The sequence below is a fragment of the Lutjanus erythropterus genome, chromosome 8 (assembly GCF_056507025.1).
Source record: "Lutjanus erythropterus isolate fLutEry1 chromosome 8, fLutEry1.hap2, whole genome shotgun sequence".
In the NCBI taxonomy this organism is placed as follows: domain Eukaryota; kingdom Metazoa; phylum Chordata; class Actinopteri; order Lutjaniformes; family Lutjanidae; genus Lutjanus; species Lutjanus erythropterus.
The window spans coordinates 3,354,789-3,643,146 of NC_139324.1; the positions used below are offsets into that span (position 1 = coordinate 3,354,789).

Consider the following 288,358-nt stretch of genomic DNA (forward strand, 5'->3'; position numbering starts at 1 on the left):
ACCTTCCTCTAGCCATGTATAATAGGATGTACTACAAAAACAATTGTCATGCACACAAGCTGTCACAGCACAAGATAAAAAAAACCCTGGTGGATGGACATCTTTTCAAGTCAGATTGAAGACTTGGATATATTTGCCCTCTGGAGGACAAAAATTGCAAGTGCATGGCCTAATTCTGTCAAGTCAGTGAGTGTTAGACCTCTGTCAAACAGTGCAAAGGCCCAGAGGTTTTATTTTACTGCATTTTCAATCAAAATGCATGCCTTCATATTCTGCTAGAGGTGATGATGATTCACTCCCTTCAATTATCTTATTTTCTCTTTTTATTAACAGCTAGAGTCCCAGTTACACTCAACTGGAGTTTGAAATATTCTTACTTTCCTCAAGAAATTTCCACAATCAAATCCTTGACTGTAAAAATTCTCCAGAAACAAATAATGGGTGAAGTCACTGCAGCAGGAACGTCAATCAACATATTCCATAATTTCAACGAACATGCCGCTGCAAGTCGCATCATTGAATGACTGAGCTTTGTGTCCTGGGAAACCTTGCTTCAAAACCTCCAGCGGGAGGGGTGTGTGGTCTCGCTGTAACCGTTGGCTATTGGCAAACTACCTGGCTGGATGACTGATTTTCCAAGAATGGTTGATGAACGAGTTTCTTTGAATGTGAACTGCGATGTCATGCAGAGGAGGGTTATTTTTAAAATCTTTTGCCATTTGTTTCCTTTCCTGACGGCAATCTAAGCCGTTTTCTTTTACCTGAAGCACTACAGCACAATGCATTTTTGTATACAAAAGACAGAGATAATTTTCTTCTGGGTGGGAATAACTTTTGACACATTTAAAGACCTGTGTGTTATTTTTCTCTCAATGAAAAAACATATACTGCAAAAAATAAAATCACCTGCATGGAATAGTTTTCCTCCTCTTTGTTTCCTCTTTAATGTTCTACAGTCTTTGTCATTGCTGACTGCATCCACCAGCTTGGTGCCTGTCCTCCTGTGTGTGGTTCCATGTTTGTCTAAGAATGCAACTGAACCACCTTGAGGCAGACTTCATGGGGACTTTAATGAGGGTTTCTCACACAGACGGAGACACTATAATGTCAAAGAGGAAACACACATGGAAGTGTACTGCCCGCATTTTTACTTAAAGTTACTTTGACATGACAGGTGTAGAGTGCAGTATACAGTATGAGGTCAGATTGTAGATCCTGGAGTAAAATACAAAACTGAAGAACTATACTAATAGTAATAATAATTAGTGGTGGACAGTAAAGAAGTACAGTTTTTGAGTATCTGTACTTTACTTGAGTATTTGTTGTTTTGGAAACTTGTGACTTTCACTCTACTACATTTCAAAGACAAATATTGTACTTTTGATTCCACTACATTTCTAGGAAGGTTGTTGTTACTCACGCTGTGTTCCTCACAGAAGGAAACCAATCACAGTACTCGCTCTCAACTGGGATTGATGTAAAAGCAGAAATACATCATCCAGACGCTCTGTAACAAGAACAAACAAGCTCTCCCTCTTTCATTCAAACAAAACGTGACAATGATGACGACAGGAGAAAGACTAAATTAAATCTCAGATGTTATTATAATTATGAATTATTCCAGGTAGCTTTTAAAGTTGGATTGTTTTTATCAGGGTTTAAAATACCTCATAATTCATGTATATCCTGCTCCTGAAGACAGAAAGAAATCTCAGTTATTTAACAGACTTGGAGAACTCCTTACAGTTGACTTCAATCTAATTTCATGTGGTGATTTTAATACAGTTACATCAGAAAATAACAACAGCTGTCCTTTTTGTTTTTGATTGTATTTCTATACTGAAGTTTTTATAGGTGTTTCTATAGACTTTGTGTAGCAGAGTGGTTCTACAAACAAGTCAGTGCATCATTATGTGGTTTCAGAGAGTTACAAGCTTCTGTAAATGCATCATGAAAACAATACAGCATGTATTGATATTAGAAAATGTACTTTGTAATCTGTAATTTTGATTACTCAAGTATTTTTTAAAAGCAAGTACTCTATTACTTTAACTCAAGTAAAATTTTGACTGAGCAACTTTCACTTGTAGTTATTTGACCAGGAGTATCTGTACTTTGACTCAAGTACTGGGGTTGAGTACTTTGTCCACCACTGATAATAATGAACTTACTTTGTATAGAACACGTTACAAATGCTTTACAGAGAAAAAAAGGATAAAAGCAACAATATAAGCTAATATACAGATAAAAGGTGCCATAAAGCAAAGAAAAATAAGCACATCAAAAGACTACAGATAACAGCAGGCTGGAGGCTGTAAACTTGAAAATGTGTTTTCTGTAAAAACGTGTTAAATTATACATGTTTTGCAACCTTGAAGTTTTATGTTCACTGTATTGCTGCTATTTTATTCATGCAGGACACTCCACTAAAAGATTTTTATTCTCAGTGTGAACCCTTTCTGGTTAAATAAAGTTATAGGTAAGGGAAAACTTGAGGGTTGACACTGCAGAGGTAAGCCTGAGTTTCTCTGGCAAGATATTCCAAAATCACAGGGCCTTGAAAGAAAAGACTCTGTCTCTGTCTAGTTGCAGGAGCAGCCAGAAAACTGCCTGACGACTTCAAGTAGCGATCTGTGCCTGGTTACATACACCCTAAAACCAGTGGTGGACAAAGTACTCGATCCCCCTACTTGAGTCAAAGTATAGATACTCCTGGTCAAATATTACTCAACTACAAGTGAAAGTTGCTCAGTCAAAATTTTACTTGAGTTCAAGTAATAGAGTACTTGCTTTTAAAAATACTTAAGTATTCAAAAGTACAAATTACAAAGTACATTTTCTAATATAATACATCAATACATGCTATATTGTTCTCACGATGCATTTACAGAAACTTGTAACTCTCTGAAACCACATAATGATGCACTGACTTGTTTGTAGAACCACTCTGCTACACAAAGTCTATAGAAAAACTTCAGTATAGAAATACAATCAAAAACAAAAAGGACAGCTGTTGTTATTTTCTGATGTAACTGTTTTAAAATCACCACATGAAACCACTGAGATTTCTTTCTGTCCTCAGGAGCAGTAGATACATGAATTATGAGGTACTTTTCACCCTGATAAAAACAATCCAACATTAAAAGCCGGCCTGGACTTATTTCTCTTTTTCTAATTACAATGAATCTTCAGATTTAATTTTGTCTTTCTCCTGCTGTCACTGAGTTTTTGCTTGCACTTGTTGAGTGCCTGGATGACATATTTCTGCTTTTACATCAGTTCCAGTTAAAAGCAGGTACTGTGGCCAATTGCATTTTAGAAAAGAAAAAAACAGCAACAGCTGACTTCAAAGATGTGCTTCGACTAAAAGTAATGAGTAACAACAACCTTCACAGAAATGTAGTGGAGTATAATATTTGCCTGTTAAATGTAGTGGAGTGAAAGTCACAAGTTTCCAAAACAACAAATACTCAAGTAAAGTACAGTACTCAAGTAAATGTACTTCTTTACTGTCCACCGCTGCCTAAAACTAAAAAAGTTCAGAACATCAACATTTGAAAGCATCTTACTTGCTACTTACTACTAACACTAATCTCCTGTTGAAATGGTTTACATTTCATTAGATTTACGTAATGTTTTGAATTTTAGAAACCTAAAAATTTGCATTTAAAACATTTAGTAAACTCATTTAAGCAAAAGTGAATAATGGCTAATCTTTTAATTAAAAGATTAAAATGGTTTAATTTCAGTGTGGCCAAATAATGAATAAAGCTCACAGCTCACTTTGACCAATTTTTGAAATAAATTTATTTTTTGAGCTCCTAAAGCTAAAAAATTCAAGTTTATCTAAAGAAGAAAAGTAAACTAGGCCATCTCAACTCAAAACTCTCTCCTAGTTTATTTCAAAACTTGAGTGTGAGTTGGGCTCTAAACTCAAAACTCTTTGTTGGTCCCTCATGCAAAATATTTCCATGAGTTAAGGGATTCATTGTTAAAGTGTTGTATAAAGTCTCTTAGGTTGTCTCCTTGCTGAAGTATTTAGAATAAGGCTGTCACAGCACTTACTGTCATAATACAGCACATGTGCACTTCAGTTACCATGGTTACACTTCACACCTCAGCTTCTCCAAAATGGACAACGAAGAGAATACAAAGAGAAAAAATAAATGCCAAACTGGACAGAAGATGAGAATGTTGTTCTCATTGAAAAATATGGAAATTGAAATCCTAATGAAACTAATTTATCAAAAGTATCCTTCGATGAAAACCTAAAGGATACCTTAGGTGGTTTTATGCAAGCAAGCAGCGGCCCATAAAGGATAAGGAGTTCACAAATTTAAGTTGAGGGCAGACTTAATTTAGCCTTAAACATAATTGGTTTTTGAAACACTGGCAGCCCATGAATGGCACCTAATCATGAAGATCCACTGACCCACACAACACAGAGTTATTATTCACTTTCTGTGAAGTTTGAGCAAACTGCTTTGCAAAGCACTGTGGGACTGAGAATGTGGGACTGACCAGTGACAGGAAAAGGGCTAAAGGCTAAAAAAAAAAAATAATAATAATTTTATGCAACTTAAAGTGAAAATTGCCTGGAGGTTCCACAGTGACCTGGTGAAAAACTACCAATGGAAAAAGTCATCAGGTTCCATTATACTGGAGAGAAGGAAGACGTCTCTACAGCAAGTGTCTCAAAAACTTGGTAACTCATGCCAAAACTATTTAGATGGGTAAATAGTACTACAGGTAAGAGGAAAAACATGTATTTTTGATTTTGGGATGAACTGTCCCTCTTATAGGTCTATTATTGGTTGCTGTAATCATTCCTCTTCCCTTAAAACTGACTGTTGACCAATACTTTCATAGGTGGTGGGATATGTTCTCGTAGTTGCATGTAGGTTTGTTGCTGGGAAACAAAACGAGACTCAGACCACTGATGCTTTACATGAGCTTCAGCTAAATTTAGGGTGCTTTTTTGCAGAGAATAAGGGCTAGAACTTTTAAGGTATCATAGCCAGAAGGGGAACTTTTGAGTAATCTGCATTTTGGAGGAAGAACTGAGGCCTGTGCAGCTTTGCTGTTTGCATTTTTCTGACACTGATGATTTATCCAGAATATGGTTATCTCTGTACACCAGCATGCTTTGCTGTTCAAAACAACAGGAGAGTCTATTTTTGTCTTTTCTTAGACAAAAGCAGTCCCCCAGAACAAAGGGTGGAGTTGGCTCCACTAACACTTGCCTTGTATAGAGGTCTTTGTGTGGGGATGACACCATTGTGTAGCATTGTTTTTCATTTATTCTTAATCTGTTTCTTGTTCTTATACGTGCATATTCTTAAAGACTATATTATTATAGTGTAAAATTATATTGTTATGTTTAAAATGATATGTTGAGGGTGACAACTGTCTATTCTGTGACAGGAGATCTGGACAAGGGGTGTTTCTAGAGCGGGTGCTGGGAGTGGGGGGGACTGGCCACCCCTGAAATCTGATTGGTTACCCCAAGTGCCACCCATTATCCTCAAGTATGATTGGTTATCGGTCTAGACAGAGGCAGGGTTTAGTTTGAACCAACTTTTTGACAAATATTTTTACATGTGCATTCTTTTCTTTTGCATTTGTAAATTTTACAAGGTTAATTTACTTAAATAATAAATCAGAAATATAAAAGTATTTTTCATGGGTGGAGGAGAAAAGCCTGAGGAAAGAACTACAAAGGAGGCGCAATTTCTTTTCTGAGTAGTTAAAGAATAAAATATGTAAGCTTTATATGATATTTTTATGGTGTCACTGTTTTGTTGTGGTTTGTTGACTATTTGTAAGAAATTGTAAGACCCTGTAGTGTTAGTAATTAAAATGGATAGGAGAAATGCCACCACTGTGTAAGTCAGTGCTCCACTTCGGCCACCCCAGTCAAAAAAGTCTGGAAACACCCCTGGTCTGGATCCCTCCTGCGTCCCCCATAATTATTGCCCGCTTGCTCCGACCTACTCATTCACCTGCTTCCTCATATTTCATAATCACTTTTGTTCACTTCTGGTTATGTGATACCTGCAAGAGACACAACAAACAGGCTCCCTGATCAGTGTTTAAATGGGACCCCTAATGCTTGTGATTACCATCAACAGCCCCACACAGGTGGTCATACCTATGATGATACGATGGATGCCCGGCAGTGTTTGATTTGTATAGCCAGCTCAGACTGGATGTCTGGTCGCACAGTGGGAAAGAAGGAAGCAATGGTACCCTTTTGTCACTAAATCAAAGGCGCCCACAGAGGGGAAAATGGCATGCTGGGACCAAAACAGATGGCGATGGATCTTTAAATGACCCTTTTTCACAGACCAGCGTGTGTTAGACACACGCTCACTTAAAGGTGGCCTTGTACGTTAGTAGTAGAGTGTGTATGTGTTTTCTGTAGCGTGTCATTTCTGTGATGCTATCAATTGTGAAGCTAATGGGCCAATTTTCGGGGTGTTGAGCTTTACACACCAACAAAATGTGAGGACTGTGTGTGCACGCTTGTTTGTTCATGTGAGTGTGTGTGCTTTAATGTGTCCAACACCATCAATTTTCAAACCAATGGGCCAATTCTTCCCCGCCAAAGGAGTTGACGTGCAGTTTGTTGATTGTAAAATCAATGCGAGGGCTCTCCTGGCCACTCTTTCAGCCTGACGGTTCCCAAAGTGTAGATTCCTGAAAGACAGCTGTGTGCCTTCAGCGAAATGGTTTGATTTTGCTACTATTTCATTCATCACTGGTATTTCTTTACACAGTATCCATAGAAAACAATTTATTTTTCTGTGGTATGTACATTATCTACATGTGAATGCCTTGGAAAACAAGCCTGCATGTTCAAACACGGCATCTAAAATGAAAGGAGCTGGATGAGGAGTTGCATTTCTAAGATAGGTGTCAGATTCCAAAGCCAAGTGCCTATCTGTTCAGGCTCAGTAGGTACTGGGCTCAGAGTAATGTAAGGGGAATTATTTCTGTGAACTAGTTGTTGTGTGCTAAAAACAGGATTATCAATGTATGGCCACACTTTACTCCTCTGTACTTCACTTGTACATCAAAGGAGCAGTGTGTAGGGTTTAGTGGTGTCTGGTCAGGTTTTAGATGGCAACCAACTGACTGTGACTTACCTCACCCTCCCCTTCCAAGTGAATAGGAGAACCTAAAGCAGCCACAAAATTATCAAGAAACACAAAAGGCCATATCTAGATCCAGTGTTTGATTTGTCTGTTCTGGACTACAGTAAAAACATGGCAATGGAACATGGTGGCGTCCATAGAAGAGGACTTGCTCTGTAGCTATAAACGGGCCACTCTAAGGTAACAAAAAAACAAAGACTCTTATTTTCAGCTGATTGTACACTAATGGAAACATCTACTTAATCTTAACGAAATTTGCCACAGTTCACTGAGTGGTACTTCCTGTTAGCTTCAATCGGTGTTAATCAGTGTTACCGTGCTGCTAGTCTGACTCACCAGACGCACACTGCGAGTATAAATCCTGCCATCGGATGTTAGCTTCAAGCAGCATCACGGTGTCCGCTATCTACACTTTCAAAGTCCCCAGGAAACAACAACAACCTCTAGTTACAACCTTAATTAGCGCTTGGGACACTAATGGTAACAAGCTAGCTGCTGTTAACTTTTCTTTTGCAGTGATGTCATCAATTTAATGCCAGAGCTCCTTTGGACACTATTTTGCAGCAACACCGTCACTGCATCCTGTGCATGGTGCCGCCCCAAGATGTTTGTGATTGGTTTAAAGAAATACAAACAATACTGTGCCTTGTTTGTATTGCTTTATTTTTTTTTTCTTTTTCTAGCTGAATGTCTATGCATGAAGCCATAACTTTCTCCTGCATTGAGTGCTGTGGAGAGAGGTCTTGTAGTGCGGGGCTGTTGCCAAGCACTTTTCTGCAGTTTGACCATTTCTTTTTCACGCTTAGCTATATTGTTAACTTCAGGGCAGGACTATTAAATAAATTTATGGTTACATACAGCAGAAACATGTACACTTGCATGCACACACACACAGTGGAGACGAAGGCCACACCAACTTCTGTACACAAACAGAACTCAGTGCTAACGCAGTTTGCACTGCAGTATAAATTTTCACAAAAAGCAAGTCCGCCAAAACAAAACAGTTACTGCATCTGACCTGCTATTTTTGTTATTTAATTGGCTTCAAATGAGGCTTAATGTTAACACGGTTTTTCTTGACTGTCCCTCAATATTACATTAGTCCAACAGTCTGTGGTAATACAGCCACATTAGTACCAACATGCTAACGCCAACTTCAACAGGATGATTCAACTCTGAAACAACATAACATGGCAAAACTTTTGATTTTGAAGTCAGGTTCCAGGCAAGTGTTATTGATATATCATTGAGCTTGAACTGTTATTGGCTGACCATTAAAAAAAGCAGTCCAGCAGAGAAAAATCCCTACATTTTGTCATAAAACACAAACTGTAACCACTCAGCTCTTCTGTCCTCTGAGGCTGTGGGCCGATGCAGCAATTTGTGCTGGTTCATTGACATGGTGTCAATTACACTGGGGCCAGTAAATGTTCAGTAAATAGCCTGTCACTCAAAAATAAAATACATCAGGTCTGCATATGTCCCTACTCCCGACAATAATGGATTAAGAAGTGCTTCTCTCCATATTAAAGAAACACCAGTGACTGTCCAACCAATCAAAATTTGGTTGAATAACAACATATCAACAAACTGGCCAGAAGGTGGCAGCCCTGTCCATTTCTGCCCTATTCTGCCAATGAACCCTGTAAATCTTATACACTGGACATTTAAACCTGCAATAATTGACTAAATTTGGCCACTTGGGGGCAGCAGAAACAAGTTGTAAACACCACATTGACATATCACTCACTCTTAAGTTACGAACTTGTTAACAAACAGTGGCCCATTACACGCATCCAACAGTTACAGAGCAACATTATCTTTTATTTTAGATGATGCGGATTGGCAAGTTATCAAGTGACATTCATGTGACAAACCTCAAGTTTTCACTGCATAATCTGTGACAAACACAGACAGAACTAACAACGCTCATCTTGCTATTTTTTTTTATCAGGGGTATTAATAACCAAATTAAAGCAGAGGTGTTGAGCATCCAATGTATGGTTAAGTAATTTATAGAAAAATGTATAGAAACTGCTAGATCCATTATAGTGGAGAAAAGGCAAACTTCTCCACTGCTGAAATCTCAAAAACTCTGCAAGTCACACCAAAACAATCTAGACGAATGAATAGCACCACAGGATGAAAAATAAGTATTTTGTGATCTGGTCCGAACTGTCACTTTAACACTGGTACAGAATGTTCCTCCTCCACCAACCACCCCTTGCAAGCTGTTACTGTTACTAAACTCTGTTTAAACTTGATCATGCAAATCCAAGTAATTGCAGCAAATGGTACAGCCACAGATGGCAGAAGTCTTCCTTTATTTCTGGAAACAAGGTGGGATTTCCTGTTCCTGGCAGCTTATCGCCGACTCTGACTGCAACTTTTGTGTGTATGTCACATCTTTAATTTTTCTTGTAGCAAGTAAAAGTGAAATCCACTGTCCACTACTGATAGCATCCACCACATTCCTTGACCTCAGATGAGAGCAGATACTCAGACATTCACAGAAGTTTCCTTCCTACTCCTCCCTGGCCTCAGGCCCACTGGATTTGAGCTGAAACCAGCAGGAGAGGACAGGAAACTGACAGGATTACACTGACTGGGTCTGCTGGTTGCTGCGCAGTCACACAGATGTGTACACAAATAGGGGTGTGCCCAGGGGATGAGCTGCAGGGTATGGAGCACGGGAGGTGTCATGGAGAAAAAAACGTATCCGTGCATCTCAAATTACTAACTCGTGCTCACGATTTAATAATTCATGCTCTCAAATTACTAATTTGTGCTCTTGATTTAGCCTGATATTGTTTTTGGCGTGAGACAGCTGCTTTCATGCTCTGTCTCACTCAAACAAAACCACAAAGCCACTCCTTAATGAAAAATATACAGTAGCTCCATAGGTTAACTGCTGCTTCCCACACAACATCTGAATGTAAGCTTGTTTATCGCACATTCCATCCATAAACATTACAGATGTTGGTGGAGGCATGCATGCACACACGCACACACATACACCCCTTCATGTATGTTGAGCAGACTTGGGGAGTAATGGATTACATGTAAGAGGATTAGCTATATAATTAGCATACCAGAAAAAATTCTATTGCATTACAGTAACAGAAAAAAGAGGCAGCCTACTCAAATTACAGATATTATTAGTAAAAACTGTGATTTTTTATCAGGATTACAATTTGAAAATACATTTTTAAGCAAAGAATCATATACTGCCCTATACAGTGTATGCATATCAAAACACTTACAAGTCTCACAACACCACTCATCTCGCCAATGAAACCAGAGCTAATCTTACAGTTATGATGTTTACTTACTTATTAGGTGGAAAAAAGTTCTGCCTTCAGCTGTGAATATGTTGTCATCCAAAACCTCAACTTCTAATTTAAAGAAACATTTAGAGGTAGGACCAACTGCTAACATTAACTAACAGACCAACAGCAAAAGTTAGCTACACAACCCAACCGCTAATATTAGCTACATAGACCAACTGCACAGACCAACCATTAGTGTTATACACAGGGATCCAGTTAGTGAACCAACCTGTCAATAACACTGCTATACTACAGCTGAGAAATATTTTGGGAGTATACATGTGATGGTGGTGACTGGTGTGAATAGCAAATCTAACAAAGTACATTTGTGGATAACCTCCATTAATCTAAACGTGCATTTATGCAAAACAAAGGAAAAAAATAAACCTAAAAAAGAATATATAAAACATATTAGGCTAAACAATTTTATCATATTTGGTACTGAATAATCCAAAAATAAAACAGGAAATAAAAAAGTAATGAATAATTGGTGGCAGGATACATTTTTAAAGTAACCCTCCCAACCCTGATGTTGAGTTTAGCCTCTGTCACTTTGCTGAGTCTCTGTTGACATGTGACTAAATAATCTGCTAACTATTAATTATTAAATACCTTTATCCTCTATACAGCACCAGGAACAATACAAGTGTCTACAAAAGAAGAATTGGCATTTTTATGCATGCAGGGTCAACTTAATTATTAATTATTTGTAAGGTCAAGCATGAAATGGTTAGAATGGGGAGGAGGTTTGATCTCTTATTGAGACAAAGGCAAAAAAATCCTCCTGAGCCTTGTTAATTTCCTTCCCTTGACTTGGAACAAAAACGTGCAATACAGCCCGCTCAGTATCTCAGTGTAATATATTAACTTTATAGCAAATGTACCAAAATAGTGAAATACAGCCTCTTATTTTACAAACCATCAAAATTCTCAAAAACTCATCAAGAACATCAGACTTTGCCTTCAGAAATACTGAGCATTTAATCAAGGAAACCTTGCAATGTCCCAGTCCTATCAAGGAATTGCTACTTCTACTGAATCCAACACAACATAGATGACTCTAAGTGTTCATAAACTATAGACTTAAGATCATTTATCATCATTGATGAACTTGGCAAAAAAGATTATTGGCTGAAACCAATTGCAGCACACAGGCACAGAAGGACGATTGGTAATGACCTTTGTCACGAGCAGAACAGAAACTTGAGCAGGTAATGCAACACAGAAAAATGTCCGTAACTCAAACAAAGAGTTATCACAGAGTCTATGAGGCTTCAAATTTAAAGACGAACCAGGCTGAACCCAGAAGTGGCCTAAGAGTTCTGTTCAGCGGCGGGTGACAGTACCAGGAAGGAGCAGACAAGGGACAAGGTCAATGAGGTGGAGGGTCCAGAACCAGATGAGCAGTCAAATGGAGCAGATGAGGTGACGAGGGACAAGCAGGAGTTAGGTCGGGGCCAGGTGGAGGACTCAGAACCAGGTGGGTAGACGGGCAGGGCAGACAAGCCAGCAAGGGTAGGTCAAGGCCACATGAGGGATTGATGAGCTGACAGGTAGGTACACAAAAGACTCTCACACAGGAACACATGTGGGGAGACAATGTGAGTCTCAAAGCCAAAGCCAGCCACAGGCAAGGAGGTGGAAATGCTCACACTGCAGCGTCATTGAGTGGAAACGCTGGGAAGCCACTGACAAACAGGAACCAAGGAAGTTCAGGCAGATCGCGTGATCTGGGCCAGAAGGCTGGTGCATTTACCAGGAGACAGACAAAGCAGGCAGTCAGAGTCAGCAAGGGGGAATCAGTCCAGAGATTAACGCTTGAAAGTCTAACATGGGAACAGAGAACAATCTGGCAACAAGGGAGTGAACTGGAGAGGCTTATATACTGGGGTGATTGCTGATGAGCTGCAGCTGTGAGTCCAGGTGAGTGGAGTGGGGTGATCAAGTGGGAGTGGCTGACACTAGGAGTGAGGCAAGGGGGGGTGAGGGGAAACTACTGGGAAAGCAGAGGAGCTGAATCCACACTGTGACAGTTATATAGTTTTTAAACAGTACTTTGCCTTAGGGTCATTGCAACAGTAGTTTTCTCTTTATCAGGAGGATCCAACTCTGCTGAATGAAATAAGAATTGTGACCCCCACACCCGAGGCTTCAAAATGGCAGGATTTACTGGCATCTGGTGGTGAGGTTGTAGATTACAAACAAATGAATACAGCTCTCCTCACCCTCCCTTTCCATTACAACACAGCTACCCCCTTGAAAGTGTGTCTTTTACCTGAAGATGAGCTCAAGGAGGCTCGAGTCGAGCGGCTGTAAAGCAGTGGATAAACCGTTCATGTGACTCTCCGGGACAAACATGCTGTATCCTTAAATTCTTCACAACAAAAGTCCTGCATCATTCCAGTATTTAAACGCTTTTATTATGAAGCAGCATACACAGGAAATGTTTTCATTTGGGGTTTCATCAGCAGTAACCTAACATGACTCCTATTCAGCTGAAAGCGAATATGAAATGGTAAAATAATGCAGACACCTGAGTGTTCAAACTGCAACACAGGAGAGATACTAAATTTCAAAACATAAAGATTCTGTTTAAAGCGAAAGTACTAAGAACTGAACATAAAGAGACTTTTGAGTATCACAACACACTTCAATGGGGAAAAAGGGGGCTCAGCACGGGTTGGCCGCAGCTGTTGAGACGTCGCCACAGCCCACTTGCAGGAGCATCAGGCTTGCTTTGGCATCACTCCAGAGTAGGTCCATCTCAGGGGTGGCTTGGCGCAGCTTGGTGTGCTGAAAGTGATAATGGAAATGCAAGTTGGTGTGGTAAGGTGTGGCTCAGCACAGCCAAAAGTGCCAGTGGAAAAAGCCCATAGCAGAATCACTGTTTGCCAGTGTTTGGTTTGTCTAGTCTGAGCAACTGTAGAAATACGACATGGTGGCCTCTGCGGAAGATGACCCGATCTCTCTGCAGTTATAAAGGGCTAATTTTAAGTACTTGAAAACACAACAATTCTTATTTTCAGAGGATTACACACTAATGAAAACATACTTATGGATATTATATGCCATTTCTGCCATACTCAGTCCATAGATCCACTTAAATCTTAGGGTACTTCCACACTCAAAAGTGTGGAAGCACAAAGTTTTTTTTTGAGACACTGTCTACACTTTGTCCATTTAGTTTTGGTTTCACATTGCAATTATCCAAGTGGACTAAACTAAAATTTAGAGACCAGATATCAATAAAACATCTGATCTCTTCCTTTCCATGTCTGCTCCAATGGCTCATTTTATTTTTGGTGTGTTGTTTTTCCTTCTTTCGGCTCTGATGATACTCTGTTGTAATTTCCTGTAATTGGTCTGAAAGTCTGAACCATTCAAAAAATGTTATCACATTAGAAACAAATCAAACAGTTGTCCAGTTTGTTCTGGAGTGAGACCACCTCTTTTCACTGGACCAAAGTCTGGCTCTTTGGTCCGGGCCATGGTCCGGGAAGGTTTTACTTTTGGCCCTGGATCAAACTGAAAAGTCTGAAAGTATAGACCAAACGAGGTGGGGGTGAAAATGTCTTACTTACTTGCTGACCTTTTAAGTAGGCTAATCCCTGCACACAAATGATTAAATTGAGAGTATGAGTTTCTCAAAGACACCTTGCAGCCTGACTGTAGTCTGTACTCTGAGACTCTTTATTTTAGACTTTTTATTTTAGAATATAGTGGAGGAATAGAGGAGGGAGATGAAGGTGAAAGTACAGACTGTGGGACTAGACATTCTCCATTGGGGATTTCGAATCAAACAGCCCCACAGACTCTTCCTAATAGGTTTGAGGAGGTCAAGTGCAGGGCTGCAGCTGCAAGTGAGAACAGGAAGGAGAAAAGAGGTGCTGTTTATTCATCAGATTCGTCACACTGAGGCTTTTGCATATAAACGCTTGTATTTCTGTATAATCTCTGACAGTGAATGCACTGTTGTCTGAATTTTCTCTGTTAAACTTAGCAAAGCTGGGCTGACATTATTAAGCGTTTGAAGTTAATAAAGGCTGGGGATCTGCCCTTCAGATAAACAAGCACATGCCTACAGGTTCATTAAAAACAGGCTGGGAACATTTTGAAGTCTGCCTGAATGACCCATGAGTGACCTCAGTTCCACCTGAGAACTTCATATATGAACTATGATCTTTTTCCTCATTAGAAAAGACTTGTTTCTAATAGAAATGTGACTTTGATGTTTTCAAAAACATTCCGTCTTGAGGAACACAAGCAGAATGTGCACTTTGTCCTTGCTTAAGGCTGTAGATAAATAGAGAGATCTACTCATGAAGTGAATGAATGGCTCAGAGGTCATATTATTCATGGGTAACAAGCAGTGTTGGAAAAACAACATTTAGTTCACTAATTAATTCATTTTTAGTTAATTAAATGCATAATAAGTTGTCTTTCACATTAAAACAGTAATAAAAGCTGTAGTTTGATGACATTTGAAGTAGCATGGGGTCATGGGAGTTGCTGTCTTAATTGCTAAAGAACCACCATTGCAGTTGAAAATCAATCTGGCGTGATTCAAGCAGAAATCCTGCTCATGGACAAAGTAATGTATTTAAGTTTTATTCATGTTAGTCATGTTCACCATCATGTTCAAATTCATCCTTGCTCCCTCATGTATCTGGTGCGTTTTCCTGGAAGTTGTCAGCTTGTAGGAAGCGTAATGTTACCTTGCATAAATTATGGTTTTGTCAGGGTGTGATCAAAACATTTGTGATTAAATAAGTAAGTAAATATATAACATAGGTCTAGCATTTTAAGACATTTTGATGCAGAAACGTGAACATATTATAGCTTTAAAAATATCACATCATAAAATGACTTCACTGCAAGCTAACAGCCTGTATTTACAGTGTATAATAAGGATAACAAGTACAAATACTGACTGCTATATTGGATTATTGTCTTGTTATTACTGATGCAATAACATGTCAACAGTAATGTAATGTTATGGCTGGTTAAAAACCTATTCCTGCAGCCATTTTGACATGAAATAGTTGTGGAAACACAGGTGTTACCAGTGATACTAATTAACTTTATGTTCCATTCAGGTCATAGTGCTGCTATTAGTGCATGCTGGTTCACTGGAAAGGCTCCTTAATTAGTATCATTGCTAACACCTGTGTTTACTCCACTATATCAATATGGCTGTAGTGATAAAGGTGACATAAGTAACATAAAACGCTTTTTAGTGCTCATTTGGTGACTCCAGTGTATTCCTCCATCAGCTGTGCTCCACGAACAAAATGAAAATCACCATTCGCTCAACCTGCCATGGGCGTGTCTTAGTCACCTCAGCAGAAGATGCAGCGACTGCAAACATCACTCACGTCGATCAGTTGTGGCAGGAGGAAGCGCACTAGCGCCACACAAGAATTTCAAAATAAAAGCCGATTTAGATAATTTCATTCGTCTGTTTAGTCTCATAAGTAAAATTGCATGGCTTGTCTTCGACATCGCGGGCCGGATAAAACCGTCATGGGCCGTACAATGTTCAGGTACGGTGAAAATAAATCGTTGTCGGCAGGATTCGAACCTGCGCGGGGAGACCCCAATGGATTTCTAGTCCATCGCCTTAACCACTCGGCCACGACAACTACCTGCCTTATAATGTGGTACAGAGTCATCACAAAGGCAATATTTCCAGTTATATTGGTCGCAGAATAAGTGGTTGTTAAACTGTACACAATCCCCCACAGTAATTCCGCTAAATATTGATCTCTTCTGCCGGCAAAGGAGGGGAGCTGACTGGGCTTCATGCGGCCTGTGGTGAACACAGCACCATCTAGTGGCGGAGGACGCTTGTAGCTCAATTACGTTTCTTCTTGAATGCCTATTTGACTTGAACTGGTACCGTTAACAGTGGTGGAAGAAGTATCCAATACTACAGTCTGAACACACTATTACAAGTTAAAGTCCTGCCTTCAGAATCATAAACAAGTAGAAATACAAGTACCAAAAGTAAAACGCAGCTTCATTGTACAGAATGGACCATTCCATTATAACTGAATTATAATATGTAGAACACAACTGTGTATTGCTTTATTATTGCAACTGATAAAGTAGGGTTGATTTGAATTCCTAAATGCTGTTGGGTAGCTTCAGAAATACATATTGTTCCTCTTACCTGTCGTTCTATTTATCCATTGAGATAGTTTTGGTGTGAGTTCTGAAAATGTCTGCTGTAGAGATGTCTGCATTCTCCACAATATAAAGTAGGAGGCATTTTGCAACTGGCACTCAAAGCAACAAAAATAAGAAAATAAATAAATAAATAAATAAATATATACATACAAACATGAATTTTGAAAAACTCAGCACCAATGTCTCTCAAAAATCATGACCTGTTCCTCAAGATAATTCACTGACCTTCACTGTAAAAAAAAAAAAAATGCTCAACATTTCAAGGCATAGACAGGACATAAACTTTGTTGACCTCTAATCTTTAGTTAAGATAATTAACTTTTATTCTTTAGGTAAACTTGAATATTTGTGTCACAGAGAGCAATGAACCTCATTTGTCATTATTTGGGTGTCAATTAAAATTACTAAAATATATGATTCACTTTCATTTCAATGGGTTTGCTCAGTCATTTTTAAGTATATTTTTGAGGGTTTCTAAAACTCAAAAGTGTAAGTTTAAAAAGAAGAAGAAAGGTAAAATATCTCATCAAAAAACTTTTTTCAGAACGGAAGAGTATGAGTTTTCCTCAAAACTCAAAAAACTATTGCAGCAAGCTGCACTAAAATTTTTAATTTTATCAACTTTTTCATTACTAGTGTAGTTATGAACAGTCTTATGTAGAGAATATTTTCTTTTTTTTAATTACTTGACTAAATGCACTTAATTACATTCCACCACTTCTACTACACTTCAGAGTCTTTGTGTCATGTCCAAGAAGTCAGGTTAAGTTATGTTTAGTTTTTGTCTTGTGTCTATGTTGTCTCGTGGCTTCCTGTTTTATTTTGACACCTAACTCTCCTCTCGTTTCAGGTAACTTGCTCCTTCCCCCTTGTGTGATCCCACTGGTCTGATTGTCTGCCCTGCCCTGATTGTTTCCACCTGTTTCCCATTACCTCGTGTGTGGGTATATAGTCTGTGTTTCCCTTTGTCCTGTGCCAGTTCGTCTTGTCTTGTGTGCCAGAGAACCCACGTCTGTTTACTACACGACTCTGGTCAATTCAGGTTTTGTATTCTTTGATACTTTGTTTTGCCTTAGACTTGCCTTATGTTATTTTGATACTTTGTCTTGTTATTTTTCCTCGAGTGATTTTGATTTCTTCTGTGTTTATAGTATTTTTCCTCATCAGAGTGTTTTTTGTTAGTTTGAGATCTTCCTCGATTGAGTGATTTTCCTTTGATACTTTGATATTAAAAGATTGTATATTTGACCTCGTCTCTAGAGTCGTGCATTTGGGTTCAGTCCTAGTTCGGTTGTGACACTTTGCAAAGTAAAAGTCAGAAACAAATGCACAAGAGTGAGAAATGCAAACATTCATTCAAAATAACAACAACAAAAAACCTGTTAAAGGAAGATGATAATAAAATATGAATGTACACGAGAATGGACATGGAATGAAGTGTATTTTACTCACCAGTTTTGTTGTTGCCCTTTTTGAAAGTATCTTTGATCCTGTGTGTCCAGCAGGACCTGTGTGTGTGGACATATTTTAAATGCAAAGTGGTAGAGATCCTTTACTTAAGTGAAAGTAGCAATTAAAAGTAAAAGAAAATTGCTGCACTGAAAATTATATTTTACTAAAATAACATGCATTGTAAGAGTAGGCATATCAATAGCAAATGTACTCAATACAGAAAATGTGAATGCTATGCAATTAAATTTCATATTATTAGATTAATTTTACTGTGTTGTGATGTGTTAATATATGAGTGTTATACTTCTGACTCTGTAGTTGGTTAAGGTGGATCAGATGTTAACTACTTAAGCTCATAGAATGAGCATTTCAAGATTAAACTCAACAATCTATTATACATTTTGTTTTGACTTTTTAAGTAACCTGTAAAAAAAAGTACTATTTCTTTCTTAAATGCAGTGGAGTAAAAGGATGAAACACTCAAGTAATGTACAATTATTTTATACAAGAATAATCCCTCTCAGTCAGTACCCACAACCCACCAGAAGTGTGTGGTGGTACTGCATCTTCAGAGACCCCACCCTCCACTCCCAACTTCTAATTTTCTCATTATTTTACTGTGCTCAGGACATCCCAGTCTTTGATATCCTGGGAATGAGCCTCAACAATCTACTATCTTTCTGTTTTTTTTACAAAAAGAAATGAACAATCCTACTTATTCTACCTTTAAGTTAAAGTAGCAATGCTGAAAAAAAGGTCCTTTAACAGTGACTGTTATAAGTTTTGTATGAATAAAAAATGATTCTGAAAGTAACTAGTGCAAAAAAAGTACATTTCTCTTAAATGTGGTGGAAAAAAAGGATTAAGAGATATGAAATACTCAAGTGATGTACAATTACTTCGCAACTAAACCCAAGTACTTGAGTAAATGAATGTAGTACCATTTCACCACTGAAAAAGCAAACATGACTGAATTCATCCAGAAACTCTTCTTCATTTGGAATAGAACATAATAGAACAAAATAGAATAGAATAGCATAGAACTGAGCTGAATAGAACAGAATATAATAGATTAGAATAGGAGTTGTCCTGTTCTCTCCTCGTACTCCTGCTTCCACCCACAGCCTAAAGACATGAAGCTAAATAGGTTAAATGGTGACTCTAAAGTGTCCATACGTGTGAATATTTGTGTGTCTCTATGTGTTCAGCCCTGTGATGAACTGGTGACTCGTCCAGGTTGTACACCGTCCTTCATCCAGTGTCAGCTGGGGTAGACTCCAGCCCTCCATGATCGTTCAAAGACAAACAGTTACAGACAATGAATGAATGAATGAAGAATAGAATTGAATAGAAAACAGAACAGAGCACAATAGAACTGAGTTAAATAGAACTAAATAGAGGACAACAGAGCAGAACAGTGTAGAATAGAATAGAACAGAATAGAACTGAGTTAAGTAGAACACAACAGAATGGAACAGAACAGAACAGAATAGGGCAAAATAGAATAGAATAGTACAGGATAGAATAGGACATAATAGAACAAAATAGAATAGAACAGTGCAGAATAGAATAGAATAGAATAGAACAGAACAAAGAAAAATAGAAAAGAATGGAAGAGAAGAGAATAGTACAGGATAGAATAGAACAGAACAGAATAGAACAAAATAGAACAGTGCAGAATAGAATAGAATATAGCAGAATAGAATAGAATATAACAGAATAAAATAAGAGCACATACAGAACTTGACTTTCATTATTTAGAAATGAAATTGTCTGTATGTTAGAGCAGATGATTGTGACAGTAATCAATATTAAGTACATGTCATTGCTGAATCAACGCACTGCACAAACAAAGACTGACACAGCATGTTACATTTCGTGATATAAATTATTTATTTACATTTACAGAAAAATGACCCCATCAAGACAATGTAGTAATAACTATTGGAAATAGAACCCAAGATACAGAAGCTGACGTCATCGTCACAACCGAACAGAGAGCTCTATATTAACATTGTGCCCTCTGTCAAAGGTCTCCTATAACACAAGGTGCAAGGCATCACGTGTAGCCCCGAACCCCCCCCCTCCCTCTGACATCCCCACCCACCCCACCACCCTCCCCTCCCGGACCGGACGACACACACCTCATTTAAAGCCCATTACCCTGCTTTGCACTACCCCGATTTTGCTTTAACCCCTCATCTACAAACGACAGACACCGGCTAGCCCGCCTCTACCAAAGCTCACATGTCTAAGACACATTCACACACACTCGTGCACACACACACACTCACACATTCTGTATCCTCAGCAACCCCCCCCCCTCCCCGACACCTCATGGTTCAGTTTGTTCAGAAAAACACTGGGCGGAAGTGACAAGGTGCAAGGAGACACATCGGCAACTGGGAAAATTGGCGGCGGTGGCGACTGATGACAGCGTTGTCATCACTGACTGGTACGCGCCAGCTCTGTCTCTGCTATGCCACCATCCTCCCTGGGCATTCTTAAAGTTCATACTGGGAGAGAGGGCGAGGAGTGAGGGGGGGAAGCAGATCCTAATTTTCGGGGGTTGGCCTACAAGGGGGAACATCTAACGCCACAGCGCTCCGTAAGGTGGAGGGGGACTCTGTCCGCTGTGTCTGGGCTCAGATAAGTCGAGTGGAGGCGCGCATGGTGTTCTCTGAACTGAAGTGGACATTATTCTGCTTCTGCCGGTTGATCCTGTTGGTCCGTGGGCACTTCCTGCACAGGGAAGAGGGTGAGGGATGGGTACAAAGAAACACAAGTTGGAATTAAGAGTATGTGAAAACTTATTCTGGACCCTTTTCCACCAAATAAGCTCTGGTTCTTGAACTGGCTCCATTCAAAATCCTTGAAACCTTGGTGCCATGTAGTGAAACAGCCCAGATTTCCACCAGTTTTAAGTGGAACCATTGTAATTGAGGATGTCACCAACAGAAGGTGCTGTACAACAACCTGTAGCATATGACACGCCAACTTTGGTTCCCAAGGAGAACCTGCTTTCTTTTGGTTCCAATTAGGAACCAACTTTTCAGGTTTATTTTTGGTGGAAATGTTCCAAATGGTTCAAAATTAGGTGCTTGAATTGAGTTCCATGTTGGTGGAAAAGGGCCTTTATTGTAATTTCAGTGAAACAAACCAACATAAATACACTGTAAAAAATTATTTCAGTAGTAGTTGAAGTCAGGCAGTATTTTACATTCTGTTTTAGTAATGCCATTCCACTTTTGTGGATTAATACAACTTGAAATTACACCCCGTTCCCTTAACCTGCTTTTCTTATTTCAGTAAAAGCTAGTCAGTTAGATTTCTCTTACTATTGTGTGTGTGACATTGTGACAACCTCGCCAGATTTTTACCCCCTGCAGCTGAGTCTTCTCTTGGTGACCTGGAATCAAGTAAGTCTAATGGAAGACAAAATTCTACTTTGTGATCGAATAATGTAATGTGTTATATATATGGTCCTCCTGAATTAGTTAAATCGTGTAATTAAGTTGGAAAACTAGAAACTTCTAAGTTGACTTGCCTTAAATTTAAGTTGCGTCAGTGTAGACTGTTGATTATTAAGTATTTCTGACATGAAGAAATTGTTTTCATCTAACCTGTTAACTTGATTTGAAAAGAAAAAAAAACTTTTTAAAGTTGGTCCAATGATTCTCTTTTGTGAGGTATAGTATTACTGTAACAAAGACAGAAACACTATGTAAATCTTTCTTATAGCCCATCTTAATATCATGTCACTTTTGTGACTTCATACTTAATGATAGAAAATGTTGTATTAGTATCTTTACTAAGAATACAATAGTATTCTTTGCAGTATACTTTGCAGATTTGTCTCTAATTGATGTTCAATTTGCAACTGTGCTAACACTTAATTTCAAGGGGTGTGACATGACACTATTATAAGTTGTAATTGTCTGAGATGTCTTTGTTATGACAACTTGACATAATCACTATTTAGCTTTATGTGTATGAGCAACTCTCAACAGAGATGAGAAGAAAGCAAGATGGCTGATTAGCTACGTTCATCATCATTTCTGGAAAAAAACAGTGTTTGTTTTAGAATGTCATTGATTAAGACTTTTTACAATGGGCTTGATGTGTTCATATGTTGTGTCAGCCTTTTGCACGCCCCTTCAAACAAAGCTGTAAAAATAAATAAATATAAAGATGAAATGATTTGTTTTACTTGAAAAAAACATGAATTGGGTTTTCAGCCCTGAGCAGTGCTTGCAGACATCCTCTCAGCCTGCATACGCTCAATAACCTCCACCAATAAGGCAGGGCAACCTGTATGTAGCCTGAGAGGCCAAACCCAGGGCAAAAAAGCCTGCAAAAACTCGCTGCAACATTCACAGCTGCCGGTGAAGCTGAATGACAGGATTTGAAACATAGAATGATTTGGTTAACAGCACTGTATCTCATGCAGTGAAAGCCTTATCGAGCAGACAGTTTTCCAAGATGTGGCAGAATGTCATACACAGGAGGCAAAGCACAGAGATGACCTTTTCCACTCCCACCTGTTTGTCCTTTAAGTGAATGTCAAGTCAATGTCAAGTTATAACAAGTGGAAATCATACAGCTGCAGCAGCATTTATAAAACACAATATCCCCGCCATAGCTCAGTCTGTCCTACAGAGATAGGACACTCCGCACTGACATGTATGGGTTCATTCATTCGTTTACACATCGGCTCATTCAGCAGACTCCACTGTAGCAACTCAGACTGTGATGTATTGTGAACTTTTACAAGGCGGAGTATTTTTATAGTTTTTGCTTTAAATGAATATCGCTGAGCAGCAGGAAACATTAATGGTACTGTAGCTGTATTCACTGTTATAATTCTCCCTCCCTTCTTCTTTATCTTCTCTCTTTACCCTCTCACCCTGCCTCCCCCTTTACAACAGCACGCTCTCTCACTTTGCCCCCCCTCCTCATCATCCTCCTCCTCCTCATCCTCCTCCCTTCCTTTGCTCAGAGGAGCAGTTTTGTCTCAGCCCAAACTCTTTTAAAATCTTTTATTAAATGTCATAAATTGCTTAGGTCAGCCGGAGGCAGACAAGCTGCAGGGTATACTCTGTGTGTGTGTGTGTGTGTGTGTTGGTGTGTGTGTGTGCATGTGTGGGTGGGTTTCTACTGTGAATACAAAACGCCTCTTCAAACACAAGTGTGTATGCTTGCCTACACAGATATCTCTGTGCATCTATGCTTGTATGCACATGCTGCACGTTTTCAGATATGAGTGTGTGTGTGTGTGTGTCTACAGGGAGAGTGACAGCACGTTCTCTCTGTGGTGCAAGCAAGGTGACCTTTCAGCTGTTTCCTCCAGGCTCAGGAGCTCCACAGCCCCCCTTATGACTCCCAAATACACACGACATGGAAAATTCTGCTCCCAGGCTCATTAGTAAGCTGTGTTTGAATGTGTGTGTGTGTGTGTGTGTGTGTGTGTGTGTGTGTGTGTGTGTGTGTGTCTGTGTGTGTTGGGGCATGACTCACCTGGTAATGCAGAGCACCACCACACAGATGATGACCACCTGGAGTGCTCCAATGATAGAGGCGATGAGGACATAGTGCAGTTTGCCAGAGCCTGGCACCACGTAGAGCACGTTGTACTCTTTGATGTCACACTGGGGACCTCTGAAACCCGAGTGACAGCTGAGATCACACACACGCGCACACAGACACACACACAAGTGAGGAGACAGAGAGAGAAAGAGGGAGTCAATTCTCAGGCCTGAGAGACAAGTTAATTATTTCTATTGTTTCTAACTGAATCATCAGCACCTGTTTGGTAAAGATGTTGTGGTTGAACAATGTATCTGAGTGACAGTGTAGCGACTGTGCTTTTGCTCTGCTGTGACTGTTCAGATGAACATGGCCGATAAGTGCTGCAGTGGACAGGGGAATGAGGGACGGAGCAGGTTCACACAAAGCAGCTAAATCTGAAATTCTCTTTTTTGGGGCCTCTGTCCACAATACAGCTGGGACAAGAAGAGTGCAGATCCCTGGAGGCAACAGATGGTGAAGCACCTACTGTAATGCCACCACAATTACCAGATGCAACCAGTGGAAATTTGCAAAGTTTCACCAACAGTTGCTGTTGACCCTGGCTCAAACAATTTCGATTTCAAACTGAAGCAGTTGTTGATCACTTGCAAGAAGTCAGCTGTCAATAGTCGTATGAAACAGTCAAAAAAGGAATTACTGCCACATAGTTGTATGTCTCCACCAACCAGTCAAGCTGCCATTTACATCCATGTCTGGAAGTTGCCACTATACTGACCTGTAGCTTTGTCATAATTTAATAAAGAGTATTTAGTGTATTTTCTGACAAAATGGAAGTTTTCACTATACATGTGTGATTCTGGTGAATAATTTCCAGTGAGAAACATGCTGTCTTCACTGACAGACTATTTTTCACAGAGGAGGACAGATGACTAACGGAGAGCTGAACATTATGATGTCACAATGAAGCTGACCTATGACCGTCTGGATAAAATATTTGATCACCTCATCATTTGATCCTATTAGATATTTGTGTGTAATTTTGTCATAATTAGCGGATGGCAAAAAATGTGTTTAGTGGGGTCACTGTAACCTTGACCTTTGACCACCAAAATCTAACCAGTTCATCCTTGAGTCTAACAGGTCATTTGTGCCGAGTTTGAAGAAATACCCACAAGGTGTTCTTGAGATGTCATGTTGACAACAATGGGATGATCAAAAAAACATAATGCCTGTGGCCATGGCATGTTTTTCAAAGTTTTTCAAAGGTTGTGAACTACAGAGGTCCTTCAGCATTCAGTTATGAAACTGCACAAAAAAGATTTGGCTGATCGGTCCAGTAGTATGTAAGATTAGCTGTAGACAAGTTGTAGGTCTGTTGATCATGTGCACACACACACACGCACAAGCGATTGCATGATCCCCTCCCAGCTTACATCTAGTGAAGATCATCGGCCAGGTTTCTGACAGCAGTGGATATTATTGATAGAGAAGACAAGTGATTCAGTTGACTCACCAGTCTTGTCCTTTTCAGTAACACACTTTTAGCAAAGCTATTTCTACTGCAAAGGTGTGTGTCACAGTGGTTGCAGTGGTAACCTCTTATTTGGCAGTAAAAACACAACAAAATGTAATTTACAGCAAAGTATCTTTAGCTAAGAGTAAAGATATACATTGCAAGTTTCTGTCCACTGGCCAAATGGTTAATGAATGTTCAAATTTTACCTGCTACTACCATTGTTTATTTGGCTGGTGAGTGAAGCAAATCTACCAGCCACTTGCATATTCTATCAGCATTTGGCTGACTGGTGCTAATTTCCCACTGTCACTCCAACCCCAACACTTCACCCCAACAACTGCTCTAAATTAAATATCAAACTAGATTGTTTTTTCCATGACATCTAAAATGACACTTGAGCTTTCCAAAACTGCTTCAAATATCTGCTGAAAAAGAAACCAATGTATTCCAGTGGATAAATCTAAAAGAGTATGGTGATCGAGCATGCTCATGTTTTTGGTGATTGATGAACGAATCAGTTTGCAACTAACGAATGTCAACATGAGTGCTGTCAACTCCAGATAAGTTAACTACCTGAGAGAATGCATGAATATGATATGAATATGCTGAGTAAGTGTCACCAGGATAAAAAAAAAAAAAACATTATTTCATCATACAGCATGAAACGTACACTACAGACTGGAGTCTCTGTTTCGGTGCTTGTCACCTTATCTAACCTCCCTTTTCACCTCCTTGTGGTTGTCAAGCATTATGGTGCATCCCATTTGAACTGAAAAGTTGGAATTCTGAGTTTTCAACAGTATGTTGATGTCTGCCATTTGCTGTACTGTAAATGTAGTATAAAACTCCAGCATCCTTTGTAAGAGAAGGTTCAATTTAAAATTAAATTTGAAAAATGGAAGAAATTAATGTGAAGTAGCTCATTTTTGGGACCATGAACTGAACTCTGTGCTAGCTCTTGTGAAGTGTGAACATGCACAACACTATGTTTAATGATACCAACCTCATGTTGTAGTGTATGATGGGAATAAATAAGGCTTTGGAAAATCTCTGCTTGTATAGGCGGGTTTGGAGTCTGTGAGGCAGTAAAGTTAAGAAGACATCTTTCTGTCTCTTTCAGGCTGTTGCGCAGTGGTTAGCAATTTCACCTCACAGCAAGACGATCATGGATTCGAAACCTGGTTAGGACGTGGCCTCTTGGTCCTCCGGTTTTCCCCACCACCATTTATGCTAGGTTAATTCTCCAGTCAGTGCACCTGGCCAAGGCACTGGCTTAGAACTGGACTTGGTCTGTGGGTAGTCTGACTTAGATGCACTCTGCTGGTATAAACCTGTCATTGGGGGACTTGTTTCAGTCCACATCCACATCTGCAATCTGCATTTTCAAAGTCTCCGGGAAACAAAAACAAATGCTGAGATAGCAGCCTACACACTGAAAATGCCAAATTAGCGCATGGGACAGTAATGTTATGAACGTGAACAAGCTAACAGCTATTACCTTTTCTTTTGCAGTGATGTAAGCATTGTAATGCCAGAACTCACCCCCTGACGTACAGATGTTCCACCAAAACAAGTTCCCCCTGACACTATTTTGCAGCGGCACCATCGCTGCATCCTGGGCTTAGCCCCACCCAAGACAATTGTGATTGGTTTAGCAAACAAACAAACAAGGCTTGCCATTTTTTCCCCGATAATTGAATGTGTATGTGTGGAGCAAGACCTTTGTCCAGCACTGAGCACTGTGGAGGTCTGGCTATGCGAGACTAGTTTTTGGGCTCTGCTCCTGATGCTAGGATGGGTTAAGTGCAGAGGCTAAATCTGATTATATAATTGTACTGTATGATTGTAGCTGACCTTTACCTTTAAAACTAAAAATTATCTGGCTGTACCTTGTCATCTTGAAGCTGACTTGAAGCTGTGATTTGGCTGGTTAAATCACAATTGTAACAAAGCCATGTTGCCTCCTTGACATATGGTGGCTATAATCAACAGTGTTGCCGTCTGCTGACAACAAAAACGGGATAAAGAAAAGGAGATTTTCATGTAGTTGATCAATCAGTGATGATCTTTACAAAAAACCCCACACACCTAAAACAGGTAGTGTGTGTGCACATGTAACTGGTGTTTTTAGACATAGCTGGCTTTGTGTAGTCTGAGGGAGCCAGACTAACACAAACACACACAGACACACAGAGAGAGACTGATGGAGGTGATCTTTGTCCTCAGAGAGGAGCTAAAATGGTCCCCCTTTTAATCTCTCTTTCTCTCTCCATCCACTCTTCTTTACCTGCTTTCCCCGTCTCTGGGGAGGTTGTTACCCACCAACACCTGCATATCCTTGTTTGCTCCCAACATGCACACACACACACAGTCTCCCACACACACACACACACACACACACACACTGAGTCTCCTTCACATTCTCTATCCCTTCGACCTGACAGTGTATAAGATGAACATTGCAACCTTGTTCTGTTTGGGGTTTGTGCTCTGTTTCCACACACATGAACGCACAGACACACACACACACACACACACACACACACACACACACAGACGTAGACTGCTCCCCATAGAGACTACAGTGTATCCATTCTCATTACGGTACCACCTCCGATCACTGCGGCCAGCAGGGGGCAGCAGAGACATGCCACACTCCCTCTGTGTTGACTCTGTTCTGTATGCATGAAGAATGTCTGGCTGAGCGAGCGGGGATGAGCGAGGTTAGAAAGAAAGGAGAGAAATGGAGGGAGCGAGAGATACCAAGACCCCCTGGCTGCTACACTATCAGGCTGTAAAAGATGGCAGACCTGAGTGGCGCACATATACATTCACTGTGTGTGTGTGTGTGTGTGTGTGTGTGTGTGTGTAGGTGGGTGGTGGATTCAATATCATTTGTCATTTTGCATTTATGTAAATATCTGTGCTGCTTGTGTTCAAGTGTATTTTGTGTGCTTATGTGAGTATGTATGTGTAGTGTCACTTGCACCTGTGTGACTGCTGTTCTCTAAGTGTGTGTGTGAAGGGTGTCTGCATTTGTTTTTTGTTGCGTTTTCACGTATTTCTATACTTGTGAGGAATAAATAGGGCCAAATCCTCCAAAGTGAGGCCATTTTGCTGCTCTGTACTTCTTTTTAGAATACACCTCATTCATGGATTGTATTTATGGATCGGCCAGGTAACACTGTTTTCACCAAAGTCACTGCTGAGGTTTGGGAATCACTACAAAACATAACATCTGACGCAGCAAGAAACAAAGCCCCAGGTTAGCTAAACTTAGGAGGGAATACTGAGGTGAATAGTCATCACAGTTCACAGGCTGACCTCCAGGCTTTGTGGTTTCCTGTGCAATGATGGATTAATTCAGACAAGTTTGGACTAAACTTTTGGTTTATGCTGCGTTCACACGGATTCAGGCACATAGACGGCAAACCGGCTCTAATTTTAGTGGATGGGAGCAGATGGAAAAATGAAGCAAGGCCGGCGGAGAATCCAGATGACAGCAACTTAAGTTAAAATATTATAACTTTTTGCTGTCCTCCGTGACAGAATTTATAACCAGATTACATAGTTCCCTCACACAAAGAAAACATATGCAAGACCTGGACAATAACACAATAATAATTTCAGTGACACAATTTTTTGCCCCCCTTGAAAGACACAAAATACTTATTTCATGTTGTGAATTCTTCAGGGTCAGGCATTTTTGTTCAGAGACTTTTATTTTTAAATTATACTTAGAGAGCATGCATTTCTGCTTCTTGTTACTTCACTCACTGTGTCTCAGTTACAGAAACGGTTGTTCAGTGTTTACACAGTCACACAGAGAGCATGCCAGTCTCATTTTACAGCCCTTAAATGCTTTTAGTTTATTCTAGATATCAGTAACAAGTCACATATATGCTGTTAAGAAAAAAAGGGTGGCCAAATGTACAAAAAAGGGCATCCAAGGTATAATAAAACTGTAATTATCCTTTAAAGATGGGGTAAGCAGTTCTGGAGCTGACTGCCAAGTCTCATTCACCAGGTAGTCAAATATTAATGCATCAGTATTTGATGACCTGGGAATAAGACTCAACATTAAACTCTTTCTCCAGAATTGCTTAAAGAGAATAGTTTAGGTTTTAGACAAGAATTAGGACTAATATTACATTATTACCTTTTTTTTCGCCACTTTTAATAAGGCTAGTGTGTTAGCAATCAGTTGCCTGTTTACACATTCAGCAGTGACAGAGCGACACAAGCAAGTCGTGTTTCTGGCTTCCTGATGAATGAAAATCCAATATTCAATCTTGTTTAAACACTGTTTTGGCCTTTACCAATCCCCGTGGGAAATATCTGGCTCTGAAAGGAATAGTTTGGATTATTTTAAGTGGGTGTGCATGAGGTACTTATTGATAGTCAGTATATTACCTACAGTGGTGGTCAGCACGCGCCCCATAAGGAGTAGCAGCAGGAGTACTGGTGTTGGAAGCTAAGCAATGCACTGTCTGGTACTAGTAAAATCAGTGCAGTGTCCTTGATAATGAGATGCTACATCTCAAGGGTCTATCCTTTCAATAAATTCAGTACTGCTGTGGATGGGATCAGTAGCAAAATGTGTTTAAACTTATTAAATATTACAGAATATAGCCAAACATCCCTCTCTCTCACTCAACCAGACTCCATTGACAAAAGCAGCAATTTTATCATGCAGAACATGGAAGTTGCTGGTGTACTGTTGGCACAAAGGGCTAGTTTGTTTTGTGTTATTGTGTGACTTTGGTGTTTTAAAAGGTGAGTTTGGATTCACTGAAGTCTCACAATAACACAAACAAACTGACAGCCTGAGGCAGCGGTACACCAGCAACTCCCATGTTCTGCATGATAAAATTACTGTTTTTGTCAATGGAGTCTGGTTGAGTAAGAGAGCACGATATCTCATATAACTACAGTTTCCTAGCGGAAAGGATATCTGATGACTAAGTAAAGTGGTGAAAATATTCTAAATATAGTGTACAGTGTATAGTGTTGACTTCCATCTATTGTAGGTAATATGCTGACTATCAACTAAGTACCTCATGCAGCCCCATTTCAAATAATTTGAACTATCTCTTTAATTGCTAAAGCGCCATTATGTTCACCAGCTATCTGCTAACTTTGTCTGTCTGTCAGTTTAGTTAGTTTTACAGTGGGTGTATCTGAGCTGTTGTTCAGGATGAATTAAAACAGTAATGTTGCATGTAGCAAAACCAAAATAATGAGCTCAGAGATGCTAAAGATTGAAAAAAGTTGTTAATGCAAAATTGGCTGGAGTTAAGATTAGTGTTAGAGCTGCTTTAAGTGATTATGAGACTGCCTAAATTTAATACTGAAGCCTTTATATAAAGGTCATAAGCAAAGAAATAATTTGTAATAGCTGCCACCGGGTCAGATTCTTCTTGAGAAATGATGAAAAGAGCCTGTGTTCACATTTTCTCAGCCACAGTTAGTGAGTAGTACATTAGCCAGTTATAAAGAAGCAGGGAGAGATTTTTATTTACATAATATTATGTTTGAAATTATATTTTGTGGTTATCACGATGGGAACACTATCTGCTTTTGTCCACAGGGGGCTCCAAAATCAACAAAATATGAAACTTTAAGGTTAAATTTGTTCTGCTGCTGCAAGCAATACTAAAATATTCCATAGCTTCTGGGAAGTCGCTGGATGACACACTCAAGATGCCAGTCATCAGTGACGTTGACAGCAGCATGATGGTGTGTTTGCAGCCAAGTATTATCGTTGGCAGACAGATGACAAAGTGTGGGCTCTCAAGATGAAATCACCAGCAAATCATCATAATGTGTAGGGAAGGAAACACCAACATGCTCATTTAGTAGTGAGAAATCCAGCATGGGATTAATTTGAAGCAGTGCAGCATATTTGACTGGTCAACAGCCGGGCCCACTACTACAGCAGGAGGGATCTCTTAACACTTCCCCCTCGCAGCACACTGGCTTGTATTCATACAAGATAAACAAGCCTGATTAAAAAACATAAATGGGCTCCAGTGCTCGCCTAGCAATTGCTAAATTTTACAACTGATTAGCCATCTCACATTACACGCTTTCTTTTGGTGTGAGTAGATGAGAGCAGGAGAGGGTGGGTGAGCATCAAGATAGAGCCAGTCTGAGTCCTCCTGCTTCATGTAGGATTTTTTATAGCAGTACCAGAGTTACACTGTAAAAACATGGTTGCCAAAACTAGCTTAGATAAATATAGTTGAATTGATTGCTACATAGGAATCAATGTGCTATAGCCCATAATTAGCTTCCACAAAATATAATTCTATTGATTGCTTGCTATTAAAACTCCATTCAGCTCATTATGAGTTAATAATCAATAGCCCCAACTTACTGTGTTGTGCTTAAATTACACCTAATTTTGAAAATAATGCTTGGCTACCTAAATTTTTCAGGGAATTTTTAAATAGACTTTGAAATGGACTTTCAAATAAAAACATATTTAATTATTTAGGCACAGTTAGCCTATTATTGTTTCATATTTTGACTTTTCTTTACAAAATTTAAGTTATTTCTATTACCCTATAATAGTGTGAACAGAAAACACTGGATATCCAACTATATACTAACTTAGAAAATGCTCTTAGACCTAGTTCACTGAGGAGTGATGGATGAATGAATCTGTAATTCCAGAATAATGTGGTTGTAAGAAAATACTGATCAACTTTAGAAGTATAACGTCTTGTCTTGTTGTGTTCTCTGACATTGGCTGGTGACATTAATTCATGATGAAACTTCCTCCTGACCTACCTCTGTTCACAGAGTAAGCAGAGTCAGTATGGAAAGTACTTTGGAATGTATGGTTGTGAAAACGGTAAGTGTTACATGCACAATCATTGTTTCACACGTGATGTACATATGTCACACTAATGTGATGTTATGAGCTAATGATCGATATGATGAATTGATTTGGACCCCGGGAAGATTAGCTTGTGTCAAAGGCACTAGCTAATGGGGTTCCTTCTAAATATATAAATAAATAAACTTTAACCAATTTAACCAGTTCTGCTATCTGACACCTGTAGATACTGGTGGTAACAGCAAGCCAGCAAACTGGTGTTAACACACTACAGGTCACAAATTCTGAGGGCAGCCAAACAAACTATTGTGGTTTTAATAAAGAAGTCAGGCAGTAATTGGCCTTTTCTCATCATTCTGTGAGCAACAGTGATCTGATTTTATGCTGCACACGTCATGAGTCAGCAATCAGAAAAAGTTAAAGGAGCTGGGAGGAGTAAAGGTTGTAGGAGTGCGGCCTGTCTTTATCTAACAGCTCACTGTGGCTGCTCCTTCTTGTTCCATCACTCCCTGCAATTTTTCAGACCTCAAATGATCGTTGTCTTGTTTTGTAGGCGTGTGTCAGTACCAAGCTCACTGACAAACACAATGCAGTTCCTGTGACTATTGCAGACTACTGTTTCTCCAGCTGAATAAACTGAATGTGAAGCTGCATTTTTCCAGGACTTTCACTAGCAGCTATTCTGTGGGCCAGACGGGAAGCTTTGGTGGGCCGAATGTGGCCCATAGCCCGCCAGTTGACCACCACTGCCATCTATTCTGTCCTTGGTTGATTGTGTATCTGTGCTGCCCTGCAAAGGAAAAAGCAGTAACTTCCCAAAGTGCAGAACTGAGAAAAATGACAATAAAGTTTTCTTTTTGTAGAGCCATTTTAAGCTTCCAATATTTCTATCCAGATAAAATAAAGGTTGAATTTTTGCAGTTACTGTAATTGCGAGTCCGTTTTCTCCAAAGTAATACACATTTGAGAGAAGATATTTGTCAGAATATCAGAATGTCTTTAAAAATTATTCTAATTTTTGACAAAAACTGAACTTTTTCCATTGTAGCTATCATTTTCTGATTGTCCTATTCTTATCCAACCCTTGTCCCTGCAAAGAGAGTCATCTAACTGTGTGTCTGTGTGTGTGTGTGTCTGTGTGTGTGTGTGTGTGTGTGTGTGTGTGTGTGTGTGTGTGTGTGTGTGTGTGTGTGCGCGTGCGTCTTACTTGCAGGAGGGCTCAGCCAGGATACTGGGGAACTGACACTCTCCGTGGACGCAGTAGTTTTTGAAGCGATCTGGACAGGGGATGTGCAAGCCGCGGGCCAGCGGATCTTCTTTTTCCACTACTACATAAACACACACACACACACACACACACACACACACACACACACACACACACACACACACAAAATGCATAAATACTGGATGCACATATGCTGGAGGCTGGCTGTGCATATACCTCACTGTGCAGTACAAGAAAGACAAAGACTTTGATATCAGAAGAAGAGATTAATAATAAATGGTAAAAAAGATGCATGAAGTGAGAGAAAAGCCTGAGAGCAACAGACAGAAGTGAAGTGAACAGAAGTGAGTCAGGGCTGATGCATCTTTGAGTGACAGCACGTGTTATTTGACGAATCCGCTGGCGCACATGCACTCACCTGTAGAGGTGGTGAAATGAATCGTTTCTAAGATGCATCATGACGTGGATGTAGAAGATTCTGCATCGATGCAGTGACAGAACATTATTATAGCCTAGTGACGTTACTTCTTATTTCTCGCAGTGGCTGGACAATAAAGTTCTAAAGTTCAAAATAACTTCCTGGTAGCAACAAGCGCCATAGCAACCAGTGCTGTAGCAACGTCGTATTGAACTGTGGGAGAACAGGGCAAGCATGATATGGCAGAGGGAGGTGAAAATCAAGAGCAAGTGACAAAAACGCACCTAGTATTTTGAAAGTGGACACATTTCGGATTTTATGAACTTAGTGGGAAGCATGAACTGGACAAGATGCACACTGTGTGTAAAGTCTGTCAGGCGCCATAAAGAAAACAGTGGACCCAGCCCAGCTAAGAATTGATGAGACACTGTCAACTTTGCTGCCCAACTCTGAGAAAGGGAAGAGAATCATGCAGCCTATGGCAGCTTTCATAGCTAAGGATCTAGGGCCTTATTTTGTTGTTTCACCTCCTGTTGAAGACACTGGAGCCATGGTATATGCTCCAGTCACATAGCCACTTTATAGAAAAGCTCACACCTGCACTCTACAAGTCTAACAACCAAAGGCCAGGTAATGGCGTCAATGAGCCAAGCTAGCTGAATAGCTGTACATTACGTTAGTGAGGACTGGCAGATTTTGTTGCACATGCTGCAAACGAGAGCCATTTATGAGTCTCACACAGGAGCTCATTTGGCGCAGCCACTGTTAAATATCAGCTATCAGAAAAAGATGCAGTGCTGGTGACAGAAAATGCGTCTAACATGATTATGTCAGCTCAAGTCGGAAAATTCCCTCATGTAAAATGCTTCTCCCATACACTGAATCTCCAGGCCCACGCTCTCCAGGCTTCTGGGCAGAGTCCCACGCCTATCTACGTTCTTCCACCACAGCACTACAGCGAACCGCTATCTGAAAGTGAAAGAGAAACGTCTGGGCCTGAAGAATCATAAGCTGATGTTGCCGCAAGGTGGAAAAGTGCATACGACATGGTCAAGAGGTTCTTGGAACAGCAACCTCTGCACTCTCAATGAAACACATGCGTCAAATGCATAGGATGCTGTGAGTGCATTACAGCCAATGAAGGATGCGACCACACTGATGTCAAAATAGAGCAATCCAACAGTGTCTGTCATTGCTTCAATAACTGCACAACTCCTCCAGAACTTGACTGACACCATCGGACACTCACACTCACACAAAACAAAAAGATGCTCATTTTACTGTCATAAGAGGACTAAATAAATCACACGATTAGCAGAATAGTTGGTGATTAATTTAATGATGGATTAATAATCAATTAATCATTGCAGCTTTAATTTAAATACTGTCTTTAATGAATTACACTGCACTGCACTGCATAAACTACTTAAGAGTTTGATGTGATTTTAGTATTTACCGCTGTAAATACTCGTGTTGTCTGCTGCATTCAGACTCAAGTCATTTTTGTGATGTTTGCCACATTCAGGACATTCAGTGCCCTTTCTTTGAGCAGAAGACAGTTGATAGAAGCTGCAGCTAGACTGCAGAGGTATTATTTTGATTTTTGAGGATGGAACAATTTCACACAATTTTATATTACGATTTATTTTATGCTCTGAAGAACTTTATGAACAATAAAAAAGGGAGTTCATATCTATCTGACTGCTTGTATTCACTGGTGAAAACGTAGCCATGTGCAGTAATATAGAAAATTGAGGATGTAATCCATCGTGACGCATCGTGATGCATCGTGATATCGAATCGAATCGAATTGAATCGTTGACAGGATAATCGTAATCGAACTGAATGGTGAGACCAGTGAAGATGCACAGCCCTACTCACCTGTGAGGTCAGTCCGTGCAAAGTGTCCATCTTCTTTGTTCCCGGTTATGATGTCGCCTGAAAAGGCCAAAGAAAACCCATTCTGATCTGATCTCAGGTCAGCAGGCAGTCACAACCTCTCCTATAGCTCCCGCCCCCCTCTCCATTACGGATCACGCACTCAAACTTACGCCAGTGCCAGAAGAGAGGAGTTGAATGTGAATCATCGCCTCAACAAAAGGTTCATGTGGAGTGTGCTCCTGTCTGGTTAATGCGTATAAATGTGAACTATTCTCTTCGAAAGTCGGAACCCACCCCCCTCATGTATTACACACGAATAAAGGGCAGAATGGAGCAGAGCCAGGTACAAAAAGATCAGAGGGAATAATGCATTTTTGCTCACCTTATTGATGCTACATTGAATTCATTTTTTCATAGTGGCTAGACAATACGTCCTTCCAATCATTATCATTTTATTGCAATTGATTTTTTTTTTCAGTGGTCAGTGAATTTATTCCCCCAGAGTGAGTCTGTGAGAGAATTTCCCAGGTTTATCATGCAAGAAATATGTCTGGATCTGGGACTTTTAATTCATTTTTCTTATTTATTTGCTTGTAGAACATCAGAGGAAAGAAACAAAGCAGCGTTTGAGCGAGATCAGAAGCTCGACTCTTGTATGTATGTCATCCACTTTAGGAAAATCAAATATGAGACTAAATGAATTTTAAGGCAAGTCAGAGGGGAGACGCTACGAACTCAACAAGACTGCAGCTACAAAAACTAACCCCCCCCCCCCCCCCCCCCTTTCATTTTTCCCACCTCCACACATTGATCACAACTTGAGGTCTTAATGACACACCTGACATTATGAGCATCTCCAGCATCCAACAATAGCAGTTTTGCCACTGACCTGGTTATATGTATATACACATCATATTAGAGCTGCAACGATTGATCAAATAATTGATTATTAATCAACAACTATTTTGATAATTGATTAATTGGTTTGAGTATAGTATAGCATAGTGATATTTGCAGTTGGTTGTAAAACTGTTCAAGTATCAGATTGTGCAGAAACGTAATTAGGACTACACACCCAGAAGCTGTATGAGTGGCATCATGACTTTCTCCCTCCTTACGCTAATGTTAACCGCTGAAGCTACGATTCCTGTGTGTTTTTGTTGCTGGATGTATTCACCCAGCAACGGGTCTTACTCTGTCTTTATTTTCACGGCTCATAAAAGCGCCAGGAGTCACTGGATCAAACGCTTCAGGTAAGATCATGTTATGCGGCTCAGCGAGACTGGTTTGTGCAAGATGAGAGATGTAGTTCACTGAGCGACAAACTAAGACCTGTAATTATGTTTTAAATTGACAAACAACATAGTTCAAATTTGTCTCTCACCTTAGACTAATGTTGATATTTTTTCCAAATTTAGGTCCCGTAGGGCACACTGGAAGGGGTGTGACTTAGGCGCTCTGTTTAGACTATGTCTGACATTTTGATTGACTCTAGTTTTCAAAAGTCAAACCACTACAGGACAGACAACTTTCTAAAATCTGTCTTTTATCCAGTGGCTGTGCAGGTTAACCTGTCATCATCTTTGATACCCTCCACCTAACGTGGAAAACTGCACCCCAAAGTCACAAGTCACGCAGGATTTATGTGGGATATAATGGAAACTGCCAAAAAGAAAAGGAAACGCAGCTACAACAAATACTTATCTATTGTCTGTTACAGTCATTCCTGAAGACTGGGTCGAGACCCACAGGTGGGTCAGAGGAGATTTTATTTGGGTCGCCAAATAAGTAAAAGACTGTGGAAGAAATTCTGTGTAATATTTTACTGATGAGAGGAAAAAACAAGAGCAATTCCTCCTGAATGCACTTATTTTGTCTCATTATGACATAGGCCAAAATGTCCTATATTGCTTTCCTGATGAGAAGAAATAAAAACAATGAGATGACCTGTTAAGTCAGCCAAATGTATTTATTTCTCATTTATAAAGTATTTATCATGTGTACATTTTAATAACATGTGTCAAGATAATATAAGGTGATGTACAAATTAGCCTCTTCCCAAGATTTATTTATGAGGCCTATTGTGAATTGGGTCGCAACTGTTTGTCACTTTTAAAAAGTGAGTCCTCAGCGAAAAAGTTTGTGAAACACTGGTCTATTGTGAGCTACTGAATCTAGTAGAGGGCAAAGTATAGAGATGATATGAGCTATGGTGTAGAATAGGAATGTTTATCATTTTATATCAAGATGTTAGATATTATAAATATTTGGTTTGGTAGGATCTGATCACTTGAGCCATGAATGTTCTCTTGCATTTCATCTTGTAATGCAACTCAACTAATCACATTTGTGCAAGGAAAGACAGACACAGGCAGAGCAGAGCAAAGTCTCGGAGAGTTGCAAGATCTAAAATAATATTTTTTGGGCTTTTTATGCCTTTAATTGATAGGAAAGCTGAAGATATGACAGGAAATGGGGAGAGTGAGTGGGGGAATGACACACAGCAAAGGGCTGCAGGCTGGATTCAAAAGCCTCTGCAGAGGACTTTCTGTACATGGGACGCATGCTCTACCAACTGATCTACCCAGGTGCCCCAAAACAAAATTATTTTTATCTAAACTTTTTCAAGCACTGTCCTGATTGCGCAACTCACTGATTATATTAATTGTCCCCACATAACTTGGGCCACTGAGCAACTCTAACTGTTGCTCCTGAGGTGAAGCAAGTGCATACATGAAACAAAAAAAAATCTTGGGCTTAAAGGGATAGTTCAGATTATTTGGTGTGGGTTTCTACAGCTGGTCACCCCGTTTGGAGAAGCCGACAGGAGCACCAGCATGGACGCTGCTGCGGACAGGGTTAACAGCAAAAGTTATTTTAGCTGCTTAAAAAAGATCCATCTAAAAAAAAAAAAGCAAAAAAAAAAAAGTCAGTATAAGTGTACGCTATATTTGGAATAGTTTCACCACTTAACCTTGCTGTCAGACTGCTTTTTCTGACAGAAACTGCTGTTATTAAAGCCAAATATCATTCTCTTCAAACCAACCAAACACCATTGGCAAAATTAGTAATTTAACCTCACAGAACACCAGAGTTACTGATCTGTTGCTGCCACTATCTGTCAGTTTGCTTGTTCTAATGTGTGACTTTGGTGAATCTGAACTATCCTTTTAAAACACCAAAGTCACACAATAACAGAAACAATCAGATCAACACCATGGTAGAGCAGCGACTCCCATTTTCTGTGAAGTAAAATGGCTGATTTCACCTATGGAATTTGGTTGGTTTGAAGAGAGTGATATTTATTTTACATAACAGTGGTTTCACATCAGAAAAGGCTGTCTGACGGCAAGTTTAAACAATGAAAATATTCCAAATATGACTTAAACTGATACTGATTTTTTTTTGGGGGGGGCATACCTTTTTTTAAGAGCCTGAAATACCTTTTGCTGCTGACTCTGTCCACAGCAGTATGATTGTTGAGATTCCTTGCCTCTCTGCCTCTCCAAACTGGGGGTGATGGGCATCTGCTGTAGCTAATACAACCCCACATCAAATAACCCCACTATTCCATTCATCAGTGGTTTTATTGGTTTACACTGATATGAGGACACAAAACCAGGACTATTTCCAGAAAAACAAATATAACAATATCCAATAATATGACAAGTGACACATAGGGAAATATTATAAACCAGCTATGTAAATATCAAGATATCACTTTTAATCCTGGCTAACAAGAAGTTTACTGTTTCACACTTTCTAAATCTCTTATTTTCATGACATTTGTTTTTCCCTGATTGAAACAGAGAGCATGGAAGCAAGATCGAATCGATCAGGGTGGTCTGACCCACAGGGTGTAACATGGGGTAATACAGATTTCTATTTGTGTTGCAGGGCTGCTTAGTCCTGATTGCTTTACTCTCCATTACTTCTCAAAGCCCTTCATATTGGCTCTTGCATCTCGATCAATTGTCCTGTTTGTCCCGGGTGGACGTGGAGCCGATCAAATGCTTGCAAATGTACTCATAACACAATACGACTGAGGCTTGAACATATCCCTGGATATGTTTCCACCTGATGAGTTTCAGCCCCACCTTTCAGTTGCACAAAGAAAATCAGTTGATATGAGGAGAAAATAAAATAATAAATGGCCAGTTCTTGAGAACTGGGACAAATCATGTAATTCCATAAAACTGTTTTTAAAAAATGTATTCTTTAGGGACTTATATATATGAAATTTATGAAGCATTTTGGTCTGCTTTCATTTTTTTTAAATTTCTAAACTATATATTTATGTGTATTTATCACCCATTCTTGAGAAATGGAAAAATCATCAATCAAAAAATAAAACAATTCAAAAATTAATACCAGCACACAGTTTTTTAAGGATTTTAAATATATATATTTAAAATTTAGGGAAATACATACATATATATGTATATATGTATATATATACATATATATGTATATATATATATATATATATATATATATGTTTATATATATATATATATATATATATATATATATATATATATATATATATATATATATATATATATATATGTGTATATATATGTACAGTCCCTGACAAAAGTCTTGTCACTTCTTGTCACTTATCCTAGTTGTGGGAACAACTTATTTCTCATGCAGATTAATATTTTTCCCCCTCACCAAGGGCTTGCTCAAGGGGGCATGATGTGACTTTTCTGCCTCCATCTCTGGCAGACTGTTTCTTTGTTGTTTGAGAAGACAACACAACGCAGCCTGAGGAACAGCAAGTTCTACTGCTGCATCTCATTGGATCGTTTCTGGGAGTTTGTCGTAAGATGAGGTAGCTGGCTGGAAGGAGATGGGCTACCATGGGGTAAAGTATCATGGGAGTTAAGAATTTCTGTGATTATAGAAATGTTTTCAACATGTTGTTATAGATGAAAAGACTCAAAATTCACAGTCAACAGACTACTTGATTACTATAAGCTAATTATTTAAGCAACATCTGTATATGAGTGATTCTGTCCCAAGTGTTTTGATCCATAGAATCATAATCAGAAATCTTTATGGCTCCCCAGTGGAAATAGTTGATGTTACAGGTGCTCCCATTCAAAAATAGAAATATATACACTAACAGTCAAAAGTTTTAGAACACCCCAATTTTTCCAGTTTTTTATTGAGAATTATACAGTTTAATGTCTCATTGTACTAAGTAAGAAATAAGCAATTGAAGTTAAAAAAATAAATCATGGAATCAATTTATAAACCAAAATGTATTCTAAACTTTTGATTCATCAAAGTAGCCACCTTTGGCAGATATAACAGCTGAACACACTTGTGGCATTTTTTTCTACAATGGAAATCAAATATTCTTCAGAAAGTTCTTCCCAACTCTGTTGCAGAAGTTCCCATAAATGTGTAACACTTGTAAGTTGCTTTGCTTTCACTCTTCTGTCCAGTTCATCCCAAACCAGCTCCATGGGGTTTAAGTCTAGAGACTGTGTTGATCACTCCGTGTTTTCAAGCTTACCATCTTGTTCTTTTTTCCTAAGGTAGTTCTGGTATATCTTGGACTTATGTTTTGGGTCATTATCTTGCTGTAGGATGAATTCCTGACCTGTTAGGTTCATACCAGAGGTTACTGCATGGTGCTGCAGAATGCTGTGGTAGTTGTTTTGGTTCAGGGTGCCTCTCACTCTGTACAAGTCACTGACCCTGGATCCAGAAAAACAGCCCCAGACCATCACACCTCCTCCTCCATGTTCGACAGTTGATGTCTCACACTGAGGAACCATCCTTTCGCCTACTCGACAGCATACAAAAATCCTGTTTGATGAACTGAAGATTTTAAATTTTGATGAATCAAAATTTGAAGATTTCATATTTTGATTCATCAGTTCATAACACCTTCCTCCAGTTGGCAGTGTTTCATGACCCAGGCAAGCCTCTTTTTCTTATTCTGATGTCTTAACAATGGCTTTCTTGCTGCAACCGACCTGTCAAACCTGCAACTTGAAGTCTTCTCTTCACAGTTTAACCTGAGACTTGTTTACTACGACCACTATTAAGCTGTACTTGAAGCTGTTGTCCTGTGAGCCGCCTATCACACAAGCTGTTGACTCTCAGAAACTTGTCTTGTGATTCTGTTGTGGTTTTGGTTCTGCCAGACCTCTCCCTGTCAGAGTTTCCTCCAGTTTCTGAGTGTCTTTTGATGGTGAAGGAAACTGTACTCACTGACACCTTGACTTTCTTCACTTTTTCTCTGTAGGAAAGTCCTACATTTTTAAGTGTTATGATGGTCTTCTCTTCCATTGGTAATTGCCTTTTTCTCACCATTTTTATAGCAACACACCACTTTCTGCACTACAGTACTGTTCAAATAATGCTCATGAGGATATGGTACCACAGTGTGTTCAAATACTACTTTTATGCAGACAGAGAGGGTTGTAAGGAATCAAGAAAAGTTGGGACACCTGTAGGAATTGGTAGCACCAACTTTCAAGGCTTAATCAACCTCTATTGCTGCAGAACACCTTTAAGTTGTTAACACATTTCTTGGTATCTGAGCCTTACCATTTTTTTAACCTCTGGCAGTTCACCACTTACCTTTGTACCATTTCAAGCTATTCATTGGACTTGAACTTCTTGAATTTCAATAAAAAACTGGAAAAACTGGGATGTTCTAAAACTTTTAACTGGTAGTGTACATATATATATATATAGAGAGAGAGAGCATAAAGAATTATAAGAATACAACAACAAACATGATTAAACTTTTTCTGCAGTCCACCTCCTGTCATGTTGCAAACAATATAAAATGCTCTGTGAGAAGTACAAAGCACAAATACCATATTTAAAATGGCTTACATACAGCTCTACACCTCGCCTTCATTTAGTACTCAAGGATTTGTGAATTTGTAAATAGGCTCCGCCCACTCCACACAACCCAAGCCCACCCCTACCCCTAATTTTCTGCACCTGGCTTCTCCTCTGTTCTGCTAGCTACTGGTGGGCTGAGTATTGCTGCTATTGATATGTACAGCTCCACCCTCTCCATGAACGGGATTGGTTCCTTACATTTATGACATCATATACCCAGCCTGACTGGATCCGTTTTTTTGAGACTGCCCTCACTGCAGTTTCAAAGCAAGAAATGCTCAGACTTGGTGTTTACTGCTTATTTCACTCCTGATATGTCTTGTAAGACATGAAAAGCACCACATGAACATGTTAAGGCTAAAAATATGATTTTACACTGGAGGGGTCTTTAAATTCTTTGACTTTCTGTGTTCTGACAGAGCTGACAGAAGTTCTCAGCCACAAAAAATGCCATTTAATTTTAAAAAAACATAATCGCTAGGAGTTTGGCCTGTTACAAGGTTTAAAAGCCAAGAGTTTGATCTTTTAAAACATATTTTTCCAGCATAATTGAAGAGCGAAAAAATCAAAACACCCTCAAAATACTGTTTTGTCCCAATTCTCAAGAATGAGTGATATATAAGAATAATACTTATGTGCCTTTGTTTTCTCCCGTGTGGATTAGCTATATGACTCAGTTTAGGGATTTAACCAGAGAGATTAATAAAATAACTTTATCCCTGGGACCGTTACAAACAAATGCTGCACCCAAATAAAAGATACTACACTAAAAAAGGGGCGGATTACCATTGAGTAAAATTATCAATAGTCATAGCAGAGAAGGCTGTGCAGGGTTTTGAGGATTATCTTTGCACACTATTCCGAAAAATATAATGGAGTGAAAATATTTGCAATCACGAAATGTGTTTGGGTCTGCGGCAGGAGGGAGATATACAATCATGCTGTCTGCATTTAGCTCGGCGAGCGGCCTCATTTGCCTCCATGGCCTCACCTCGACTTGAAGTGAACACCTGCCAGACAGATTGACGGCTTCCCCTCGGAGCGTGTGAAGGCGTTGTTGTGTCTTTTAGAGAAAGGGAACGAGTGTGTGCGTGTGTGGGTCTAACCTTGGCAGTGGCCCAGGTACTTGACCTCGATGCGTTCCTGCTTCTGACAGGACGCCTCCTTCACCTGGCAGGGGTTGTCATAGGAACGCCCGTCCGAGGCACACACCGGGTTGAAGCTGATGTGGGAACAGTCGATGTTGCAAACACACCTGCAGAACGAGAAATCACATAAAGTGGTAAATCTACTGGCATTTTATTTATTAGCTATGTTAATAAATAACATAATGTTCTGAAATATTAATGAAAAGGAGAGCATCTTTATCCCGGAGAGACTTGTGTGTGTTTGACTGCGAGGGACACAGACTGAAATTCGTTCAGGGATTAAAATGAGATGGGGGAAAAAAAAAACACAGTACAGCTTGCACTCAGTCAGGATGTTGGACCATGCATAGTAATCCTGTTCAGACTGGGTTTTGGCACATTCAATCTGACACAATAGCAAATGGATTTAACTTTGAAAAAAAAAAAAAAAAAAGGAGACGGGCTGCACAGAGGGCTTGATTGACAAATGATGTACCATTACAATGGCAGGAAGCTATTAATAATGAAAGAATTGTAGATAACAAAGCCGTACATTTTAGTGTTGCAGAGGAAACTGTGGCACAAAAACCAGCCGCCGTTCTCAAGCTTTCAGATGTGTAATTTATTTTAGATAACAGTGGAAATTGTCTAAATGGAAAATAATAACTTATAAGCTAATGCTATCATGGTGCACAGTGAAACAGCTTGGTGAAAGGAGTCAAAGAAGAGTGCAGAACAGCTAGTTTCTGGTATTACACCATGTCTTCATAATGTCCCTCAACAAAACCCACTCAGCTGAGAAATTCTAAAAATGATCTCTGTGAAGCGTGGCTTAAATTACCTTCAACTGGAAATTCTGTTGCTTTTTTTCTGTCATGTTTTAACTATTTGCAGGCTTCCCTTTAGCTTTTGATTTTATGATCTCAAATATTGTATTTCTATGCTTCTGTAAAGCATCTTGACCTGCCCTGTGTCTAAATGGTGCTATATGACTAAACCTTCCTTGCCTTGCCTTTTACAAGAAAGTTAAAATTGCAGACAGCCCAACTATCTTAAAATGAATTGATCTACAGCTTACAATAGATCAGTGTTTCCCAAACTTAGGGTCGTGACCCAAATTGGACTGGAGATTTCTCAAAAAGTGACAGAACAACAGATCGAAAGCAGCTTTCAGGGACATCAACCCTCTCAAGAAATGTAACAGCCGCCTCTCTGATGGTTAAGATTACAAACTAGCACCAAAATGATGTTTGGGCTACCAACATAAATCTCAATGTTCTGAACAGACCCATTACAAACACTAACAGAAGATGACATTTGCATTTTGGAGCATAAAGCATCTTACTTAGCAAACCACTCCAGACATTATTTGAAATGTAGGCTGTCACGATTATATACAAAGCCTTGTTTTGATCTGGTCCAGTTTGCAGCATTTTATTTTTAATACAAACTCAACACTTCCTATCTGTTTCAAATTAAAAACTTTCGGGTGTTTCAGTGGATGGTGCACGTTCATTCTTAAAGAAGTACTGTGCACTTAAAAAGGTGCTGATAAAGGGACAGCTCACTCAAAAGTGAAAATTCAGTCATTATCTGCTCACCCTCGTGCCACTTGAGGGTTGGGTTTATTTTTACACCAGATGAGGTATTTTAGGTTTTTATTCTGTTGGGTTTTTTTTGTTAACTGGTCACCATTCACTTCTATTGTTTGTGAGATTCTCCAACATTGTTTTCCTGCAAAACTCCAGCTGTGTTTTGTGGACTAAAAACACTTAACCCGACCCAGGGTGAGTAGTTACAACAAAAAATGGCTTCGTCTATTTCATCCTGAAACCTGCAGGGCAAATGCTGAGATAGAGCTGACCATCTGGAATTGCTCTACATCATGAAATTTATATTTTTTAAAAAATGATGCTCTGTTATCAGAGTTGTGCCTCCCACCTCCTCCAGACCCGCTTTTGAGTGGGAGTCTGTTTTTTTTCCCCTAACCCTACTAACACAAATCTGTCAGAGGAACATAGATGCAACAAAACTTTGGTGACTCTGTAGCAACCTGCTGAGTGAAATTGAGTGTCTATATTCTTCTAAACATTGCCAGTATGTTGCAGGAACATAGCTGCAACTTAACTTTGTTACTTTGTCCCAACATTTCCACCACTTTCTGGAGATGCTGCAACATTTTAGCAACATTGTAGCAACATCATTAAATAAAGCACATGAAGTACATGTGATTAGTATTAGTCGTAGAAACTCCACTAGACTGCAACAGCGGGGCTACGACCAGTGTTGGGACTAACGCGTTACAAAGTAATGCGTTACTGTAACGCCGTCATTTTTTGCAGTAGCTAGTAATCTAACGCATTATTTTTTAAATTCAGTAACTCAGTTAACGTTACTAAATTTTACGTTATTTTTTGTGTAGTCTCGGCTAGAGACTGAGCTGCAGCCAGAGCCGTGTAGTCCTGAATCTTCCTCTGTGTGTGTGTGTGTGTGTGTGTGTGTGTGTGTGTGTGTGTGCGTCAGCGGGGAGACAGGAGAATACACGCCGTGTGGGCGTGTCTGTTTACAAGACTGGTATCATCATGGCATCGGCAGTGGAGCCCAAGTCAAGTTTCTTTACTTGGAGATATTCTCACTACTTGACCTTTGTCTAGCACAAAGACAAGAACGTTTTAGTTAAATGTAAGTTGTGTCTTGGATCAAAGATCTTATCTACGGCCCAAAATAGCAATTCAAACCTGTTGAAACACCTACAGAAACAACATGCTGCGACGAAGCTAGTAGCTAAGAGTACAGACACAGACTCTGATGCCACTTCACCTCCACCACCGAAACAACAGCGGCTGGATTTGAACCGAGGGACTGACTGCTCCTGCTAACCATGAAAAAGTTGATAAAGCCATTGCAAGGTATGTTGTAGAAGACATGCAGCCAATTTCTATTGTGGAGTCGCCCGCTTTCAGGAAGCTAGTTAGCATGATACCGGGCGTCACACGGCAAATGGGACAAAACAACTAGTTAACAACTAGTAACTAGTTACTAGTTTTCAGTAACTAGCACAACACTGGCTACGACTATGTACCGACACTCATCCGCAGACACACACACATCCCAGAAAGCCTCTCAGCCTCTTTGAGCAGCTAGCATTAGCTTAGCTAGCTACAACGCACGTACAAACTCCTTTCAAAAAGGGCCACAAATGTGCTTCTGGTGACTGTCAAAGTTCCAGTGGACTCTCTGTATCTCCAGTGTTTCTCTGCAGACACGAAGAGTCTGAGAGCAGCTTCCAATGGTGATCAGAGTGACCATGTGGCTATTTGGCATTTTTCAAAATGATGCAGTGGGTGCAGTTGGGCTCAGACATCGGGGTGCACTTAGACTTCAACACTACACTCAGCAAATTTGATTATTGCTGTGATATACTTGATAATGAAATGAAAACATGTCATGTATGTTTTAGATTCATGGTTTGTTGTGTTCTTCATCTCTTTATGAATGCAGATGATGTAGTTTTGTAAGTTTCCCGAGGAGACACCAAAGTTCTGCAATAGAAGATTACTTTAAAAGCAAGTTGTTCAATTTAAAGTTTGGAAAAGTTTTTTCTACATAACAGAGTTAAAGTCAAATTAAAAGTATGTTTTATTTTGTCTTTGGCAAATAACTGCTCACATCCACACGCTTTGAAATTAGCCATGTTTTGTCTTCTCTGTATATTGAATCAGTTACTTCCTTCCAAAAAGCTGATATTCAAGCTGCTGTGTTTTTGTGGCAGACTGTAATGCATTCATTTCTCAGCGAATCAGCCGCTTACTTGATGCTTTTAGCTCTCGCAAATTAACTGGGCAATTTGCTGCCACGCCACAATTTTCGGGTGAAATTTAAGTGTGAGACGTTCCGTGTTTGTGTGTCTCGCCGTGTGCGTGTGCGAGTCTTCTGCACAAACGACGGAGAAGGAGAGAGGGAGGGAGAGAATTAGCGCACACACCTGCGTGCATGTGCATCTATGTGTGTTGGTGTGTGTTTTGGCATACGTGTAGTGTGACCCTTAAGTGTGTGGCAGGCCTGATCAGCAGAAATTACACCCAGATTGCCTTCCCCAGACATTTGCTGCTGAGTAGCGCTGAACGCTAGATTCTGTAATTATAAATCTGTCATTATTCTCCCGGTCTTTTCATTTTCCCCTGGTGCCAGCCTCTCTGTAACACACAGGCATTCAGCTGTCTTATAGCTGCATTTGCATACAGGCCCACGTGGGCGCCCGCCAACACATAAACATCCACACACACACACACACACACACACACACACACACACACACACACACACACACACACAGACACAGGCGGGCACAGACACCTTCACAATCAGCCATGATGATTCGTACTGCTGACATTGATGTTGATTGAAACGCCGTGCGGCAAAGCGTGGCAGCGCTCAGCTACTGTTGTAATGATGGATCAGCAAAGTAAGACTGATGTGAAGAAAGGCTTCGTTATGCATCACAGGAGACACAGCGGCTTAAAGGCAACATCCGAAATCCCTCATGACACCGAAGGTGAGCCGACGCAGCTGTGAATGACCTGCCACCGCAGAGGGTTACACAACGAGACCGTAACACCGTGATTTAAAGGGTCAGTTCATCCAATTTACAAAAAAACTCTCCAGATTTGCTGTCTTAGCCCCAGACTAGTCATGCAAGTACTTTTGGTTTTCTTCGCTGAGGATTTGATACATCCACCTCAAGACCTCACTGTCAACAGTTCTCATAGGAAATAAAGAAATAGAAAACAGCAGTTGACAGCATGTTCTATGTATTATCCAGAGTAGTGAGGGTTCTGCCTGTGGGAAGATATTTTGCTGCTGAATTATTTAAATGTAATTTTTCACCAATTTCCATCCGATTCCAATCAGGGGTATAAAAATTTCAAGAATCTGAGATATGGCTGCATCAGATCCAACTGCAGAACAAAGTTTATACGGCTGTCAAACAACAGCCTTTTCAACACTCTCTCACTCTGATGTGTGTGTTTGTGTGTGTCTGTCTCTCCTCCCCCTCTCTTGCTAGCTAGCTACATTTTCACATGGGCTATACCAAGCCTTTCACTGAAAAAACAAACTCCTAACCTGAAAGAAATGTCAGACTCTACTGTGTATAGCGCTGGCTGAACATTGAATTTTTGGTCTGTAAAAGACACTGTGGCATCACACAATATACTGGCGGCCAATGTTTATCTGGATATTCATTTTGAGGAGCAATGCGTACCCTGACAGCAGCTGCTGTTCCTTCAAAAGCACACTGGGCCCTAAACCTCTTAGTTAAAGGCAAATAGTATAATGATAAAAGTCCAAAACTGTTACATGTGCCCATACAACATTGTTAAAAATCACTGTTGGACAGCAGCCACTCTATAAGTAGCAGCGTTACTAATTTAACTACTACTATTTCTCAATAATGTGGTGGTAGCATCGTTGTTTTCTAAATTAAATAGCTTTGCAGGAGCTTAGCCCTTTTATTGATCAAGTGAAGGGTGTCACTTTAAGTTGAAAAGCGGGGATCAATATGAGGTCAAAGTACATAATTACAGTGGGTTTGAAAAAAAAAGGCATAAGGGCGCATTAAAACAGCGTCAGACTTGACTACTACACTGTCAACAATATGAAAATACTCACCATAAAATGCAAAACAATCAACAGCTCAAGTAACGGTGATCCATCACATCCACAGCTACAACACCATGTCAATGGTTCACACAATACCAATATCACATCTACTGAATAAAGCAAGAGTGCATGTCTATGACAGGCGCCATCCAAGGGGGAGGCATTGGGTTTTATGCCCCCCAAAAATTGAAGTTGGGGGTGCAGAAACTTCCCAATCTTGACGCCAAGCAGGAAAAAGATGTAGTTGTAAAATAACCATACACTAATAAATTTAATTGGTATTTGACAGGAGAGGAAAATAAAGTCATGACATCTTGCTATTTATTTTTCATGCGGGCTGGTGTGTGTTTTCTTGCTCTTATGTGTTACTGGTCGAGCACAGTGAACACTTTAATTAATTAGTTAACAAGCACAAAGTGCCATGAATTCAAACACCTCTGATCATTAATGCTGTTAATACACTAACTTTTTGGTCTACCATCTGAACGAGACACACAACATCATATCTGCCACCAGCTTTGTGTGGAAATACTTCAAATTATTAAACAATGCAGATGCAAATTGTGCGCTGCGCTGGAGGGATAAAATGCGCTGGACTGAGGTTTTCTGTGACATTTGGAATATCAGACAAAAATTCCAAGTGAAAGTTTCAAGAGCGCTGGATTCATACTTCATCTAAAACACATCTGAGTGAAATACTGCAGCATCCGATGGATTTACCCTCAGCAGCTGGCTGCGGCAAAAAGCGCCGCCCACTGAGGAAAGATGCCAAAATCTCCCAAAGAATCCATCCAAAGCCTCACACCAAGTCAGTGAGAACTTTTTTAGAGTTTTACTTTTTAACTTTCAGTGATCATTAACTTTATTAAGCCAATTAAGTTGAACACTGAAGTGCACACGGTGGGAGCCGTCTACTACGCTCAGCAGCAGCCTCTGAACACAAATGGAATGTGCAGTCTGTTTCAGCTAAATAACATGACTTTAAAAACGCCATGTGACTTGTTTTAACGAATTTAATTTGTTTAAAATATGAGGAATTGTAAAATATCACTTCCATGAGGCTGTTCAGTGTCACTGTTCACAGTGACAGATCACAGGCAGTGAACTTGGCATTTCATCCTTGCATGCCACTGCAGCGCAGACCAAGCTTCACATAACCTGCATAGTTTATATTATATTCATTATAATGTTGATTAATGTTGAAATGACGTCTTCTGCCTCAGTAATAATTATCAGTACCACCAGATAATAGACTAAGTGGTCATGTGGTCAAAATGTGTCATTTTTGAGAAAATATTAATCCCTACCCCTCAGCTCATCACATCTTAACATTATACTGGCTGATATTTTTTATCCCCCCAATGTTCAAGTCAAGTCAGCACCTATGGCCCTAAAATATGACAAAATAGAAACAACTAAATGAATAACATTAACAATTTTAGCTTAAGATAATACATCAAGCTTTAGATGTTAAGTTAAACTGCCTTGTTGTTTTTTTGAGGCTGCAAACTTTCACTTTTACAAGAAACAGAATTCACAATTATTTATTGTGCAAATAAACAATTTTCGAAGCCATTTGTTAGTTAACATTTCTAGGTGAAAGCTTTTTTTCAGAACATTTTATCAGATTCTGTTTTTAAAAAGAGATTGGGACAAAATCGTCAATTTCAAAAGGTGGTGGGGACATGTCCCTCGTGTCCCCAGTGTAAATGACCCCTATGAATCAAGTCGTGCAGTAGCGCAGTTCACAAAAGTGAAGGCTACATTTTCCCAAGCATTTCTGAAGCTCAGGAACAGCAGAACTTTCTGCTGCAGTCTGAAAGAAATCTGCTAAGAATCAGTAAGTGATGCCACAGCCATACATGGACGTATGTGTGTACAAAGGCAAAAGCACGTATGGTGACATCAATCACAAACATTGGGCTGATGCCTACAGTGTCTCTGGGGACTACAGACACACCAGCTTGAGTTTACTTGTTGGGTGAGGATGGAAAGGAACTGATCCTGAGGGAGTTGAGGTCTTTATTCCTATGCCACTATGGACTGAGATAAGTTTCTGGGTTTTGAGTAAACTTACACTTTATCCTGCAGTTGTTTGATGTAAGCTGATCCAATGTAGAGAAAGTAGCTTTTAGGTAGTTGAACTACTTGTCCCATGTTACTGTAGCTTAGCTTGCTACTTTTCTCTGTGGGGTAGCTTCAGTGTAGTGAGGCCATATTTCCAAGCAATGTAGAGTAACTGGTAGTAAAGCTCACTACACCTCCAAGCAGCTTGCCTAACACTGCTAAAATTACCTAATTTACGTACTGAGATAAACAATACCCATTTGGCAGAATTTCAACTAAAAACAAAACAAAGACAACAACAGTGATGAAAACCCATGCTTTCTGTTGTCAGTGTAGCAGCTGACTTAATTTTCTAGCATGTCCCTGATGTCCTATGGCTGCTTAACTACAGAGTTTCTGATGGACAGATGTCTTTACTTGTTGCTAATGTAGCTAACTGCTACTTCTAGTTAGCAGTGCACTTCGCCAGTGATTGAGCTCACAGCCCAGGCAGAGTCAGCTGCATGGAGTTAACTAGCAGTTAGCAGCTAAAGTATCTAACCACAGACAACAATTAACACCTGTCCATCAGGAAACTCCAAGAGTCAGCTCAAGCTGAGGCGGAACAGCCAGAGGACAACAGAGGGAAAACCACAAAATATTTTCTCCATTAAATATGATCCACTGCCTTAAGTGAATTATTATAAAGCTGTGTGTTTTTGTACAGCGATCAGACCCTCAAAACACTCTGCTCCAGCTGCCTCTGTAGTTTTTCCAACCTAATCCTTGTCTCATTTGTGGTCTGATAAAGAGAAACTAATCAAATTCAGTGGCCCATATCACTACTTTTCCATGCAAAGATGGTGCTCAGAAGCACTCACAAAGCCAGACCTATCTCTGAGCTAACTGGCCAAGTAGCAACTAACATAGCTGCTAACAACACGTAAAACGTCTCTGGCAACCAGAAAACTCTGTTGTGTAAATTAGCGAAAGTTGAGGCAGAGCAGCCGGAGGACATCAGAAAGAAAATCAGAACATATTTCTCCATAACATATGATCAACCAAATTAAGTGACTAATTATAAAGTTATGTGCTTTTGTGTAGTAATCAGTCCCCAGAAACATCACAGAGAAGACCAGAAAGTTTTCCCTTCATAAAGCATGAGCAAGTTTCACCAAAATCAGTGAATAAAGTTGTTTTTTTTGCAGTAATCAGTGAGGCCTGGCACTAAACACTCAAGGGCAAATACTTAAGCCCAAAGCATGTGCCATTATAACATTGTTAAACATCATTGTTGGGCAGTAGCAGTGCTACAGGTACTAGTTTAACTATATTTCTGAGGAGTATAGTGGTAGTGTCACTTTTTTTCTGAATCAAATAGCTTTTTCAGTAGCTAAGTTCTTTCATTAATCAAGTCAAGGATGGCTAAATTGTACTGCAGTGAACTGGCTTCTTTAAATGACAGGGCAATGGATTGTTATAAATTTATTCTTTTTTGTACTGGATAACAGACTATGTAACTATCCTCTAAGAGGAATTCTTCCATTGTATCAAGGTGGATTCAGTTATCACACAAGAGATTTCAGTTAAAGTCAAAATTATCTGCACAGCTAGATATCACTAGAGGCAAGTGAGAAAAAAGTCTGTACTTTGGGTTAACCTTTCAAGATGATAAAATGCAGACTCTAATTTTGCAACAGCCACCCTCAAGACAAGATTAGGCTTACAATTAAAGTGTCTGCGTTATCATGCAAAGTATCTAAATGAGAATAGTTTTAGCATGAAAGGAGGCAACGAGAAGAATCGTGAGGAACTAGAAATCAAAGCAAACATCTGAAAGGCGTCTGAGCTAAGAGGAAATTTCCATACACCACTGTCAAAAAAAACAAAAAAACAGTATAGGCTTAACACTGCACACATGTTCATGTGTACATGCAACCCACCCCCACCCCCCACAACCTCCCATCGTAGAGGATCTTTGAGAGTCTCAGCCATCCCAAGAGGCCGCTGTTGGTCGGTGGCTGATGTCTGAGCTCCATACATTTTTAATGAGGCCTCTCACTTTCTCCACAATAGGCACTATACCGCCAGACTGCAGTGCGTCAACACATCCTAATGCTACTCGCACACACACTCGAACACCTGCAGGTGTGCGTGCACAGTCACATACATGAAGGAGACGACAACAGCTTTGTGATAAACCTTGTTTTCCTCCCGTCATTCTCTCTCACACACAGAGAAAATAGCTTCATACATTCTGCTGGGATGCCTAAAGAGGTAAAAGTGTTAAATGAAAGTTAGCGATGTGTGTGAATGTGTGCACGCTACACATCCGATTGTGTGTGACATGTGTGCATGGGGTTTCTTTCTTAGCAGGATGTGTCGTATTGATTAGTTCCCTGCGATTATTTCCCTCCCATAGCAGCCTCCCCCTGCCCCCAGACTGTCTGCTGGCTCCCAACTGAAAAGGCCACTTTACACACATGTAAACACTCACACACACACTGTAACACACACACACACACACACACACACACACACACACACACACACACACACACACACACACACACACACACACAGAGCAGCTGAGGCCAACATATCCACTGACTGCCTCATGTTGTGTACAAATCCTTAGCAGCAAACCTTATTGCAAATGAACATAGCATTGATTTTCATAATCCTCAGCCTCAAATTTCAGTGTAATCCTTTGAAAAACTGAGCGAGAGGCAAACTGACTGAGAGAGAGAGAGAGAGAGAGAGAGAGAGAGAGAGAGAGAGAGAGGATGAGAGGGAGGCCGATTTCTTATTTCTTATTTGAATGTAATTTATAGGAAATACATTCCAGTGTCCACCATCAAAATACAGCTGGAGTCAAGAAAGTTCATTTACACTGATGATGTAAGAATAAACCAGCACACGGATGGCAGTTACCAACACCTTAAACCAACTCTCAATGCAGCAAAGTATCATGGGAAAATTATGCAAATGAGGGTCATCTCAGTTACACATGTGAATGTCACAGTCCTACAGTGCCCCACAATGAGCAAAGGATGCTATGACATAAGTTACATCACAGAAACTACACAAACTTTCCAGACCTCAGTTCAGTTTCAGCCTTGTAAACTCAATCAAACTGAAGAAAGTGTCTCAGTACATCTCTACTTCTAATTATCATGGATATCATTATTATCTTTCATTATTTATCTGCATTTGTTTCTGTCCTAGTGTAAATAAAGGTATTGTCGTAAAGGCGTATTATCTTAAGGGCTTCCATTGGATGTTGAATACATTTGTGTGTGTGTGTGCATGGATCAGGCTCAAGGCAAATAAAGCAGTCTCCCACCTTCCCGTTGGCCTGTGACTCGTCTGGCTTTTCATTGAAATTCCCTTTTGCTCTCCATAGAATGGGCTTCAATGAGGACACAAGTGCCCGCTTTGAAAAGCCTCCAGCTCCTTTATCTGGAGGTCTAAACCCAGCGTTAACACAGCAAGTGTCCCTGCAGCCCGTCTCTATGAGCAGCTCGCTATCTGCTCCGCCTCTACCTTAATTCTATCAACACCGATGGGTGCTATTGATGGGTTTGAAAGCATGGGTTTTTGTGCGTAATTACAGTTTTACACCACAAATGGATCTAAATGGGTTTTCGTGACACTCTATTGATCCTTGAGGGGTAAATTGGTCTTTTTTGCCTGCCGACTGCCTCCAGAGTACAAAGAGCTAAAGAGGGGTGGTGCAAGGATAGCAGGTCTGTCTGCCTCAGCAGGGTCAAATGCAGCATAGTTCAGCCAATATAGATTCAACCAACACAGATTATTTCAGTCAGATCACTGAGCACATTGTTCTTTTCCATGTTTGAATCCAGATGGTCAAAAAATGACAAATAAATGATACAGCAATTTCCTCCTGACCAGACTGCTCAGTGAAAGTCAGAGCATCATTTCTAAACACATTATGAAAATAACCCTTCATTATAATAGGCATGCGTTCCTTTATGCTGTCAAATTGCATAAAAATAATAATCAAGCATGAAGAATAAAATCAAAATGTCTTGTCATCATTTTACTGAAGAGCTTACTGATGGATTATTCTTCAACAAGGCAACAGAATTTTGCTGATGCCATCAGCAGTTAGTGTCAAGACATTTGTTAACATTTTTAAGGATCCAGCAGCATTGTAAATATATTATGATAATGATAAAACAATGATCAATTAATTGGTTGTTAAGAATTTGCTCAATCAAGCAAACTTTAATTGATCTACCATCAAATAAAGAGCTGAAATACACTGCCTGGCCAAAAAAAAAAAAAAAAAAAAAAATCACAGACTCTAATATTTCGTTGGACTGCCTTTACCTTTAATGATGGCATGTATTCGCCATGGCATCATTTCAACAAGCTTCTACAACATCACATTTATTTCTGTCCAGAGTTACATTAGTTCTTCACCAGGATCTTGTATTGATGATGGGAGAGTCAGACTGCTGTGTAAAGTCTTCTTCAGCACATCCCAAAGATTCTCAGTGGGGTTAAGGTCTGGACTCTGTGGTGTGAAAATGATGTCTCCTGCTCCCTGAACCACTCTTTCACTATCTGAGCTCCATGAATCCTGACATTGTCATCTTGGAATATGTTCGTGTCATCAGGGAAGAAAAACATCCATTGATGTAAAAACCTGATCATTCAGTATATTCAGGTAGTGAGCTGACCTCAGTTTTTGGACACATAACGTCTCTGAACCTCGACCTGAGCAACTGAAGCAACCCCAGATCATAACACTGTCCCCACAGGCTTGTACTGTAGGCACTAGGCATGATGGGAGCATCACTTCATCTGCCTCTCTTCTTACCCTGATGCCCCCATCACTCTGGAACAGGGTAAATCTGGACTCATCAGACCACATGACCTTTTTCTATTGATCCACAGTCCAATCTTTATGCCCCGTAGAAAATTGAAGCCTTTTTTTCTGATCAGTCTCACTGATAAGTGGTTTTCTTAAGTCTACACAGCTGTTTAGTCCAAATCCCTTGAGTTCTCTTCTCATTGTGTGGAAATGTTCTTACTTTCACTATTAAACACAGCTGTGAGTTCTACTGTTGATTTTTATGATTTGATTTCACCAAACCTTTAATTGATCTCTGATCACGATCATTCAAGATTTTTCTCTGACCACATTTCTTCCTTGAAGATGATGGTTCATCTCTCTCCTTCCAGGTTTTAATAATGTGTTGGACAGTTCTTAACTCAGTTTTAGTAGTTTCATCAATCTCCTTAGTTGTTTTCTTTGCTTGATGCAGGTCAATAATTATATATATAACGTTATAAGATTATCTTTTTGAATGTGACCCACGTTATCTAAGTATATATGTTTAATATATAGGATTTCATGTCTTTATACATTCATAGGATATGTAATGCTGTCAGGGAATCTGGAATATATTTAATATATTTTTAGGTTTAATTTTGATGTTTAATGCTACCAGTGATCAAGTAAAGGATATCTATATATCTGTCTATGCACGCGCACACACACACACACACTAACATAATATATAAAAGTAATGCATTCATTGCACAATGGCCTTTAAAGTCATCTGAGTCTAGCCTGGTTTCAGACCACAAATGGGTTGATGTTGTACTCTATCAGCTAATCAAAGCTTTTTAGGTGGGATAAAGACTGTGAAGGTCATCTTCATGTGGTGGAGCCTGAAAAATGGCATCAGAAAAATGGCTACAAAAATGGTGACAAGCACTGATGGGATCATCGCAGCTGCAAAGGTTGTTGCGAGTCAGCTTATACAAAATTCAGAGCTCATGATATCACCTGTGCAGCAGGAACAAAATGAGCGTTCAGCATGACAGATTTCATCCTGTGTAGTGCATCATAGTGGAGCACAACCAACAATGAAACATGCATGTCAGGCTATTTTTCGCCTTTTCTCGCCAGGTTTGACAACTTCTTCGACATCAGCCATGATGGTGACCCAAAGAAGCACTGAGTGCTCCTCCAGTGGCCGGCTGTCAACATGGCAAAACAAAATAGGAATGTATTGTTGGTGCTGTGCGGGGAAACAGCGAACTGGGTCTCTGGCACCTTACCAATCACATTTACACTATGTCATGTCAAGTCTTGAAGACAGCAAGCTATGATTGGTTGGGATCAGGGTTTACATTAGCCTGCAAATGATGTTTTGTTGCTGGTTATTATGTGTAGAAAATATAAATGGTGGCAAATATGCCAAACAGACCACATAAAATACCTAAAATAAAAAACTGTATATTCAATAGAAATCAAATTACTTGTGATTATTTTCTGTCTGTGCATAGAGCTGAATTAAACAAGGGCTTGTAAGAACAACATTAATTGGTTCATCTGGCGCTGTCCACAGTACTGAAAGGAGTGCTGGGGGATTTAATTCTGGCATGTTAAATTAGCATTTAACCTTTTGTCCTGTTATATATGATCAGATCACTTGCGTGTCCACATGAGAAAATTACAAAGAAATGATTACTTGTGCTGCAGGAAGCACAGGAACCACTTTTTTCACCAAGTGAAGAAATGCAGGCAGTTTGCATAATCTGTTTTTTTTTTTTTTAAGCGCTTGGATATCAAATCATCGCTTAAATGGCCCTAAAAAGACAGAGCGCAGTCTTCGAGGTGAGAGACATATTTCTCTGGTTGATGGGAGAAGTGTGATGCAGACCTGCAGTCACAGCATAGAGACAGACAGACAGACAGACGGAGACAGAGACAGAGAGAAAGACAGAGAGCGCTCCTTTAGGACTGACTGCTGCGATATGTTTTCCACATGATCAAACTACTCATACAGTCACTCTAACATTTGAGCTCAGTTATAGCTGACTAATGTATGTAACTTTGCCGCCATATGAACAGGGGTTAAACAACCTGAAGTGAAACACGACTTAAGCGTGATGTGCACATCTGATGTGTGACCTCCCTCTCACTTCTCTCCTGATATTCTCACATCTACCTCCAAGAACTGAAGGTTCATTTTTACCTGGCCAGAATCTGTGATTGCTGAAACAGTGGAAAGCTGAACCAAGGCAATTTTGGTGAGTTTCATCTCGTTTCTGATTGAATTTAAATGTGTTTTAAGATGATGATAAAATTACCATCTCTGTCAGTGTTTCTCAAACTTTTTCTCCCGTGCACTACCTCAGAAAATGTTAAGCTCTCCAAGTACCACCTCTGTGTTTCGTGCCGTTTGGTGGTAGCAGGTGCTGTGCTGACACTTCAGTGACGCTTCTTAAGTAGCTGTTTTCAACACAGTAGCTTGAAATGTTCTCCTCCTGAGCTGCGCTTCTCTTTGTTCCTGTTTGAAGCCATGACTGCATTTTACCTCTGCTTACAATCTTTTCATCACAGTTTAGCTCGTAACTGCTGGTAATCAGCATGCTACCTGCAAGATCGTGACTATGTAGCAGGTTGATACTGAAACAAAAATAATATATAATAAGTAAAAATGTATTTTAACTTACATTTCAGTTATCTCATATTTTGGTATTTCATTTGAAATTTTGCTGCATTTTGAGTAATATATTTTTGAAATAATTTCATTTTAATGGTGTCTATATAATATATAATATTAGGTTTATTTCTGGTTAAACATAAAGGTACAGACACACTGTACAGATCTATAATATTGTCAGACACTTAGAATACCAATCTCAGCCTGTCAGTGACCTGAAACGAACCACAATTTAAACATGTTTCTGCATGCATGTGCACATCATGTAATGTTCTCCAGTACTTAAACAAACAGGACTAAACCTCTGCTTATATGCAGTAGATTCTACCGCAGGAGGAAAGTAGTTCCTACATGAAACTGCTCACAACAAAGTTCATGGATTATCTTGAGTGACCAGGTCAAGAGACATGGCTGTTGAGTTGTACGTATGAATTATTTTTGTGGCACTTTTTTGGCGCTTTGAGCACCACAGGACTAGTTTTATTGAGTTCCATTATATTGGAGGGAAGGCAAACACTTCTAGGCAACTCAGAACAAAATGGTATTGAGGATAAATAGAACTACAAACCAGAGGAAAAATAGGAATTTTTGATTTGGGGGTGAACTGTCCCTTTAATATTTACCTAGCAGGTATCATTGTATCGATCTTCTCATCTCACTCTGAAAAAGTGGATGAGCGGATTTTCCAAAATGACAAACGACTTGTTTCAAACCGAACATTTCTTGTATCAGCATGACAAATGTTATATGAATGAATGTAACGGTGGCGAGACGTACACATCACTCACTGCTGATTGGGCAAAATGAAAAATGCTTCCAGACAAAACACGACTGACGTGAATAAAACGTCAGACTTGAATAATGCAGTGAAAACAAAACGGCACTTAAGGCTGATTATCAAGCTACTTTTTGCCCCGCATATCTTAAAGCATCACAACAAATGATACAGAGGCTAACAAATGCCATTTATTTATCCCTCTGTTGTTTATATGAAAATAAGAATAATGCCTGACTATAAACACATCACTTCACCGTCACCTGGTCTTTGATTACTCTCGTCTCCTCTCTGCTCATTGTTTGATTAAATGACAGTTTGTTTGATTAAAATCAGCTGCGGCCTGATTGGAATAACCTGTCATTTTAATCAAAATGATCCCGCACTAAGCCAGTGGCTGGCTGCTGTTTGATGAAAATTACCTGCTGTTGGGTTGCAATTACCTGCCTGATTATTCACCAGAAACAGCCTTATCAAAACACCTTGGGCCTTTTGAAAGATTAAAGAGGACTTGTAGTTTCTATCTTACAAGAAGGTACACTGAAATATTCATACGTCTGTTTGTGTCAACTGCTTCTTCAACAAGATACATCCAGACTGACCCCAGCTTTTCCTTCATCCTGCCGTATTGGATAATTTCACAGGAAAGAATAAAATGATAAGTGAGAATCAAATGGATTCATAACAAACAGATCAAAATCCTGAGCACTGATTGAAATAATGGAAGAAATCACAGCAGCCATTGAATGAAAGCAATATACAGTGTTTTTTTTTACTGATTTAAAAAATGCATTTGATACAAAAGACCATGGCCTCGAACTGTCCAAATTACAGGCTTATGGAACTAGGAAGAACTGTATATATCTGAATAAAAAGTTATTTAGATAAGTTTGTTGGTAATAACTCATTATGAAAGTTATATGTGAGTCCAACAAGGCTTGATTTTGGGCCCCAAACTTTTTATTTTATATATCAATGACATTTATCTCATACATATCTCATCATACATTTATCTCATAATTTAGATTTTTTTTAATCTTATAATTATAACTTTTTATCTTATAATTTAGATTTTTTTTTTTACTGTTATAATGATGATCTCATAATTTAATTTGTTTTTAAAAAATCTCTTACATATGATACCATGGAGATATTTTTTTCTTTCACTGGCAGCAATGGGCCTCCATCAAAGACAGTTAAATATAGTATAGTATGTGAAATGATCAAATTTAAGAGGTGGTTTGATGAAAAATGATCAAATTATCCTTGAGATGGAATAAAACTAAACTTATGGCTTTCAATAATCAAAAAAAATAACGATCATATCACAATGATAAGCCTGTAGAGAAAAAAAGGGACATTATACATTTACTGACTGATATTTATGTTGAGATAACTGTTATTCATGGTATTTGAGTAGCTGAATCTTTTTACTGACTGTATTTGAATATGTATTGTTGAAGTTTTTGTATGTGATCTGTGAAAACAAGGCCATCTGTATTTATGTTATGTTATTATTAAGAAAGGTGCAGACAATATTGTAAAATATAATTATAAAATATGTAAGATTTATCATCCTCCTACTCCTTTTGTGGCCATGGAACATATTTTAGTTGTTTTTGTTAGCGCACCATCTGTTTTGTGAAACTGACACCAGTAAATACACTGAAATGAGCGAAATAAGGGAAAGTAAACTACTTATTGTCTAATTGTTGTTGCACTTATGCTGCATTGAGGCTTGAGGCTCAAATTTTCTTCTACTTATTAAGTATTGTGCACGCCCATCATTAACAATACATTGTACTGTTGTTACAGCCTGTAAATGGTTTCATTTATTTTCCTTATCCCACTCTGAGGCAAAAATACATTTTCCAGTGATTGTTTTAACTGCATTTTGCTCCAGTGAGGAAATAAATCATCATGTGTTCCAGTGCTTTTCTGATCAGGCATCTTGAAAATAGGGTCTAATAAATAGGGTGGAAATTAGTTGTAGACTATGTTTAAAATATGCCTCATCAATGTTCTTATGTGCTTCATCTATTTCTCAGGATGATGATTGAATAAAACATGTTATTATAAAGAAAGGGGCAGGTAATATAATAAGATTTACCTTCGATTATGGAATTTGTATAAGTTGTTTTTGTTAGTGTACCATCTGTTTTGTGAAATTGACACTGGAAAATACACTGAAATGAGCAGAAATAAACAAAATTAAACTAAACTAAAATATTTATCGTCTAATTATTGTTCCAGTTATGCTGCGTCGAGGCCATTTTCTTTTCCGTTTCGTGCACGCCCATCATCAACAGAACGTTGAGCTGTTGTGACCTTATGAATTCTCCCTTTGGGGATTGAGGAATTGCCAATACATCCATTTCTGTGTTTTAGGAGAATATTAAGGTGCATTTGTGCAAGTGGGTGGCATCAGGAGGAGTGGACTCCAGCTGTTTGGTATTTGCAACAAGGCTCAGAATGCACCATGAAACTGTTCCTTTGCATTATGGTTATTGCTCACCAGGGTACATTATCTTTCCATTACATCAAGCAGTTTGATAGAGTCATCCTCTCAGGGCACTTCTAATTTCTAGCGGTACGTCTGGGATTTCTCATAAGCGCTGCCTTCCTTTTGCTGATAGCAGCTGATCCTTGTTCCACACCCTGCCTGTAATGTTGCTTCATTTAAGCTTCACTCATGCTGCAGAAAGCAAATACACTGATGCTGCCGTGTGGTGCTAGAAACAGTTCACCAGTCTTCATCTAGCTGGACTCTGCACCCGCATGTTTATTATGTACCCCTGAGGATGTTTTTAGTGCTGCCTCCTCGCTAATGCATTCGGGGGAGCGGATAACACATTACCTGCATTCGACTCGTCGGCAATAAACGGTTAAATTCTTGACAAACGTTGTTTCTTCACTGAACTAGTTTTCCTTGTGTGAGTCATTTTTGGCCTGACATTGCCAAGTCCTGTAAGGATAGTAATTGGATTTCCAGAATAAGCGAAAATCTCCTTTCTCTCCGTGCCCTGCTCTAGTAATTGAGGTTAAATGAAATGGTCAACCATGCACTAAACCTCAGTGGGTGTTCGGCAGCAGGGGTGTGCAGCATAAAGAAGAGTCTAATCTTGATTCTCAGTGTTTAAACTTGCTAAAATATTTCAAATGACAAATAGAGCAGGATAGAAAGTGTTAAAAGGTGTCAAGATTGACTTGATTCTAGCTGTGTAGGTCCACTGGTGTCGCGTGGCTTTCACAGGAGATTGCAATTTGTTGGTGCAACCCACTGACCACAGTCAACAGTCTACCTCCATGTCTGTCCAGACTTTTAGATAATATGTAGTCAAGATTTTGAAGGAATTCAAATAAGGGTATTAAGTGTATATTTTTGCAAAGTGGAAGTTAACAGTATATTAATACGTGTGATTCCAGTAAATAATTTCCAGTGAGAAACTGTCTGTATTTTTTGGAGATGGGAAGTAACTAAGTGCAAATACTTTGTTACTTTACATAACTAGATTTTTGAGGTATTTGAACTGTACTTGAGTATTTATTTTCCTGACAAATTTTTACTTTTACTCCCTACATTCCATACATTATATATCTGTACTTTCTACTCCTTACGTTTTCAAAACAGGCTCTCTACTTTAGTTTTAATGCAGGATGAAACAACATAAAAAGACGTAACAAGACAAGAAAAGATGTAACAAGATGAAAACCAGATAAAAGATAGAAGACAAAAACTCCATAAAAGACACAATATGACAAAAATGCCATAAAAGGTGCAACAACACAAAAATAATGTAAAAGATCTAACAAGTTGAAAACAATGTAGCAAGAGGAAAACAATGTAACAATGAATAACAAGACAAAAGTGATCTAATGAGATGTAACAATAAGAAAACTACATGAGAATATGTAAAAAAACAAAAATAATATAAAAAATGTAATTAGACAAAAACAACTTAAAATATGTAACAAGATGAAAACCATATAAATGATAGAAGACAAAAACTAGACGCAACACGATAAAAACGCTGTAAAAGGTGTAAAAAGACAGAAACAATGCAAAAGACAATACAAACAATACTTAACAAGACAATTACATAAAATGTGAAATGAAAACAATGAAAATGAAAATGACATAAGAGACGAAAATGATGTAAAAGATGTAATAAGTCAAAAACAATGAACCAATGCATAACAACACAAAAAGGATGTAATAAGATGTAACAATACAAAAACTAAGTGAGAATTTGTAACAAACAAAAATGATGTGAAAGATGTAAGAAGACAAAACTGATATAAAGCATGTAACAATGAGAACAACCTGAAAAATGTAACAAGACAAAACAGAGGAAAGCTCAACCGTGGAGAAAAGTTGAGGTTGCATTATATTTGCAGATACAACTGTTAGAAATGTCAGAGGCTGTACTTTTTCACTTTTACTTGAGTAAAAATCAAAATCAAATCAGTTCTTCTACTTTTACCAGTCTTTTTTTTTTTTACACAAGTATCTGTACTTCTACTTGAGTACAAAATGTGTGGACTTCTGCCACTTCTGCTATTTTTACAGTGGAGGACAGAGGACTGATAGAAAGCTGAACATTATGATGTCACAGTTGACCTTTGACCTTTTGTAATATAAAATGTCATCACCTCATTATTGTATTCTGTTTGATGTTTTTTTGGAGAATTTGTCATAATTAGCCTATGAATTCTTGAGTTATGGCCAAAAAATGCTGACCTTTGACCTCCACAATCTAATCAGCTCATCCTGTGGGGGTAGTGAAATTCCCTCCAGACATTCCTGACATATCAGGTTCACAAGAATGGGGTGGATGTGAGGTCACAGTGATCCTGACCTCTGACCACCAAAATCTAATTAGATCATTCTTGAGTGGACAGGGATGCACGGTATATATCAGGGCCAATATTGGCCAATAACTGATCACAGATATATCTGTCTATCATAGTATATCACTCAGTGATTATCAGCTATATTAATATCTGTGTTGACGGATTATGTCTAAACGTTTAATTTGAATTCACAGGCAAAAGGCTCCATAAAAGCCAAAGTATGTTTGTAAGCTTTATTGATGAACTTTACTAGAAAAGATATAAGAACATTTGAAGAGTCAGAACTGTTCTTTGTTTTTAATGATGTCAGTTTGATTAGGTTCACTCAGAGATATGGAATATTAAATCATCCATCTTTGCTCACTACATCTCAACCTCTCTTTCCTTCCAGTGTCCATAAACTACAAATCACATGAAAAAAAATTGCAATGTATTTTTATGTAACATAACTTTTATATAAATTACACAAAAGGCAAATCATTCATAGGCGATCATATTGACCAAACTATAATTGTGTCTGTCTATAAAAACTTAACAAGTGTTCTCAATTTCCAATTTAATTTCCAATAATAATTCATTAATTAGACTTCATTAAAAATAAAGTAGGGGAGACCTGGGACAGCTGTAAGCACTGAAATTGAAAACATTGAAACAAAGTATCCTTACTTAATATGAATAGCAATGTTTCCCACTTTTTTTGGTTTTATATTTGTACTTCTTTTCACAGTCTTTTCCCACAGGCTGTGATTATCTTTTGTTTGTGTTCTAGGAGGAAATGTGTTATTAATATTATTTAAAAAGCATTTTTATATTAGAAAATACATTTAATTGTTTCTCACTCTGAATAACTCTAGATTAATCTAAATTTTGAATTAGATCACTGATGGTTATTATCCTGCAGAAAAATACTTGGTGAATATATGCAATCATTACCATTTACTACACACAATGGTGTGGATATTGATAACTATTATAAATAAATTTGACAAAATTTACATTTTGGTGTTATTTGATTTTTAAAAAAGATAAACTAATAGAACAAATGCATTATTCTCTTAGTCTGGTATTTATAATGAGAGATAATAGAGTTTGGAAGTCAAAGGTCGAGTAATCCTCCTTTTTATAGAATCAAATAACTAACTAAAGCAAAAGAAGAAAAAATGGACAGCAGCATGATAAGAGCTACCTAAAATGCCAGAAACAATCTTTGGGAAAAACTTATTTCACATGTATTTTGATTCACCTCTGCTAACATGGAGGGGGCAGGATTTATGACCTGTACTGCAGCCAGCCACCAGGGGGCGATCAAGATATTTCGGCTTCACTTTTGGGGAGCTGTCATGTTGTCCAGCTTTATATACATCAAACTCACCAAACATCCTCTGCGTCCACATCGCACTCAGCCCCAAACTGGCAAATATCACAGGTGGAGGTTTCCTTCCCGGCCTCGGCTGAGCCCTCTCCTCCTAAAAGAGACAGAGGAAAACTTTTAAAGTCTATTTGTAGATTTGTAACAACACCTTCTGTTTGTCTTAAACATTAAGAGGCATATTCATTCAGACCTGTAACAAAAAGCCTGAAACAATGCACCTCTCACAATTCAATATGACCGTGAGAAATCAGCCTTGGACGACTCAAGTACATTTACATTTCTGTCATATCCCACCATAATCCCACTGAAGCTATCTCCTTCATCCTTTCACTCCTTCCCCTTTTTTCTCCACCCTTCTCCTACTCCTCGCCAGACTCTCATCTATCACTCCAGATATCCCTGCTGATCTCTTTGGAGTCCCTCTTTTATTTCATCGTGCTGATTCTCTCGCACCGTGAGTGCGACGACTCCTTGGCGGTGGTGTGGGTACTGGCGTCAGGCTTATGGCGGCTTAGGGACCCCGCCGGTGCATATCACACTTCATGAGCGGCCGAGGGGGGGTGGGGGAGAGGGAAGAAAAGAAGAAAAAAGTAAAAAAAAAAAAAAAGCAATCTGGCCAATCTCAAATTGCATTCTCCGACCACAGAGGACTCTTCCAGTCTCTGCATGCTTTCACTCTTCTTTGCTTTCCCCTCGGCCCTCTTCTCCATTAGAAAAGCTCTATTTTTAAACTTACTGGGGCCCATGAGGACAACTTTGGAAAAGAAGACGAAGAGGTGGAACTTGGCATCATTTCCCCATGTCATATCTTTAATCTCCCCAACACACACACACACACACACACACACACACACAAACACACACACACACACACACACACACACACACTCAGACGCCCAAGCCGCCGCCATGCATTGCTCCCTTGTGTCGCCTCTTTCATTTTCCCCTCTGAAACTTTTGTTATTTCTTGTGATCCCTGGCGACATGCTGGATGAATTGGAAAGAACTCTGGTAGAGAGGTTTAACCTGATTTTCCGCTGCCGAGCTTAACTTGGGTTTGACTCTTATTTTAAGGTCAAAGTCAGTTAACTTCACTCCGCTGTCTTTCACTGTTGAATCTAGTTAGCAATTGACTTGCCTCCTCCAGAACTCTCAGCTCGGATTTCGTGGCTGTTGGGTCAGATTATCCCAACAGCTTCATTCGCCTCTCTTGCCTGTGTCCAAAAACACAATGCAGCCTACAAGAGTGAAAAGTTCCTTTGCTAAGGATGTTAAGCTACTTTCAAACGTCCTGCCTTTACTTTCAGTGTGATTTTTTTTTTTTCTTTTCAAGCCGAGTCTGAAGCTGCAGGTGTTGGACGGCAGCCATGGCGACGAGGCAACACGTCCTCTGAATGCTGAGCATTTGCAGTCAGGTGGTGAGATGTACATTCTGTATTCACAGCTTTGGTTCGGCTTTACCGTTAGGTCACCGGACTGACAGGGCTACAAGGTATGAAGCTGCGTTGGCACAAAGCCCAAAAGTGGAGCTTTCACGGCAAATCATCTTAGTGTTGACTGAAAAAATAATTTCATCTATATTCCCATATATTATTCTCAAATCCGATCTATTTAAAGCTCCATTGGAGCTTCGTTTGTTTACATTTTCTTGAAAAACAGGTTCCCTATTTGATGATAAAATTATTGGAAGCAGAGTAAAGACATAAAACATTTTGCATAAAGACATCTCATGAAGTGCACTGCATTAAAAACACACATAATTGCACAAAGGATACTCCATGGGCCTGGAACACTTTGGGACACAGCTGTCAGTAAACACAGTTTGTTGCTGCATCTACAAAGGCATGTTAAGACTCAGACATGCAAGCAAAAGCCGTTTATCAACAACATCCAGAAAAGCTGCCAACCTCTCCGGGCCTGATCTCATCTGAGATGGACCTACAAGTCCACGTTTCAGACTGTTTTCAGGAATCATGGATGTCGTGTCCTCCGGGCTAAAGAAGAACAGGACCATCCAGACTGTTTCCAGCTCTAACTTCAAAAGACAGCATCTGTGATGGTATGGGGGTGTGTTAGTGCCCATGGCATCATGGGTAACTATCACATTTGTGAAGGCACCAATAATGCTGAAAGGTACATTCAGCTTTTGGAGCGACATATGCTGCCATCCAGACAACGTCTTTTTCCAGAGGTGTCCCTGTGACACAATGCCAAGACACATTCTGCACATGTGAAAGAGTTTGGGTACTAGACTGACAAAATCTGACAACGGAGACACTGCACAGTTGAGCAACTTAAGACTTACATCAGGCAAAAATGAGTAAAAATTCCACTTTCAGAACGTCCTCAGTTCACAAACGCTTACAGAGTGTTGTTAGAAGAAGAGGTGATGTATCACAGTGACAAACATGCTCTTGTCACAACTATTTTGGAAGATGTTGCAGGCATCAAAGTCAGAACGAGTGTGTAAGTTAATCAGTTTGAACATGACATGTCTTGTCTTTGTACTGTATTTAACTGAATATAAGCCAAAGATTTTTGCAAATCATTGCATTCTGTTTTTATATATGTTTTACACAATGTCCCAATTTTTCTGTAATTGAAGTTTGCATTTTTGCTTATAGTTTCATGGTCTTGTGGATATAAGTATGCACAGGCAGAAAGACCAGAAGGTAATAAGAATGAAAAGGTGGGGTTATTTAATAATAATAAGTTGCGAGCCCATATGGAAAAAATATAGATGTTGCTACGTTACCAAATGTTTCTGTTTTATCTGAAACTAAAATTATGAAACTACTATAAAACTACTATTAGTAGATATGTGTAATATCAAACTTACATGAGTTGGGCAAAGATAAATGAAACCGAAAGTTTGTAAGTATTGTATAAAAACCTTACAAGACATATAAGATACATACATGTATGTGGCATACAACTAATATATAATGTACATAAAAAGCAAATGTCTTTATGACTGAGATGTTTAAATATTTAGTTAAAAACTACAAACAAAGGGCAGCCCCAGTAGTGCATATAAAATCATACATAATGTTTATGTGACTTATGTTGTATGACAAAAATGCAAAGTGGGCCACTTTCATGAGTTAATCATAATATGTCGTATTAGACACATAAGTCTTATAAGGCCTACAATACATTTAAAGCATAAAAATTTACTACTGGAAATTATTTGTATTTCTTTTCCATATTGGTGGGTTGTATCCATGTCAGCTGTCTCTCTTGACTGTCATTATTCAACAAAACTTTATCTGTAAAATTTCAGTTCACCACTGAGCTCACTGATTTTTCTACAGCTTCTGACAGAAATCCGAGAGGAAACACTTGGTCGCACATCAGTATAAAAAAAAAACTGTCTTTGTACCCTTTTCATTAAAGGGGCACTCCGCCAATTTTACTAATGAAGCTGAGTTTACTGCTCACGAGGAGCATCAGCCTGTGAGACAGTTGTATAATGTCTTCAGCAGCTCTGGAGGGAGCTTTCCAAGGTGCTAGCCAACTACTAATCCCAAAATAACCCTGATGATGTCCTCAGTGTGGGAAAAGTAAGATCCAGAGATTTGGGAGCATGAGACACATTAGGGACTAAAAGTCTGGATATCTTGTTCTCTGCCACACACATTTTATTTTCTTTTTTAATAATCTGTCTCTTGGTTCATGATGTTATGGAAGTGCAATGCTAAATCACTTTAAGTGGCTAATTTAACCAGTTCCAAATCAGTGTGCATATAAAATAACAAACTGGAATGATCAAAATTACACAGCTGGGAAATGCTATCTATAAAAAGTACTGAAACATTAAAAAACATTAAAAAAAATAAAACAATATTTGAAGCTCTAATTTATTTCATCACTTCAGGCCCTGCAAAATATTCCTAGAACATCCCGGTACAAATATGCACATATTTAACATGTCTATAACATTTAAAAATATGGCCATGTAATTCTTCATTACTCATCACTGATGAGAAATGAATCATATTCATACCCGTCAAATTTATCTTAGTTTCAATTTCTCACATCTGTGCTGTTGTAATGACTCAGTAGTGTGTTTATTATATTGCTTTCTTCTATCAGCTCGAGCACTTTTAATTCCTAATACTGTAGGATAATATTCAAGCCCCAGATACTCGGAATCTTAAACTTGACATGATGCAACAGCATATTTTCATTAGACGCTCCCCAGTCTTGAACCCCATTGGTTATTGTCTAACAATGATTTAGCCTCTAGGGGCAACAGCCAATGTTTCGGTGCTTCTGATGTAGCCAGAGTACTGTGCAACGGTCAACATTTATGGTCTGATTTGCAACTTGTGACGAGAACGGAGCTGAAATTGAGCAAAAACAAGTATTTTGCATATTGCCACGTATATAGGAATGCAGATACATTTTTCAAAAAGCTAATGAAAAGCTAAAACATCACATGATGGCTGATGAGTTCCAAGATTGCACTATGGCCAATGTGTTCTGTCTGTTTTGCTGTCCACACAGGCTGTCTACCTGCATACGACCAAAGCCCGCTCAAAAGTGATTGGTCAGTACTACTTTCCTGCTACAAAGAGAAACCATAACGCTTCTAATACTAAAATCTTGTCATCTGCAGTCATATGCAAATATCTGCTTATAGAGATTAGACCCTCCCTGTCATGGCAAAGAAGAGAGCTGCAGGGACGACGTAGGCCAACCTGGAAGTTAGCATCACTCTGGTTACCTCCACAAAAAGCCATTGGGATTTTTCCATTGGATTTTGAATTAGTGCAGAAAATAAGGTCTGTGGTGAACAAAAGTTCACACATTTTGTTCAGTGATAATCTTCACAAATGAACACCACTTTTATGGTTTTTGAGGATTTTTGTAAATGCAGTTGGAAGAAGTAAAAAGCTAACATTAGGCTACTGAGTCACGACCGCATGACTCAGCATCACCACCACTAAGAGACTAGTGTTTGCCGTGGCGACGTTAAATATCCATGACAACCTCTGTAGTCTCATTTAGCCACTTGTCTACAATCGCCTTTTTAAGACAAGTAAAAGCTAGAACAAAGTGTGAAAATCTCACAGGCATCTAAGATAAGATAGGATGGCTTTATTGTTTCGGTACAAATACAATGAAATGTTGTTTGGAGCAATCTTATAGATGCCTGTTCAAGAATAAAGACCATACAAAATGCAAAGAAATATAGAGACACCTGTATACAATATAATATACAAAATATGATATAAAATATAAAAAGAGGGAAAGGTTACATAAAGTAGATACTGCACGTAAGTGATGCTTTATAGAGGAAATATTGCACTTGAAGATTTATTGCACAGAATAGATTATAGTTTAGGGTGGGGGTTAAAAAATACAGTCAGTATCAGCAGAAATGGTTCACATGATCAAGATGTCTAAGTGTTTAAATGTTTTTACATGGTTAAGGTCTATAACCAAAAACCCACTCAGAAAAACAATTGACTTTGAGATAAAGGAACCAAAAGTGCTAATATGCAAACTGATTTTCTGCAGCACTCTATGCCCTTGTCTATAACAATCCATTTGTTATAGATGTGTTGTCTCCACTGTATGATTGCCTTCTGAGCAACAAAAGAAATTACACAATTCACAGTACTCACAGCCTGAGTATTCTTCATGACTAGTAAAGTGATCATGGTGTGTAAAATGTGTTTAAAACTCACTAGTGGAAGCAGCACTTGCAAAACTTTGTGTCTTCATTCATATGCTTTCAAGGCGTGTTGCCAGTGTTGTTCTCAAGTGTTCCACTGTGCATGACAGTTCAATTATATGGACTTGTTTTTTTTTTTCTCACATCACAGCATTGAAGCACTGTTGAGGCTGAGACTGCAGCAGATCGAATTAGCCAGTTGTGACTATTTGACCACTGACGTAAATGTAATTTCCCTCATTGCCACCCGTCGTGTATGTTACGGTGTGTGAAATTTGCGCAGGGCTCTCACAGGGACCGGAGCTAGCCAGTGTCTCCAGCTGCTCTGTACTCTGTCAAGTGATCAGCTCCACATAAAGGCTTGTGGGCAGGCAGGCATGTAAGCTCTCCCACGACTCTCCTCTCACAGGAGCGCAGAGTCGTGGTATTTCTTTCAAGTGTGCGCGTGCACGCACAACGCAAGTGCCGACATTGCCTCCTTTCCCTCTTTCTTCTGTCCTTGTCTCCCAAACACTACAGTGAGCGCATCTTGTATTCGCACTCACACAAGCACGCTGTTCCCCAGGTCCCCGTACGCGCTGCTGCAGGCACAATTACCAAAGGCGACTGGGGACAGGCAGTGTTTTCCACTCCTCAAATCCCTGATAGAGTCTCCTGTAGCACTAACACAACATCTCCCCTGTTTCTGCGTCTGCTAATCCTTCGAATCAGGAGACACGGCAGGGTAATGACTGAAATGATTAGCCCCTTCCACTGCCCCCGCAATCACCCCCCACCAGCTCCTACATCACCCAGTATCGATCCGCGCCTGGACCAGACCTGTCAGCTGGCCTCCTCCGTGACTACATGTTCTAGCTTCACCTTCATCTCTACCAAATCTTTTATTTCCCCCTTTGTTCCTTTTGTTTCAAGGAGTTTCTCTGCGCAAATGTAGCTTTTGTGTGACTTTAGTCGAAGAAGAAAAAACTTTCACACTAAGTTGAAGAGATTAGAGTGAAATGTGAGTTAAAGGGGAGTTAAGCAGGTTAAAAGATAAAACAACAGAGGATCAAAAGACGGTGGATCATCCACAAAGGTCTTGTGGACCGTCATCCATGGGTTAAAGAGTGCCTTTAATCCCCTTACTGGTGTCTGGAGCTTGTCCATGCTGCAGACACATTTATTCATGTATGTAAGCACACAAATTCACATCAAAAAACACAACAGAATCCCAAGACCGTGACTTGTGCATTTAAACCCGAGACTCCTCTTGTGACGCTACTCATGCCCTCACCAAGCTTTTTTCCACTGGAGAAAATGGGAGAAGGTTCGCTGTGAGGGAAGAAACCAGTGTGACAAGCTCGGAGCTCATTTAACTGCAGCAGCTGTCCGAGCTGCTCTGGTGAGAACAAGCACTGGTCGACTGGTTCTGCTACTGTAAGTTGTAAAATAGGAGCAGGGACAGACTGCGTGGTAAAATATCTGTGATGATATAGCAAATAACTTCAGTTTAATATCTTATTTAAAAGTGTTGTCACAATGGAAGCAATGAATGTAGATTGCTATTTGCACATTAAATATTAACTTAAAGCTACTACAAGGAGTTTTTAACTGGTTATGAAACAGTCCCAATTTATTACTGACGCTTCTACATGATCTACATAAGTTAATGTGACCATTTAGTCATTCTTAATGGCTGCCACCAGGTCAGATTCTCCTCCGTGTTAACATTTTCAGAGCCAAAGTTACAGTGAATGGTGTGTTAGCCAGTTAAAAAGAAGCAAGACAAGATTTTTATTAAGACAATTTCATTTTTTATGTTATATTTTGTGGTTATTACAGTTTAAACACCACCACTTTTGTCTAGACAGGTTCCTAAAATCAACAAAATTTGTAGCAGATTTGACTAACCTTCATTTAAATTAAGTATAAATTTGAGACACAAAGTAATTAATCACACAAGCTCTTTTTACTGTGAATATTATAACATGTCCTCATACCTAAATGACAGTAGTTATAGATAATAAGTAATAATTTGCCAGTGACTCCCAAAACAACATATTTGACCGTTCCCAAAATGATATATATAATTGTTGAAAAGTGACAGCAACACTTGGTTAACTATGTGAAATGGTCGCAGTTTAGTTGGGTTTAGGCACCAAAACTACTTAGTTAGGTTCAGGAAAAGGTTCAGATAAGTGTGTGTAAGAGCAATGTACACTCACAGGATTGCAATTTACCCAAATAAAGCCCAAATAAATACATTTCATTGTACTTTATTGAAGGATATTGTCGTTGGGGTTGTGTAGCTCCTTTAAGGAAACCGTACAGTGTTCATGGAGTATATGGATGAGATAGTGAGAGAAAACAGGCGGCACACTGAGAGTGATGGTGCTGCTAACGGAGCAGAGGACAATTAGCAGTAATTTGTCAGTCTGGCAGTAAATGTACAGTACAGGTGACAGTGAGCCAGGTAATAAATGCTGCAACTTAAAAAGCCTGGTGCATCCCTTTAATGTGTTGAATGGGTACCATTCGCATCTGTATGAGTTTCCGAGGGGCGGAGTTCCTCCTTTGCTCCTGTCATAATTACTACGGCCACTAGAGGTCGCCACCTAACAATAAACATAGAAATGGGTGGTTGTAAGCTGCTTGCACAAATGACTTGGACTGTTACAAAGTTGCAGAATAAGCTGAATGGAGATCACTTGTTTCTATCATGCTGTGAAGGGGCTTTAAGCATCTGGAAGGTCATTTTTCCGGCAACAACAATAATGTGACCCTTGGACTATGTTTGGACAAAAGGAACATTACAAAAATATCTGAATGTGGAGCAAATTCCACAAATTGGCTACACAAATTTGACCATTAGAAGTACAGATGTACACTGATCTTGAACTTTTCCAGGTAGCTCTATCAGGGATATTTTTCGAATCTTTCCAAACTCTCTTTTATTCTGTTATTTTCCTACAGTCTGTTCTCCTTTTCTTTCTTCCATGAACTGGAGTCTTAAAGCTTTGGTATAAGCGTTGCTCTATTCATATTCTTTCATGTGTTTGCTGCACATGATTTTGCATTGACTTCATCTGCAATCACACATCACCTTGCATTCAGTCTGAACAGACCTTGAGCCATGTTTATGAAAAGTACCAATCACAGAGCAAGCATGTCAGCTAATCTCACCTTTTGCTGGATATTATGGTATATAACAGTATTGGAGTATTTGTTCTATACGTGCACATTGTCTACTATATGTAGGACACATGTAGTACACTGATGGTGCCTTTCTGCCTGTAGAAACATCAGTGAAACACAATGTTTTAGACAGAGATCATTCATTTGAGTGAGCATACGCAGAAAAATGGGAGAGTATTTCTCCGAGTGAACGTAAACACGCACAAAGACACACACCCAAACACAGACAGGAGATTTAGGGCACTCTAGCATGCGGCTATCATACGGATGATGAATGAAGCCCACACACCCCTGGAAAACAGAGCAAGACCACTACGACCTTGGTTCCAAACACACTGGGGAGAGACGGAGAGGAGGGGAATGAGAAAGAAGGCATGGGCTGATACATCCTACACACGGCTCTGTGTGTGTGCGTGTGTGTGTGGTCACAGAAAAAGATTCGGTGTGAACCCCACATGGCTCACTGTTGTTACTGAATCCCTCCTTCAAAAGGTTTAGACTGGGCTCAGCCTAAACATGTTTAAAGCCATTTATTCAAACTCCCCGGAGTGTTGCACAGATTTGTTAGGTTCATATGGGCATGTGTGATGGCCACGTGTGATCCTATCATAATGCAGCGTTTTACATGCATGAAATCCCTACTGTAGGCTGATATGGATATTACACACGGAGAACTGGTTAAGCACAATCAAACTGAAAATATAATGATTTAATTAGGGCTGTACTGCTCATAATATGACACTCAAATTCTAACACGAGTACTGCATTTTTGCATGTCTGTTGATTCTGTTTAAACCCAGTATTTCTGCACAGCTGCAGATTAAGATTAGGCTACACTCAAATTGTTAGTGTTACACCATTTGCAGTAGGATTGTTTCCGACTGATCCAAACATTTCCAATGACTCCAGACCGCCGTAAAGTCCAAAAGTTCAAGGTTTTTGTTGGTTATTTCCTGTTTTATTTTGTAGATTTTTTTTGTCCTTTCCTCTTTTTCTTTGAGTTTACCTCCTGTCTTTGCTCTTTTCTAGCCCATTTGTCTCACCTGTGCCTGGTAATTTCCTTGTTTATCTATGCTGCATTCAAGACAACTCAGAACTCGTAAATTTCCAACCTCCTACTCAGAAAAATACAATGGAACATAACTCAAAGTCAGAGTCAGAGTTCCTAGTTGTGGGACAAATCCATCTACCCTGACTTCACAGAGAAGTCGCTGTATGACGTCACACAACAACAGCAGCACCCACTGAAGCCTTAAATAATAGATACTGTCATGTAATAAAACCTGTTCTTCATGTAAACTGACGTCTTAATATATCCCCAACATTATTAAGTGACAGAAAATAAAATGTACATAGGTGTCATCAATTTGTCACGCTCAGCCATGTTTTTTGTGTACTTTAGGCACTAAAATTTCAGCTGGGAAATCCTGACCTCCACCATTGTCTGGAACGCAACATTAGTCCTTGTGTTTCTCTGTTTCTGTGTCAGTTTGTTGTTGCCCTTGTGTATCAGTCCCCTTTGGATTTATGTTTCCTTTCTTGAACATTTGTTTTATGGATTTTTGTGTTCCACTTACATTTGAACAGCTTCTGCTTCGACATGTTGTTTTGTTTGACACATTATAACAATGTTTTTATGAATGAAAGAAATAAAATATGCTGCATCAATCCATATGTGTTGGCATTTAGCTGTTCAAAAACATTTTGTGGTGAAAAAAACTTCGGCTTGCCACACACATAGGGATTACATCTCTATTTAAGGGTCACTTTAGCAGCAACCTAGAGGAACAAAAAATGCTGATGAAAGTTGATTTAATTAAAAGCATCCAATCAGACAGAGCACAGTTTGAGCAATAAGAGGCGTCTTTTTCCAGTTGTTTTCTATAGGCAGAAAGCATTTTCCAGGCTGCAAACGGCCGTGGGTTTAGGCGCTCAGAGCAGGATTGTCCTGAATACAAGATATACTGTGACTGCTTCAGAATAAAAGAGCAGAAAAGAGTCCAATGCCATTTTTTTCCTATTGTCCAATGGAATCAATTGATAGGGGTTTTGTGGCAGTGATGACAAACTATGGTGACTGTTGCTGAACACCAGGAGCTCTATGGTTTTACCAACAGCACTTACTATGACTTGAACAGAAAACAAACGCCTGGGGGCACATTAGCGCAGTACTTAAGGTTTTGGGTTTGGGTTTTCAGTAATTCTAAACTGTACCAGGCCAACCATTAGGAATAGCAGACATCATTTTCCAAATTGGTCCTCCCATCCACAGCCACTCCAGCACCCTCAGATCTAATACCAACACGGGCAATTTCAAATAAGCTCTGGGCCATTATGTGGAGTGACACAGATGGAATCTCTAACAACCATTTCAAATTCAGTGTTACCGACTCATCCAGGCCCCGCTCTGTTTCTCATACATACACCCAGTGTGATTATAAAGTACAAAATGTCGAGTCAGTCATTTCAAAACAGAGAAAAGTATCGTTCAAATTCAACTGTGACACTTATTACAGTTTTACCTTTAAACAAAACAAGGAGAGAAAAATGCTCTCCAAACAATGTGTGATTAGAGAAAAATCAAATCAAACCATTGATTAAATAAACTACTTCAAGGCATTTAATAATGAGATCAAATCATGTGTGAACAAATAAATTTACTCTTCATCTATGAAATTCCATGTTGAGGGCTACATTAATCAAAGTAATGATTAAACTGCGTGCACAACTAAATTATTCTATCAATTGGAGCAGTGTCTCTAAAACTTTTTACAACGTGTACAGTCTCATAAAATATTGAGCTCTCCAGGTACCACCTTATTGTTTTGTGCCAGTTGGTGCTACCAGGCACTGTGGAAAGTTCACCAGCACTTCTTAAGTTGCTGTTTCACTGTTGTCCATTTAATTTCATATTTGAAATATTCTCCAACAAAATTACAAGAAATCCTAATTAATTTTTTTTTTGGCAGATTTCTATTTGAAACTTTGCAGTATTTTATTGCTTCTAATATAGTTCATTTAATTTTTAATAAACTTTTTTTTTCTGTGTACCACTGAAGAGAGCTTGGGAGCCACCAGTGGCACATGTACCACAGTTTGAGCATCAAGGGGTCTAGAGCATGGGTCATTAGCTATATTTGCCCATTTTTTTTGAATAAGCAGCCAGAACGGGCCAGACTTCCACATACACGGAAATAAATGCTGATGATAACGATTCATCTATGACTGATTAATGGGTCGTTCAAAATTTGCTTGATTGTGTAAATTTAATCAATCTACTCATTTTAGATCATTTTATGAGTGTGCTCTGCATGTTATTTGATGTTCACTTATATGTGTTTTATATTGTGGCATTCATATGATTAATAGGCTGTACAATGCTGTCAGAGAGCATGCAATGTATTGTTGTTTTTAAGGTTTTCTAATAATTGTAAATAACTGATTGGTTGATTGGTACATTGTAAAACTGGTCACCATTCACTTCAATTGTACTGGATTTGGCTGAAACACTGTTTTCCGCTGAAGCTCCAGGAGTGTTTTGTGAACTGGAGATCTTCACTCATCCTCACATCAGCACAGTGGGGAGGAGATATTGAGTGAATTTTCATTTTTGGGTGAACTATCGCTTTAATAGATTGTTGAATTAAAGAACTTACAATTTACAAGTGTGATGCATATTAAATCATATAGCAACTTCCTAAAACCCCTGTAGACAGTTTGTCATAGCTCATTTTTCTAAATGAGGCAGACAAACATTAAACATAGCACTCAGTATAACACAATACAGTTGCTCAGCAGCATAAACTACAGCCTCCAAAATCACCATGAAGTTGAATCAGCACTCTGTGAAACACTTTCAAAACACTAAGCATTAAACATTTAAACATTTATAATACAACTTCATGTTGTATTAGACTGCATTAGCTTTGTGTACTTTATAGATTACTCCTCACACAAATACTCAATTCCACTGAGTGTTCCAATAGCCTTGTATACAGGCCACAGAATAATTGCACTCTGCCAGTGAAACCAAATTATGCCTATTGGCAGGTGTGATAAATCTTACAGAGGGCTGTTTTCTTCCCGCAAACAGACATGTGATCCATGAAAGGTGATACAGGAAGCAATAAACATGAGCCAAGTAGCTGATAATGGCCCGGGATGATGATACTGAATCTATGGTACAGTCACATTCTATCTGCATCATGCGGCGAGCGCTACACGCAGTTTGAACCCTGCCTCATCTGAGACGTAGTCTTTCAGTTGTGTGCGGAGCTCCATTAAGAGAAGACCGTGCTGACAATTAAACTATGAAAGCCATCAATCAAAGTGGCATTATCAACGGGCCGCTGCCCCAAGTGGCTGATCTGACAGGGCGAGCAGGGCCAGAGAACAGAAGACAGCCAAATAATCCATAAACATAATGGACATCAATATTGAAAAGATGACAGATGAGACTGCCGACAGAGGCCAGGATTCAATTTCTATTCCTTTTTTTCCTGCAGGAGACCGTATCGCTTTTCACAAAGTCATTTGTCAGCCATAAGGCCGATGCGGAGAAGCCAAGCTCCTCAAAAAGTGAGCCAAGGGCGGTTGTTCCAGTGACGCAAATGACAAAATGAATCAAGCACGGGGCAATAATGACGGAGATATAAATAATGATACTATCAAAACGCTTGGTGGGCGTTGTCAGGGAAACACGAAACACTCTCCAAGTAGTAGTTCACCTGTGACAGACATAAGCAATATTTTAAAAGGCTGGAAATGAGGACACAAAGCAGATTTTATTCACCCACACTGACAGAGAGGCATCAAGTTTTGACTGCTGGAGTTTGTTAACTTGAGTGAAGGTGAGGTTTGACTGAGACTTGTGGTGTAACGGAACACAGTTGGTCTGTGATCTGCTCAGATCTTCTTCCATGGTTTGGCATGCATGCAGAATGCAGATTAATTGCAAAATTTAACCTTGATAGTGTTAAATAGTTTTACAGCTGCTGGTACAGACAGCCAAGACAGATGTGCACTGTTTTTTACTCTGAAGTGCAATGATTGAGTTCGGGAAAAGTGACTTAAAGACTTAAAGCCATCACTTTTTGTCTCCATTGGGTGAAATCCTCTAGGCTGACTTTAGGCCCTTTCATTGGTGACAGTGTTGCCAGACTGGGTGTCTGCTTGTGTGGCTTAAAAATAGGCTTGGGCAGGTTCATATGCATAAATTTATGCCTTAGTTATGTGAACACATTGAGTCACTCAGAACAACTTGGGTATGAAATCATTTTTATTCATTCTGCTGTGAAGAGATCTGCAGCTGTCAAATCTGCACTTACATCTAAGGCTGCTCAGTTAATCACAATTGCAATAAAATCACAATATGGCCAAGTGTAATATCCAAATCACAGAGGCAGAACTAAAACACAATTTTTTGAAAAAAGAAAAATGTGTGAGAGAACAGTATTATTATAAAGCACTGTAGTGCTCCATAGATGAACTGACCTACAAATCTTGTTCTCCAGTTGAAGAAAACATGTTTGTTTGGTTCAGACTTCAATAAATATCATATCATTACAATTTTAATAGTTTTTTTTCAGTGAACATGAAAATTGTGATGCAAAACTGATCATTTCCACTAATAGTATTGCATACTGAAATTTGAGTCAAATAATCCCACTTTTTTACCTAATCATGCGACACTACTTACACCATAACAAAAACTGCTTGCAAAATTACAGCATTATTATTACTTTGTCTGTTTGACAGGATGGGATTAATGAGCCTCACTTTCACCTTCTTCGTGTGTGTATGTATGGGTACACTTTAATTTGGCAGGCTTGACCAAGTTAGAGCAAACCTTTTTCTTTCTTTTTTTTTAAACTGTCCCTTTATTTTTTGCTTTACTTTTAAAGGCACAGAGGCAGAAAAGGCAATTATTTTATAGTTGCACTGTACAATGTAACCTCCTATCTGCATTCTAGCCCACTTGTGAACATTTTTTTTTCTTTTTTACTTTATGCCATATTGAAAAATTGTAATGATACTACTATAATGTTTATAGATGTGTATATGTTATAGATGTTATAGATCATATTTTGGAGTTTTCATCAGTTTGTGTAGATTTTGAGCAATTATAGGGCTGAACAACATCAAACCAATCTGGCAAAACTGATTGGTAGAAAGGCTCATTAATGCTGTATGTTAGATATACATATGTATCAGGACAGAGCCCTCTGTCTGTACTCAGTATTCATTTTGTCTGTATTTGTGTAAGGTGTCTGAAAGCTTACAGATATGGACGAAGCGGAGCAGTACCTCCAGCAGTGCATAAGTGCAGCCAATATTTAAAGTGAGACGCAACTACAGGATATGACAAAGAACTTCACAAGTCGCAGTGTATTTTATGGTCACACAGAGACCATCACCACTTCTGCCTCTTTCTCCAGAGAGTATTACTATCTCCACCAGCATCACCATGTTTACCGTTGTCAGAAACTTTTGCCTCTTCTTCTTCTCAAAGGTTTGACTCTGAGCTGCACCCTCTAATGGATGGATCACCAACAGAGAGGATGCATGGAAGTATGTAGGTAGTTAAGGATCCATTGTTTGAAAGAGACATATCTTTTTTTATATATAAAGAGGGCATAAATGAGCCTTCAATGGGAAACTGGGCATGTTTGTCAGTATACAAATAGATCATAACACTGTGATTTTCCCCTTGACATGGCTGGTTATGTCTGTCAGGGTTCAGCGTTATGTGTTATATGTGTTTGTTCACTTGATGGATTGGGAAAGTGGGTCAAAAATCTACTTCCGAAAAGCTCCGAAAATTTGTACTTGCATCTGTACAAATTGTTTCACAACAAAGACTAAAGTTAAGCGTCATATTTATTCTATGGTTGCAACATCTTAAAACCCAAAGATATCCAGTTTAATATGATAATAAACAAAGAAATATATCAAGATTTGTGAGCCTAAAAACAGCATTTCTGGCATTTTTGTATGAAAAATTACTGCAACGATTGATCGATTATCCAAGTTGTTAAATTGTTTTACTCTTGTTTTATTCACTTGCCTGACATGGGTTTTTACTTGTCCAGGGCAAGTGGACAAGCCTTACTGTTGACTACTGTCTGCTTGCTTGCCTAAAAAGTTTTAACTCAGATCTGTGTTGGCAGATGGAATTTAGGAGAGTCAAACTGAATAAGAAAGACTTTAAATACAAAAATGTATTTATTGAGACAAAAAGCTGCTTCTAATCATGGATAACAAAGGTGCATTGTTTTTTATCCTGTACTTTTGTGCATGTTTCTTTTCTAATTGTGAAGAAAAAATACAGTGAAGACAAAATCAAAAGGTGCATTGTTTTACACACTGGAATTCCTGACTTTACAGGAAATGTAAAAGTGTGGATTTGTGATCCATTGCACCCCCAGCCATGGCCTGTTTTCTTGGATGGGTGGGGTTGAGTTCTCATTCAGAAAAGATTGACTGTAATATAAAACATAAAACATATCTATAACTGCACAGCAGTGTAATACAAACAGCAGAGAAGGAGAAAGAGGGCTGTTGTCAGGCTGCAGTGAGTGCACTTTGCCACAGCAGCCAGGTTTGGCCTGACCACACCATAACTCAGATCATGTCCTCACTGCACTGGATTTATTACTGACTTGCTCTCATGTTTTAGCAAGACCCAATCAGGAATGACAGCCATCATTTGTAATTGAGGCGTGCTGGTGCATGCTGAACAGATGATTCACATGTGACCTCGCAGCCTTACTGTCACAAAATATTGTTGGCTCTCTTCGGTTCCTTTTTTGTGGGTAGCTTTTGGTGCAACAGCAGAGCCGCGTCAAAGACGACTTTGCATCGTCCTGTCATGGATAATTAAATTTTTCAGATTGAGATTCTGATTCTTGTTTACTTCCTGTCTTTGTCCTGCTTTTTGTCAAGTAACTTGCCTCCAGGCTCCATGAATCACATCCTTTTGGCAAGAAGAATCTCAAGCTTTGTGAGAGACTGAAAGCATCTGTTAATAATTTGTGCTGTCACATTACTCCTATGACCCTGTTGAAGGCCACAACTCCAAACATTTCTGTTTGGCAATAAAGTAAACTGATGAATAAAGTATTGCTGGAATCTTGACTGCTTGCATGCACCTAGAGAAGAGGAAATAACCTCCTGTCAACATGTTAGCTAGTTATGGAGCCATTCGCTTTTACACTGGATGTTTTGAGGATCATTGGTTGGATTGTTTGTTGTTGTGGTTGTATCACTGGTCCAAGGCTTGACACTAACTTTTAAAAGTCGGTGCCAGGCACCAGCTTTTGGTTGCTGAAAGGAAAGCTATGATTGCCATGTTTACTTGCTTTATATTTTGAATAATTAAGATATTATACAGCTGTGACGGTGTGGACTTCTTATTTTTCTTAGACAGAAGCTTGTGCACATGCAAGTAAACAGACCAACACAAGTTCAGACTGCAACAGCAATATTTAAATATCTCTAATGCAACTTGTGTTCATTTTTAAATCTTACATTGGGGTTGTGTTTTGTGAACATTTGCCACTTTTATTTGTCCTTTAAGAATGAACACCATCAGTTCTGAACGGACAAGAGCAGACAATCTTGCGTTGCTCTGGTGGACCTGAGGGATGCAAATCAACATAGACAGCTACCGGGGAAAGTTCAGCTGTATGTTTGTTTCTCTAAAATCCTCTCTGCTCCCCGGACAAGCCGATAGCCAAAATCAAGCCTTAAGTGCAACACATTCTCAATAACCTCTGACTCACTGTCCCAAATCCCACAGTGCCTACGTAGGTGCACCTGTAGCCAGGTACAACCACCATAGTGACCGTGCAGCTGTTAACGAATCCGTGAACAAGGTCCCCAACTGGGTCAGAGCCTTTCTGAATGGATTAAAAGGAGAATTATGGCTTTAAAACTTCATCTTTCCCAGCTTTGAGAGGATTAGACCCTGCATTCTGTTCCCCTCTCGCCTGAATGGCTCAGTGGCTGTCTTTCAATCCTGTCACCTATCTGCAGTCAACCAAAGCTCGGGAAAAATGCACTCGGATTTCTCGGAAAAACTTTGGGAGAAGTGGCATGTCAACCACTCTGATTTTCTTTTCTCAATAAAAGTGAGACAGAGTATGGACTGTGTGACATTTGTGACCATGGATGGATTTAATACAAGAATGTGAGGTACACTGTACCAAATTACTATTTTTATTGTTGATTAATCTATTTTCTAATGTCAGAAAATGGTGAAAATGTCTATCACTGTTTCCGAGAGCTCAAGATGACATCCTTAATGTCTTGTTTTGCCCAAACATAGTCAGTTTACTGTCATAAATAAGTAAAGAAACCAAAACTATGCACATTTTAGAAGCTGGAATAAGACAATTGTCAAACTTATCAATTATTAATAATCCATTGATCATTGCAGCTCTAGCACACTGATGACTTTACTCTTCCCCAGGCATTTTGATTGGGTCCTGTTTGGGGCTGCAGATAACTTGAAACTTTTTGTGACTGGTGCCAAAAGAGATAGGACACCTGTGACATTTTAGGATATTAGCTTAACTATATACTTTATTAACATGGTTAGATATGTGCTGAGTCTTTCTCTCTCTGAGAGTGATGTGAGAAGATCAATATCAATGTCATGTCTGTACATTCAAGTGATAGTTTGAATTATCTGAAGTGGGGTTGTATGAGGTACTTATCTATAGTCAGTGTAACAACTACAGTAGATGGTGGTCGACACACCCCTAGTTTGGAGAAACAACAGGAGTACTGGGTTTGGAAGCTAAGCAATGTACTGCTGTTGGCAGGGTCAGCTCTAAATGTATTTTAGTCACCTAAAAAAATCAATATCAGTTTAAGGTATGGTATATTCAGAGTGTTTTCACTGCTTTACCTTGCTGTCAGACAGCCTTTTCTGCTGAGAAACCACTGTTATATAAGCCAAATATCGCTCTCTCCACAGCAACCAGACTCCATACGCAAAATCAGTAATTTTACCATGTAAAACATGGGACTTGGATTCACCAGCGTGACAAAATAACAAAAGCAGGCTAACAGATCGAGGCAGTGGTAGACCAGTAAATTCCACGTTCTGCAAGGTAAAATTACAATTTTTGTCAAAGGAGTCTGGTTGGTCCAGAGAGAGCTATGTTTGGCTTACATACTAGTGTTTTCATGTTGCATAAGACTGTTTGATGGAAAAATAAGGCAGTGAAAATGTTCTAAACATAGTGTATACTTAAAATCATTTTGATTTTACTAGGTGGGCCTTTTCTAGGTGGATAAATGCTTTGCTGCTGAACCTGTCCATGACAGTACATTGCTCCTGCTTCTCCAAACCGGGTCGTGCCGACCACCATCCACTCTAGGTAATACACTGACTATGGATAGGTACCTCATATAATCCAAACTATCTCTTTATCTGTGGAGCTAGGGGTGAGGTGATTGGCTTAGTTTAGTTTAGCAAAAAGGCTGGAAACAGCCAGAAAACAGCTGGCCTGGCTGTGTCCACTTTTAAAAAATACACCAAACCAACACCTTTAAAGCTCTCTTAATAACAAAGAAGTGTGGATTAAATTAGTGAGCTTTCAACATCCTGGTAGACATAAGAACTGACGCACCCTTCCCAGTGAATACAATTATTTTAACAACTGTTTTTGGCCAGAATTCCAAATCATAGAGCTATCTGAGGTTGTGTCTTCATACAGTTCCTCATTTACTCATGCGTCTTTGTATACAAGAGAAATATAATCACCATAAACATTGGCATTTATGTCAATTTCTACCATAAAACTACAATTTATGAGCTATATATTGAACATCTGGAATCTGGAACAGCTCAGTATTGTGCAAAAAAGCATTTCACAGTGCACCGCTTCGCCAACAACAGGGTGTGGAATCAGCTTTTGTGCCTTTTTCCTCCATATTTGCTATGGCCCTTCTTTTGAACAGTCCCTTTCTGTGTTGTGTCCCAGACAAGATTCTTGTTTTAATCCGGAAATACGCTGAACTAGCCTAAAGCAAGTCACATTGGACTTCAAACAACACGGGGAGAAAGCAACGCAGGCTTTTCTTCCCTAAAGAGGACACCCATCTATTTTAAGTTTGATTTTACTAATGCATTATGACAAAGCCACAGCTCTGGCCCACAGCACTCACTGTCTATTAAGCTGGAAAAGGGATTTTTTTTAATCAACAGCACTAAATCATGCACGCCTTTGTTTCTGGTTAATTTCAAGTCTATTTAATTTTATATTAACGTGGCAAATAGCACCACAGAGGCAACGGATCGCCATTATTTGGCCTTTCATCTTCTTTCAGTATATATCTCCTTCCTTCCTTAACTCCATTATTTGTCCTCATACACACGACTCACAAGAATTTTGAATTTCCAGTCCGTATCTCACATCAGCCTGCTCGCTGGAAATTCAATTAATTTCTCCCTCAGTTTGCAGTAGCAGCTAGGCCTCTCTAACCTTGGCATATTTACTCTCCAAGCCCCAGCACAATGTGGAGAATACACAGGAATGAGCTCTTTCTCTGCCTCTGTCTTTTTCTGTTCACCCTTGTGGAAAATTGTGATGCACTCTTTATTTGTCGAGTGATCCTTCAGTAAAAAATACCCGGTCCCATGTGGCTTGAATGGGCCATAGGGAGCCCATCTTGACCTATTCTACAGTGTGGAGCATCAGTGGACAGGCTCTGAGCCACACTTCATTATGATGTGGCTGTATGTTGAAAATTACCCCAAAATTATACACAAAAATGTTCCTAGTCAGGTTATTCTACAAACATACACAAGTATTTTGAGTAGTTAATCAGATCTTTGTATTTTATGTGCTCTTGTTTTTACCAGAAAACAGCTCACACATGTCCGTATGTGACTAAAGCCATCAATTGTATAGAAGTGGAAGTAGCCAGTGGTAGACTCAAGCTGTTTGAGGGGCAGGAGCAACAAAAATAAAAAGGGCACCATCCGTATACAACAGAGCACCAGTGTGGCCAAACTTGTTATGCATTTATGGAGAAACAGTTCTAATTCTTGTGAATTTACTTGAAAAACAACTACTAGAACTATGACTATTTAAAAGCACGAAAAGATAATTTTCTAGTATGTGGGGCAGCCTGTGTGGTATTTCAGTGTGTTTACTCCACTAGAAGGGCACCTTTGTCCACTGGAAGGGCACTTCAGACGGTACTTTATCACATTTTTATTCACTAGAGGGACACCCCAGGGGGTATTTTTTATCAAGTTTTGTCCCATGGAAGGGCACTTTAAAGAGCACTTTACCATATTTTGTCCACTAGAAGTACACATTAGAGGGCACTAAATCATGTTTTATCTACCATATTACCCAGTGTTTCTTTGGGGGCACGAGAGGGGGCAATTGCCCCCTTTGTTTCCCCCTTGAGCCCATCAGTGGACGTAGCTATGGTGCTGTTACCCATAAGTTTGTGGGCTACTGTTTTAAAGCCTTGAGAATGGCATTTTGGCTATTAGCATCTTGGGTCTTTTTTGGAGGCAGAGGTGACCATATTTACACAAGAGGGTGGAGCTAAGGAGGAGCGAGGGGTGGACAGTCTACGGTTAACACAGGTCCTAGCCTGGCAGGGCCAGGTACCATTAGCACTGCAAATGCTAAGCTATCAGCTAATAATAGTGTTAGGTGCATCTGTAATTCAAGTTAACTGTAATATTAATTGAGACGCTAATTGTGGCTAGCACAAAACAGGCAAGAAATTTACTCAACCAAAAACATTAAATCTTTTAGTACAACCGATTGCTGTCCAAGACACATTTTGGCCACCAAAATATTACAGGTTACTTTCATGACATGAAAGCTCAGTGAAAGGGTCAAAGTTTTAAGACGACAACATGCACAACACCCCAAAACAACTATATGGTTATTTACAGTGTCATGCGAACACACTTTATTCTGACTGACAGCTTGCCATGGAAACAGTCACAAGGTAGCCACACCCTAAAGCATACCCTGCTTCATCATCTATTTTACTCTACAGAGGACAATAATTTACAGAATTAACATGACACTGTGTTGAAGAAGACTTGAAACTAGCAATTGAGACACGAGTTAAAAGGCACTTCCTCAATCACTTCAATTCAGATGCTACATCCACTTATTTTATACAGTTAATGCTTAAAGCTAGTAACTTGACATTTTGGGAATGTGCATTCTTGCAGAAAGTTGGATGACAACATTGCTACAACTCTCATGTGTTCATTAGTTCTCAGTTAAAGCAGAGAAAATTGGTAGCTTAGCATTAAAACTAGAAGTGAGGGAACAGCTTGCTTAGCTCTGTCCAGACTTATTACTTATTAATTAAATGTGTTGTATCTGAATCTGTTCACAAAATGAAAAGCAAAAATGATAAGTTAGACCAGGCTAGCTGTTTCCCACAGTCTTTATTGTAAGCTAACTGCCCCCCGGAGAGTGGTAGGTCTATCAGTTTTTGCATCTAATAAGAAAGCAAATAAGTGCATATCCAAAAATGTCAAACTATTCTTTGGTGTTAGTAAAGCCTCCCAGGGGGTGTACTTGAATGTGAACAAATTTGTGTATTTTCTGTTTTAAAATATCAGGTTCAAATGTTACATTCATAGTACTAGATACCAATTAGAATACAGACATAACAGCCCAGTATCATGATTCAGTTTTTCCAGTGAAAGAATGCCTTCATGTACAAACACACAGTGGAAAGACGGCTATGTGGAGGACAAGCTAATGTCAAAACTCTGTTGGACTTCAGGGTTTCTGTCATTTCAACTAGTGTTGTTGCTGTCTACGTCAAGCTCCACCTGTAAACTAACATAAATCTGCTTTGCTGCTAATCTGGATCCTTCCATTCAGCTGGCAAAACACCACAACCCTGATTCCTCTCCCTGCAGGTGGAGAGCCCACATGGCATACGAACAAAACAGCAGCTGACTAATAAGCTAATGCTATGTTTGACCACTAAAGTCATTATACACTGTGTCATTTGCTGCCATTATTAATGCTAAACATGGCTAGCATGGCTGCTTCTAGTGGCTAGCTCTCAAAGCTAATTTGGGTTTGCTGACAATGTTTCAAGTGCTTTCCAACTGCTCCACAAGTAGCCATTGTCGGGCTGTCGAGTAGCTCATCATCACAACACTATATAATAAAAGTCATTTTTGTCCATATGCTCAAGTAGTGTATCACTCTCAGCCGGCGGCTTTGAACTGTGTTATCTTGTGGAAAAGATGACAGCTGTCAGATGTTTGCAGTGAAGTTTTTAGAGCAAAGTTTTATGTCTGTTTTTTTCCCCCCAGAAGAACTACCCGCTTAATGTTAAAAAGCAGCAAAATGATCCTTTAAATCTGTCTGTCTATGTATGTCCCCAAGGAAGGATGAAGAGATGACAACATGACAGAGAGAAAGATGAAGACAGACAAAAAGAGAGAGCGAGTCAAAGCGCACATACGTGTGCTTTTATTTTATTGTTTTTGTGTGAATCTGTGTGAAATGCCTTCACAATGTTTCACAAGTATGCTACAGTTATCATTATGTTTGGTTGTATGGTTTGGGAGAGATTATGCCTGAGCTTTATTCTTATTATTAGCATTGGCTTAGCATTAGGCTTAGGCAGAGGTGGGAAGTAAATAAGTACAAATACTTTGTTTCTGTACTTAAGTAGATTTTTCAGGTATCTGTTCTAGTATTTTAGTAAGTTAGTAAGTTTTTACTTTTACTCCCTACATTTGAAAAGCAATACCGTACTTTCTACTCTTCTTATCCCTTGGTATTTTAGTTTTAATACATTTGTGAGGAATTATTGATTATTTTTATTTTGCATCATTCTGCACCTCGTTACCAGCATCCACATTGAATTCAGCCTAAATGGATGGGATAATAACACAGAAAAGTCCTTGGTGTATTCATCAGTGCATATCATATCACACATGACAGACCTGACCAGGTGAAAATAAAGTAAATACGTAACGACGAAAACAACGTAGCAAGATGTAAAAAAGACAAGATGAAAACATAAAAGAGGTAACTGCGAAAATGATGAAAACAACATAGGATACGTAACAAAATGAAAAACAACATAAAAAACATAAGACGAAAACCTTGCAAAAGAGGAAACAGGATGAAATACGTCACAAGACAAAAACCTACATAAAGGATATAACAATATGAAAACAACATAAAAGAGGAAACAAAGAAAATGACAAAAACAAAGAAGGACATTCAACAAGACGAAAAGCTATGTAAAAGACACAATAAGACAAAATGACAATACCAAACAATGTCCACACAAAAATTACCTAAAAGACATAACTAGACAAAAAAAAAACAATGTAACAAGATGACAACGTTATAAGATAAATAATGTAAAAGACATAACAAGATGAAAATATTGAACAGAAACAGCCAGTAGAAGTTTACTTCAGAGGGTGAAGTTTTACTTTCATACTCTGAGCACATTTCAGATCCTGTACGTTTTCACTTTTACTTGAGTAAAAAAGTTCAATCAGTACTTCTAGTTTTACCAGTCTTTTTTTTTTTTTTACACAAGTATCAGTACTTATACTTGAGTAAAGAATATTGTGTACTTTTGCACACCTCTGGGTGTTGGTTGATTCAAGCATTTGTGAACATGCTCAAGGTAAAGTCTTCATAGATAAAGCAATACAAATACATGAGTGTCCTTGCGTTCAGATGTGTTGCTCTGTATGCATAGTCATACAGACAAAGGCTCAAGGCAGACAGTATGAAAGCATTTTGTAAACACAAAGTCCACTAGCTTGTGATCTCTGATGACAAAGTCAGAGCAGGAAAAATAAGAAAAGTATCTTATTCAGTTTTCTAAAATACAATGCTGCCTCCTACACATTTTGCATGAAAATATCAGCCCAAGGTTGCCACTGGCCCTGCAGCAGATTGTCATTTCATGCAATGCTTCAGGGCACTTTGGCAGTAATAGTGTGTATTTCAGAGCCTTAATGACCCTGGCCGACTTAAAAAAAAAAAAAAAAATCAAAGTCCTCAAACACCCACTCATTAACAAATTAAAACTGACTTTCCTAACCTTAAAAGGCCTGTATTTACTTGGCTGGTGTATTAATCCAGTTCAAAGAAATTTGCTGTGACTTAATACCACCATCACTGAAGGCCCGACTCTTATCTTGGATCCTGTACTTGATCTTTTAAAATTTTGATCTCATACCGAGGCAGATATCAGGAACAACGAGCCAGAAAGGAAGCGGCTGCCTTGTAGGAAGGTACTATTTAAAAGCTTTTGTGCTTCATACGGACTTTCAGTATCCGACAGTTGTTTCAAAAACTCCATTTTTATGTAAATACTTATAGCTTATAGCCATTTAAAAGCACTTCAGTCACTACTGCACAAGGTATTTACTGTGTGTAACTCTCCAAGAATCCAAAATATGCATTTCATCAGGGCTTTCAGAGTGCAGGGGAAGATATCTGTGGTATAGGTATTTAGTAGATAGAGCTGCAGAGCTTTACTTGAAAATATCCTAGATAAGAAAATGAGAAACTTAAATGTACTTTTAGGGTATATATTAGGTGCATTACTTGACGGTGCACAACCTGCTGGGGTAGGCAGTTTATTTTTGGCGCCATTGCGCAAAAGATCCATAATAACCTTTAAGCAAAATGTAATTTAAGTAGTCTGAGAGAAAACTTTTGCTCTGTTTTCAAGCTTTAGAACAGTGATTCCAAAAAGGTGTGCCAAGGCAGACTGGTATGCCCTGAGGCAAGTCCAGGTGCAACAACCATACATTGTTATTGCACTATACAAAAATACAAAAAGTTAGGAATTAATTTTTAATTTACCATATCAGTACTTTGTACTCACTCATTTCCCAATACAGAAGCAAATTCTAAACCCAACCCCTCAAAAAAAACTTGTCAAAGCAAATTCCGACATTCACGCAGTTGCTAGATGGTGGGAGTTACTGGAGAGTTACAGCTCGATTCCACCAGGCACGGCTGCACCATTCTACACAAAGCTTGCGATTCCAACAGCAGTGCCCTCCACTTCAAATACGCCCCAAGTCTATTTTTAAAGACACTGCGTCGATCAGCAGAGAGCAAATCAAGTGGGCAGGAAAGTCAGACACAGAGAGACACAGAGTTAGTCTGGTCAATTTTCAAAATAAAAGACAACTTGCAGACTCGCGATCATAAAGACAGACAGAAGAGAAACTATTTAACTACTTAGCCCCTGTATCCATGACAGAAGCACAAAAAGTAGGATCTAATCAACAAAATCTGAGCCAGTCAACATAATCAGGCGGGCAAAATGCTCTGCTGCTGAAATTCCACTGAACCACTGCTGATGGGGGCATGCAGCCGTGCACAGGATGGATCAAAACTGTGATGCAGATGTGCCATGCTCAGTGGAATCAACAGGTTACACATGATTGACACCAAACTTTTTTTTCTCAACCCACACTACAGGAACTTTGCCTCTGATTGGCTAGTAGGCTCCACATTGCCTCCATTGGTAACAGATGCAGGTATGCCTTTTTGGTGTGCATTTTGCACATAAAGTTTGAAAAACACTGCTTTAAGAACATCTAGCTTGTGACGGGAGACTTTGGCCAATCACAGGTTGGTAAGATAGTTGATAGTTGAATCTCCTTCCCAAAAATTAAGTGCTTGCTGGAACTCAACAGTCAATCTTTCTCCAGAATCAGTTGATGCACCTTTAAACAAAAAAATGATGCGGTTTCTAACCCACCTCCTAAAAGAATGCATTTCTAAACACAAACTGTTTGCTTTGGTTTCAACAGTCAGATAGAAAAGACGAGTTCTCTTTCAGAGGAAGTCCAACACAAAACAGATTGATATCATGTAACTCTGCTGAAAATCTCTGCTTCCATCAACCACAAATTTAGTTATAGACCTTATACACAAGACTACAAGACTGCACAGTGCCTGACACCAGGCATTGCCTTGAAATGAGCAACAAAGCACAAAGAAAAACTAGGAAATGCTAACTGTTAATCTTTTTTTTTTCCATTGTTGCATCCTATGACAAACAAAGACATAGGGACTGAAGCTGATGAATTCAATTGACACAATAAAATTGGCTGCAAACATTTTACACTGGGTTTTTTTTGTAGATCTATATTGAAAACACTTCAGATTTTTGTTTATTTTTGCACATTTTTTTTTATTGTAATTGATTTCCTGTTTGCAGCCCATGCAATTTTTAGACATTCCATTCTGACTTGACTGAATTTTATTACTACTGCTAACAAGTTTTTCCAAGCCTCAACACTGACTGACATGCCATTTGAAAGAGTTATTGGTTGTTGTAATCATTGCTCTTGTCCATATTATAAGTAGGCTGAGAACAGATTCCTTACTAGAGTGACTCCACAGTTAAAGATGAGGTTCCAAAGTCTTCACACTGTGCAAAGAAAAAAAGCTTCTAAAGCTCAGCTAAAGCTGATGAAAGGCTTCAACAGTGAGAATTACACAAATCAAGTGAATCACTGTCCTGTCAGTCATGTGGAGGTTTATTGCTGGATGTTTTGTCTTGGCTATAAATTCAGCAACCGCTTTGTGTGTTCTGCCATCTTGGGCACTGCCGTTACTGCAGAGGCACGTCATAACGTCTGTCACTCGGTGTCTGCTGGTCGTGTCTAGAAAGGACACCAAGAGTTGCAGAACTCCTGTGGGATTTTCTCACGGTTTGGGTTAAAACGAGCGCTCTCATGAGGTCTTTTGTGGGTCAGGGGTTCCCTTCTGGCCACCATGTCTGCTGACAGTGACAGCATGGACCGATGGCATTAGACAGCAGCCCTCAGTAATTGATGAAGGTAACTTTTTGGACGGTGTATTAACATTTTTCAAATTTTACACAGTTGCGGCATTAGCCAATAAATAATTGAAAAATCTTTGATCAACTTCTGACCAACGCGCAGTGAATCTTTGTAGAGTGCATGGTCTGAGACAGCAGCACTCTTCGCAAAGTAAAGGTTTGTGCATTTCACATTCCTTTCTTTTCCCAAAGTTGATGTTTGCCGCTACTGATGGAGCAGCCGAGACTTTACTGTGAAAAGCAATGCTGCATAAAAGTAATTGTAAAAGTGGAAAAATTACACTTGCAATGACAGCTTGCATGCAAACATGCACGCACATATCGTAGAGAGACACCATTGCAGCAATAGTATTACTAGTAGTGGTGCAGTGGTGTAGTAATAGTGCTATGGAGTGTTAACAGTTGGTCCTTGTTAACTTGCACAAATATGTGTCACGTGCAAGTCTTGGAACACTCATGCAAGATTAAACCTCACAGAAGAAAGTGAGAATAGAAGAATGAGAATATGCTTTTGCATGAGGGCCTCTGTGTTTCAGTGGGCAGCCCTGAATCTGACACTGAACCTCTGAGAATCTTTTCTTGTGCACAGAACAAGGAATGTGGCTTTTGCTTCCCATCTGAAGAGTTGTGTGCTCATGCTACAAAGGTGTCGCTTCATGGCCATAAGACAAGTGGAGTGATAACAATAACTCTTTCAACTGACATTCCCATCTAGTGACCCCTGTGTCCTTGGGCAAACACACACTTTAGTGATCTTGGCACAGCAATGCCCCTTCTGTCCCCATCACCTGCTTGTTCCATTATGCATCAGTGACAGAAAATCTCAGGAAATGTCAGCTTCCAGCCTGCAGCTCCTCTAGTCTGCACCAACTCCTCCGGTGCAAGTTGGCTGCGCCCACTGAGCCCCGCCGTGCCACGTCTAATCTCGCCACCAGCCCGCGGGGCCAATCGCACGACGCCGAGTGTTGGAGAGGAGCCTCGGACAGCCGGACGGCTGGTGATGGTGGCATGGGTTTGGTCTCACGGGAGGAAGAGGAAGAGAAAGCTATGAGCTAATGGCTAATCCTGTGTGCACAAGACCACCAGAGAGGATTGGCCTGGGCTAAAGAGAGGGCGACAGGGGATAGAGGATTGGGGATCAGACCAGGCGGGAGGGAAGGAGCCGGAGAAAAGGGAGGAAGGGTAAAGCCTTATCAGGATGTGGAGGATATGAGTTGGGGGAAGAGGCAAGAGATGGTGGTCACTGGCTAAGATATCTGACAGCTGCACTGTAACAAAATTATAGCAAAGAAAATGTAATTTTTCAGCAGCTTGTGCATTACTACAACTCACTGCATGATATGCAGCCCACATTTTACTATGAAAAGAAGTCCGCTTAAACCTGAATTAACCTGTCAATAAACTGAAGCTCGGCAGGGGGGTTTCCAGACTTTTTTGACTCAGGCTCTGACTTATGCAGGAGTGGCATGAAGTGCACATTAATGTAACATTTCTCATATACTAACATTAAAGTTTCTTACAGTTTCTTACATTCCTCTGTTAAAGTGTTATGACCAGAGAAAACCTTGGGCACTTAGAAGTATTCTGTTGTTTCATTACCTCTTCTAAGATACATATCTGCCTCTTCAGCTGCTAAATGCTCCACTATGTTCACAAATTAGCTGCGAACTGTGTCTGTGCCTGCTGTCTGATGCTGAGCGGGTAGTTTACAGTGGGTTTATCAGAGCCGTTTCACTGAAAACAGCTGCCTGCTGTGTCTGAAAGGGATGAAGATGAAACCCTGTCTTAAATAGACACTAAAAAAGTTTCCATGGAGCACACGGAGAGCTGATCTGAGTTCGGCCCCCATACACAGTTCCTTGTCCTTGCCCAGACAAGGCTTTTAACAGCCCTGAAAAATGTTCATCTTTACCACAAGCAAAAAGGACTGAGCCAGCAGAGGACTTCATAAACACTTTTAAGATATTTCTTTTAGCTTCCCACAGGTAGCTTCACTGAATGCAGTCTTTGTTGTGAAGGACGGCAGCCAACTGATAATGTTGATCCTGAGCAACAAAGGTTCTTCATCACATTCAGACTCACTGCATGTACCACAGGTCCTCCAGGGGGGCTTTACCTTGAAGCACTTTATTGTAATTTATTCAGCATTTCTTTAACATTTTTTTCATTAATATAACTTTTTCAAATAATGATTTAGTTATAAGTTGTTCATGAAGCACTTTGTTGATTTGCTTAAAAGAGCAAAAATAAAAAAAAAAGCTCAAGTTTAGTTTAATTATCGATTGAACTACAAAGAAAATGTATTGATAGCAAAAATAGCAAAATCCTGCCAATAAATTTTGACGAGTATGTTCTTGGATTGAGTTTTCCATGGCAGCGAAAAGCGTTGGAAGGAAAAATGTGGCAGGGCAATGTTCCAGCAGAGAACAGAAGCTCAGACACCGAAGTGAATCCTTGTGCTTTTTGTGGTTCTGAACATTTTATATTTTCAGACACGCTGGCGTGTTTCTGCTGCCACATAAACAGATCACAGTTCAAGAGATAGACGGAAGCGGTTCATTAAAAAGATAAGAATCTTAGTGTTAATCATCTTACAATCAGCGCCTAACAAGCTAGTTAACATGTCCTCGCTGTTCCTTTCTCTGGATCTGTGAGGCACAACATGACACCTGTGCAGCTTGTTCTGTGAAGCTTGTCCTGCAAGAAGGCCATCAGTGAAAAAGCGTGAATGCAGAATAGAAAACTCAACTAAAACATGCACTTTATCAGCATGTCACTTACTAATTAACCTCTTCTTTTACCCTTATTAAGTTCTGATGGTATAGTTACCTTATCTGTCATTCAAACGTGTTAATTGGTGAAACGGTTTATAAAATTGAAAAACAATGATTATGAGGAAAGAAAACTAAAGAAAATGAAGGCTGGTGATCAGCCTCCCTCCAAAATATATTACATTTCACACTTCACCAGTACACACTTAAATATAACCACCATTTATTCCAAAATATAGATCATAATAATAAAAAAGACAATGCTGAGCTATTGAATGTTCATTGTATGTATGTATTGAATGTAATCATACCATAATAGCTACAAGTTATTTTTTCAAACAAGCATCTCATTTAAAAATTCAAAAAATGCATGCATTCATACATGACCCCCGTAACTAAAGTATCATCTGACATCTGCTGCAAGGCTCCATGACAGTAAAGGCATGTTCACACCAAAAGACTCCACAGAAAATTCATTTAAAGATGCGAAAATAGCAAGAAACAAATAATTTTTTGATCTTGTTTGAATTAAATGGCACAAATTCCACACGTTTGTCAATTTAAAGATAGTTTTACATGTCAAAAAAGTTGCAGTTTGCAGTTGTTGAAGTATCAGACTGTGAAAAGACAACACACCTAGAAGTTGTGTAAGTGGTGTCATGATTTTCTCCCTCCTACAATGCCTGTGTGTTTTCCTACTGGGATATAATCACACAACAGCGGGTCCTGCTCCTTCTTTCTCATCACAACTGATAAAACCATCGCAAGTCTCTGGATAACGCCACAGGTAAAATAATGTTTCATGGGGCAGCGAGATTGGCGCTGGCGAGATGTCGTTCACACCCAGCTAAACTAAGACAAACCTACCACAAACGGACTTACTTGACTTGTAAAATTAGGTTTTAAATTGCCATGCAACGTATGTGTAATTTATGGCACGCTAATAATTTGTCTCTTGTTCATATTTTTTTCCGCATTTAGATCCCATGGGAGATGGGGCGTGACTTAGACACTCTATAAGCTGCCTAGATTTCAAACCAACGTGCATGTTTTTCTGGTGAAGACTGGGTGTTCTCATTAGATGCATGGTTCCAATAATAGAAACGTATATAGTTAAATAAGTGCAAAGGAAAGTATGATGGCTTGTGTTGTCCATCCTCTCTGAAACTTAAATTTCACTGAAGCTTCAAAGCCACAAAAACTTGAAACAGGATGTGATCAATATCTCCACTAATGTATTACAGTTAAAAACACATACTCAAGGTTATTGAAAGATATTTTGGAAAATATGAAATAAAAAAAAAACAACTTGAGCTCAAAGACATGTCTTCAACAACAACAAAGTTGAACGAAGGCGATTTAAAGAGTATCGTGGGGGGATTTTCCATTTAAAAGAACTATGTTGGATATGTTGAGAAGGACGTAAGATGAAGTGTGTTAAGCTGTTGTTTTTCAGCAATGCTTTTTTCCAAGGCCTTTTCTCACAATGCACTGAAATATTTAGAGACCTTTGCAGAACAAATAAATATTTCCTTCCCTTTTAATCTGAGCTCTTTCTCCTGTGGATGAAATTCCAGAGAGTAAATAAACACTCCGACTGTTCCTTTACTGCCAGTGCCCCTGTTCCAACCCTCAATATGATCTGCTTCTCGAATGTAAACAAACTGCCAGCCTCGCCGGGCATTCCCAAAGCACAGCCTATAAGTTCTGCTTTCAAAACACAAAGCCTTTAGTTCCCCCCACCCCACCCACGCACCCACTTTACTGCCACGAGGGATTCGCACTCTCCTCCTGAGATGCGCGTTGAAGCTCACAAATAAACAGCCGTCAGATGTTTACATATGGAGCACATCGTTGTGAAGGCCTCCAGAGAGGCAGCGGAAAGCTCATTTGCACTGTCAATGAGAAGAATTGGAAATTTCCGCCTCTGCTTTATGACAATCCAGACTGTACTTAGGTGAAGAAGGAAATATTACAGACAGAGGCAAAGGCAAATATTGTATAATGAAGTATCACTGGGAGGCAAAATTATCCACATTGTTCATTTTAATGTAATTTTGGAGACCAAAATAAACTAATCAAATGTTACATTGTAGACAAAATCATAGCCCGTCCTCACCAGAAAAAAAAAACAGTCGTATAGGTCATCTGTACATGCAGCTTATTATAACCAATGGTGGTGACCTCTAGTGGCCATAGCAGTTCCAAAGTAGGAAGAGTGAGAAAGTCCATGGTAGGACCCCAACCACGGTGGATGGATGGGTCAGACAAACTTTCACTCAACCAAACTTACGTTACATACATGACTTATGTCATCCTCACACTGTCATCAAGTGACTTTAAAAAAAAAAATACCATCCTGTCATCGTCCTCTGGCTCTGGTGGCTCAAACATGTCCATGTTTCAGGTCGTTTTCAGGTCATAGTGGTTTGACTCTGAGACATGGACTGGACACACCCACAGCTTTTCAGAGCAGAGAAAACTCATCATTTTTTATGATTTTGAGAACTAATTTTACATACTTAATATTTTTTATTATTCAAATTTGGCTGGGATTGGTTGGTAACACCTTTCTGCGGTCTGACAAACTCAGAACACCCATTTATTGTTGCTTTGCATGATTTTGAAGGCCCTTACGACCTGCATTACGTGTAAATTCATTGGGGATGTCTCAATCCCATACTCAATATCGGTAGCAACCCAATACTGGTTCAAGTCTCTGGATCAGATGTCAGGGTGGGCTTTGTTGAAGTATTTTAAGCTCAGGAAAGAACTAGACTAGGTCAAATCTAGTATATGGCATATACTGCATACGGTACGAAATTGTGGACACTTTATATAAAGAAGTCTAGATGTTCAAATCAGTGATCAAACTAAGATTACCTTGTTGTCCCAGCTTCCAAAAAATGGAAGAAAACAGCAAAACATCCAACTGCAATTCATGCAATTTAATTTTGAATGTTTGAAATCATGCAGACTGATCAAAAATGTGGCTAAACGTTTTGTGTGTGAAAAAGTGTAAATAAATAGAGGCAGCAGTATTGCATAATGAGTCATGCTGTCGGCTGTGAATTTCTGTCTTTAGAGAAGAGCTTTCAGTCTTTTCTCAGCCATGGACCCCTTACAAGACAGAAAATATACCAGGAACCCCTTCATGTAAGTACCTCTGATTAGAGAAATCCGGTTTCCAAATGGTGACATATGCTTGACTGTTTGGAGGAAGACTTACATATTTATTAAGAGTTACAGATTAGTATATCAGAATGGAATTTTTTATGAAGTAATTTAGACTAAAAAAAGACAAATTAAAAAAATATTATTCACTTAAGTCTTAAAAAAGGGACTAATAAATTATTTTTCCATATCATGTTTAAATGAATTAATTTGAAAACTATTCACAGACACAGTAGAACATTTGTTTCACAGTGTGAATCGCTAGGTTAATAGGTTAATAGACTATGTTTAAAGTGGCTACAAGAAACTTTCATATTGTGTTAATTTTTGAGCCCCCTGTGGACAAAAGTGGTATTGCTACCACTGTAATAAAAATCTAATTTGAAAAATTAGATTTCAAAATCTAATATGAAAAATAAAAATAACTAAATAAAAATCTCTAATGTTCCACTCACTGTAACTTTACCTGGAAAAATGTACGTTTCTTCTCACTGAAAGCCTTGTTTGCTTATGTAGGTCATAATAGAAGCATCAGTGATAAATCGAGACTGTTTCATAACTGACTAAAAACTCCTTGTAGTAGTTTTAGAAAAGGGGAAAAGATGGTATTGGATTGGTATCATTAACAGCAGATACTCAAGGCTGCAGTATTGGACATGAAAAAGTGGTATCAAGCCATGCGTAATATCTTGTTATCCAAAAGCCAGTACCGTGTAATGATTTCTAATGTTAACCATAGAAAAAATGCACTAATGGAGGCCATTGTTCTAACTTTTGTAATATAATCATCTGTTCTATTATCATGGCTAACTATAATTACTGTATCAGTAATGGCTTCTGTAAACAATGAGAAGTGAAACAAACAAACAAACAAACAAATATCTACAAGGTGTCCAGCAGATATTACACCACAGCTGTGAATAGAAGTCCCATATAAAATGACCTGTTCTGGGCTACTGCTTAACTGAGCATCAGCAGAATAATAACTGCTGCAATTATCTTCAAGCAAATGAGAAAATGTTCTTCTCCGTGGTAGAATGACCCACAGGAGAGACCATAATGTGACTCCTCACCATCCTTTCTTCCTCGCTCTCCCTCTCTCCGTCTTTCTTTCTCCATACCTGGAATTGAGGCCAACATCTCTCCGTGAGCCGGTGGCTCAAATTGCTTTGCTAGCATCATCCAGCCACACACAGTCTCTAATGAGCTGCGCTTGCTCGCTGCTGACAAAGGAAATGACAGCCGGCGTGATTACAGAAATCTGGGACTTGACCAAACTGTAACTTGTGGAAAATGATCTGGGGAAGAAGAAACTCTAAAAAGGACATCAAGTGAGCTGAATCCAATATTTAGAAGGAAAAATCTCACCAGCATATCACCATGGTGACTGCAAACCCATCATGTTATGAATAAATTGGGCAATATTATTATATTTGAATCATGAAATAGAGAAACTAAGCTGAGACAAGCATTGTTGTACAAGGTTTTTTTTTGTTTGTTTGTTTTTTTATCGGGCTTACATAAGAAGGCATGACCTGAAATCCCCAGGGAAGGGCCAAAAGGGCGGGTGGATGTCTCCACCGCTGCTGCATGAAGGATTATGAGCCTTCATCTATCTGGGACATCTGATCTGTTTCCCTGAGTACAGTCTTTACAGCTGTGACTGCTACACTGTAAGACAGCAGATGGTTATGGCTCAATAGAACTGAATATCACTGAGCTGATGTATAGTATGCCAGATTTCCCCGAAAGATGAAGATACAATCTGTCATATTTTGATATTATGAGGAACTGCTACTATGTGTGCGCTTTTACTATCCGTTTTTGGTATGACTTTATTTTACACTTTATTTTATACACTACTAAGATGTAACAAACTGTACTTTGTATGAAAATAGAATAAACTTGAAATAATATGGCCTTTATTCGATAGTATCAGACCTTTCATTTTCCCTTATTAAACTTAATTAGAGGGTAGATTTAAATGTATTATTTCCTCATTTGACTTTTTTAGCAGTTAATTTGGGACACATTACAACACAACTGTACTGCAAACTAAAGAGTATTATTTCTCACAGTAAGAGTCTTATTAGACTTCATTAGAGTGTAATTTGGGGCATATTACAACGGAATTGTACTGTAAACCAAAGTGTATTGTTTTCTACTGTTAGACCCTTATTAGATAGTAATTACAACAGAACTGTACTGTAAACTAAAGTGTATTATTCTCCACTGTTAGACATTTATCAGAGGGTAATTAGATCATAACTGTACTGTAAACTAAAATATTTTATTTCCCACAGTTGGACCCTTATCAGACTTTCTTAGAAGGTAATTTGGGACGTCTTACAACAAAACTGTACTGTAAACTAAAGTGTATTGTTTTCCACCGTTAGACACCTTTTAGACTTTACTAGAGGGTAATTAAGGACACAATACAACTTCACTGTACTGTAAACTGAAAACATATTGTATATAAGCTACTTCCAAATTTAAAAACAACAAATAAATGCCATAATTATAGAGGTAGGGGGATATGTCTATGGGTAACTTCACAGACTTATTGTAATACTGTAGGCAGATGAAGTGATTTGATCATTGAAGTAGGTGTCAGGCTTGGGACAAGCCAAAGAAGGTGTGTCTCAAGTAGCAGGTATGTGATTTCTAATAATGTCTAATAAGGGTCTAATAAAGGGTCTTATACTGTCTAATAAAGAACATATTATTTTTAGTTTTGTCTAATTTATACAAAGTACAGCTTGTTACATCTTATTAGTGTACTATAACAAAGTGTAACACAATTTTTTTCTTAAGTTACATATGAAGGTTCATGCCATTGAAAATCCCTCTGCAAAATTGCCCCTTCACACACAACAAAACCACTTCCTTCCTGAAGTGCCCACCTGATTCCCCTATTCCCTCTCTTAATCCCAGTCAAATCCTCCAATCACAGAAAAAAAAAACTCTGTCTCTATCCCAGTATCTGTCTGTACCCTCCCTTTCCGCGTGGCCCCCCGATCTGGCGCAATCTTCCTCCCCTCCCGCGCCACTTTCCGTCTCAGCCCGGTCCCATTATTTTCAGGATGACAAAAAAAATATATGACAATAAAATCCCTGATGCCGGCGAGAGCGAGGGCTGGCCCAGAGGTGACCCCGCTATTCTCATCAGCCTCCGTCCCACTTTTCAGTCGCCTCCACTGATAGCTCTGACACACGGCGGCTGACACTCGCTGCTCATGCTCTCTTCTCACACCAGATACCGTCTGAACCTCACCACCACCCAGCTCATCTCATTCAGAGCCCCTGCTGCACACACACACACACACACACACACACACACACACACACACACGCACACGCACTCTGGCAAAGGAAATTTTAATAATAATTTCAGAGTGGTATGATTGGATACATTCCCGCCGAGATACGGAGGAAAAGCAGAAGCAGCAGAGGTGAGGGATGGAAAGAGGAGAGGGGGAGTGTGTGAGCGTGTGTGGATGAAGGGATCTAACGACTTTGCTTCTATCTCATTTGCAGATCCTATCCCTCTCAGTCTACATTACGACGTTATCCCCGTGCCAAAATAAAGGCTTATCGGCCAAGCCTTTCTCATGTACGCCGCCTGAACGTATGCTCTGTGAGAGCGTGAGACCGATCTGTTTTAACGGCGGAATATCTTGATGTGCACTAAACCTCATCCTTCTCACGTGCTGTGTTCTGTACTCTGTGATGGAATGGAGCTGTTTGTGTACACAACATGTTTACCAGAGCATGTCCCAAACCTTTTATTTTTATTCCACGATCACCAGCCTCAAGCCTGAATAAAAATGTAACAGTGCCAGTACAATTTGGTTTATTCTTATTCAAACTGACTTATGTACCTAAATATTATATTTTTAAGCACAGGAATGTCTACTGTAACCTTGGTTATTTGTACCATGTACAAAGCTGCTGGATCTGAAATGTCACTGTTTTAACCTTTTCATGTATGAATTGTAATCACCTCAGTCAGCTTTTCTTTTTTCCTAAGAGTTTTTATTACTCCTGAGGCACGAAAAACCAGAGAACAAATCCAGTTAATAAAATGATTCATTTTGTGGAAAATATAAGCTAATGTGCCCACATTAAGTAAGTTAATGATTAATATAATAATACATTGTGATTGTATTAATTATTAATTGTTTAAAAATGTTATCAGATTAAAAATGTATTGAATCAATATTTTTTTTAAATTGATAGTCTAAAAATGGCAATAATTATGCCTCATTTAACATTGTTTTGTCTGGCTAAGCCATTTGTTAAATAAGGACTTTCATAACAACAAGAAATGTGAAAAAACAAAAAAAGAAAATGAGAAAAACAAGAAGAAAAAAATAGAAAAACAAGAAAAACAAGAAAAAATCAAAATGAGAAAACGAGTATCTCATTTATTATTAATGATTAATCGATTGTTAGCGTGTTCAACGTTTAAGGAAAATGCACAATAAGTTATCATGGGCCTGCTCAGCAGAGGTATGACCAGCAAGCCACAGATGCACAAAATAAACCCTATAACTCCCAAACATACACAGCAAATCAACTTTGGTTCATGCTAGCCAGGGTTGCCAGCTCTGTGTGGCAAAACCAGCCCCAACGCCCAATAAAACCGGCGCCGGCAGGCCGAGAGCACAGGCACATTGTATTTGTGTATTTATGTGGTCATGTGTGTGCCTTGTGCCAGGTCTGTGTGTATGTTCTGACCTGGGGTCAGTTTGTTGTACAAATAAATTATTTCATTTCAAATAAGGATGTGTATTTATAGATATTATTAATGCAATTTGCATGTAACATAGATCCACCCAAATCAGCGGACAAAATTTTTTAAAAGGAGCCCAATTCCGCAGAAAAAACAGACCTGGCAACCCTGATGCCAGCTGTAGGTCGGCAGCTTCATTGGAGTATATGATCTAAAATATTGCACTGAATACTTGATGCTGCAGAAACTGTTGAAACAAGTCAAACGTTGCTGTTTTGATTCTCCTAACCTCTGCAATAAAACCAGTGGAGCTTTCCTTTAATGTTGAGGAATGTCAACCTCAGTAAGGTTCAGACTTTTCAACAAGCCTGGAAGCCTATCTGCCCCTTCGGCTTTCACCTGCCTATTAGGGTGGAACATATTGGCTAGATAGGTTCTGTGTGTGTGTGTGTGTGTGTGTGTGAGTAAGACATGCAGCATAGAATGACCAAATAGGACACACACACACGGGTGCGGGTGGGCTGGCTGTGGCGAGCCTTATCGCTATGCCACAAAGTGGGAAGATTAGATTACTCACTTCCCTAAACCTCTAACTTGGTTACCATAGCAATAGCAGTGTGACTGGGGCAGCAGCTCGTCATTGTGGAGGCTGCTGAAGCGGGAATGGACGGATGAAACAATCACCAGGGGAACCGTAGGTCAGCCAGCTCCGTATTTTACCTCAATAGCTCACCATCCTGTTCTTTTCTATTCTCTTCCGACTTCCACTTGTTTCCAAAGTCAGAGCGGGCAAATGAGGTCGTCTTATGGTCATCTCCCTCAGCGCCCGGTCCCTCCACACTGAGACTGAGACAGGGACAGCCTCACGCAGATTATTCATCATTATCGTTAATGTCAGAGTATTAGGCTTTTGATTGAATATGTTGCTCAACAATATTTGCAGAGTCAATAAAATAATAGTGTGCAGCTCTACCTCATATAATCATTTTTGTGCGTTGCTGCATACCGACCAAGGGAGATCAATTGAAATTGAATTCATAATTGCACCATAGTGAAACCTTGCGCTTAATTCAAATTAATGAAGTGCTTGCAAATCCATAGTGTTGTGGGTCTGATCATTAGATTAATTACCCCAATCACACTATTGTATTTCAATTACGCCAAGTGCAGTGTTTATCTTTTCATTAGTCAACACTCAGAAAAGTAAATGTAAAACAAAGAATGGAGACAGGCTTGTGCACATGAATATACAAAATGCAGATCTGATATCGTTATCTATCTGGAAAATGATGGAATTCTTCATCGTGCTGAAGGGCTGGTGCTCGAAAAAGTCTGAGCCTAATCAAAGCTCAGCAAATAATTAGAGAGACACAAAGGAAATCAGGTGGCTGAAAACACTGAGAGAGGCACTTAGAAGAATGGCCCATAAATACTGGTATTTATACTGCAGACAGTCCCGATGCTCTCTGCCTGCCGCTAAGGACTCATAATGGAGTCGTTTTTTACCATTCAAACAGAAAAATGGCTCTGTTAAGTTACGGGACACTGTTTTGACCTTGACAAAGCACTTAATTTAGATAAGAGTTACCCTTCGAAAACTGCAGCTAAATTAGGTCACTTTAATGCCGGCAGCCCACAGAGCATGACAGAGTTTAAATCTTTGACTTTGGGGCTTGAGGAAGGAGTGTCCTGCTGGCTCCTGACTGGTCTTCTCGCTGCTTCTGTTCGGGACTAATTTAGGTCCACTAGAGGGTTTTTTCAAAAAGTAGATATTTAATATTGAATTGAAAAAGCCACAGAGACAGCACCGACCTAAAGTGCAGTTTGGGATTTTAAAATGATGGTGAATAAGTAAAGTTAGTGGTTGGCAAACTAACATTTTTACAGGGTGGATTCTCTTTAGAGATTTAGTGGTCAACTCCAAGTGTTGTTTTTCTAGTCATGCTAGCTGTGTAGCTCAAGGGTAATGTTGGTCAGACCACTGTTTGGGTCTGGACTAAACAACAATTAATGGATTGCTATCACGCTTTGTACAGGCATTTATTGTTCCCTAAGGATGAATCCTAAAGGTCAACTTTTCTGTGAGATATACAACCATACAAATTATAAGTACACAGTCAAATTCATTATCTGCGTTTAACCCATCCTGGTGTGTGCAGTGCCACACAGAAAGGCTATGTCCAAACCGGGATTCGAACCCATGACTTTGCTGTGATGCCAAAGTGCTGCACTACTGTGCTGCCCGAATCCGTCATAATCACTTTGATGATCCCCTTATTCTTCCTGTAGCACCACCATGCACAATATTTAATGTTTGTTGGTTCAGCTTTCCTGAAAACAAGAAAAGTTTGAGATTGAGGTTTTCTAAAAAAATGATAAATTACCAACCATTATATTATAGCGCTTCTTAAGCTGCAATGAATGTTTATGAAAGAATAAGAATTAAATTATCTCCAGTGTCACCTTAGTGATGGTATGTATGGCTCTTTGAATGTAGCCAGATCTTATGATTGCATTACTTTCCATGAACTGTTAAAAAGAGCAGCTCATCTTTCTTTTTCTTTCAGGGGGTTATCAGGTTTATCAGGTTTATCTGCTAAATAAGCATTATGATAATGATGGATCTGATTCAAACTTTCCGCCAACATAACTTCATTCTGCAGGGGTGGAATGGGTTTAAATTACTCATAATGCCACCATCAACCAACACAATGTTCAGTCACCGCAGGGACACAGTGCACGTGGTTGGCGGAGATGTGGCTCGAAAAAATGAGAACAGCTCTCAGACAGGAGCTGAATCTTATTGTTTGAGTTGACTCGTTCGCAAACGTCACACCACTACTGCATCTTTTGCTGAAAACACTGAAGACATGACTGCTCTGAACCAACGCAATCTCACTTCCAACTCAAACACAGCAGCTTGTTCAGTGGGTTTTGCACGTGCATTGCTCTGCAGTTAAGTTAGAATTAATAATATTATTAATAAATGAATATTGAATTGAATAAATATGCAACTTTCAAATAATGACACAAAAACTCCTTGGTTAGGTTTCATGGTTTGGTTTAAATAAGTAAATTAGTTATGCAAATTCACATACATTGACGTAAGCTGGTCTCACACTACAGGAGAGCACATTTACCAATCGGATGAGCAATCTGAACCAGACCTCGTCAGGGTTGAAGTTTGGCCCAGATTATCTGGTAATGTGAGTTTACAGATCCAATCTTAACCCCCCCAATGCAATGTGTGTGATGCAACCAGATTTCAGTTAGGATTTTAAAACAGCTGCAGTGTGAGCCCAGCTTTAGACAACTTACGTAACTGAAATAACTTAAGAAGGCGAAGCAACGCTAACTTTTGGTTTCCCACGATACATGAATCCTTGTCTCCTGGGTGAAAGTCCCGTGTTTATCTGTCCATCCCACCTCTTCCATATGTGGACTTCCTCACTCTTTATACTACATCACCTGACTTCGATGGCACATTAAGACATAATACTAGACCAGCGCCTCCAGAAATGACACCAGAGGGGGTACCTACACTGTCAGAGTTTGAAGCACAGGGGCCCTGACCGAGCTGGTGGGTTTCGTGACACTTTGGGAGTGAGAACAGGTTGTCTGGACATGTGTAGGCTGTTTTCTTTGTATCATGACTGTGGGCTGCCTTCATGTGGTACTGGTACCGGTCCAGGTGGTGTTTGATACCCGTCAGCAAAGATATTATCACTGTGTTAGATTCTAGAACTGATAACATTTTTTGTCCTGTCAGACAAGAACATGCATCTACCCACTCTTCCCCGTTGCCAACTCCTGCCAGTGGGAGCCATGAGTTAAAACCTGACTGGTCTTCCCAACCACACGCCCTCTGCTAATGACTGTTCCACGGAAATTTCTCAGAAAGTGGTGAGTTTTTCCTTTCAGAAAATGTGTGGTATAAAGCAGCATCTGCCTCTTTCTCTCTCTGCCTCCCCTCCTGCAGCCGTCCACAGTTCAGACACATTCTAAGATTGCTCCCTCTTGTCCCAAATCTATGGCCAATACATCAGTTGTTGAGCCATTCATTTGTAGATTAGTGCCAGGCAAGGTGAGGTATGGCAGAATTTTTTTTCTGCAGTGGTTACAAAATGTTAAGAAATATACATATTACCAGTTAGAGTTAAATAAAGCTCCATGTGCTCTATGGGGAAAATATTACACCAAACTCCCTTTAAGAAATATGATATATTAACAATTCTTTACAGGTCCAGAAAAACACACAACTCTAGAAGCACAAGATGAAAGGCATCATATGTTAGCATTCCTCTTGTCAATTCGGCTTCATTATAATCCATAAAGACAAACTCTATTTCAGTCCAAACTTTACATTTTGCTTTTTGTCGCTTTAACTCATTACCAGTCTCCGTTGGGAGAAGACAGTGGGAATGAAAGTCACACTGTTTCTTTCTGAATTGTATTGATGCTGAATTGACAAAAAAACTTTTGACATATGATAGTGATGACAGTAGCCAACCCTGACTTTCACTGTGGCTTAGATGCAATATAAGGCTTCAGATGGATGTTATCATTTATCCCTTGCACAAAGCAGTTTATGAATAATGAGTTAATTAATTCTTGGTGACCTTTTTCAAAATAAAAAATTGGCTGAATTTAACTGAATCTTGTTTGCCTCGGCAGAAAATATTTCTTTTGGGGGAAATCAACAGCTACAAGGACATTTTACTTGGAAAGTTTAGCAAAGAGTGTAACAATGCAAAAAATAAAATAAAATAAAAAATAAAAATCAGATTATGGGAAAAAAAAAATGCAGTGACAGTAAACAGTATTCATATCCCACTAATGAGAGGACCATCAGATATATTCAAAAGAAATCATAGCTTTTTCCATACTGATGTTAGCAAACCACAAATTATGAGCCATGTTACCTCTGTTTTTTGTTGGGTTGCTACTGGTAAGTTGGTGTTACCATGGTAACGTGGGTCTTAAGCCTTAGTCTGGGAGTAAGGTGTCTAATTAATTTGGCTAACAGTCAGTCTTTATTTTTGTGAAATGGTCTAACTTGCAATGACTAATCTATAGTTTAACATTACAGACAAGTCTAAAATAGAAAGATCTAGCTTTGTGAAACTGGCCCCAGCACACTAGCATGGCTAAAAATAAAGACTGGATTGCTTACATTTTTCCAAATCTTGGAACTTTTTTTTTTTTTTACAGAATACAATTTCTTTTTAATCTTGATTTTCTTTACAAAGAGCAGTACAGCTTCACATCACATGGTCATAGACTCTTTCTGTAATCCAATATTAAAAATACACTTGTTGAGGCCCTTTAAGGCTGTGGTAGTCCTTTGTCCCTCCGTGATCATGTGAGCGCAATTCAATTTCTCCACTGTACAATTCAATTTGGACAAATGTCTGATTCTGACTAAGGGGGCCATGTGACCAGAATCATGTCTTCGGGGCATCTCACTGCACAGTCGACTTGTGCTCTCGCTTATCAGATAAAAAAAAAAAAAAAGAATACACAAAAGAGAGGACACTAAATGTACGCATGCATCGTGGGCTGGCCACACACACACAGCCAAAGAAACTGGCAACTACCCAGCTGAGCATAGTTTTATGTGTGTGGATTTATCATTGGCCATTAAAATACATTTGATTTTTACCAGGATGGCCCTCCACTGCTGGTTTCCTCAATAGGAGTCTGACATGCCTTTTACAACCACTTTCTTTAACCTTCTCCCCTGCTCATAAAACACCAGCAGCCCTCCTCTTCCTCTGCCGGCTCCCTTCCTCCTTGCCTCCTGTCTCTCCTACTGTATCTCTCCATCTATTCCGACCTCTGCTATGATTCTATCTTTATTGGGTGTGTTTGTGTTCCTCCTCCTCCTGTCCTTGCCCTCTTCTTTCGCCTCTCGCTCCTCTACTGCGCAAATACCCTCTCTGCCCCCGAGCTATTTTTTCTTAATTGTCTCTTTTCCTCCTGAATGATCGATTCGTCACATTTATCTGACAGCTTGAGAATCAGGACAGTTCTCAAGCTTCTACTTTAAAGTGCCCAGGGGTCTCCAAAGGTGAGCATCCATAAGGAGCTTTCATGGGGTTATTCAGAGTAAAACATTTCACTTGTTTTTAGAGGACAACGGCCTATTTCAATGTGCATAATGACACTAAACTCTTCAACCTTTTCTCTGCCTGATGCGATGTTCGTTAACATTTGCAGCTTACGCTAGCGCACAAAACACACTGTTAGTTCACTCCTTACACGTTTGCTCTCTTAATTATTGCATTTGAAAAGGTCTGATTGAAGGAGAGGTTAGCAAAACGACAAACAAATGCAGGTATGTTATGTAAGGTATAATGTACAGTGAGTAGGTCATTATTGGGAAATTAGTGCTTTATTTCACAATAATGACCTGCTCACTGTACATTATCCCACTTATGACATGATAACCTACTGGAAAAATCAACAGTTTGACACAAAATATTTAATTTTAAAATGATCTTCTGTGTTATAAAATCATTTTATTGCCTCTCCAGAGTCTGTGATCAGAACTGCATCCATAGCAATGGCTTCAGACCTTAGAATGCTGTGACTGACCAATCAGAATCGGGTATTTAACAAAGCCATATAATAAGCAAGAGGTAATGTACAGTGAGCAGGTCGTTAATGTGAAATAAATCCAGACGGGGTGATGCAGAACCCCAATGTGAAGCCAAAAAATATATATATACATAATATATGTTTGGCACACATTTATGTGATACTAAATATTACTTTCAAAATGATTTTCTGGCCTTATTTCACAATAATAACCTGCTCACTGTACATTATCCTGCTTGTTACAGGGTTATGCACCAAAAAATTCATAATGACACAAATTAATTAAATAATTTAAGAATGGTTTTATTGCTCCTCCAGTCTATGATCAGAACTGTGTCCATAGTGACACTCTGTTCCTCATAACAATGGTCTGTTGTACAAAAATAACAGACCTTAGAATGCTGGAATTGGCAGAATCGAGTATTTAACAAAGCCATGTAAGAATCAGACTGGCACATACGCAGACTTTGCTAAAATGCCATGGTCCCACCCCCTTTTGGGGGATAGAAAACCAAAAGTTTGTATGAATTAATGTCAAGATAACCAAACCTTGATTTTACAGATATGTCTAATGATTATTTTGTGACCATTTTTGAACATGAGCATTCATGATACCTTAATAAATTAAGGTTGCTCAGTCAGCTGTCATGTCCCTTCAGTCTTCCCCCTTCTAACTCATCAGTGAGCCAAAGATGGACAAAAATTGCTGATATTGAACTGAATCGAAGTGTCATCTGTAAATCGCAAAACCTGTTAAAAGACAAGTGTTAATGTAAAGCTGAGATTTAGTCAGAAACGACAGATGCTTCTAGGCTGTAACGTTATGACAGACCACCAGCAGCCTCACACTGAAGCTAACGTTAGCTCTCCGTCAGTAGTAACTGTTACCAGCATGTTTAGCTATTTAACACAAAGACAGGGAATATTCATGTATCTAATGTGCCTCAAATCTCAGTGTGAAAGCCACAATTATTAAAACATGTGTTTCTAGTTTCTAGTTATTAATTATTAAAAACATACATTTTGTGCTTTTGGGATCATTTCCTTTCCAGGGAGGATGTGGAACCAGACAGCATGATGATTTGTAGGTTTATTTGTTTTATAACCTGATACACAGCAGCTTTTCTGCATTTTCCTGTCCATTATATGAAACCGTGATCTTCCTTCCTTCCTCCTCCTTAGCATCTGGAGCTTGATGACTTATTGCCAGTCTGATGTATACACAGGTATTTACTGTGGTAATAATTTAGTTATGAGATGCTGCAATATGATATTTTATTTATCTTTTTGCACATTTTTTCCATTTCTTACTCTTTTTGTTCTCGACTTTTCCCTGAGAAAGCAGAGACCGTTTACAGAGAGCCTGTTAATGCTTTGTTTCTCTGCAGTTGCAAGGAAATTAGGGCCGCAGCAATGAAAACTGACCTCCCACTACCATCGGGGGGCCGGCAGCGGGAGGTCAGTTCTCACATGATTCGGCTTAAATCCATCTGAATAAAAACCATAATAGCTGGAGCATTCAGACATTTTGCAGCAGAAAGGTAAGTCTTCTGTCTTTCATGTCATCACATTGCATGCTTGTGATGACATCACAACGTTACATGCAATACAAAATGTGCTGATAATGTGCAGGGGCGGTATGAAGTGGTTCATGTCGGAACTCCCTAAATCTGGGACAGGGTCGGTCTGTGTAATCCCAAGATTAAACCTACAAGAGACCTCGCACCCAGATACAACTTCAGACAGAGATGATCTTTTATTTCCCTGCAGACTGTCAAGTGTCAAATCGGTCATCATAACTTTATACTTGAAATATGTACAACTAAGTAGTGCTGAAATATATTAACATTTAGTTGCATTGCATGTCCAACCACAAAGATCCACTCAGATGGGGGGGTCTGTAAGTTAGTTCCAGCCCAAACAAGCTTACAAGAGAGACTGTCAACTTCCATGTACACAGGTGTGTGACCAAATATACAGTTTATAGAAAAACATGAGTAGTATAGTCAGTATTCATTTAATGAATTGATCTCATCTTGTATGTGTGTACAGGATGAGCCATCAGAGCCCATCTGGGTGAAGTTTTTAGGGAGTTCCAGGTCATATCAGAAAAAGAATGAGAGAAGTAGAGGAGTAGGACTGAGTCAGTAGTTTTAAGATTAGGTTGTATATCTTTTACGGGTATGAAGCATTTGAAATAATCTAGGAAATGACAATATGATTGATGAATCACAATAAGAAAAATACCAATGCAGGCACTGGGGAAATATTTCTATTACAGATGAAATGAAACTATTGAAACACCTTTGCACTGTGATCAAAAAAAAAGGAAAGAAAAAAGGAGCAGATCTCAAAAACTAAAACATGAGCATAGTTCAAATAACTTAAAGAGTGGTGATACATTTTTTCCCTATGTTTCTACATTTAGAATTTTTTGGATCAATGTGTTTTGTGTTAAAATTTGATGAAAAAAAATCCAGATGTTAGGGATATGAAGTACATGATCCTGTATGACCCGTTCCTGCACACATGTGAGCGGGCCACCATATAGAATAGGTACCTATGGCAACACCACTTGGACAAACCACATAGTTGCATAGCTGTTATTAACCAAAAAACCAGCCGCCCGATCAGGTCTGGACATTATTCATCTTGTACCATTGTTGTTCCTGAATAGTTTTGTTTGTGTCTCTTGAGAAACACTGTGGACGACATCGCCAAATGATTTAAGTTGGTTGGCAATATTGCTCATTTACTTTTTTAAGTTGTAGGCCTATTCATTTATTTTTCTCTTAATCTCTGTGTTATGCATCCTTTACGTCGCACAATTTTATTTGTTATTTTTGCGATTAGTTTGTTACTTCTTCTCCAATACTACCCGTACTTATTTGTATTGTAATGTACTGTGTTGTAGGCTATTGTGTTAATAAAGTTTTTGAAAAGACTTCCTGGTACAGGACGGATGGGTCAGCTAGCTCATAGGCTAGTAACACAAACTACGAGGTTTGTCCAAGTGGTGTTGCCAAGGTAGCAATCCAAGATGGCGCCCTGCTTGCACATGTGCAGGAACGGATCGTGCAGGTGGAGCGGATCACGTTCTGACATCTGTTTAAAGGGCTGAAAAACACTTCAGTGAGGTTTGAGCCACTAAACAACACAGCACAGAGTTTCATCCAGCTTATGTTGCATTCTTTGATGGAATATAAAAAACATTAACTATGCTAATGCTAATGTCAGTTTTTATAACCCACATGTGAATACACAATGCAAGTTCAGGTTATGCTTCATACCCTCCTGCCTCGCAAATTATAAGGTTCAGGGTAAAGCTCAGCAAATGCTCTGAATACTGTGCTCAAGAAGACATATGTAAATGTATATTTCATTTTGTTTCTCCTCCCTCATGCTTCTTATCGCCCTCTTTCTCTCCATCTCTGAATCACTCGCCTTCTGTTTCCTCAGTTCTCTTATCTATTTTGTGACTTTCCTCAGGCTATTTCTTTGTCTCCCCTCCCTCCTTTTCTCTCTCTCCCCCTCTCTCTGGTTGACCTAGCACCAGTTTCATTTCCGCTCGTTCATCCGTCTGTCTGCCGTCTTTTTTTGGGGACTTAATCTCTTTTCCAATCTCTCTCTCATATATGCTCTGTGGAGCTCCATGCATGGGAGTTAATGAAGGAGCTGCATGGGTAAACACACAGGAGGACAGATAGGGACGGACCAGAGTAAATATATGCATGCGTACAACCATGCGCTAGACAGATGAGCTCGACTGCTGACTGAAGACTCCCTGCGCCGACATTAACACTGAAGTGTTGTTAGTCAATTAAGCAACAAATGAGAGTCTTAGTTGAATGACATTATAAATCAGTTGGAGCTTTAACATGATTAGTAACTCACACAAAAGTTATTCATAAAAAGTCTCTTGCAGCCTTAAGCTCTTCTCCATCTTCTTACAATAAACTTCATACCCCTCATCACACCCTTCCAGTTTGTTTATTCTTGAGAACTGGGACAAAACCATATTTTGATTTTTTATTTTTTTATTCTTCAATTATGCTGGAAAATAGATTTTAAAAGATCATCGGCTATTAAACAGGCCAAACTTCTAGTGAGTACATCATTCATTAAATCAGGTCTTATGGAATTGACAAAATCTTGTATTCTTTCATTTTGCAGCATATTTGTAGTGTGTAGCCAATTTATTTTTTTAAAGTTGCACAGAGAGTCAAAATACACATTTTTAAACAATAATTCTTCTTTGACTTTGATTTAGAAAGGTGACAGAGTTGAAATGTAATGGTTGAGACACATCTTATGGTAATATTATTTCATGAATTGGTTAAAAAACATAAAGTTTACCAGTCCTTGAGCAGTATTCCTGCCTTTTTTAAAACCAGGAAGTGAGACAGGGGTCCTTAGGGTATAGTTAAGCCTTTTTATGCCTGATTAAATCATGTTTTTGTAAAAATTCTGAGTTGATAGACATCTTATTGTTTTAAACTAAAAAAAAAAGATGATTATAATAATACATTCTTACACCTATGTTATCAGTCGTTTTAGTAGTTTTAGATTTTGAAGCTTTTAACACTTTTTTTAATTTGAAGTTGTGAATTCTTGTCTGGGACAATTATGTGTTCTGGCACACAGTAAGTTTAGAAATGTAAAAAATTAAAGCAAACCAAAACATTTCATAAATTGCACATATCTAATATGGATAAAACCTTAAAAAAATATTTTTTGCACTTAATCATTGGAATTAGAATGGTGATATTAATAATAAAATAGTCTTAAAAAATATCTATTTTTAAAATTCACCAATATAAAATGGTCTGCAAGATGTAATAAATTGTGTCTGATACTTTTTTGGCAAAGTACGTTCAAATCAAATATCCTACTAAAATGGCTTACATATAGCTCTACGGGGGTTAAAGTTCTTTTGGTTGGACACTTGTCTCAGTTCTCAAGAATGAGTGCTGAATTACTGTACCGTCTTTCATTCAGCAGTGTGAGAAAGAGAACATAATATACACACAGTTTAAAATAGAAAGTTTCAGAGTACAAGGTTCTGGTGATGCCTGCAGTTTGCACCGTCTTTCCAAGTCCATTTCTGATGGCATATCTTGCATGACAATTATAAAGGCAGTGAACATGTTCTGAAGAAGTGGATTTGTATTTTGGGCCTCCCAGTTGTACAACAACTAAAGATCCTTAGTAAAATGAATCATCTTGAGATTAGGAATCCCATAGGACTGCGCCAATAATGTTGCATGTTTTGGTGAAAAACATCAACCACAACTGAGGACCGAGGACACAAAAGTTGTGCAATTCCTGAAAATTTTTCAACACCATATTTTCAGTTTTTCAAATGCACTCCTGCCTTTCGGCCATAAATTCCAGGATGCTATTAAAATTATCTTGCAGAGACACGAAAATAGCTTGAGATAGCAAATCAATCATAAGCCTTTGTTTTTATTATTATAATTTTCTGCCACAGTCACATTATCATTCACTACAGCTACGTGCAATCATTTCAAATGATGCAATCAAGGCCACTTTGACATGTTCTTTTTTTATCTTTGTAAACACTCCCTGCTCGCTGGTGAATTATTCTGCACACGTAGAAGTCAATTGAACAAAAATAATAAAGGCAATGAATGTGTGTTGATATACAAATAGCAAGAGAAACAATGCTGTCGCTGAACCGTAGCCTGTATAACACGTTAATGTAGTCTCCATGACGACACCCATACATTGTTGAAGAGCTAGTGTGAAGCTTTCAGTGTTCAGTGTCCAAAAATGGGCAGAGAGGAGCAGTGGTTACCTAATAGCTAGCCATCTGTGAAGGCACCCACTTGTCACTGAAAGCAGCAACACTCTTAATTAAACAAAACTTTAAGCCTTAATTTAATTTAAATTGATTGATAATTTGCCCACAGCCGTAAATGGGAAAATTAGCTATAGAGAGCAAAACAATTTCTTTGCTAACAGGCTGTAAACAAGATTATTTCTGCTGTAATGTTGGGTGTTTTCATGTGGGGGTCTATGAAGATTGACTGACTTTTGGAGCCAGCCTCATGTGGCCATTCGAGGACGTTTTTGGCAACCAAACTGCGACTGTTCCACATTGCTAACCATGGGTTAAGGTCGCATGACTTACAAAACATAAAATGTAGTATGACTGTTACTCTCCAATGGTCATACATGCACGTTGGGGATCCATTAGACCTGTTCTGGCAGGGTGGGGTGGGCATGTTGTAAGTCAAACATTCACTCTCTTTTAGCTCTGATTTTGGTCTCCACCAACTCTGTGTGTGTTTGTAGTTTGATGCTGAGCAGGTAGTGTACAGTAGGTCTTAGTGAGTTTTTTGTTGAAAACAGTTGCCTGTTGTGGGACAAACAGACATTGGGAACTGCAGAGTTGGCTGATAATTCTATGTGGATTCGTCACTATGAGTGGTCCTTTTCACATGCAACGAGTCAAGTAATTCAGTTGTAGTAGCAGCTTTAAATTAAAGGAGAAATCTGTAATATATTCACTGTAATAAATTATAAAATGACCAAGATGTGTCATCAGAGATCAGAGATCACATTGAAATACTCACTTCTCTGGCAACAATGCTGCAGCCACGATGACCTCCCTTAACATTTCTATTGCGGGCCTTAGTAACTGTTTTCGTTTGCTCATTTGACGTTAAGTAGAGTATAAATTAATGCTGAATGTTCGCTGAATGAACCAGTGTCTGTAAGTTGTAAGAAATCCTTAATAGTCTTTTATAAGGCGTAGATGTTTATAACGGTTAAATTGAGCAAAATGTTGATGGGGTTTGGCAGTCAGTGAGACAGACACTGAACTCAAACTCCAGAGTGTGTATTTTCGGAGCAGTGGGTTTTTTTCAGGATAACAGGATTAACTTTGCACCTACAGACAACTGACAGTCATAAACATCTGATCAACTCACACTGGAGGACTCCTCCTTTCTTTTTATTGTCAATTAAGTATGTTGTGCACATCTTGCACTCCTGCAGTGTTTCTATAGCCTGCATCAGCTTCCCCATGTCTGGGGAGGAGGGGTTGGGGGGGAAACAACTCAATTCAACCATAGATCATCTATTAAATAGGGAGAAAACCTAATTAATATACAATCTATGGCTCCAACTCGCTATTTGGACTCATTTTTGCAATTGCTTCTTTAAACAACGAAATGTATACATGCAGTTAAATTAAAAAGTACAGCAACCTCTCATTAAGAGGTATGAGGATAAAATCATGTAAATTATTCTAACCTTCAGATTAAGTTCATAGTTTGTTTTCAATGATAATTAGAACTTTAAGCACATTCAAGTAAAGGTTGTTTGCTCAGCATATGCAGAACTCATTGTCAACAGCCATGAATTCTTTACAGGAACTGAACCGGCGCCAGCTTACAGTTCACACATCTGTATATATGCGGCTGGGTCGGAAACATAGTTTCAGTGGAGAAAGAAAATAAGTGCAGAGAAACACATTAAAAGGCAGCGCATGTGGAGTTTGAGCAGAAGAGGAGGAGGAGGAGGAGGTGAGTAATCTTACCGTCGTCTCCTGATCCTGAGCCGGCATCTGCGAAGGAGAACAAACAGTTATTAACCAGAGGCTCACACCGCCACAGACATTAGCTGGATAAGCGTGTGTGTCTGCATATGCAAGTGTGTGTGACTATGTGCTTGTGAGTGTTTGCGTGTGAAGGGTAAGACACTCTGCGAGCTTGTGGGTGTGTTTGACCGCGACGAGATTTCTCTATAGATGTTGAAGGGAGTGATACTGAGAGTCAGAATTGAAAGAAGAAATACATGCAGGAAAACAGAGAGGAGATGATAGCGAGGATGCCCTGAGGCTTTGAGCATCGCGCATCTTTCCCATTCTGCAGCAGTGCATTGATGATAACACCTCCAACTGTGGACCTTTCCACGCTAGAGCTGCGGGAAGGCGCTCTGTTCCCAGTCGCTGATGTGTTTGTGCGTCAACCACTCCTTCTCCGTGGCTCTCCCCTCTGAATCTGTGTAAACCCCCCCCCCCCCCCCCCCCCCAAAAAAAAAAAACACATTGAGCCCACTGAATTGTTTAACAATATGGCTATGAAAGGGATAGTGATGAGCACTTAGAAGAACAGGCACCGTGTAACTTGAGCTGCGGCGTAAAGCGATGGGCTAAAATGCCCAGGGCCAGAGAGCAGACGGGGGGCCTCGGAAGACTGCAGGGGGATAATAGCTCAGCTCCATATGAATGCCCACGTGAGACGGCTTTATAGGAAGAGGTGCACACACCATCGCAGTCCTAAAACACATGGAGTCTGAGCAGCAAGCTGTTCTGATACTTTAATGGCATGAGCTTTGGTTCAATAAAATGCATTTCTGACAGGGTGAAACCATGAGGTCAGTGCAGCAGACGGCCTGTTGTACCAGGGGACGGTGACTCTCAAAGCAAACCTGACTATAATTACTGAGATGGGACTGCCTCCAAAACAGAAGTATAATTATTTTATTGGTAAATATGAAATTGTATTTTTTGGAAAATTATGTTTTTCATTTGTTTTACAGATTAAAGAAAATGAAATGCTTCTTGAATAATTCAGTCCCTTTAGTAACACAGTTGTGGTTAACGGTTTTATTTTTTTAAAAAAGTTGGTGGAATAAATGCTTCTGAAAGAACAACTTGAATGTTAGAGTGTTAACTGGTTTGGAAATCTGGAGTGGCCTGGGATCAGTATTTCAAAACCTTTAATCTAGATCAGAATTATCCGAGCTGGGTGATAGGACGAACATATCGCCAATTGATGATGGGCCAGATCCTTCTTTTTGGCCAACTGATATCCATCATTTTATTTTGCTAATGTAATGGTCTGCAGAGTGACAGCCTCTGTTTTTGCACCGCGCTCTCATCCAGCGGTGCAGGACACACCCACTCAGCCGGACCATGAGTGCTCTGAGCTGGGTGAGGAGTGAGAGGAAAACAGCCTGTAGAACCAGAGTGTTTGCACTCTTTTCACACAGTGAATTGAGAATTTAATTCAACCAAACCAGAGGTGGTGGTTGTTGGATGAGTGGACAGACTAACAAGGACAGTCTTGGTGAGTTTTACATGTTTTTCTGTCAGGCGCTAGTGAAAGCTCGAGCCAATGAGGCTCGTCTTAGTTTGGTAAAGAAATACAGTTCTATTTCTCTGTTTAAAAAGGAAAAAGGTGTGAGAATATTTAATTTTCTGACACTTTGGGAGTTTATTTTGGTTATTGAATGTAGTGAATTTACTGTTTGCACATGTCTCCCAGCTGAGACTCGAGAGGACAGGAGGAGGCGGGAGGGGGGACAAATGGTCACCAATGGATGAGTTGATGATGGCCAGTTGGAAAATTTTAATTTATTGGCCAACCCTAATCTGTAGGATTAGATTCCAAAATTGGGTATTTCAAAATCAGGAATATGTGATCCTGATCTTATAAATTTGGGATTTAATAACACAACCCTTCCAAGCACCCAGATAAAATTTTGAACTGGGATATTTCAAAACTGCAGACTGCAAAGGCTGCAACTGCAGATTAGTGTAGATCAGGATAATCCTGATCCAACTGGAAGGGTGGATTCAGCGTGGATTGCACGGCAGATATAGAGACACAGGACACGTTAAACATTTTATCTATTATTCACAAACTGATCATGCCAAAAAATATCTACTGTAAATTTAACAATTAACCAGCAAACCAATCATTTAGACCACACACACAAAAAAAATAAAATAAAATAAAATAAAAACTGAATTTCACATTTATTCTTCCAAGTGCAATCAAGCAAGACATTTAATAATAATCACTACTAATAATATTAAGAATACATTTATATAGCACTTTTAATTCTGGTGGTCTAGTGGTCATAATATATATATATTATAACCAGTGTGTGCTAATGCAGATAAGTGAATATAATTAATGATATGAAAACTGATTTGCACTTTATTTTCACCATTTCTAACATTTTTAAGTCTGTGGTAATGAAATGAAATAATTACAGTTATTTTGACCAACAGATGGAGGTCTATCAAATCTAGATCAAATCCTGATCTGGTTATGTCTGGATCAAACTGATTCTGCCTGAAAATTCTTTGAAAAACCAGCACAAAACCCACAAGATCAGTTCAGTTCAGCTTTATTGCTGAAACACATATAACCCGTGACAGAAATACATTCACAGAAAAGAAAAGGAAGGAAGCGTGGGGTCTGGATTAAAGAGCAGCGGACCTTGAGACGATCAACAACACACACAGCATCTTTCGACCACCCAGCCTGATCAGCTGCATCAAGCACCGCCGCGGGCAGTGTGACCACCACATGAGGAGAGGAGGAGGAGAAGAGCGGGGATAAGAGCCGTGCTAACCCAGCATGGACTTAAGGCTGATCCTGGCTAATGGCTAACAATCCACAGACCTCGTTGTAGGAACTGCTTTCTCTCTGCAGTAGAATCTACCAGAACTAATTTCTTTTCTACTAGAAAGAAAATAGTTCCTACATGAAACCGCTCACAACAAATTCTCTCATTATCTTCACTAGCCTGGGTAGTGATTTCTGGAAAGAGATGCTGGTTTAGAATTTTTCATATGTATTTTTTTTGTGTGTGTGTTTTGAGCAAAGCAAGCAGAGTGCCATTTAGTCTCATTATACTGGAAAGAAGGCAGACATGTCTATGATCGATATCTCCAAAACTCTGCAGCTCACACCAAAACTATCTGGATGGATAAACAGCACTACAAGCCGGGGGAAAAGGGGACGAGCTGCCTCTTTAAACAAGATGCAGTAGCCACTGTGATTCTCTGGAAATACATGGACTAAATGATGTGAAACACATGAATACACAGGAGTTGTGCAGCGGACTCACTGTTATTGTTATGATATTTGTTGGTACGGAGTTATTTACATGCTCTTTAATGCCTGTCTGGGTTGTGATAGTATTTATGACAGCTGCTTCAAATGATTTCAGACTTTTGTTGTTTTAGTCTGATGTTCTTTTAATGCGTCTATATGTTTCTGTGCTGAACCACAAATTGCCTCTCAGAGGACATTATAGTTTTTTCTACGTCTGAGTCTAATGTTTCCCAGATGTCGCTCATATTATCATCACTATCTTGTTGTGGCTTGTTTACATTCTCTCGGGCGCTAATTCAGAAAACGCACTACAGTATTATCTCCTGTGTGCACATGTATGTGTGTCTTGAGAATTGGGACTAAACTATGTTTTGAGGGATTTTTGATTGCTACTTAATTATGCTAGGAAATTTTATTTTAAAAGATCAAACTCTTGGCTGTTAAACTTTGTAACAACCTCCTAGTGAGTACAGTTCTTTAAATTAAATGTTATAATTATTATTAATATTAAAATTATTAGACCGTGTCACATGGAAAATCTGACGGAGCTTTCTTTGGTAGGACAGTTCTCCCAATTTTCAAAAATGAAAAAAAACTTAAACAGTGTAGCATGAAGGGACTACAACTGTGCAACTCTTCATTGTACAGGGATATAAAAATGACCTTGATACTTTGATGTAGAAGTGGAGGAATAAAAACTGCACTGTGGCAGACAGTAATGTGTCGCCACTTGTTTCCATCTCAACTTATACAGGGCCTGATCCGTCAGTGCCACTGACACTGTCCATGTGTCTTTTCAGTGTTCTCATGGCCAACATCAGTGCAACACAGCACAGTAGCAAATTTGTATCATGTTTTTCTTGTCCTTGTGCAGGGCAGAAAGCAACACAAACTACTTCTTTCTCACTAGTATCGTCAGTTCTGGTTTTCCACAAACAAAAACTACAATCAGAATACCATCAGGATGATAAAAGATGCTGTGAGCATGTAAAGATTTTGCACAAATAAATTTAAGGAGCTAAAATGTTTGGATTTAAAACATCAGTAAAATGTACAGTACCATAGCAGCAGTTTCATTTAGGAACTACTTTGTTTCTATTAGAAAGAAAATAGTTCTGGTAGATTCTACTGCAAAAAGAAAGTAGAGAAACTGCTGAGTTGTCCCTTTAAGTGCCCTGACTACTAACACTCGAATTCAAGATGGAGTCTCGATGCAGATGGTGTTGAGGAAGGTGGTGTGTTAATACTCCCCTCAGGGGTTGAATGCAGATTATTACAGTGCAGCTATCTACACTCAAAAAGGGGTTTGTGATTAGTGATTGGCTCCTGCGCAGACAGATGAGAGACTCTCCTCATCTGTTCTGGGGTTACTTTATTGGATCCAGTGAGGGAGTGAGGAGCTGAATATAAAGATTTTAAACTGATCTGAAACAAGAGGCTCGGCTGACAGTATGAGGAGGATAGCCAGAGTCAGACCAGAGCTGATTAGCATGACTAGCAGGCTAACAGTAGCATTCTACAGGTTGTAATGATGCACCTTTTTCTCAAGTACTATTACTGTCCTTATTCTTTATCCCAGGCCTCACTGCAGATATGCTGCACTGTCACATGCAGCTGTAACATGGGAAGTGGACTGTCTATTCTAAGAGGACGCTCCTTGTGTTTTACTCCAAGTTGCATCTTGCAGGTTATATAAATGATGGCAATGCCTCATCAAAGGCTTAAAAACAAAAAAAGAGAGAATTGAAGTCCTGCAGCTTCAGGTCGTGCAGAATAGAGCAGCACCACTAGCACTCAGCTGTTAACATCAACCTGATCATTAATTGCATGCTGATCTTACATGTCTGAAAGTCAGTTGCTTGGAAGGAAGAAGAATACCCATGCTAATGAAAATTAAAGTTGCCCTGAAGTAAAAATTAATGTTTATTTCTGTGGAAATGCTAAAAAAAACTATGACTCATCCCATACTCGAGGGTATTTACTAAAATTGTGTCCAATGAAATGCTTTTGCCTGATCTCGGGTCATGATTCAGTTGATGCATGAATTTTAGTAATTATTGATTAAAGTGTGCGTGACTTATGCAGCATATCTAAAATTCTAGGCATTTCACAATTCAGACATGAAAAAAGAAATCCCACATACGTCCTACAGAGCTGAAATTTCTTCAGGACATCAGCTGAACTGTGACAAAAGTTTGTCTCACTGCAATGTGTGGTTAATTCAGAACTCCTTCACTCTATATTTTTCATCTGTATCTTTAGTTTTAGTTTTAAAATGCGACAGACATTCTTTAGATGGTAGTTATCAAATATGTCAAATTGTGTTCAGACAAGTGAAACAGTGAGACGACAGTGATATTTAATATTGTGCTGTAATATATCTCATTTTAGAGCATATTTGACAAAAATCTTTGAGTATACACTCAAGAGAATCAGATTGATATGTGTTTTGTTTTCAGAATTGTTCTGCTAAAAGCGAAATTTGTGTGAATATTTAAAGTTTGTGACATCCCTCTCTGACTCTCTGCTTGTGAGCTTCTTCCGGGCTCAGCCGTCAGTGGGCGGAGTCAGAGAGGGCATCAGGAAACTGTCTGCACCCGGTTCAGTAAGGCCTCCGGATATAAGAGGCCGATATAACTCACAAAAATCAGTACGATGCACTGATCACCAGCAGAATATCTGATCATGCTTAAATGTTACAGATCATTAAATTATTCACCCTCATTGACTTCGACACAACTCTTTATTAACTGTCTGAAGAACTAAGTTAATGTTTAGTGTCAGCTGATCTGGTCTAGTGGTCCAAAAACACACCCTTAGGTGATATAGCTGAAAATCTATCATGATAGAGATAATTATTAATTATGAAAGTTGTGACTGGTGACATGTTGTGCACTGTGATAAAATGACTAAATATCACAATATTTTTGACCACATACCTTAATATTGGAACAACACTGTAGGGATGGCTATTGGTACGATGAGAGTTTTTGTGATGTTTTTGATAAATAATCATCATTAATGTGAATAAAATGACTAAGTGGGTAAAGGCAAATAGAAAAAGTTCATAAAATTACATCACCTTACTGTATGCAGCCTTTAAAACCCAGAAAAAGACAACACTTATACCATATCATGATATAACAATATGCAAAATGTATCGCGACACCTAGTCTCATATCACGATACAATATAATATTGATATATTACTCTGTTCTACCTTGAACCTCAAGGTCACAGGTTCAAATCCCCAAGTGGACAATGTGCTGGCAGCTTGAGGACTGGGATGTCCCACCACTACTCAGGCATGTATAATAAAACTGACCTCAAGGAAATGTTGTAACATTAAGTTTTAGCAACTATCTCAGAAAAACAGCTTGGCATAGAGCCAAAACTTTTCATAATTTTAATCTTTCGAGTCATCAACATCTGGTCTCCTGCTTGAAAAATGTCTTTTTCACAACCTGCTTGGACCCTGTTAAAACGGGTTTGCGGGTCTTGATGTTCATATGTTTGGTTTTGATGCACTTTAATTGCACTTGGTGTAATGGTGTATATTATTGATTTATTCACTGAATGTAAGTAAAGATTTGTTTATTATACATTTTATCTCAAATGGACCACAGGAAGAGTAGCTGTTGCCAAGGTAACAACTTACCCAAATGAACAACAATAAACAGTAATAACCCTACTCTGCCCTGCGGCGAATCAATTTAAGCGAGGAAGAAAATGCGTCTCATCCCTTCCTTCAGTGAAATAAAGCTGAAAATTTTCTTAGTAACAAGATGCAGAGTAAAAATAAAGAATGAAGGAGTAGGGCATAGATCTTTCACAACACAAACACTCTGATTTTTTGTTATGGTGTGCCACTGTCTTCGTGTATCCTCAGAATTACTCCATGCATAACTCACAATGAGCAAAAACACAAATCCATTCAAAAGGTATGATGTGATACAAATTCCTGACACTAGTCTAACACTATTTCATTGACTGATTGTTGGTAATGTGCAAAAATGTGTGGCAACAAACACAGTGAAGAACACTGCCAGCTAGCACCTATAATGCTGGGAAAAAATCTCCACGCACACCCTCTACAAAAACTGCCCTCCTCTGTCTAACCTCCTTTTAAATCTGCCGAATTTCAGTGACCTTGGAACACGAGGGACACTAAATGTGCAGTGTTTCATGAAAGGGCTTAGCTTGAAGGATCAGGCTGGAGTCAGAAGGGGTTCATGGGAGATCAATAAAAACCTTTAGTATCTGCACAAGGGCAAAGGTTTGAGGAGAGAAAGACTGGCATCAGAAAATAGAACAAAATGGCAAGGGAGATAGGCACAAGCTTACTTTTCTGCCCGCTTGTCTGCCAAATGAAGGGTCACAAAGAGGAGATGCTGCACAATTTTATTCTGCGAGAGGCAGACTGGAGAGTGAGAGAGAGCAGAGGAAGAGCGCCAAGAGAAAAAAAAAAACAAAAAAAAAACAAACATGGTTACCTCCGCTGACAATAGATGATTGAAGTGATTTTTTAGTTTTGGAGCGATTGATTAGAAGAGGAAAGAGGCAGAGAGGAGCCTTTCAGGGGAGCTGTTATTAACATTACTGTGCTGCCTTGTGCCAGAGGCTATACTTCGTTGCGCACACACTGTAAACACACACACACACACACACACACAGAGATAAAGACACACTACCTGCTTGAACATGAACACACTTTCCACTTTCTGCTGTAAATAAGTCTTCAAAGTTCAGCTTCAATAGATAATATGGATGCAGTCATGTTGACAAACACTCTGCATGGCTGCACAGTGGAAAAAAAATCCTTCTACATCCTTATATATCTTAACAGTCTATCTTTGCTGTGAACAATTGTGAATGATTTTCTGTGATACACACACAAAGACCACAAAGACCTCCATTCCCTCAAATGGCTAAATGCATACACAGGGCTGTGACGGTATGCTGCACCATTTCCCCGCGATTTGGCAGTTTTACCACCAAGAACGCCCCGCCCCCTAGTATTTTTTTTTTTTTTTGTAAGATAGTGTCGTAAGAGCAGTGTAGCTCTTTTAAGGACAGGGGCAGTGTGTAATGTGTGTAGCTGAGCAAGTGACACAGAGCAAGCAGCAGATTAACACTCTGTTCCAGACAACTCAGAGCTCTGAAATTTCCAACCTCTCGCTCGAAAAAGTACAATGGAGCGCCACTCAAACTCGGAGTTCCTAACACTGTAAAAAGTTCAGGAAACTCAAAGCTTTAAGGCAATTTACAGCAATAGATTTTAGAGTTTTGAGCCCAACTCAAAACTAAAAGTTTTACCAACAATTAGTCTTTTGTTGAGATAACTCACTTTTCTTCATTGCATTAAGTTGAATCTTTGAGATTTAGAAACCCGACAAAATTGTATCTCAAACATTTTTTTTCACAGCTCAACAATTTTTTTTGAAATACTTTTTTTTTGAGTTTGTAAAACTCAAAGATTTAAGATTTTCTAATGAGGAAAAATAGATTATCTCAACTTTTGTTTTTAATTTATTTCAAAACTTCAGAGTTTGAGTTGAGCTCAAATTTAAAAAATCTTTTGCGGTGAGTTGTCCTGAATTTATTTATTTTTTTTGAGTTGTCTCAACTTGTTTTTTCTACAGTTGTAAACTGTAATCCATTGACTCTGACTTCATGAAGAAGCAGTTGTGTGATGTCACACAACAATGGCAACATCCATGGAAGCGTACAACGTAATTTGTAAACTATCAACTAAAAGGCAATGCAAAGTATATTTGCCTGTATTTAATTAAAACAATACATTTCAGTAAACCATGTTCTGCATGTAAATTGAATCAATATGTCACCAGTGTTATTAGGTAACTGGTAAACAGTCTGTGAAAGCCATCTTCTCTGCACAAAAGTTAGTTGGGAAATTATTATATATAAAATATTAAATATTGTGAAAACATAAAACCACATTTACTGACTGCAGATTACCTACTAATGTAGCTAAACAGGAATAGCTTTAACAAGTGATGTATTTTTATTTAATTAAAATGGCTATCTTTTTAAATAACACAAAAGCTGTGAGTTTCTGTGACAGAGGCCTAAGAAAACATCTGTTTGTCATGGTCAGCCATGTATTTTGTTTATGTTTGATGACCATGCACCTCTGCAATCTCTGACTTTGACTGACGTGCAGCATGTGAGTGACACAGCTGGTTTTGGAGTGTAGGGTTGGGTGATTGGACAAATATATCGCCTAACAACGATGGGCTGAATCCATCAGCTTTTTTTGGCTGATTTTTAGGGCGATATTTGTTATTTTATTTTGCTAACGTAATAGTCTGCAGAGTGACAGCCTTTGCTCCGCACTGTGCTCTCATCCAGCGGCGCAGTACACATCCACTCAGCCGACCATGAGTGCATTGAGCAACAGCCTGCAGAGTCAGACTCTTTACACTCTTTTCATGCGGTGAATTAAGCATATATTTTGACCAAACCAGAGTTGGTGATTGTTGGAAGAGTGGACAGACTAACAAAGACAGTTTTGGTGAGTTTACGTCTTTCTGTAAAGTTTGAATTAAGTGTGTTTTCTGAGGTGTTAACAAGCCAATTAAGGTCGTCTTAGTTTGGTAAAAGAGAGAAACTTGAATTCAGATGTGTATAGTTGTATGTAAAATGGAAAATATGTGTGAGAACATGTCATTTCTAGACACTTTGTGAGTTAATTTTGTCTATTGGATGTAGTGAATGTGTAACATAGTGAGTTTGCCGCTTGCCCACATCTCCCAGCTGAGACTCGCCAATTGCCGATGGATGGGCTGATGATGATATTTTAACATATCGCCTAATTCTAGTGGAGAGCAGAGGAAAATGTTTCCAGGGGATTAGTAAAATGTCCAGCTGGCAGTAAATGTACAGTACAGGTTACAGTGTGTCAGTTAAAAAATGCTGCAGCTTCTCAAGCCCAAGATAAATCTCTTGAATCTGAATAGGTGTTCTTTCAACTTATACAGGTCTCCAGAGACCATTAACTGACCCTGACCAGCTGTAGTCAGACCTAACCTTAACCCTTTAGGAGTGAGAGCCCATATAGGTCTGAGGTTCACTGACTGACCCCATCAGGTCACTCTAACCCTAACCTCCTTTCTTTGTTGCCTAATGCGGAGGCCCAGAAGGTTGTTGTTTCTGTTTGGGGCCTGTATTCTGACTCTGAGATGTACCTTAGCCTTAGCCTCCACCCTATTTTCCTCTCTTCCTTTGTTTGTTACGTAAATCTACATGGAGAAGCCATGTTTCCAGGTAACAGCCTTCCTAAACCACATATTTTCCAGGTGTCTAGCCCAGGCCTCATGGAGCGTGGTGGACCTCTGCCCCTCTTGAACTGAACGCGACTAAAACACACACACACACTGACTAATGTTCTTCCAGCCGATGGTCATCCTCACTCAAAAACTCCATAATTTGCCCCTGACTGGAGGGATTTTCAGACACCTTTTCCAGCTCACATTTTCACAATTTCTTACTTGTCATTGTTATTAAACCCTGCTGATTTGATTTTATTCTTACTCTGGATTTCACTCTCTTAAGTGGCTGCAACTAACCTGCTCTAAAATCACCTGCAGGAGAATTTTGTTGCCTGAGCATTTTCTGCTTACCCCTACAAATGAAATTTGCGATAATGGCGGTGATGAGCTCAACCCCTTGGGGCAGGCATCAAGTGATGATCATGGTCACGCAGTTATCATCACAGCCTCACGCGTAGAATACATGCACTTGTAAACACAACCTATGTGCAATATGTCAAACAGCAACAAAAGGCAGATTATTTCTTCACATTTTGTGATGTTGAGCTGTGGCGTGCATACACTGCATTTCTATTCTGAACTGGATTTCCACAAAAGCCTTCAGTATTTTCAGCTTTAAAGGCTGCAGTCGATGTCTGGGGCGATGAACAGCAAGTTTGTACTTTTTTGAAATTATGTTCCATCAAAGCACAACTTGATAGGAACATTTTTAACTCAGTAGGAAACATGGGTTTCTAATCTCATGACCACAGGGGTCAGTGGATCAGCAAGAATCTCTAATATCTTACTGACCAGACTGCTTTTTAGGTACAACACAGATCCCAAAGTGGAACCTCAGAAGTGGTGGACCTTTTATATCACATTTGCATAATTTGTCAGAATACTTTTCAGGTTCAAAGCCCCAACCAACCCAGTATCCCAAGGAATTGGGAAGGGCTTTTTGTGCATGTCATGATTTATGTTATGCCTACGTATAATGTAAATGCAACTAAAATACAGAATATCTTTCCTCAACATAATATGTAATAGAAATTTTATTTATTCAAGTTAAACTTTTAATTTCTAGTAGTTATTTTCAGAATTTATGAACATTAGTTCTTAACTTGAAGTGTTTTTACTTGAAATAATTAGTTGAATGAATGAGTGAGTTCAATCAACTCATTAAATTAGCTTCTAAAGAAATATGATCAGCATATTAGTAGTTAAAACTTTTCTGAGACCTTTCTTTTTTATAGTCTGAAGAAGGTCTAGTACCGAAATGTCACAAATAAATGTTGTATTGCAAGTTAGACAACGTGCGGGAGTCCTTTCACAAATTTAATCAAACTAAAATTTTAAGGCAGCCCCGACACAAGCTTTTTTCTAAGTTAAAACAGTTTATTTGAACTTATATCTTAAGCTTGTTGAACATGTTTTCTCAAGTACAACTGAAGTAGTATCAAGTTTATTTGACCAGAAAAGTTTATTTGTTTAGAATCACTACAAAATTACCTCAACTTGTTTTTTCAAATTGTGTTGAAACAAATTTCTGTTTTTGTCTTTTTACAGTGAGAAGTAGTGTGCCATTTATGTGGCAGAATGTTTGGTAGGGATGAACAGGCGTCACACACCTGCAGTTAACATAAAAAAGAATGCAGAATCATCCACCACCGGCATTCTAGCCTGACAGATTTGCCCCCAACCTAAAATGTCCTTGAGAAAGACCTTGAATCCCCTCCAGGCTGATGCTCTGCAGCTCATCTGTACCTCTGACCTCCCTGGAGGAGAGTAAGCAAAGAGAAAATCTCCCTACAGATCAATAATGTATTAGATTATCACTTAAAGTACTTTGAATTCAGATACAATTTGCTTCTAATTAGCAACGGCGAGACATGGATTTTTTTTGTACACAGAATTAGTGGTGTATTGATGACTTCTCTTGTGCTGTATGTTAGATTATACTGCCACCATTACACTGATTCTCATTTAGCTTCTGGTCTACTGATAAGCCAGTTGAATGTGCATCTTAAATCATCAGCCAAACATATGGCTCCTGTCATCTGTCAGTGCTCAGGGACTGCAGAGCGACAAAATGGTGATTAAACATGTCATCAACATTTTAACAATGTGTCATTTAAACCTTCTCCCACCTTCCTGGAAGTCACGGTTCACTTTGTAAACTGAAAATGCTATGTTAGCGCTTACTTTAGCTTAAAACCCTCCCCTCTGGGGGGAGAAATAGCCTGCTTGGTTTGTTTCACTGGGCTCAGCTAATGCCCAACAGCTCCTCACTGCACCGGGCTAGCACTTGATGTGATACGAAAGTGGTACCATCCTGTGCTAATCAGCTTTTACTGGCTTTGTACCGCTGAGAGCTCCTCCTGCTATCGACTTCTAAATCAGAACTTCCTTATCTGTCGCTGACATGAAGGTAATAAAGACTGGAATGGACTGCAGCTGGAATAAAGGAGGTGTAAATTTGCTTCTTCACCTGACAGATGTTGCATTGTAAAAGTCAATAATGGGCTAAAATACCCCACTTTGTGAGATATCACAAGTGGCGACCTCTGTGCTTTAATATTGTGCATGACATGCGCACTTTTCTGCAGCAGCAATTACGTGATACTGTTCCTCAGGGACAAGAAAATAGGCGGCTTTAGTATGAAATCATGTTTGTCTATACCTCAGTGCCGTCACTTAGCGTGAAACTGACACCTCAGCAGGCCTCCTGTTTACTGTTTGGAATGACAGCAGAGTCTAACGTCTGGCCTCTTGGCCTCTGAAGCATCCAAGAGGGTTAACGAGAGCAAATGAAACTGTGCTGTCAGGCAGCTTTTCAGTTCCTGCGGGTCTGTCGGGAACAGTAAACACAAGAAGAGACCTGGTAATGAAACAGGATTTAGAATCAAACGGGGAATATGAATAACTAGCGTTCCTTCCTTATAAACTACGGCTAAGATGATTGACACCCAAGTCTCTTAAAACCCGTTTTGATTCCAGTTCAGTGCTCAGTGGCTGTAAAACCACAGAAGACAAGGCAGTCACCTGGAGAAGGTGTCAACTTCTGGCTATTATATCCAAAAGCTGATTTAATCTGAAAAACAACTACAAGTTTTTAATTATAAAGCAAACTACTTTGGTAATTCCAAGCTGTCCTCTGAAAATACACATTCATCTATTCCAGACTGTTCAATTGTTTTAAAAATGCTTCAGTTTGTCCTATTTTCATTGTGCAAACAATATTAATAATTCAAGGGTTCATATTATTCTGGACCTTGAGAAGAGCAGATAAGAAAACTAAAATTACTGTCTCATATTACTCCACCAGCCAGTGGAGTTGAAGTTTAAAGCCATGTCTGTTCAGACTTTTATAACATATGTAGTGAAGACTTTAAAGGAATTGATTGAAAAAGTGTATTTTTAGCAAAACAGAAGCTATCACGATAATGATGTGCGATTAAAGTGAATAATTTCCAGGTAGAAACATGCTGTTTTGCTTGGGGACTATTTTTACAGAGGAGGACAGAGGACTGACAGACAGCTGAACATTATGATGTCACATTGAAGTTGACCTTCTGGATGTAAAATGTCATCATCTCATCATGTTAGATATTTGTGTGAAATTTTGTCATAATTAGCGAACGAAATCTTGAGTTATGGTCAAAAATGTGTTTAATAAGGTCACTATGACTTTGGCCTTTTACACTGAACACCAAAATATAATCCGTTTATTTTTGAGTTCAGTGGACATTTGTGCCATATGTAACGAAATGATCATGAAAATGGGACGCACATCAGGTCACACTGATCTTGACCTTGACTGCCAAGATCGAATCAGTTTACAGGGCTCAACAACGAGGATTGCCTGCTTGCCCGGGGCAAGTAAAACGCCATGTCGGGCAAGTAAATCTGGCAACGCACTTGCCACTTACCGGGCACGTGGTAATAAAGAATTAACTATTAAAATGCTGTATTTTGACAGTCACTTAATTGTTAAAGTAATTCTTCCTGCAACCTGCAGCCTCTCAAACATGGAGATTTTCTGCTTGTCTTTGTGTATTATTCATATTTAACTAAATATATTTAGGTTTTAGACAAAACAGAGATATTTCAAGACATCGAACTGGACACTGAAAAACCAGGATGGCCATTTATCACTATTTTTCAACATTTTCTTTGTTGCAACCTTACATTACACATGACAATTGCTAATAAATGAAACTATTTGCAGAAGGGCAAGTAAAAACAGACTTTGGGGAAGTAGATTTCTGACCCACTGGCCTGATGAAGCAAGTGAAAAAAACATTAATGTTGAGCCCGGAGAGACGGACCACCTGAAAAGATTTTGTCTTATGACATTCATCAATAGTTTTCATGGAGTTCATGTTCTTGTTGGCTTAAAGGCTGAGTTAAAAAGCTTTAAAGCTACACTGATCCAAATTTTTATATCACCAATAAAGCAAATAACATGTAATGTTAAATCAGTTGCTCTAATGATGAACCTATAAGAATTAATGCCAACTCTGCAGCTCCCCTCAACTCTTTTTCAAAGCATTTTAGCCTTTAGCTGAATATTTTGATTTTCCAGCCAGCAGTTTTACTGTTTTTGGTTCCCTCTTACCGCATTCATCAGTGTAGTCTCAAAACCCACTTCACACTACTGGTCCCCTACCACTTGGCAAATGGACACAGTTAGCAAGTAGGCTGGTGGACATAGTGGAACATCAGGAGCCTGAGAGGAATCTGTATATATTTATTGTAACAAATCATAAAATGACCACACATCTTCAGCCGCACTGTCCCCCTTGGAAATTTCCATTCCAGACCAGAATAACTGTTTTGTATGCCTGTTTCACATTAATCAGACTTCAAATTAATGCCGATCTTTTGCAGAACGAGTAAGTATCTGTTTATGAGCCACAAGGAATCATTAAAGGGGACCTATTATACTCATTTTCAGGCCTTTGTATTTGATTTTGGACTCCTATAGAGCAGCTACACACGATCGCCCGCACAGAAAGCTTTGTAGATCTTCAGGACGCTGTGCCTCTCGCTGCATCTCTTCCTTGTATTTTCTGCATCCCGCAAAAACGGTCTGTGTAATTTACTCCACCCCCGGCCCTCCTCCATGTACGCCTCCCGCCGAGCCCAGTCCACTGTGATTGGTTGGCGAGCGCTACCGAGGTCGGCTACCGGCTAATCCAGCTTCGTATTGGCCCGTGTTAACAAAACAGTCCCCTGTGAAGTGCCGTAGACAGACAAACACGGAGGTAAGCAACTCTATCCACTTCCACCTGGTTCTCGCCTCTTTAGGAAAGCTAAACAAAGTTAACTTTCCCTCACACCCGAACAAACATTTTCTGGGAGCCACTGCTCAACATACTAACACTGAAATCATTGTAGACAGCAGGGGCTGTACTACGAAGGAAGCTCAACACAGCCAGGCTTTCTTTGCATGATCTGGATTGACAAAGCCTAAAACTGCAATCAGAGATAACAGGTATCACGATGGTGGTTATCAACTCACTTTGTTAATCCAGGCTTTCGTCTTCAGACTCTGTGTACACATAAAAGGGGCGTCTGTTGCATCATTTGACTCTTCTTCCACATGAAATGAAGCGATCGCAAGCCTTACTTAAGTCAAAATCATCAAGTTGTTATAATTATGAGCTGTGGAAAACATACAAATACATTACGGCAAAAAGCAACATTGTTGCTGCAAATAAAGCAGGAGAAGAAGAATGCCGTCAGAAAACTACTGATCGACTAAATGTGGTCTTAATGCTGCCGTTTATTCTAACATGAAAACTGCACATTAAACAATAAAACTCCATACAGCAGATTTAAACATGATGAAGTCTGTCTGACACTGTCCTATGATGACAGAGACGTGGACATCACTGAAGTTTTTGACCAAACCAACATAAAATGAGTGTAACTGATTTAAGATTGGCTGTGATAAATGATGATGAATTTTCTAATCAGTGATCTGAGCTGCAATATCACCAAGACAAAACAGATAACAGTAAAAAGTATTCAAAGTGTCTGTAGTTGCTTCATCATTATTTTAGTGTGTGGATTATATACCATGTAAATTTAAAGTGTTAATATGATCTGGAGCAAACAGGGAAAATGACTCTGCATCACCAAACGGAGGTTACCATCATGACAGCACGATGCACACAGTTTATGCCGCTGTTACATTTTTACATTATATGGATTCGTTTGGTGATATTACGAGCATACAGCTCAGTAATTTTTCAATGTTAATGTCCTCCCTCAGTTTAAAAGCATAAGGACAATAATTAGTTAAAGAACAGTGTGTTTTACAGACGATTTAATTTGAAACTCTGAACTTAACCTGCTCGCGACCAGGTTATGTGTTTAGTATAAGTTACCATGGTTACCAGGTTAAAAGAGAGCCACCTTCGTGACACTGTAAATCCTGGCTTTAGACTCAACATAGCTCGCTAACACATTAATCTCACTTTGTAGTACACCCCTCAGAGCAGCGATATAACTTCCAAAGCAGAGCGGGGGAGCGGGCAGGCCTAGAGCACATGCCGGGGTATGACCATATAAGTAAGTCTGGCACGCATTGACGTCAATGTTACTACACCGTTAAAAAAACAGACAGTAAAACAGAGCGTGCAGAGCCATCCAAAACAGCTTGCGGGGCTCGCTTCCAAATGCATGAACCTCAATATTTGACGCTTTGGAATTGTTTAACACGAGTATTCAACACTGTGACAACATTTATAGGTCAGAAAAGAGGAAAAGCATAGTAGGTCCCCTTTATTCATTTTGTATTAGGCATAGCTGTTTTTAACTATTAAATTGAGCAAAATGTTAATGGAGTTTGGCAGGCAGTTACACAGGCATCCTCTTAACTCATAGTCCAATGTTTTATTTCAAAGCACTGTGCTTTTGTTTTCAGGATAACGGGCTTAACTTTACATTGACAGGCACCTGACAGATGTAGACCCGACCCGTCGTCACTTGTTATCGTCAATTTACGAGGTTGGGCACATCCTGCAGTCCTGCAGGGCTCCTGCGGCCTGCCTGTCTTTGCTGTATCTGTGAAGGAGGGGGCAGGGGGAGCCGACTCGCTCCAACTCTCGTATGTTAAACAGGATTACAACCTATTTCATATACAGTCGGTGACTCCAACTCACTATTTGGAAAGCAAGAGCAAGGGCTACATATTGCTCCTTTAAACCTAAGTGCTAAAAAAAAATTCTACAATGGCACCTATGTAAACTATGCATGCTGATGAAAATAAAAAGGACTTGTTTTTTGACAGTGATCCAAATATAACGTGTCAAAGTAACATTTTGAACAATAGATTTAACACTATATCTAGACTTTCTGTCAGCAGGTTTCCCCCCCGAGACCGTCTGTTTCATGATATTTCTCACACTGGCGAGGGAAACAAGTATTGGCACAGGCGAGCTGACATATATCCATTACACTGTGTGCTGTAGCTGCTAATGGGATTTTGGAGGATGGATGTGGAAAGGAGGACAGGGAGGGATGGAGAGAACAAGAGAGAGGAGGAAGGTTCCGTGGCAGCGCAGGTACGGCTTGTGTAAAGTCGTCTTGACACTCGCGTTCCTCAGTATTAGTTACTGGCGTCGCAGGTATTCGAGATATTTTAATGTTTGCCTCTGCTGCACTCGTATCAAGTTAGCTTAGCTGAGGGTATCAACTAAATGGCTAAGTGGTGAGGAGAGCAGAGAGGAAACACTTCAGAAGTAGCTGCCTGGCCTACTTTTCCACATGAAAGGTTTGTGTGTAACACTTGGTTACGTAAGAAAGCTCCCACACAGCAATCTCATGTGTTTAACTTTCAAATGAAAGGCAAGCTTTTGTAACTCATCCTTTAGATATCCGTGTCCTATCAAAGGTTTCATCATTTTGATTTGACTATATTTAGAATGGTTTCGTTTTTTCTAATCAGTGAGTGTCAATTATATTTCCTCTAAGATGGCACTGATTTAACAAAAATATGACCACTCATTTATTACTGCGTTGCCGGGGTGGTTATTAAAATGAATTTAACTTAAAAACATCACTTTGTTGTCTCATAATAGTTTGTCAGCGTGACACTTACGTCAATGAGAACTGTATTTTGCTCATTTTAGAGAACAAAAACTGGGACAGAAACATATTTTTAGGGGTTTTGATTTTCACTCTTCAATTATGCTGGGAAAATATTTTAGAAGATCAAACCTTGTAAAGGGCCGGCCTCCTATTGATTAAAGTTTTTGTATTAAATAGCAATTTTTGTGGCTAACTTAAGTCTTGTCACCTCCATCAGACACATTTTCTAAGTCCTTGAACATACACTCACTGGCCACTTCATTAGGTGCACCTTACTAATACCAGGTTGGACCCCTTTTGCCTTCAGAACTGCCTTAATTCTTTGTGGCATAGATTCAACAAGGTGCTGTAAACATTCCTCAGAGATTTTGGTCTTTATTGACGTGATAGCATCACACAGTTGCTGCCGATCTGTCGGCTGCACATCCATGATGTGAATCTCCTGTTCCACCACATTCCAAAGGTTCTATTGGATTGAGATCTAGTGACTGTAGAGGCCACTGGAGTACAGTAAACTCACTGTCATGTTCAAGAAACCAGTTTGAGATGATCTGAGCTTTGTGACATGGTGTGTTATCCTGCTGGAAGTATCCATCAGAAGATGTGTACACTGTGGTCATAAAGGGATGGTCATGGTCAGCAACAATACTCAGGTAGGCTGTGGTGTTTAAATGATGCTCAGTTGGTACTAAGGGGCACAAAGTGTGCCAAGAAAATATCCCCACACCATTACACCACCAGCAGCAGCCTGAACTGTTGATACAAGGCAGGATGGATCCATGCTTTCATGTTGTTTACGCCCAATTCTGACCTGACCATCTGAATGTCGCAGCAGAAATTAAGGCTCATCAGACCAGGCAACGTTTCTCCAATCTTCTATTGTCTAATTTTAGTGAGCCTGTGCAAACTGCAGCCTCAGTTTCCTGTTCTTAGCTGACAGTAGTGGCACCTGGTGTGGTCTTCTGCTGCTGTAGTCCATCTGCTTCAAGGTTTGACGTGTTGTGAGTTCAGAGATGGTCTTCTGCATACCTTGGTTGGTTATTTCAGTTACTGTTGCTTTTCTATCATCTCGAACCAATCTGGTCATTCTCCTCTGACGTCTGGCATCAACGAGGCATGTTCGCCCAGAGAACAGCCGCTCACTGGATATTTTCGTTAACAAGCAGTTGAACAGGTGAAGTGGCCGGTGAGTGTAAATTAAATATACTTCTCTATAATGAGTTGACGTCACACACATACAGTGGCATGTCCAGACTTTTTTGTCTTTGTGGCCCAAGTGTGCCCTGATTTATTTTTATTTATTTATTTTTTGAATAAATTTAAAAAAGTTTTAATTTCAAACACATTATTCAATTATTAAAGAGAACTGAGAATAATGTCCCCTCAGTCAGCATTTGTTAACTTCGTAGAATGGAATATCTGATGGAGCTGACATCTGATAGAGTTGATAAAATGTTATGTTTTCTCATTTCACAGCATAGTCGTAGTGAGCAGCCATTTTATCTTTTAATTTACTCAGAGTTCTCTTAATGCTAATCAAAATACACATTTTTTCAATAATTCATATTTAAAATGACTTAAAAGTGCTACAGACTTACAGAGAGTGACATGTTATGGCTGAAACACATTGACAGGAATATTATTCAATGAATTTGTCAAATGATATAAAATTTACCAGAGCTTGAGCAGTATTCCTGCTGTTTTTGAAACCAGGATGTGAGACAGGGGTCCTTAGGGTATAGCTAACCCTTTTTATGCCTGATTGAATCATGATTTTGTAAAATAAAAATCTGAAGTTGACAGAATTCTGGGACACAACATTAAAGGGCCAACATTTTAAACCTGTGTTATCAGCAGGTATTGTTAGTTTTAGATTTTGAAGGCTATTAACACGTTTTTAAATTGTGAATATTTGTCTGGGACGGGTTTTTTTCTGGCAAAGAGCAAGATTAGAAATTAAAAGTTAAAGCAGACCAAAATATTTTAGAAATGACCTATATTTCACATATATAAATCTTTTATGAATACATTTTCACCAAGGAAATTGGAATTAGAGGGATTGATTTGTCCCAATTTTCAGTTAAATTTATTTTTTGTGCTTCTTAAATAGCACTGATACCTGTACATCTCGTGGGAGAGCTGCTTCAGCTGCCTTCGACCTTTTGGAAGCAGCCACAAACAGAAACCCAATAACGCTCATATTAAGATGATTACTGACAAATTAAAGGAAAAGCCTGAATAGCAGAAATGAGCTGAGAAAAACATAATGAATGCAGATGCTTTTGCACGGTGCACAAAAATTGACTGAATGTGTAAAATGTTGTGAATCATATGCTACATCAACAACATCAAATGAGGGAATGTGAGGTCATGATCCTGCACAAAGCCCCACATCTACTGTATGATTTTTTTTGTTTTGTTTTTTTTGAGGGAACTCTGTTTCCCTCAGGCTAATGCTGTGTGCCAATTAAATGCTACATACTAATAAAAGCTTGATTTTTTTTTTAATGCGTTGTTTGCTATTCTCCCACAATGCAATAACCAAGGAAACTGGAGGAGCTGCTGACAGGAGCTGCTAATAATGTGTCTTTGATTGATATGCATCAGTGTGCATGTTGCATCAGTGGTAACAGTTCAGCATGAGTTTATTTATGCACCAGGTGAAAACAACAGGATACCAAGATAATTAGAATAGTATATTGCAGATAGTTAGTGTGTAGTATGGAACTAGGACACAGCAGCAATCTCTGCAGAATATCATTTCTGACCAGGAGATAAACTGGGATGGAGGAAGTTTATACCTTCTTTCCTCTGTGAAGTTCAGCTCCATATTTGGGGATGACTATTGATTTTATAGAAATGCTTATCCATATCAATACTCAGAGATGTTGTGTGTTTAAGTGCCCGAGCGCATCCATGACACGCACACGCGCACTTAAACTGTGGCTTGCTTCAGGTCATTTAAGTTTACATATGTTACTCAACTAAAAATGAGCACACGGTTAAATTTTTGTGTGGCTGCATGAATAGTTTCATTATGTTGAGAATATTACCCCGCAGACAGTCCACATGAGTGCTCTCTACCCCTCTGCTGTGACTGCAAGTTTGCATCAAACTTTTCACTTTGACTGGAAAAAGATGCCTCTCAGTGCAAAAACTGTGCTCTGTCTGATCAGGGCCACTGAGTGATTAGTTGATCTTCAAGCACTTAAAAAAAAAAAAAATCTTGATTCCACTGGGCTCATTGCGTCTGTGATGTGGTTTTGATCCATCCTCCACACTGCTGCATGCCCCCACCAGAATTAGAGTTCAGTTTTAGAAATGAACTGTTTTGCATTATGTTGACTTGCTCAGATTTTGTTGTTGTTTGTTGTTCACCCAACCCTACTGCATACTTAAATGGCTTTTTTTTAGTCAGTTCTTGCAATTGTGAGTCTGCTCAGGGTCTTTTATTTTGAAAATTGAATGTCTTTTCTCTGCTGTTTGTGTGCCTGACTTCCTGCCTGCTCTGTCTGCTCTGTGCAAGCTTGATGCACCCAGCACCCATCAAAAACAGACCTGGCAAATATTTGAAGTGCAGCAGAGCAGACAGATGCTTCTGGGAGGCGCTGCAGCGTGTCTGGTGGAACCACAAGCATTGTGTAGATTGGCCGTGATCAGTCCTGGTGCCATAATGCAACGCAACTGTGGAATCAAGCCACAAGCGACTGGGGGGGGCCACAGTGTTGTTTCCAGTGCGCTCCGGCAGCATTACACCTATGCCAGTACTTATACTGACTTGATACTACTCACTATAAATTGATGCTTAAAATAAAGACATTACATAAGAAAGATTTGTATTATTTTGTGACAAGTTCAATTGTTTTGTTTTGTTGAGTTTTTAAACTTTAAACTTAGTAAAGTGAACCCACTTTTCTCAGCGTTTTGTCCTGTAAGCTGTAACATTACATAAATAACGAAAACATCATTTGTTCAGAAGCATATTGATATTTCTGTACTGACCAGTCTGGTACCAGTGCTGGTTTAGTGCTGGTTCTCAATACCCATCCCTACATCCCATGCTAGTTAGTCCACCACATCAATGTTTTTAAAGAGATACAGCAACTAGAGCTGGGCAGTATATTAATATTATATCAGTATTGTATCATTTTCTGTTCTATTATATTAAATCATATCTTATCCTATTTCTATGATGATGATGATGATGATGATACTGACAATATTATACTATTATTTTATCAATATAAAATCATTACAAAATTAACAACATAGACTTACCTTCTCTATGTCATGCATGTCATTCGTCCAAGACTACTCTGCCTCTCATACAAACATGCACACACACGCACTTATATACATCACACACACACACATACTCTCCCCTAAGCCAACCCAATCTCTCCTCCATGACATCAGTGGAACTGCTTTATGTTATCATGTGACGTCTAAACTGTCTGTATGTCTCTCCATTGTGTCCTTATTGTTTTATGTTGTGATATGACATGTTATTGTTTTCCTGGTTTTAAAGGCTGCATTAGAAAGGTGATGTATTTTTTTCTTTAACTTACTAGACTCTTCTAGCTCTTTTATTATTTGCTTTTACCCAAACAGTCACTACATCCACATTACTGATGATTATTTTTCCAAATAATCATATTAATGTTGAGGTATTTGGTCAAAAATATCATAACACCTGGTTTTGTCCATATCACCCAGTCCTAAAAGCAGAACAGTCTTTTTTCCTATTATTATTATTATTATTATTATTATTATTATTATTATTATTATTATTATTATTATTATCATCATCATTTCTCATTGGCCACTGCTGCATTAATATTGGATTTGACACTGTCTAATTTCTGTAAAAACATCAGTCTATTATGTCTTTGTCCCAAGGGGTCACTGCCTCAGTTTTATTCAGCAAGGTTCAATTTTGTTTTCACTGTGTCACAATCAATTTATCAGTTTCCCATTAAGATGCGAGAGTATAACCACGCTGCAGTCACTTCAGAAAACTACACAAATTTAAGGGGAATATTATAAAATAGTGGTCAAAATTAAAACCGCTGTGCTGTACTATACCGTGCTGCACAAGTGTCAGAATAAAATGTTGCTCTGAGTGTAACAGAGACACTGACTGGAACATGTAGCACCACTGTCATGGTCTGTTTGTCAGAAGACTGCGCCACAAAAACATCCTTGTTTGTACCCTGCATTAAATTCTCAAAAGTGCTGCTTGTTGCATCAAAGAAAAGATTCTTTATCCTTTTCTATTTCCAAAGATACACAAAGCTGCACGCACACACACACACACACACACACAGGCTTACACTATCACATGTCTTGAAAAGGACCTCACACACAAGGCACAAACAAGCAATTTAGAGACCGGCTGGACATTTCATGTGACTCTGCACAGCTCTGCCTGCTGGCACACAGACACCACTACTGTTACTGCAGTGACATTTCCACCTCAATCTCCACATGTTCCCTCTGCTGAGCTCGGCCCATTCAAGGGCCTTTTAATGGACTTCAGCCGGCTGCCTGTCACTGAGGGTAACTGAGTCAGCGAGTGCTCAACTCAAGCCAGCCACACTATCTTAGCTTAAGCAGTGATTCACATGTGCCTCAGGAGCAGCCAGCACCACCTCGCCAGTGGATTCACCCGTTCACAACTAAGCACATTATTCAGAACATGACTCACTAATTGGTAGGTTCGGGAAGAATTCCTTTGTGGGCGTCAGGGAATCTGAAGTTATACGCTCATCCGTTTGGATTTGTCATCATGGGATTAAACACATTACATAGGCCAAACCTGATTACACGTGTTCTAATGAAATAAGAACCAGAGGGGGGGGGGGGGGGGGGATCACCACCTGCTTTTGTATATGTAATGAAATTTAAATGACTGCTATCAGAATTAAAAGATGCAGAAGTATGAAAAAAAGTAATAAATATGTCATTAGATTAGACTACCTGCAAGGTATATAAGAGATGGAGCCAATTACAAGAAATAACCACTTGTATAGAGAACACAAAATATCCAGCAGGAGTATTTCTACATTTAAAACAAGCATTTGGGAGGATTACTTTAAAAATGTATGTTGACACAGTTAGTAATTACCTGTTTAAAAAAATGTAGTCAGTATCCTAATCCAAGTATCACAATATTAAAGTCATGTAACTTGATTACTTTCTGTTTCTTTTGGATTACCTCAATATAGAATATTGTGAATTTGTTTAACCTTATATGGTGTATTTAGGGCTGCAGCTATTGGATATTTTCTTCATCAATTAGTCAGTCGATTATTTTCTCAAGTAATCTATTAGTTGTTTGGTCCATGAGATGTCAGAAGATGGTGAAAAATGTTGATCAAAGCTGAAGATGACGTCCTCAAATGCCTTGTTTTGTCCACAACTCAAAGACCAATCATGTTAGTCGAAAAAAAAAAAAAAGGAAACACGTGTAGATGTACCTCTGTGTGCTCCACATGTTTGGATCTGTTTACCAAGTCCTTCCTGTAATGATTATGTTCATTATTGATTACTTTCTCCATCAGTCAGTTAGTTTTTTGGTTCATAAAATGTCAGGAAATGGTGAAAAACGTTGATCACTGTTTCCCACAGCCCAAGACGACGTCCTGAAATGTCTTGTTTTGTCCACAACGCAAAGATATTCAGTTTACTGTCAGAGAGGATTAAAGAAACCAGGAAATATTTATATTTAAGAAGCTGAAATCAGAGAATTTTGTCTTTTTTTTTAAAAATAAAAATTGACTCAAAATAATTATTTAATTATCAAAGTAGATGCATATGCAATCAGTAATTGTTTCATGCTTTATGTTCATTGTTACATTTATCAGTTTGTCCAGCTGTTCCTTCCAATTGACTGACTGATTGATTAATTGACTGAGACAAAAATGGTGAAATTGAATATTTTTTCACTAGAAGTCATGATAATGAATCAGCAGCTGTGTGCACACTGTGTGTGTGTATATTATTTTTTATTTCAAAATTCAAAACTAATCCTACTAATAATCCTCACTTTTACTAAATGTATCTGTAATCTGATTACATCCTTTTTTTTGTCTGTTTCTGTAATGGTATTGCATCCAGATGAAGTAATCAGTTACTCCTCAAGACTGGAGTTGTGTTGAACTGGCTGACAAGCTACAAACAAAACCACCAACAATTTGTGCAGACAGGGGACTACAAATCTACATGTTTAAATATTACTTGTGGAGTCCTACAGGGGTGAATATTAGGCCTGAAAATTTTGTTCATTATATTAAATACATATGAAAGGTTTAAAAATGTTGACATTTGTTTTACTTGCAGATGATAAAATATCTTCTGATTGTAAAATATCATTAACATTTATTGGATGATAATTATCATTAAACAAAACCAAACTCCTGTTGTTTGGAAATTGTAGAATAAATACACAAGTGCAAATTATGATATATAATGTTACTGAAAGAGTAAAGGAAAATAAATTTCTAGGTGTGATACTAGACCACAAAATCTGCTGGAAACCACATGTAACATATGTAGGAGCAAAGCTGGCAAGAAGCATTGTAGTTTGGAGCAAAACTACTGGATCATAAAGCATTGCACACACCGAATTGTTCACTTGTATCACCGTATTTGAATTATTGTGAAGAAGTACGGGGCAACACCTACAAAAGCATCCAACAACCGTCGTGCATGATGCAAAGAAAGAGAAACAAGGACAGAAAATAATGTCGGGCATCAGGAATGCACAAACAGTCTGTTTAGTTTTAAAGTCCACCAGATTCCTGAATTTCGATGCATGTGAAAAACAAATTATATATAAAGCAAGAAATAATTTACTGTTGTTAAAAGTTAAGGGGGAAATTAAATTTGAAACAATGGTGTGTTTGCACCAACCTCACATCCATGTCAGTTTGTGGGGTGATTTTGTGTAATGCATAGTAGGAAGAAATCAAACAAAATAAAAAATATTAGACAGTTTAAAGCATGTACAAAGATATTTTTTGAGGTGCAGATATGAGGAAGGGAACATAAAGCAGTTTTCTTTTCTCATTTCACATTCTTGATTATGGAGTATTGTTGATTAGGCATGAAGAGGATGAAAATAGTTGTGTAATCGTGGACTCTGATGAGGAAAGTGGGTTTGTGTAATTGATTGATTATTGATGAACTAGTATAGAACAGGAAGGATCAGCAAGCATAATGCTCCTTTCTACTACTTTCCAAACATGAAATGTTAATTTATGTTGTTCGTCTTTTAATTATTTATTGCCTTTTCTGTTTTTTTTCTACATGCATATTTTATTTTACTTTTTAAATGTTGCATGTTGTATAAGATAATGAATAAATCAAATCAAACTGGCTGTTAAAATGATAACAAATGTTGCACACAGGTAAAACCGACTGTGTCTTATTATAATTAAAACAGACAGCTTATGCTCAATCATCAGGATGAAAATGAAGTCATTTTATGAGGATCTTTTTACTGCTGCCTAAAGAGTGAATTATAACCGTTCGCAAACCTTTTATGACCAAGATCCTTTAACTTTATAGTGCTGCGTACTCGGAGCGGCACTACTTGTCTCCACAACACCACTAATGAAGTGGCTGACCTTTTCTGACTCAAGACGCCTACTCAGTAGCTTAAACACCAAGCTATATCAGCAAACAGTAGTCCCAATTATGGTGGATAATTACACAGCACTTTTTCTTTGCTGCCAATGGAAAGATGAAAAAACAGAGACCATGAATGTAAAGGGTACTGTAAAGGAATCAATATTATTATTTTATTAAGTAAAAAACTTTACTAAAAAAGAGTATTCCCTACTTATTAGGGAAGACAAAACCTAATCACGCAGAATGCCTCTGTGGAGTATGCTGTTTTATAAGGCAAAGGTATTGTTCTGATACCATGGCCACTTCTCAGAAATTCAAATGCAGTTTATTCAGATTTTGAGGCAATAGACCTGTTAAACAAAACGAGAGAAAGAGAGTGTCCAGATTTAACCAAGGCTCATCAGAATCAGCCAAGTCATTAGATATTTCTACTACAGCTGGATTGATGCATCACAGTTACAGAGTGCCAGAGGTTACATCATGATACTGTTCGGCCGCCCGCATAGGAAACTGATTTATAGCTGTGTTAAAGCCAAGATTTAGTATGGCCAAATACATAGTATGTCAAAAGTACCAGGATGTCCTCCTTCATCTGGCTGCATTTCTCAATATGCAAGCCAGTATGCTTTTCTGGCTATTCTTACCCATAATCCTTAGTTCAAAAGAAGATACATCACACTGACTGAGCCTCAGAGAGAACACAGAGAGATCTAAATTGCATACTTTGTCTTTTTAACTCCAAATTTCTCACTGTGGACTGCGACGGATGTGCGAACAAGTTCAATGCACAATGTTACGAGCACTGACGTAAATGAAGACAGACGCCATGGCTCCACTTCCTCCTGCTGTAGGAAAATGAAGCTAAAATATCCTGGGTACAAGGGCTGCATGATTCGGTTAAAAAAAGTAATATTGCGATTATTTTGACTTAAGTTGCAACTGCGATATGTGATACGATTAGTGGAAATGATCAGTTTTATAAATTATAAATTATAAATTTAATGTTCACTGAAGAAAAAACTATTAAAATTGTAATGATGTGATAATTTTTTTATCTTTTATCTGGAGAGCAAGATTTTTAGGCCAGGTCACCTCTGCAGCACTGATTAAAATGCTGTTTCTCACACATTTTTCCTTTTTCAAAAAAATTGTGACATGGTTCTGGGATTTGAATATTGCACTTGGCCATATTGCGATTTTTATTGTGATTACGGTTAATTGTGCAGCCCTGCTGGATACCAGCGCTGCCATCTTGTGCTGGTGATGTCATTTGGAGCCAGAGTCTGCGCAGCAGTGACCGGTGATTGAGTCACGCTTTCGAGTTCCTGCACACACAGTTAGCAGAGCTCAGCTTCACTCTAGGGGAGCTCTCTTGTCACCCATTTTTATATATATGTCAATGGTTATGATGAATTAGTGTGTCCCACTGGTATTAATACTGCAGCTAACAGTATGTAGTGTTTAAGCGCAGATGCAGTACATAACATGGTACATGTTAGTTAGTTCCCTGTCGAAGCTCACTGCAGTTTGTATTCTGTCCTAATCATTTTTAAATACGTTATTACTTTCATATGAAAATGTTATTACATAAGGTGGTAAACCAGTGTAAATTTAATTAGAGTTAATTTAAGTTAATTAATTTATGTAATTTCATCGTCATACATTGATTCACTGGTGTCTCTCTATTTTGGCTGCTGTCTGGGGTGTCTTTATTGGAATAGTGTTAAACTCGCCGTCTCAACTGTGCACAGTGTATAACACATGGCAGAAGATGAATGGAAGATAATATTCAGTGAAATGATTTTTGTTAATAACAGCGTCAATTCAATGCATTGTTGGGGAATACAAAACTGCGAGCATATCATTTTCTAAATTTATTCTTTCTTGAATTCTAGAAATGATTCACGCAGCAAGCGTATGAAAAAAATACAAGTGGCTTCACTGGATCCCTTACAGAATTAATTCAAGCACTCTTTGAAGAAGATGAAAGAAAACAAAATGCCTACACAATCCACAAAAATACGAAAGGGCCATCAAGATGATGTGTGATTCAGTCATTCAATTTTCTGCTTTATTGAGCGTGCCTCTTGGCTTGGTGTTACAGTAACTACCTATGACAATTTGGCAAGTATTTACATTTCATGCCTTTTGACATTTATTTAAACATTACATAACAAAAGGTCATAGCTGTCAAGCTTTCCCTTTCCTTCAGTTTAACAAACCAAATTTAAATAAACTGTGTAATGAACTTGTTTAACTCTCCGCATTGCTCAACAGGCCTCTTGGCCAAATGCTGTCTCCAGTTTCTTGTGAGGACATTGTTTGGCATGATGAAACCTTCGTCTGCTCAATGAGACTACTTGTCACTGTCATTGTAGTCGTGCTTGTTACACTAGACTCGGGAAAATTACGTCAGTCTGTCACCTCTAGCGATTTTTTCATCATGCCTTTTTGGTAATTCCTTTGAAGTAATGCATCACTCTGTAATTACTGAATCCCATCCACTGGAAGCGTTTGCATGTATTGATGATTATAATATTTCAGCCTGTAAATTGTCAAACTGGATTACATTTCTAGCTTCCTAGCTGTGCATTTGCTTTGTATCCTCTGTACGCTTCGAGACGAGTGTGCAGGAAATGTTACTTCTTGCTTGAGTGTTTTCTGTTTGTGTGAATGTTCAGCGTGTACTGCAGAGGAGTCCTGGTTTCAATGCTCCTCCACGTGTGTCTGCGTGAGTGCACTTGCTTGTGTATACATCTGCGTGGGCGCCATAATGTAAATGCACATACCAGCAGGACAGGCGCCTTCTGACATAATAAGTACTTCAGACTGCTGCTTGCAAGCATCCCTGCGCAGGAAACACTCGTTCTGGTAGTTCTGATTGTTGGAGCCGCACACTGGGGCATAATCATTGTTGCACTGCAGAGAAGAGAGGAGAAAACAGCAGAAAACAGGTGAGTATAAAAAGCTGAGAAGGTCATATAAAAACCAGACAGAGAGAGAGAGTGTCCTCATAGAAGCTTGTGTTCGTTTCACAGTCACATTTTCAGACTAGACGCCATTGTCTTGACAGTGCAAGTACTTACTTAACAGAGGTAAGTGCTTAGTCAAATGTTGCATGCAAAGCCTTGGTATGGGTCAACTCCATTTCATTAATGCCACTTCAGAAAACAAATGTGAAAGACCGATCATGTCATCGTATTTGAACATTTCCAGCCAGTTTCTCTGTTCGCTCTAGAGTACTTTTTTTCAAACGGGACAAAATGAAATATTATCAAGGACAAATACAATAGATAAATGACCAGTGAATAAATACATCAAGTGCACATTTGAAAAGGAAAATCAAAATAAAAATGCAGCTACCTGAAACCCACACCATCTGTTTCAACCTTTAACAGACACCTGTATATCCTGTCAGTGCCTTTTCATTTGAATTAATAAACCTTCCATTCGCTTAGTTGTGTCAGAAATAAATGGCATATGGAAATGCACAGAAAGACTGCTGTTGTTCAAAGTCTCTACATGACAGACATCAGTCTTTTCACTGCAAAATTACTGGATCAGGGGGGTTTAAAGTGTGAAGTTACAAATTGAACATGAATCCCCCCCCCCCCACAACAATAATATATTATTTACAAAATGGCATTTTGACAAGTAAGACACAGAAGCTCTTCTTTTTTATAGACTGATAATGGAGATGTACATGTATTGAGGTGACGCATTGCAGTGAGCAGCACAAGCCACTAGAGGTCAGTCTCTCAGCTGGTGGAACAGGAAGCCTGCCCCCCTGTTTGGGAATATTTTGGGCTTAGTCCTGATGAAACAAAACAACCTGCAAACACTGCAGACCACTGATTGATATGATTGTTGCAAAAAGTTTTGTTTGTTGAATCTGGCTTGCAGCATAGCAAAACCAGATAGTGTTCAGCGCCTAGCCCTGTGTGCAGTTGCAGAGGTTGTTCTTGTTTTCAGGGAAAATGTAAATAGAAGACATCGTGATGCTGCTTGAAGCAAGTGACCAATGGCAGGACTTAAAACAGCAGTGGTGAGCCAGACTAACTTGAACCTGAGGGTAAACATAAAGGTATTACCAGGCTATTAAGTAAGTAAGTAAAAGTATACTAAAAGTGAGTTAAGTCAGTTGAAGGTGTTTTACAAAATTAAAAAATGTAAAATATTATGTATAATGTAGCGTTTGAAGGTATGAAGGTATGAAAAACTAGATACCACCCAAGCCTTCCTGATGAGTTCAATGATAACTGTTAATAATAGTAAAATAAGTAGGGATAACCAATTGCCATGGAGTCACTGCAGTACTGTTGGATATAAATTTATACAGCAATTAGATTATTCAGAAAATAATATATACAGGATACTTGATCATATGAAAACACTCTGCACATTTGGGAGTTTAACAGATTCATAAGGAGCAAAAATAAATGGTGAACCACTTGTTTATTACTAGCAGTCCACATTCAGCTGAACACATGCCTCGTCAGCACTGTGTTTGATTGCAGAACTGACATATAATCAAAATCACATTACTTGTATTTTAAAAAGAACCCGAAAACACATTTTCTCAATTAGCTTCTCGTGTCTGATGGCATACATGAACACACTCATTTCTGCCAAAAATAAGGACAGTTTTGGTTTCTCAGAAGTGTGATTCCTGTTTTTTTGTTGGGTTTTATTTTTATTTCTGTGCTTCTCTCACTGGTTTAAAGAGGGAGAGGCTAAACTGGAAACATCTGTTGTCACATACCTCCATGCACCAATTAGGATTTAACAATATCTGAATCAGACGCTGATGACAAATCTGACAAAACTTTGTCCACATGAACATGATGATCTTATTTGAGTCTTATTTAAGTACTTCTTCGTTGTTCATTTAGTAACACATATATCAACCATTCTTGAGAACTGGTACAAAACATGTCCTACCAAAAACGAAAGAACAACGAAACACTTTGCACATCTATTAGATGAGACAGGTGTGTGAGTTTTGGTTTTGCCCGATGAAGGTATAGTACTAAAATGTCACAAGTAACTACTTTTGCAACTGAAGAACTTCAAAAATTCCACTTTTTTTTTAATTTAAAGATCTGTATATACATACATACGTATATACATATTTGTAATTTATGAAATTTCTTAGTTTGCTTTAATGTTTTACATTTCTGAACTTGCTCTGTGCCAGAAGACCCTTGCCTCAGACAAGAATTCACAACTTCAAACCATTTAAAAATATGTTTAAAACCCTGCAAATCTAAAACTAACAATACCATTGTTTAAAAAAAAATAATGGCATTATTTTATGACACAGGTATAAAATTTGTTGTTGTGTCCCAGATTTCCATCTACTCCATCAGAGTTTTACAAACACATGATTAAATCAGGCATTAAAAAGGGTTAGCTATACCCTAAGGACCCCTGCCTCACTTCCTGGCTCTAAAAAAGGCAGGAACAATGCTCAAGCGCTGGTAAACTTTATTTTTTTAGACAAATTCATTAAAAAATATTGCAATCAGAGTCTGTCTCTACCATATCATGTCAACTCTGTAGTTCTTCTAAATCAAAGCTAAATAAGAATGGTTTAAAAATGTGTATTTTGATTAACATTAAGAGAACTCTGAGACACTTTGAAAAATAAATGGCTGCTCACAATGACTATGTTTTTGTCTGCTACATAAGATGTTATTTAATGAAAGATATTATCACAAGGAGGTTGGCCTGTTACCAAGTTTGACTTTTAACTGATGACTAAAAATCAAAACCCCCTCAAAATACGGTTTGTCCCAGTTCTCAAGAATGGGTGATATATATTTTTTAATTTGCACTACACTCACTTTTTAATCAGCCCTCTTCATGCTGCACATGCCTTCAGAAAAATGGCCAGCATCTACAGCTGCTCACCTCCGTTGTTGCTCCACTGGAGCAGTACCAAGTTAAGTGACTTGCTCAAGGGCACTGAGCAAAATAGCTGCCGAGGTACGGGAGAACATTACTCATTCATTTCCCCACACGGTTTGTTGGCTTCAGAGCAACTCTAGATTTTTCAGATGACTGATGGCACAGGAGAGCCGAGTCTTAGTTTTCTTTCTTTTTTTTTGGGGGGGGGGGGGGGGGGGTTGCCGTAGAGGAGAGATATTCATTTGATTTGATATTGATTCGGCCATGCTACACCGCAGGAATAACAAACGTGATTATTCAATTGAGAAAATATTCCCCTCTATTCCCTGGGCAGGAGGGAATGGCTATCAGAGGGTCCAGAGAAATTGTCGCTCCATAGTCACAGCCCATAACCTGATTAAATTTTAAAGTGCTGAAAAATGGGCAATGTGCGAAAATGTGTCCCTGCTGGGTGTGACATCGCAAGGACAAGGGGCTCGCTTGAGAGTCCCCACAGGACCGCGGCTAAGGAGCTCATGGCTCTTTGTCTACACTTCTGTTCCCCTTCTGGTCTCTAATGGATTGACCTGGAATCTGTCCTTTCTGGGTCTGTCTGTGCCCTCGAAGAACACTACATATCTCTCACAAAAGGACGTGAGAATGGAGAGGCAATAACACATATACAAGTGTGTGGATGGGTACAGGCACATGATCCACCGACATAATATACATGGGCTGATCCATGGCCACACTACGTCAGTTAAAAATAAAAAAATGTCCGTTTACCAGATCACACAATACAGGTGTTGCCATTAACCTGTAGTCATATTTATTTGTTCGAAGACATTTAGATCATTGAAAAGTGATTTAAGTGACATTTTAGTGGACAGGAATGACTGTCGAAGAGTTTTAAGAGGCATTTATAAGCAGTTGTTATAAGTGGCGCTGAGAGTTAGCATGGGGAAGATGAGGAGAAAAAAACATAACACTGGCATTAAAGGGGTAGTCTGTATTATTTGTAGTGGGGTTGTATGAGGTACTTATCCGTAGTCAGTGTATTACGTAAAGCAGATGGCGGTTGACACACCCCTAGTTTGGAGAATCAGAGAGGAATACCGCTTTATCTTGCCATCAGACAGCTTTTTCTGATAAGAAACCGACCAGACTCCATTGACAAAATAATTAATTTTATCTTGCAGAACACAGGAGTTGCTGGTCTAACACTGCTGGTTTGTTTGTGTTATTGTGCAACTTCTGTGTTTTAAATGATTAGTTTGGATTCGCCGAAGTCACGTAGCAGTACAAACAAACAAACAGGTCGAAGCTGCAGTAGATCAACTCCTTTGTCCTGCAAAGTAAAATTAGTGTTTTTGCCAAAGGAGTCTGGTTGAGTACGATAATTGGTTTATATAACGGCGGCTTCACATCAGGAAGGGATGTCTGATGCTAAGGTAAAGTGGTGCCAGTACAGTACATTTTAACTGATAGTGATTTTTTTTTTTTTTTTTGTTTTGTTTTTAGGGTTAGGGTTAGTGTTTTGCTGCTGACCCTGTCAACAGCAGTACATTTAGCTTCCATGGGGGTACTCTTCTCTGCTTCTCCAAACTGGGGTTGTGTGCAGTGAATATTGATAAGTATCTCACACAACCCCTGTTCAAATAATCAGAAAAAACTCAGCAGAAAAAGTGTATCAGGTATCAGGTGAAGATTTTTCATATCTTAAGTTACTAAAATTAATAAAACACCAAAAACATTCTTCAGTATTGAATTTAATTTCATCATACCTGCCTACTGATACTTTACATAAAAGTGTTTTTGTTGAGATGTGCTTTCCACAAGGTGGCCTCCACACAGACACTCTGAAAGAACAGGCTGTCTTTTATAACAGTCTGTCGGTTTCTTTACATTCTTAATTAGAACTGTGAACCTTAGCGAACCAAAGGTTGTATGTTAACTTTAACTGTGTCAGAGAAAACTGTTTATCTTCCTTTTGCCAGTTTCTTTCTAAACAAAAACACCAGAAGGTAAATAAACCAAACATATGGTTTGTGAGAAGGTAGAGTAGGTGCTTCCTAACACGGTACTGAACTTTTAATGGTACTGATTAAACTGCGCCGGAATAACTGAGTACAGGTTCATGTTATTATTATTATCAAGTGCCGAATTTCAATACGTGGGAGTGCATCTGGGTGAGAGACTAATAGACAGTATAGAGAAAAAGAGCAAAAGAGAGAGAGCAATGTTAGAGCGAGAAGCAGCTTGTTCATGGTGAGTGACGGCAGCAGTGCCAAAAAGTGTTTGCAAGTGTAATTAAAATTTTCACTAACATTAGCGTGTGTGCAGCTAGTCCGAACAGTGTAAACCCTCTATGGACAAGAAGTGAGACACCTTCATGTAAATAATTAGGTTAATGGATAAGTTGTTGTTGGAGATAGCTGGGCTGTTTTAACTGCGTTTGCCGCCTTAGCATTTTTACTAGCATTAGCTCTAGCCAACACTCAGCCACAAACTGTGTCTGAAATTCCTTTCTAGCATGATATTTAGTGCACCACAATAGTGTGTGAGACTTATTAGAATGTCCAAAACCTTAGTTTGGAGCTAATATTTGTGAATTAAAGACTATTAATGGCAAAATATGAAAATCCTTTGAGACACAAGCAAGTGTTAAATGCCCTGGGGACAAACTGACAGGCTGCAGGTTGTAGAGACAGGTTGGAGAAAGGAAGCGGATTTTATTTTGTGTGGTGTGTAAAATGCTCTTAATAAATAACAAAATATTCAAAAGAAATAATAATATTGAAACTGAGAAATGTGGATGTATTTTTTTTTACAAGAGAATTACATGTTTGTTATTACAGAGAGAATAAAGTACAGAAAAAAGGTACTGTTGAATACGGTACCGAATTCCAGGTACTGGTATTGGTGCTGTATCAGTTCAAATGTGAGCAGGGACTAAGGTCTCACCAGCTGAGACTCAGCTGGGTACTGACTGTCTGTCCCACCCTGACCACATGCTGGTTATGAGTTTTGTAGGATATAGCAGAAGAGATTTGGCAACTTTCCTGTTGTTCAGTGGGGACAGAGATCTAATAAGGACCTGTTTTCACACTTAAACTGCCTTCTCAAATTTAGCTGGCTTGGTGTGGATGTCATCTGAGACACACAGACAGACACTCTGCCTGATGGCCGCAAGGAGAAGCGCGAAAATAACCACGCCATCGATTCAAGAGCCCTGGAGCATCATAACGATCAAGTGTGAGCATTGTTTTTGACCAGCTGAGGGGGGGAAAAGATGGCAGAAAACACACAAAAGAGAGGAGGAGAAGTAAAGCGGGGGAAAGAGAAACTGCACACTGGCTCTTGATCAAAGGGATTGAGATGCAGGAAGGAAAGAGGCTGTAGAGAAGACGAGAGGCAAACTTGATGAGAAAGAAATTGGGCTTAGGGGGGAGAAGAAGTCAGTAGGAATGGATGAGAGTGAGGCAGACGGAGATTGAGGCCTAATAAAAGTAAAGAAAAATACAGAAGTGAGATGCAGACGGCTAGTGAGAGAAAGAGAGTCGGAGGCCTGGCTCAACAAACTTGGCACGATAAAAAAGAACCACAGCGCCTGAAGAAACCAAGGCACAAAAAAAAAGAACATCATAAAATAAAATAAAAAAAGAATGAGGAGAAGAAACGGGGACACAGACAGAGAGAGGGAGAGGAATAGAAAATCCCCTCAAAGGAGAGTGGGAGAGAATGAAAAAATGGCAACCCCACAAAGGCGCTTGGAATAGCTTACTGCAGGGCCCGCGCTTTTTTGCCATCCTCTATCCTTCCCCTCTGTCTCCCACCCCTCCCTCCTTTCCCCTCACTCTCACACTCTCTCCCATCTGGCTCAGGCTGTTCTTAACCTGGGGACTCTCGCTTTATGCCAGGCGTGATGCAACGGAAGGGAAAGCTGCCCGGCAGAACCCTGCGGGTGTCTTTTAAGAGTGCCTTCTTTTCCGTGAAAACTCCCCCACCCCATCTCTTGATCTTCCCCAGTATTTGGCTCACACCCCTACGGAAAGGAGAGGAGCGATGAGGGGATGGGAGATTCAAAACCTCCGTCTGCCTGAGAGGAGGTGCATGATGGAGGGTGCGGTTGTGGCTCACCTAGAAATATTCATCAGAGGTGGGTAGGGCTGGGTATTGTTTAAAAAAAATTGCAACACCAGTTCTAATACCAGGACCCTAAAAGTGATACCAATACCAATTAAGTACTTCATTTGATACTTCTTATCCCTAATTCATTCAATACCCATCATGTGAATGGAATAAAACCAGATAGAATCAGCCAATCAGCCAATACTGGTGTGGGCGTATATGTTGCCCAATATGTGCCAATATGAAAACTTTTTTTGACAGGAGATAAGACCTCTATTATAGTCTTGAATGATATGTACATGGTGAGCTGTGGCTCCCATGGATGAGTCCACTTGGAGGAAGTGCGCTACACATGCGCAGTAGGTTGGCGCAACACGGAAAGCTGAGCAGATGAGTCCATGCGGTCACAAAGAATGGGCGGCCACACCGATGTCTGCACACACCCTCTGATGACGAAGCAAACCCCCATGCACTTGTGGAATACTAGCTTAATGCAGACCATTTTTTTTTCCATGTATTTTTATTTATTTATTTATTTATTTGTAATTATTAAAAACACCAGTGAACATTCTATGTTTCAGTGACCTGATGTCATTTTGGACAAAAAAGTTATTGTTAAACTGTGAAATTCACTCTGTGTACTACATATCCCTCAGTCATTTGAGGGATCACTGCAATATTGGCTGATATACTGATGTCGGAATTTTCTTACTCCCTAAATTGTTTAAGGCCGTGCCAAGGAAAAAGGGGAGTTTTTCTGCAGAACACATTACACATGTAGGTGCTGAAAACATGTTATAACACTGAGAACCATGTAATACTTAATTTAGTACTTTAATTTAGTTAGACATTAATCTATTCTCGATTTCTGTGTTCAGGATTTTTGGGGCTGACCTGAAAACTCCTCACGAACCAACACATGACCGACACCACCTCCCCCTCTCCTCACCCTCCCTAACAGTCAGTTGCGAACGTACCTTCTACCATGCTCTCAGTCCAAGTCAGCCCAGCCCATACTTTCTCTGTCCTCAATCTGTAATGGCTCAAACAAGTCTGGATATGTAAAGTTCCCTGATGAAGCATCCATGTTTGGGGTCGCATTCAGGTTGTAGTGATGTCTGACACTGAGACACGGCCGCAGTGTACGTGCATGTATACATATACATACATGTGTGTGTGTATATGTGCAACTTTTGTAACACTTACACACTAGACCTTCATCAGGCAAACCGCCTGCAAGGTATAGTACCGAAACGTCACAAATAAATGATACATTGCAAGTTAGACAGTGTGTGGGAGTCCTTTTGCAACTTTTTGGTCTTCTCTCTCCAACACTCCTGTCTTATTTAATAGATGTGTGAAGTGTTTCCTTTGTTTTATACATAAAATGCTGCCCATAAGACAAACCAAACCAAAATCTGCATTGTGCTTCATATCAGTGAACACACAGTATATGACAATAACTGCATTCAGTTTCAATAATCAAACTGAAAAAGCAGAATTGGCGATTCTCCTATGTCTGGTGTATGAAGAAAAAAAAACAAGACTTCAAAGATGACACAGTGTATCTTACCACACTTGATATCATGATCTTTTTTTTTAAAAGAAAATGTAAATAAAACAAATGATGTTTTCATTTTTACAAATCCAAACTCATTAGTCTAACAATTGCATAGCTGTCAGTGCTAAAACATGTTTAAGTTTAAAATCGAATTGAATTTGAAGAAAGCATGACACCCCCTAATAGTAGACCGATATAGCTGCAATAGACCAACATCGGCCCAACAGTACCAGTCGGCCAATGTATCGGTCAGGCTCTACGTATATATTTTAGTTGAGGCAGACCTAAAATGAATGACTTCGACAGGAAATAGAGTGCCACACAAGACAGTCAGGCAAGACATAAAACACTGCTCTGCTTCACCTTGACTGACTCTTTCAAGTGATCTTCAACCAGCCTGGTTGAAAAAAAACACCTTGGAACTTATCTGCCAACATCTTATTTATTCATCTGGGACTTGTCTTGACGTGAGCGACGAGGAGAGTGAGCCGAGGTTACGGATTTCAAACTTTCAAACTGGCTTGCCTTCCTTCACACGGCACTTCTTTACACAGCACATGACCATATTAGAGACAAAGGCATTCCTTGTTATAGCCGTTGTCAGGGCGCTGCAGCTTTGATCCTTGAACGTCTTGATAACTGGCAGCGTGTGATGTCGGCAGTCTGTGAGTACAAGCTTCGTCAGCTGTTGCACTTTACTGGAAGTCGGCCCCGATGGCTGTCAGCTGAATGTAAATGAATAAAGACAAACATGTCAAAAAAAAAAAAAAAAAAGTCTGAGATGTGCGTCTGAAAGACAGGGCCATTTGAAGGAAGATTCGGGAGGATGACAAATGAAGTATGCTAATGAGACGGGGCTGGACGAGACAGAAGGTGAGAAAATTTGATCCTCCACAGTTCTCTGCAGACAGGGTAGCGGGGGCCATTGGCCAGGACCATATGGCACGGCCTTATGTGCCCGCTGGCTCAGGCTTCGCACAAGTTGCAGACATTGCCCCACACCTCCGCTGTGACAAAACCTGGACAGTTGCGTGGCGTCCCGGCCGAGAACACAGCGACATCAGAGGTGTCGATGGTCCTGAGTGTGTGTGTGTGTGTGCTTGTGCTCTTGTGCGAGACTGGCTCAGTGACAGCAAATATGGAAAAGCGTGCACGAGTCTTCATGTGGGTGACCCGAAATGCACCTAAACCTTGTAACAGGCCAACCTCCTAGTGATTAAATTTTTATGAAATCTATATATATTTCATCTCACTGAGTTGACAGAATGTTACTTTTTTTCATTTCACAGCAGTATCATAGTGAGTGGACATCTTATTTTTTTGAGTTCTCTTAATGTTACTCAAAACACACATTTTTAAACCTTAATTCTTAGTTTTGATTTAGAAGGACTATGGTGTTGACATGTTAGGTTTGAGACACATCTGACAGTGCTTGAAGAGTATTCTTTTCTTTTTTTAAACTAGGAAGTGAGACAGGCGTCCTTAGGATATAGCTAAACCTTTTTGTGCCTGATTAAATCATGTTTTTGCAAAAAAAATCTGACAGAGTTGACAGAAATCTGGGACGCAATAGCACATTTTTTACCTATGTTCTCAGTAGGTATTGTTAGTTTTAGATTTTGTAGGCTTTAAAACATTTTTAAATTGTTTGAAGTTGTGAATTCTTGACTGGGTGGAACAGAGCAAGTTTAGAAATAAAAAGAAATTCAAGCAAACCAAAAATTTTCAGGCATATTATTTATGTATAATTTTTTTAAATGGAATTAGAATGTTGGTAACAATATTTGTTGCAGTTTTTTAGTAGGACGTCCCAATTCTTGACAATGGGTATCATATCATTTTTACATTTGTAGCGTCTTGTTTTCAAGTTTCTATTCTTCCACATGCCTTCTCACCCATTCTGCTTTTTGTCACTAGAAATTTAGTTTCCACAAACCTCCTGCAGGGGCTGCTGTGGTTCTGCCTACCCTCAACTCTGCAGCTGAGTTCCAAAAGCTAAGCTTTGGGACTGCAGCCAGGACCTGTTGTCTCTCTACCTGCCTGGGATCGGTGCATCACACACACACATGCACAGAGAGACACACACACGCAGCAGTAGACGCATCCACCGTCAGAGCACTTTGTACAAAAAAAAGGCATCTGCGCCTTACCAGGTCACAACACACAACAACCTTGCAAAACAAGCGGAACCATCATCATTCATTCTATGCCTCTATAGCAGCCCCCGATGCTGACTTCACCGAGCATCCGACATAACCGCCGGCTGACAGGGGTGGAACAAAGACAGGTGGTGGGAGGAGGAGGGGGAGGCAGAAGAGTAGAGGGGGAGCGCAGAGGGAAAAAAGCAGGTATGAAGAGGAAGACGTGAGGAAAAAGAGGGAAGGAAGGGAGTTTGAAGTAGAGGAGAGGAGATGCAGGGAGGCCGGCGGGGTGAAGGCGCAGAGGAGGGAAGACGGATGAGACTGAAAGGTGAAAAAGTGTAAGTGATGGAGGCGGGAGGATGACAGGACGATAGGAACGACAGGAGCGGGGAGAACAATGTGGAGGAGTGCTGAGGGACACGCACAACAGAGACAGCACGGGAGGAAGCTGTACGAGTAGGAGACAAAGGAGAGGAGAGATGCAAAGTGAAGGCGAGTGCACGCATCAATGCGTGACTATGTAGTGGAGGGAGAGGAGCATGCCAATTTGAGGGGTAGAGCTCTGAGAAATGCAGCGAGAGCAAACATGACAGGATATCAGCATCAATAAGTGAGACAACAAATGACTCATCCGTCCGTCCAATGGAGCTCCACTCCACCCAAAACCCTACAATCTCCACATATGCAAGAATGATCATCATTCAAAGCGACAATTAGACAGATAATTGCAGATCCTGCAGGTAGAAGTCATGCTGAGGTGTGTGAGAACTGCAGCAACTTAAGTGAGATCTGTACAATACTGCAGGATTACTAGATCTGAAGGTAAACAGAATGGAATGCTTTTTTAGGATTGTGATTATAGCCCAACTGCTATATCAGTTATTTGTTGATATTAGCCTATCACAGCTATGTGGTCTATATTGTTCAAATGCTATATTTAAATATATATGAATATCTTTCTTTCTCTAATTTTTATTGTTTTCTATCAAGATTGCTTGAGAAATGAATGGGCTAGTGTCCTGAAAACACTAAAACAAAGGTGTCCAATCAGATTTTTGTGATGTTGTCTCTATGCAGAGAAAGGTTAGTGCTGGCTCACTCATTGGTTAGGACTTCATCACCTGGACACAAGGCTACGGCTTTTGTGTTTGTTCAGAAAGTGACAGGTGAATTAAGCAATCGCATTTTGATTTACAGTGGGTGGGAAGAAAAAAATCATCCTCTCAGGCCCTCCAAAAGGCCAGTGCTATCTTTGCTTGACGAAGAGATGAGGCAGACGAGACAGATGTGGTTCCTAAGTGGCTAGCGTGATAGCGTGAAATTATATTTGTCCCCGAGTCTGTCAAAAAAAAAAAACAATTCAGTACTGAAACTGAGAAATAAGAATGATAAAAAGCTCTAATTAACAAAAACAAACTTAATTATTACTTAATCAAATGGATAGTAGCGTAAATGGCAATTATCTACTGGTTCATACAAGTTTAAGTGTAGAAAACTCCAGAAAAACTACTTATTCTGCTGTCATTGTGGGGTGTTTGCTGCCTTCTACTGGGTTTGACACAACAACTACACAGACACCTGCCATTGTCACAAGCTACCTGCTGCCTGCTGCTTATTCCAGCAAAATCTTTTGCCCTTTTGCTGCATTTTTGGTGTTTTGGCCAAACTGAAGTCCCAGCTCTAACGATGATGATGATGGTTCACCACTGGTCTATATCACTGTTGATGTATACATGCAGATATGTTCTGATAAGGAATTTTTTTTTCATTTTTTCATTTTGATCTAATGTTTAATATGCATCATTTTATATATTTTTGTGTCCTTTTCCAGATTTAAGTTAATATATACTCATATATTTATGTATTTTTTTAATTTATAGTTTTATAATTATTAAAGTACCAGTGACTGTTTACTGTTTCAAAGCTCTGATGCAATGTGGGACAATAAAATGTATCGGTAGGTGCACTCTGGCATGTGGGCCTTTGCTGCATTTCATCCCCTCACTCTCTCTTCCCCCTTTTCTGTCTGCTCTTCAGAGCTTCTGTTCTTCATAAGAAAGGCAAAAAGCAAAGGGAAATATCCTTCTTCCATTACATATCTTTGCCAAGTGTTTAATAACCACATTTGAGGCATTATTGCAAAAACGTGTCTTTTCATATATATTCATATCTGAATATTGTATTCTGTATATTTAGTGGGCAGCTTCCTAATAAAATCAAATCGTTCATCATTTATAAGAGTATTAGTCGACTCTCGAGTCGATTCTGGGGCTGCACTTTGTCATTAGCCCCTTGGTTGTTGAAACATGAGCCTTTTTCCTCATAACACTGTAACCACCAGCTGTGCTGTTAGCTCGTTAGCTCAGTTAGCAGTCCTGTCAGGCTGAGATACCACCTCCGAGACCAAAGGAGGCTGGTTTCATGAGCGGGAATACAGTATCTGCAGTGATTCAGTGTTACAGCAGACCAAACAGAGCAAGTTTATTTGTAAGTATACATCATAAATTGTGTTTATAAGTCAAAGAATATGTGTTTTTGTGAAGCTGAAAGTTATTCATTCCTGTGTTTTGAACAACAAGGTTATACTGTGTTGAATAAATAAATGTTCATTCTCCTTGTTGGTCGTTCCAACACACTCAGAATAATAACCCCTTTCTGCAGTAAATATATGTAGTGTTTATATGAGAAAAGACATCTTACATAAAACATTTTGATGAAAAATTTTGATGCAAAGTAAAAATCAGACCTATAAGTCAAGTCAAAATAGCTTGATATCTTGCAAAGCCATCTTTAAAGTGAAAAAGTTTGTGTGCACAAGCTGATAAATACGCAGCTCCTTGACTGCAGCATTTTAATTTGATGACCAAGTTGAACTTTGGGCATTTTGTCTTTACTGCCTTGGATTAATTTCAACAAATTGTGCGGCCTGCACTAATAGCAATATACTTGTATTGATAAACAGTAAACATGCAGTGTGTAGAGCCATTACATTAAAGTTCATAGAGTTACATTTCTCTCTCTGGTGGCACTGCTAAAACACATTGATCTGAAAAGACCCAAAATATAACAGTCGTCATTGTGGTGGAATCAAATATCAGCAGAGGAGAGACAGCGGGCAGCAGAGGATGTGACTGATAAAAGCATTCCAAAGTTTTAGTACAGTAGATAAAGTTACAGACGTTTAAGCCCTTGAGTTTTATCAGTGCTTTGATGGGTTTCTGTCTCTTTATTTACAGCCTTTTAGCTGAGTCACCACATGTCTTAACCAGGCAAAACCCGCTGTCTGTATGTCCACAGGTCCACAGATACCGGGACACAAATGGACAAGGAATGTACATTTGTTAATGGAGTAATGAGTCATTACATTATTTATCCTGTGTAATAAAGGGATGCCAAATGAACAACTTTAAATTAAAGCCAGACAGATCTATCAGTCAGCCCATATTACCAGCTTGCTAGTGGCTTCACAGCTACATCGGTCCATATCGGTAAAGTCGTATATGTTTTTTGAAATGCGCTGAACCCTAATATCAGTATTGACATCTGTTCCAAAAATCCAGCATTGGTTGGACTTAAACATCCAAAATGAAATAATATCAATGATAGCAACTATTTGTACCAAATAGCTCAGATTTTAGGACCACTACTCTGGCCCTGCCCCTCATGCAACTAGAAACTAAGGGGACCATGACACTTGGGACCGGGCACGGATCTGAGTACACTCCAGCACCAAGTCCCAGTTTGTTTGATACGTGTGAATGCTGCGTACTGTGCCGGGGCATGGTTTGCTGATCCGTGCCTGAGTCCGGTTTGTGCGCGCTCTGGCAGAAGCAGGCGCATCTCATCCTCTGTGCCACAATGCCATTGAGGAAGAGGCAGGAAGGCAAGCAAGAAGGTCGTCCTGTACGTCTCAAAACAATAACAATAGCAGGCAAATTATGAAGGTCGGCTCAGTTGTATGACATCTGATATCTTGTGATTGGCATTTCCTGTTTTGCGGTCAAGACATAAACAAATGTTGCTTATTTGATGATGCAGGCATACTCTTCTTCAACGTTTATTTATTTACAACATTATTAGTGTGAATGCTGATGGGTGGGGCAGTGGAGGAGGAGGGACAATTATATGTATGAGTCAATCATATCTAGTGTGAAAACGCCCCTGACAGTTCCCATAGGTAATGCTTTGGACAATGCAAGAGGGAAACATAATGTGTGACCATTGCTCAATGAGTTATGCTGTAGGGTTTGGCCATCAGAGGAATATATCCCTTGTCTGTGATTGGCAGTCCAATGAGCTAACCAAAGAGGCCAGCAACCTGGGAAAAACAACATTTAGAGCCAATATTTCATATCTAACTCTGTGAATTAAGGATTTATTTTGACCAAACCAGCTAGTCTTGGCTCAGTAAAGGAGAGAAATTTAAATTTTGAAGGTGTATGGTTGTATTTTTCTGCTTAATAAGGTAAATAGGAGACTATTTCCTTTTTTGACCTCTTGAAACTGTATTTAGTTTCTTTATTAGACCAAAAAAGCTAAGGGAAGTTTGCAAACTTGCCACTCACTCATCTGTTAGTTGAAACTACCTGAACATATTGGATCGCTAACATGATGATTATGGGTCAAGATCCGATGTTCTTTTCTCTGTGACTTTTGTATGTTTAGATTTAACCAAGTTATTACTGATAAGAGGAAGTGTGACTTTTGCTGAGTGCGTCAAATGCAGCCAAAGGTTCTAGATTCTATATAACAGTCTACTCTGCAGTCCATCTGATAGGCTGGTGTGTTTGCAGCTTCCTCTCTAAGCTCCACACGGGAGATCCAAAAGTGCTTCCCCTTCAGCTGGGTGTCCCTGCTGACTGCTGTCCCTGCAGTGTGGCTTCGGTCTGCCCTGTGTGTCTGATGCCAGGTTACTGTACTTTAAATACCTTAAAAGAGAGGCACCCAGTGGGACAACTTGAATGAGTGCCTGAAGTGCCTGAAGCAATGTTTGGAATCTGCCTGACAAAGTCCTCTCAAGATCCCCGGGCTCCTTACGGTCAATGAAAACCTACTTTAGATCATGTAACTTGTTTATAAAAAACTTGTTTATAAAAAACCTTCATCTGCAGTCGCTGTGTCTACCTGTCATTTAATCCCATGATCCATTTGACCGTCACTTGTGAAAACCACAATACACCTGACAACCTTCACAATACTATCAGAAATGTGTACTCTTTCTGCCTCAACATTGACCACCACAGCTGACTCACACTGCATTGTCTGCTTCTGGTGTGGTGGAAAAGCTATTTTCCTCACTGCCCATAGACCTAGAAGAAACTCTGTGAACAGATGTACTTGTCTTTGAATGCCGCACTACTATAAACTATCTGTTTATTCAACTGGGACAATATAGATACAGATACTTAGGAAGAAGTAGTGCGAGAGATGTAATAGGGCATCTTGCAGCCGCACCTGTACTTGCTGATGGAATAAACACTGCATCCATGGGTACCTTGCCAATATCTGCCTACCTTTTAAAGAGCATGGACGTAGCACCCAAGCTGGTAGTTTGCTCTGCTCATTTACCATTCCCCCTAATGTCTGGTTCACATTTTCTGACCTCAGTCTTGCTCCTTACTGATTAGTTGCTGATGTCAAGTCTGATCTGTGTTTACACCAACTTTGTTCAGTCCGGCTGAGCCAAACCCTGAGGCGTTTACTCCTTAAAGGCCCTCACACATGATCAGCAGTAAAATTGCTTTGGCCTGACTGTAAGATTTGTTTTACTATGGAAAGCGGTGGCACCCAACTAAGCCCCTGGCAAGGCGCACCACTCAGATTCGCGCACAGCGCCCAACATTCAAATTATTTTAACCTTGACTTTGTTTGCTGCTGACCTTTCAGAGAACAACCAATGATAAAACAGCCCTACATGATGATGTAGCAAGAAGCAACCATAGATGTATGGAAGAGACACAAGCAGAGGAGGGAGCATCGAGTGATCATGTTAACGTTGTGAAGAAACAATGCATAAAAATCTTGCAGCAGGTTCACAAATCAAGGGTTCCCTTCCAGACATGACTGAAGAAGTGTTTCAGAGTTTCCAAAACTCTGTGACACAACATTAATAATGGTGTACGGTTGAAGCAAGCTGTTTGCCACCGCTTGGACTGACTGCCGGACACACGCAACATCGTAGATTGACAATAGTGAGTGACGACGAGTCTTCCACTGTAGGCTGATCAGCTGTTCATAACTGTCAATTGTCTGTCAATGTACACTTGAGCCTGTAATCCTGACAATACACACTCTTGACTGAGTGGCTGCTCATCTCTCTGCCTGCCAGACACCATTAACATTTTGCTCAATTTAACAGTTATTAACATCTAAGCCTTCTACATGATTATTAATGATTTCTATGATGATATGATATTGATATTATATTGATATGATATGATATTTTTTTGCAGCATTGATGTCAAAGAAGCAAGTACTTCAAATAAACATGTTTACTTGATTTCTTACAGATTTCTCCTTTAAATTATGTTTTTGTTTATTTTTTCCTTTAATAAGGCAACTGCAGAATCTGCATCTACAAAGCATCCCACCCAGACTCACTTTCTTCCTGAGCTCTATGCTAATCACAAGAAAAAGTCAGCAGCAGCACACTCAGGCAGAACCCAACTTTCATGGCTAATTTTCAGTGCACAGACAGACAGACGCATAAAGATGAGCAGGTCGGCCTCAAGAGCCCTGTTAGAGGTTTCAGTCTCTGATCATTACACAAGGGGTCACAATATGTAAAGATCAATTTGGAATTTCATGAGTGAAAATTTAAAGGCAGAGCTGGAGTATAAAGATTGCCCAGGTGTGTAATACTAGACCACAGATACTTACTTTGGACAAGCAAGGCAAAAAGCCAAGGTTGTGTTTGTGTGCAGTGACGGGAGAAACCACCACGCTGCACCCCATGCCTGTAGTTTTTAGAAATTTAAAATATTCCAAAATTTTTGGCAACAGTTTTCATGTATACAGCATGAGACACTTTGGCTAAGTGCTTTTTGGACAAAAGAATAACAGTCAGTTTCATGCTGTTTTCTATTCTTAAGGGCTTTTAACCTTCAATACACATTCGACAGGGGTAAATTCAACATCAGAAACAAAATAATCTTGCCTTGGTCTAGAACTTTAAATCTATCCAGTCCACTGAGCATGACTGATTCTCTGGTCTGGCTTTGTGACAATTAACAGTGGTTTCTAAAATAAGGTTTTGTCAAGCTGTGCGCTGGAACCATAGATGAGTACAATGGTGACTGCTGCAGATGCTGCTATTAAGGCTGTTCAAGTCGACTAAAGAAGAGAAATGTGATAGATCAGCGGGTTGCAGTGTAACAGTTATGTAAAGGCAGTGTGTTGTGTTTGCTGCCACAGAAAAAAATAAAAAGTTCCTATTTATGCAAAGTGTTTATGTAGCAGCAGAGCTAGCTAACTCTAATTAGCAGCTATGAGCTAACTTCATTGCGGTATGCGACCAAAAGATAACACAATCAATCATCTGATCACCTTTGTTACTGTACCTGCTGCACCAGCTCTGAATCATATTTGGGAGACCTCTATTTTAGGCCTTTTTTTTCAAACAGTCTTTAGCCTCATACCTTCTAACTAGCACAGCTAGCACTAGCTCACAGCTCATCTACACACTTCATGGCTGAGAAAATCGGATCTCCCCCTCCTCAAAGGAAAGTGGAGACAATGTCAGACTGAATATGGAAATGGAGAGCAACGAGTTGACAATTCAGTCAGATATCAGGCTAAAAATCATCAGTAAAGATCAAACATGGACCCTCGAGTGTCTGTATGTTGACCGCCATGTTGAGTACCATGTCAACCAGCAACTCAGCAGTCACCTCTGACATAGTTGTAAAGCTGCTGTTAGATCCGTTCTGTCTACATTAACGGGCAATTATTAAGTACCTGTAGTTTGCTTAACACTTAAATAAGGTTACTAAGCAGTGAATGAGAGCCCTGAAAAATCCTGCTATTTAATTACATTTGTAACAAAAGAGGCAGTATGAAATCTGTATATCTGTATACATGTACATACATGTGCAATGTATTTTACCAATGAAAAATGTAATATAGTACTGTGAATAACTGAAAGAAGACTTACTATAACTACAATGTGAGATTTGAGCTTAAACACACTATAGACATTGCAAGACTGATGTTATTTAGAAAATGATATAACCATTTCGATAATAAAACTGACATTTTTACGCCATTCTTCTCTATTTTTCTTCTCTATAATGAGGCTCTTGACTCTTGAAGATTGTCTTCAAACACAAGGCTGCTTTGTGTCAGACTGAGACAGCAGCTGCACAAAAGTAACAACAGAGACCGTATCACAGGCTAGTGATATGAGCGGCTCAGCTGGGCAAATTACTGCTATGCTACCACAGAGAGGGACTGCTGCGCATGCAGGCAGCCTGGTAGACACCATTCCCCGAGAAGGCCTTAACTCAAGTGGACTTCGTGTTGCAGCCTCTCTGTCAGCGTCTCTTAGTCCCGCGACAGCCTACTGGTATGGACTGGCATCTCAGCTGAATGCCTCTACTCCCAGTGCCTCAGGCCCAGGGCTAATGTCAAACTAAGACCTGCAGCTTAGAAATCTGTTCAGAGTCCTTTCTGACTTATAGAGTCCACATGCAAAGTATGGTCTGTCAGTGCTGACTATAAACACACTGAATAAGCTTTAAAATCTCCCCACACGTACTAGAAAGATTATTAATCAATGCAGAATAATAATCAACAATGAGAAATTATTTTCGACACTATGATCACCTGTAACAATTTTGTAAAACCAAGCTGAGTTTTGGTGGGGATGGCTGAGCGTGAGCAACTGCAGATGGATGCAACTGGCACCTCCTGGCTCAAGAGCTTAATATTTTGATTCATCAAAATGCATCGATAATTGCTTTATAATCACACCATGGCCCTCTGAATCGGAATCGAATCGTGAGGTCCCAAGAGATTCTCAACCTGTTTTGCAGTTCTCACTGTAGTCTCACTGCAGGGTGTTACTTCATACCAGAGCAGACTCACAGATGGTTGACAATCTGTATTAATGAGGTGGGTATAAATAAACATGTAAACTGCATGATGCACATTCCAACCATCACCATCATCAGGAACCATACGTCAACATACTGATCAACACCTTACCACCTATGAGGTTAGCCTAATGAGTTTGAGTTTGTCTACACATCCTATGGAAACACAACTTAGGAAAATATAGCAAAGGGTTGGACATATTACCAAAATAAAATAAAATACATAATTCCAATTTATATGTTTTCCTATTTCACTGATCTGTATTTTTAAAGGGATGTTTTGGGGCCTGGTTCAGTAAATCAACACTAAAGCAGACTTGCTTCAGCTGGAAAGACATGACAAAGACATTTATCCTAAACTCAAGCATCTAGTTTTTGTGACTAAACCTAACCAAGTGCCCAAACTGAACCAAACTGTGACCCTTTCACAGCGTTGATCATGTGTTAAAATCAGCTTTCTGACTGCGTTAGATCCTGCAGCTTTGCTTTGCCTCACTATCATGTGACATTTCATCAGTACGAGATGAGATTGAACTTCACAAAGTTATGTATAGTTTAAAATATTGTATATCTTACGTTTTATATGCTGAAAATTGATATATATTTGAGTCTTAATTTTATTATCCGAAATACATCTTTGTTGTCTATAGTTGATATTGATATAAATTTAATTTATAGTTAAAGCTACTACAAAGACCCCCTGTAGACACAAGTGGTAGTGTTTCCACCAAAATGACCACAATATATAACATCAAAAATAAATTATCTAAATACAAGTATTCTGCTGCTTTATGTTATCTGGTCAATGTACTACTCACTGTAACTTCTCCAGGGAAAATGTAAACACAGGAAAGAATAACTATATAGAAATACAAAAATAGCCAGTATCAATCATCTACATAATCATTTACTTATGTAGGTCATACAGAGATATAGAGATCTGTACTGTAAAAACTGTAACATATACTACACTGTAGTAGCTTTAAGTTCAGACCTACTAAATTAAACTATAGCTAGACTGATACTGGATTTAAGACTTGGATGTTTGATACTGACATTGATGCTTGAGATTTTAAAAAAATCCCATGATGGGTCATCTGATACACACTGACAGGGACATTTTAAAGTGTAAAAATCATCTTGCTCTCTGGTGACAGAGTCTGTATCTGTATCTGTATCTGTACTTATGAGTCAACATACACTATACACAAAACTGATAAATCTGCAATAAGCCAATATTGGCCTATATATCAACCTGGCTGATTTATCTGTCTGAACATAGTGTTTTATGTGTATATTTACTATTAGTATTTTTGATTTCTTTTACTCTAAAATTTCCTGCTTAGTACATTTGTCATAAGTCTTTAATAACCAAATTTAAGTTGATCCTTATCCTTCAAACTGCTTTGCATTTACAGCATGTTAAATGAAAATCAGATGACAAATTGTGATCAGAATCATATAAATATCAGTATCATCTTTAAAAAAAACAGCACCGCTCATTTATAGTTATTGATTTCTCTTATTACTTGTTTGAGACAGCCCTTCATCAGGCTTCATCAGGCCCATTGAGGACTCTGAGGTCATGTCCTTGGTATTTTTCAGATTTTCAATAGATATATTGCTTAAATTGCTAAAGTAAAGTTACAGTGTGATAAAACTATTCAGTTGTATCGTCTCACCTTTCAGATTGTGGCTTTTAGATATGATTTACTGTTTGGATGAACTTGAGGAATAAGCATTGGAACAACTGTCAGGTAAATTTAGGGCAAAACCTGAAGGACACTGCAGTTGTGCTCCACTCCTCAGTTTGTTTGACAGTGAAAGGTACTTCAACGCAATAAGAAACTGAACTGAAGTTTCAAAATTGGCCAGATTTGTTCCTTACCTTGTGTTGGATTCTGATCCAGTTTTAATCTGGCACTGACAATGTTTCCTAAGTGATTATTGTTACTCTCAAAATGCTCTAAAACGCATAGATTTATATACATAGATAGATCTATAATTTTCTTGAGGGGGAATCGCTAACCGCTACCCCCCCCTCCCCAGGGCAAGAACTCGTGACATCACCGTTTCTAAAATCTGAATGCCCTGAATGTTATGAAACAGTGTAGGAGCCTATAGTGCAGGTGACTAATGCTAACCCTGCTAATGTTAGCCCCAGGAATAATCACACAAGTGAATGTACTTAAAACGACAATGCCTAAAAAAGAAGACATGGTACAACTCTACGTTCTTAAAAATAAGGGTTCTTCCTGAAGGGCCAAGGTTCTAGCCAGAACTATATGCTTATGAAGAACCCCTTTTTGAAGAAAGGGTTTGTAAAGTGCAATTATAATACTAAGGGTTCCAATAGGAACCTTTTTCATCCAAAGAACCCTTTTCATTCTGAGAAAAAAAAAAATCTTTACAGATTGTTGAAATCTGTGAAGAACTCTCATTGTTCTTTGTTCTTTGTATCATAAAGGGGTTCTTGGTAGAACCCCCTGAAGTGGTTCTAGATTAAACTTTTGGGACATAAAAGGCTTCTTGGTCGGACATCTTGGTTGGTTCTAAATTTACAACTCCCTTGGTGTATATAAAAAGGGTTTCAGTAGAACCCCCTCAGTGTGTTCTAGATAAAACACTTGAAATATAAAAAGGTTCCTGGTAGAACCTTCTGAGTGTGTTCAAGATAAAACCCTTCCAATCTAAAAAGGTTCTTGATAAAATCTCCTACATGTGTTTTAGATAAAGCTCTTGGTATATAAAAAGGTTCTACTGGAGAGTCTTTAGGGTAGAACCACTACACCACAGAAGGGTTCTCAAACCTCTCATAGGGGTTCTGGATGGTTCTGGGTATAACCCTTGATGTTGGATTCCTTCTGAAAGGGTTCCAAGTGGAACCGTTTTTAAAAGTTTCTACCAGGAACTGAAATGGGTTCTCTTTTGGAGACAAACTAAAGAACCCTTCATGGTTCTAGTTAGCAACTCTATTTCTAAAAGTGTAAGAAGTATAAGAAGGCCAAGTGAAAAACTTTTGCTGGAATGGCCATATCTCAGGAGGATGATTATGAATGTGAGCCTGCTGAGTATCCTCCTAAATACATAGTCAGTGGCTCAGAACTGCTGAAAAGGGATTTCATTCAGCTGAAGGACACTCTTAGGAACCTTTCTGTGCGAGCATCTCAGGCACTACTCCAACATAAAACAGGGGTATGAAATGCTTCACTACACTGCAATCCCTTCATCAGCATGTGTGGCATATAGAATGAATTTCAATGACAACTTTGACATTTTCTGGGGGCACAGAAAACTGTTTCAAGAGGATGGAACCCACTGATCCCAGCTGGGAGCTAAGGTGCAATGCAAAAATGTATTACATGGCCTTCAAATCCTTCCTTTGAAAAGTCTGAGTGTATCCAAATCTATCTGAGGGGAAACACAAAAACATATGGATTTGAAGGCAAATCTGACACAGTTTGTGTGCCAATGAAGTACACCTAAAGAAGTAGAGGAGGTACTAGCGCCCTCCCCTTCCACCTGCCGGGAACTCCTTCAGAGTCTCTCAGAGATTATGAAACAGAGGTTAACACTGCTGTTAAATTGTCTACACTCACATTTTGTCACTTGCCTCTACCAGGTTTGGGAGGGCTACTTTAAGAATGCATTCCAGTACAGTTACTAATTACCTGTTAAAATATATAGTCCAGTTAAAATAATGTAACTTGATGACATTACTTTTGGATTACCTCAATATAAAATATGGTGATTTTTTTTTTTAGCCAAATATAGTGTTTTGCGGGATGTAACTACTGATGATTTCCATCACTGATGAATTATTTTCTCAATTAATTGATTAGTTGTAAAACATTTTGACTTTTTTCAAAAAAAAAAGACTCAAACTGACTAATTGCTTATTCAAATAGGTGCAGATTAATTTAACAGTCGATTAATACTAGATTAATCATTGCAGCTCCAAGTGTTTTATGTTCCTACCTTTGTTGTGTGCAATTTATTTATTGATTGATTGATTTAAAGACAAAAAATGGTGAATTTTCCACCCAGTAAAGCATTTTGTGTGCAACTGTGTGTGCAGTGTGCATGGTAATATATCATTATTTCTTTTAAAATTGTACTCCTGCTAATAATCCCCATTTTTACTAGAAGTATCTGTAATCTGATGTAGTGTTTTTTTTATCTGTAACTGTAATGGACTACAGTTACCTTCTTTGTCTCCAGATTACAGAATCCTGTTACATGTAATCCCTTACTCTTCAAGCCTGGCCTCTTCAACCCCCTTACCCTCACCTGATGATCAGACTGAACTGTCCTTTTGTTTCACCTCCAGTAGAAATCTCCATGATGAGCACAATTTCTAATCCTGTTGCAGACAAAACGTTCAGTTTAGATAAATTAAAAGTGTCACTCTTGGGAGTCTCCTTCCAAGAAAAACAACACCAGCAACATTTCAGCAAATGCCCCAAAAAAGAGACCATAAAATAATGTTTACATGTAAAACATACATGCTCTAAAGTGAGTGTTGACGGAGGTCACAGTGGATGGATGGGCCAACAAAACACTGGACATCAACACAAGTCCACTGTTCTTGTCTTGTTGCCATTAAACTGTCAATATTAGTTTCAGCCCGGTCTCATTCTCAGCTCATCACATACCGACATTTTCCAATACCCCTTGATGACTCATAAAGACATGGACAGTGACTGTTTGCAGCTGAAAGCGTTGCACTGGGATTTCACATGACTTTAATGTAAACCAATCTGTGGCCCCGGGGTGTTGATGCAAAGTCCACATATGTAGGAGGTGAGGTGGACAGATGGCTCAAACAAATGCACGACTTTCACCCAGGAGGCCGCGGTTCGTGTCTTATGTGAAGCTAAAACATTATTAATAGTTATAAGGCACATAATGTTATGTGTGTCACTCACGTTTTAACCAACAGATGTCGCTGGTGAGTTTTCCAACCATTATATCTATGGATCAGGCATCTTGTAAGTATGCTACCTAGTCGCCTCGCTAGGAAGGTGTTCCAGGCATGTCCAGCTGGAATGAGGCCACAGGGCAGGCTGAGGACTAGGTGGAGGGATTATATCTTTGCCCTGGCCTAGGAACACCTTGGGATCCCAGTCAGAGCTGGCTAATGTAGCAGAGGAGAGGGATGGCTGGGGTCCCCTGCTGGAACTGTTACCTCCACAACCTGACTTTAGATAAGCAGTTGAAGATGGATGGATGGATGGAAGGATGGATGGATTGATATATCTTTCTATCCAAGCTGGCCCACTGTAATTGTTGTTACAGTGAAATATAAATACATCCCCTGAAATTAAAATAAAAGGTTTAAGCTTAGTGGGGAGCCAACTTAGGTCCAGTGGGCCACAGGGTTTGCAGGAAACCATGCAGTCGTCCTATACGATTTGTTAAATTAAAGGCAATTGCATAGAAAAACCTAATGTTTAAGGTGGACTGGCATCACTAAACTAAATCCTGTTTCTGACAGTTTCAGGAGTAACTTTTCCTTCAATACAATAAAGATTCATGTGCTTCAGGAGGCTACTTCACAGTAGCTATCAGACTGAGGCTCAAGTGCAGCCTGGTTATCCAGACAGCAGCACATTAGGATGGATGATGTAGAGACATCAGAGGAGAGGTGAGTTGTGTACAGAACGCTACATCAAAGCTGAAAGCTGCTCCATTTGTTCCATCTCTTCGAAAGGTGGAAAAGGATGTCTGGACTGATAACGCAGTGAGGACAGTAAGAGAGCGTTTAAGTGTCTATCAAAACACAGCCTAATGCTCTGTTTACAGTCACTGCTCACAATCTCTGATTTACAGAGACAAGGGCGCACGCGGACTATCTGACAGGAGGTCAGAGAAGCGAAGACAGACCCACACACATGTACACACAGAAACATCTAATATATGGACAGTGAGTAAAATGAACCAGTCACTTAGCAGCACTAGAGAGCTGACAAAAGAGAGCAAGTTGTGTAAAAAGCTGCATCAGTATTTTATACTTTTTGTATGGAACACTGAATGCTGTCAAAGGTGTGCTGCAGATAAATATTCAAACAGCCTCGTCCTGAACTTTACACCAGTTTCTGCAGAAGATGTGCTAGAAATATAAAACAAAAATAAAATTATGTACTAAAGGAATATTTAAACAGTAAGAATTTGGTCTCTCCACATCAACATACTGTAGAATAAGCAGTGTTTGAATAAATGGACAGTATAATGTACTGTTAGCACCAATAGGAGGAAGGGAGGAGGACTCTGTTTACATTTATGATACTTTGTGCTCAAATTCAGTCACAGTTAATGGAGAATGTTTCCCAGATGTTGAACTTTTAATGTGGAGCTGTCAGCCATATTATCATCACCATCTCGTTGCCAAATAATGCATTGTATTTCTTTTTGTCATTTTCACTATATTCTATTCTGAATTTAACTGATTATCTCTGTTGTATTTTGTGTGCATTATGAAGGAACTACAAGTCTAATTTTGTTGCACACCCCTGTTGTATATTGATAATAAATGTCCCTGAATCCTTGATAGCTGACATAAGCTAGCCTCTATTGGCTAAACATCCATGTAGGATATAATTGAAAATGTGCAAGAAGATGTTAAAATGCTGATGCAGTGCTAACAATTTGTTCAGTCTAGTACTCAAAAGAATATATTAGCAAAACAACACAACTGCACACCTCAGAGTTTAAAATAACGCTAGCTTGTAGCTGAATTAGTTCTATTTATTAGTAATAGCTGCAGTGTTTGGGACATACAAACATTAAACCACATTAACAACAATGACAAATGCCAACTGTTAGGGTGGTATGGATGAGAGTAACCCATCCAGGTACTTTGCTCCTGCGTCATGCTCCGCCCCAGTCTTTGCCAGTTTAAATGCATAAAATAAGAAAAATGTATTACTGTTAGGTATTTCGAGCCCAAATCATATGGCCAAACTTCACACCCCAGATGGTTTGTTACACTGAGGTCGTCCTTACAAACTGTGGGCAGGCACTTTCAAAAAAAAAAAAAAAAAAAACCTTAGCAGGTCATTGGATGAACCATCGTCTATCACATCTAATGAGTTGTTTCCATGGACGCTTCTCACTGTCTTCACACTCAAAACCACGCCCTTAACTGCCAATAGTCCCTCCTAGGACACTGACTGGCTGCACCACTTTTGTTGAAGCCTGGCAAGATGGATTCTCATGCAATCTTGCAAATCCAGCTTCCTCGGAAGGTAACATATTGCCAGTCAGGTGAGCAATTTTGGCACCAGTATTTCAGATGTTGGTCACCTTTTATGTTGTTCAGACACTTTATTTTGCTATTAAGGGGCACTGTTGAACCAAATTCCATTCAAAAATTAGCTGTTTTATGGTTGGGCCATGTTTTTTCCACCATCACTAAGACTCTTTTCTGATTCACTTTGATCTACAGACAACAGACTATAGACTACAGACCACAGACATCATTAATTAAATGTTTGCCACTGACACACATACTTATTGGCCGTTTTTGCAGTGCTTCCTTTCACCCAAAGGGGGGCATGATCGTGGGACATTAAATGCAGCTGCTTTCATCCATTGGAGTCCTTGGGTTTTTCTCCCTCTTGCTCCTCCTCTTCTGGTACTTCCTCGAGAGCATTACCCAGGACTGACTTCTCCATCTGTGCCAAATCCAGCAGAGCTTTACCATACCAGAAAAAGGCCTCTCCACACTGTGTCTCCATATTTTTAGCTCGCATGCCGCAGGCCTCCTGCAGGGAGCTCACTGCCTCCACCACCTTCCCCGTCACCAAGTGCCCGTACTGATTAACTTGTTGGCCCCCTCCATGTTAGCTTGACCAAGAAACAACGACTAAAATGTTACAAGTAAAGCCTGGTGGTTTGTGTTGTTGGAAGAGATGAGTGTGGGGAGGCTTTCTCCTGGTGTGGTAAAGCTCTGCTGGATTTGGCACAGATGGAGAAGTCAGTCCTGGATAATGCTCTGGAAGGAGTACTGATAGAGGAAGAGCAGGAGGAAGGAAAAACCGAAGGGCTCCAGTGTTGAAGGCACAGAAAACATTGATGAGAAGACCAGAGATGAGCTGATGTTCAGGTGTATGACGCAATGGCAGACAAGAAAAATTAAGGGTCAAATTAAATTAAAATTAAATTAATTAAGTTATGAAGTCATGATGAACAAAAAAGGCACAAAGTCAAGTCACTCAAGTTTAACACAACAAAGCCCCATGCTGAGAGGCAGCAACACACAATGGACAGAGCTGGACAGACAGAAGAGGAAAAGACAACAACTGCACAGGAACACATACAACTGTAACACAACTTACAGTTTCATGTACACATATGCGAATATTTGAATGATTAAAAAATCACCAAGTATCTAAAATTAAGTCTCAAAATCATGAAGAAAGTAGCAATTTTCCTACTCTGAAACACAGGACTGTCTGCTGTCTCATTGTCAAACACCACTACAACCTGAAAATCACCTGAAACATGGACGCTACATCTGGCAGATTTATTGGACATGTCCAGACATGTTTGAGCCACCACAGCCAGAGGACGGTGTTGGAACTGAAGCAAGCTGAAGTGAACTGCTGGGCTGATTTGGACTGAAAGAGTTGCAGAGGTTACATTTGTAACTGACCCCTAGAGAGGGTGAGGAATAGGGGAAGTGGTGTGTTGTTTCTGTGTTTGTTTGTGGGGCTTTGTAGTGCTGGGGCACCATGGCTCCGGCACGTCACCGAGCCGTGTTTCAGGTCCGCCCAAATCCTGAACAACAGTTTAACAGTCTAACTCGTACTACGTAGTTCTCAGTCTTTTCACTCCCTTTTCCTTTTACACTGAGCGGACCACTCCCACAATAGTGTGAGATGATTCAGTCCATTACTATGACTGCTAGAGGTGTTGTGAAATAGTCCAACTTTGTGTCAGAAATTAGGGTTTATACATTTTTATTATGTCAGCCTTTTATTTTCTTGAACTTGTCTATATGTATAGTCTGGTATCACCAGACGAATTAATCTGGAACCTCAGTATATTCAATTTCCAAGGGCCATTATCACATACATGGACCAAAATGCCTCTGGATGCAACTGAGTAGAACTGCAACCAATCTGAGCAAAGAAACATGTAATGTAGCAGTGCTTGGGAGGTTTCCAAGTATGGTACAACCTTTCTTGTTTTACAGGTGAACAGAACACTAAAATATGTTTCTGACAACATTTTAGGAAAGGAATAGGCACCTTAATTTTCAATTATCATTTTTGTTGGCCTGTTGTAAGTGAATATTATATTCTCCAATTCTAAAAATGTGTAGCCTACACGCTGAATTAAAATAAATGGTTTAAAACTGTTTCACCTAAAATGTTTGTCCAAGACATGGTGTCTTTTCCTCTAAATTTACTGGTCTTCCTACTCTAGCTATGGAAGCCTCAGAGGACAATTTTATAATTGCAGCTCCAGACAGAAAATAGCTGTTTTGAGAGTAAAGGTTTCAGACCCCTGGCCTAGTTTGACAGTTTAATCTTAGTTTTGGAATCCTGAGGCGTTCAGAGCAGTGAAACATGTGACATGTGATTTTTCAAATCTGGACCAGTGATGCTCCTCTGTCAATCACTGTATAGACCCCATCCCATATTGAATAAGCAGTTATGAATGACCCAACCAGATCCAAGGATGGTGAAATTTTGTCTGAATGGAAGGGGGTCCAGAGGTATCTGCCAGAGCAAAACAAAACATGAGCTGTTTGAGATGATCTGTAAATGTGATTTTTGATTTCCTTGTTGTAGTCCATCTGATTTCACATCTATATAAGTGAATTTCAAGTGGTTATAATTGTAGGAATTTTGGTGGGAGAGCACCTGAATGGTGAAGGTGAAATACTGATGTAATAAAACATTTCTTAAATTTAAAATAACCTTTTTGGATTTAAATTCTAACCATCACCATGATCAATATTACGTTTCATTTAATTTATCCTCATAACCTATATTTTTAAGTGTGCCATATTTTTTAGACATTAGATATTTGTAGATTTGTTGGACTAGAAATCCACAGGCTTTTGGACTGAGCTGTGGATATTGACTGCTGGTGTTTACCCATTACTTGATTTTCTGCTCATTTATCCAAACACCCATGGGTGTCTGCAGTTGAAAAAAAAAACACAACAAGAACTGAGACGGAACATTTTGTACTTACTTGGGAAAATCTCTACACAAAATGATCAATACTTTCAACGATACCTTTGCAAGCGCACTTGATATTATTGCTCCACTCTGGACAAAATAGACATTCTTTGGTAAGACATCACTGTGATCAGGCAGGTTTGTGAAAAAGTTCATAAAAAGAGCAGCAGAGCAGCCAGAAGAAAATGGAAGCATTATGGCATCTATGAAGAATCAATAGTTACCTACAACAATGCTGTTCGCACAGCAACTGGGAGCTCATTTCTGCAAGGTTGTTGCACAGACTGCTTTCAGCCCAACATTATTTTGATGAAATGCTTCTGGTTCTCCAGCGTATAAAGAATGCCGTTCCAGCAAGCTTGGACCCTCACCGGTTTGCATCCAGAACCAAGAGACCCACACCTACATCAGAATGCTGTTTGTTGATTTCAGCTCAGCGTTCAACACTGTCTCCCCCATGAATATGGTTTGGGTATCGAAATGTGGTGCCAACATGACTCCTGGTTCCCACATTACCAATACCTACTGGATCGAATGACAACACAGATTACGGTGCCTCATTTCGGTGCCACTCGCCTGAGCTGTCTATTGAAGCAGTTGGCTGTTACAGACACATCACTGAACATGCCTAGTTAACATTAAAGCAGCAGTAACTGGCAGCAGGAAGCTTTCCACTAGCTAATAGCCATGGTAAAAACAGATAAAATGCCAAGAAACAGTCTAAAGTTCATCTGTGTTGATTTCAACGCTGGTCGGATCCTAAGAAAACATGCATGCTTAAAAATGTTAACAGTTAATATAGTGTTTCATTTCAAATTAAATTCAAATTTACATTAGCAATTGTCATTTTGTACTTCATTTTTTAAAAGTATCAGTTCAGGCACCATTTAGGCATTGGTACCAGTTTAAAAGCATCCTTTAAGCACCTGTATTGGAAAAAATCCAAACGTTCCTCAATCCTACCCATGAAGCTGATTGACTGAACACTCTACAACAGGATATTTGACTTCCTCGAAAACAGACCTTAGACAGTTTGGATTGGTGGTCTCACCTCCTCTGCCCATAGGGGTGTGTGTTCAGCCCCCTCCTGTTCACTCTGTACACACATGACTGCAGCTAACAACATGGAAAATATTCTATTCTAAAGTTTGCAGATGACACCACCATCACTGGACATACAGATGTGGACAAAAATGTTCATACCCTTCCCTTAAAGAAAGAAAAACCCACAATGGTCACTGAAATAACTTGAAACTGACAAATATAATAAATAAAAATTTACTGAAAATTAGCCAATGAAAATCAGACATTTGTCTTAAATTGTGGTTAAACAGAATCATTTAAAAAAAAAAAAACTAATGAAACTGGCCTGACAAAAATGATGGTACCCTTAACTTAATATTTTGTTGTACAACCTTTTGAGGCAATCACTGCAATCAAGCAGTTTCTGTAACTGTCAGTCAGACTTCTGCACCTGTCGACAGGTATTTTGGCCCACTGGAGCAAAGTGCTCCGGCTGTTTCAGGTTTGAAGGTGCCTTTTCCAGACTGCATGTATCAGCTTCTTCTACAGATGTTCAATAAGATTTAGATCAGGGCTCATAGAGGGCCACTTCAGAATAATTCAATGTTTTGTTTTTAGCCATTCTTGGGTGGTTTTAGCTGTATATTTTGGGTCATTATCCCGTTAGAGGACCCATGACCTGTGACTGAGACCAAGCTTTCTGACACTGGGCAGCACATTTCGCTCCAGAATGCCTTGATAGTCTTGAGATTTTATTGTATCCTGCACACATTCAAGACAACCTGTGGTAGATGCAGCAAAGCAGCCCCAGAACATAACCGAGCCTCCTCCATGTTTCACAGTAGGTACAGTGTTCTTTTCTTTGTATACTTCATTTTTGCGTCTGTGAACATAGAGCTGATGTGACTTGGCAAAAAGCTCCAGCATTGTCTCATCTGTCCAAAGGACATTCTCCCAGAAGCTTTGTGGCTTGTCAATATGCATTTTGGCAAATTCCAGTCTCACTTTTTTATGATTTGCTTTCAACAGTGGTGTCCTCCTCAGTCATCTCCATTAAGTCCACTTTGGCTCAAACAGTGACGGATGGTATGATCTGACACTGATGTACCTTGACCTTGGAGTTCACCTCTAATCTCTTCAGAAGTTGTTCTGGGCTCTTTGGTTACCATTCGTATTATCTGTCTCTTAAATTTGTAATCAATTTTCCTCTTGCAGCCACATCCAGGAAGGTTCCCTACAGTCCCATGGTCCTAAAACTTCTGAATAATATGTGCAACTGTAGTCACAGGAACATCAAGATGCTTGGAGATGGTCTTATAGCTGTTACCTTTAACATTTTTCTCTATAATTTTCTTTCTAATCTCCTGAGACAACTCTCTCCTTAGCATTCTGTGGTCCATGTTCATTGTGGTACCAAACAGCACAGTGACTTTTCACCCTTTAAATAGGCAGACTAACTGATTACAAGTTTGAAGACCTGACCTGTGATGCTAATAACAGGACACACCTTAGTTTAACATATATATATGGTCAAATTATTTTCAATCTTTTCTAGGGGTACCATCATTATTGTCCAGGCCAGTTTCATTAGTTTGTTTTTTAAAATGATTCTATTGAACCACAATTCAAAAGCAATGTCTGATTTTTATTAGTTAATTTTCAGTAAATTTTTATTTATTATTACTTTTGACCGTTTCAAGTTATTTCAGTGACCATTGTTGGTTTTTCTTTACCAACAATTTTGTCCATGTCTGTATTTCAAATAACAGTGAGACTTAATATCAGTAGGAAATCAAGAGTCTTGCAAAGTGGCGCACAGAAAACAACCTACTACTTAATGTTGGCAAAACCAAGAAGGTGATTGTTGATCTTTGGAGAAGGGAGGCTAAGATGCTCATCCCTGTCTGTATCACTGTAGCTGAGGTGGAGCAGGGGAACAATTTTAGGTTCCTGGGACTCAACATCACAGAGAACCTGTCATGAACTCTACCGTGTCATTAAAAACACCCAGAACATCACTATCTACCAAGCATCAGTGATGATCAGGAACAGAAGGTACCAAGAGATACAGAAGTATCCGCTGTTGTATCACCAGACTGAAGAGCAGCTTCTTTCCTCACGCTGAGAGACTGTTTAATTCATCCTCAGTGCTCTACCTTATTAATTTGTTTGTTCTATATTTTTCATTTCATATTATTTTTTCATTTTTACTTTATCTCTACAATCAGTTCCAATCAATCAATCAATCAATCAATCAATCAATCAATCAATCAATCAATATTTTTACAATATGTGTAAATAATGAACAAATCACCTTGTGTCCTTGTATTATTTTACTCTTTGTGCAACTAAACTCACAGTTATCCACAATGTGGCACACTCACCACTATTTGCATAATATTTTAGCTAAGAGCATACCCTCTCTTCAATATCTTCATGCGAATCATGCAGTATATTTCTAGTTGTGCTAGAAGCTGATTTCTAATACATTTAGAGCTTGGCTCATAAAGAAGCATAAACACACCTGACCATTCCTCTGAGGCTGCTGGGTTGTTTTCTGTGTCTGTCTACATCTCAGTATTGTGTGCTATAGGCTCCCACTCAAGCAACAGAACCCTAGATGTGATTATTTTTGTCAGGATTGTGGCGAGTTGAAACCTTTAGAATATAAAAACTGCCCTTTTTGCACTTTTAAAAGATGCATTTCAGGTTAGGTAATGGCATCCACACAGTGCATATTATTAGGGATTTGCTGTATGCGCTGATGCATATTTGACTATAGTATTGCTTAGCCTTAATGCAAACACACACACACATGCATGCACACACAAGACAGACATACAAATACAGACACATCCTTCATCCACAGAGACCTGACTGATAGCCTGATCCATTTCCTGTATCCATTAGAGGCGGCTCTAGATTATGCAATTCATCCCAAGGCTATCATCCACCTCTATCAATAATAAACATCTCCACGAAACTAGGGCTAGCCTCAGAGGATGGAGACGGCACCGCCCAGCACGTTCTACTTCTGATGAAACCCTCTGTCTGCTCAGCCCGTATCTGAGCACCGCATTTGCTTTCCACAAGACTTGTCTTCAGTTGCAGAGACCCCCAGGCACAATCTTTACTTCTGCCTTCTCGCACTTATCAAAAGCTGCAGTTTTATCAAGCCTGACAGAGACCCCTCAGTGCTTACGGTGGTGGCAGAGAGCACCTGTGGCTCATGACAAGAGACAGACGCTCTCGTCCGAGATTCCTCTGCATCTCTGATGCGCCCTCTTTCTTTCCGTCAGCCGGCCCTGCCGTCATGTGATTGACGTCTGGTGCAGCGTTTGTGACACGACCCAGTGCTGGGCTGGGGGAGTAAGGGAGCTCCGAAACGAGGGGTAGCGTCTTTTAACATACAAATGTTGTGTTTGATGTTAATAAATGCTTTCAGTACAATGCATGCTGTTTTAACCATTCATATGAGGCTATTGTCACTGCTGTTGGCAGGTTTTCATCCAAATCTAGCACAAATTTTAACAGTGAATTAGTAAAAGAATATGCAGATGAATGCACGTTTCTATCCTCTTCTATTATGTGAATATTTGGAGTTGAAGCATCAACATAAACAGTTGGTGGCACTAATTCAGTCAGTTTTATATGCGCAAATTGAAAATGCGCATAAAAACAGGTGGGTGGAAACACCCCTTGAGATCCTGTTGTCCCATCACATTACCACTCACCATCAACTTTTCTGCTCCACACATACCAAATATTTACCTCTGTACACCAAATACAGTTAAGGTTAAGTTTTAAGTTTTCTATTTCCATATATTTTTCCTATTAGACTATTTTTATTGAGATTATATGAAAGAAGTGTCTATACCAAACCAGTCCACAGTCTATGTGCTCTTTTAACATATTCCTGTCATGGAGTATTATCTCTTATCTCTGAGATTTTTTTCATGAAGGACAGTGAATAGACTGCACATTTGCTGAATCTCTGACCATGAAGTTATGCTCTTATTCTTCAATGCTGTCAAAATGGATCAGAATTCAGTCTTTTGTCACAAGAGAAGAGGGCAGGAAACATTTCAACACTTCAACTGAACCAATAACCCTAACCTTTCAGCTAAATTTCACCAGGTGCAGCTGTGTCTCGTTATGGCTGCGCCACGTCAGCCGGAGCTGATTGCGGCTATTCCACGCAATGCTTGTGATTCCACCAGCAGCACTTGGGTGCGTCCAAGAGCCAGCTGTTCGCTTTAAAAACGCACCGCGTTTATTTTTGATGGATGTTGTGTCACTTAGCACAGAGCAGATCGAAGGGGCAGGAAATCAGACACAGAAAAGGCAGGGAGAATCTGATTCATTTTCAAAATAAAAGACCCCATGCAGACTCACGATCATAAAGACAGACAAAAAAGAAACTATTTAACCATGTAGCCTGATTATCCATGGTAGAAGCACAAAGAGTAAGGAAAGAGGACCAAATCAACAAAATCTGAGCAAGTAAACATAAACAGGCGGGCAAAACGCTCCACTGCTGAAATGCTCCTGAAGCGCTGCTGGTTGGGCTTGCAGCCGTGTGGAGGATGGATCAGAACCGTGGTGCAGACTTAACATGCTTGGTGAAATCAGCCTGTTAGAGGATGACACACCCTACCACCTCAGGGCACTTTCTTGATACAAGAATGGGTTGGACTTTGTTTAAAGTAACACTAAATAAATTCTGAATGCATTTTGTATTAAAAGTAGAGCCTGACCGACTATTCCACCTGATATTGGCTTCTCACAGCTTTATCGGTCTGTAGCTGTATCAACATATATGTTTTCTGATATGTATCTATATAAAAACTTTTTTTAAAACAAACATGCAGATTATTTTTATTTCAGCATCTTATGTATATTTGATCCTTTTTATTCATTGAGGTTTAATATATACATATATTTTGCTCGATTTGTGTATTTTATTTATTGTCATTTATAACTTCTATAAATACAGATGAAACGGGGTGCCGGGGTGGCTAAGTTGGTTGAGCATGTGCAGGACTGTCAATCCTGTGCAGTGGCTGTGGGTTCAGTTCCAGCCTGTGTCCCTTTACTACGTGTGTCCCCCTACTCTCTCCCTCTTTCCTGTCATATCTTCAGCTGTGCTGTCAGAATAAAGGCATAAGAGGCCCAAAAACATTACAGTGAAAGTCTATTATTACAGTGCCCTGACGTCATTTTGGACAATAAAGTTTATTGTTAAACTCTATATTCTGCCTCCCTTACATAACTTTGTCATTAGTTTTGATGGATTATTGCAAAAATGTGTTTACTGTATGCATATATTCTGTATATTATATTCCATTTAAAGAATACTGGACAATACATCAATATTGGAATTCATTTTACACTACCTGATTTCTTTACTGGCATTGGCCCCAAAAATCCAGTATCAGTCGGCCCCTAATTAAAAGTTTAAATGCAGAGGTCATCCCAAAATCAAAAATACATGAATAAAACTATCTTACCTGTAGTGCTACATCTCCATCTATACTGTTTAGAAGTGACTTGCTGAGTTTTGGAGATATTAGCTGGAGGGAAGTCTGCCTCATCTCGAATATATAAAAAAATCTAAAAATCAACAGGAGTGTCTCTTTCCAGAAATCATGACCTGGATTATCAAGAAAATCCACACATCTTGTTGTGAGTAGTTTTATGTAACAACTATTTTCTTTCTACTGAACTACGCCCGCCAACTTTATCACTGCACAGAAGGAAGCGTGCATCTACTCATAGTAATGAGACTCATGTGGCCTCTCATCCATTAGTAGATGCACGTTTCCTTCTGCTTGGTAAAAAAGTTAGTTTGGTAAAAAAAAAAAAAAAAAAAAAAAAGTATTCCTGTAGCTCAGTTGGTAGCGCATTCGCCCCATGTACTGCAACAGCCGCCAGTTCAACACGGACTTGCGGCCCATTTCCTGCATGTCATCCCCCCTCTCTCTCTCTACTGTCTTTCCTGTCAAATCTTCAGCTGTCCCTATCAAATAAAGGCAAAAAAGACCAAAAAAATCATCTTAAAAAAAAGAAAATTTCCCACATGAAACTGCTCACAACAAGGTTTGTGGATAATCTTGAGTAACTGGGTCATGATTTCTGGAAAGAGACATTTCTGCTGAATTGGTGCCACAAGGCGAGTACCATTTAGTTTAGTTATTTTCAAGAGAAGGCAGACATTTATATGGCCAATATCTTCAAATCTAAGCAGCAAAACTATCTAGTTGTTAAACAGCACTGCAGGTAAGAGAAAAAAATATGTACTTTTGATGTGGGAGTGAACTGCCTCTTTAATGATCAATCCATTATTGCTGCCTTTGACTCTGCTCTCCTACGTTATTTAATCCCAGTCAGCCTTCAAGAAATATTCTAGTTGACTTCTACCAGTCCCCAGCACAATTTATCTTGATTCAAGCAGTGTCTTGACCATCTTGTATTGCTGCCTTTATGAGAAAAGATGTAGTGTAGTCAAGTGGTTAGTAACAAAAATATTTGGATGTCAGAGGCATTATCTTCTCTGATAGAAGGATTTATCCCTGTGTTATAAAAATATGAGATCTGTTTTCAGGGGTCACAAAGCCAAAATTGGCTAAGAAAATCTAGCTCATCCTGTCTCACTTTGTTAGTCTGAAACAGATATTAGTCAGATCATTAGCCTCATGCTGCAGGCCTGATCTTTTATGTAAGAAACAGGGACAGCCAAAAGCCTAATGATGCCTCACTAAGGAAAAAAGGAGTGGTATGGTTGGTATGTCAGTCAGGTCAATAATCAATTATATCAAACTTGGTTTCCCAGAGAGATTGGTCTTTGTTTACACTGAGGTTTTTACCAAATGAGACATAGTTATAGATGCTGGTTTCCAGAGGCCCTGCAAAGTTTTATTTGGCTTTAGAAAAACTTTAGCAAAGCCACGGCACCGTACCCCAGACAGTACGAAGCAGTTGATGTCAGAGAAGGTGAACAGGAAAAAAAACCCCAACAAACCAACAATAGATCCCTGAGGAGCACCGCCAGACTGACAAATCTGTTCTGTGCCTGACACTGGGTTGTATTCCACAGACCTCCTGGACAGAGGGGTGTCAAGCATCGTTGGGGTAAGTGACAAACTCTTCTCCCGTGATGCCCTGCCCTGTTTGCGAACACTTGGTCAAGTCCTTACAACGGAAGGAAAGACAGAGAGAGAGCGGCAGAGGACAGGAACAAGGGAGGGCGAGCTATTTGGACAAGCGAGGGAACGAAAGAGACAGACAGAGAGTAATAGAAGAGACGGGAGTTACTGTGACAACGGGAAGATGGAGAGAGATAGAGGGAGACTGGGAGGTGGCTGGCTTGTGCTTCTGCTCTTTAACCGCTTGGCAGTCTTCTCTTGATTAGGGCCTATCCCGCCAGTCCCCGCGGAGTCTCCCCAGCCGAGTCACAGGAGACAGGCTCCTCTGTAATAGTGTCTGACAGGCCAGCCAGAGCCACAGAGGAGCTGACACAGATGCTCCGTTTTTCAGGAGAGACGCCCGACACAATTCCTCCCCGAGTCCTGTGTCTGCCTTCTCCGCCTTCGCTTAGTAGTCTCAACGTAGCAGGCGAGTCCATCATAAATGTGATAGGAATTACCGCTGTCATTGATAAATGGATATCATGTACAGTGTATCTTGGTGCTAGAGCTGAGGTGTGAAGGAGCTGCTTTCCTTGGGCACATTTAGCCATATCTGCTTGTTTTAATCTAATTCATCTCATTCTAATTAGGGAAAAGTTATGATTAGAATCAGCTAATCAAAACCTAGTGTGATAATGTACAGTGCACTAATGCGGCAGCCCGGAGATGTGAAAGGCATTAAAAATAATAAATTCTAGTGATAATTCTCAAAACAAATAAGCCAATCAGAACACACAACATCACAGAATGCAACAATCCAGGAAACACAACCACACCCTAACCCTCACCAAATACTCTTTGTGCCTAAACCTGACCAAGTAGTTGAAGTGCTTCAATCTAACCAAACTGCAACCCTTTTACAGTGTTAATCATGTGTTAAAAGGCTGCTTCCTGGTGTTACATGTGTTAAAAATGGTTTCTGATCATGCCAGATACAGCAGCCAAAGGGTACCCTCTGCGTCAGTCTCACACACCAGAGAGTGACGACATTTCATCGGCGTGTAACAAGCTGGGATGAGAACGTGTTGAACCTCCCGCTGTTTTTTTTTTTCTTTTTTTTTTTTTTTTTTTACATTAGATCATTAGTCAGTGAGTCGACTGATAAAAACAGTACTCAGGTCACATTTCAAGCAGTTTTTTTCTTCTTTTTTATACATATATTGCAGAGATGGGATCAAGTTATTGTTCTGCCCCAACGTCCCCAAATAAGTCTCAAGTCACTGCACTCAAGTCCCATGTTCCAAGATACGCAAGTCCTAAGGCAAGACTCAAGACTAGGGATTTTAATGATCAATCATTAATTGATTAATCACTGTAAAGAATTTAACTATTTAAATATATATGTATATATATACATATATATACATATACATATATATATATATATACTCTTTCCCCACTAGTGTTTTTAAAAAAAAAGTTGCCAGCATTTTTGACAAAATTCACAGATTTTTCAACACCCGCAGAATACTCAATTCTATAAATATCTTAAAATACAAAAAACACAAAAAACATTTTGTTCGCGCTTCATTCATTATTTTTTCATAAACACTTGAGTGTTGGTTGGTTGTATCACCACTTTTTTTAGGCACAAAAACAGAAAACTGTGTTTTTGTGACAGACATTTTTAAGCAGAATATCAATTTCATTTTATTTCATTTTTTTGGGTTTTTATCACTTTATAATATGTGTGTCACATCACTGTCACTGGTGTGGCTAATGTTAGCTGTGTGTATGCACAAAAATTTGCAACCCTAGTCAAGACTGACAGGTCTTGTGAGATTTAGTGAGTTTTCAACCTCACTGATTGAAAGAGAAAAGCTAGTTAGCTTTAGCATGCTAACTATATTAATCAACTTACTGTTCTTTATGTAACTTAAAATTCTGAATGAAGCTGGATGTTGTTTGGTTGCCGTCCGTATTTTTTGACCTGGACATTTTGCATACTGCAATTTGTTTTTAGCTGACCACCATGTAGTTTTGCCCCATGTAGTTTGATATAATTTTTGGCATCTGGCCAAGTTAGTTCTTCATGGTTCTCTCTGCAATTTGATTGGATGCATTTGGATTGGCTCAGGTATTTGGCCTGGGGATTGTCATGAAATAAGTGTTGACTTGCTGAAAATGTGGGAATGTGTGTTAATGTTAGCTTATTCAGGAAATGAAGGGAAAGAACTGATTCATGGCACACTTTTTATTAAACCTTTGAGCTTGGGGGAAAGTAACAAGTATTTTTTAAGCCTCTTAGTTCAAGTGGAGTCATGAGTCATTGGTGTTAAAGTACAGGTTGGGTTGCAGGTCTTCTTTGATTCTGTCAACTCGAAGTCATCAAACTTGTGACTCAAGTCTGACTCAAGTCCAAGTCATGTGACCAGAGTCCACACCTTTGTTGCTGTCATTGTAAACTGAATGTTGAACATTTTATTTTTTGGCTTGAAGTCGGACAAGAAAGATAAAAAATTGTCAATATTTTCTGATTTCATTCACAAAAAGATAATAAGAATAACTGTTAACAGTAGTCCAAAATTAAACAAGTGATGTCACATTAAAGCTCTGGGTAGCAAAAATGGCAAACAGCCACAGAGAAGAGAGCAACCTCTGGACTATAAGAAAAAAGAATATCACCTCGTCTACCCCAGCGCTGTGGTTGTCGCAGCACTTTGCTGCACAAACAGTGGAGAAATTCAGCTCACTGTTATTGCACTTTACACCGCAGGGCCACCGTACACTAAAGCTGAGCACACATTAATAGAGATTATACATGCTGTTTAAAGCTTATTTAAAAAATAATGCCGCTCTGTCAGAAAGAAAATTAACAATATAGTAAATAGTACATGATGGCACACGTTACACAAACATAATTATGTCATCAGCTCACAACATGAAACAGAGCAGCATGTGTCAAATACTCAGTTCCTCCATCATCACTTGCTTCATTTTAGCTGCATGCTCTCACATTTTCAGACCACAAATATGTGACTCAGAGACTTGCCTCCTGTGCAAACTCGTCTTGCTGATTTTAATTTGTCTATTAATCATGCAAAGACAAGGGGTGGTTGTGCCCCACCACTGAGACCTCTAACCAACCGCCACAGAGACAGGAGAATGCAAGAACCTGAACCACTGATTGACCAAAATTAAGAAAAGCAAACATACTTTCTCACAGTAGGTGTTTGGCCCTGCAGATCATTTTGGTTTAATGTGCCGATGTGTTGAAATATCCAACCCCAACACTTCTCCTCTTATATAATGGAGGAGAATGGAATTACACCTGTCTCGAAGCATTTAAAATTACACTTTAAAAACTCTGCAACATTTACAAAAACTATCCAAGATAATTCAAAGATCTTCATTCAGAGTGCTTCTTCTGTATCCAGTAGTTTCACGCATTTTGAATTATAACAAAACGCTTAGAACTACAAAGTTCCCTGCACCCACATTTTGTTGCACTTGCAGCAAAAAAATCTCAAAAGATGGATATCATAAAAAAAAACCGCAGCAGATAAAACCAAATATGTCCGCATGGATGGAAGCCACGAGGGGTAGATGATAAAATATGCATTCTTGTGATTTGGATGAACTGAGCCTTTAACACTTTAAGGGCTCACAGCTCTCCCACAGGCACCAAAAAGCTAGCAAGAGGACCCCATACATGAGAGAAGTGATTAGAGAAAGACAGATGAGAGGATGGAAGAAACGGCAGGCAATGTGGAGACAGCAGGAGATGCAGTTTGTAAAGAGGATTAGCAAAATACTGATGAAACAATCCAGTGCTTATTTTATTGTAAAAGAGGAATACATTAATTTGCTTTGCAAGAACAACAGGGGATTGATATTCGCGGGTCAACACAATCACCAATTCAACAGCAAAGACTTAGCCTGGTTTACCAAAAGTCCTTTAATACTAGTGAGAATCGAAAAATATGCAAAGAATGCAGTATCTTTGCCCAAATCTAATAATACAGTTGACACACCAGTGCCTGGGCTTTGCTACTTATCTGTACAGCATTATTCAGCCCCGCCTCAAGACTGTTCCACCTAGTCCCGCCCTTCTGTGACTGACTAGTTCTTGTTGTCTCGATGACATGTCCATTTGATTGCCAGAAGGCCTTTCTAATGTTATGAGAGGATCAATTTTAAACATAAACCATGATTCTTCCGTAAACCTACCCAAGTAGTTGTTGTGCCTAAACACAACCAAGCAGTTTTTATGACTAAACCTAACCAAGTATTTTTCTCGCCTAAACCTGACCAAGCACTTTACTTGTCTAAACTACCGTTGGGTGATATGTTAAAAATTTCCAATGATCAGCCCATCCATCAGCGATTGGCGACATTGTTGTCCCCCCTCCCACCTCCTCCCGTCCTCTCCAGTCTCAGCTGGGAGATGTGCACAAGCGGCGAATTCACTATGTTATGCATGCTGCGTATGTTAACTACATCCACCAGACAAAATAAAGTGTCTAGAAATTACATGTTCTCACACTTAATTTTCATTTTGAACGGAGAAATACAACCACTCACCTTATGAATTCAAGTTTCTCTCTTTTACCAAACTAAGACAACCTTAATTGGCTCATTAACGCCTCGGAAAACACACTTATTTCAAACTCAACAGAAAAATGTGAATTCACATATTATAGCATTATTATGCATTTGTTACTAATTATACTAATTAAGGTCCCATTCCATTTGGTGTAGCAGAGCCTCTCCACTAAACCAACATGCACAATAGCACCACCCTATTATTGGTAACACCTGTTTACTTTACAATATGGCTACTATGAAAAGGCCTATTGGCAACCAATTAAAAGATGTCTGTGACCCAGTATGGATCTCAGCCATAAGTCTGGAAAATTACTCTAATTGTTGAGGAGATTAGCTTAAATTTTCAGAATGCAAGGGAGGAACATGCATTTTCATAAAGCAATATCATAAGTATCAAACTACCTTGGGGTAAATGGGGTTATGAACAAATCAAACTGCAAAACTTTTACTGTGAGACTGGCTTATATTTAAAAAATTGCCTATTCATTCACCTTTAGTCTTTAGCTGTGACTTCAAAATAAAGTGAAGGGCCCTCTACCGAGTCAGTTGCTCCAGCTGACTTTGTACAGTCTGATAAGTAACCCTGAGATCGGCTTGGCGTTTTACGTTCTGTCAGCTTAGTCACAGATGAATGCTTATCATCATGTTTGTCGGGGTCCCTGCTGCTACAGCTTCCCCTGCATCAGGAAAATAAATTCACCGTTATTCAAAAATCTCAGTCCCAGTCCGTTCACATGGCCCTGGATAAAAGGATGATAAATGAATGCAAATATATGGAATGGGGTCTGCTTCAGAAGCTGGTGTCAGTAGCACCTGGGCCTGTGTGAATTTTTGTGTGTATCTGTGTAATCGCAGGTATTTCATTATTTTACATTCTATCATATAAGCCTATTTGTGTGGATGCAGAGCTATTTGTGTGGCGTGAAAGAAAGAATCAGCAAGGGGAGGGTGGTGGGAGCGGATGCTTTCAGTCATGTTCCAGCAGTGTGCTGGGGAGAGTTTGCGGCTTATGTGTGTGTGTGTGTGTGTGTGTGTTTTTGAAAGGTGTATGTGTGTGTGTGTTTGTGTGTGTGTGTGTACCAAAGCATTTTCACAGGTTGTTGTTTAGTGCAAAATGAAGGACACGCTGCCCTTCCACACACTGCCATCATCATCATACGAACCCACATTAGCTCTCAACCCTCTTTGAAGTGCTGCGAGCTTCAGCAGTCCGGCCATCACAACCCAAACATTAGACGGCTTCCGGCAGTGAAAAGCGGGAGAGCAATTTGAGGTCAGGCATTACAACGAATAGTAGCCACATCAAACAACCAGCAGGGAGCATATTGAAGACCAAATGTGCTGCCAACATTATCCTAAGTTCTTTTATATAACGTCAATAAATATGCTACGTTGACTGAATGTACATTATGATGCTGAATGTGTATGAGGATGTCAGAGGACACTGTCTGCATGTAGAGGAGGAGTGACTATAAGCCACAACTGTGTAAATTAATGTTATGAAATGATGCTCCCCCAGTCTGAGTAGCCATAAGGGTCCGACTGATGTAAATATACTCATCTGCTCGTGTCCATGGGGTTCCACTGCCAATGTCTGCATGCATGAGGACCATATGTACCTTATGTTAACATATCCGTGTAAGCAGGCTATTACCTGATCAGCAGGACTGTGTACTGGCAAGAACTTGGTGACACAACATGAATCAAAATGCAGAGGTTATGATTCAATATATTTCAATATCTTGTGATCCTGTAAGATGGGTGATATTTTCCTATTTTTTAAATCTAATTTCAAATCAAAAATGCAGATTTTTCCCTGGCCTGTAGCACCGTGTATCCGTCGAATAAATGGCACCCGGCTTCTGGTGCTCAAAGCACCAAAAAGACACATTTGAATAATTCAAAATCAGTGTCTGTTTCCAAAATTCAGGACCCAGTTACACAAGGTAATCCACACACCTTATTGTGAGCAGTTTCATGTTGGAACTACTGTCTTTGTTGTAGAAAATAAAGCAGTTCTGGTAGAGTCTACTGCAGAAAAAAAGTAGTTCCTACATGAAACTGCTCAAGGTCTGTGGATTATCTTGAGTAATCAGGTTATGATTTCTGTACAGAATGTATTTTCTTTGGTGCTTTGAGCTCCACAAGCCAGAGCCATCTAGTTCCATTATATTTAAGAGAACCCAGAGAATAGAAAATGTTCAAAATAAGATCTCGCCTAGATTGTGTCTAGGCATAAATGAGCACAAATTAAGACCATATGAGACTTTGATCATTTTTTTCATGCTTCTTAAATTCAGCTTGCAAAATAGTCTCAGCCCAAAACTAATTTGAGCCCAAATGAAGATCTTAAAATGTTCTTTTTTCATGTCACTGCACTGATCTTATATTTGTCTTAAATAATCATCTCTTCAGACAACAGCGTGATCTAAAAGAAAACTTGGGGCACGACCTTTCTGTGCGGAGTTTGAATGTTCTCCTCGTGTCTACGTGCGTTCTCTCTGGGTACTCCGGCTTCCTCCCACAGTCCAAAGACATGCAGTATAATAGGTTCATTGATAACTCTAAATTGCCCATAGGGGTAAATGTGAGTGTGAGTGGTTGTTTGTCTCTATGTGTCAGCCATAAGATGAACTGGTGACTTGTCCAGGGTGAACCCCGCCTCCCACCCCAGCTGGCATAGGTACCAGCTCCCCTGCAACCCGTCAGGATGAGCGGTTACCGACAATGGATGGATGGATGGATGCTCCATACGGTCGTCAAGGAGAAACCTGAGAGTCAGCAAAAGAGCGCCTACTTCTGTTTTGTTTTGCTCCTTACTTTAGTGAGCTCAGAATAAGAATCTCATTTATTTCTCATAAGACAAAGAAAAGACAACTGTGAGAGACACAATTTTCCTCTGGGAAGCAATAATTTCTATGACTAATATCTCCAAAACTCTGCAACTCACACCAAAGCAATCTTGATGGATAAAAAGCACTATAGGTAAGAGAAAAAACATGTATTTTTTGATCTGGGGGTGAACTGTCCCTTTAATGTAGTATAAACAGAACAGTCCACTGTCCAGTCTGCTGTTTACATCCATGGGCACAATTTAGCTGTTAATTCCAGTGAGCTTAGTTATGTCTGGATACTAACATCTCCATCATGGACATTAGAAATGTCCTCTGAAGCTAAGTGACAGCACAGTACCACCTCCACGGTTATAATTAAGTCAGCTAAAAGCACCTAGTTAAAGTTAGAGAGAGATCATGGCCGTGGTTAAAAGAAACCAGCGTGGACAGTTGGCAGGAGACGGAACACGAAGTCAGACGACCACCCACACAAAAACGTCCTCTTCTGCAGAACACTGTTATGGTACTTCTTCTTCTTTGCTGCTGAGAGACAGCATACATTATATCCACGCTGACACGAGGTCACTTGTCAGAAAAAAAAAAAAAACGTACACGTAGGTTGTTCTGAGCATTTGAGTAGATGACAAAGCTGTTGTTTTTCTGTTGAGGCCACTCTCAGATGTAATACTGCCGGGTGGCCGTGATGAACCAATATTTTCATTTTGCATCTCTGTATAATGTGCATTAAGACTGCCACTCTTCCATCTGTGCTGGATTTATACAATATTGGTGAGCAAAACTTACAATTAATTTTTGTGACCGCAATCACCATTTATTTACACACACAGACACAGAGAGACGACACTGTGATGTTTAACAGTATTTGAAGCAGTGTTAGATGAAATCTTTGTAGCAGTTGTGTTTTTCAAAATAGCCAGAAGGAAGAGACATAAAATTCTCTGACTTATGCTGATTTTATTGCCTTTTCATTTAAATTTAAGTACCTTTTAAATGCTTTCCTGCACTCTCATATTGTGGTGGATTTTTTTTTCGCGTATTTCATTTTGAATGTTTGTGAAGGCTCATTCTTAAAGCCTGCAGTCAGAGCAATTATTGCTTTTTTCATTGCATTTTTTTTTTTTTTTATTTTACATTTACATTGCAGTTTTATTAGGGTGGTGGAATGCACCTGAGCTATTGTGAATTACTTGGACTGAAAAAGTCACTTGAAAGACTACATAAAAAAAATATGGTACACATGGTACATATACTATAATCTCCTGATGTTTCAGGGAACATTCGGATTGATGTGCTTGACTCCGCATCACAAACATGCCAGCAACCACCAAGACGATTGTGTCTTCTGCACACATCATAATTATGGCTGCAACTAACAATCATTTTCATTATCGGAGGCCCGGTCCCAGAACAGAAATGACTGGAGGTACATCTGAAATTAGTGGGGGTGCACGAGTATCTGCAGTGTGGGCCGATGACAATGATGAAAAATAGTAGGTGTTACAGGTCCGATTATGGTCCCTGATGAACAGATTATGCTGCAACACAGCTTGATTAAAGTTGTATCGTTCCTTTTCGGCAACAGTTTCCTTTTGAGTCAGAACAGCACTAATGACATGTTGATAAATCTGCGGCCTCTGAGACGTGCCGTGCCAGAGTTACGCAGGACTGATTACCAGCTCATGTTTCATGGTTGAAACGCACTGAAGTGCAAACGCTATGGTGTAACATTAATTACTACGTGACCTTATTAGGAGGTGAGATGCATTAGAGTGATTGCTAAAGTAGCATTGTTCTGAATTAATCAACACCAAATCAATTTCTTAATTTTTTCATTTGTATCATTAATAGTTTTCCATCTGTGTTGTGACTCTGAACTCTGACTTTTCCTGAAGTAAAGCCTTCTGTGTTTAACTGTGACCGACAAAGCTGTTTCAGAGCTGACACCAGTGATGTGACTGTTTTTCGATTTAATGATCATCACCATACCCGCTGATCTACATTCACTTTCACCGCTGCTGCACATGAATGAACCATTGCCCATGCACCCTGATACTCACGAATGGACGTGTACACGGACAGCTACAGACACCACAGATGTATGACCTAACAACTTGCATTTAGCATTTATTATTCAGATTCCAACTACGGAGGCAAAATATTAAACTGATCCTGCATTATCAATTAATCTGATGATAATTTTCATTCATTTATTGCTTCTTTTGTCCAGCCAACATTTCAAAACCAAAAGACTATTCTTGTCCTATGATAAATAACACCTATGATAAATAACAAAAAAAAGCAAAATACCTTTTCTTTTTTTTTTGCTTGAAAATGACTGAAATAAATAAGCGATTACTGTTATGTCAAAAAATGTCACAGTTAGTGTTTCCAAGTGCCCAAGACAGTGTTCTCAAATGTCTACAACCCAAAGATATTCAGTTTACAGCCAGAGAGGAGTAAAGAAACCAGAAAAATTCACATCTAAGAAACTGAAATCAGAATTTGCACCTTTTTTTGCACACCCAAACAATTAATCTATTATTAAAATTGCTGGTGATTAATTTAGTATTCAATTAATTGTTGCAGCTCTGTTGGTAACTAATTTTCTTTTGATTGATTGACTAATCTTTGCAACTCTAATTATGATGCTTTTTGTTTCTTTTGGGGGGGGGGGGTTGCCTTTATTAGACAGCCACAGCTGAAGGTGACACTGGGACAGGGGCCCAGTCAAACCGGTGGCTGCTACAGAGGACTGATAGACTCAGTACATGGGACGCATGCTCTACGAACTGTGCTACAGGAGGACCCCTCTACAATTCTTTGTACAAAAACACACATTTTGACAATCATAAACTGTCCAAAGAATATTGAAACTTAACAAGCTGGGTGCCCTCTACCTCCACAGTAAGCATCCTCCCTACAGGCCTGTGGCCAGAAACAGGGCTGGATAAACAAACAGCATGACCATGACCCAGTGAAAGCCCTGAAATGGCAGAAACATAATCACTACATAAAATTGCGTGTGTTTGTCTTGTTTATTCTGCAAAATATTCCAAACAAGACAAACCTGAGGTCAGCCACCAGACTGCAGGCTATGATTCTGGTGCCACATGTTCTGACCATACTTCATCAGACTTTATTCAACCACAGTGTATCAGATCCACTCAGTTGGAATTAGTTTATCAGTGCCGACCACAGAAAAAGAATTTGGCTGAACTTTCTTGTACTTAGTTTATTGACACGTGCGCTGCCTCCGTCCCATCTGGAAGCGCTTTCTGACCCAGGCCAGCGGTCAGCAGCGTTGAGCTGTAAGTAACCCTGGGATAAATGACCCACCACATTACTTACATCTGCTGGGTTAACACCTGTCCCCCATTCATCTGCAACATCTTCCGCAGGAGTCTCCATAAACCTTGGAAGCTTTTACAAATATTCCGCTCACAATCTGCTGCAATGTAACATCTAATGTGTACACAAATCCCCAAACTACACACAGAGCTGTCCAACTCCCAGCCCTCAAACAATGTGCTTTCACACATTTTATTGCGTGCGTTTATTTATTGCTTTGTTGTGCCTTTTGCCAATGATTTTCCCTCCAAATTCATGCAATGCCTTTTAATTTTTCTGCTGTTGGCCATTTTGAGTTACTGTTGGCAAACTGTCATATTAATTCCCTTGCTTGTATAAACAAATTTTAATGAACTGTAATTAGTATCTTTATGGGCAACTGGTGTTACAGATGTTTTGAAATGATGTTTGCGAAGGTGTGTGGGTTTTTTGTTTTTAATTATTTTTTGCATAAGATTTAAAAGTCCATAATTCCAATTAATACATGGTTTATAAATGATCATGTGAAATATGGACAATAAAAGACATTACTGTTACTGTTTTAAGGCCCAGGAACAGCTGTAAACCTCAGAAAAGGCTGGATTTCTTAAGGGAACTGAAGAGACCAAAATCAAGCTGTACAATGCTGTATGAGAAATACATCCTCTCGTATCCTTGTATTCTTGCTTACATGCATTAACATACATAATGTAGGCACTAACGTTCCTTACGAGACGCAGTGATCCATCTTAAACTATTAATCGTTCATTACATTAATTGCCAACTTTTTTGATAATCAATCTATCCATCTGAGTAATATTTTTAGGAAAAAAGTAAAAAATCTCCAATTCCAGCATGTTAAATTTGAATATTTTCTGTTTTCTTCACTTTGCTCTGACAGTAAACTGAATATCTTTGGTTTGTGGACAAAACAAGACATTTGAGAACTTCATCTTGGGCTTTGGGAGAATCTAACTGACATTTTATACACCAAACAACTAATTAATTAATCAAGAAAATAATCAATTGCAACCCTAGTTTCTTACATACTTATGTAAGTTACTTACATAAGCGATATTATGTATGGAAGTTACTTAAATAAAAACTTATGTACATAATGTTGTTTATGTACATTACTTAATTTATGTACAAAATGTAAATAAAAAAGAATTCATTGTTTCACATGGGATGCAAACAGCAGTCTCCTGGGTGTGTTTGTTTGACCCGTCCATCCACCTCAACTTCCTGCCTTTCCCACTCTTTATACTGCATCACATGACTTTGACAGCACATTAAAACATCATGCAGGAGGGTCACCTCCAGGAAGTTGGAGGGGTACCTACAGGGTCATTCTGTGAAGCACAGAGGCACTGACCAAGCTGATTTATTTGATGCTTTGAGAGTGAGAATTGGCTGGACAAACCACAAAAACACACAGGCCAGCACACATTCACTTACTATATAAAAATCTAAGCTAACATTAGCATAACACTGTCAAGAATACTATGGAGATATTACTGCATTAATATATCACTGTAAAAAACTATTGATATATCAAGACAGTTGCTTGCAGACATTTTATTGGACAGCTTGGTCATGGCAACTGGTTTGTTAAATATTTTGCAATGAACTTGGCAAATTTTGATCTAACTTAAAAATCCAAATTTCATAATAATCATCTATGTCTTAGAAACTTTGTCCGTAACAAAAAAGTTGGTAATAAGGGACAAGGATGAAGGAAGACAACCACGCACAGCTCTCACCTTCACTTGTCTGTACTAAGTCACATAACAAGGCAAACAAAATATACAATACACACACATGACATTAAATCATGAAACACGTTTACAATACATTTTCAACCACTTTAGCTTATTTTAAAGTTTAATGACTACCAAGTTTTTACAGCTTAAACATTACAGCATGAACAGCACGAACAGCATGTGGCTTAAATGTAACAATGGCGAGACCACGGGGACTCCTGCAGCGTCCAAGCCAGGCAAAAAGTCTTCAAAAAACAGTACAAAAACATTTTTCCTCCAGTAATATAGTGGAAACTCTAACAAACATGTTAATAAGTTTCAATTGCTTGGTGTAGGGTAATTACCTTAACTAAAGGTGAATAGTAAGCGAGAAGGATGGAGAAAGACATCCACATGCAGGTCTCACCTTCACTCCCCTGTACTGAGTGAGGGAGAGGAGTGCGATCCCCCTACAGGAGCCTCAAGGCATTACCAAAAGATTAACGAATAATCAACCCACACAGGCAAAGACATTGTTATCTGTGTTCCTTTTTTGTATCACTGGCTGCCTAAACGGTGTTTAAATGGTGACCAGTACCTATACACACATACTTTACCTAATGTGAAATTACAAGTTCTTAAATAGAATATCATAATACCTATAATAAGAAATGAATTACTCTTTATAACAAACTACTTGTCACATTGGCAGTCGGATACTTCTCTGATTCTTGTATTTAAACTGTATTCATTTAGGTTTCTATGCAGAAAAAGATACCATTCTGTACCAAAATACTGTACAGCAGAAAATCACAGCTGCATGTACACTTTGTGTGTTATGAGAAACAATTCCAGTGACTCCCAACCTCTGAGAGTCTATTACAAAGCACCATTACAGAAAGCAATGAAATGTGCCATTTACCCTTTGGTGGACAGTTTTAGTTGAAGTGTTTCACAGTGCCACGAGCGAACATATTTTTAGAATGGACGACCCTTTTGGGAATCAGCACCGTGACCTGACATTAACAAAAACCAAACCGGCGACAATAGCTTTTCCCAGCAGCTACTGCGAGATGAATTACAAAGAGATGTTATGTGATTAGTCAGGGTATGTTGTTAGCTGACAAAAAAAAAAAAACAACAAAAAAAAAAACACAGGCAACTCATTTTCAGGTACGAGAGCGCATGTTGCTTTGTAGCAGTTTGACTCCGGTTAGTGAGTGCAAGTCTTTGCTCTTTCAAGAGTCAGTGTGAGGCGAATCTAATGCATCTTGGCAATGAATAGTGTCCATTGATTCCACCACAGCGAACTCACTTCCTCTTCACAGAGCCCCTTGCATGTCTCTTCCTCAGGTTTTTTTTTTTTTTTATGTGTGTGCGTGAGATCGTGTGTGCAACCAGCCATAGATTCTGTTAGAACAAAGAAAACCAATCTGAGATGAGAATTTATACAACTTTCATGTGTCCTCTGACAGTCCTGAATGGACTGCCAAAGGGAGAAAAATCTCAGACCTTTTTATTTGACACTGATTGGGAGTGACTGATTATTCCAGGGCATGGCAACAATTTCGAGGGCGGGAAGGTCATGTTTACGTTGACTGATGATATAAAGCCAACCAGGACCCGTTCGCACGAGCAAACAGAAGATGCATAGCTGAGTTTGACCTCAGACCCGAGGTATTAAGCCAGAAATTGTGGTATGACCTGCTCTTTTCTGAGAGCACGGAGAGCGCCTCGATGCACAGCGACGGCGGTATCAGTGTGAGATCTCCCGAAGAGGAATGGAGCTGTAATGTCATTTATCTGCAGGCCTCTGTTAACGTTTGCTCCAAGGGAAGTACGAAATTGAGATAAAAGCTGGTGACCAATCGAGTGTCAGCCTGCCTAGTGCCTGCCTGCGCTGATGACGCGCTGATAAAAGCGACGGATGAGAACACATGCTACGTCTTCTGATCTCAGTGGCTTCATTTATCTATGGGGCCCTGCATAGCATATTAGTCGGCAGAGCTCGCAAACGTTACACCAAAATCAATACTCAGCTGGCTGGTTCGCTCCTTTTTTATTATGGGTCTGGTCGTAAAGTTAAGTATGAGTCATTATCAAGAACGGCATAATTTCCCAGATTTATGCCATTAACGAGGGCCTTTCAGTCTTTGGTCTCATCACTGGCAGTCTTGTTTATGAATGCGGAGAGCGTACAGTGGTCCAGGATGGTGACATGGGGTTTTCACGGGGAGCTATAAACTCTGCTGCTCAGGCTGTTCAACCACCTCCCCTCGGGGCTAATATTGTCCAATCAAGACAATGGATTTCGATCCAGTTGATTATATATATATATATATATACACAACTCTTTAAAATACTGTTTCCCCCTAGAAGTATATTACCTGTCAACTCAACATATGTTTCCAGTAACATATTTTATTAACATAAGCTGTGCCTGACGTTTTATAGATCTACAGTTAGTATTTTTTTCTTCAAAAGCTCTTTTAAGTTCTGTGAGTCACCCTATGTGAGCACTACAGGAAAGATGATTGAAATTCTTGCCAAATCTTGTACAACCGTTGAATATTGTAGAAACCTACAACACTTCAGTTGTCCTTTGACTGACCTTTTGCTAAGCCGCCACACTGTAAAAACAAAAAAAGTGAAAATACTGATAACATGATCATTTTTGTCATGATAATTGTCATTAATCTCTACACTGCCGGTGCACTGTAAAAAAAATGTTTGGACAATTCTAAGTTTCAAGGCAACATACTTTTATTTGTATGTTTGTTTATTTTTTGATTTATGAGTTTTGAATCCAACTTAAATTCTTAAGTTTTGAACAAGTTTTACCAAGTGCTAATCTTTTCTTCTTTAGATTGACTTGGATCTGTGAGTTTTAGAAACCACTCAAAATTTGTATTTTAAAAGATACTGAGTAAACTCACTTAAGTGAAACTAAATAAACCCATTTAATTTCCAGGCACACAAATAACGATGAATAAGGTTCACAGCTTTCCATATTTTTAGTTGCTAAAACTTAAAATTTCAAGTTTATCTAAAGAAGAAAAGTAAATTATCTCAACTAAAGATTAGAGATCAGTAAAACCTCTTTTTTTTAAGTTTATTTCAAACTGAAGAGTTTGTTTTTTTCTCCACTGCCTCAGCAGTTTATAGATGAAACAGAATAAAAAAAAATCATCACAATTATCATGATCAAAATTGTCTAGGCTATCAGTGTTATCAGTATAGTTCTTAAAAGTGTGGTAGTCAAACATGTCTATCACAATAATTAAAAGTTTAAAGGGTAATACTGATTTCACTGTGTGAAACGGATTATCGTTTCAGTCCTACAGTAGTTATTGTTGCTATAGCTATAGCTTTCTGTGAAATATGCAGTTTATGCAACGCATCCTGACACCCAAACAACACAATAGGTTATTTGCCACTGACTTCCAAAACCACAGATACAACCAGCGACAGGCATACTGGACACGTGGTGTAAGTCACATGACGTTAAACATGTGGTTAACATTGTGATTTGGTTAGGTTTGGGAAAAGATCACTTTTTGGGTTAAAATAAGTATGTTACATAGGTCACATGATGAAACTGATGTAACCAAAGTCACATACGTAACGAGACATGAGTAACTTAAAACTGGAAATCAGTCAAACCCCAGTCTCCTGGCTGACAGTCACCTCAACCTCCTTCCTACATGGACTTTCATAATTACTACAGCCACTAGAGTTCACCACCTAAGTGCAAATATGGGTCATAAAAAGCTGTACACGCAACTTTTTTCTGGTGAGGACGTGCTTAGTTATGGGTGGCAGATTTGGAACCTCTCAGTAATTTCTAAAAAAAATTGTTCCCACATTTCAGACAGAGGTGGACAAAAGCTACCTGATCAAGCTAGCATTAGCTTCATGAATTGATTGTACTCACTGTGTTTATACAGTATGTTTTCATTTTGTTCAGCATTGCAGGAGAAAAGGTTTTTAACAGGAGGACCGACAACTGTGTTAGATAAATCTAATGCGGCTAATGTTAGCCTACACTAGCATCCAGGCCTGAGTTCCAGGCATTGTGGAAATGCTTCTTAGTGGATATCCTCATCATTTTTTTATTTTTTATTTTTTTATGTATGTATTTTTTGTGGGGCTTTTATATAGAACGGCTGAAGATATGACTGGAAATTGGGGAAAGACATGCAGCAAAGGGACGTTGGCAGGTGATGAACCCATGGCCAATGCAGAGGACTCACAGCCTCAGTGTGTGGGGTGAATGCTCTACAAACTGAGCTACCAGGCCACTACGGTTCTTATTTAAACACTTGTAACCTAAAACTAGTGTAGTCCATTAATGAACCACCCTTTAAACTCCGAGCACACCATCCAGAGCTTAACTAGCCTGCTGTAATGTAACTAGCTAGTAACGGTTGCTAAGCTACGATTGGGCAATCGCTGTTCGGAGAAGGGTTTAGCAAACAGTTGATTAAGATCAAAAACACCTCAAAAGCCAAAAAATTTAAAAAATTAAAAATAGAGGAAAAGCAACAGGTGAAACAGGTCTTACCTTGAAGTCGCAAATGCATGTCACCATGTTCCCAATTCTGAGACACTCCCCATCGAACTTGCATGTGTTGGTGTCGCACAAGAACAGGTCTGTGTCCCGGTCATCAAAACCTGGAGGACCAAAGCCAACAAGAGACATCAGTGACTAAGTGGTTCTCTGTTCAGCCCTCGAGCAACTCTGACCTGAGCGCCGTTCAGGGTCGTTCATAATGAGCGTTGACCATTAGTCACGGCTCCCACAGCACGGCGCACACTTTGATCGCATACTGTGCTCTTTAAAAAAAAAAAAAAAAAAAAGACAATACTGGTGCACATTCTTGTCCTTAGCTGCCAAAATGATAAAATACATTTATAAAACACCAGTCTCTGGACTCTACTGGAGGGATGAACAAATGAACAAAAGCTTTTTCTTCATTTGGTGTTTTGATGATGGTGGTGGAGAGCGCTGTCTAATGCACCGCTTCAAAATCACCCACAGGTGTTCCACAGAGGTGACATCGGGTTACTGCAGAGGCCACAGCATATGATTCACATCATTTTGTACCCCGTACTGACGCATCTGCATTCATCATGTTTCTCCTAGCCTCCATGTTTTTCCTGTAATATTTGTTTGTGTACAACGAGGCTGACTCCCGGGGCGTTGTCCTGCAGAGGCAAACCTGGGACATGATCCGATTCAGGCTCTGTTAGGGATCTCAAATGACTCCAACAACGCATCCTGAATCAAATCAAAGAGTCACATGGGCCTGATACTGTAGACTGAGCTCGGGGCTATTAGTCTACCTGAACTGATTGCTTACAAAAAGCAACCCCATGCACATGTTCGGCTTTTGAATTTCAAAGTACATAAGTCTAAATTCAAGCTAAGACGGCGGTGGAGATTTTATTGTTAAAGCAGAAAGCATTATGATTTATACCACTGGGACCGACCCTACAGTACAGTCTAATTAATCTCAAGGTAAAAGAAGCAAAGGTGATGTTTTATTCCAAGTTTGCTGTAGATATAAATTCAAATGCCTGCTGAAAATGTTAAACTCATTATGATATGATAATGAAGATATCTGCACAGGCCACATGGGGAGCAAAACATTTCCAGTAGCATCTTCTTTTTGCAGAGGATGTTTTGGAATGAAACCATATGATTTAGGTTGTTGTGGAGAGGAAGAAACTGAGTGAAAAAACGATGATTTGATTCTAACATGAAAGGGTCTGGGTTTTGAGATGTTTTTTAGACTTTCAATTTGTCTTTACTGTGGGTATCTGGACAGCTTAGAGTAAAAATCATGCATTATTATCCATCTATAAAATCTGCCACATCATCTTTAAGAGACGCTAGAGCCTGACTGATATACTAATGCTTGTATTATCACAGCTTATCACACGTATCAGTATCTGCACAAATCTTCGGATATGCAAAACAAATTTGCAGTACTTTCATAAATGATAGGCTGCTTTGTGTTGCTTTGTAGTTAATCCCTCATTTTTCTTAAGCCAAGTTTAACATATTGTTGTTGTTATGTTGTCATTTCATATTTATAATATTTCATTTTGAGTAAAAATTACCATCATCTTTGATTATCACACAGCTGTCACATTTTAAGGATCCTTGACAAAAATCTTTGTTAATGTGTTGATGAAAAAGAAATATTAGACATGTGGTTATCAGACTTTCTTTTACAATCAAATGTGAATATTACTGTTGGCCTTTCAAGTCGATTAGTGATGCTTTTTGGTAAAAATGGGGAGCATTAGTAAGATTAAAATTAAAGGTGCAGGTAGCATTGTATGGGCCGTTGCACCCCAACGCCAGTTGTGTTGTTGGGCAGCCGCGGCCTTGTGGCCGGATTCATCCCAGTCAAAGAGGCTCTGACTTTTCACGGCCTTTGGACACCGTAGGAAGGAATTCAGTGTTACTTCCTGTCTCCACTAGGTGGCGCTATGACTGTATAAAGGAAGGAACAGCTAGACAAACTAATAAACCTAACAACAAATTAATCTATTATTAATCAAATATTAAAATAATCTCCATCTATTTTGATAATCGATTCATTGTTTTGAGTCATTTTTTAACAACAAAAAAGTCAAAATTCTCCCATTTCAGCTCCTTAAATGAGTGAATATTTTCTGGTTTAAGCTGAATATTTTTGACTTGTGGACAAAACAAGACATTTGAGAATGTCAGCTTGGACTTTGGGAAACGCTGATCAACATTTTTCACCATTTTCTAAAATTTTATGGACCAAGTAATGAACTGATTAATGGAGAAAATGGTCGACAGATTAATCGATAATGAAAATAGTCGTTATCATCTGTGTGTTCCACATGTTTGGATCTATTTTTCAAGTGACAAGTTTGTGGCAGGGTTAATTAATTGATTAATTGTTTTGAGTGATTTTTTTTAATTTAAAAAGTAGTCCAAATTTCAGCTTCTTCAATGTGAGTATTTTCTTTAGTCCTCTCTGACAGTAAACTGAATATTTTTGTGGTGTGGACAAAACAAGACATTTGAGGACGTCATGTTGAGCTTTTATCAACATTTTTCACTATTTTCTGACTATATTTTTTAACAGGTAATTAGTAACCATATCAGAATACATTTTTAAAGTAACCCCCCGAACCCTGGTTGCTAACAAGCACAGTGAGCAAGAGACAGAATCATTTCAAACTCCTCTACACAACTACCCGCTCCATCGTCACCATCATCCTGAAGAAAGCTCACCAAAGACTTTTCTTTTTGAGACAGCTTTAGAAATTCAGTGTCAAAGTTTGCAATGTTACAGTTCTACAAAGCTGTAATAGAAAGTGTGCTCGCCTTCTCAGCAACAAGAAATATCTGATGAACAGAGTTGTGCACACAGCGTCAAAAATAATTGCCTGTGTACTCCCCACCATGTCTGATATGTACCACATCCACAGTCAGCAGGAAGGTCTGAAAATTTTAAAGGACTCCTCACACCCTGCAAAACCTGCTCAGTCAGTCTTCTCTCTTTAGGTATTTAATGCATGATTCATGGTTGAAGTGAGTTGTTTCCCCCTGTCCAGGCTGACTGCAGGAGCTCTGCAGGAGCGCAGGATGCGTGCAACATCGTAAATTGACAACAAAAAGTGAGGACGAGTCCTCCGCTGTAAGTTGATCAGCTGTTTATACCTGTCAGTTGTTTGTCAGTGTAAAGTTAAGCCTGTTATCCTGAAAACAAAAGCCCACTGCTCTAAAAGTACACTCTCTCACTGCCTGCAAGACTCCATTAACATTTTGCTCAATTTAACTGTTCTAAGCATCTACTTCGTCTGAAAGTTTATTAATGATTTCTTATGACTCATAAACACATGCTTACTCATTCAGCAAACATTCGGCATTAATTTGAACTTTATTCCAGGAAATATGTCACAGATTTCTCCTTTAAAACCAGGAAAAGACAACACTTATACCATATCATGATTTAACAACATCCAGACTCTAAGACGATATAGTCTAATATCCCAGCATCGTCAAAATATTCATATTCAAGGTCTAATCCTCGCTTTAGGCCCAAGTGCACATGCAGGACAAAAAAAACAACACACTGATTAACTGTAGCTACATGTCTGAAACTGGCACAGATTAGAGGAACTGTCACTACGGATGCACGTTTCTTCCAAAGCATGAAGTTGCCAGTTATTTGATCTGAGCATAAATAGCAAATACATCATTAAAATCTCTTTCTGAAAGGATCGACACAGCTGCTTTCCAACCACGCTTGCAAACAGCGAAAGAAGGCCACTGCAGCAGGAGAACAGACAACTGTGGAGACTGATAAGATGACTCGATATAGTTGCAACACCTTATATAACAGTTGTTATTGTGCCAACTGGTTAGGGTAATTAAGGGAAGGAAGATAAAGTTCTGCTTAAATTGTGGCTTTGCACCAGTTTTTGGGGCTCGGTAGTTTTAAACATTTATAAAGTGTTTAATGAAGCATTAAATAAGACAAATACTGTAGTTCCAGAAGAGCCTGGAGCCCAGAGGCGTGGTAAAACTGGAATCTGAATCTGAAGATGAACATCAAAGATACTCATCTTTAATGTTCAAAGATGAACAATGTGGGGTTTATTCCTCTATTTGTTTCAGTTCATGCTTTGCCGCCTTATAGAAAATTGCCTTAAGTAGAAAGCTATGCGTGTATGTTACCTATGTGGCTCAAATCAAGTGAATATACTCTGAGCATGTTGTGAACATTAAACCCTGCATAGTTTGATGTGTTTGTTCTTTTATCAGTGGCACATATTGTCAACTGAAGCACCTGAGAAAAATGCACCTGCTCCTCCAGATGGTGAGACAGATACAAACATCTTAAAAGTAACAGGATTAAATTTTGGGTTATTTTAATTAACCTTATTTAAGCAGCCAACTGCAGTGTGGAGGAAAAAAAAAGCTTCTAATTGAGTGCTTAACTGATCTCATGCAGATATTCTCTTTTGGCATGCCGTCCTCTAAAGGGAGCGCAAATGTCAAGTTCGGCTTGCTAACAGCCCTCCTGGAGCGGGTAAGATATCACTGTCAGGCCCAAGGACACTTCAGCAGCATGTCTTCTTACACTGTTGCACTCTTTACTAGCCACCACCCCAGTGTGTGGCTCCGCTGTACGTCTCAGCTGTACTTGGCCAAGGTTTTAATGTATACAATACAGTCTGCAGCAGCAAAAACACAATCAGCTAGAATTACCACATTGTGGTTTTATGCCCCCGCCAAACAATCAGGGTATAATTTAAATCCATGTCTGTCCAGACTCATATAGTGTCTGTAGTGAAGACTTTAAAGGAAGGTTTTTTTTGCAAAATGGAAGTTATCAGTTTGACATGTGTGATTCCAGTAAATAATTTCAAATGAGAAACATGCTGTCTTCACTAAGAGACTATATTTACAGAGGAGGTGTTACCAGAGGACTGATGGCTGCGCTGGTGAAAGACAGGGCCCTTAGAAATAAAAGTACCTAGAACCATATATGGTTCTTTGACTTGTCCCCATAGGAGAAGCCTTTTTGGTTCATTCGTCTTTCATAAAGGTTTCACTTCAATCATAGAGCACAGCAGACAGGATTATACTGAAAGGTTCCACCCAGAACCCCCTATGAGAGAACCCTTCTATGGTGCAATGGTTTCATCCAGAACCCCTGTTAGGAGGTTCTATCTTCCAAGGGCTTTATCAAGAACCCACTCAGGGTGTTCTACCAAGAACCCTTTTATATTAAAAAGATTTTATCTAGAACCCAACCAGGGTGTTCTACCAAGCATCCTTTTATATTAAAATGATTTTATTTAGAACCCACCCAGGGAGTTCTACCAAGACACCTTTTATATCACAGGACAAAGAGTTCTTTGAAGATTTCAACATTCCTTAAGGAACTCTTTCCTCTAAAGAGTGAATGAAAAGGGTTCTCAATGGAACCTTTACTTTTACAAAGAACTCCTGACAAACTCTTTCTTCAAAAATGGGTTCTTCAGAAGCAAATGGTTCTAGGTGGACCTCAGCCCATCAGGAAGAACACATAATTCTCAGAGCACAGGGAAAGAAGAGCTCTGGTTTGTTTGCATTTCTCTAGACCATCGGGAGGTGAGCCCTGGCCTTAAAATGTCAAAATCACTTCAAAAGAAAAGGGAACAGCTGCTAGCTTGTTTATGTTCATACCGCTGGTAACCCTGGTGCTAATTTGCCATTTTCAGTGTGTAGGTTGCTATCTCTGAGGTTGCTGTTTGAAAATGCTGATAGAGGACGCCCTGATGCAAGATAAAACAAGCGTCCATATACCCACAGTGTACACTCAGTGAGCCAGGCTAAGTCTGAGTGGATGTTCAAGAAACTCCCTTCCTCCCACGTGTTTCTGAGATATCATGAACGAGCGGTCACACTGACCTTGACCTTTGATCACCAAATCTAACCCAACCACATAAATTAATGAAAGACGACACATCTCCACTTCCTCCCAATGTACAAAACTGAATCCAAAATATCCCGGATACAAGTGCTGCCATCTTACGCTGATCATGTCAAGTGCTGGAGCCGCATTTTTGAGGTCCCGCCCACACAGCTGGCTGACTCACTCTCAAGCAGAGGTCAGCTGTCAATCATGCTGTGAGACTCTGTTTTTATATAATCAAATAGATCATTAAAACCAATCTGATCACAATAAATGATCACCATCACAGTGATAAGGAACTACCTATAATGACAGAAACCATCTTCGGGTACAGTTATGACTTATGACCTGTACTGCAGTCAGCCAGCAGGGGGTGGTCAAGATCACTTTTAAGGAGCTCTGATGTTGTCCATTTCTATATATACAGTCTATGGTTCGAGTCCAAGTGGACATTTGTGCTAAATTTGAAGATAATCCCTCAAGACACTCTTAAAGATTGACAATAACTGACAACCTGAACATATGACACTGAAGATGTGGTGGCATAAAACTGTGGCTCCAGAGCCACAGGGAGCTACAAACATATATATTAATACGAATAACAGTTTGTCATTTATCATTCTTGTTGACCCAAAGTGATCCTTGCATTCTGCAGTTGTAAAAATGTGTTGCCTCTACACTGAATAGTAATAATAATAATAATAATAAAAACAGTTTAATAATTCATCAGCTAAAATGTGCATTATAGCCTGTGTCTATGGCTTGGCACCATTTTTTCTAAATTTTGCCACTGGCTTGTCTTGAGTCACCTGAGGCTAGATGGATTGCAAATCCCAAAAAAGAAAAGTCACAAAGGAAAAAAGAGAATTCAATAGTTGCAGGTCCAGTCAGATTTTTTTGTTCTTTTTTTGGACAAAAATAGCTCTTTTGATAGTGAAGACTGCTGAGTGATAATAACTTCCAATTCATTGGAAAAGAGCTCTTTGAATTCACCTTTATATTTTCAGTCTCCAGAGATCTTCCAGCTGCCATTGATACAAAATCCACAAGAGCTGTACCTCAAAAAAAAAAAAAAGTCTAATGAAATTCAAAACGAACTCCATGCAAAGCTTGTCTTTTGACCCGGCAGAAACTTAAACAGGCAAATTTTATCTTGATGTCCTCAGCTTTAAATTCTTTACCGTCCACATTTTACAATGCAATTTTCTATTCACAGATGTCTTATTATAATGGACACTTAGACTCAGCACCTTCTCTAACCTTACTGTAATAACCAATGCCCCTTTCCACATCAAAAAGCCCTCCTTGGCATGGAACAACCTATCAGGTAATAATACCCCGTGGAAGAGAAGCCCGATGCTAAAACGAACCTGCTATTTGCCAGGCTCCTGAATGACCATAAAGTGCAAGCTCTCTCTCTGTGCAAATATGCAATCATCCAGCCAAGAGCAGTGACATGAGAAGTCTCGACACTTGGAGTGCATGGATGGAACAAAGCCCTTAGCCCCAAGAGGGCCATACAAAGCAATCTGGAAAGTCACAAAAAAATTGGCACACATGCAGGCAAGTGACATGTTGAAAATACTCAGAGGAGAGAGGCAGATCACAATCAAACTACTGGCTAGGTGTATACAAATGACTGGAAAATATCAGATCCTTTTGTGCCAGCTGGTGGACTCTTTGTAAGATGGGAAAGGATTGTTAGTGAAATCGCTCCAAGCTACTAATTTGATATTTGATATTTTAGCATTTTATTCAAGGCCTCCTGGACAGCTGACTATGGAAAAATAAAAAAAGCAGTTGTTTTGTAAATGACAGGAAAAAGAGAGAATAGGGATCCTTGTGCCTTTAATCTGTCTTTTTTTTTTTTACCAAGAAACAGATGTGCAGCTTGGACATCTCTAGGCGCCCGTAAGCAAGAAGAATACATGTATGACTTGTAAACAATAATTTAAGAGGGATTCGGTAACAATAGTGTCATCTTTGTCATCTTAAGAAGAATAGTGCAATCAAAATTTATAGATAAAAATTTTCTCTTTGTCTACACTAGAATCAGTAAAGACACTTTCTGAGAATGGTTTACAATGATGTAAGTCACTTTTGGTATGGATGGCTGGCACTGGTGGACTCAAAGGGGGAACAGGGGGGGCATTGCCTATGTTTGGAAGAACCAACCTAAAGTGGATGCCTCTATGTTGATAAATACCCTATAAACTACCTGGATGTCCAAGACAATGTCATGAAGTCCCCTCTAGAGTGCCCTTTCATTGGACAAAGCATACTAAAGTGCCTTCTAGAGTGCCCTTTCAATCAATAAAACATGACAAAGTGCCCTCTGGTGTGCCCCAAATATCCAAGACAACATATTAAAGTGTCTGAGTACATTTTCAGTGGATAAAACATGGTAAAGGTCTCTCTAGAGTGCCGTCCCAGCGGGCAAAACATAGTAAAGTGCCCTCTAAAGTGACCCGGACAAGACAGCATATTAAAGTGCCCTCTGAAGTGCCCTTCCAGTATCCTCTAAAGTGGCCAAATGTCCAAGACAATGTGATAAAGTGCCCTCTAGAGTGCCCTTCCAGTGGACAAAACATACCTAAGTGCCCTGTAGTGGATAAAATGTGGTTAAGTGCCTTCTAGAGTGCCCTTTCAATCAATAAAATATCAATCAATAAAATTGTGCCCTCTGGTATGTCCCAATATCCAAGACCACATACTACAGTGCCCGAGTGCCTTTTCAGTGGACAAAACATAATAAAGTACCCTCTAGAGTGACCTGGGCCCCGTTTCCCAGAGCCTTCGTAGCACTACGTGCGTCGTAAGTTGTATTTTAAGGTCTCCCTTAAGGTTGTCCCAACTCTGGGAAACAGCCCGTAACCTTAAGGGAGACCTTAAAATACAACTTACGACGCACGTAGCGCTACGAAGGCTCTGGGAAATGGGTCCCTGGACAAGATAGCATACTAAAGTGCTCTCTAGAGAGCCCATCCCAGTGTCCTCTAAAATGTCTCAGCGTCTAAGACAATATGATAAAGTGCCCCTTAGAGTGCCCCTCCAGTAGACAAAACAAACTAAAGTGCCCTCTAGAGGACAAAATGTGGTCGAGTGCGCTCTAGAGTGCCCTTCATGTCAATAAAACATGATAAAGTGCCCTCCTGAGTGGCCCAGTGTCTAAACTTACATACTAAAGAGCCCTCTAGGGCACCATTCCAGTAGACAAAATGTAATAAAGTGAACCATGACTTTTGGCATGCTGGTGCCCCACAACAGACAGCTGGTCCCTTTTTTTTTTTTTTTTTTCCCCTCTGCCCCTCAGACAACCAAAGTCCGCCACCATCACATGCCTGACATTGTCACTGATGGAAACAAGTATGAAACATAATAGAATAAATGTCCCAGATGATCACCTCAGGGCCAACAGGGTTTGGGCTTCCAAGAAAATCAGCATAAATCTCAATTAGTTATATGACAATGAGTGCCTTAAAGCAAGTACAAATATAGATTTACAGTACTGGTACAACCTGAGAGGCAATTTCTCATTCTTGTCAGGTAAGGGCTTTGGGAATGCTATATTCTTCTCACAGTAATAGATGTCACACAATCACCCTGACGTGCAAGCTAGTTTTCATCATCCTAGTGATGTACGTGTTTTACTCAGCCAAATATGGCCATTGCTTTTCAAATACTCCTCGGCAGCACACGTTTTGAATTCTGAAACCTGAGTGCATACATTTGAAAACATCAGCATCACGATTAACAAGATTTGTTGTGACAAAGCAATTTCTTGATGCCATTAAAACATGAACATAAGTCTTGGGCTGTCAGGGAGATCTGTCCGGAGAGTGAAACAGAAACGTAAAGGTATTGCATAAAACAGTTTAAAGTGTAGTTTAAATCTTAACATAAAACACGTTTTTTTCAAATGCCCATATTTACTACTTAAGCTTTTAGGTTGTATCCACACACAAATCACTGCCCCTGTTGAGCAGGTAAAGAGACTAACCCTGACAGCTCTGCACACCCATAGAGTTTTCTGGCTGTAACATTTACATCCATACCATTTAACAGAGTAAAACATTTACTGTTATTGTTCCATCTCCAACACCTGGGATTCATTTTCTGAGCTGAAACTGTGTGCCTGTGTGCCTGTCTTGGAAAACAAAAACTGAAATAAATAGAGTGCCTGTGTCGTAAAAGAAAAAAAAGAATCAGGAAGGTGACAGTCAAACACTTTCCTTCCAACACTTCGATCTCCAGACTTTAAATCATGTCGAAACAACATCCCTGAGAATTATCTTTCAAGACGAGCAACGTGCAGAAATGTAATCTCCCACAGACATAAATCAACCATAACTGTAGGTATCTTTTCATCTTTTTGATGGAAACAGGTTTTGGTAGCACTGGGTATCAAAGAAATCTTAATAAGTCAAGAAATCAGCCTTCAGTTATTTAATATTAGGTGAAATACTGCAGAACAATACGATACGATATTATATGATATACTTTATTGTCCCCATAGGGAAATTTGTTTTGGACTCAAATGAAAATTGCACATAACCCACATTGCACATTACAAGATATTGCACATACAAATACATAATACATATTGCACATACCCTGTGGTGAGAACTGTCATAACTGTTTAATACTTGTAGGTTGCTGCCCAGTCAATTCAAAGTAGTGCAGTAACTGCTTTATTGTTTAGAAAGCAAAGTTGCTGCTCCACACGAGTGTTACATGTCATGCTGGACATGACACGGCAAATTTTTTTTGCTTTCAGTATTGTGGGACTTCTGTGTACACAGGGCTTTAGTGAGTGAATATTGTTAGCTAACAATAGCTGATGCTTTAGCTAACAATACCCAACATGTTAGGTGTTAAAGACACCTAACGCTGTGACATTTTACTTCACATTGTTGTAAAGTCTGCTATCACATATAACAGTACAGAGACTAGCAGTTGTGCTACTTTGGGATGTTCCTGGTGGCTAATTTGCCTGTCGATTAAAACGCAAATTTTAATTTAGACTAGTTTAACGGTAAGAAAACACTTAGAAAGCAGTTAAAAAATTGAGCGCAATTTACTAATTGATGTTAACATGGTCAGAAAAATACTGCCTGTATTAAGAGATTTTTGAAGCTTTTAATCATTCTTCAAAAGTCAAATCATATTTTAAATGCTGCCTAAACGTGACACTTTGTGCCGTGCTTTATCAACATTACACATTCAAAACAGGACCACAACTCACTAAATGCTTCAAATTTTCAGACTGAACAGGATCCCAGCACTGTGGGCAAATGGCATTGTTTGCCCAGAACTCAGGTTAGCCTCACTGTTAGCAGTGCTAGCAGCAGCAGCTGCTCTGCTTGCAGGTTAATATCCCTGTCTGTGCTGAATGGGGTTAAACATTCTTCCAGGCCAGTGGGGATATTTATTCTGACACAGCCCACATTCAACCTTTTTTTAAATTTTCTACAAAAAACAGACAAACCACACGGTTAACATCCACCAGGCTACTGGGGCCTTCGCACTGGGTGAGGGGGGCTGCTAGAGGTGGATGGCTGCATAACATCAGAGAGGCAACAGTAAACTGACAGTGTGCATGAATGAAATAGTGTAACCGACTAGTATTTCTGGTGCTGACTAGCAAGGGTGGCGAAGTTTGATCATATATTGTTGACTAATCACGCATACGCCTAGTATTTCTACTGTTACTAATACTGGCAAAAGTGCAACATAAACTAATGTGCAAAGATCAGCTTGCTAGGTTTACTAGGTTGTGTCTCGCCCAGACAAAACTGCACATTGTGTTTATGATGATAAATAGATAAATGAGAGGTTTCAGATGTGTTACTGGGCATGAATACTAACCCCATTTCTTTTCCTGTTGGGAAAATTGTAGACTTGCTGTCCTGGACAGGCTGGAATTTACGCTGCCTGAGCAAACATAAAAAATTACCATGATGAAAAATGATTAAAGCTAAAATCAGCAAAAAAAAAAAAAAACAGCAAGTGATTCTGTGTCAACTGACCTGACAAACTGGCACATGGTATTCACACAGACCGCTGTGGGCAAAGCAACTCTAAAAACCAACCAAAAGGAAGTTCTTATCCTCTGAATCGCTGCTTGTTAAAAAATATATGTATAAAATCATATATTCATTTTGCAAAGCATAATTTCCATTAAACTTAAAAGTAAAAATTCAGAAATCAGCAGAAAAGTCATTCTACTGAGAAGCTGTAGCCCTTTAATAGATTTTTTTTAAACATTTAATAGAATCTGGAAATGGAACAGACTAATTCCAGCATCATCACCATTACAAAACCACTTCGAGGGAGGGCGGTGGTGAGAGATACTGGATAACATCTTAACAGTGCAAAGATGACAGAGAATTCTGTTATTTTAATATTAGCAACATTATGTCATTGTTTACTGTGCATCCTCATGGTCAAATCACAACGTGGGGCGCCTATTTCTTTGTTTTTGTTGATTTTTTGTCTTTGTTCGTTTTTTTTTTACCTAATTTGTATGACTTCTGCACTATTTTAAATGACAATAAAATAATAAATAAATGATAATTAGAGTGAAATCTCCCTCTCTTGTACAATCCTCCACAAAATGTTACAGTAACTGGTGCTAGTTGATACAGGTGCTGTGCACTGTGTCAGAGGCCTGGAAAACTTACACTTCCTGCTCCTGCCCTGCCGTTCCAGGAGGAGATTACAGTGAGCTGAATAATTAACGAAAACAAGCTGGCAAACATCAAATATTGAAAAGGTAATGTTTGTATGCTAACGATTAAGATGGCAAGCGAAGCACTTACTTGTCTAAAAGAGAGGGCTTGTCAGCCAAATGCATCTCCTCCTACCTACCTGGAATCTCACAACGCTAAGAAGAACAAGGAGTCCTTCCTCCCTGTTTTAAGCGTTGTTGTGATCAATAATTAAGCAGACTAAATTAATAATGAAGGTTGAACAACCACAGTGGCAAGACATCCTTTCATGACCTCTCTCTCTCTCTCGGCCACTTTTTTTTCCTGTAACTTTGCAACAGGTTTTTGAATGTTTGTCATGGAGAGAGTTACAGTTGAGCGCTCGTCATGTTTGGTTATGAAAAGGCACAATAAACTCTGAGCACTAAAAGCACTTGCATCATCATCATGTCCCAGTAAGCCTTGACAGTATTCTTTAATTACAGCAAGTCTTTAAAGGTGATTTCCACTCTGGGAAATAAATTTTCAATTAAAAGCCTTGAAAGAGACAGTGCAGCCCAAAATCAAAAATGCATATTTTTCCTGTCACCTGTAGAGCTATTTATCCATCTGGATTGTTTTGGTGTGAGCTGCAGACTTTTGGTGATATTGGCTGTTAAGGTGTCTGCTTGCTCTCAAATATAATGGAACTAGATGGCACTAGGGGCTTGTGGTGCTAAAAGCCCCCAAAAATATACATTTGAAAATAAAACCTTAGTGTGAGTAGTTTCATTTAGGAACTATTTTCTTTCTAATGAACTACACCTGTCAGGTGAAGTTTCACAGTGCTAGCTAGCTCAGTGGTGCGGATCTTAGAGCTCAGTGAAGGAGGACAACATAAATGTTTACATCCTGCCCTGACCTCTCATCCATGAGTAGATGCATGTTGCCGGGTGTACCTCTGTAGAAAGAAAATAGTTATGAAATTGCTCAGAACAAGGTGTGTGGATTATCTTGAGCAACAGAGTCATGATTTCTGGAAAAAGACACTGAAATTGAGTTTGAGTGAATTTGTTTTTTTGGGGGGGGCACTTTGCACATTATAATTGGAGTGACATTGAGTTCCATTATTTTCAAGAGAAGGCAGACATCTTTACATCCAATATTTCCAAAACTCAGCAGTTCACCCAAAAATGTCTAGATTAGGGGTGTCGCAATCCCCCAAATCCACAATGCAATTTGACATTTGATTTAAAGGTACAATTTGATTTAAAGAATTTTTTAGCACAGCTATGCCATTGTTACACAAGTTTTGATTGATGATCAACTGATCATTGGATTTAAGTTTGGACTGATCCAATATCAATATCAGGTGCCAATACGGACTGTAATCAATTTATTAGATATCAGCCTTATCACCAATTCCATAACAATGCAATTTTAAGGCCATAGCCAAAACTTAGCAGTAGCAACAATTCATTAATCAGTGATTGAAGAGTTCTACAAAGATATCCAGTGGTACATATTTTCTGTCACCAAGAGTTACAGACGGCACAGACAGTCTGAGTGAAGTAGTATAAGTCCTCAATTTGTCCTTAGTTTAGAGATATGTAAATCTCAATACAGAGAAAAACAAGACAGTGACTTATAATGTGTTAGGGTATCGCAGGGTACAACCATAATGTTTTATTTCACTCGCCCAGTTGGGCAGATGGGTCAGAAATCTGCTTGCCCAAAGTCAATTTTTACTTGCCCATGTACATGTATGTTTTATTTATTAGCGGTTCTCTGATAACAACCAAGACTAAAGTTAATTACCCAAATCCAAAGATATTCTGTTTTTGATAATAAACAAAGAAAATCTGGAAATCTTCATATTTGAGAGACTGAGAAAAGGATTGTCTGCTATTTCTGCATGAAAATTACTTTACTGATTAATCAATTATCAAAATAGTTTGATAGTTGTTTACCACTTTCCTGGTTGGGCAAGTGAGCTACCAGATTTACTTGCCCGACATTGCATTTCACTTGCCCACAGCAAGCCTTATTGCTGAGCCCTGTATTGGAATCAGCTGATATCTAAATTCAGGTGTTGGATTCAGATCAGAACTGGAAAAATGGATTGTTGCATCTTGTTTCATTATAAAATATCCACTGTGATGAAACAGTCTGTAATTTGTGCTTAAATATTGATATTGTGACACCCAAAATCTAGATGGATAAATAGCACTGCAGGTAAGAGACAAAATGTGCATTTTTGTTGTGAGCTGTCCCTTTAAAAACTCCCTCATTGCAGCCATTTGCCAATGAGTGACTTTTGATCCCGTCTTGATTAGTCCTTCCTACCACTGCCTCATCAGATAATTCACAGTTTTCTGTCACAGCTTTCTGTCAGAGGTGTGGACCAGCATGCAAGAGAAGTACTTTTGACCTCCGTCTTGACAAATCTTGGAAACAGATGGCCAATTCTCTCCAGAATACTGGTAATTCACTCCACTTGATGGGATTTACAGGGGGCTTTGCATATTCTGCAGTCATCCCTGTCACTTCAGCTATCAAAGCATCGCATGGCCTTTCAGATTTAACAATAGCGGGGGGATTCAGTGGGATTGTGGCCCCTGCACAGAAATTCTCCCACAGGAGATGTAAGGTATATCATGCATGGGGTAAACAAATTGGGTAGACATTCATGCAGTGCCGCCATTACAACAATGTAATCTGTGAAAGACTATTTTAATTCTGACAAAAATAAAATTGGACTGAGTGAAACTAGTTAGGGAGGCATTCAGAAAGAGATTAATAGTGTATTAACATTCTCGGCTTCATCTTGTTTGTAATATGGATGAATAAAATGGCAAAAAGACATGAGCTGATTTTTGGCCAAAGTCTGCAAGTGCACCTATTAAAGATAACACAGACTCCGCTCATTTATCTAAAGTGATACAAGCCAAAAATTACAGGCAAATTGCCACCAATGGTTTGACTGTGATAATTACACAAAATGTTGAATACACAGTCAACCGTGCTGGGTGAATATGAAAACCTGTCCAATTTGTTTGAAAAGACTTGGCTTTCAGTGCGCTCATTTACATCAGGGGTTCCCAAACTTTTTCTGCTCGAGACCAAAAAGAGAAATTTGGTGTCTCTCAGGGAACGAAAGTTACAAAAATACATCATTAAATGCCACATCATCTACATTCACACACTGATAAGGAACACAACAAACCACGAATTTAAGACGTATTTGAAATGTCGAATTCTAAAAGTATCGTGGCAGTAATCAAATTTGCTAGTTTCTCACCACTTCATAACAAACATGCAGCTGATCTAAAATACTGCGGATCCAATTAGCCTAAATCTTTGTGTGCACATTCATGATTGGATGCCAAAGGGCCACTGTGATTCGGAATTTTTGAAAAACCTTGAAATACTTTTTTATACCTCCACCCTGGCAACAGCTGTGGCGAGAGGCATTATGTTTTTGGGTCATCCCATTCTTATAAACACAGAATGTCAAGAACATGTTGAGAAAATGTATTCAAATTTGGCACAAATGACCATTTGGATACAAGGATGGACCAATTTTATTTTGGTGGCCAAAAGTCACAGATCACTGTGGCCTGATGCCCATCCCATTCTCGTGGTTTTAAGACATTTCTTCAGGGTGTATTTCAAGAACATCCAGAGGAAATGTCTTAAAATTTGGCACAAACATCCACTCGGACCTAGTCTGCTTCACTGGATATACACTGTTAACATGAGCCTGTTTGTATTGTCAAACAATGGCAACTTCCAAGATACCAACCTACACTGAAAATGGCAAACTAACACCTGGGTTGGCAAAAGTACAAACATAAAAAAGCTAACATCCGTCGCCTTTTCTTTTGAGGTGATTTAGACACTTTAATGCCTTGGCTAGCCTCCCGACCAAATGTTCCACCACTATTTTGCAGGGGAACTGTATCCTGGGTTTGGTGCTGCCCAAGACAACTGTGATTGGTTTAGAGAAAAATCAAACAAACTGGAGTGTTTTTCCCCTACAATCTTAGAGTTATCAAATTTGGCACAAATGTCCACTTGGACTCAAGGAAGAACTGGCTAAATTTAGGTGGTCACATTTCTTGCCACAACTTAAGAATTCATAGGCTAATTATGGCAACATTTCAGACAAACATCTAATAATAATGTAGCTGTAATCCCTAACAGTCACTGAGAAAAAAATGAAATTAAACTACAGATACAAATCAAAATGTTGGTGATATTGTTTTCAGGTTGTGTGATGGAGATCTGCAGTCTACTGAGTGACCTCTTAGTGTTTGTAGTGTCTGCTCAGGTTTATGTTGGTCGCTTAAATGTCATTTTGTTCTGTTTATAGCTTTACCCATTAGTGAGGCGGCTGTTACATCCCTTCACTGTGGCTGTAGTTTGCTACTGTTGAAGAATTCTTGTCCTCTATATATCATTCAAGGGTTGGTATCCCTGAGAGCTATTTTCTGTCTCATATTTCTGTCTCTGCGCTGCTTACCACATTATGACAAATTACCCTAATCAAATTGAGGGAATTAAAAATATGTGCCGGCCTCTAATATTAGTCTGCCTCTAATAAAGGCCTCTTACTTTCTGCAGCTGACATAAACAAAAGTCTCAGTCATTATCTGAGGAAATACATTGTGCATTTTACTTAGTTAATTGGTTAATTGAGATCCTAAGTTTGAGAATCACTGATTTACACATATAGGAACCAGCTTTTCCATATGGATATATTACCATCACAAGGTATCTTTCACTTCATGGCTTACTGGGCTAATTAAAGCTGAATCAATTTAACATTTTTATACAAAAAATAGAGAAGATGAGTATTTTAGTGTCTTTCAGCTCGTTGTTTTGGTTTTACAGCCCACAAATTGAGTGTTTTGGTTCAGTCTCATGGCTGTCATCAGCATCTTTCACCAGCTAAAGTCTCTGATCTATCAGTCGCTAGCACGTCTACAATTAATGACACATAGTGAGCTGCCGTGCACAATATCAGCAACCAAAGCAGCCAAGTAGAATTCAGCTATCATTAATTTCAATATCATTTTCTCACATCAAAATGTCTTGTGTGAAGAGGAGCTAAAAGTATCTCTCTCTAAGGAAAGAATTCAATTAAAGGTGTGGGAAATTGTCACAATAACACTTAATTTTCTGGAATGTCAATCACTTATAATACAGCGGCTGGTGACAAAAAAAACCTTTCACAGTTCAGTCATCATTTTTAGTTCTTGTGAAGTTTTACTTTACCACTTCCTGTGTGGAGATTACAAGTTCCCATACACAATCATAACGCCCAAATATTTAGTTGATTTGCAAAACACACAGCATATCAAGAAGTGGGAACAAGTTCTCTGTTCTGCTCCAGTTCCACTGATGTATGACTCATGTATTAAAGCTGGTGTAGACAGTTTATTTTTGGCATCATTGTGCAGAAATTCCACAATGACTTTTAAGCATAATGAAATTCAAGTGGTCTGAGAGAAAACTGGAGTTCTGCTCCTCCTCCTGTTCTTGAAATCTAGCCAGTGATGGGAGCCTAAGTAAGATCCTTGATTGTTGAGTCTGATTCCAAATAAAGAGCTATTTTTTTGCACACCTGGAGCCAATATTTCAAGACTTTCAGTCTCGATCAGAATTATCCAGATATGTTTTTCTACCCTGGATGAAATTGATCGTGTAGATTTTGTCCTGGTTTTTCAAAGAATTTTCAGATAACATCATTCTTATACACACATCACAAGATCAGGATTTAAGAATCTAGTTTTGCAGTCTTTGGATAGGCCAAGGGTCTGTAACCTGCGGCTCCAGAGCCACACACGGCTCTTTTGGCCCTCCCCAGTGGCTCCCTGTGACTTTGCCAAAAAAAATTAAATGGAATTGAATAACAGCTCTTATTGATTACTCATTACTATTTAGTAATTTGTCACTGTTGTGAGCCCAAAGTGACTGATTGTAGAAATGTGTACCCTATACCCCAAATTAAATTTCTTAAAAAATATTCTCTCATCTAAAATGTGTCACAGACTACTTCCGTGGCTTGGTGCCTTTTCCTCTAAATTTTGGCAGTCTAGTCTTATGTCTCCCTTGAGTAGCTATGGATGCCAAATCCAAGAGAGGAAAAATGTCTTTGAGGAAAATGGAGAATGTAATAGTTGCGGCTCCAATGATCTCCAATCTTTTGATTGTAAAGGTTGCTGACCCCTGGGACCGACCTACGTCTGTTGATCAAACTAACATTGAAATGAAAATGAAAATGTTAGGAGGTGCATTATTATTATTATTAATTACTCACTGGATAAAAAAACAAAAAGCAAGAACACATAACTAATTTGTCAGTACATTACTGTTTTTAGTGATCAAAAGATAAGTAAAATTATAGTTCACTAGAGTGTCCAAGCTGATATCTGGTTGCAGTGCTGCCAGTGGTCAGTCAGAGTCTCTACTTGGGGTTTCCATCACAGTGAGGAACGTTGCATCCTTTAAAGCATGATGCAATTAAGAATTATGTTGTACTTTGCACTCCTGTAAATTCTTGTTTTTGTACCGACCCATTTTACACAACAAGTTTTTTTGATGTTGTAATAGAAAATATTGGTTTGTTGGTTAATTGTTTAATTTGGAATAGAAATTGTCTTGGCATGATCTCGTTTATTTTAATATACAAGAAATACATGAAATAATTATTAAATACATTCCATGAGCCCTAGGTGTCTCTACATCCACCATGAATCCATCCATCTTCCCAGAGGGATCAGGATAATCCTGATTTTTATTTCCACCTTGAAGTTTTGAAATACCCAGAATAACATTTGATGTAGGATTGGATTACTGAATCCGTATCCCAATTTCGAAGGATCAGGATCACATCTCTTGGCTTTGAAATACCCAAATTTGAGAACCCTATCCAGGTAATTCTCTTCTAGATTAAAAGTTTTGAAAGTTTTGGCCCCTGTAGATTGATTGGTGCGTAGGAGAAGACCATAGGTCAACAGTACATAACCAAAAAACAAGTGTCTTTCTGTTCGGGGTCTCATTCTGTAAACCTAAGTATTTGACAACCTGGTAATGAGACCACACCTGTCAACTCTTCCCAGGATTCTCCCATATTTTTACTCTTGTCTTCCAGTGACCTCACGGTTAAATATTTTCCCATAAATTAACTGAATTTTTAACTTTGTGGGGAAAAAAAGCCTGCTAGGCCTATTCGGTGGAAGAAGATGAGAAGAAGAAGAAGAAAAGAAAAGGAGGAAAAGGAAGAAGACCTGTGAGGATGCAAGGATGAATGAACATGAGATGGATGTACCTGCCACAAGGGCTCAAAGTTTGTTCAAGTATCTCACCAAATGGGAGGAGGCTTACCCATAGCTACTTAATGAAGAGCGATGTCGGTCAAAGTCATGCTTTTTGTAAAATATGCCACATGGATTTTAGTCGATCACAAAGAGAGAAACACAACCTGATTATGTGAGCCAGCATGACAAATCTGCCAAGAATGAGCACGCCAAAGTCACTTGGTTAATGCAGGACCTAGTCAACCCAATTATTGTTGTCTCATATTTTAAAGCAAGTGGTTGCCTAGTGATGATTTTTGAATTCATTTCGAGGGCTATACAGACAGTGGTGGGGGTGATGGGATGTCTGGGACAGGGCCATTATTTTTCATATCCCAGTGTTGAAGAGGTGGGAGAAAAAAAATGATTCTTATAAGTATCATGGTTCTTTTTTCTTATGGTTCCTGAATTTTTTTTAAATGCTGAATCAATTCTATATAAATAACTAGGCCTTTAGCTCGATGCTAACACATAATGGGAATTACCACTGGTGTGCTAATGGAAATTAGCATCACAGTTGTACCTTTTACCTCACATGCTTAATATAAAACATTTTGCTCACACTTTCAGGCATATCTTCTGCTCTGCATAAAAACAAATAGCCACTGACTTCATATTGCTAACTCAATCTGTTGGCCCTGAAGAAGAACATCCTTTATAGTTGGTTTCAAAGAAGAAGAACGCCCTTAATTAGTTCCCTCTGGAGGATATTAAACTTTTTTTTACTGATTCAAATTGGATTACAGAAAGTAGATTTGCAGTCTTTGGATAGGCCTTCATCACGTCTTCAGTATGGAATACTTGGGCAGCATAAGTTCAGTCCATAAGGACTTGGCCTGGAGGGTTGTCGGTTCAAGTCAAGCTCAGGCCAGTGGCATCTATGTTAACACACAAGAAGTGGCAAAGTAAAACTTCACAGTGACCAAAAATGATGACTGAACTGTGAAATGTTTTTTCTCACCCGCCACCATATTAAGCCGTTGATATGACAGGAAATTAAGTGTTATTTTGAGAATTTCCCACACCTTAATTAATTTCATTCCAGAGGGATACTTTTAGCTCCTTTTCACAGGAGACATTTTTGAAATCACAGGTGTAAATAACAAAATGAACTATGGCTGAATTTCATTTAGCTGCTTAAGTGTGTGGGTAAAATAACTGTTGACTATTTTAAACGCTGGCTTTTACACACATGCAATTTTTGTGGGGGAATGACGGATGCTGCCCAGAAACAGGCACCCCGAGCAGGTGGGGTTACTTTTTGAACCAGCTACCCTCCGGTGACTGAGTCAAGTCCTCACAGACTGAACTACTGTCGTCCCAGCATTCCAGACCAAAGAGCTGCAGCAACCTCAAGGGGTCAAAACTCAAACTCTAAATACGCAGTTTCCAACATCTGCTTCCTATGTGAAGGACGTTAAATCAAAGCCTCACATTTGTGCCATTTGCAGTTTTCAGGGGCTCTATTCATTTTGGCCAGACATCTTTTATATTTTTGATGAGCAGGAACAGCTAAATTTTAGTTCAAAAAATATTTTGTTTGCTACTTTTATATGCAGTATCGCAATGATGCTCCTGAAATAAAGCTCAAAGACTGACTGCCATGTGATGTGCATGGTTTTTGGAAATATGACTCATTATGTTCATAATGCCTCAGAATCGCAATATATATCGAAGTGGCACCAAAGTACCACGATAGCAGTGATGATAAGAATATTGTCCCTGGTATGAATGAAGCATTACAAGTTCGACAATTTGGAAATGAGATTCAATAATCAACCATCTTTCTCTAGCAGTGTTTCCTCTAGGATTTTTTTCAGCAGCAGGGGCAGGCGTTCCGTTTCTCTTCTTAGAGAAATATTTCAATAAACTCATCTGAAAAATGCAGTCAGTTGTTACATAATGGTGTGTAGATATTAATGTTAGCCTAATACTATCAATTAGTTTACTCACGTTAGCGACACTGAGTTGGCACCGGGCCAAATTAACTTAAACTACCGATAAGTTATGTAACGTTAGCTGGTCATCAACATATTGTGAACGTCTGTTTAACTTGTAAAATCTATGTCGAGTTATCTCAAGCTAATAACTTACGTCTACCTCTTCTCCGGCCGGTAATTCGCTGCTTTATTGTTAATTTGTAATTCCGGAATTCGCTCCTCTGACTCTGCCCTGTCGCCTAGGTGCTTGAAGTGCTTGACGACCGCGCCCCCCAAACAACGCTAGCATCATGCAAATGAGCACGCGCAAGTATATTTCCATACTGAGCAAGATAGTTATCTGCAGTTTACCTTAGTGCTCACAAGTACCCGACAGGAGTCTGTTTTGATGCGGCGGTGGTGTATTTGCGCCAACAATAAAAAAAAAAAAAAAAAGAAAGAAATTTGAAGGAGTGGCGGCTAGGATTTAGGAGTGGCGGGCTGCCACTCCTAAATGAATGTAGAGGAAACACTGTCTAGAATCGCTTACTACACCTTTAAGTGTTTTCACAAATCCCACCTAGAGCAGCTTTACGCATCACATTCATCCCAATGCCACACTGGGTTCACCACACTTATCCCAAGACCAACAGAACAAAGATTAACTTAGTGTCAAGATCATTTTGAGAGCCTCTGTTCTGCCTCAGTGAAGCCTTCAATGGCAGTTGCTCATGGCCGCCCGCAGATGCAAACCACACAGAATGACAATCTTTGTCAAACCAAGTCCTTTTCTTTTTTTTCCCTCCTCTGTTTTATTCCGTGGAACAGAATCTCATTCAGCACTTGTTCAAAGGCAGCACTGCTGAAACTGGCACCGCATTTCCATTACACTACTGTCCATAATTATCTGTTTCTTAGCACTGAAGTGACACTAAACTCATCACCAAACTGTTTTCCAGCCTGCCTTTATTCTCTCCGGACTGAAAACTGTCACACATTAGTGTTGTTGTTAAAGTGCATGATATGCAGGAAGGAGTGGATAATTAAGCCCCGTGCAATTACTGACTGTTTTTTATTACTATTGAAAGGGGTTTATCTTTTTTTCACGACGCAACCACGTGTCACTTGTTCTGTTCTATTAATTCTAATTGCTGGCTGCCTCTGTGAGTGTGTGTACGTGCATGTGTGTGCATTGTTCTCAGTATATGCACTTAAGCCTCCTCAAGGAGTGTCGGATAAAAGCCTTTGTCGAAATGCATATGAGAGTGTGTCAGGAAATGGGGAGGTAGGCAAGTGTGTATTTGGACAGGATGTGTGCCATTATCCGTCATTACGAGCAAATCATCACCGCCATCAACAGCAGCACAAAACGATCCTCCAATACGCCATAGCGCCTAGCTATTATCCTACAGAGAATCTGAATAAACATATGCTTAAATATCAGGGTGAATCACTGCAAAGAGCTAATTTATCACTGTTATTGACATTTACTAAGATACTAAAGATTGAAACTGTGTCTTTAAACCGAATAAACAACTACACAAAGCACTAGGGCTTATATATATATATATATGGCTTATAAATAATACCTTAATATTTTTAAGCTATTCCGGGTCATACAATATATATCTTACACATTTTGTCTAAAAGAACATACTGTAAATCCTCTAAAAGTGCAAACATATGATAATTCAGGCTGCAACTATCAATATTCCTTGTAGATTACTCTGTCAATTATTTTTGCAATTAGTTGTTTGGTCTTTAAAATGCCAGAAAATGGTGAAAAGTGTCAATCATCATTTCTCAAAGCCCAAGAATGACGTCTTCAAATGTCTTGTTTTACCCCAAACCCAAAGATATTGAGTTTGATGTCATAAAGGAGTAAAGAAATGGAAAAATATTCACATTAAAGAGGGCAGAATCAGAGAATTGTGACATTTTTTCTTTAAAAAATTACTTAAATCAATCAATCGATTGTCAATATAGTTGGCGATTAATTTAATTGTTGCACTCAATGGTGATCTTATAGAATTAGGGCTGAGGAATATGGACAAAGTCAAATATCACAATATATTTAACCAAATACCATGATATCAATATTGCATCTATATTGTAGGGATGACTACCGGTGCTTTCCCATATTAACACACTAACATTTTTGATAAATAATCGTAAGTAATGTGAATGTAATAAGCAGGTAAAGGCAAATACTACAACATCTAGAACAGTTTGGTAAGCTCAGAAAATTTCACCACTTTACTGTAATACAGCCTTTACAACCAGGAAAAGGCAACACTTGTGCAATATCATGATATGACAATGTCCAGAATCTAATCTATATCTGGTCTCATATCGTGATATCGATGCAACATCGTTATATTGCCCAACCCTACAGAGCAGCTCGAAAACTCTCACTTAAATCCCTCCGAAGCTTCGTTTTTTAAAAAGAAGTTAAAAACCCCAAACATGCTTAAAATAAAGACTAACAACCTTCTTAATATTATAAATCACAATATTAAAACAAACATCTCATTTGGTCTTGTTTATGTTTTAACTAAGCTTCTTAATGAGGTTATTATCATAATGAAATTCATGTTAAAAACTTTGATATCCAAATGAGCTTCCTGTGATCTGACAGCGAGTAAATTTATCATACAAGAGTGAGTAATTTTAATCTACCTGCCGCTACATAGAATATTTCCATGATGCTTCTTTTGGAAATATTTCCCCTCTTTTTTTTTAATTAACATCTCATCCAAGTCCACCGCTCCACAAACAGGCAGTCATGGCTCCGTATCGATGCGTGGCTGCTGTTATTATGAGCTATAATATCAATACTGCTGCTGCTGCTGCCCATGAGTGTGTGTGTGTGTGTGTGTGTGTGTGTGTGTGTGTGTGTGTGTGTGTGTGTGTGTGTGGAATCGGCTTGGAGCTATTTTAAGGGTTCAGACTTGGACAGGCGACAGGGGAAATATATGGCGGCACAGTCGGCTGATTTACAAAGGGAGGCGAGGCGAGGCGAGGCTGTGTGCTCTGCAGCCCGGGTCCGCTCCTTTTATCGCTTCTGGGCACCGAGGAGAGAAAACAAGTTTACAGCTCGGTGGCCTATAAAGGAAACGACTGCATTTATATTTAAAGTAACACTTGATTAAACGACTGGGACGCCTGAGAAGACAATCAAACTAGATTTATCGTGCGTTTTTTTGTAAAAAATTGGGGGAATTATTGAAGCCGGTGCTGAAACTGAGCTCTATAGGAGTTGACTAGTTCAAGTTCGACTGCGCACACACGAAGTCGCCTGTTTCCTCCTCACGCCGCGTAAAGATAACACTGTTGGAATCGTTGTGGCGCACATCATCGCGTTATTCCGGCGACAACCGTCCTCTGCTGTATTTCTCCTGAAAATGATGCTTGCCGCCGCTGTTTGCACTTTGTCTCGGATCGAAGGCATCGATCCCCTTGCCTGCCGAGTGATTATTCTGACATGATCAGCGCTGAATGGCTCGCTGTCATGCTCCGAGACCAACTCAACGGCGCTAAACGCACGTCAAGCAACCCCCGAAAAAACTCTGCATCCTCTCACCACGGGGCTTTGCGGTGCTCGGTATCTGACTGCAGCCTGTATCTGCTCCACACCAAAAGCATGCATTGTTTCTGGATGCACACATGCAGCTATAATAATAACAATAAGAAGAAGAAAGCGGGCTCTTCTAAACTTTGCGCTAATGCTGCTCTGTCCCGCTTCTTTTCTAATCTTTTATGCGTAACTTGGACACATCTCTAAAGCACAAACAGGGGTTGCAACTTTGCCTGCATACTGTGACTCTCACCGGAGCAGTTCCAGCCGGTCGGCGTCTGGCAGTCGCTGAGGGAGGACGGAAAGGCGCGCAGCTGCTCCACAGGTAAAGTGGCGAGAAATGAGACGAGGGTGATCCGGAGCCAGCCTCCCGCCGTCCCGCTCCACTGGCGCAGCCGCCGGGGCTCCTCGAGCGGTGCCTGCGCCGCCACAGAAGAGAGACCCATAGCCTATCTCACTGGTCCAGGCGAGGTGGCAGAGAAGAGACGCAGACGCGCACCGACAACTCCAATCCCGGCAGGTTCAGCGGGGCGCCTACTAGACACCGACAGCAGACCATTTTCCGAGCGACACCGTGCGCCCCATGTAGCAGTAACCCCCGGGTAGAGACTGACCAAACGGGTTCCGCCCGATCCAGGGGAGGGGAGGCTGCTGCAATAAGAGGGAGGACTGTAGGGGTGGTGGAAGGGGCGATGGAGGAGGTTGTGTGGGATGGAAAAGTTAGCCAGGCAGACGAGAAGACTTGCGAGAGAGGGAGGATGCTCAGGGATGAGGGGAAAGGAGGAAAGATGGGAGAGAAAAAAGGGGGTGATGTAAAAATAAAATAAAATAAAAGAGGTAATAAAACTGAGAGGATGTTGCCGGAGTATCCCACGGACGGGGGGTCTGGAGGCGACGGCAGTTGTGTAATAGTATCCACGGGTGAAACGAGCAGCTCGCAGTCCTCCCGTTCACTTTGTATGTGCGCTGCGTTCAGAGGCGCAGCCAGTCTCTGTGTCTCTCTCACCAGCAGCTGGTTCCACCTTGGTTATGATCACGTGGAGTATGATGCGAGGAGGGAGGGAGGAAGGGAGGACGAGGAGGAGGGGGGGTGTGCTCCTCCTTAATAATTGCAATATCTTACTGGTGGAGTATATAGGCAAAAAGAGAGGAGGACAGAATGAGAAAAGATGAAAAAGAAAAGCTAAAAGAAGGGAAGAAAGCAGAGACAGAGTGCTCCAGGCCCGGCAGTATCAGCTGGTGATGCCTACATGAGGATAGGCAGTAAGAGAGGATGCACTGCCTTTATAATTGGCCAGGAGCATTTAAAAAGTCTGCAGGAATCGATTCGTCCAGCCTGGCCTGGGATAATTGCTCCGCTTTGAAACGACACTGACGCTATTCCCGGGTCTCTGCCTGCAGGCGGTCCAAAGAGACCTCCATGTTATTCTTAAGGTTTTTTGACCTAAGCTAGTGCCAGAGATGGGCGCAAATACATCAAAAAGCATCTTGTTACAAATTATAAATACTTGCTTATCAAATGTACCTAAATAAAATACAAAATACTGGTACTGACAGGGGCGGACTCAGGCTCTTTGAGGGGCAGGGACAAAGAAGATGAAAAGGGCACCGGCTGTGTGAAATGGAACACCAATGCGCTGATGGTCCAGATGCATGTACAGTGAACCACTTCCAGTCCCTGGTTTAGATAAAAAAAAAAAAAAAAAAAAAAAAAAAAAAAATATATATATATATATATATATATATATATATATATATATATAGTGGGAATTAAAGGGATAGTTCACCTAAAAATGAAAATTCAGTCATTATCCACTCACCCTTGCGCCGACTGAAGGTTGGGTTTAGTTTTTAAGTCCACAAAACACTGCTGGAGTTTCACAGGACAACAATGCTGCAAAGTCTCCCAAACAACAATCTGAATTTTCATTTTTGGCTGAGCTATTCCTTTAAAGTACAACAAGTACTACACCTCTGTAATAAAAACACACAAGGAACTATGAATTATTTAACCATTTAGAGGCATATAGAGGTCAACGAACAGGGCAGCCAAAATGGCACTGCATTGCATTTTTCATCGCTGGAAGAGAACTCTACAGGGGGCATGTCCTCACATTTTCTAACCAACAGGACACTTTATCATATTTTCTCTACTGGAAGGGCATTTACAGGGCATTTTTCGCATTTTGTCCACTAGAGGAAACCTAAAAGGCATTTTTTCATGACTAGCTCAATGGCCAATAAAATCAGTACTGACTGGGAGAGAGCATAGGCATGTCATATTTTTTTGTGTGTGATGTGTGCCAGGTCTGTGTATGTAAGTGGTCATCTGGAGTCAGTTTGGTAGTATTTAAGTGTAAATAAATTATTTCATTTATAGTACGGATGTGTATTATAGAAATTATTAATGTGATTTGCATGTACAATAGGTTCAGCCAACCAACAGACAAAAAAATCATCCTATGGCAACAAACGTAGCCCAATTCTGCAGGAAAAAATGCAGACCTTGCAACCCTAAATATGTTCGTTCATGATGAGTGTGTTGCTGAACCTGACAGAACATGTCACGTATTTCACATTAATGTAGTCTAAGACTGACTAGGCAATTATTTTTTAAATTTGTGTTACAGTTTAAACCTGGGGATAAAGACGTGTCTTATTTGAGAATAATATTACAAAAAAATCAACTATTCAAGTATTTTGTTACGAATTACATCTTATTTTTTCTGTCAAGCAAAATACATAAAATAAAAACATATTTTAAACAAATGCAAAAATATTGCCCTTCTCTGCTGTCACACGCGACCTTGTAGCAATAACTGACACATTCTCCATCATAAAAATCTTACAGCATCCTGTGTAAGTTAAAGAGGTCAAGTCCAACATTATGTTGAGAACACTCACTGTCATTGAACTGAGGAAATTAGAAGCCATGCACATGGAAAAGCCCTTATAGACAAAGGGGTCACTGTTAAAGGCTGTCACGACTATAAAGACACTTGACCTCATGATATGAAGGCAGCAAGGCTGCAGCTGCCGGTAAACAAATGAACCTTTTGTTGCTTTTCACTTAAAAGATCATTACATGGGAATAGCCATCATTTGTCTCTGCTAATGGAATTCATGACACATGGGTTTTATCTGCTGTTAGCTCACATATACAAACACACCTACACACTGTAAGTCTTGTGTCACCGTAAGTGAGCAAAAAATATGGATTTCTTTTCAGACACACACATGCATGCACACACACGCACAAAGGGGATGGGAGCTAGAGTTGTAGCAGGACACACTGAAGATGTTGGCGATCATATCTATGAATTTACACACGGCTGTCACAGAATCAACAAAGTCACATGTGGAACTATTCTCATGGCAACACAAACCACAACAGGAATGGGTCATTCACAAATGTTTATAGACTGAATCAAACATCTTGGGACACTTATTTGGTCTCGGGTTGTCACAATACACTGGTATTGACAATTACTGTGATCTGTAAAAAAAATAAATTTTGACCTCAATCTCTTAATACACCTATGTGTATAATATTCCAGCACCTTTTAAACATGCTGTATGCTCTTAAGTCATTTGTTTCATTCAATTATAGCTTTGTATTCCTCCCTGATTCATTTGCCAAAAAGAGACAAAACACACAATTATCAAAGCTAAAGATGACTTTGATTGATAGCCTTTTTATCAAATTTTTGATGGATATTATTATAATATTGTCAATTCTTTGGCCACAGTTATCATGTAGATATTGTGACATCCCTAATTTGGTTATACCTATATTTAGTCTTGTGCAAGTTCACACTTCACAAGAGCTAACTCAACGTTTGCGTCACAAAGGTCTGTCACGCAGTTCAAATTATCTGAACTTCAAAGCGCAACCAATGAGATAACAGCTGTACGTGACAGTGCAGGCAGAAGAGACCACAGATTTGTCGAAGTGACAAAAGTAGAGGAGGCAGAGACTGATGGTCGAGTCTTGAAGGGAACCCTAGACCCATGGAAGATCTCACGAAAGTGATCATTTTAATGTCACAATGAAGGAAAAAGAGTTTCGTAAATCAATGGTTCCCTTCCAGACAAAACTGAAGAAAAGTGTTCCATGGTTTCACAACACTACACTCACAACATTAAAAGTAGACTATGATCTTGCCAGTAAATGTAATGCACTACAAAATGTGAACAGTCAGGTTGGGTTTAAAGATTTGTGAATCATATAGTTTATGAACTAAGCTACATCCAGAGCTAGTTACCCCAGCTGTTTGTATACCAGGCAGACAGGACATAGCAGTTGTACCACTGTGCTTTGCATTTCTGTGCCCTACCTCACACTGAGTCTGGAACAAATTTCTTATCATGTGAAGGCCCCTTTAGATTAATTAATTTAGTTTTTTTGAATTATAATCATTTGAATGGCAGCATAACTGATATCTATATTTTTTAACAAGAATTTGAAAACATTTTCCACAGCAGACAGCAAACTTGAACACTAACATACTGTTTACATTCTCATCTGAAAACTTCCAAATTTCATGCACTATAACACATGAGAACTGCAAGGAGACGAAGAGGGAGATGTGAAGAACAGATATCTGTCTCTCATTGTAACAGAGACTCCAGTCTGCAGTGTAGCCCAGTTCACCAAAAACATGAGCACCTTCAATGAACGAAACTCTTTTAGCACGTTCATGCAGAACACTGATCAACATTGTCCACGACCATCGGTTTACACTTTTTGGGGTCACAGCAGCGAACGGTGCAAAGACCCTCTTGGATTTGCTCGTATTATTATTTTATTTCTTCTTCTTCTTTTTCTCCCTCTTCAATCACATTTTTGAGGGGTTAAACTTGCTCGATGGGGCATATAACATCCATGCCCATAAAACAGCAGCTCCTACGGCAAGTTTCACCAATATGCACAAAAATCAGTACACACATATTTCACACCAAGATGTACAAAAAAAGTCTCTTGGACCCATCACCTAAACCCAACAGGAAGTATGCCATTTTTAATTTCATGGCCAATTTTGGCGTTTTCCACGCTTTGTATTTGAACAGAATTCATCATAACAACTTCAAAATTGTTGTGTGCTGCAACACGACTTTGTGATCATAAGTTTTAAAAAATTTGGGGCTTGTTGAAGGACGTGGCTTGGTGTCGCATTTTGATGTCTCGTCATGAAAAAGGAAATTGCTATAACTTTAGTATTAAATGATCCAGTCTGCACAATTGATCTGATTGACCTGAACACATCAATGATGGGGTCACGGCTGCAGCCTTTCCTGACGGGCGTGGGGGTGCGAGGGCCCGTCCAATGCTGCTTGCAGCTTTAATTCACAATAATACTTCATGCTACATGATCAAACACTTTTTTTCCCTGTTGATAACATACTGTTTGTGTCGTTCACTCTCTCTGGAGTGAACAATGCGCACATTCATTAAGTGCAAACTGATCTGTTCAGTTCACCAAAAACATGAAGACCTTTAATGAACAACACTATTTTAGCAGGTTCATGCACAACACTGCCTAGGTTATTATTTTCAATAGTGCCAGTGAATCAGTTGACTCTGAAATGTGAAAGGGACTACCGTCAACTTCTGCAGGCAGCCATTTCCACCAAAAAGACTCAGATAAACCCACTGTACCATAACTCAAGCACCTAGAAGCAAGACATATTTTTCTCAGGTGTTGGTGGAAACCAAACAGGAGAGTGAAACCTCACATGACTAAAGACGCCAGATGAATACTACTGTTGCTTTGTGTCTGCTTGATGTTTAATCGAAATGTTTAACAGTGGAGCTTAGAGCTTTTTTCTTTGCTTTATTTTTTTTTAGATGGAAACAGCTGCTTGCAGTATCTGAAAATCATGCTGATGAGAACAGTTAAAGTGAACCAAAACTGTAAAGTTGCAGGCTGTAAAACAAAAAGGAGTTTAAATACGCTAAAATGCTCTGTAGAGCTTAGAGGAACTAGAGGAGAGAGATAATTCTGTCACTACACCAGAAAAGATTTCATCCATTGTAAATATATGTCTACAAATACTGATTATGGCGGCATTACTGTAAGTATGCACGTGTAATTATTGGCTGTCTGTTTATCAGGCATCTGCTTTAGTGTCTTTCTGCCACACACTGGACAAAAACTGAAGTTGACAGAGCGTGGCGCCCATCTACTGAGGCTGTCAGTCCTCTGCAGTGGCCGTGGGTTCAATTCCAGACTACAGCTCTTTGCTGTGTGTCGTCCCCTCGCTCTCTCCCTCCTTTCCTGTCTTCTCTACAGCTATCCTACCCATACTTACCAACCTTGAGACCTCAAAAATAGGAAGTATTTCAAGTTTCATAGACTTCCTGCATTCTGGTGATCTTTAAAGTCCACCTGCAGCTTTGTTTTAAACAGTGTAAAATGCTCTGTAAGAGGTAATAAATTGTGGCTGGTATGTTTTTTTTTTTCAAAATAATTTCAAATACCTTGTTAAAATGGCTTAAATATAGTGCTACACCTTGCTGGCATTTAATATGCAAGGTTTCATAAAAATGCAAACAATCCCCGCCCTCTCCACACACCCCAACTCCCACCCCGCACCCCTTAAATATTTTATAAATGATTTCCAAAGGGTATATTAGTTAAAAATTCTGCCCCTTTCCTTTAAATCTTTCCGTAAGTAACAGGGATTCTTCTTTCCAGGATATCTGAAATTTGCTTGAATATTTCCTTCTCTTGGTTCTCTCTGTTTCTCTCTCTGTTCCTCACTGAGGGGGCAAGGTGTGAGCATGGAGAAAACTGGATACAAAGACCACAAAAAGGTTAAAAAAAATTAGAGGTTTGAAAATTTGTTATTAATCAGGAAAAAGACAAGAATTGTCACCCAGGAGTCTAAATACAAGCCAACTTTCTATAAAAAGAGCTGTCAGCCAAAGTCACATGGTCTTCATCAACAGAAGAAGTTTGTTGAGTTGAGTTCAGTTCTTACTGCAGTTGAGTTCTTACTGCATGACCTGACTGTGGAATTTTGGTCATATGATTAAAAACTAGGCCTATATGTGGTGAGAAGATGTGGTCGGATGCTCAGAAAAAAAATCCAGCGTTGTAAATTGAATTTACAAGCTGGGGTTCTTTTTAATCAAGATATAAATATAAATTTAAGGGGTACAAATAATGTCAGGTTAGCTGCAGCCCAGACGTTAGAGGAAGCTGGCTATTAATCAAAGAGATGGTGGTTTAATCAACAGCTTCTCCTGTCCACTTGCTGAAGTGTCCTTGGGCAAGACATTGGACCCTAAATTGCTCCTGATGCCCATGCTCATGGTGGTAAAATGTAATCTGGTTGTAATTTTTCCCACCAAATGTAATTACTTTTATTTTGACACGTATTAAAGAAGCAATATGTAGCAATTGAAAAAAATGAAAAATGAATGAATGGAACCTTAGAGTGTATATTAAATAGGTTGAGTATTTCTATAGTTGAAGCAAGTTGTTCCCTCATGCCCCCTCCTCCCAAGACTCAAGGAAGCTCAGGCAGGCTGCAGGAGCACAAAATGCACACAATGCACATATTAAATTGTCAATAACAAGTGAGGACGAGTCCTACACTGTAAGTTGATCAGGTGTTTGACTGTCAGTTGTCTGTAAATGTAAAGTTAAGCCTGTTACGTGAAAACAAAATCCCACTGCAATGAAATTGCAAACCCTGGACTTTGAGTTTAGTGACTGCCAGTTTCACAATCTGCCAGATTCCATTAACATATTGCTTAATTTAACCATTCTAACCATCTACTCCTTCTACAAGATTGTTAATGATTTCTTATAACTCATAAACAGACACCTACTCATTCGGCAAACATTCTGCATTAATTTGAACTCCAATTAATGTGAAACAGGCAAACAAAACATTATTCTGGCCTGAAATTAAAAAAAAAAAAGCTCAAAGGGTGCACTGTGGCTGGAGGGTTGTTGTCAGAGCATTTCAACTTAGCATGTTTCCTTGATCTCTGATGATATATCATGGTCATTTGATGATTTATCACAGTAAATATATGACAGATTTCTCCTTTAATAACATTTATGAAAACATCCCAGCATAGTTAGCTAGACAGGCTAATTTTCATCTGTAGTTTAAAATCATTGCAATTTAAAGACATGTTTTGTTTTTTTATTGTTTGCAAATTTGTCAGGCAAGGGCAGCAAAAGAATTTGACTTAATATTTTTGACTGAATATGCAAGTGAAAGTGTGAGCCTAAAACTATGACAAGGAAGAGGAAAAGAGAAGACTAACTAGCAGGATAGTGGCGAGGCAACCCAAGGCTGCCTTTGTACTGGCGCTAATTTGGAATTCAAAGCAAGGCTTCTCTCTTTGCTTCCAGCAGTCTTCATTTGTCCACTGAAGCATTTGGACATACTGTACAGTTGCTGCTTTCCAGGCAACCTTGTGTATAATCTGGAGTGTGAAATAGGAGTAAAATAGGAGAAACAGAAGCAAAATATGAACATTTCAGTTTAATGGTATTCTCTATAGGCAATAGTGAGTCCCTCATTTGAACTGTGGGCTGTTTTTCAGTAGCACAGTGGTGGAGAGAAATCTTTAGTCCATGCTTACATCAGTGACACCTGTAACACAGATGCCAAACTTGCTTCCACTATGAATCCTCTTAATTCTTGCCAGAAAGAGAAAAAAAAAGCTACTTGCCAGCATTCTGTTTTTGAGCAATCCCCGACAGAGCCAGGCTGGCCATTTTGGACCAGTTTTATTGGTGGGCAGTTTCAACCGTTTTGGCTGATGCAACACATTGCAAAAGAAAGAAAACATTTTTTTTTTTCTTTTTTCAACAACTGGGAGCTGTGACACTGAACATTAGCCCAGTTGAGTGGCTGGCTAGGGGTGGAGAAAGCTATCACATGGTCATGGGTCACGATCGGAGCGGTTAACACATGGTCATAACTCAGCTGCTTTCAATACAGTTTATTTAACACAAGGTCGTGTCCGTGAACGAAGGCTGAGTCAAAGATCCGGCGGTGTTTTTCATCCCTGGTCATCCTCGCTCACCGGTAAAAGCACTGGAGTTTATGGTCACGTGTGTGCAAAGGCCAGTCACCGCCACACTGTTATTTGTAAAAAGGGAGACTGACTTTAGGTAGGAAGGGGTTCACTTTTTAGGGTTTTATTTTACTGGCAGGGGAGGTAAACAGAGCAGCAGTTTAGTGCTTAGATAAGGGTGAGTCAAAAAGCCAAGAGGAATCTTTGAAGAGTCTCCAGTCTGACTCAAAAGATTTGGACCACTGTGACAGTGTCTGGCCCCGCTGGCTTGTACCACAGACATGTCGCACACAAAAGGACACATTTCTAGGCATACAGACTGAATTCAAAAAACCCACAATTGCCTGAATAGTAACCTTGATGTGTCTCTCATAATGCCTTTCTAGGGGGGAATGCTTTTGGGGCCACGAGGTCAACAAGGCTGACTTTGCCACATCATGGCCCCCAGGGGTGCCTGCCAGCAATTAGCAGGGTGGCTAACTCTTTGGGTATGCTTCCCTAACACACACATGCAACTTTAATCAGTTAATAATTCATGATCAAAATTTTGTCCATAATAAACTGTAAACCTTCTGACTTGTGAAATGTCTCTCTTTTACCAAACTAAGACGAGCTTGTTCACAAAACACACTTCAGACTCAACAGACACAAAGTAAAACTCACCAGAAAGTCTTTGTTCACCGCTGTTCAACAATCACAAGCGCTGGTTTGATTTAAAAAGAAAAACAATCCACCTTTAATCCACCGCGATAGATATGAAAATATTGTGGCACCCTGCTGCCTCTCTGATGCCCAGCCTCCCTCTCGCTTCCCTCCACCTTACACCTCTCATCTCCCCGCCTGCCGTGTTCATCACCCCCGGGGTCAGAGTCCTGATCGAAGCTGCTGGACATGTCCGGCCAGACTCCAGTCATATTAGGGCCTTTAGGTTCACAGCTAACTGAGCTAACGGCAACTAGAAGGCTAGCTAGAACCAAAGAAAGTAACAACAGAGAGTATAGTGAGCAGCAGTTAGCAGTATCATCATCTGGTGATACGATGGAGTTAACTTTGACAGGTGGCCAAATTGTACATGCTGCTCCTTCAACCTCAAGGGTCTATATAGCAATGTTTTCATCCTGAAACCTACGTCACGTCACATGGGGAAAAGTTTTTAGAAGGGTCAGAATAATGGTGTTTTGAGGCCAAAATATACAAACTTAGACCAAGTTTTGAATGTCTGGATTTGAATACAAAATGAATAGTAATGACAAGCTGCAGAATGCTATAAAATCCATAAATAATGGATCTGCCCTTTAATATATGTCAGATCTTAATAAAAAAGATATCTGCATTTGAATATATAGAGTCTGTACGCAAGGGACAAGATTTTGGTATCAGAATGTTTGAACATGCATGCTGGTTAACAGTCCATGTGGAGAGCAACAGATTTGCAACAAATTGGCCAAAATGCAATTTCGGAAACCACTGGCCATAGTCTAATGTAAATTTAGCATTTTAGTAGCTTTTTAAGAAACATCTGAATTTATTTGCAGATTAGCCTCCAACTCAATTTACGCATCTCAAGTTGCTAATCGGACTGTAAACAATGATCGGAAAAAGAAGTCCTGGTCTGGATATCTGCTAGCTACACTGGAAGCCCTGAAACATTGGCTGTTGCAGAGGCTAAATTGTCATCAGACAATAGCCGATGGATTCTCAGATTGATGCGCACCATCTCTTCAGGATATGCAAATGTGCTATTTCCCAGAGTCAACATATGTCCTTCCTGAAAAACTCCAGTTTCATTATATTTGTGCCCGAATCAGCACATCCTGGTTACTATACCCTTTAAAATAAAACTGAACAGTATGTCTCCACTTCATCCCACTGTACAAAAATTAAGCTAAAATATCCTGGAGTGCTGCCATCTTGCACCAGTGACATAATTTGGAGCCAGAGCCTGTACAGCAGGGTTGGAGCTGTGATATTGAGGTTGTGGCCATAGACCCAGCCAAATCAATCATGACATGAAACACCCGTTTTATGGCATCATATAACCACTTTAAAGCAAACTGATCAGGAAAAATGGACACTTGATCATACATCAGTGTGATGAGAACTACCTTAAATGGCAGAAACGATCTTTGGGAAAAATGTATTTGACATGTACTTTGATTTGTTTGGCCCATGTCCCTTCTGCTAACATGGAAGGGGCAGGATATATGACCTATACTGCAGCCAGCCACCAGGGGGTGATCAAGATGTTTTTGGCTTCACTCTTTAAGACCCTTCCTATCGTCCGTCTTTATATATGTCATATTACATGTGTCCTGTGCCTGAGTTCACATGGCTTTGCTTTTTCCATCAGGGAACTTATGGCACCATCTTTTTTCTCTTTGAAACCACCAAAACTCCTTTGACAAATACAGTCATTTTACCTTAAAGGAATAAATATCAGTGTAAGCGTACACAATATTTAGACCATTTTCACTGCTTTATATTGCCATCAGACAGCCTTTTTCAACAGGGAACTGAAGTTGTTGTCTTTTGGGTGCGTAATGAGAAACTTTGATATGATATATATATATTTTTACTATTTAAAGCCACAATTTCAGAAGCTTTAAGTAATTTAAAATGGAAATAAACAGTAAAAACCTAGGGGGGCCTAAGCTTAGCTACATTACAATAATAATCCATTACTCACAAGAAGAATATTTTTGTTAAAGTATGGTCCTTGCAACACCTTGTGAAACTTGCTGCTGGCCAAACAAAGTCAGTTTCAGGTTGATTTTGTTTGAAGACTATTGTTCATTCAAGAGATACATTTACCAACCTAGCTATAGCAATGATAAATGGGTTAATAACAACATTGGTGGCAGCAAATTGCGTTAGCCTCTGGCTAACGTAGTAGTTTTGTCCCATCAGCACTGGGTTTTGTCTTAACTGGAGTAGTTCTGATAATGCTTTTTAGACCAGCTGATAGTTGACCAACAACCAATTTGTCACACACACTGTATCATCCTGTCTTAAGGCTAGTGGTACACCACTTGCTAGGTGCTAAACCATCCATCTTCCTTAGGCCGCCTTTGCAGGCAGTTGTCTCTCTGTTTTCTGGTACAGTGGTAAAGCCAATCTTCAGTGAGGAATATGTTTGATCTAAGCAAGCTTGCACTAAAAGCATGTTGGTCTATTGTGTCATGCTTTTTGTAGATTCCAAGTTTGCATCTGAGTCATACAACAGTGATCAATCCATCCTTGAAGAGTAAATTTGGAGTGAAGCCTGCTTTGCCTGGGCTCACATTCCTGTCCTTGCAGGCAATAGCAGAACATTGAGTGTGTCTGATCTTGTCACTTCCGGGAGTAGAGATTCACCTTGGAGATAAATAATAGTGTAGCCCTGCATGATATTTTTTTTTCATACAGGGCACTAAGGAATGTCTCATTTCACATTTTGTGCTTGAGTAGATTCTTTGGTTTCCTAAAAGAAGTTTTTCAACTGGTTTTGAACCAGTCTCAATTTAGTACTGATGTCTCTGTATGATGTGAGCAAACAAGACCCCCAGAGGGAACACTGGGAATACAGAGGTATTCTTAATGTCTGTCATCCTCCTTGAAATCAGATTAAACAAGCTGAACGGGTTTACCTTTTTCCCAGACAAAGCTATAATGAGAGGTATGAGGAGATTTAATTTTTGATGTCGTATTTTGTGGTTTCAGTGGTGGAAACACTACCACTTTTGTCCACATGGGTCTCCAAAATCAACACAATATGATAGCTTTGATCTTACACAACTCATCATCATAAGTGGACAGCTCTGAGTACAGGTGTGAATGCACTTAGGACACATTTGGGATCAGAGGGGGGGTCTGGACCGCATGTGACCACACAACACACAAGCAACCCCAGACCCTACAGAAAAATCTTGCTATTTTGTTGTCTACTGAGTGAGGAGGAACTTTACAGACTTTGTCAAATGATGACTTCAACAAATTCTTAACTTTTTGGGCCTTTGGTAAATGTTATAAATTATGTTATTTCTTTCTTTGTGGAAAAAACATTGCGTCTGTCCCAGTGGGCCACAAGTTAAAAACAACAAATTTTGCAAACATGTTTATTCGCATAGAGAGCAGGGGAGTGAAAGGGCCACGGCGAATTCTTCTTCAGTTGTGCCTTCTTAGAAATTCGACAATACATTAAGTTGTTTATTTCCTTGTAACAAACGTGTTGCTGTGAAGAGCAGACAGGAGGGATGCTGTGAGGTGTGCCAGGCGGCACGCTTTCATTCTCTCTGTTATTGATGCCTTTCTTTGTAATCTGTGATGTGAAGAAAATCAGAAAGTAAAAGTGTACATCGTCCTGATCGTGGTTCATTTATAAAACTGTAGTGCCTCACAGAGCTTCTCTGCCAGGCTGCTGACAGCGCTGGCTGGCTGCACAGCACAGGTAAAATATGAAGCTAATTGTCAGTTGATGGAGAAGTTTAGTGTGGCGCTGAACATAAAAAAAGGAATGAATAAGCAGCCAAATGGACAGTAATGGACACTAAACTGACGAAATAAGCTCTCATGTTTATTTTCATATAGAGCTGGGAAGTGAGACCTGTTCATAAGTGATCACTCAGGACGTAACTGAATGCCAGGTGTGATCTTGGTTCTCTTGTGATCAGATCACCAAGAATGCATGTTATTACCAGGTCTAAACAGTGCCACTGAGACACAACAATCAATCAAACTCTGGAATCCTGCACGGGTCCAGTTTTGTAAACCCGCCCCTGTAGGCACCTGCAAAGTTGACAGCCAGAACCGCAATTATTTCATATCGGATTTACACCCACCCAGAACTGAGAATTTGAGCCCCACGACTCGACCCACACCTATGATAAAACACATACAGTCAGCAGTGCCTGTGCTCCTGCAGCTGTTGCTGTGGTTCCATAGCAACAACAAGCCTAGCTTAAGGCTATCAAAAGGCTAGCTTATAGCTATCAAAAGCTAATACTTTTTGAAACTTTTTAAAAGCAGCAAAGCCACTGACAATGTCATTCTCAGCCTTTGAGCACATCACAATCCTCTCAAATGTCTGACTTGGCTTTGGATGATGTATTGTCCCCAATTTGGTATCATCTGCTGGCTATTCATGCCTTTATGTCATCAGTTTTTAGCCTGCATAGCCTAGCCTTCATCTCTGTCAGATCAGACAGTGACTTCCCATTGTTTGACAGGATGTAGGATCAAAGGCTGTGTCGTAGACTTTCACAATAAAATCCAGCCGGCTGATTAAGCTTGATGTTACTGTATTAGTGGATATAAATGTTTAAATTAAAGCCCAATTATTTCTGTATCCTCCAGGGAAAAAGCATTATTGTATTGTATGTGCTGCTATCCGCTGTAAGTTAATTTTTACCTGTGCCTGCAACTGTGAATTTATGTAAATGTTTATGTTTTACACAACATTTTTGTGGATCGTCCACTGTGGGTACGTGACCAAAACATTAATATCTTTCTACTGATCTTTCTTCAGAATTGCTTATCCAACATTTTAGAAATTTTATTTTTAAGCCCAATTTAAAGGAAAATTATCACCTATTTTACAAATATTTTGGTCTGTATACCTGTCTGAGAATTTTTGAAACTTTCTTTCAGAGGTCTGGAGTGCAAAGTCATCTTCACTTCAATATTCCTGAAGCGGTCAAGAGACTTTAGTCTGGCCTGCGTAGGTGGATCTTTACAGAGCAGCAACAGCCTTGCCTGAGATCACTAAGTTCAAATGTTCACCTACATAGATTTGCAGGGTGTAAAATCAACAACCATCTTGACTTTGGATTAGCTTCAACTTAGAGCTGGCACATAATCTTCTATCCCACACAACTCCAGTGGAAAAACAACAAAATGTGTGTACAAAGGACAGCACAGAACAGACTGGTAGAGTTGAGTTTCATTTTGATTCATCCTAAAAAAAAAAATAGCGTTGGCTGCAGAATTTACAAGTGGCTCACGCTTTAACCCAACTGCAACGGAATACACTTTGCACTGAGGCTAAACAGTAATTTCCTCCTCTGTCTGTGACTCATTTATCTCTGCATTAGTCTGACTGAATACCTGGTGCAGTATCAGTGACGCCCATGCAGGCGATGTGAGAAAGAGGTCGGCCTAAACGCAGCCTAGCCCCAGGCTAAAGGCTAATTACATTTCTGACTTGCTGAAATGTACACCATCTCCTGAGAGAGCATTTCTGGAATAACACTCAACCCTGTATCAGATATCTGATGATTGATTTTTACCTCATAATTACTCTAATGTATTAATAAATCATCCATTTCTTTTGTAAATCTAGGGGCTGGCAATGTCATGGGAAACATTTGCTGGTGTATATTACTCATGCCAAAAGTTGAAAGGTTATAGCGCAGATATGAGTGTATGTTTATAAGTGTGTCAGCATGTTATGGTGATTGCTAAGATGCATAATCACAGCATGATAGTGCTGGTGTGTTTGTGCGTATGTGTGGACGTGTGCATGTTTGTGTGGCTGGCGAGCCAAGCGCTGGTCCAATCATCTCGAAACTTTTTGTCTCAGCACACGCTGATTAGAGTCATGACTCTGATGTGTGAGCTTCTCCGCTCATGCTTTGAAACTATGATTAACTCCCGAGTTTTTGAGAGATTAGGCTTCCATGTGCAGACCTCCTGTTCCAGGCATTGTCATAATTTTCATCATCACCACCTCAAGCATCATTATTCATCATAATAATCATGTTTATTGTAATTTGCTTTTAACCCTCGCAATCATTATTCTTCCTCATGCCCTCGCTGGCCACAGTATCTGTCATTGTTGAGTGATTCATCCAAAAGGGTTATTGCAGCCTGATAATACATTTGCAAAACTAGCTCTCCTTTGAGTTGCAGGCTAAAGTACTTGACATTTATCCACCAAGAACAACACATTATTATTTTTCAGTGGTAGAAATAACCAATTTGCACTGTGTTATTGTAATTCAATCATATTTGGGGGTACTTGTACTAATCATTTTTATCCCCACCAGCGGATCATGCCATTGTGTGCATGATCAACAGACCTTTAGCTTGTCCACAGCTGATCTCAAATACTACTGGACCGATCGGCCTAATTTTTGTTGTGCACACTCATGACTGTATGCTGAAGGACCTCTGTGTTTCAGAATTCTTGAAAACACTTTTTTTTATGCCTCTACACTGTTGAAAGCCATTATCTTTTCTGGTCATCCCATTCTTGTGAATGCAATATGTCCAAAGCACCTTGAGGCAGTTTCTTCAAACACAAATGTTCACTTGGACTCAAAGATGAACTGAATAGAATTTCATGCACAAAGGTCAAAGTGACCTCAATAAAGATATTCTTGGCTCATAACTCATTATGGCTCAGAATTTGTATGTTATATGCACATATCTAAAAAGATGATATGAAGAAATTTTACATCCAGAAGGTCAAAGGTCAACTTCACTGTGACGTAATAATGTCTAGCTCTCAATCAGTCCTCTGTTCCCCTCTGTAAAAATAGTCTTGAAGTGATGAATAAGGCTATCTGATCACAAATAGGCTAATAAACACCTATTTACAACAAGAAAAAAAAACACTGCTGCAGCTCAAATTTGAAGAGGTGTGTGTGACCACTGAGTTATTTACGAGTTATTTAGACAGAAGATCTGGAGAAACAGAAACTGCTTTTGATTGAATGCTTGCTATTGATAATGCATTAAAGGAGAAATATTTAACAACCACCCACAATGAGTACAGCAGTCCAAATAGCAAGCTGGACCAATTGACCATATTAAATAGGTAGAAATTCTGCTTAATATACAGTCTGTGGTTAAAATGACCCCCCTCCACCTCCCCCCACATCCCCAGACATCAGGCAGCTCAGGCAGGGTGCAAGATACACTGCAGGAGCCCAAAACGAGTGGGACAAATTATGTACTACCAGAAAAGAACTACAAAAATGATTACTACTAACACTCTTATTCCTTTTTTTGTTTAAAATGTATCTGTCAAGTATTTATAAATATATGAAATATATGTCATTTATAAAATACAGTACCTACTGATAATATAGACAAGGAAAATACGCCATTATAAATATATTTGTTTCAAAATATATTTTTTATGAAAATGTTGGTCCCAGATTTCTGTCCACTTTGTTGGATTTTTACAAAACCAAAACCATTTATTTAGGCATAAAAAAAGTTTAGCTATAGCTTAAGGACCCCTGTGTCTTTAAAAAAAAAAGCAGGAATACAGCTCAAGCACTAATAACTTTCTATTTTTCAACAAATTCATTAAATATTTTCGCTATCAGATGTGTCTCAACCATAACATGTCAACTCCATAACGTTTATACTCAATGTATGTTCATAAGGATTTATAAAATGAGTTTGAACAAAAATTTCATGATACACCTAATGTGTGCTCTTTGTGTTAAAGATGGTGTAATATGTTGTTTATTACAAATGACATTGTCAACAAAAATTGTAAGTTAATAACAATAATAATAATAATAATAATAATAATAATAATAATAATAATAAGCTTTATTTATATAGCAACTTTCATACAAAGCATGCAGCTCAAAGTGCTTCACATAATAGAGACTATGAAGAATAGGAGTAAAAAGTACAAATATATATACATACAGTAAAAATTAAGCAAGAATAGCACAATTTAAAGAGGATTAAAAAGAATATATATGTGCATATATATATACATATATACATATATACACACACATACACACATATGCAATGCATACATACAACATACACATAATAATGATGATACTAAAGATAGTATAAAATGACAATTTAGAAAAAGCCATCGGGCATGGAGTAAAAAAAAAAAAAAAAAGAGGAACTAATTACTGTGAAGGCTCGGTTGAAAAGATGTGTCTTTAACTGCCGTTTGAACATCTCAACAGAGCCTGCCTCTCTGATGTGTTTGGGTAGGTTGTTCCACAGTTTGGGAGCATAGCTGAAAAAAGCTGCATCTCCAATTTTCTTTTTGTTATAGTTTTGGGTGTCTAAAAAAACAGCAGTGGAGGACCTGAGAGGTCTTGATGGAACATAGAACAGCAGACAGTCTCTAATGTAGGATGGTCCTAGGCCATTGAGAGCTTTGTATACAAGCAGGGACACTTTAAAGTCAATTCTGGTGAACACAGGAAGCCAGTGCAATGTGGCTAGAACTGGAGTGATATGTTCTCTCTTCTTTGTTTTGGTCAGTAATCTAGCAGCCGAATTTTGAATTAGTTGTAGCCTGTCAATGGACTTTTTTGGAAGACCAGTAAATAGTGCGTTGCAATAGTCCAATCTGCTTGACACAAATGCATGGATTAGTTTTTCAGCGTCTTGCTGAGTCAGGAATGGCCGTACCTTGGCAATGTTTCTGAGCTGGAAAAATGCCACCTTGGTCAGTTTGTTTATGTGGGGGGTAAAACTTAGTTCAGAGTCTAAGATAGCCCCCAGACTCGTTACTTCTGGTTTTACCCAGGAGGACAAATGGCCAGTTTTTTCCAGCAAGTCCTTCCTTTTTGATAAGGGGCCGACTAATAGAATTTCTGTCTTGTCCTCATTTATTTTTTAGAAAATTATTGCTCATCCAGTTATTTATTGCTGAGAGGCAGGTAGTGAGGGAGCGTACAGCATCTATGTCATTTGGCTCTATGGATATATACAGTTGTGTGTCATCAGCGTAGTTATGGAAATTAACATTGTATTTCCTGATGATATTACCGAGAGGAAGCATGTACAGGGAGAACAGCAGAGGGGCAAGGCAGCTTCCTTGTGCAACACCAGAAGTTATGTCATAACTCCCTGATGAATGGTTCCCAAGACAAACGAAAAATTTTCTTCCTGTAATGTATGTTCGGAGTTGGCAACATTATAATGTTATTTATTTTTTGAATAAAATATATCAAAACTTCAATTTGTGATTATGTAGAAAATGAAATGATCTTGTCTTTAATGCAACAAAAATCATTAAACATTTCTCACATTTTATATTATAATACTATGACTTTTTGCGTATCTAACAGAGTTGACAAAATTCAAGTCCTTGGCTGCAAAAAATGCTATTCAATGTAGTCACTAAGAGGTTGGCCTCTTACGAGGTTTAATAGCCAAGAACTTGACCTTTAAAATATAAAAATATATTTTCAAGCATAATTGAAGAGTAAAAATCAAAGCCCTCTCAAAATATCCTTTTGTCCCAGTTCCCTAGGATGAGTGCTGATCTGCCACCATACAGTGAATGTGTTCATCTGTGTGTGTGTATCAAGCTCCAGCACAAATCTTATGTTAGCACTATTAGCATAACAGAAGCTCATGGTTATGGCAATCCTGTCGACTAGAAGTTATGTGAATACTAATTTGTTGTTCCAATTAAATTTTGAAGTGAACATAATTGCTGTCTGGATCATGTTCCCTGGCAACATGTTTTTTCTAGTCTAGAAAGCACTTTTATGTAGCACACACAAGTTGTCAGGAGCTGGTCTGGTTGGATGGTGGGCGTTCAAAAGGAAGGAATCTGATACCTGAGAGTAGGGATCATGGGACATGTTTTTGGGGATAGACACCTAAGAGTTTCACTATGCGCTGTTCTGTGTATTGTGTGACTATAAAACTTGATTTGATTTGACAGTGAGTTTGCAAGCCAAGACCCACCCTCCTTAGCTACTGCCACAGTGCCTGTCAAGCTTTACATTCTCATACTGCACATGCCATTAGCTGTGATACCTGTGGAAGATTAAACATCGAAACTGGGAGCAATTGTTGAAAAAGTCATTTTTCAATTCCTCAGAGAAGTAAACAAAAGCAGCTTCTCATTTCTAGCTGATGACTGTGGATTCTATCAGCTAAAATGATGACTTTTGCTAACCAAGTTCATAAGTGTAGCTGGCTAATGTAAGCTAATGCTAATGCTTGACTCCGCCAGCTAAGAACTCTGTCTCCAGCTGGCATTTTAATGTTTACATATGACACATTTTAAAACAAGAACCCTGTGAAAGTAACTTAAATATGTAATGTTACTTAATGGCTACTGTATATAACTTAATGCTAACAGACTGAGGCTAAAGCTAGCTTGCATCCCAGCAAATAGGATGATGAGTCATCCTGAAAAATTGCAGGCAATTTTTCCGAATCCCAAACCATGTCCTGTTAGTCCCCGAAATGAACTCTCATACTGACAGATAATATGAACAATTAGACTTTTTTTTATATCAAAATTTGATGTAAAGTTTAGCCCACTTTGATTATGCACAAGGCTGACTGGTCCAGGTGAGTGGCTGCCAGCCCACTGTGGTTGGGTATCGCATCTGTCAGTCTTTCTCTCGCAGCCAATTGACACTTTACCAAGCCGCACCCTCCTTAGTTACTGTTGCTATGCCTGTCAAGCTTTCCATTCTCACACTGCAGATGTGCCGTTTACAGTGATAACAGTGACAGATTTAACATTGAAATTTGGAGTAATTGTTAAAACATTTGTCCTTCAGTGTCACAGACAAGCAAACAAAAGATGCCTCTCCTTTCTTGCAGACGACTGTGAATTCCATCAGCTAAAATGATGACTCTCACTAGCAGATTTCTGGCTGACGTAAGCTAATGCTAATGCTTGAAATTGCCAGCTCAGAAGTCTGTCTCCAACTGACTTTTCATTGTTTCTATCTGACAGATTTTTAACCAATGTCTTAAATGTCTTAAGTTACTTAATGGCTGCTTACATTATGCTAATAGACTGAGGCTAAAGCTAATTTACATCCCAGCAAACATTAGTTGGATGTTGAAATGCAACACGTATAGGTACTTGATAGACTGAACGTATTAATGCCAAAAAAGGAAGCAGTGGACTGTGAGATGGTCACCAGACCAGCCAGATTGTAGTCGCCTCAGAATAGAGACAAGGTAAGAGCTAAGCTAACTGGGCTTAGACCTAACATCCTCCTCTTCAAACTCATACATAACATAACATATCACAATGTACTGGGATTAAGCCATTTGTTTTAAAAATGCACAAGTATGTAATAACACAAGTTTGTTTGTTACTGCAGCTACTAAGTTAGCATTAGTTAGCTGGACATGCTAAAGTCTGCACATTAGGTTAGAGCTTATAAAGACAAAATGTAATCCATTCTTTACAAGTGTGCTGTTGTGTTTTATGTTTTTGAAAGACTACAGAAAAGTTCCAACCATCCTCTTCTTAGAACCCAATGCACAGTGCTTCAACATGTAGAGAAATGCAAAGCTTGACAGGCTTGCGGCACCCTTGTTACTATTAATGTATGATAGGTAAGTTGCTTTGTGAAGGGTCAATAACTTTTGGTCCAACTTTACCTAGGTCCCGGCCTTTTCCCTGTCTCTGTTAGGTGGTGACATTTGGATAAATATTGGAGTGGAACAAGATGGACAAATAAAAAGAGGAAAGGCTCAAAGGTGGTGCTGAAAAGCTGAGAGAGAAGCGGTTGAAGTCCCTTGAGGCTGATGCAGCCAAATGGTTTAAAATAACAAATTATTCATTTGGAGCCTAGTGAGCCTGAAGGCACCGGCAGCAGAGAGGAGAGAGAGCAGCCACCGTGAGCCCAGCCAAACCAGTTGAAACGTTATGTAAGACAGAGGACAATAGGGAGGAAGATAAGCAAGGTTTGGGTTTGGCTAGCTGGCTGTTTAACTCTAAACCCTTTTCACAACAGCCATATTGATATGAAATAGTTCAGTATAAACAGATGGTCTCAATGATACTAATTAAGGTCCAGTTTAATTAAATGTAGCAAAGCCTTTCTAAGGAGACAGCAGTCATGACAGCAGCACCCAGACTCTGTTTGATCTGAGTGGAACGGAAGCTTAAAGGAGCAATATGTATAAAATAAAGTGTAATTGTTACACTTCCAAAAATGTGTACTGCAGTCCACATAGCGAGTTGGAGCCATAGACTGTATATCAAATAGGTTGAAATCCTATTTAATATACAATCTATGGTTGAACTGAGTTGTTTCCCCTTGCCCCCTACTCCCCAGACTCAAGGAAGCTCAGGCAGGCTGCAGGAACGCTGCAGGACCACAAGATGAGTACAACACAAAAGTCCTATACTGTGACTATCTGTCTCACTCCCTGCCAAACTCCAGTAACATTTTGCTCAATTTAACTGTAATAAACATCTACTCTTTCTAAAAGATAATTAATGATTTCTTAACAATGCAAAAAGTGCATTAATTTAAACTCCACTTAATGTGAAATGGGAAAACAATAACACAAGTTATGGACCAGAAGAGAAATTTCATGGAGGACACTGCAGCTGTAGTGTTGTTGACAGAGCAGTGAGTATTTCAACATAGCAACTCCCCTTCCCTAATTTCTGATGACATATTATAGTTATTTATGATATAAAGCACTAAGTAAGTAGCAGATCTCGCCTGTAATTACTATCATTGGTAACACCTGTTTATACGACTATTTTACATCAAAATGGCTGTTATGAAAGAAATCTTTTGAAAAATACAAAGAAAGATAAAAGCAAGTGCTGCAAAATCAAGGAGTATATGTAGAAAATAGACAAAATACAGCAAATATGTACAACATTATGTTTAAAGCTACTATAAGGCCTGTTTAACTGGTTATGAAATGGTCTCAATTTATTACTGATGCCTCTATATGACCTATATGAGTTATATTTTGCGGTTATTATGGTGGACACACTTCTGCTTCTGTCCACAGGGGCAATTAACAAAACCAAAATAATTTAAAAATCCTAGTAGGAATATGTGTTCTCAAGGGAATGTGCAAATAAAAAAGTCAAGGGTCTTTTTTCATTCCTGGTCCATCCTCCAGTAAACCTGCACTCTTGAATTCATAATTAGTCCCCACAAATGACTGAATTAATTCCCTCAATTCAACATTCAGCAGCACCGTCACCTCCCTGTCATTTGCACTCTTACCACTTTCAATACCGGACTGTCAAGACTTCAATAGTTAAAGTGGTTATAATTGATATTTTTATAAAAACAGTGTATCAGATGGCAGGTTGCTCGTAGTGAGGAGAATTATCATTTGAATCTGCGCCTGATACTGACAATAGCCCTTATCCCGAAAAATGACAATATTCTTGCTGAGCTGTTCACATGGCTACAAACAAATAATATTCCCATTTACATACAGCCGTGCATCCTCCGATTGTGGAAAAGTGGAACGTCTGGAGCCGCTTGAGTCATATTTCTTCTTTGCATAGTTTTTTTTTTTTTTTTTTTTTTTTTTGTTTTGTTTTTCGACTGGAGGCAGGGTTGTTCAACCGTGCAAACACAGCCTTACTCTGACATTCATTCAACCACCTTGTTGAAAAGGTCATTGCTCAGGCCCGTAGCTGTACCACTGAGGACACAGAAGTCATGTCCTCTGTAATTTTTCTGGGTGTTTTAATATTTTTTTAAAATTATATATTGCTTAAAATGCTACATTAAAACAACAAAGCACTTATTTGTATTATTGTGTTTTTTTGAATAAAGGCTGCCATCATCTCACCTTTCAGATTATGGCTCATTGCTTGGATGAACTTGAAAGATATTAGGTTTGTTCCTTTCCTCAGTTTGTTCGATATTAAAAGGGATTTCATTCCCTCATTCATTCGTCTCATGTTGGATTCTAATTAAATTTTTTATTTGGCATTGGCATGATTTCCTAAGTGATTGTTATTATTCTCAAAATGCATTGATTTATCTATAGTTTTCAAAATTTCCTCGAGGGGGGCAAGCTTGGACTTGTGACCTCAGTATTTCTAAAATCCTGGCTACGGCCCTGTCGGTGTTGTGATATTTGTGCATATCCAAGTCTTTCATAATGTTTAAAAGTATGTGTGTTTCTTCTGACCAGAAATGTGGGCTTTTATTTATTGGTTTTTGGTTTGTTTACACCACACAGAGGTGACAACAACAGGTAAGAGGACATGTGTTTTAAACTGTGTTACGCCCCGACAGAGAAGCATATCCTAAATGCGCTACATGTGCAAACAACACTTGTAAAACCTGAATAATACCAACTTATACCACATATTATAATTGGAAAATACTATATTCAGAATAAGGCCTAATTCAGAATATCCAAACAGAATATACTGTTTATATTAATATGATCATATTCTGATTAATGGTGGAGTTGTAGCCATTGTTGACTTCACAGCTGTCCCCATTTGGCCAAAAGAATGAGTTCTTTCAGGTTTAAATCTAAATTTCAACAAAGAAATGTGAATATACTTCAGTTTTTAAAGGTATAATCAGTCAGTTCTCTGCAGCGGCCGCTGGTTCGACACCCATTTGCTGCATGTCATCCTCTCTCTCTCCACCCCCTTTGCTGTCATATCTTCAGCTGTCACCTATCAAGTAAAGGCAAAAAGCCCAAAAAATAATATTTAAAAAAAAAAGAGAGAGAGAGAGAGAGAGAGAGAGAAAAAAAAAATCAATTGAATTCGTCTGAGCGGTTTGTAAATGAACCAGAAATATAGTTGATTGCTGAGGCTCATTCCCAGGACATGTAATTGCAACATTTAGGGTTGCTAAAATGTCCAGAGCACAGCAAAATAATGAGAAATACAGGCAGAGTGCAGGGTCTCTGCAGGGTCATTGAATTGAAATATGTTTCTGAGTCTATACATTTTTTTGTTGACTATTACACCTTCTTGGAAGACAGCCAGTAGAGTAACTGAAAGTGTGACTGAGTAATTTTAGGGCATTAATAACTAATTCAAAATGAATTACATCAGCAATTCAAACAAACAAATTCATTTCAAGAAACAATCAAAATATTTTCCTGATACTATAGCTCTCTATGCTTTGCTCTATATATGGTAAGCATTGCTTCTAATAACATGCTATAGGATCTGAACTTTGTTGTTCCCCCAAGCATAAAAGAAAAGAACTTCAGAGTACCACAGATACTTTATTTTTCACAGTAAGTATGCTCTGTACATGAATAAAAACAGGAGAGAGTGCATCCATCCTTGACACAAAGCCATTCAGTCCATGAAATATCCATCATAAATATCCCAGTGTGCTTTCAGTCAGATGGATGCTTGAAGGAATGAATGAGGAAGTAGCTTTATCCTCTTTCCCACTCATGGGAACTAATAGAGTTAGCCTGAGGGTAATAGCCTGCGGTAGAGGAGAAAGGCAGCTGCAGTGCCGTAGTTACAGTCAAACTATACCACTTGGTGGATACTTACACCTAAAGCACCACAACGAAAGGTGATCCCTTACATTTTCTGTATGGATGGCACTAGTGGGAGCAAACCCACTGTTCCTGGTAGTTTTAGTACCTACAGAGCCTATATTGCTGCACATCACCACACAGTAAGGGGAACTTTAATATTTTCATCTGAGAAAACTTCTCCTGTGCTGCACTGCATCCAAATCTTTTCCCTTTTCTTTTCCTTCACTCATTTCTTTTTTTGAACTGTTTGTGATTTACAGACATTTTTTTAGTTGCTGAACAACTTTGTTCAACTCACTCATACTGATATGCACATGGGTTACAAGTTGAGTTTCAGGGACAATGCTGATCAGTGTTGTGCATGAACACAAAGAGAAATGTTCATTGAACATACTCATGGTTGTGACAGTGCGGGATATAAACATTAAAGGAGAAATCTGTAATATATTTACTGTAATAAATCATAAAAATAACCATGATATGTCATCAGAGATGTAGGAAACATGTTAAGTGAAAATACTCACTTCTCTGACAATAGTGCTAAAGCTGTCGTGCCCCCTTTGAAATTTCTTCCACACCAGAATAACTGTCCCACATTAATTACAGTTCAAATTAATGCTGAAAGTTCACTGAAGGAGTTGGTGTGTATTTGTGAGTTGTAAGAAGTCAATAATCTTTTAGAAGGTGTAGATGTTCATAACGGTTAAATTGAGAAAAATGTTAATGGGGTTTGGCAGGCAGTGAAACAGGCAGCCACTGAACTCAGAGCCAAGAGTGTGTTTTCAGAGCAATGGGCTTTTGTTTTCACGAAAACAGGCATTGTTTTACATCAACAGTCAACTGATAGTTCAAAACAGCTGATCAGCTTCAGTGGAGGACTTGTCGGTTATTGCCGGTTTGCAAAGTTGCACGCGTCTTGTGCACCTGCAGTGTTCCTGCAGCCAGCCCAAACTTCCCCAAATCTGGGGAGGTGGAGGCTCAGTTGAAACAACTCCTTTCAACCATAGATTTGCACATCAAATAGGATTTTCAGCTATCTATGACTCCCACTGCCTGTTTGGACTGCAGTACTCATTTTTACTAGCATAGTTGCTACATATTGCTCCTTTAATGGCTGCCTCCTCCTCCATGCTTCCTTTTGCACTGTAATACGGTATATGTCCAAAAATCAACAGTTAAAGTTATTTCTAAGTTATTTATGTTATATTTGTTACTTTCATCATGTGACATATGTAACATGCTTATTTTAATGCAACCCACAATCTTTTCCTAAACCTAACCAAGTAGATTTGGTACCTAAACCTAACCAAACCGCTGTCGTTTCACAACACTAATCACATATTTAAAGTCATGTGACTTATGCAACATACTTTTTAAAATTATTATTTTTTAGGGCTTTTTAGCCTTTATTTGATTGGACAGCTTTAGACAGACAGGAAATTGAGGAGAAAGAGGTGGAGGACATGCAGCAAAGGGCCAGAGGCTAAAATTGAACCCATGGCCGCTGCTGAGGCCACAATGGCACCCACTTATGTTACGCACTTAAGGTAAGGTACGTACATACATGTCATTTTTTTAGTCAGTTTTTGGAGGATTGTTGAAGCCTGAAATGACTGATTTCACAGCAGCCTTTCTAAAAAATACAATGGATTTTGCAATGTTATTTGCAAAGAAATTGCAGGAATAAGTGAAAACTGCAACACAAAAGTTGCGATTTTTAATTCTAATGTAATTTTCATTCATTCTGAACATCATTTTTCTGTATGATTCCTTAAAAGTCAAAGACAACTTGTTCCAGGGAGAATGAAACCACACTCTGTTCTCAGTGTTCTATTTAACTCAAGATTACAGGCTCAAGATTACACAAATTCTAACAAAATATCCTTTAAGTATAAATGAAGAAGTTCTATAAAGAATAAAACATTGAGTTGCTTCACTGAGACAGGTATGAGACGTATGATTTTAGCGTGGCGGACTGCTATGATTGCTGGGACTCGTGGGAAACTACAATGATTGGTGAAATTTGCAGAAAAGTTGCAGTGAATTGACAAAGTTGCAAGGCTGTGCAGAATTCACAGGGACTGGCTGAATTTGCATTAAGTGTTGCAATCGCAACATCACAACTTCCTGGAGGGACTAATCTATACTCTTCCTGCTTGTGTGACTGCTGGCTGTACGGATACAGAAATTAGCTGTATTATGATGCTGTAATGTAATCACACCCAGATATGCATCTCCACAACAGCTGGGATATACCTTTCGTGTTATGTGTGTGCGTGCATGTGTGTATAGAGTAATTACATAGGGACAGATGTGGACATGTGCGCGTGTGTAACTCAGTGCATCAGCAACTTGCACCCAACTGTGCCACCCACACCTGGCTGTATGCAAAGCGGGCACCTCTCGCTTTGAACGGTGATTTTAATGAGCAGGTGCTGGGCAGAGGGACAAAAGGCACTGAGCAGCTCATCTCTCCTGATTGCTCCTCTGAGTTAGATGCTGAGGGAGGATAAATTTGTACCGTCTACCCTCCTCACTGACTCGCATCGCTATCTGCGTGTCACCCTCTGTTTGATTACACTGATTCCTCTGAAATAACAACCAGCAGGCAGACAAATTTCAGATGGTTAAATCATGATTACAAAATTCATGCAGAAAATAAAAATCCTCCATGAAGAGTTACAATATTTACAAGTCATGCCACTTACAATGAGTCTAGTTCTAAATATAGAGTAAAAAAATGCATATTTGGCAGACATATTTTGTAGGTATTAACATGCAATCAAATAAATCTTAGTTTGGGCGTGTATTTAGAATATTTTCACCATTTTACCCTGCTAAAAGAAAGACAGGGAACTGCTGCTATATAAACCAAATGTTTTTTGCAAATCAACCAGACTCTAGTGGCAAAATCAGTCATTTTACCTCTCAGAACACTGGTTTGGTGGTCGAGGCAGCAGCAAACCAGCAACTCCAGAGTTCTGCAAGGTAAAATTATACAATGATATTCTCACTGTTGACTATTTCATTACAGCTGACAAAGATGAGGTCTGCAGGGCTCAGAAAAGTCAGCAATGTTACAAAAATTACCGTCATTCACAAAAATAAGCACACAAGTAAAAGTTACTGAGGTCCAGACTTGAGGGACCTCAATGTTAACTGTGATTCTGAAGCTGCACTATAAATCTTTCATGTTTATTTATAGTGAAATCTGAACAGTGTTCTGCTGTATTCATATCTTATAGTGGGATATTGTAAACTGCAATGTAATCTGGAAAAAATGATTACTTTAAGAAAATATTATTTACAGGAATTTGCTGTAACTTTACTGTGAACAGCTGATCATCATGGGAAGGTGAAAAAAAGTGTGGAAAAATGTAAAAATGAACCAACACATCTGCCAGTTAGTCTCGCCACGTTACAACCAGCTCAGCCTTTTATCAGTGATGTGCTACATTAAAAAGGCAACCTCCACTGAGTAACATAAGTAACCAGTTTTATTTCACCTTAAAGCATCAAAATATTATGAAACTGCATACCATTATCACGTCAAAGGAATAAGAAATAATAATTGCAAGGTTTTCTGCAGTTCAGTTCAGTTCTCTGCCATGTAAGTCAGAACATCATTGTAACAAAGCTGATTTCAGTTAGCCTGCATTAACATTAAAACCAGCCTGTTGCCTTTTCTGGAAGATAATCTCACTGTGAGATATTAAGTCTAGCGTACAGCTCTGTGTTTTCCTCATTGCTATAAAACAGCCATACAAGGCAGGTAACTGTGCTGGAAAAAGCAGATAGGAGCTCAGTGATTTCTAATTTTCAAAAATAAAGACCAATAATAACAAAAAAACCCAAAACATCTTACTGAATGGTCATTTTTTTATTTACGATTCTGACTGTTACAGTCGACTGTTGTATTGTCTTACTGCAGCAATATTACTGGTTAAGCATGTTCCTTTTTATATTGTCAGACTTTGAAGTAATTGATTCGTCATACTCTGTCATATGAACATAATCAATTAGAGGACATTGATTCTGCCGTGCTTCTGGTCTGTAATCTTTTTTCAGGTCCAATAACTGACAAACCACTGATGGATGATGAGCAGGGAGGCAGGAACTAAAGGTTTACTGTTTTGTTTGTGTTACACTGGTGACATAAATAATGTCTTTGTTATTTTTTGATTTCTCTTCTTAACTTTATTAATATAATTATTGTAGTTATTATTATGACTATTAGGAGTCGTAGTATTTTAATCACTTTTTTTAAGATCTTTTGGGGGGACTTTTGCCTTTATTTTGATAGTGACAGCTGAACATATGACAGGAAAGGGGGATGAGAGAGGGGATGACACACAGCAAATAGGCTGCAGGCGGGAGTCGAACCGGCAGCCGCTACAGAGGACCAACAGCTCCAGCACATGGGGCGTGGGCCCCACCAACTGAGCTACAGGGGCGCCCCTTAATCACATTCTTTAACTGTCATTAAATACAGGATATCACTGTGGATTTAAATACATAGTGTAATTATACAGCAGCTTACTGACAAAACTGTGACCACTATCTGGTTGTAAATTTACAAGAATACAGTAATGACCTGCACATTTATTTCTAGTTGTACACTGCAATTATAAAAGGCACAAGTGCTGGTGCACGCCTGACTGCTGCTGTAACATACATGCTGCAGCTAAACATAGTAGTTTATTATAATGTTTTAATAATGCCTATGATAATTTACAATTTGGTAGAAATAGGAAACCCATCACTACATCCACATTTTTTCTTCTTTTTTAAAAATTCTGGTCATTCCCAACGGTGTTGCTACGTCCATAAACATAAAATCCATCTGTCTGTGTGCAGCACCATCACTGTAAAACACTGCCTGCTTATATGTGTAAATGTTGGCTTGGCCACAGGTTGAATCATTAATGTGCTGGATCATGCAATGCGCTGTATCATACAACAACAAAGAAGTGACAGAGGGAAATGTCACGCATTATGACTCAAAGTGGTCTCATGTGATAATAAAATATCACTGGTAATGTCGATGTGGGCATCAGTAGCATCAGAGCCAAGAAGCAGAAAATGCCACTGATAGAGTTCATGACCTGTTCATTTACGTGCTGGCTTGAGATTTCATATCTCTAATTAATTTGTACAAATAATAAAAACAGTAGAAGTCGCAAACTGTGGGTCGGAGAAAAGATATTCAGAGGCCACCACAACAGGAAAACGTCTCACAAGTGCTACCAGAAGAAGCAAAAAGGTAAATGGATAAAATGAAAAAAGCCATGATGCAGATAATGATAAACAAATGATACGACAAAGTGGATGTGTGTGTGTGTGTGTGTGTGTGTGTGTGTGTGTCAGAGAGATGCTGCACCTGTCTTCAGAGACACACTGGAGCGGCATGATGTGTCATGTTACTGGAAATGTTTAATTTGTAATAAGACGATTCATTAGTGGAGTGCATGTACAGTAACTGTTCCTTCACTCAAAATCCATTGGAGTGTGAACTTCATTCAGATTTAATTCAAATGAGGGGAAGTGCTCGTACATTGTAACAGATGGTGCAGTTTTTTAAAATAAAAATATGGCGATGCTGTTGCATATGTGGGAACCTGGGAGAAGCACAAATCAATATGTAAATTACATTTTAAAAAACATCTACTGGTCATATAAAAAAAAAAACATTTTGAGAGAGTGTAAAATACATCTTTTGGGTCTTGTGTGGTCAAATTCATTATTCAGTAGAAATTATAACTGACAAAGTATTCAGATCCTTAGAAGTTCCAATACTACACTATATCTTCCTGTATTGAAAATGTATGTAAAAGTATTTAGGTATAATCAGGTATATATAATCTTAAACTACTCAACGAAGCAAAAATGTTCCCTTTGACTGTTTATTCTTATGACTTGTACATTAATATAAAAGCTGGATTTTACTGTTGGAGTGGAGCTAATTTTGAACTATTTTGTAGAGAACTCATGCAACTAATGATTATTTTCTCAATTAATAATCAATAACTGTTTTGTTTGTAAACCGTAACAATTACCAGGAGTCCAAAGTCTCACCTTCACAATGTCAGAAAAACCTCAAAATTACCAAAAATAACTAAAATGTTTAAAAAGAAAAGCAGAAAACCTTCACATTTGTGATGCTGGAACCATGAAAAATTACACATGAATATCAAAATAGTTGCCAATTAATTTCCTATTAAAAGTGGGGTGTGCTATTTTAATACAGTGCGGTTTTGTTTTTTGTTTTTTTTGTTTTTTTTTTATCAAATTCAGCAAATATTGTCCTCATGGTCCTCTAGCTCCCTGATATGTGTGTGCACTAAAAAAAAAAAAAAATCTAATGTTTCTGCACAGCCCTGGCTCTGTAAATGGGACACAAAAAGTGGCATGAACTGAGCCACACAACACTATTCCAGATGATCAGCAAGTCGGGCTTATACAACAAAAAGTCATATTTTATAAGGTATAAGCATGTCTTGTTTGAAAAATCCCGATTTGTGTCTAGTGTAAGATGAGATTTATTTTTGTGAAAATGTATTCATTCGATCATCTCAGTTCATTATTTAAAATTTACATAATGTAATTAATGGTAAAAAAAAAATCTCTATACAGTATACATATTGTATTCTTCTCTTTAAGTTTTATTAGCAACTATATAATATGGTGGATCTTACCTGTATGTAACGTGAGTGATAATTAAAATTGACAGAGTGATATGTAAGAAGTGAGAGTCCAGCTGTCCTACGTTTTCAGTCGGATCGAGTTGCACAGTTGAAGCCGTCCCCGTGTTCTGGATTTACCCACAGCCCTACAATAGTTTAATTCGGAAAAGGTTAGATAACCCTGCAAAGAGAACCCTGCCTCACACCAGTAACTACGGCTGTCAAGTTAATCTGGCAGAGAAGAAGAAGAAGGTAGAAAGTGGCACACACAGTGACAGCCATCAACAACATCCAGACACACCGCTGACTTCTCAGAGCCTGAGCTCATCAGAGATGGACTGAGACAAAAGTGCTGTGGTCTGACAAGTCCACATTTCAGATCGTTTCCAGAAATCATGGACGGTGCGTCTTCCAGGCTAAAGAGGAAAAGGACCATCCAGATTATTACCAGCTCTAACTCCAAAACACAGCTCCTGTGATGGTATGGGGGTATGTCAAGGCACCAGTAATGCTGAAAGGTGCATACAAGATTTGGAGCAACATATGCTGTCATCCAGACGACGTCTTTTTCAGAGATGTCCCTGCTTATTTCACAACTCCAAGATGCATTGTGCAGGTGTTACAACAGCATGTAGAAGAGTTCAGGTACTAGACTGACCTGCCTGTGTCATATTGAAAATGTGTGCTGCATCACGAAGCACAAAAAACGACAACAGAGACTTGGACTGTTGACCTTAAGTCATATATCAAGCAAGAATGAGAAAGAATTCCACTTTCAAAACTTATAAATGCTTATTCTGTGTTGTTTAAAGAAAAGCTGGTGTATCACAGTGATAAACATGCTCCTGTCCCAACTTTTTTGAAACATGTCGCAGGCATCAAATTCAGAATAAGTGTTTATTAACAAAGACCAATAAAGTCAATCAGTTTGAACATTTTATTTTTGCACTGTATTCAAATGAATATAGGTCTGAAAGTATTTGCAAATCATTGAATTCCGTTTTTATTTCTTTTTTTTTTTCCCAAACATCCCAATCCCGGTTGTATCACGGCAAAGAATGGCCAAAATAAAAAATGACCTGGTGATGATTTTAAAGTATTTAAATCACTATGTACCAAAGTAATAAACGCTAAGAGACCCTTGAAGAAGGAAGAGTATGCACAGGTGAACACACACTAACTCTGCTCTCTGACTCTGGCACATGAACACATCTCGTTTGGTAACCTGTAACCCCACAATAAAACGGTTAACCAATGCTCTGCTGCTCCTCAGCACAGTAGCCTTGGCAGGTAGTTAGTTAGTAAGACTGGCACGCTAACAGCAGCTGACCTGAGAGCAGAAACTGCTTATCCTCGTCTTTTGTCTTCACTTCTATATGCAATGACAGCGCCCTTCAAACTATTGCTCCCACATGTGCTGCTTTTGGCATGTTCGAGAAGATTCAAAATGTCAACTGACCCAACATGCCCGCTAATGGTTGCCTAGTTACAGTACGATTGGACAATCAGTGTTGAGAGAAAGGTTTTAGGAGGGTCAATTACTGTATACCGGGGAAAAAAAATGTAGCTTTTCAAATGGCGTATTATTATGATGGCTGAACATTTTACATCTCTTTGAGTGCACTTTCCTGGGTGCATAGGTGTTACTGGCATGAAAAAAAAAAAACTTGAGAGTATTCAAAAACCGGATTTCTGATTTCATAATGGTGAGCTTTCATCCTCAAAATGTAAGGGACAGAAACTCAGTGGCCTCCTCGGATAGCTGATGACTTTATTCAGCATTTCTGGAGACTTTACTCAGCTTATTATTATTATTATTTTTTTTTTTTTTATAATCCTCACCTAGTGGGGGAAGTAATCTGTGTAATTCTTATAATAACCTTCATGCAGTGAGCTGCAATCATCAGTACAATTTTTGTGATTGTTATATTACTGTCCTCAAGTTGAAAGTCTCTGTGCATGAAAATAATACAATAAATCCAAAGCAGAAAACACAAATTGCGACAGTGTTGATTGGTATGCATAGAAAGTTTTTTTTTTTCCCTGAAGAGAGCCCTTTGTCCAGTTTCTGCGAATGAAGTGACACTAAAATTATTTGTGCTGACAGTATAATCATGTGTGCTTTCCCGTGTCAGAGCTGAGAAGATAAGGTCATACAAATTGGGGATGGGTAGGGCCAATTATTTTAGCTGAGGCAGATGGAAATTTCTTCTGGTTTGTAACAGTAAGCATGTTGAAAAAAACTGATGATTACAGTAGGTGAAGTAAACAAATTATGCTGCACTATTATAATTATTTGAAGTGGTTTAGTGGTTTGTGAGGGTGGTTTGTGTGCTGGTTGAAGATGTGGTAGTTGTCCAAATCATGACTAAACCACATCTGGTTAGGACTGGGTGGGAAAGCCACAATCACCAGTGTCATGTTCACCCATGTTCATTTTGCATCCCGTAATTAATGTTTTAGAATATTAAAACTAATGAGCATCAACAGATCCTCATACCTACACAACAGAATAAGTTAATTGCCGATGACTCAGAAAACGTGTTACCGGTGGAGAGAACAGGCAGCGAAGCTCACCAGATCTCAAAAACCTACATGGGTCCAGTTTTGCAAAACCCGCCCACACTTGCACCTGCAAAGCTTAGAGCCAGAACCAACCTGTTACCTGCAATTATCTCTAATTCAAATCCAGACCTGCCCGGAACCGTGAATATGAGCCTCGCAACCCAACCCGCACCCATGATGTAACACACATGCACAGACACTCAATTACGTTCTCAGCTGGCTCCAGCTGTTGATGTGTTTCCATAGTGACGACAAGCCCAGTTACAACCTTATTCTCAGTCTTTGAGCATGCCAAAATCCTCCCAAACATCTGACTTGACCTTTGACAATTTATTGTCCATAATTTGGTATCCTCCACTGGCTATTTTTACCTTTATGTCATCAGTTTTAGTAAGTAGCCAGCCTACCCCTATGTGGGGTCACAGGTTGTGTTGTAGGCTTTCACAATAAAACCTTGCTGGCTGATCATTCTTAATATTACTGTGAATGTTAAAAATGCTGCATAATCATTTTAATTTCTGACTGGGAAAACTGACTGGGAAAATAACATATGGTATTGCTTGTGTTTTTTTCCACCTAGTTCATTTTTACCCATGGCCACAACTGTGTATTACATATATGATATATATATATATTAGGCCTTACACAATGTTTTTGCGGGTCACCCCTCAGGTACCTGCAAAAACATATATAACTCCACTGAACCTTAACTACCTTATGTCACACACATGGTTTACGGTGTAAAACACCCACGGTTGGGTTAGGTTTAGCCACATAAACTATTTAGGTGGGGTCATAGTTGGGGTTAAAATAATAACTGTAGTTATTTTAGGTAGGTGGGCAGACTAGGTATGTCACATGATGGAAATGATGTCACTCTAATGACAGGAACAAACAACAGAATGTACAGAGCAAAACTTAAACAACAAACTTTTTGTTTCACACAGCTCCCCTGGGTGAAAGACCTGCATTTGCTTGAGCCATTCACCCATCCCATATCCTCCACTTCTTCTGTCATACTGACTACACCCACTAGTGGTCGCTGCATAAAATATGAATGAGAATAAGTTACAGTCGTCCTTGGCACTCATTTTTCTGGTGAGGATGGGCTGTTCCACTTCTGTTCCACTACACGTCAGAGGGTAATAGTGTAATTTTACTCCACACCATTATGTTGTTGGAGGGTGCATACTCAAGCAAAGACCAGCAGCCAGGTGTAACTTTTCCCATTGCTGTCCACGTCTTTCTTTAGTCGCACTTCATGGTGCAAAATCAATTTCCCATTGGGACAAATAAAGTTTAAGTTGAATGTGTACATTTATCTGACAGCATTAGTTGGAAGTTACTTTTGGAAGAAGCTGACCTACTTGCACATTATTCTGGTGAGGACAGGCTTGCTAGCATGCAAGTAGAAGAACACACACTTAGTAACTTGGTATTTTTCTAGCTAACGTGACTCCGGTACAACATGCAGACTTTGTAAATGAAGGTTTAACGTTACGAGCAATGCACGCAAAAGTCTCTGTTGTAGGCTGCAAGAACCCTAACTTTATTTTTGATGGAAACATCCTCACAACAACTGGAAAACTCTTAAATGTGTGCTGTTTATTTTATTTTGGACTAAAGATCTAGGATTGATTAATCAATACTGACTTCGAAGTGTGATTCTATAAGTTTTGCCATTTTTATGTTGCTTTTCTGTTTATTTTTATTGTTTATTTTGCAGGTTAGCTTGTATTTGGTGTTAGGATGTTGCAGGGCTGTGGCTTTTCTCTATTTTTATTCCCACGAGCTGGGACGATGTTGGACTAATGTTGTAATATTGAGGCATACTTGGGAGAAATTTCTAAGCCTGATTTGAAGCCATTTAAATACCCAGAGTAAGTTGGACATGGGTTGCTTTTTGTGAACTCAGCTGTGTGATCTGTGCCGGTATGTGTGTCTGTTGCTGCTGCATGTTGTACTTTGGATTTTCTGCCAAATAAATGCTGCTGAGATGCCTAATCCATCTATATTATGGGGCTATTCCTCCCAAAACACATGTAGGCCTATGCTGTACCTCATTTTCATTCCTATTTGGAGCCAATGAACATATGTATTTCTTTTCCCTTTCCTTGCAATGAAAAGACAGGCATTGTAGAAAAAATAGCTTGATATAAATTGTATGTTATATCGCTCAACGCTGCATCCGGTCACTGTTGCTTTTGACTTTTTGTATTTTTAATTTGCTTATCTGCCAAGATAACCTTGTCAGCACTCAACACAGCCGTGAAACCAAATCCTGAAAGGTCAGCGAGGACAGGAGTGAACAAAAATCAATACTACTGGCTGTGAACACAGAGGACATTTGGAGTTACAAGGGTTTTGTCACTTAGAAAATAACTTTTTGTGGCTTTGTGGCACATGAAATGATGTGATAGGGAACTGTTATTTTGAGGTGAGTTACCACATCCCAAAGCACTGGATAAAAAGACAACCATTTTTATTGTATTTTTCCAACACATTTGAAGATACAAATAGAATTTGTAGATCCTGGCCCAATGGCTACATATAATAATGACAGAAATGCTTTTGCAATATCACCTTCACTGCAGCATATTCTCTAATAAGGTTTGTAGGGCACACCGGTTTTGAGTGACAGCAGGCAGTTACGAGAAATTAGTGCAATAGCCAATGGCAAAGGGAAGAACTATATTGAGAAGATGTTATCTAGGCTACACTACAGACAGAAGGAGAAGGAATCTGTTGTTATCATGCTTGTATCTTCATTTTCTGGGTTGACCTGCTTGATTTGTTTTTGAGACAAACTGACCCTAGCTCATTCCTCACAGTTACAGACATGACAATAGAGACAGACGCTGGTGCCCTCAAGGTTTAAAGAGAACGCAGGGAAGGTGCGTTCTGTTCTCTTTGAGACCGAATGGCTATATTGAACATCCCTTGTGTACGGCATGACCATGATAGGTCATTCTCACTCAGTAAGTCATTTTGGATTGGACATAGGGACGGAGGGAAGTATCTAGCGATGAGAGCTGTCTTGTGTGTCACTTTGTTGTCCTGTTCAACAAAGAGATGCCTTTTGCGAGTCACAAGTAGTGTTGCGAATGACCGCAATTAGCTCTGGCGGCCTTGTCGCAGCCCTGTTGAATCAAGCAGTCAGAAACCCTGCTAGAAGGAGTGTGGAACGATTCTGGCAGATCATACACACTGCAGGCCCCATTAAGATAACCTATGGCGTATGGTCCAAAGTGCATGGTGCAAGAGCAGTTAGGGCATGTCCGACTGCACTTTGCTATTTAAAGGGCTCATAATCTGGGTGCTAAGTAAAGGGCAAGGTGCAAAGGGGTTGCATTTAGTCTCTTAATTAATCATTTGTGTGAAGCATGAGTGCTGTGACACTACAGCGCACATGGAAACATCATAATGTTAGTGTTACGAAAGCAGCATCTGTAATCACTACAGCAAATTGATAATTTAAAAGATGATTCAATTGTTAACTGTGACTTTCACTTCCAAGTGCACAGTAATGCCACTGCAGCAGATTTCGTTAATATTTCAGCATCAAAACTAAAAACAAAGCTATAAACTTACAGGACAGAGGAAACTTCAGAGGAAATGTTTTAGACATCTCTCAAGGAAGTCAAGATTTATTCACTTTGTTGCTTGAAACTATTTTACTGTCTGAACTGTGACTGCATGTGAGATCTTTTGAACGTGTAGAAGAACACAAAACATGAATTAACACTACATCCTGACTGATCCTGCTGGAATTAAACAATCTCATCTCTATCATCGCACATGGCTTCATCCTAGAGATGCACTGATTGGCTGGAACCGGCTGGTCAGCGTCACATGTCTGATTCTGTGCCGCCCATGTTCGCACACATGCTCTGCACGATGGTCACATCATGTGCGGAGCAGGCTCTGGCAACAGCGCTGATCACAGCAGCACACACTCAGATGCATATTTGCATGAAGTCAGTGTTAGCAATAGAATTCAGTGACAAGATAAAGAGAAGACGGACAGTCTACAGCGAGACAGAGCAGCTGGCAGTGTCGCCAAACAGAAGTAAACTTTCTAGCTCTTCAGGCTAATGTTAGCCAGCAGCAGACTGCTGTTCACAGAGGGACAGTTAAAATCTCACCTCCTGTTCTGGCTGAGGAATAAACAACCTGTGTTGACACGTCGCCGCAAACATTTTGTCATCCAGACTCGTTTAACCTCTGCTTCTGTTTTTCTCACTGCAAAGTTTTACTACAGCAAAGTGTTGGAGAGACTGTTGAAGTCTCCGTCTTTTTTTTTTTTTTTTACATCTGCTTCCACACAAGTACATAATATTAATATAATAATATAATAATATAATACGGCCTGGCTGTAATCTGGAGAATTTTTGGAGAAAATGTATAAGTAATTTAATTGTCAGTGTTTTATTCTGAATATCCAATTTAAAGTTGCAAAAATGTTTGTGAATGCTGTCAATTCTACTTTTCAGAAAGACTAAAAATCAGAATTGGCAGGTCAGACCCTTACAAGAATCATAATAGGCCAAGAAAACTGGAATCGGTGCATCTACTTCACCACCAACTTCAACCATGTGCTATTAACCCTTTGATGCACAACATGGGTCTAAAGTGACCCGACTGAGTTTTTATTTGCTGTATCTTTGCAATTAATTAATTTTATTACTCAGCATTCCAGGTATTCCTCAATTAACTTGTTTTTGATCATAATTCATCCTTCTTGTATATTTTTCTTTTTTACATTTTGAATAAAAACACTTTTTATATCACTACCCCTCTAATGCGCAACATGGGTCTAAAATGACCCATATCCATTTCCCATGTTATTTCATGTATGGCTGAGTGTTTCTATGCTGAATGTTTATAATCTATGTATTTCATCATTTATTAATCCAACTATTCAGTAAATTTTAATTGTTTTATTTAGCACAAATCATCATATTAAGTGTTCTGTTCTTCCTTTATGAATAAGCATAGCTTTTGTCAGTCTTCATGAAGTTTTCACACATGGGTCAGAAATGACCCACATTTGTGTAACATACAGTATTTACTGTAGCCCACTGTGGAGAACTATTTGAAGACCTGAAACATGTAAGTCTTATTTTACAATAATTATCATCTTACCTGATAAGAAATTTGATGTGATAACTCTGACTAAGTAGCTCCATTTCTTGTCAGAAAGGGAAACATTTTCAATAGGCTACTGTTAGTAAGATGTTGACATTTGATGACTTGTGAAACATAAGTATATGATAATTGATAAGGGTTTAAGTTACCTTGAGAATTAGTCATACAGTCTATTAAATAAGTACATTAGACTACTTATCTCAGAAAGAATAATAACTAGCCTATTAGTTAGCTAGTTAGACTTGTCAAAGTAACTGCTGCTAAATAGCTAGACTTGTGAAATATAACTGTATAATAATTGATAAGGTTTAAGTTACCTTGAGAAAAAGTACATTACTTGTCAGAGAGGAAAATATATTCAATACTATTAGCTTTATTGTATTATAGCATATTATATTGTAGCTAGCAAGCTACCTTAGCTAGGACACCAAAATAAAGCTAAACTAGTGCAACAGTTGACAGATCCTGTCACTAGAAATGCCTCAAGATCATAATAAACCCTGGCTGCCCCACTATCAAGCTTGTCTCTGTATACTGATGATAATATTTTGTGCATTTGCTTTTCTATATCCAGATCATGGCTGTTCATCGAAAATCGTGGTCATTTGTGAGGGATATAAGAATTGAAATGGCTGTTAGCAGTCTACTGTGATCAGATGTGTTACGTTCAGTGGTGGACAGTAGTGAAGTACATTTACTTGAGTACTGTACTTAAGTACATTTTTTATGTATCTGTACTTTACTTGAGTATTTGTTTTTTTGGAAACTTATTACTTTCACTCCACTACATTTCAAAGACAAATATTGTACTTTTGAGTCCACTACATTTGTAGGAAGGTTGTTGTTACTTTTTGACTGAGCACATCGTTGAAGTCGGCTGTTTCTCCTTTTCTTAAATGCAATTGGTCACATGCTGTGTTCCTCACAGAAAGAAACCAATCACAGTAGCTCCTCTCAAATGGGACTGATGTAAAAGCAGAAATACGTCCAGGCGCTCTGTAACAAGAACAAGCAAACTCTCCCTCTTTCATTCAAACAAAAAGCGGTAATGGTGACGGCAGGAGAAAGACAAAATTAAATCTCAAGATGTTATTATAATTATTCATTATTCCAGGTAGCTTAAAGTTAGCTTAAGTTAAGTTAAGTAGCTTAAGTTGGATTGTTTTTATCCGGGTGAAAAATACCACATAATTAATAAAAATACTGCTCCTGAAGACAGAAAGAAATCTCAGTTATTTAACAGACTTGGAGAACAACTTACAGTTAGCTTCAATCTAATTTTATGCAGTGATTTTAATACAGTTACATCAGAAAATGACAACAGCTGTCCTTTTAGTTTTTGATTGTATTTCTATGTTGAAGTTTTTATAGGTGTTTCTATAGACTTTGTGTAGCAGAGTGATTCTACAAGCAAGTCAGTGCATCATTAGATGGTTTCAGAGAGTTACAAGCTTCTGTAAATGCATCATGAAAACAATACAACATGTATTGATATTAGAAAATGTACTTTGAAATTTGTACTTTTGAATACTTAAGTATTTTTAAAAACGTACTTTTGAAAACTTAAGTATTTTTAAAAGCAAGTAATCTAGTACTTTAACTCAAGTAAAATTTTGACTGAACAACTTTCACTTGTAGTTGAGTAATATTTGACCAGGAGTATCTATACTTTGACTCAAGTACTGGGGTTCAGTACTTTGTCCACCACTGGTTATGTTAGTTTAAATAAAATCGGATTACATTGTTAAATTATCAATTTTATCTGCTGCACTGTGATCAGTTGTGTTTTATTGTATTTGGTCACAAATAAGATTACAATTGTTAAACTATTCAATATGTACTGTGATCAGTTGTTATATTTTATTTGGTCACAAATCAGATGTTAAAATGGTTAAAATATCAACTGTTCAACTGTTATCAGAGGTATGTGTCTACAGAATGTCCATGTTTGTGTACGACAAATAAACACATTTCAAATATAAAATATACGATTATTTGGCCCAAAGCATTGCTAAAGTGATTAGTTGAAGCAAATTATTGTTATAGTATGAAGTAATTTAATTCAAAATCACACTTGGATAAATGGGTCATTTTTGACCCATATGGTGTAGTAATCCAAAATCTATTTTTATTCCTAAAATAATAAACAGACAATGGAAGCATTGACCTTATACTAATCAAAAACAAGATATTAAAATTATAATTGGGACATTTAATAATAAAATAAATTGATTTAAAAAAAATACAGCAAAGAAACACTCACCCAGCCTGAAAACACATGGAAAATGAATGCGGGTCATTTTTGACCCATGTTGCGCATTAGAAGGGGTGTTCATATGTTGTGCATCAAAGGGTTAATCAAAATTGAAATTTTTATGGCCCGTGGATTAACTGCAGTGAAGCAGTTAAATCCACGCGTTGTGAACCCACCTATATAGACTCATCTTACTGTCTGAATAATGCATCCTTTCAATAGCAAATCTTGCGCCATTGACTTTAGACCAGCTTTTTGTTGGTCAAATATAGAATGACTTTCTGCTGCCTTAAGATAACAATGTGCGCCCAACCACACCTTATTTTAAGACCAACACACCTATAGGAGTGAGTATGTTTGCTTTCTACATATTGTCAGTGCTGGGCGAGAATGGTGCACCAGTCAGAAAACAGTGACGACACCTGCGCTGTGCCATGCACCAGGCAGTAGATAGAGCCTTTTGTCTTGTTCACATGTGTTAAGGTTTTTTTGGAAAGCAGTGGGCACTTTAGTCTCAAGGATTCTGTACCTGTAAATATTCCTAAAGGTTCAGTAAAAGTGACACATACCTTTTGAAGGTTTTTATGGTCGCAAGTAAAAACTACAAAATGCTGGTTAAAGAGAAACCCTCCCAGCATCGCTTGTCTCATCAACAGAATCAATGGACTCATAGTGAGAAGGAGAAGAAGGAACATAAATACTGGGAAAATGGGAATATCACCTGGACTTTAAATGTTTTGTCTGAACCTTTATATGCATTATGAACTGTACCTGTGTCTTTTTTCCCCTTATTTTCACTCATTGTGCTATAATGTACCAGACCTCATCTGATTTATGTTCTTACAAAACTTAAAAAAAAGAAAAGAATGAAGAAAAAGAAAAACTGAGGTTATTAAAAAATGTAGACACAGATGACAGTCGAGCATTGATCATAACTTTGATCAAGGTCAAATCTGAAGTTTATCTAATATTTAACTTTTTTCAAATTATTTATTTATATAAAATAAAAAATATCCATCAAGAGTAAGAGAAAAAAAAAATTCCACACCTCACCCCAGCTGTTGAGGTTCCCGGGCCTGAAGCAAATTATTCAGCGACAACACATTCAGTGAATGGAGGTTTGCTCAAAGGTCAGGGACATACTGAACATAATAATTCTGTCAACAACATCCAGAATCCCCAGAGCCTCATGTAACTCAAATCTGGAAAAACCCTGTGGAGCCATCATGCTGTTACAGCATTGCAGAATCAGGATCAGCTTTATTGGCCAAATAAGTTTACGTGCACAGGAACCTGGGTCCCTCTTTGAGAGTCTGCGCTTTAAACGAAGGTCATGTTTTTTTCACCTAGAATTTCATTAGGGATTCCAGCTCTGGAGATGAAACACGTGCGCACTACCTCAAGACTCCAAATCCACAAGGACCACCACAAAATGTTCGCCCTTTTCACTGGGTGTCCACGCCTCAAGTGTAAGAGACAGCACAATGGCGAAGCGTGTAAAGATGCTTCACAACATCCAGGAAAAGCTGCACGTCACCTCAGCACTTTGTAGTATGCTACAACATAATGCTGTGGGGATCAGCCACTGGGTTACCTTTAGCCACCTTGAAGTTACTCTACACTCAAAATGTGTCTGTTAAGCAGTGGTGGACATGGATTGTCTCAGGCGCAGGGCCAAAAAAATTAAATGGGACGCCAGTTCACAGAAAGTCCTGATGTAGTCATGGTGAAATGATAACACTTTACATTAAGGAGCTTGTAATAAGCGTTAGTTAATAGGTAATAAAGATTCTTATTAACATTAACATATGTTGATAAGACTATATAAGTGTTAAAAATAGCATAAAAAAAAGGTATATTGTCAGATAAGACATTTATAAGTGCTTATGAGAAACTTTTTAACAGTTCATAGAGTGCTTAAGAATATCAATAAAAGCCTTATGAGATTGTTATAATAGAATAACAAACACATTTACTGAGTTTAACTATCTTACTTAATTATTGTGAAGCCCTTACTAAGCTTTTGTTGTTGTTTTGTTAAGATTTTTGTTTACTGTATTATCCATTTATTACCAGTTAAGTATACACTTACTGACAGTTAACTTTGTATTCTGGGGAAACTGCATCTAAAGTGTGAGCAATGCTTTTTAAGATTAATTAATGCTTTATTATCATTATTATTATTATTATTATTATTATTAACAGTTAACTATGTATTTTGGCACTGTTCAAACTTAAGATCTGGTACCCTAAAAATGCATCGTTAACTGAAAATAAGTGCATAATAAAGGATTAATTAACCTAATAACCATTGTTCTCACTTTAAATCTGGTACCCACCAGACTGTGTACTTAACTATTAATAAATGCATAGTTAACTGCAAATGCATGAATAAAAAAGTATGCAGAAATCTTAATAAAACAACAATATGAACTTGGTAAAGGTTTAGTGATGACATAATAAATAAGATAGTTAAACTCATTAAATATGCAATGTACGGAGCCCATAAAGTGTCATGCAGAAAAAAAAAATATATCGAGCGCACGTTTTAGTATCTCATGCGCACGAGATACTTAAACGTGCACACGAGATAATAAAACGTGCACACGTTTAAGCTAAATCGTGCGCACGAGATACTAAAACGTGTGCTCGAGATACTATATCGAGCACATGAGATACGTACGCTCGAGATATTAAAACGTGCGCTCGAGATACAATTGTTTCCCAGCTTTGACTTGTCCATGCATACGGCTCTTGGTAGTGACCACTTCAGATGTTCACAGTAACACACGCGATACAATGGAGAGAAGAACTCAGCTAATTAACTTTTATTTTCACCTTGGAATGTCATATAATGACATTCTTTTTGCTCTTGCCAGGATACATAGGATAATCATCAGCAGGAGTACTTTGCTGCGCATACTGAAGAACAATAGACTCAGCCGACGTAAGGACTGTGCAGATTTAGTGTGTTATTGACTTCATCCAGGAACAATTACAGGGTCCGGGGAAGATGCATGTGTTACGGGTACCGGGCTGCGGCACCCATGAACAGTTATATGTGTGTGTCCTGTAATTCAAGGAACAATGATGAGGCAGGGAGACGCGACTGGACTCAACTGGATCCTCTGTTGCTATGAGAGGAAACCAGCAGAGCAACGGTCCTGGCCACAGACCAGTGCAAACAACGGTCTCACACTGCCACCCACTGACACAAAGCCGCCACTGCAGTTATCTACTCTGACCCAAATTCAGGTTACTTTCTCACAACATGAAAATAGCATTTCCCAAACAAAACAAATAATACACAACAACAAAATGAATAACATCCATTAAGTGGGCATCACACATGGATATTGATGGATGTTTACCAAGTGCCAAGAAAATGGCCTAAAAGTTAAAAAAGGAGAAGTAAGAGTCATACTGGCCGTCTCGTGCACGCAATTTAGCTTAAACGTGTGCACGTTTTAATATCTCGATGATTTAGTATCTCGTGCGCATGTTTTAATATCTCGTGCGCACGATAGTTTTTTTCTTCTTCATGACACTTTAGGGGCTCCGTAGCAATGCTACTGTAAACAATTAAAAAAACTTAAACCATTCTGGTTTATGAGATGCCGGGGTACTGAAAAAAGGCCTGTGGAGAATGTTGGAGACAGAAAGAGTGAAAACATGATACAACTTATGAAATTGCTGTAAATTATGGAGGCAAACATGCCCTGCGTGTGTCAAAAGATTAAATTTACTTTAATTTCTTTTGCTTAGAGCTCCTAACATTCTTACAAATACTGTTGGTAACAGCTTGTTAAACAATGTCAGTTTATTTATTTTCAGTTAACTACCTGTAGCCACAGAGTCTAATAGTAATTCAATCAGGAGAGACTAAGAGTAAAGAAAATGGTTTATTGGCACATGCATGAGATATGAAACATGAAAAGTCTTTGGCGGTTAGACCCCATTGAGGTGAAACAATATGCATATATATAAATGGGGGTGATGAAGCTGTAGTGAAGAGAAACCCCCAGGGTCTAGACACTGGTGGTGGTGGTGAAGAGGTGCAAAGCAGAGACTGGTGAGGTGAAGTGGCTCTAGAGTCCTGCTGCCTGGACCTGAAGACTGGAGGAGAGGAAGTCAGGGAGGATCGAGGTGAACATCTTGTGGCTCTAGACTCCTGCTGCCTGGACCTGAAGACTGGAGGAGAGGGCGTCAGGGAGGACCGAGGTGAACGTCTTGTGGCTACCTGGGTCCAGTAACTGGAGGAGAGAGGGGTGGAGGAGGGTCACACAACTGACTGAATGACAACTGATGGAGCAAAGACAGAGGCGATTTAAAGTTTGGCAGCAGCAAATTGACTGGCTATCGCGACCGTGGCAAAATCGGATAGTAAAGACGAAGGTGAACACCAACAAACAGCTGATTAGAGGGAATAAGAAGAGAGAGACGGAGTAAAGGAAAGTTATGAATGAAGGCAGCATAATAGAAGGTCTTCCTGATTGAACTTACGCTGAGCTTCATTTGACCTTCTGTGTTTTATATGAGCTGTTCCACTTAGATTGCAAGTTTCTACAAAGAGACCATTCATACTGAATAGCAGCCAACGGTTTTTTTAGTTGAAGCATCTCCAAACCTAAAATCTTCAGATGTTGCCTTGGGAACTATCTTGGCTACAACCCGCACTGCATGAAAGTTCGTGGATTGGATTCCTCTTGAACTTGAAAGCGAGTGTGTACGTTGGCTTGTTGTATTAAAACTACAGGATTGATTAATTCTTGGTCACACACACAACTTGCCAGCTTCATCGCATCTGCTGCTTCATGTTCAGTAAGTAATATCCCAATATCTTTAGGCTATTCCATCGTATTCAATACTCAATATGCACATTTTCTCTCATGTAACATACTGTAAATTCTCAGATAGTGCAAACGTGATAATCTTATAAAATATGACACATTGCTGCCAGTTAAACTACCTAACAGGGTGGTTGATATGACAAACTCAAAAAATCTATATTTTTTGACCAAATACCCCTACATCAATATTGCACCAATACTGTAGGCTTTACAATATTAACACAATGAGATTTTTGATAAATAATCATTAGTGAAGTGGGTATAATGACTAAATAGGTAAAGCCAAATTATAGCTGAAGCAGTCAGGTAAGTTCAGAAAATTACACCACTTTTCTGTCATGCAGCAACATGTTCCTGTAGGATGATGCTTTATTGCGACTGCCTTAATAATTGTTGGACTTTATTGAACTGTCATAAAAGCATGGCATAGCTACTTTAAGAAATAGCAGCAGTGTGTGCAGCATACAAGTAAGGAGAGCCAGCTGCAGAGAGTGATGGTACTGCTCATAGTAGAGCAGAACCTTAAACTTGACAGTTAGCTGTCAGACTGGCAGTAAATGTACAGTACATGTTACAGTGTGACAGTAAACTGTTATTTCCCAACAGCTGGAAAAGTGACAGGTCAAGCCTCTAAGTAAACTGAGCGGGAAAGGCTGACGTTAAGCTAATGCTCACGCAGGCATTGTAGCTTTACAACATTGGCTCCTTGGAGATCACGTCCCTTTCCGAAGCCTTGTAATCCAGCTTTGAACTGCACCATTTTTGGACACATGGTAAAAAAAAAAAGAAATCCATAATCATAAATCAAACACCAAATGTCTACTGTGGTTATTTATCCATTTCTTTTCATGAAAACTGTTGTTCTTGTTAGCTGCCCACTGGCAATCCCATGGTATCTAGGGTTGAGTCTGTCACCCAAAACCGAATGTACACATAAATCATCCACCCGCCACCCAGCAGGACCAATTATTGTCTTTAATCTACCTGCACTGTACGGCTGAGATATTCTCAGTTGAGCAGTCATTTTTTCCCTTTGTCAGTCAGTGTGTACTACATTTACAGGACAAAACACATAGACACTTAAAATGTACGGGGAGAACATTTCAATGAGGAATTATAAATATAGTTTTATGTTATCTGTTGCACTCCATAAGTCATGGCAGGCTTTAAACTTTATAAACCGAGTCTCTTAATCACAACAAACCACAAAACAAACATTGATGGAATCAGAGAAGAAGAGTGCAGGTGATGCGCTGTGAGCCACAGCTGTTCCGGCGCACTGTAGCGCACACAGGACAGGTGATGCTTGGTTGTTTACTTGTACTTGTTTTTGCCACTGACAGGCTCAGATTCAAGATCGCAACAGTAAGAAACTTTTTTTTTTCAAGAGTAAGGCATGTTTTGTTTAATCAGACATGTGACTTTTTATGAATCACCCCGCCCAATGCACAGTTCATAACTGCAGCTCTTGCATCTCTAGACTGTGGTATTGTGGTTATGTGGTTATTGTCACAGCCCTAAATGCAGCCTTTAAAACCAGGAAAAAACAGCACTTTTGCCATGTCACCATATGACGATATTCAAAATACAAGATGATATCTAATCTCATTTCATATTGATATATTACCCAGCCGTACTGTCCACACTACATTTAAGTGGGTTTCTCCATCCTTGCCAACACACTGTCATGTGACATGCCGGTACAGCCAAATGCTGTGCAAGCAGTTTCAGACATGTTGTCCAAACTCGACCCACTGTATCACTCAGCCCTGAGGTATCTGACTAATTCTAGCTTTATGACCATCACTGCACCTCATACAGCAAGGTGGGATGGTCATCCCTCACTTTGTGCAAGCTACATCACTGGTCTTCATCTTAATCTATCTAAGATATATCTAAGATAAATTCAAATTTCCTACTTTCTTAACTCTTTCCCCGCCATTGATGAGTTATCTCATCATTTAAGACACAATGCTTCCGCACCAATGATGAGATATGCCACCAATTGCTGTTTTCAGATCATCTGACAAAAATGTATCACTCGAAGAAAAAGAGAACCACCAGAATTGAGCAGCAGGAGAAGATGATGATGTTACATGGCATGAAAACATTGGTGTTCGGCTGCACAGAGAACACAGAGACCCGAGCACAGAACGAGGTTGCTCATGCTGCGGCCCGCAAGACCTCCACAGCAACTGGGACACAGCGAGGCTGCTCGCATCGCAACCCCTGGGACTCACAGCACAGCCAGGGCAGAGGGCGCTCCAGCCCCCGGGCCTCTTGGACAGAGGGTTTTAGCCGCGGGGCGGGGAACACACACAGCTAACTTTAGCCACACTGGTGACAGTGATGTCGCACGCATAATATGAAGTAATAAAAAAAAGAACACTAAAAAAGTTGATATTCTGCTTAAAAATGTCTCTTTCACAAAAATGACATTTTCTCAGATTTTGTCTGAAAAGTAGATTTTTTTGATACAATCAACCAACATTCAAGCGCTCTGACAAAAGAACAAATGGAGCAAGAACAAGAAGTTTTTGTGTGTCTGAAAATATCATATCTGCTCTTTCTTTTGATATATTTGATGTTAACATATTCATAGACCTAACTACTCTGTGGGTGTTAAAAAAATCTGTGAAGTTTGGTAGAAATGCTGGTGCTGGCAACTTTTTTTTAAAAGAAAAAAAGCTGACGGGGAACGAATGAAGACAGAAGTTTTTCTCACCGCAAAACAGTCAGTTCTGTCAGATCAGAGCCAAATCAACCCTGTTCTACTTTGGAGCTTGGTCCTGGAATGATCCGCTGGCCAAGATTAAACCTGAAATCTTTAAATGAATTTAAATGCAGAATAATGGAAATGATTACTAGCAGCTACAGTTGCTTCACACATCTAAATATTGTTGCTTTGGCTATGCACTGTATTATTAGGTCTGTTTTGCTCCTTTTTAGTCTGCGGTTGTTGATTTGATTTGATGTTGTCATCTTGTCATGTCCTCCATGCTCCTATTTTGACCCTGTCTTTGCTAGGACTCATTTGTAAAACAGATTTTAATCTCAGTGTGACTTCCTAGTTAAATAAAGATTATATATTTGAAGAACAGAACAGAAATCCTTCAAGTACAAAAATAGTGAGAACTGGTGTATCCAAGTTTGAAAAAAAAAAAAAAAATGTTGAACTGGGGGGCATTTGTTTGCAACACTAGTTTAACATGAGCAAGGATGCCTGAATTAATTTCATTTATGCTGTCATTATTCTGGAAAGCAAAATAAATACAGATCCTGACATATTCTTGCTTTCAAACTATTGAGAAAAATGCAATTCAAAGCTCACTGCTCAGAATTTTTTTTTTTTAAATCAAACCTGATCCATTTACAAAGATCTTCACACCAATACATGAATCCTTCTGGAGACCACTTATCCCTGCACTTGAGGCCCCTGCACGGCAAGAGCAAAAATTGCATAATAAAAGGAAATAAGATCATCTACTTGGTGCTTAAGCAGAGGTCTGAATTGCAGCTATTATAGGTTTGAATTGCATCATTATATAGTAATAAGTAAAAGCTTCACAATCTTTCTCCGATCCTCCTGGCCATTTAAAACTCTTCAGGTAGTGCTCTTGTTAAAGTCAGCTTGTTTTAAATGTTCTGGTACAGGTCAATTGAAGAAATTCAATTGTGGCCCCAGAGGGCAGAGAGGCTACATCATACTTCCAGGCCCCTTAAAGTAATTAATGTTCAGTTGGCTCAGTAACTGAAATCCTTCTTAAATCTTCTCATCTGTGAGGGAGGGATCCTGCAGACCTTGGGGCCTCCTGCAGCAGTGAAGCAGCCACAGACTGTTGTTCATGTCATTAGCTTGAGCAGCCCACTCGGCTAATTGGTTAGGCAGAGTTCATTTGGCTTCCTCTCTGATTTGGCTAGCCACTGGGGATAGGAGGAGTGAGTAATTAGAAACTCGAATTAAATGTAGTTTTCACAAATGGCTCGGAGGAGACCGATGACACACAGTGTGACCGCGGGTTGGCTTAATGTGTGGTGAAGCTGTCCAAACTGTCACACGCTAGAAAAGACGTCAGTTAAATGATGATCTGGGGAAGCATTTTACAGTGCAGTTTGGGTGTATTGATAAAAAATGTATATCTTGATATAAAAGCATCTTTCTTTCCTGCAGCAGTCAGTCAACCTGAAAGACATGTTCTCTAAAAAGACTCACACTGAGTGACAAAGAAGGATGGAGATATTCTTTGATGTACTTATAACATATAAGAATTGTCTGACATCGTGGGAAACACACTTATTTGCTTTCTTAGTGAGAGTTCTATGACAAGATACTCTTGTGGCCATAGCTCAGTATGGTGACCAGCTTAGCTTAACATAAAGAGTGGAAATGGGGTAAACAAAGATAAAATGTTCCCACCAGCACCCCTTAAAATCACTAATAAACATACAGCATCTCAATTGTTTGATTCACAAAAGTGAAAAAAACCCCACTGATTCTGTATGAATTAAAAGTGAACCCAAAGTGGAGATGCCAAAATTTGCAGTTCCTCCAATGGCCGCTTGAGGCTTACTCCAAAAGTGGGTCTCACAGAGCCCCAAATTAAAAAGCCCAACTTTACAGCAGATATAAACATGAAATATGTTAACAGACTGGTACAAAAATAGTTTTGGTCACTGTAGCTAATCTTCCCACTCATGAAAATTTTTTATAAGTCACCTGTTTAAGTCATATTACAGTTATGTAAAAATCAAGGACGTTCACACTTTGAATGACAGCTGGGTTCTGTTACAAGTTGCTAGCCACTAGGTAGCCACCTCAGGTCCACCTATGCTTCACTTCTTTGGATTAGATGAGAGTTAGCTGAGTCCAGCACTGCCAAGATGGTGATGACCAGAGCCACTAGACTTAAAGCTTCAAACCAGCTCTTCAGAAACAATCACAGAGGCTACGCCCATGTTTTATACAACCTATGAATTGAATATAATGATTTTTGAGCTTTAGAGTTGCTGTAGGCATGTTGCTATCTTTGGAGAGCATCAGGCTAGCTATTTCCTCTTGTGTCCAGCCTTCATGCTGAGCCAAGCTAAGCTAACCGTCTCCTGGCTATAGCTTCATCTATAACAGGTAAACATGTGACTGGTATTGATTGTCAATGTTTCTCCATGACAGAGAAGTACAAATTATCTTGAGGAACCTGAATGAGATACCTCTTATGAGGAGACTGAAGGTGCGGCTGTCAAATTGAGCTTAAATTTATAATAGAACATTTTCACATAAAAATGTCCAAAAAAACCAAAACAAAACAAAAAACTTGATGTACAATATGTTACATCAAATGTTTATGAGGGTCGGCCCCTAATTCACCCCTGTCAGAAACTATAACCTATAACCTTATTCTCTATTTGCACTTCTTCTGTACTGACTGTCATTACAATAATTCTGTGCAATAATTCACCTGTGCAGTTCATACAGTATTGTTATTTACATGGTTACATATGATTGTCGCATGATATTTTCCATTTATTGGTGTTTTTATATTTATATACTGCTGGTCTATATTGTAGAATGAGGCACGTGTCTTTACACATTTCTTACTTCATGTATTTTGTTATTCTTGTTCTATTATCTTTTTTATATATTATAGTAGAATGTAATTTTACATACTAATTTTCTATTCTAAAAGTTACTCTATGCTTATATATTTTTCTGTTCTTGAATGGAGGACTTGTAATGTGACCGATTTCCCCACAGGGATCAATTAAATATTTCTGATTCTGTTATTTTGTTGAGTTGCAGACCGATAGTTTCCAACTATGGAGAGAAATCTGTACTCCATTCAAGGTAACGGTGTGTTTCAAACTGGCTGCTAGTTGCTATGACTTAATGGGAAAATGCCTGATACTTTGGATACATCAGAGAAAGAGGAAGGCATTCCTGCCTGAGTGAAGTCAAATAGATTTTCATCTGCAATAGTAGTTGTTTAATGAAGAAGAAGAACTCCCATGATCCCTGGCTACTTCACAACATCATCAAACTTTGTCTTTCACAATTGTCTTATGGTCCAGGTTGCTAATATTTTTTGATTGGCTGGCTGGTGTGCGTTCAAACCATTTAATTCACACATAGCTCGGCTCAAGTTTAATCATCATTTGAAAGTAATCTGCTACCCACCTTGTAACCATGGCAACATTAAAGAGCTCAGCTGCCAAAGCTTATACATCATCAATAGCAGCAAGCCGGCTGAGTTAGTAACTTGATAAACTAACAACTGGGAAGGAAAACACATCAGTGGCTGATTTGAACATTTCTTTTAATTTATTTGGAGAATACAACAATTTAGAAGAATGGGATGCAGCGGAGGAGAGAGAAATGGACACAACTGAAAAAGTGGCACAAGGAAGTGACACCCAAAGAGCTGAAAATGATAGAGGAAGAGGAGGGTAAAATTAATCGGAAAAAGGCAACAAAATGGCCAGTTAATATACCGAAAGACTTTTTAAACCAAGAACAAAAGAGCACAACCTTCTTTAGGCCGCAGTTCAGTCCACTAAAGCTGGTGGCAGAGTACAATGGCAAGTTTAATGAGCATTAGAGCTGGTATCAACTGCCATATATCAATATAATATAATAAATGATTTTAATATAATAAATGATACAGAGTTCAAATCAAGCTGCGCTGTCTTTAAAGCCATGTTGAAATACAACAGGAAAAGCCGTGTCAGTACCTTGTGCTGTTTTTAATGCTTTCCTTCTTTCTTTGCTCTCCTCTGCTGCATCCCTGCTGCATTCTTCTTTGTGTCTTCACCTCCACAACGTGCCATAAAGCAGTTTAACACACACCTACTTGTTGATTATCCCTTACTTAATGTGACAGACACTACTAACAGCAGAAATTACATATTGTGCATTAAAATGAACATGAGGATGAGGAAATTTTCTTTAACATATTGGAGTGCAATATGAATTTAGTATTATTGTATCCAAGGCTTCAATCTACTGTTATTTGTCTTTACAATACGAAGTGCTTGTTAAATGTTAGTGAGGCTGTAATAAAAGATCAGTTGAATATCTTTCCAACTCACCGAGCCTTCTTTCATTAAAGCCGTTAAAGGCAGGAAGCAATTGTCCAGCTCCTGAAATGGAGCTCGCTGTTCTCACATTACCCAATCAACAGCCTCAGCGGTAAAATATTTATAACACTGTTGTGGAAAAAGAGGATTTTCCTTCATTTTCATCCAACAAGACAACCTCCGACCGCCTGCCAGGACAGATACACTTCATTCCGTTCAATGTCAGAAACGGGCTCTTTTCTCTAACTGCACTTTCCTGCGTATGTGAAGAGGCTCTGCATCCCCTGCTCACCTAGACTTTGCCCCTCAGAGGTAGGTGTTAATATTCTATTAGCACTTTTAGGATCCATGCCACCGCATGTCTTTTAACCAAATTACAGACTGTCAGTCGCTCCTAAAAATAAAGATGCAAATCAGTGGACAGAAATTTGACACCGGTTCATTTCTCAGAGGAAGCTTAACACTTTGAGGCTGGCTCTGTGGGAGAGTGGAGCCGGTTATGCCCCTGCAGCCCTTCCACGGTAATCTGACATATGCAGTGCTTTGCACTATTACAAGCTTTGAGGCACTGATCAAAGGAAAGAGCGCTAACAGGGCCAGGAAACAAAAACAGAAACAAAGGAACAAATGATTTTGTTCCAACCCCGGTTTGATGTTTACCTCTCGCTCATCACGGCCTCTCCGCCTACTGACTTCGCCGAGCCATTTCCTTATCACGTTTTCTTCACAACTTCCTCCCCGCTCTCACCACCGCCTCCCTCAATCACGCTTCCCCCTTTGTGTCGTTCGACAAAACAAATTATTTCTTTCAAAGGACTGCCATCGGAAAGCTTCTGGACTCTGGTCTGTGTGGTTCAGGGATTGACTGGTACAATGGGCTCACATTATTGGCCAGTTTCTTCTTCTTTAATAAGTATTTAAAGGGACGTGAAATTTTGTGGTCAAGTATGTAATAATTAGCAAGTATTCTTTTCATGTAGTGGGTGGTAATTACCAAATGACAAATCTGAAATTTCTTAAAAATTTACATACAAATTACTTCCAATATTTCATGCTAAATATGTGATAATTTGCAACTGTCATTTTCATGCAACTTTATTTGAAATTAGGTGCAAATTTACCCAAAATTTCATGGTAGATATGTAATAATTAGCAGGTATCACAGGTGAAACTTCTTAAAAATTATGCCAATTCAATGAAAATTACCCCAACATTATTTAATAATAATAATAATAATTATTATTATTAATATGTGTATTCCACTAATTCTGAATAAACAAATGATAATTACCACTTATACATAAAAACAACACTTGCTAATTATTACACACTTACTGTGAAATTGAGGCGTAATTTGCGGGTAAATTCAGAGAAATTTCTTTCCAGAAATCACAACGCAGTTGCTAAAAATAATTGTTGTGAGCAGTTTGATGTAGGAACTACTTTCTATTTACAGTAGAATCTACTGGAACTACTTTAGAATCTATCGAAAATACTTTTTTTTTCCACTAGAAAGAAATTAGTTCCTACATAAAACTGCTCACAAAACAGTGAGTGGATTATCTTCAGTAACTAGGTCATGATTTCTGGAAAGAGACGCTGGTTTTGCGTTTTTCAAAGACACTTTTCTGATGCTTTGAGCACCACAAGCCGAGTGCGATTTAGTCCCATTACATTGGAGAGAAGGCAGACATCTCTATGACTGGTATCTCCAAAACTCTGCAACTCACACCAAAAAGTCTAGATTGATAAATAGCGCTACAGGTAAGAGGGAAAATACATATTTTGAATTTTGGGGTTATCTGGCCCTTTAAATGCTAAATTTAAGGAATCCACATCAAACATGTTTGCTTCTATTATGAATTTGTGTTGAAAATCTGCTGAACAATTCTAAAATATTTTGAAGTCTCAGATATTGGCAATCGTGTGCAATCGCAGTGTTTCAAATAAAGCAAAAAAGCAAAAATGTTACCTGCAACTGCCCCGGTCCAGTGAAATAATGGCCACTTAACATTCTCTCTCTCTCTTCATCAGCAGACACAGTGAAAACTAGAAGAAAATATAAGACTGAAAATGTTCAAACACACATTGCTGAGGGCTTTTAAAGTCCTTCAAGCAAGCGTCCATAAATAGGCTTAACCCTCATGAAACACGACTAAAAAACGACTCACATTTTCCATGTACATCAACAGACACCTCTTGTAACACTGAAATCAGCGGCGTGCTGCAGCTGACTGTGCCATAGCTGCTATTAGCTTATGTTATGGTATGTATGTAAGGGTGACGCAGGCCAGTTTGACAACCAGGAATACAGTACTGAGGTGAATTACATCGGGTCCAACCAGGACTCTGACCCGACACGGTGGGTTCAGCTGGGAACAGGTGGGAACAGGAGGCCTAAAGCGGTTTTGAAGCATCTTGTAGCAAGTTAATTGGTACGTATGCATCATCCATCATGTTGATGCATCCGCAAGTATTATTTTTGCGAAATTGGAAATTATTTATTCCTGTGTTTTGAAAAATGAGACTTACGTGAAAAATGAGACTGTGGTGAAATAAATTAAAAAAAATGTTCAGTCTCCTGCTGGTTGTTGCAACGCATTCGAAACATCTGCAAACATCTGCTAGTCGTCTGTTGGCTTTAACTGAACACTACTTGTCGTGTATTGAAATCTTTAGTCAGGGGCAGCCCACAAATAAATGTAGTGACACTATCCCCTGAAATACAGTGGAGTAGAATTATGCATAAAGTAGCATGAAAAGGAAGTACTTTAATTTGAACAAGGCTGCAATACTTGAGTAAATGTACTTAGTAACATTTCACCACTGCCACTTGTGGAGGAACAAATGAACAGCCTCCAATGATGGATGTCATCATGGTATCGAGAGAGCAGACTGTCATTATAAATATAGATTTTGTTATTATTTTTTCATGTTTGCCCTGTAACAGCACCTCCGTTAGTTTCCCTGTCAGATTTATGTTTGTGTGCTGTTCATACAAGGTGCAAGTTTGCAGAACAGGACATTTTATTTCCCACACAGGACTAATGTGTTTTGCTGTCAGTGTAAAGTAGCTCTCTGTTCACCTGGAGGTTCATCCGCTGGTGCAGAGTGTAACAGCGGGTACAATTGATAATTCTTAAACAGCTTGTACAGGGCAGACACTGTGGACTGACTGAGGCGAACACTTGAAGGAACACTCTGTACTCACTCAAGGACTTTGAAGATATTAAATTGTGTGTTCTCCACGGCTGAGTACAGTTGCTCATCTGCAGTGACATTTCTGTGCTGTTCATTGTTGCTTTGGATTCAGACTGAATGCGAGTGCGCTGGTGTTTGTATTTTTCACTGGATGCTGTGGAGAGAAGCACTGAAGTTCTAATAGTACGTCTGCTGGGTGCAGGTGAGAGCTGTTACCTGAAGAAGTAAAACAAAGCTGCAAGGACTGTGGTAAAGATATTTTAGAAGAGAGTCTGGTGTTCTCAGCAGGGTCTGGAAAAACAGGGCTACAATTCCATAACTACTAGATCGACCATAAGTGATCATTTTGACCTTTGACTTTCGAGCTCTATTATCTCTCATGATAAATACCAAACTAAAAGATTAATGCATTTATTCTATTAGCTTATCTTTTTTAAAATCACAGAACAGCAAAATGTAAATTCTGTCAAATTTATTTGGGCCAATCGGTGCAAGGACCCTATTGGATTTGCTCTAATAATCATTTCTATTCTTTTCTTTTGTCCTCTTCAATCGCATTTTTAGGGGATAAACATGCTCAGTGGTGCATGAAACTTGGCACACATATGAGTCATGGTAAAAACTTTTGTCAGGTATGGTCCTCGGCAGTGGGTGTGCAAAAATGGCTTGACCACACCCTCAAAAAAGCAGCCCCTGTGTCACTTTTCGCCAATATGCACAAAAATCAGTACACACATGTATCATGTCCAGACGCACAAAAAAGTATCTTGGACCCATCACAGAAACCCAAAAGGAAGTTAGCCATTTTGAATTTTGTGATCAATTTTGGCCTTTTCCATGCATTATATTTTAACAAACAACAATCCAAAGTTATTAAAAGGTTTAGCGCTTGTTGAAGGGCTAGGCCATGGCATGGCGTCGAATTTTGAAGTCTTGCAATGTGTGTGTGTGAAAAACACATTCCTCGACCTGATGACATGGTTGCGGCTGCAGCCTACACCACGGGCCAATGCTGTTTGCAGCTTTAATTTAGATAGTTATCAGAATGCTTGCCATTTTGTGTAGTAAAGCATAATGATTGCATATATACACAGCACTATTTTTCTGTCGGATAAAAACACCATGATCCGATTCAAATTTTAGATTAATCTATAATAACTCAGAGTGAGAAACTGTAAAATGTATTTTGTAAGATTATGAACTTTTTCTTTTTTTTTTTTCTTTTTTTTTTTAACACTAATAATGACAAATTTCCACCCAGAACAATCACAAAAAATAATCATAGCTTATGGTAAAAGGCTGGAAAAGAGTGCAAAAATAAAAGCAAAAAACGTTGGTAATATTGACATTTGTAATAACACAAAAGCAAAAATTCAGTGAGTCAAGTACTGAGACAAAAAATGTTCCAACTGTCCCTTGTCTCCCTTACTTCATTTTCAACTGAGTCTTATTAAGTAATTTTTTGTATTTTACTGCCGGAAATTTGAACTCAAGACCACTTGTTAAGTATAATTGACAGTGAATGATAGTTGCTAAGTAACCAAGAAAGGACAGCATAACAGTGGCAATTTCCATTTGGTCAGTATGACCACCAATTTGAAAACTGCCAAACTGACTGCCTTGGCTGTTCTAGTGTTAAGGCAACTAGAGGATAGTGAGACCACTGAAAAGGACACATGAGTTCTGGAGAAACAGGCAGGATTACGAGGAGGCTGGTCCAAAGGCAGAAGCAACAGGCAGGATCACTTTAGAGGAAATCTAGAGGGAGGCAGACAAAACCACTCAAGTCCCAAGAAAGCCGTAGCCCCATTAAAACCAAGTCATCCATTGCAGAAGTCCACAATCTGCATGAGGCAAAGCAAAACCTGGAGTGCTGGCCTCGGAGAGGCTGGGTGCCAGAGGATGGAATGGAGATCTGCACAGCTGAAGCAAGAAACAACAGGACTCACAATATAACAGAGAAAAGACAGAAACTGGTGCAGAGGACTGAATGAAAAACACTATATTGT

The 288,358-nt window shown here is 39.1% G+C and overlaps 1 protein-coding gene and 1 non-coding gene across 4 annotated transcripts; both read right to left on the reverse strand.

The window, feature by feature from the left end:
* Positions 1 to 16,046: 16,046 nt before the first annotated feature.
* On the reverse strand, positions 16,047 to 16,128 carry trnas-aga (transfer RNA serine (anticodon AGA)). The gene has a single exon. It is a non-coding gene; the product is annotated as a tRNA-Ser (tRNA).
* Positions 16,129 to 20,253: 4,125 nt separating this feature from the next.
* On the reverse strand, positions 20,254 to 230,326 carry tmeff2a (transmembrane protein with EGF-like and two follistatin-like domains 2a). Of its 3 annotated transcripts, none has more exons than XM_084724264.1 (10): positions 229,588 to 230,326; positions 203,893 to 204,002; positions 148,426 to 148,555; positions 118,313 to 118,339; positions 65,745 to 65,838; positions 43,526 to 43,674; positions 35,544 to 35,600; positions 33,224 to 33,341; positions 23,645 to 23,803; positions 20,254 to 20,869 (listed from the first exon to the last, which is right to left on the reverse strand). In XM_084724264.1, the coding sequence occupies exons 1-10, from the start codon at positions 229,778 to 229,780 to the stop codon at positions 20,773 to 20,775; spliced, it is 1,134 nt and encodes a 377-aa protein (XP_084580390.1). In that variant the 5' UTR covers positions 229,781 to 230,326; the 3' UTR covers positions 20,254 to 20,772. The 3 variants fall into 3 exon arrangements, with proteins under 3 accessions (XP_084580390.1, XP_084580388.1, XP_084580391.1); XM_084724262.1 differs by having other exon boundaries at positions 33,224 to 33,344; XM_084724265.1 differs by lacking the exon at positions 35,544 to 35,600 and having other exon boundaries at positions 33,224 to 33,344.
* Between the last annotated feature and the right edge of the window lie 58,032 nt (positions 230,327 to 288,358).

Bases quoted from the DNA above. Each gene is read 5' to 3' on its own strand.
- tmeff2a (XM_084724262.1), bottom strand. From the start codon at position 229,780: ATGGGTCTCTCTTCTGTGGCGGCGCAGGCACCGCTCGAGGAGCCCCGG. The intron at 148,556-203,892 runs GTAAGACCTGTT...TCTTCTCTGCAG, and splicing joins CATGCATTTGCGACTTCAAG to TGCAACAATGATTATGCCCC. The intron at 33,345-35,543 runs GTGAGTAGGGCT...GTGTTTATGTAG, and splicing joins TGCACGGACTGACCTCACAG to TAGTGGAAAAAGAAGATCCG.